Source organism: Tympanuchus pallidicinctus, unplaced genomic scaffold (genome assembly GCF_026119805.1).
Source record: "Tympanuchus pallidicinctus isolate F22 unplaced genomic scaffold, pur_lepc_1.0 scaffold14, whole genome shotgun sequence".
Classification (NCBI taxonomy): domain Eukaryota; kingdom Metazoa; phylum Chordata; class Aves; order Galliformes; family Phasianidae; genus Tympanuchus; species Tympanuchus pallidicinctus.
In genome coordinates this window covers 13954016-14242373 of record NW_026294659.1, presented here as the reverse complement: position 1 = coordinate 14242373, position 288358 = coordinate 13954016, and the positions used below count along the sequence as shown (strand labels likewise).

Below are 288358 nucleotides of genomic sequence, written 5' to 3'. Positions count from 1 at the left end.
ATATTAATGAATATTAATGGTCTACTCCAATAAGTGTTAAAAGATCATGTTGCAACCAAATTTTCTCTGCCTGCAACTTGGCACCAAATAAAGCTGAGTGTGCGTGCTTATAGAATAGACCTTCTGAAACAGATATATTTGCATTCCCAGAGACCTTTTGACAGCTCTGGTTTTTATTGTGGCCTATAGGGAGACTGGCTTTTCCTGTCTGTACAGTAATTTTCAGACATATTTTCCGTCAACGATAAAATCAGGAGAATGTGTGGGGCTATATGAGGCCACCTGGGTGCTGTGTCTTAATAGCAGACATGAGATTTTGTTTTGGAATTGTCTTTTGTTTTGAATGGTGCTGATCATCTCTGTTCTCATGAATAGTCTGTGATCTGTAAAGGCCTAAGAGAATGTTTTCAAGCATGGGAGCCAATAGTTCAGCATCAATATCCGTAGTTTAAGGCTCCTACATATAGCAGGGCATCTAATGCTCTTGTCACCAATTTACCTAAACTTTTAGTAAACTAGTTAATGGGTTGTAATGCATGTTGCTTTATTTTTTAACAATGTGCGTGTGAAAAACAAATATCCCAAACATGAGACATTAAGTGTGACAAAATAGATCATTTACTGTCTTGTTACTTGTTGTATTGCTGGGTCTTGAAGACCCTACTTTACAAATACTTGTCAATATTTGGCTTTGCATCATAGAGTTTTTAAGACTAAAACTTTCTGATATGAATAGTGTCAATAATTCACATTAAAAGAGCCTTTTACTCATTGCAGTATCACCCAGTTTGATCTCTTCTGTCATTACCTGATGCCATTTGCAAGCCTAAACAGTCAAAACTTGCAAACATTAAAACAAGGATTGTTTTCCATGCTTTTAATTTTCTGCCTTACATGATGGATGGTAGTATTTATTATAGCTCAGAGGAACAAAGCAGTTGCTATACGATTTGCCCCAGGCAAACTGTCCTGACAACAGCCGAAAAATAATAGCCATGGTTCCTGAAAAGATTTTGCTCAGACTTTCTGAAAGAATTCACCTTTGGGGCAGGGAGCAAGCATGGAAAAATGCAGCCCCAAAGGTCAGCATTTTGAAACACTCATAGTATATGAAAATAGGAGGCTACAATGGAAACTGTGGTGCAATCACAGTGACAGTGGGTGCAGCCAACATCCCTGTGCCATCTTCTGTTCATGAAGCAATCATTTTCTGCCCCCGTAACATCATGAATTATATTTTACTTGCTCTCAAAGCTGAATTCAGTAGGTGTACGATAACAGCTCTGCCTTTTACAAAATTTGATCTTCAGTCTGTTTAGCACTCTCTGGTCAAATGTTTGTACTTTGCTCTTGGAAAACAACTTTCATAATCTTTTTGTACTGGAGATGCCATGATCTATACTGCAGACAACAAGCCTGGTGATAGTCTTTGTACATATGCCCTGTATCTCAGAGTCTGTACCCTCCCCTTTATTACCTTCTTTTTGTGCGTATTCAGTAGTGTCATAAGTTCTGTCAGTCTCAATAGTTGTCTATAGGCTCAGTTCATAATCCTCTTTGATAAAGTTCGGCAAAGTTTATGTGTCAGTTATTTTTAATTGTCCAGAAGTTATTTTCCATAAAGACACTTTTAAAATACACAAAAGTTCTCATTTAATTTGGACAGCCCTTTCCATACGGTTTCCAGAGAGACTGCCTAGTCTGGGTATCTGAAGCTGGTAATAGTAATGCCATATTTTTGTCCCAGATAGTTACGGGCTTTCACAGCTCAAAGAAATTCAGTAAGAGAAAGTCTAGAATGAGTATTCTCTCAGGGACCTTATTGCTGCTCATGAAAATAAAATTCCAAGTGAAAAAAGATCCATTATTTCTCAAGTTGCTCCAAAGTGGAGCTCCATTTAAACAACATTAAGTTTCAAAGGTGGGGAGAAGACTAAATTAGCCACTGGATTTTAACCTAGACTGTCAGTGTTAAGAAATGTGTTTGAGAATTAGGAGAATTCACAGAACTCATTCTAGGGGTTCAGTGACCTGAAGTATCTGAAATCAGACTGATTTCCTTCCTCTTTCTGTCAAGTGTGTTGTTGAAGAAATATGATGAGACAGTGCTATGAGGTATCAGACATTGGTTTTTCTTTGAATGGGGAATGTTTTTCATGCCCATTGGAAACACATCAATACATAAAAGGATCCAATGGTCAAAAAGCTTGAGCTTTCCAACATTTCCCAGAAGGATTTCTGGTCATCACAGTGGCTCTAATTGTGAATAATGAAGTTCATACACCCCAGAATCATGGCTGGAGGAGAAGCCACAGGAACTCCAGGGGGACTGACCATCATGGATGACGTAGAGGAAAATGTTAGATTAGAGAAAGTTTTTTCCCTTACTAGTGGTCAAAGGTTCTCACCACTGACTGCTTTCAGCCCTGTTTCTCCCAGAATCCCCTGGAGCAACAATTCTGGACCACAACCACCAGCCATTTCTTACACCAGAAATCCTGCTTGTAGCTGAGAATGTTTTTGGATTTGAGTGCTGTAGAGCATACTTTTCCATGACAACAGATTTTATTCAATTGCAACAAAACAAATATTATATTAGAACCATACCTTAATTATAACATAACTATAACTTAAGTGACCTGGAGAGCTATCTGCTCTTGCTCCTATGAGGAAGACTATGAAAGTGGTACAGGAAGCATCTTTGCCTGCAGAGGTTCTATCAGCAATGTGAGCAGATCATTCCCATAGAGAGATTTATGTATCCTTCTGGCTTGTGATGCAGCAAACTGAACACGCACCCACTGCCGTCTCAGAAAACAAAGACAAGTGGCTGGGTTCCAGGAATTTGAGGTGAATTTTGGCTGCTTCAGACATCTTGACCAGATTGGGGGGAAAAAATCCCTCTTGAATCTGAAGCCCATTTGCAGTTTCATTCTGGTGTGGAAAGTCAGTTTGAATTTGAATTCTTGCTTATGAATCTGTCCCTTCTCTGGGCTAGAACCAAAACCAGAGGAGGCTCACTTCCAGTGTCAGGGAAAATGCAGCCAAAATTGTACGGGAATGAATGGCTTTTCTCAGGGCAGTTTTCTCTCTCTAGAGCTTCCTGACACTTGGTCATCCACTTAAGATCTTGGACATAACATAAGAACACTTCTGTCATCAAGAAGCAACACCTCTGGGCAGGACCATGGAAGAACATGGAAGATCAGGTCACTATTCAAGCCCTTCTGTCCCTACCCTGACAATAGCCTTCATGTGGTGGTCAAACCCCAAGGCAGTCAGATGAAGAATACCTTCTCTAGTATGAAAAGATAAGACAATTTCAGCAATTGCAGTGTTCATGAAGCCGTTATTTGAGCTGAAGTTGAAGCTTTTGAAAGCACTAACTGCTGTGGTAACACGATTTCCAAGGTCACTACTTGCTTCATTGAGAACAGAGCTGGGTCCTTCTCAGCCAGATCCTTCCGTGTGAAGCTCGTCAAGTGGAATAAAATCCCGTTCCAATTATGTGCTTTTCATGTGCTTAAATTTCCCTTAGGAACAACACTGTCAACCACAACCACTCCTAATGCAAAGAACATATGGTAGAGGGTTTGTACACAAACCACTGCTTTAAACTGTAGCAGGCTAGGTAATGTGCCATGAATTCCTTGCTGCTGCCACTGTTGCAATGTCAACACAGAGGCGACAAAAGAAAGAAGATGGAAAAATGTGCATCATGGTTCCTAGTAGTGCACATTTGCAATGAGTGCATGGTTACTGATTTCCTTGGAGCAGGAAACTTCATGTGCCCATTTGTACATACATGCGCAGAGAATCGCATTCCCTAAAGCACTTAAAGTTTTAACTAATTTCAGAGGAATGTGTGTAATGAGTTCTATTTTATCAAGAATTCTGACAATCAGGAACAGATGAATGTTCTGATTCACAGTTCACTTACCTACAAATGAATACTCAAATTCACAGAAGAGAAATATCAAAAATAGGAGACTATTTTAAAACAATTAAAGAAAACGCACAGTAAAAAAAAAATTGCAAACTTGCAGAAACATTTCTCTGTGTTTAACAAGATACAGCTTTGGGTTAAATACTTTGATGTCTTGTGTTCAAGTGTTCTGGTCTGAAAAGTATATTTTTCTATCTCCATATAAGAAAGTCAGTAAAACTTAAGCTGTAGGGGATCTTCTAAAAAGGTTATGAGTAGGAAAATAAATTTCATGTTACTTTCTTATTTTTTAATTAAATTCCTTCATGTGCACAGCAATGTGCTCAAAAATAATAATAATAATTAGAAATAGTTTTAATCCTGGAGGTGTCTCATACTGAATTGCTTGGTATAATTCAAATAATGCTTGAGAAAATGGTATTTGGGCTTAGTTCTGCATCATGTGTTACATTTTGTTAGCGGTATATGAATAGTTTCTCCTGTGTTTGTTTTATAGTATTTGCTTTCAAATCAAGACACATTTTGAAGTAATGAGCCCATAGACAATTTAGGCAACATTCCTACTGGCTTTTCTACACTTCTATTAACTGAAGACCTTGGTATTACTGATGCAATTTTTCAAAAGCCTGTAATAAAAGTAGAAAAAATAGCTCGTGTAGATTAAGGTGGAAAGCCAGCTGGTACATGCAGAAAACATTAAGTTCTGATAGCTTAGTACTGAAACATAAAAGTAGTGTTTCGGCTGCAGAACTGAAACTGCTGTCAAATGCAAAGCACCACAGATCATAGCAGGGTGCTTCTGGCCTGGAACCAGCAGAACACTTTACCAAATTGTTTTGATTCTGAAGGTGCACTAAAAAAAATGTGCTATTACAAGAGGTAAATTTTTGTGCTTTTCCTCCATTTTTTTTTATTTGTCACAGAATAACTATTAAGATTTGCTTTGAAACACTACTGCCAGTGTTACAGAGGGAGTCTGAGTGTGAGGGACTACACATGCAACAGCACTGGGCACTTCAGTGATTTCTCTGGGAGCTGTAATCCTCAGTGCTTTTGGAGATCTGGGCTAGGGACACAGGGGTGAGCTTTACATGAATATTTAGCGTATAAAATTACAAAGAGATGTTTAATGATTCTTAGGTGACATGTAGGCTCAAGATATCTTGATCTTATTTTGTGCAAGATCCGTTTCTAGCCTGGTGTCTGGTTTTCTTTCTTTGCATGCTGTACCTAATGGCTTTCAGCTTGTGAATTTGGGGTTTATAGGAACAAAAAATTTTTTAGTGTTTTGATCCTGAGAAGAACAGATAGGAGTTGGAATGTCACTGTGTCTCTTTCCCTTCCTGGTGTGCACGTTCTTACGAGCTGAGAAAGTGCCAAAGCACTTTTTCAGAAAAAGAACGGAGTTTTGGATTCAAGATAAGTTGGAGGTACAGGTCTGATATATAGGACTAACTTCTTCTACCACAGTATATTTTATTGTCTCTTTAACTAACTATACTTTTTTCTAAGCTATACTCCATACAATTTACTTTGTACATAAGAGCTGAAAATACCCTGAGCCAAGCCTCTTATCATCACGGGACTTCCCGCTCAGCTATATTGATTGTAGACATTTGGATAAGTATTTAAACATATCTAGTCCAAACTTTCAAACTCTTACCACTTGCTGCTATAAGGAAACAAGTTTATGAGCTTTAGCATAGAAATAAAACTTAAAAAATAGCAAGTGAGTTTACAAATTTTGAAGAGCATGAGCTAACAAATTAGCTTGTCTGGGGAATTAGCCCACTTCAGCAGCAATATGGGAACAATTCAGCAGCATATAATCACTCCTCGGGAAATGATGCTTGTTTAAGATTATTACTAATAAAGGAGCAACAAGAGCTGAGCACAGGCAACTATTGCCAGGCAGCTGAGCTGAAGAAACCCACGTCCTGTTTTTCCTCATCCCTTCTGGATGTGCATTGAGTAATGGACAGCACATTTAAAACAGAGGAAAAGTGGGGAATGGGAAGTTGGATGATCATTGTGTATGTCCATGTCCGACCCATGACATCAACTCGGTCATCTCTTGAAACCCCTTTGTATCTTCCCAGTATTTCCTACTAAGAGCCCTTATCACCCATGTGCTCTCTGCTAAGTGGATGGATGAAAACTTATGTTCAAAGAAAAGCATATAAATTTTCAAGTGCCGAGTTGAGTGATGTCCTTACTTCTTAAATTCCATTCCTCTGTCCCATTGATCTGTCTTCCAGAATGTGACAGGGATACACTGGGTATTAGCAAAACACAAAATTAGCACAGTAATTAAAAATGGAATTGGAGTATGCTTGCACAAAGTGTGAAATGCTTCATTCTATCCCAGTATAACCCTCTGCTCATGACCCCCAACACTACATGTGATTTCACAGGCAGCATAATGCTGATTTGGGGAATGTGTGGGACTAGCATATTAGAGTATTCATATTTGGTTATGATTTGAGCAGTTTCCCAAACTTTTACAGAAGAAAGAAAAGGAAAGTTGTAAGTGGGGAGTTTTAATAACGTATAATTCAGTTACAACTAAACATAATTTCACTGGATGGTGAAAAAGAATTTCTAGTATAGGTGCTTCATCCCATGATGCTTTAGAGGGTTGTGTAAATAGAAGTGCCTATCTGAAAACAGAAAAATCCATTCACAAACATTTATTTTATAATGAAAACTGATAGGAGCTGTTGCCATCTCCATCATAGTAAATATAGAGAAAGAGATACCAGTGTAACAGGTTCATGGATTTGGGGAACAATCCAAGTCGTGTGAAATTCCTCAGTCTCTGGCAAAGAAAGAAAAAAATCTCATCTAACTGTTGTCCTTTTAAATGCAAAACAGCTGCTGCCTACTGGCACTGCCTGAATGCCTACATACTTGACCACATGACAGCAGAATTCCATCCTTTAGTTTCCTATGGTTGCATATCATTACATTAATAATGGCTGTTAATAAATGTTTGATTATCAGTGCTGTTATCAGAGGAAAGGAGAGATTTTACTTTTGCTAACGTCTTCTCCATGAGTCTCAGTTGAGCAGAATCTTGCTAGTAAACTGTTCACCCTGGGCTGATTTCCTCTTTCCCCTGAGCATAAGGGAGTAGTTAAAGCAACCTGGCATCATAGTGCTGTGAGATGGCTCTGCAGGTGATGCTGTTGTACTGTGTTGGACAGGCTTGTTGAGATACGTAGCTCCTGGAAGAATTACCTCTGGGAATATAGACACAGAAGAATGATGTCCAAGGACAACAACATTAGTCTTTCTAGTGTTGCATTGTCTTCCCTTTCACAGCAGCTCTTTTCATTTTGTTCTGGAAATCCTATTGAACACTAGTATGGTACCTACAGCAGTATACAGGCAAGAACTTGCATCTCTTCCTCATTCTACTTAAGGTACCCAACTTTCCCCTAATCTAATCAGCACTATCTGTGTTTTTTACATCTACTCTTATTTGAGCAGAAAGGCACTGAAGCCAACCTAGAATTAATCATCAAAGAGGAAGAGCATCGTGGTTAAACAGACTGGAAACTTTGGTGGTCAGGGATTTTAGCTGCATCTGTGGCTGCTGCAGCTCAGTACATTACAACCCTGGTACAAATGTATATCAGATGAGTTTCAGCCTTCCTTTTGCCAACAGGAAAATGGTAATCAATAATGTTGTCTTTTAATTCTTCTTGCTCTTAGTGTTATACAACCACTTGCAACCTTATTTATTTAGGCAATAAGGCCTTTAAGGGACTTTGATCAGCTTGGCTAAAGTTTCTTCAAAGATTAACTGACGTTCTTTAAAAGTACATCAGTTTCCTTTTAAGCAGGTATTTACTTACCACGTAACTGGGTGTTGAGTGCTATGTAGTTATAAAGTTTGCCGGGCTCAGCTGTAGATTTCCTTAAGACATACTGCTGACATCACTGAATCTCCTCTCAGACTTTTTTTTTTTCCTCTCTCTTTCCCCCTCCCTCCCTCTCCTCCCTCTCTCTCTCCAGTCTCTTTATTCAGGTAATTTCAACTCAGACTTATTCCAACTTGTTTTTGACTGACAGTGAGGGAAGGGAGACTCTGATGGTGTTTTGATTTTTTTTTTAATGTTTTTTTAAACTATACACACATGCTTTATTGAAAAGACATTCAACCTTTTATAAAAAAGATTGTTTGACTTGTCATGACGATAACATCTAGTAAGGAATCTGAACATTGCTCTTTTACAGGTAAGAGGTATTTGTCAGAAATGCATACATGCTTAACTGTACTGTGGATACTGTCTGGAAATGAAAGCTAATGAGTAGGTTATTTTCCTATTTCTTGTTATAGTCATTTCAGAATTTAGAAACTGTCTGCAGAAGAAAAATCTGTTTATAAGCTTACATCTTCTTGTGAACTTGGAGATACAGCAGTTTAGCAATGATAAAGAAAAGCTGTCTTGGTTTGGTCTTTCTACTAGTGCAAGCTCCTGAATGTAAGGTTTGTAATGCATGTGACTGATATTTTTGTGTGTTGGGCAGGGGGGCTGGATCTAACTTTGTAAGTATTTGCCTGTCAGACACTTTTTCTTAAAGAAATACACAGCATTTTGAGGCTTTTTTGTATATTTTGAATGTCTTTCAGCCAGTTCTTGTATCTTTTTTCAGAGAAATCAGTTTTAGTTAACATGCTAGGAAAACTTGCCTAGAACTTTATCCAGTCCTCGTTACCTATCTGTATAAGAAAAGATTATGTAAGTTTTTAGTGGTAGCTACAAGGAATGTAAACATGTCGGAGTTGGAGAACATCATGCATTTTCTTCCAATTTTTGCATGTGTCTTCACATTACTGCATTACTGTTTACAACAGGTTTGTCTTATCCTCAGTAATCAGAGTCCGAGCCCGTGCTGAAAACTGCTCTCTACTTCAGTGTAGCTTGTTTTTGCTTCCTTTTTATTTTCTCATAGAGATCATGCTTTAAAGAGATTTACAGATAAGTTCCTTTTTTTCTCCGTGATGTGCTGCTGCAAAAAAGGAACAAAAAAAGCTGGTTTTCCTTTGTGAACCAGGAGGATCTACATTACTTTTCAACTATACTTGTTTCCGCACTTGCCTTTAGCTGTCCTGCAGCTAAAGGCATTGCTAGGGTCTTTCTGATTACAGTGTCTGAGTACCTATCTGCCAAACCTTTTGTTTGTATTCCCTGTGATATTGTTAGCTGTGATTTCTTCTCTCAAAATTAAAAGGAAAAGGGGAAAACTTGCTACTACAGATAAGTTTTCTTTATTTTTTTCGTTGTAAAATGTTACTATGCTCTCTGCACTCTAGTAATCAGCTTACAGAAGGGGGGAAGCAAGCCTGGAATGTAACTTAGTGCAGCTGGTTATACAGTACAAACTGGCATTGCTTTTGTAAAGCAGAGTGTAGACGAGACCAAAAACTTCCCCAAGAATTTCACCCTGGTAAATGAGGCATGGCCTAGAGACAAAAACAGCAGCAGATGACTTGGGCTTCAGTCTTCCAGCATACATACAATAATATTTCAATCCTGTTACTTTTTATAGAGTTTCAAATGAAAACAAATAGTTCATTTTTACCCTGGCTACTCACGCAATGAAACAAACAAGTCATCAACACATAGCCCTGATTTGAGCTGAAATTTCTGTTTGTCCAAATTTCACTAAAGAAGTCTGGAATATTACTCTCTCCTCCTCCTAAGACACACTGTTACATGGACAGGCTGTGTGCTTTGGGAACAGGTAGAAACCAAAGCTGTGAAGTACCAGATGGTACTCTTGTGAGGGGCCAAGAAAAACAGAAACTTAACTGTTTTGCATGCTGAACCTCAGAACATTTTTGAAATAAATTTTGATTCAGCTTGCTTCCAGGAAAACCAATTACAAGATGATATTTTTCTTTCTTTTCTCTTTCTTTTTTTTTTTTTTTTTTTTTTTTTTTTTTTTTTTTTTTTTTTTTTTTTTTTTTTTTCCTTTTAAAAAATTTTTTTTTTAAATATATGGAGGGAAAAATTCTTTACCTTTGTTGGCTATCTTGGGTATATAAACATAAGAAAAAAAAAAGACAAAAAAAAAAACCCAAAAAATAACAAAAAAATATTGGCTGGTGCATCGAGCAGTTAATGCACTAAATGTTAAATATCTGAAAACTACTTTCCTGCCAAGCTGTTCCTAACCCCTTGGAATGGGACAACATTCATGACTTATCTGAATGAATTACTATAGGCTTGAAGCGCATTTTAGCACTCAGTGTATTTTTTTTTCACTAATTTGGTAAATAGCTTGGCATAAAGTGCATATGTGCTTTTGGGAGCAACAGGGCACAGTTGAAACAGGAAACTCTCTTGTATTGGCTGTGCATGAATTATACTGCCTGCTCATTTTAAATCTGTTTAGTTCAAATGGTGTGAAATGCACATGTATGGCAGCCAAAAACAGTGGATATATTACTAATTGGGCTGGATGGAGGAACACAAATGGCGAGTAATAACCACAGCATCTTTCTCACCTCCTGAGTATGAAACTGTGTTTGTATGACTGGCACGCTCTGAGGTTCATGGCAAGCTAGGAGTCATGCTTAGGCAGAAAAGTAACAAGAGACAACATGAATGTTCTAAGTATTATCGTCCTTTACTGGGCAAAATAAACACTTGGACAGAAAGAGGGTAGACATATGTTTTGGGATCTGCAGTAATTTTTACCAAGGGGAACAAAATCCCATTTTCCAGTGGATCCCTTTGCAAACCTTGTCTGTCTATGGTGAAAGGCTGAAATCATACTGCTAGGGTACAGGTTGGACCCAGCATACATCTCAGGGAAGTGTTGTGGTGCTATGCAGTTCCTGTGTCTGCCAAACACCATTGGAGATACTTGGAAGCCTTTCAAGCTTTTAGGCTTGAGAATCCTCTTGACCTCTACACTCAGGTGATCCCTTTTGCTTCACTGGTGTCGGTGGTCAGTACCACTATCCTTTAATTTTTCAGTAATTCATTTCAATCTAGACATTATGTTACAAATCCTTTTCTCTCCCCACATTGTGTCTGCCCAGGTAAGAGTATGCTGCCTTTCTACTGACTCCCAAGGTGGCTTCTTGATTAAAGATGTCTTTATTCCACTCAGTTCAAACTAGCTCCTGCAATTTGACCTTCAGGCTATCCTGCATTTTAGCTGACTCTTAACATAAAGGAGTAGTATAAAGCTTGGGAACAGAAGCTTAGTGCCTCTTAAAACCTCATTTGATTCCTTACAGGTTTGTTTTTCTCACAGAGATTGTCAGATAGAGTTGTCCATGCTTAGGGAGACTAGATATGCCACATTTTCTTCATAAATCAAAAGTGATAAAGTAAAATAAGTATTAACTGGAATAATGGTATGGCCTGATTAGATTAATTTAATCTACATTGCTTTAACTGAGGTGATTCACTCTTGGTTAGACTGTAGCTTGCAGGATACCTCTCTCATTGTACACTTTGAACTTTTCCTTATCTAAAACTGGCACTTTTGAGGCTATATGATAAACATATTTGCCTGTTGAATAAATTATCGTAATCTGTAATGAAACAATATAACAAATGGCAAACATGCTTTGATGACTTCACAGGAATATTCTTAGTATGAACTGATCAAGAGAAAAGGGGAAAATTTCCCTTTATACTCACCTGAATTACACAACCTGACCAAAAAAGAAAAAATTCAACAAAAGGTATTTCTGTAATTTTCTGATCATTCATAACTGCTTAAGTGTTTTTTGTTTTCTGCCTAATGATTGTCCTACTCAGATTCTTACCCTTACTCCTGTCCTTACTCCCACTAATTTTTAGGCCAGCTGTTCTCTTCTGAACCACAGTCCTACCTTTCACCCAAGCAAACAGGCTTCAGTTTCCTGCAACCTTATCTAGCAATAATGCTTCCAGAAAGTTTCCTTTCTCAAACACTTCAACATCAACTTATCAACAGTCTTCTCTCTCCACAATAAACAGCCCAACCACAGTTAGTACAGCAATGGATAAAAGGTGTGCTTTCTGTGACTTTCACAGCATTTGAGCAAGGCTAGTCTTCATTCACAAAAAGATATATCAACACATTTGAGGAGATGTTTGATACAGAACACTCAAAATTCTAATTAATCTTCTTGGGCAAACGACAAAATATTCATGAACATGCAAAGTCTATGATGGAAAAAATTTGAGTCTTTTAAGGCAGCATTTTATTTTATTACCCTATTGGGGCTCATTAACGTGTATACTTGGTGGCGTTGATGGTACATGATGGTTGGCCTGTTTCTGGCTTAATGGTTTTAAATCACAACCTCTCTTTAGCTAAGAATAGGTCAAAAGGCAATAGAATCACAGAATGGCTGAGTTGGAAGGATCATTAAAGATCATCTTGTTCTAACCACCCTGCCATGGGCAGGTCTGCCATCCACAAGCTCAGGCTTCCCAGAGCCCCAAACAAGATGGCTTTGAGTTCGTCCAGGGATGGGGTCCACAACTTCTCCGGGCAGCCTATGCCAGTGCCTCAACATCCTCTGATGTGTTGAGATATAAGGAAGAAATCTAACTTAAACCTCCTTCCTTTTAGTTTAAAACAGTTCCCTTTTGCCCTACCACTATCTGCCTGTGCAAAAAGTCAGGCTCCCTTCTGTTTATAAACACTCATAAGTGTTTATAAGTCCAGCACTCATAAGTACTGGAAATTTTCAATGAGGTTTTCCTAGAGCCTTTCCAGACTGAACAAATCGAGTTCCCTTTGCCAGTCTTCACAGGAGGGGTGCTCCAATCCTTTGATCATCTTTGATCATCCAGCCTCCTCTGGACCTGCTCCAACAGTTCTACATCTTCTTTTGGGTTGGTGGTCCCAGGCCTGGATGCGGTACTCCAGATGGAGCCTGATGAGGACAACGAGGGACAATCCCCTTCTTCTCCTCACTTGCCATCCCTCTTGTGCAGGATACAATTCGACCTTTGAGGCTGCAAATACACAATTCTGGACTGTATCAAGCCTTTTGTCCATCAGAACACTCAAGTCCTCTGCAAGGGGTGCTCTCAAGTAGTTCTTCTCCCAGTCTGTACTCAGGTCTGGGATTGTTGCGTTCCTCATGCAGCACCTTGCACTTGGACTTGTTGAACCTCATTTGATTCTAGTGGGCCTACTTTTCAAGCCTGTTAAAGTCCCCCTAAATGGCATATCTTCCTTCTGTTGTAGCTATACTACTTAGCCTGGTGTCACCCACAAACTAGCTGAGGAGCACTCAGTTGCACTGTTTATGCCTACAAAGATATTAACCAGTATCGAATCCATCTGTGAGTTATAAATTAACATAGTGAACATCAGCTCACTATGGGTGCTGGCCTTCAGCATGTTGATTACCTATTGTGAAATATGCTATCTAAAAGGTGCTGAAAGCTCTTGTCAAGGCATAAAAAATGAATCAAAGACTGAAATGTTCTGCAATGTAAAATGCCTCCAGAAGTATAGAGGTGAATGAGCACAACTTAGGCAGGTGTGGGAAAGCTAACAATGCCATTAATGTCTATGTATAATAGGCAAACAAAAGGCTTCAGATCTGGTTCTTGTTCACGCTGTGGCTCTTTAACCCTGTTCTGGGAAATGCATAAGCCAGAAGGTGATCTTCAACTGGTGGTGTCACACAGTAATTGTCATACTGCCAGGAATCCTAATAATGTACCTTATTTTTCCACATACACTTGCTGAGCTAATTCCGTGAGCCTTCTTCAGGCTACAAACCTCACTCCCTTTCCTCAGTACAGACCACAACGTTATGGATGTTTCACCCCAGGTTTTTATGAATGCCTTATCCTTGAACTTCACTCCTGATCAGTTCTATTGTTGCAGGTGCACATTATATTCATATATATAACATATGACACACAACAAATTTGGAACAATAATATCCAAAATTTAGTGTTGATTTCTTTTTCTGTCAATAAAATATCCGAAACTATGACTTGATTATGACACAGAATTGTACTTACTGATAGTAAATATCCTTCTTCTACCTAAGGTCTTAGGTGATAGGGAGCATGCTCTATTATTTCAATAGTGTTTATAGGCCGAAGTCCAATAAAACAGTGCAGAGGAATGACCACAGTGGTACATTCTCCTATTACATGTAGATGTGAGAATCTGAATTTGGAGATATATTTCTGGTTGGCAAAAAGTGAAAATGTAAGATGGGGAGATTTAAAATGCTGCACTACATCTTTAGAACTTTTAAATAATGACTAAGTCTTCAAGGAAAAGCTTTTACTTCTGTTTGCTCTAAATGATCTTAAGAAACTTAGGCACCATTCAAGTTGTTACCTAAAGACTGAAAGTGTCACAGAAGTCAATAACCTTTGTGTTCTCTCTAGAAACTGATTTAAGCATGTTACTTATAATAATTACTACATGAGCTTAAACATTAACATTAGAATCCATAAAAAAGGCTGGGAAAAGGATTTGATCCTCATTCCCCAGCCTCAGAAGAGAAGAGCAGTCAAAGTTTTCGAATTTGCCAAGTTCCTAAAATTCCAGGTGCTTCTAACAGAAATAAACTGGTCCAGTTCTTAAGCTTTGCTCACCTTAAGACAAGATATTGCTTTGAATGACTTTGCTTTAGTCTCTTCTTCACCTTGTTACTAGTTCTGTTTGGCTGACTGGAACCTTAGGCATTGGAAAAAGCAGGAGTATATTTGAGCAGCATTATAAATAGGGAACTGGTGGTGAAAAATGGTAGTAGGGATGATAAAGATGTACAACATTAGATGTAGAACATTAGTATGAAAAAGCAGAGCTGATTACTTTCATGGAGACCCAGACATCATTTTGAAGGTGCAAAGGTATGTATGAGGAAATCTTTTGCAGATCAAGCAAGATGAATGCACACTTTGGTAAGAGACATGGCAACAGTGTATGAGCTGATGAAATCAACAAGCAAGCTGACACATTTCTTGTCAGTGACAAGAACCTGTAAAACAGAGCAGACAGATCCCTGTATCTTGTTTTAAATTCCTGGATAGTTTGCTTTTACAGATGAATGTTGTTCATCTGTTTCAATACAAGCATTCTTTTATAGTAACTAAGCTATATGTTTGATAGAAACAGTGCACCTGCTTATTTAATCTTGTATTAGGTTCCACTCCACACAATTGACATGGGATTTAACCTGAAAAGCTTCATCAGTATGAGTTAGATTTACATATATTTATTTAGGATATTCCAACTTAAGATATGCATATGTATTATATAATTTATATGTGTAAACAGAGTTCTTCTAAGAAGTGTGGGTGTACCTTTGCATACACTGTTGATTTCCACACAAGAAATAAACTTGCCACTTCTCAGGACCTGCTTTGCAAGTGCAAGATAAAGTAACCGTCAGCTGTGTAAAAGTTAGAATTCTGGGATCAGATCTTAGGGCACTGCAGGGAGAAGGGCACCTACCAGGCAGAGAAGAAGAAGGGACAGACAGAGTGCAGGTGTCCAACTCTCCATTGATGCTGGTGCTTTGAGAGGACTAGCTCGGACTACACAGAAACCTTTCAGATTGCTAACATGAAAAGAGAAATATTTCAACCTAAAAGCCCAACAATTGATCTCACAGTACATTCATTCAGAAATGGCTCAGTTTGGTAGATGTTTGGAAACCAAGTTTGAACTACTGTCTCACAGACAGGTTTCTAGTTATCTCAAATTTCCAAGCAAACTTTAAGAAAAGCAAATCTCCAAGTTTATTTCAGACATAACTCAGTTAAAGAGGAAGCATCCAAGGTAGCCAGAGCCTTCCTGAAGAAAAGATGTCTCCCTGAAAACAAATCATTCGTTATCAATTCTAAGGGAAAACACAGTTCATAATCTGAATACGTTATTTCTTGTCATACTGTAGGTCCACCCACAAAATGTTTTGCAGTGAGCTGAACAAAGAATAGGAAAACTTTAGATCTGCTCTAAATTATTTCAGATCTAACAGTAAGTGAGGCATGATACAATCCAGACTTGGTACTTGCTAGGTGAACACAATGACAAGCAGATGTTTATTAAAGTTGGAATTTTTCTCAAAAAAAGTGCATTTCAAGGAGTTGTTTGGATAGCAGTGAGCTGATCTGATGCCTAAACATAAAGGGAACAAATGTCCCAAGGCATAAGCTCTGAGTACCAGGGCAGTAGCTGTGAAAAGATAAGGCTTAATGTGAAGAGATGTTTCCACTAATGAAGGGAAAAAATACAGTCAAAATAGTAGAGAAGAAATGCATTTTTTTGATGCTGGAAGTTTGAGTGACATATCCATGAGATAGATGAGGCTTATGCTCTTATTGGAAAAGGGCTAATTAAAGAACTGAAATTGTGGTTGACTGAGGTGAAGATTTTGGAGGTGCTATGACATCAAGCTGCCTGCAGACCAAAAGTCTGAAGCATACAGTGAGTGGAGCAGAAGCAGCACTCTTGGCAGAATATGTCCTTTGGGAAAGAATGAGTTTGACAGGGTTTCACCATGGCATTGACATTAACCTGCTCATTGGTTAAGTCACAGTTTCTGGGACTTTCTAACAATGGCAAATCTTAACTTCATTTGAAATATGCTATTGGAATTTGGTATATCCATAGTCATGATTAGTTACTTTTGCAATCAGTTATCTTTAACAATTGTCTACAAAATAGTCAATAGCACTAAAATGACGCACAGGTGACTACTGTTTGGTTACAGCATATTTTTTCAATGAAAACTGAGTATTTAAAAAAATAAATATTACAGGAAATGTACAAGATATTAGAGATCAAAAAGTTTTATTTTTCCACTGAAAGAATGATCTCTTATGGGAGATGTAGTTGATTTCCTCATATCCAAGTTATTCTTTATGCCTGGACTCCACAGCTAGGCTATATTTTCATTGGTGCATCAAGCCTTATAGCAAGGCAACAGAAAGTACTGGGGGAATGGTGGTAATTTTTGTTAACGGAAATCAGACTGCTTGGAAAACATCAAAGTGATTTCTGAAATTTGTAGCATTTGGAAAATGTACAAAAAAGTAAGGTAGAAGTTGCTGAATATTGTAGAATTAAAAAAAAAAAAAGCAAAAAATGTTTGTGGTATATGGAATGTTTTAGGAAACTATTCCTAATAGAACATGAAAAATGTCCTATTCAGTCTAATTACTTCAGTGATCAAAGCTGGGCTTTCCCACGTTTCCAACTGTAAAAGATTGTTGAGCACTTTAAATGACATGGGATCATAAAGGGGCAGTCATAAAGATAAGGTATGTGTAAATAAACAAGCAAAATAGCCCCCTTTTGAGCATAAGGAAGCATAATGACTTTGAACACCACAGCATGGGCTTTTTTATTGTTTGGGCACATTATCACTGCTTCTTTTTTTTTCAGCATGTTGTAATGTAACAACACAGACCTTTCACAGAGGTTTCCAAGAAGCTATAGAACAAATGAAAATGACTTGTGAGTTACACAGCTAAATTCCCAGAGTTCAGCAATGTGCACAGGCATTGCTTCTGCTGTCTTTTGCTAGGAAACACAGTAACTTACTGTACACTTGTACACACTGAACCCACCAGGAAATCCAGTTGGCCTTTACAGTTCCAGATATGAGGGATTCTTCCTCCAAAAGCCTTTTTCAGCTGAAAATGCCCATAAGATCAGATGAAAGATTTTGTGCTTTCATGTTAACTTTGACTCTCAGACTGAAGAAGTCTGAAAACAATTCTGAAAAGTAAAAAAAAAATCATTTTGACTTGTGCAAGTTAGATATTTGATCTTTTGAGCAAAGCAAAAGCTTGTTCCTCACATGATTTAAATTAGACACACGCACACATCTATACAAATGTAAAATCAAAATAACAGGTTTAATTTTGATTTAAACAGAGTCTCCAGTCCAGAATAGCTTAAAAAAAAAAAAAAAAAAAAAAAAAAAAAAAAAAAAAAAAAAGGCCAGAAAAGCGTTTTTTGGTTCAACCTCAGCGTATTTTTTTTCTTTGTTTTGTTTTGATATTTTTGGTTTGGCAAGAAAATGAAAAACCACTGACGTGCACCAGTACATTTATGCTATTTCCTCCCCCTGAGAAGCCACAGTCTCTGCAGCAGACTGAGGGGTCTGTGTCATGGAAATTGGCAGGGGCTGAGTAATTTGGGAAAGCAACAAGGAAAACAAAGATTATTTTCCCTCTGATTCCTTGTCAGTTTATCTGCAAGACGTACAATCTAGGGCTGTAACCTCATGCTATAACTCAGGAAGCATCTTTTTCTTTAAAAAAATGTATAGTTTTAAATCATTTTTTTTCACAGTTTAACGGTGGTAGTTAAGTTCAGTACAATGATAGCATTTTTTGGCAAAAGGCTATGCGTTTAATCTAGCTTAATTTCATTTCTGTTCCCTCACAGCTAAGGGATACAGCCCATGTATTTAAATCCACAGGCTAATTTCAGCTTAACTTGGCAGGTGAACAGACGCTTCAGAAATGATGTTCCAACAGGCTTTATGAAAGTAAAGTAGGTAGTAGTAGGTGGCTCTGTAAGCCCAAGAGATGCTATTGATGCCTTTACTGAGAAGAAGAAATCAAGGGGGACTAGCCTTAAATGGACATCAGAGAATCCACATGGAAGAGAGTGCCATGAAAAAGGGCTTGCATTGTGTTTGCATATTATTATGGCTGTGAGGTTCACCCTGAAGATGCAATAGAGTGATGGAACTGCAGCTTTACTGATCATTTCCCCATGGCCTATCACCCCATGAGCTACAATGGTGCCCTTTTAGCAGGGAAAGCATAGACAGGAGTAGAACAGTGTTGGCCCCGCAGCCTTTTCTCTACAAGGCTACTACTGGTGAGAAGAGGATCCCTTTGTTCTCAGCCCACCACTTTCATCAAGATACTCATGGCCTGAAAAAAAGTAAAATAAAACAGCTGAAAATCATCATTTCAATATAAAAGATGCTAATATATCTCACTATTAAACTTTGAATTAGTTTTATCCATCTCATAAAATATCAGTGCACAGAAGAGTTCTACCAAAACACTTCATTTGAGTAGAAGGAGACATATATTGGCTACCTGCTTACACTGCTTTTACCTTATCACTATTAGTGTTTAAATCTCCTTAGCATTCCACATTTGCAGCTCTGAGTCTCAAGGAAGCATTAGGGATCAGCTCCCATGCACCCCAATCTGCAGTATTCCCATGAATCCCTTGAGGATTCTTTCTCTCATGTTTCTGCTCTGAATTAGCAGGTATAACTAAATTACTCAAGAGACCTTTCCTCCCTCTTCTCTGTCTGTCCTCTCCCCAAAATGTGCAGAAGTGGAAAAAAGGGTATTTTTCCATTCATTGCATGGAGAGAAAGCTTGGCACACAAGTGAGCTATGTACTGGAATTTGGGTGGGTCTAGGAAAAAGCACAGACTCCAGTGGAAAACATATATGGGTGTGTGTGTGTGTGAGAGAGAAAAAGCTTTTAAACCTTAAATTAACCACATCCATGAATTGGTCAGGGAAAAAAAAAAAAAAAATAGAAAGGAAATTGCCATGAAGTTAAACTCTTGGACATACTGAAAATACATATCCCTGTATCACTATGAAAGTGCAATTGGCATTTTTACTTTGTCCCTGACCACTCCAAAGTAGCAGGTGAAAGCCCTTGGTTTATATACCAGTGCAGTGTTTTAAGGTGTATGAGACCTCTGTGACTACTGGTGTCATCCCTGGGGTGTAGGGCTATCCTCAACTAGATTGGTGAGGAGTCAGCTCATGTCTGGGGACTGCTGCAGGATCAGGACGAGAAGGAACTAGTGCTAAGGCATGAGCCCTTTGGGAACACCAGTGCCCAATCAGGGAACTTGCTGTGCCACTTTGCGCAGAGCTGGCAAAACTCAAGGGAGACTTCAGTGAGCAAGGACATAGTCACAGGTTGTGGTTATTGGTCATTGCAGATGCTTCTGATACATGCTGTTCAGAAGCTTATTTTTTATTATGGGAAACAACAGCAATAAAGGAAACACATCTAAATGAAGAGGATTTCACTACTGACTATAGATGCACCAAAAGCTCCCAGATCAGTACTTTGTATTTACTGCTTGTGATTTACAGAACAGACAACACAAACACACATACCATGAAGTACTGTTTTAAACAGTGGAAATGACCATGTGATTTCTCTATAAGGACACATACATATTTGACTGTGAAATATCACATCTTGGTTTTTAGGGGCAGTACCACAATCTTGTTTTCAGCATTTAAAAGTTGCATTATTTTATCTTTTGTTAAGTAGCTATCAAACATTTGTTAGAGATCAAGTAGAACTTGTTCTCTGTTTAATTTAGTAGCGGAAATACGTACCTGATGCAATTTGAAATCTCTGTAGAGAGTAGAAAATGAAGTAGAGATGAACACTTTTGAAGCTTCTGCGCACCTCAAAAAGAATAATGGACGGACTTTGTAATTCACAACAAAGCAATGCTCTATTAAAAAATAAGCAAGTAATCTGTATGCATCTGTGTGCATCTGCTATGTCAGTATTATCATCTGTGCTTTGTCTATGAGAGAAAGATGCCTAACTTAAAAATCACTAGGTTAGGGTAAGGGAAGTGCATACTTTGTCTCAGAGAGGCTGCATTTTGCTAGCACTGAGGAGAATCACTTTCTGAAAACATTTTCCATTGCATGAACTTGTTCGCACAGGTAGGACAATTCTTCATAACCAAACAACTTCCTGAGAAAATGAACTTGTAATGAGTTTTAAGATGAAACCATGACAAACCCATCCCTCTTTCTTGGAAATATTTTTTGTATTATTGCAAAAATCTCAAGGCTGGATTCTTTTGTATGTTCTGGTCCAGCAAAGAAGCCATAAATCTGGCTTAATTAACAGATTACTCTGCTAAGCATAGATGAAGCAGTACAATACCACACTGCACAGGAAGAGAAACCCAGAAATGGTCACCAGGGATAATCTTCGCTGAAATATGGGCCATCCTCCAATTGGGTCAGGATGGGTTATTTCCCCAGTTAGATTTGATTCTATCCACATCAGGCTTTAGATGATCAAAATTTAAACAAGACCTTTGAGTACAACAGTTTTTTTCCATTGCTTCCTTGCCTTTTGCAACCCCAATATGATTTTCAGCAGTAATGAATCTTGTATGTATTTAAAAGAAGCAGATTTTCTCAATGGAAAATTCTTTTCATAGACCGATATTTAAGTTTTGAGATTTAGTGATTGTATAGAGATTGAAAACTACAAACATTTTAATTTAATTTAATTTTGTGAGGTACTGAGGTCATTCCTCCAACAGCATCAGCTCTGATTTTATGAGCTAAAGAAGTTCTGTGGTTTACAAGAGAGGTGGCTTTCACATGCAGAAATCACATGAAATAATTCTGACATAGCAGAAGCCTGACACTCTGCAGGGAGCCTCACCTCCTTGCCACACCTACACTGAGCTATGAGAGCCACGGTGCACTATGACTAATGCAAAAACAAAACCCAACTTGACTGGGATACAGTACAGTGAATTGGCATCACAAATGGTGATTAAAAAGAGAGCTCTTGATTTGTACTGTACAGTTAACATAGACACAGGAGCCAATGCCCTTGCTCATCAGAATGAGACAAGGCTGGCAATGGGACTTGGCATACCAAGTTGTGTTTGAGTCTAATGGTACCTGTAGCTCAAGACAGGAATCAGAGGCACAAACGACTCCAAACAATTTGAAAATATTTCCCTGCTGAGATATGGGAAGAAATGGCCCCAGGGAAGGCAGACTGAAGACATTTTTGCCAACTTTTATGAACAATCAGGAGAATGCTAACTTTTCTCCCTGCCTTTTGTGTTACCATGACTAGAAAAATTACTACTTATTTTCAGCCACCTGCTGACAATTTAAATTAGAAATCTACAGTAAGTGTGGCTTTTTGGTTTTGGTTTCATGTTTGTTTTTAAATGAGACCAGATTTTTATTAACCAAGAAATGAATTGGGAGAATAAACAAACAAATGAGCAAATAAGAAAAGAAACTAGATGAGCTTTCTGTCTCATAAGTCCTTCCTCACATCTGAAGCAAAATGAGCACATCTTAAACCATCTGCGGGTTGGCAATACTGTTGCTCTGAGTTTAACTTTATTAATACTACAATTATTGTGTGCTGGAGTAGGCATTTGTTAACAGACATATGGTCTGATTTTTGTGTGGTCCTGTGTGGGGCCTGGAGTTGGACCTGATGATCCTTATTGGTCCTTTCCAACTTGGGATATTTTGTGATTCTATGATAACTTGTGAAGTAGTGGGTGAGTACTGGTGGGGCTGAAACCAAGGTGCTGCCCTTTACCTTCTGTGAAAGAAAACAAGGACACGGCCAGCCCATAGTGAGCAGGGAATGACAGTCACAGCAAACATAGGTGGTAACCCACTACTGTACATCTGTGCTCTGAGCTGACCTGAGAGGTGACTCCCTTCCCTGCAAGCTTGGTAAGACTTAGCAATGTTGATGGTGGACAAGTTCTGGCTCAGTATTTTCTGCATGGTTATAAAGTTACCACCATATGACTAAAATTCTGGAAGGAAACATAGTTACTGCTTGGTTGTGTACAGAAACATGAAACAGTCTTGGCACATGAGCTTACACAGTAAGATTATTCCTAGGAGATTTATACCAGGTTGTACATAAACATGAATAACAAAGGTAAATTATGCCTCCGGGCAAGCTGTAAAACCGCCTGAAATCTGATAGAAGAGCAGCAGAGCCTTTCTGTCTGCCTTTTCTGCATCAGCCTTCCCACCATCAAGTGCACTGGGAAATGCACCATCCAGCCTGTACTCACAGAGGGAAGGGGGAGGCAATGGGGACTGGGAGCCGTCAGAAAGCACATTCTCACAGGAGCTCCAGCAGTTAGCCTGGGAAGGGCTAGTTCCCAAAACAGGAATTAAGTGCTTAAGTAGGACTTAGGTAGGCCTTAGTTGACTAAGTGAAAAAGTATTCTCCAGAAAATCTCTGCCCAGCTTCTGTCTTATGCTGGAAGTGCTTCAAGCATGCAGGTGCTTCCATTTCTGGCTCTCATTTTGATGGGTGCCCAATGGTCATGTGTTTGGGCATGCCACAGTGTGCCTTGTAGGACACCAGAAGGCTCAGTGTTTACCTTCTGTCTGAAACATTACTTGGCTTGAATTCAACCTCCTCTCAGTGTGTCCTCTGCTCTGCTTCTCCCCACTCCCAGTCTGCAGTTGTGTTCCAAAATCCGACCGCTGAAGGAGGTGGGGGTGAGACTCCTCCCTGCACCTGAGGCAAGTTTTTCCCTCGTTTTCACCCTTGCACAAGAGTTCACTAATATGGAAGTAGGGAGATGGAGACTCTACACTTCCCAGTGAAGACACTCAACTGCACAAATGCAAATTTAAAAGGCCAGAAAGCAAGAAGGCATCGAGATTACTCTCTGGCCAAACTGTTAGGGTGCTCAGCTAGCCATGGAGAGCATGCATCTCAGTTTCTGCACTGAAGAGTGCATACACACTAACATCCTTGAAGAAAAAGACACCAAAACTGTTTTAACATGGATATAGAAAAATTCCAAACTATATTTTCTTGGCATTGGCTTTGGAAATGGCTTTTTCATTTTGACTGACACATTAAGTAAACAAAGTAATAAAAATACGTGCTCACTTGCAACCAGTTTTGAAGAAACATCCCAAACAGCTGAAACTTTGCAAAAATGGAAGCCCTTGCAAAAACAGTCATGTAATGGAGAGGTCAGGAATAGGCGCTGTGAACCTGCAGTGAGATACATGAGGAACATAAACTAGTGTGCTGTCTTGTGAGAAACAACTCTGCAGTTACAACTATACGTTTCTATGATGGCACTGTAAACATTACTAAATTGAACTATTCACAGAGAGCAGGAAAGAGGGGAGGAGGGAGAACAAAATAATGAGACATACCTTTATAGAAAAGATTATATCATGGAGGAAGGAGACAGAGTCTAGCTACTGAAAGCCCCCAAAGGCATCCCAGAAAACAGGACAGTAGGAGGTATTAGGATCTCTGATATTCTAGTCCTGGTGCCAGAACTGACTGCTACTGCTATATGGGATAAGGCATGCCAAGAGTGGTAGTGGGTGCCCCATTCCTGGAGACATTCAAGGCCAGGCTGGACAGGGCTCTGAGGACTCTGATCTAGCTGTAGGTATCCCTGTTCGCTGCAGAGGAGTTGGACCAGATGGCATTTAAGCGTCCCTTCCAACTCAAATCATCCTATGATTTCTCCCATCCTCTCTTTAGCTCATCCTTTCCTGTGTGGTTTTGCTGAGATGCTTACTTGTGCCAGAGGTGTTTTCTGAGAAGTACCTAATGCTCCTACAGCTGACTGAGGATTTCAGTAATACGGCATGGAAGTACAGAGTATCAGTGTGATAAACAGAATGCAAAAGTAATGCTCCTGTCAGCCTCATAGAGTAATTCTGGCACCTAACTCCATAGAAATGGAAAAAAAGAGTTCATGAAAGTCTGTTTAGACTTGTTCATGTAGAAAGAGCCACATAAGATTTGCACAGAAAGAACAGGGAAAGGGTTAGTGGGTGGGAAAAGCATCACATCGGAGGCAAGTTTTGAATGCTTACCTGTGATATGAAGTGTTTGAAAAAGAGAGTTTGAAGCATTAATATGCCAGCAAGAGACACAGTCAACAGTCCTGAATTTTTCACTACTGAAGAAAAGACGTTCTTAGAAATAATAGAGCAGAACAGGTTTTTGGTGAACCTTTCTCTCTTTTCCAGCTGCATTATATAAACCATATTATCAAGCACAAAAAAAAAAAAAAAAAAAAAGAAGTTTCAGAAACTGATCAGTTTACTTACTTTGTGAAAGGAGACTTCGGTGTACCTGAGGGTTTCCAGGTGGAAAGCCGTGCATGGCCAAGTCCCCTGTATATCTGCAGAACCCGCAGCAGAGGCTGGAGGGCAGGTTTTAGGAAAAACAGACAGCAGTGCACTAGCTGTTGGGAAGATATTGGTTTATGCTTTCTCTCTGTTTGGAGGCCTGATTAGGAGACCTGTGAAATCACTGGGAGTTTCTCCGTTAACCTCAATAAGCTTTGAGTAATCTCTTGCCTTTGTTCTTCCTACTTGGTTGTTTTCCTATTTCTTGCATCAGTGTAGTTTCGAAGGCTCATCTGTGTAAATCAATAGCTACTGCAAAGCCTCACATCCTGCGTCTGGAAAGAACAAGATTCCTGTACAAATCTCGCTAAGCAACAGTGTACCCTGACTTCTTCAGCTAAAATTCATCTTATATGGCCAGATGTCAGGCAGGCAGCCTAGGAGAGAAAGAGATGCATTTGGGTTTTTATTTTCTTAATACTGGTCTGTCAGTGATTTCCCCTGGACCTGCTGTGAGTGATGGAGAGCATGCCCCTAGCCCCAACACAATACCATTAACCTAAACCTCCAGTGCAATCAGATCTGCAGCACTCAGGCCTCTGGGCAGGCTTTGCTGTGCCACCACTGTCACCTGCTCCTGAGTGTTACCATCCAAGGGTTGTTCTCTGCTGATGAGTGGCCAGGAGGAGGTGTATGGACCTAAATGCACAGTGTCAGGAGCTGATCTTGATTTGAGCTTACATTTACAGTTCTTGTGGTCTGGTCTTGTGGAAAAAATCAAAAAGAGTTCATTTAGGACAATGAAGCCGTTAAGGGTCTGGAGTACAAGTCTCATGGGGAGTGGCTGAGAGAATTGGGATTGTTTAGTCTGGAGGAGGCTCAGGGGAGGGCCTTGTCACTCCCTACAATCGTCTGAAAGGAAGTTATGGAAAGGTGGGGGTCAGCCTCTTCTCCCGGGTAACAGAAATAGGATGAGAGGGAATGGCCTCAAGTTACATTGGGAAAGGTTCAGGTTGTGTAGTAGGAAATATTTCTTCTCAGAAAGAGCAGTGATGCAGTGGCACAGGCTGCCCAGGGATGTGATGGAGTCACCATTGCTGGAGGTGTTCAAGAGCCGTGTGGATGTGGCATTGAGGGACGTGGTCAGTAGGCATGGTGGGAGTGGGCTGACAGTTGGACTGGGTGATCTTAAGTCTTTTCCAATCTTTATGATTCTGTGATCTATGATTTGTTTTTTAAAGGCAGCGTCACTCACAATATGATCAATTCCCAGTCTAACACCATTTTCTGTTGTGCAAGTAAATGTTGGTCATTTCCCGGGTTGAATGGCTCTTTTATGAAGGGTTCAGGCTATTTGACTGCAGTGGCAGCTGGTAGAGGAGTTGACGCATTCTTTCATAACCACTGCTACTACCCTTCTCTCTTTTTTTTGCGTTCCAGAAATCAGACACAGAGGAGGATTTTTCTGATTGGTGACTGCACAGCAGAACCTCGTGTCTCCCACAGCTCACACAGCCCAAAAAGAGAAGGGTATTGCTAGGCAGAGCACTGAGAATTCAGGAAGGACTTTTTTAACCTACTGAACCACATCATACCTAGGAAAGATCTGAAGACTGTGTATTGCTTTTCAATGTTTTCTTTCCTCAGCACTGCTTTTTTTTGTTAATGCCAATCTTGCTAATGGTTTTTGCTGGTTGAGAAAACAGTTCAAGTTTTGCCCTGTGTCAGAGTGGCAATGAAGTGTGTAGGGGAGTGTGGGGGTTGCTCAAGTGGCAAAGCATATCTGATCTGAAAACAAAAAAAATCTGAGGCCGTTTGAACAAGTCATGCTCCTGTACACTTCTAATCCTTTGTGTCTGCCAAAAGAGATCTTGCACAAGCAGATCTGGCTTCATGCAACAGGAACATTTTTCTGTGCATGCAAGCTGGCTTTCACTTCTTGATAATGCGGTCTCTGGAAGCAGAGTTAATGTACTTGTTATATCCCTGGCTGCTGAAATTACCTTCAGATCAAGGTATTCATGGTTGGTGGTTTGGTATGTAGTTCTGTGTTTTATTGATTTTGTCTGTACTAAATTCCCTTACAAGCATGTGTTGTGATGGGGAGTCTCCTTCAGCAGTTCCAAAGGGCTCATGAGGAAAGGAGGTAATCCACAGGACATGAGAGCGTGAAACAAGCCTGAGATTACTTCATTTTCTCCCATAAAGTATCTTTTTACTTAAATGTACTTCAATTCACTTTTATTTGCAGCTACAGTTTTAGGGTTTGTTTGTTGTTGTTGTTGTTTTTTTTTAAGTAACAAAAAATAATTTATCGGCATAAAATCAGCTGGCTAACAGACAGAAAATGTTCTTTTATTTTCAAAATATATACTACTACTATTATTCAGACTAGTTTACTTGCATAACTGTGGTAGATGTGCTTTCTAACTTAGAGGGAGAATGGTAGAAATAAAACAAACTAAAATCTTTCAACTTAGTTTCTGGGAAGAGTTGTTAAGGCATGGAATATCTGAGGTGCCTACAGAAGGGGTGGGACAAGAAAAAGCAATGCAAATGTTATGCTGTGTGTTTTACGTATACAAAAACCCACTCATCATTTTTTTTGGAGATAGCCACTGGTTGATTCACTAGAAGGTAGTGGGGAAGTGGATGGCAGGGAGAAATCTCTGTAGCCTGGTTTTACTCCACTTCTGGCTTCACCACAATTTCTTCCCGCAGATGACTCCTGCTGGCTGCTGTAAGTGATAAGGAAGGGCCTCAGCAGGGGCAGTGCTGCTCAGAGGCAACATGACAGATCCGTTCTTCCCGTATCAGTGCGGCAGAGAAGAAGGGAAGTACCTCTGCAAGGAAAGGAAACTCACATGAATTTCTCGGGGGAGGAAAAGAGCACTAAAAGAATTTAGGATCACGCAGGAAAAAGTGATGTAAGAAAAAAATAATAATAAGGGAAGTAAAAACAACAACAACAAAAAATCCTACAACCAAAAAAAGCACCAGAAATTGGCTGGAATCCATTTCAGGAAATCACTCTAAAGGCAAGTAGCTTTGTCACATACAGAAATACAGACTGGGAAGAATACTAAAGATGACAGGGAAATTCTGACACAGCCATACTTCAAACTGCCATGCTATCCCTACACAGGGAGACTGACTTTGTGCATGGAAATGTTAAAGAAGCACAGCTAAAAATGTCTTTGGTTTTGAATTGAAACACAGTCTGGAACGTGCCAGGCATGGCATGTTCCCGGGAAACACGATTTGCCTTGCAATTTACCTTTCTATTCCTTGTCTTCTTGGAAGAACTGTTTTGCTACAGCACTTCGGCTTATCTGTCATATTAGGTACATTTTCCTAGCTCTGGAAGTGTGGTAGGAGGCAACATCAGGATTTTCTCTGGTCAGGGTTCCCAGAGAAGGAACAACACATTTCAGGGAAAAGAAGAGGCACAGAGAAGAAATCTTACCAGGCTATCATATGGATTGAAAACATAGAGCTTAATGATGCTGCAGATGAACAGTACAGTGTATCCCTGCCAAGTCTGGCACACCAAGGAAGTATCAGTGTCACAGCACTTGTAGTGCAGAGCTTATCATGCCCAGTGTCCCTTGCATATGGAAGCCCATGTGTCCAGGACACAGTAGATGTACAGTGAGTGCAGTGTGCAGAGTGCCTGTGTACCCCTTGCCTTGGGCCACTCTTGAACCTAATCAATGAACTCTGCTCTCAGCCAAGACTGTAAGCCTTGTTCCTGCCCCACCAGCTCAAGCCCAACAGCTGTAGCACTGAGGAGGAAAGGTGGAGTCTTGGCTGCCTCTGTCCTGATAACCTCCAGAGGAGGAGGAGCCAGCAGCCCTGGGGAGCGTGGTCCCAGGAGCACGGTCCAGGTAGGCTGAGCAGGGGGCGTAGTAATGTTTGTGACTGGAAGTAATGGCTACGGGGAAGTGATCTTGAGAGGAAGAGGTATACTTGTTTTGAGATGGACTTTTTCACACATTTGATGTCGGTAGCTTATCCAGAGTAAGGCTCAGTGTGGGAAAAGGTGCCTCTTCACTAAATGACATATGTTTTCCTAAAAGATTTCCCATTGGAGATTATGTGCATTTACCACATTGACAGTAGCGCTCCACTTGGAGTTTATCTAAAAAGCAGTTACATTCCCACCCTAACCCCACTCCCCCCCACCGCCATTTCCTTCTGTTGTTCTTTTTTAGATCACTTGAAGGTTTTTTCCTGTTTACTATCCGGACATGCTGTGCATGCTGTGTTGATTTGACTGTCACATAAGGAATCTCCTACTGGGATCACTGACACATTCCTTTCTTATAGATACAGGTATACATGTACATGTCAACGGCTCTTGGATGATGGAAGAGAAACGCTGGTGATAATACCAAACTGCAATGAGCTACTGGTCTTAATGGGCATTAAGTTTAATTGCCCTTTCCCAGAAAACCTGCAACAGTGTGATGGGTATAGTCATACAAAAATTCTCTTTAATTGACATAACAGGAAAGGTACTTCAGTGAGCAATTATGCTGATGTCCTGGGCTGGCACATGTTTGTACCACAAATATATCTTGTATTTCCTGCAAATTTCTTTTAAGTAGCTATAAGGAAGACATTCTCTCTCTTTTTTTTTTTTTTTTTTTTTTTTATGGTTCACAGCAGCGATTCACTTACTTAGGGCTCTTTCTGAGAAAACAATGGAACAAAACAATGCTTTTTGAATGACCTGCCAAAACACAAAGGATGCAAGGGATGTTTTTTTGCTTTGTTGGTTTGTTGTTTTTTTTTTGGTTTTTTTTTCAGCAGGAAGTTTTGTTGTTGGAAACTTCTGTAACATGGACTGTCCTTGCTCTATGAACCACTGTCTAGTCCTGCAAGCCGGCTTTTGTTACTTGCCTCATCAAACTGGCACAAGCACTGTTCTGCTTCACTCTGAGGGCTTTGTTCAGTTCTGAGTGTCCTCACACTTACTCTCCATCCGGACTGATGCACAATAAACAAACTTCAGAAGTCGGGTGGTCCAATGACTGCTGGGTTCGCACAGGTCAGGGCCCACAGCTAAGAATGCTGACTTTGTGAATTGCCGTTTTTTTTTTTCCTTAGACTGCTTGAAGTCAGAGTGCTATAGAGTACAAACAGTTTTGAAGCGTTTCAGGTGTAAATATTCCTTTCCGAAACTCGACTTTGATGTGTTCAGGTCTGCTTTGTTTCCCTGTAGGTTAGTTGTAGGCTTGTGACAAGGAATCAGATCCGACTGAGTAAATCACTTGTGGAAGTTAATTGTTCAGAGTGAAAGCTGGTCTGGCTCATTTTGCCTCTGTCACAGGAAGAGACAGAGGTGGTGTGCTGGATCTGCGTTCTAAACCAAGCACTGACGCGACTTTAATTTCGATCAGATGTCTCTCTTCAGGGCACTAAAGAAAACTTTTGCAGTAGTTAAAAAGAGCCTCTTCTCTAAAGAAACGTAAGAAAAAAATAATGTATTTTACAGAAATAAAGTACTAACATAAAATTTCAGCTTGATCAAATTTCTTTTGCAGGCTATTTGAAAAGAAATCTACTTCTCCATATTTGGCAGTCACCAGAATCAAAGAATATTTTCTTTTTTTTTTTTCCTTTTTCTTTTTTTTTTTTCTGACAATATATAATACTAAGTTCTTTTTAATGTCAGCTATTTTACAGGAGAAACTTTATATTCCAGCTCTTTTAATTCACTACTCATGCGTTCAGATTGTACCTTCTATGCTTGTACCTTCTCCTTTTTCAACACTTTCAAATGCATTTCAGAACAAATTTTGTTATTTGATTTCATTAAGTAACAGTCTTCTTTTCTTTTCTCCTCAGGACTGAAGCAGTGAGGATGGAAGCCACTCAAATTAATATGTCCCGTGTTCCACTGGTTAACGGAGGCATCAGCACTGCGCTCAAGGCACACAAGCCCCGTGTGATGTCCAAAAGCGGTCACAGCAATGTGCGCATAGACAAAGTTGATGGCATTTACCTACTCTACCTTCAAGATTTGTGGACTACAGTTATAGACATGAAGTGGAGGTACAAACTCACCTTATTTGCTGCTACATTTGTTATGACCTGGTTCCTCTTTGGAGTTATCTATTACGCCATTGCATTCCTTCACGGAGACTTAGAAATAAACAAGTTCACCTCAAAGCGGGAGCCATGTGTCAAGAATGTAGACTCTCTTACAGGGGCATTCCTCTTCTCTCTGGAGTCACAGACAACCATTGGCTATGGATTTCGTTTCATTACAGAGGAGTGTCCACATGCCATTTTCTTGCTTGTGGCCCAACTGGTTATCACCACCTTGATTGAGATCTTCATCACAGGCACATTTCTGGCAAAAATTGCAAGACCTAAAAAAAGGGCAGAAACTATTAAGTTCAGCCACTGTGCTGTCATTACTAAACACAACGGAGAACTTTGCCTGGTGATCAGGGTAGCAAACATGAGGAAGAGCCTTCTAATACAGTGCCAGCTCTCTGGGAAGCTTCTTCAGACATACGAAACCAAAGAAGGGGAGAGAATCCTGCTTAATCAAGCCAGTGTCAAGTTCAATGTTGACTCCTCTTCAGAAAGCCCATTTCTCATTTTGCCTTTAACATTCTACCATATTTTGGATGAAAGCAGCCCTTTAAGAGATCTTACACCTCAAAATCTCAAGGATAAGGATTTTGAGCTTGTGGTGCTCCTGAATGCCACAGTGGAGTCCACCAGTGCTGTCTGTCAAAGCAGGACTTCCTACATACCTGACGAGATCCACTGGGGTTATGAATTCGTGCCTGTGGTTTCTCTCTCTCCAAATGGAAAGTATGTGGCAGATTTCAGTCAGTTTGAGAAGATTAGGAGAAGCACAGATTCTTCTTTTTATAGTATGGACTCAGAAAAACAAAAATTAGAGGAGAAATACAGGCAGGAGGATCAAAGAGAGAGGGAACTAAGAACGATGTTGTTACAGCAGAGCAATGTTTGATTGAATGGACAAACTATCTTGTTAAATTCTTTCCAAAACCTGAAAGAAAAAAAAAAAAACAAACATTTTTTTCTGTACTGTATGTCTATTATAAAACCAGTGGTGAAGACTTTTTCAGAAAATAGCTTTGGCGTAGAGTAAACATATCCCTTTGTTTGGCTGAGTTGTTAATCAAGTATTTTATAATTAGGTGGGATTTCTTTGTTCATGATCTTAGCAAAGTTGGATTTGTATCAAGTGTCTGTCTCATACCAACGCTAAAAGCAGACACACCACTTTCTGTTTGGAAAGTGAAACTGGATGCACAGTGCTGATTCCTTCAAATATTTATTTGACGAACTTTTACTGTGAGCAGAGACAGCACATAGTACTGCTAAAAAAAATATGTGCTCTGTTAAAAAAATATCTACTTAAAATGTAAATTTTCATACCAGGTCTTATCTTTGAAGGAATTCCTGGTGAGGAAAATCAGGGAGACAAATTGTCAACCATGGGAAGAGCCTGCAGGGAAGGGACAAACTCCTTCTTAAATCTTGAAGGAGAGTGACGGAGTAGTTGTGCTGGGTGATCTGGAAGGGATTTCTCTTTCTCTGTTGCACAGAACGTGTTTTGTGATTACTCACTTTTTTAACCTTGTTAATGGCTGATTCATAGCAAAAAAAAAAAAAAAAAAAAAAAAACAAAAAGGAGGTAAGGGCAAGATATACAGAATCGTAATAGTAATCAACTAGAGTTAAAGCTGGCTTTGAGACACCCGTTTTTTATCCAGTGTAAATAGTTTGTAACAGCAGCATAACAATACATTTCTACAGATTGCTTGCTTTGCTATAGACCATATTTAATTTGGTTAAAAGAAATCTGTGTTATGTCTGTAGACAATATTTACTTTTTCTGGCAACCATAAAGGACAAGCATTCCTTTCATCCATTTCATTTTTGGTCTATTAAAACCATTCCACTAATAAAGGAATTTAGTTTGAGCAGCTCCTGATCTCTTTGTGGCACAGGGAGGGGGTGCGGGACCTTGCAGATGCTGAAAAAGTTGAGTGCTTCACATATGTAGGTATGTTCAGAACACTGCCAAGGATCTCAGCAGATCACTACAGTGGTCAGATTATGGGTAGTAAATCAGGTAGCAGTGATATCCATGCAATATTGTTGTCAGCAACGACAATGCAACACAATATGTATGTTCCACGTAGATCAGCTTTCTAATGAGACCTAGAAATTATTTTTGACTTGCATCACTTTGGCAATTTTATGAGTTCTAGAGATTATTCTTTGATTCTGTGAAAACTCTGGCAAACAAAAGCCTTATCAAGAATGGCTGAAAGGAGGTTGTAGTCAGGTAGGGGTTTGCCTCCTATCCCAGGTAATAGCAATAGGAAGAGAGGAACTGGCCTCAAGTTGCACCAAGAAAGGTTCAAGTTGGGTGTTAGGAAATGTTTCTTCTCAGAAGGAGTGTCAAGGCAGTGGCACAGGCTGCCCAGGAAGGTGGTGGAGTCACTGTCCCTTGGAGGTGTTCAAGAGCCATGTGGATGTGGCACTGAGGGACGTGGGCAGTAGTTACACTGGGGATGGGCTGATGATTGGACTAGGTGATCTTAGAAGTCTTTTCCATCTTAATGGTTCTATGATTCTGTGAGTTTTCCGTCTGTGAGACGTCTTGGCCTGAGAGCCACCAAGACCTGCAGTAATGAAAGGACTTTTGCTGTCATCAAACTAAGAGCTACTGGACATAACTTGCCAGCACTTTGTGGCTTAGCTCTGATGCACAGTAATGATTTCTTGAATATTTGACAATGTTTTACTGTAAACAGAGATGGCACACAGTACTGCTTATGCAGTCCTGCAATCTGCAATACAATATCCTAAACAAGTGAACTGAATTTTGTTCCTGAGGAGCTACCCTGTTAGTCAAGAATAGAGTCTGTGGCGCCAATAATGAGTACCAAGAAGAAGAGAACATGTACCATTGGTAGGGAAGGAGATGGTGTCAAGGGATGGGAGAATGAAGGGCTTATAATTGCTCATTTGTCTAATGTTAGCTCTCCTGAGTTATCCAAAGAGAGAGAGACTTACACAAAATCAAGAAGATACACTACCCACTACCATGCAAGCAGGGTTTCTCAGATCATTGTAACTACAGGGTCTGCCTAGTATTTTTGGAAAGCATTTCTGGGGGATATTGTGCAGCGTTATCATGCAAGTTTTCATTTCCAGCCATATGCAGAGGATGCTAATGCTTAAATCACTGATTGTTCATTTCCAGTTTTATTTTGTCTGACTGCTTATTTTGATGGAAGGAGCCGTATGTGCTCAACGAAGATTTTCAGTGATTCTGTGTACCTTAGGTTCATGTCCTACCACTCAAAGAGCACTGCCTTGGGGTGCTCTGAGGTTAAGGTGAGCAGGTATCATAACCTTTCTACTATCAATTCTTAGCCTCCGTGGCTCAATAATCCATTCCAATTCTTTCTTGTCTGGATAAGTACACAGATTACAGTTAGATAGTCATTTCTAAAGTCATTCCCTAGGCAGTAAAATGACTTTAGAACAACTTTTAACAGCAGCAAGCGTCCTGACTCTTCTCCAGGAGTACTTGTTGATCAATTGAAATAAAGATTGCAATTTGAGTCTTCCAGAAAAGCATACATCCTTTCATTTGTTATTGCACTTTCTTGGTAGTATCTTACAAAAACCTAATTCCTTGAGCCCTGCAGTGGATACATTTGTCAAGACCTAAAAAGCTTATGTGTTTCTTGATTTTTGTACCTAGAAAGTGGGTATCCAGCTGCAGCAGTGCAGTTGAGCTGGAACTCTTGAGGCAGCCAGTTAGGAGACTAAAGATCAAACTGCTCCTGTTTTTTATAGGATCTGAACCTCGTGATGTAAGGAAGTAGATAGGGAAATATGTACACCAATCCTAGTGTTCAGTTGTTGGGGATCACTAGTCCGTTTCAGTCATAAGGTTATCCTGAAGAAAACAGTCATCATAAGCAAAAGCCTCGGAAAGAAATACAGCATTACAAAAGTGATTCTTTCTGAACTTTCAGTGATGCAATTGAAAAGTAATTAAAAAGAAAAACAAACAAATAAATAAATGGAAACAAATATTCGGCAAAGTGAAAGAGTGAGCAATAGTATACACATGGTAGTATAATATGTAATGTATTTTTGTTCACTTCCTTCTTTAGAACAGTTTTACTCTGCAATGAGCTGTATTTCTCCTTTCTGCTTTCATGTAGGTTTAATTTCTATTGCTCTATCTGAACATTAAGAACAGTGTAGATATGACTGGTGAAATCTGTAGCTGTAGAGTACTGAACTGCAGTAGAAAAACATCATGACGTGGATCTGATATGAATCACCAAAAAAACCACAACCTCTCTGTGGTCAGCCCTTCTGGTTATGTAAACACAGCTATGGTGATTTACATCAACTGAGGACTCACAGGATGGATAACCAAAAAGAAGCACTGTGGTCATACCAAAACTGCCTTGCCCACAATTGAAGATTGTTCTGCCCATTTGGTGATTTAGGGCAAAAAGCCTCCCAGTCTGGTGTCTGTTCATCTCTGTTCATCCAAATTAAAACTGAATCTAAAATTTCATGGCCTTAAGAAAGTTGTAGAAAACTATGCCTTGTGTGCGCTAAAAACATGGGCACACCCTTCAAGAAAATCTTCCATCCCATTCACCGTACAATTCAGAAGAAAATAGAAATAGAAAGTAAATATATTATTTAATTTGCAGAGAAATATGACATATTTATATTTCTTTTTCTTATGAGTTACAAGTGAGCATAGGATCAGTTTTAGACTCACTTTGCCTGAACTTGTACAGAAGACAAGAATAGGTGCATATTTCAGCTCACGGACCATTTCTGAACTATTTGCTTTTGATTTGGCTTCAATATTTCATTGTTCTCTTCTCTTCTCTTCACTTCTCTTCTCTTCTCTTTTTTTTTTTTTTTTTTCTGTGGAAGTAGGTGGTTGAAGGGTTGAAGACACATCATTTCACTTCTGCTGTTTCTCTGCCATGACTTACACAGGGAAGAAATTAACTCCTAGCAACTGAAGGCTGACCATGTCAGACCACCAACCTTCACAAGTGTTTCATTTCATCATCCAAAATAATGCCAGTGTTCATGGAAAGCCAAGAATTTGACAGAGGAGCATACCAGTCTTCAGAAAATGTGGTTCTCCAAATAGGAGGGCCAATAACCATCAGGCCTTAAATGTACCAATAGGGAGATACAGAATGGAAAGACAGAGCAAAAACAAAACAAAACAAAAAACAACACCAAAAACATATGTACAGCTGCAATCACCAGTATGATTGCCCATTTACCACTTCCATAGGGTACCAGGTAAAAAAATAAATATCTCCCCAATTTTCTGAAATGACTCAAAGGAATGGGAAAAGTGAATGCAAGTTTTGTATTTCCACAAACATTTGTGATGACTTCTGAATATGTTTGCTTAGTGTTAGTTTGATGACAGCCTGATCTTGAAAGAGAACATGTAAGACTCTGTGATGAGTCTATCAAATCCATAATGAGGAAAAGCTTATGAAAAGCATAATGTCTAGCTCTTGCATATATACAGTTTGGCTGCAAAGCAGTCATGTCCTGATCACCCTTGTGTTGTTGGGATTACATGAATAATAGAATGTTTCCCTCACTTGGCTGATTAGCCTTCAGCAGATACTCTCTGCAAATATTAGATTACCAGAGCGGAGATTTTTCAATGCAGTTGGTACTAGTTGAACATCCTGTACCTAAGTGTCTTGAAAGAGTTTTTTTGGAGCATTTCCAGGATGTCATATATTCTCTTAGCAGAGACTGTTCAGATCTGTCCTGTCCTGTTAGCACACAGCAAAACATCATCATTCCACCAATAGCACAGCTTACATATGCTTTTTGCATCTCCTCTAAACGATAAATTCTACAATGGTCAAACGGCACCTTACCGTACCACACAAATGTTAAATTAATTCCTTCTTTACTATCTCCTGTAAATGTTTATCTGGACAAAATATGACATAATGACTGACATTAGCAGGATTGGGAAGAGGAAAACATCTTAGGACATAGGACTTACGACTCTGACAGATATGTGGCTGCAAATATTTTGCAGAGGGCTAAGATTGTGCTGCTCTACTTGCCTGCTCTGCTGCATTGCTCAGGGTCAGCATCCTCGGGATCAACAGCAGGACAAAACAGTATGTGGCACTGCCATAGCTCTAGCTGAGAATCAAATGTGTGGCATAGCAGAACCAGCTCATGGAGTAGCTACATTGGTGACAAGATCCTGGATTGTGGAGGCACGCAATGCCTGATCTGTTTTCCCGACTTTCACACACAGAAAAGTGTCTGATGTGGGCAGCAACACAGAGCTGTCTTCAGCCACAATCACTGTATATATGCTCTTCCTTGGGAACGTACTAGCTTTGAATTAAAATACAGTCAGTGTGATTTCTTGTGTGTTAAGAAGGACTGAGATATCTGAAGAGAAGAGTTAAAAGGGGTCAGTTGTCTCCAATATTGTTAGTAGCTTTTGCACTACACCTCCCATAGACCTATTTCAAGGTCTTCTCCCTTCAACTTCTCGTATTAGGCGTCTAATTAACTGGTGCTGGTTGGGATCATAATTTATTTATTTTTGCTTTACAACAAAGCCATGTACTCAAGTCATAAGTAGAGTAAGATTTCACTTAACAACTGTGGTTAAACATCAATTTTCAAGTTAGGGAATAGTTATTCATTCCTTACACAATGAAATTGGTAAAATGGTCTGTGAAATGTACCCTACACTGTGCTCCAAAATAAGAAATATCTCAAAATAAATATCAAAGTCCAAGATCTGGAATGAATTAAGTGAATCATGCAAAATGGGCAATCTTGCTAGTTATTGGGAAAAAACAGATTGTTATTTTCGGAAGAAAGTATTGCAAATGCTACCCTTACGGTAGGCAGTTTGGAAAGGACATAGTAGCATATGAAAGATGCTTGTTGCAAATCAGGATAGTTTCCATTGTGAAGATGTAGCTGTTTGCCTATCTGAAACAGAAGTTTAGGCAATGCTCATTTCCCAGCGTGTGTCTAATTCCTGCAACAGAGTCACTCTCTGATTTCAGTCTTCAAGAATCATAGAATCATAGAATGGACACTGGTTGAAAGGGACAACAATGGAGGGACCATTAGACACCCAGAAGAGGTTAAAATGGTGAATAAGAGTAATTCTAAGTGAGTTGTTCTCTCTGTCTCTCCTCTGCTCTCTTCAGTGAAATCATTTTGAGAGGCTCTGTTCTGCACACTCAATGTCTAGAAAGAGCAGTGAACAATAAATGACATCCCTACCAACTCTGCATGAACATGAAGCATTGATAACTTTCATATTCATATTAGCACATAAATCACATTCATATTGTGATAGCTTACATCTGTCAAAAATAAGGAAAACACCAAGTGACAGGTAATAAAGAGAGGAATGGCTAAATAACTTTTCTAAACATTTAATGCTTTGAAACTGAGACTTAATTTCCTCTTTAAATCAGCTGCATCTATAAATGTAAGGCATGATTTTTATTCATTTATTTATTTCCTCTGGAAAATGGTCCTAAATATTTGTTTTTCCTTGTATCTGGGTAAATACCATAGCTGATCTTTTCTCCTTCAACTACAGTGCTTGAAAGCTAGAACAGAGACTCAAAATGTTTTTTGGGGGTAATAAGACATTTACAAGTAGTGGTCCAGGAAGAAATGATTGAACATTTCAGTTGATACTTTAAAAAAAATGTAGTTGGCTGCAAGCATATGCTTATGAAGCACTGATAGCCTGATCCTGGCAACTGCACTCATACTAAACTTGTAGACCTAGGAAAATCTTTAGTTCTGAGAGGAAATACCAGATGAATTTATTCCCTGATAAACTTCTGCAGTTTCCTAGTTTTACAGAAAAAGAGAATTTGTCTACACATGGAGGAGTTATTCCTGCACTGTCATTTAACAGTCCTAAGTAACTCAGACTGGAGTGACAGTATATGTGGATGCTGGGAGCCTGAAATGTGAATGCCTTTTTCTCCATAAACTTAACTGGCTTTCATGGCTGCCTCCATCAGAAAGAAAAAGAAATAATCACATTGCCACGACTTACTTCATTTTACCACTCTCCCATTTTAAATTTACAGCTTCTCTTATTCCAAATGTATTTATTCACATGTGCAGACAAGTCCCAGACTGTGAGGAATGAGTCCAGTTTCATCCATAGAAGTAGTCCTTCCCAGGAATTCTTTCTGGGTGTTAATGTCACTGAAATCCTGAGGCCAAATTCTTGGCTCCACAGTTCCTCATTCTGCAGCATTCTGGCCTTGTGAAGAGGCCATAAAGCTGATCTAAGAAGCCAGCTGAACCTTTTCTCTGGCACAGAGAGGAGCATCATGAAGACCGGACTATTTCCACTGGAAAAATGAGCCTCATTTTCTTCAAGAAATGAATGTACTGTAATGAAATTTTACAACCCCCATAATAAGCCCATTATCGAGATTGTGACAAAACATGAAATAGCTTTAAGCTTCCAGTAGTTTCATGCTAACACACCAGAACTTCTGCCAGCTCGAATTCTGTTTTGTGATGATCAGTTGTGTCAGATCCAGGTTTGTTTAAACATTGTATGTTATAACCATACATTTGAAATTTTAGCTGGAATCTGAACTTAGACTTCATTACTAATCTATGGACAGAGATTGAACTGGTATTTCACAAGCCTGTTTGTGGAATTTCATATTCTGAAAAGATTTATTTTTAAACCTGCAGTCAGATATCATTTTCCCATTACCAGGTATCAATCTCACACGTGAATACAGTTGCTAAATAATAATTATGACTGCCTACTTAGCTTTTGCTCTGCTTTAGAGAAGGAGGTTGTTTAGTCACTTATTACAGCACCAAGAATGATCTGCTGTCATTCCTTTGTAGCTGGGAAATTGAGGTACAGAACAGCAAAATGACAAAGGTAATCCAGCTAGTCAGCACCAGGTGTTGATGAAGACCTGAGCAGCAGTAAGGCTGCAATTGGATCACACTAGGCATGCAAAACTTTTTAACACATTTGATATTCCCTGAGATGTGGTATATGTCAGATTTTCTATCTCATCCTTCTGTCACTCAGGAGATCAAGTTCACACTGATATTTTGTTCATCAAGATAAACATCTCTATTATCAGCAATTTTGATTCTCCTCAGCTCTGTCAATAGGTCCATGTTGCCACTTCTGACTATCAGAATGCCTCTCTTGCCACTTTTCTGTATGTCTGGTCTACCTCTCTGTCATTGTCTTACTTTTCTCACACATATATGTTTTGCTAAGATGGACAAGTCATTTGACTCAGCCTGTCAACAGGACAAGTGTTTTGTGACTCAGTCTGCAGGACCAGGATGGACAGAACACGGGATCAACTGAGAGCCACCCACATGATGCATCCTGAACCTGTACAGAGATATGACCTGATGTGCTCTACCAAGGCATTGGGAAGCAGAAACTGAAGTTTCTGTTGTGTTTAATGTGAAGTGTTTAATGTTTCATTGGACTGTCTCTGCATTTCTTTAGTTATGTGACATTTGGAGTCACCGTATGGTGCACCTTTCCTACACATTTGGTAGTATTTGTCAAGCTCTGCAACTAAACACTGCTAAGTAGTGGTTAAAATGCATGTCATGCTCTCTGTCATTCTTCTCCTACCTAACTTCTGCCAGAGAGCTTTCTTGGGAAAATTATGTTCACTGCTAGGTTTAGAGAACAGACAGCTGGTGCAGGGCAAGAATGTGTAAGCCTACAACCACATCTTTTCCAATAGAGCTTCATCTAAAATAGCCTCAATTTTCAAGCAGTTACTACGGAATGGTGTGTGGGGGTGATAGGATAACATGCTAGAAGGAATTAAACCTAAGTAAACAGAGGGGCTAAATACTAAATGGAAATATTCTAAATGTGAAGAGACCAGCTCCAAATGCAGCCCTGGGATACAGAAATAGAGTACTACAGCTACAGATATATTGCCAGTCCCACTCCCAGGTCAGTACGTGCCATGACATTGAATATGTATGTACATGGTGATCTGAAGTATAACTAATCCTGTTGGCAAAATACATGGTACACCAGACATTATCCAAAGTCCCTTGAAGTCTAGGGACTAGTTGACTTGAAAGGACTGGATCTGCAATGCAGGGACAGCAAGCCAAGCTCAGTGCTGGAATAAATGATTGAAAGCTCCATGGAAGCCAATGTAACTCCATTTGCTTGTGCCAGCAGAGAATCTGGCCTATAAACTTTGTTCTGCAGGGATCTCAGGCTGCATAATTCATTCAGTGATTCAGAGTGTAAATTAAATTTTCATGGCCATCAGTATATCGGCCACGTTGTGCTCCAAATTACATTTTGACTATAAGAGATTGTTCATTTCTGCAATCGTTTATATAAACATTCACTCTTTCCTGTTGAAGCAGTCATGGTTTTCATACAAGTTCAGTTTCCTTATCTAAAATACCACTTAATCTTTGAAGCCTTCCTTTTCACACAGTAGCAATGCAATAAAATTGATCATAAGATTACAAGTCTGGTTTCCATTTACTAGAGTGCTGATAGAGGAGAAATGAAATCACATGATTTGTAAAAGAGCAGAGTGGAAATAACTTTGGACATTACTAGTTCTAGTAAATATAGAAGTGATTTTGAGCTGGCTCAGTACCGATCATTTTCAGTTTGAGCATTTGAATTCAGAAGAGACATCTGAAGTACTGCATTTTGTCTATTATCTGCTAGAAGGTCTTGTTGATAAACCCCTTGCCCCTTGATTAATGCAAGCAAGTCATGTGGGCTGTAATGGCAACAGTTACGATCACAAGACCACACCAAGAAAAACAATATATAGGAGGGCAACATACAGGAGGACCTTTCTGTTCTTAATTTAAGTCCACAAAATAACTGCTTGTTTTACTGGATTTGCTCATACCAAAATCTACCAAACAACCATCAACTAGGTACTGTGGTAAATGAAATACTCCATGGATTTCCATCCAATTTTTGGTCAGCTGAATGAAAAGTCTTAATCCGGATAACAGATGTCAAGTGAGCTAGTGCTTTTTATGAATGCATAAAACACATATGAAAAAAAGTATAAATTACATGTTGGCAAAGGCAGGTAGTGAACAAAATCAGGGCCCCAAGAGCACTTACAAGCCTTATGCTAATCTCAATATGAGCAGGAGAAATTTCATGGTAGTGGAGAAAAATGGCACTTATGAAGAAACAAATGTATATTGAACCATTTCATTCTTATTTGTTAATTTGTTCTTATAAGTAGTACCAGTGAACAATGAGGAGGAAAAAACATATTAAAATTGCCTATTGCACCTGCTCCTCAAATCAGTTTAGAGATTTCTTTCCCTTCAGGCAGAGAGCAACCCTGTAAATAGTTCATCTGGCATCTGGCGCATCTGAAGGATGTGTGGTGGCAGAAGTTAGTGATGGGTGGAAATCTCTAAGAATGTTAATAGAAAGGTAGCCCAATTACTTTTCGTAAGCACAGTCATCAGTAAGCCAGTAACAATTGAACAGCTGTGTACGGAGCTATTCTAGAGTGATTAGGTTTAATTAATACAGAGTCATTTATCAGACAGAAATGATTAAGCCATGTGATTTCTCATTCATATCTTCATGAAGAGGAAGAATCATGCTCCAGTGAGATTTTGCATCATTTCCTGTACTTCTCATTGTTTGAACAGGAACAAGGCAGTGATTGTGTTCTGCAGATTGTAGTGCTTGGAACAAAGCTAGCTAAAATGTTGGAATGATAAACGAATATCTTTCAGAACGCTTTTGAACTATTAGTCTTCACAATTGCATTTGACTTAGTATCAGTTTAACTTGAAAAAGTTTGGGATCTGAAAGATTTATAAATATGGATAAAACCTGGTTCAACTGTGTGGTGAATATCTCTGTCCCTCATGAGATGGGCACTGTAGGTTATGTGACAGTCACTACTTCAGTATCACAAAGCATATGAACAAAAGAGTAGAGACATTGTACTGAATGTTAAATGTAATTTTAAAGCATGCTGTTCAAGGTGGATGTTTAGCCTTCCTAGATACAAGTTCAGGTTGGAATTTTGACACAATCACATCTAATTGGCCTACGTGTCCTAGTGGCTAGTTGTCTACATAGGCTCTTGCTACTGGCTCTCCATTTCATAGAATCATAGAATCATGCAGTCATTAAGACTGGAAAAGAGACCTTTGGGATCACCTCGTCTAACAGTCAGCCCATCCTTGCTATGCCCACTGCCCATGTCCCTCATTGCCACATCCACACAGTTCTTGAACACCTGCAGGGACAGTCACTTCACCACCTCCCTGGACAGCCTGTTCTGATGCTTCTTCACTCTTCAGAATAGCTTTTCTAATATTTAACCTGAACTTTTCCTGGTGCAACTTGAGACCATTCCCTCTCATCCTATCACTTATCTGCGAGTAGAGGCTGACCCCCTCTTTGCAACAACCAGCAAGGTCTCCCCTGAGCCTCCTCTTCTTCAGATTGAACAACCCCAGTTCTTTCTGCCACTCCCCATCAGACCTGTGCTCCAGAACCTTCTTCACAGCCTTGTTTACCTTCACTGGACACACTCCAGGGCCTCGATGCCTTTCTTGTAGTGAAGGGCCTAAACTTAATACAATACTTAAGGTGTGGCCTCACCAGTGCAGCAAAATCCAGTGATAGCATTAAACAGTCAGTCTGAGCCTTTATGTCTTCAACCACAGTCAGTTTTCCACCAGCCTTTTTATTTTGCTCAAAGAGCAGGCATTACATCATGATGGCTTTGACAACAGCAATAATCAGTATTCATGCCCAATGCAGACCTCACAAGCCTTTCTAACAGTGATTTGACGAGACCAGTGAAGTCTCATCAGCTTAAGAAAAGCTCCTGAAGCAAGGAGTGGCATTGGGAAATATTTATCGTGCCTGTGACGAGTCGGTTGGAATTTCTGATCTGCAGCTTCCACACAGCTGCAGGCACTCCTCCAAAATGGATCTGTCTTGAGGTATTTATAACGTGTCTGTCACCAGGGTAGCCACAAGGAAATGCAGCACCCAGGTTTGCAGCTGATGCAGCTCATCACTGCCTTCTCAGGTTCGCCACTCTGGCATGCCCGCAACAACCCCTTCAACACAGCTTGTTAGGAAAGCTTGTTCCTCCAAAAGTCCTTTATGGAAACAGTGCACAAGCCTGGCACGTGCCCTGCAGTGCAGTGTCTCCTTCCACAAAGAAGCTTGTAGACAGATCTTTAATTGTTCAGTTGTCCAAGAGTTTGTGCTACAGACTTACGATGCTACATTTGAAAAGCCACATTTTGGCTGAGTAGTGTTTATAGTAGTTCTCCTGGCTCTTTCTGAATTAACTTCCAGTGTTTAGCATCTCTAAAACTACTGAACTTGGCTGGTGAACACAGCAAAGATCACAAGCTAGTGGAGAGCATTGCACTTGGTCCTACAACACCATGAACTTTTTCCTCCCTTAATCTTCTTTCCAGTCAAGTCTGAAGTTACTTCAATCTGAGCTAATAACCTGATCAGCCATTTCCTTTCCATTTTGTCTGCAGTTTGCATCCCTTCCTTGTGTTCTGCCCACTACCTACTTGTAGGGAAGTAATCTTATCTGAAAGATGAAGTTTCTGCTTTTCAAAGTAAATATGCAGTTGGACTGCTAGTAAATTATCTGTAAAGTAGCTGATAAAGGAAAATCACTCCCAAGAAGTTCTGGTCTGATCCAGTTCTGAAGCCAAGGTAAAGACCTGAGACTCTAGAAAGCAGCCAAGGAATTCTAACGTTTTTGCTCTCTAACTGCAATATATATATGAAACTGTTTCTAGGCAAACTTGCCCGACACTTCAAAAACCAATTCCACCACTGTATTCATACATGATTACATGCCTGAAGTTTGAAATTTCTGCAAAATAGATTCAAGAAAAAAGTGGCATTCAGTTTGCAAACAGCTGAGGATTCACTGGGTAGCAGGTTTTCCTGGGCAGAGAAGCAGTCTTATGCTACCTGCCCAGTCACTGCCCACCTGCAGAGGCTCCCTGAGCTTCAATGACTGGCTGAGCCCTTTGTAAGAACCCTCTGAATAGTCTGGAGCTTTTACCCATTTTAAATAGTTTGCTGCAGTTTTGCAGATACCCATAGGGCAAGTTCTCCTAGAGGAGAAAAATCCAAAGGATGGCAATTGTAACCAGAAATTGCTAATACTTTCTATTTCTCTCTCTAAGGTTTGAAGTCTGGAGAAAACAGATCTGCAATGGCCTATGGGCAAGCCCACCTAATATTGCATGCTAGCTCTTCCTCTTGTACATTTGCTGAACTCTGTAGGTCCAGGTGAGAAAGAGAGCCAGATTTTGCCATTATTTTCCCACGTGTTCCCTAGAGAAAGGCCTCATTGGCTTCCAGTATATTACCCACAAAGAAAACTACTACTTTCACTCATCTGGCACTCAATAGCCATGTTTTGTGCTTACTTTGCCCACATGCTTCTCCTCAGAGACTATCACAAACCATGGAAAATTCCAAAATTTTCTTGGTGTTTTGAATGGATGGGAGGGCTGGGCTGCATCCAGAGTAAGTTTAAGTTTGGTTTGTGGCTCCAAGCTGACCCAGAATCAGGGCTCATGGTCAGAACTTGAGAAGAAGAAAACTTATGGATTTGTCTGATGAGGATTCTTGCCTGGACAGCTGCTGTCCTGGGATTTGAAACATACATTAGTCAGGTCCTGCAGGATGTAGAGTAGCCCCTTAGCATCCACTGATTTCCGTGCTATGGCCAAAAGACCTTGAAGTCAATCCAGACTGTGCAACCCTTATGACTTTCTAATTGTGATGCTGAACAGTATTAATAGTAGCAGGTTTGCTTCTGGAGATCAAAGCCCTTGATATTCAAAAGATACTGTGATTTCAAGTCTGCATGAAATGTACAGACAATGCCCAAAACTGGGGCAGAGCTAAAGGACCATAAATATCATACCATAAATATACATTGCTGCTTACTCTTAGAGCTTGATTCTGCAGTAGCAGGTGATGCTTATCACTTCTCAGAGCTTTTATTCACTTCTGGAAGACTTCTTTCCCCAGCATCCTACAACACTACATCCAGCAACACAGTCAAAAAAAAGGTAGGGTCTTGAAATCTACCTGGGCTGACATCTCCCTTAATTTATAGAAGGAATACGCTTTTGGCAGGAACAAGAAGACCTGCCCACAGATTAGCAGCATCAAAAGAAATATGCGTCAGATCCTTCTCACTGATGTGCTCCAGCATTGCTTGAAACAGATCTGTTTGCTCTTTCATCTGTGGAGCACGCCACACTAGTTTTCCATTCATTCCATTGCTGATCCAAAAGGGAAAGAAGCCAAACCTTTCACTTCTCCAGTATTTGTTAAAGCGCAGGCTTTTTATTTGGAGACTGAATATATAATTGTTTAAAGTCTTAAATGAAATTCCTGTGTTGCCAAAGATATCCATTCAGAAACCACAAATCAGGCCACTAGGGAACTTAAGAGTGGCATAAACATCATGAGACCTTAGAAAAAAAGAAAATTTGTTGTTTTTTTTTTTCTTCTTTCTTTCTTTCTTTCTTGCTCACTTTCTCTTTTGCTCTTACTCTCACTCACTCTCAACTCTACATCTCTCTTCAGGATTAATATTTTCAAGCTTTTCTTTGGACCATTTGGAAGTACAGAAACTTATTTTTCAGTGAAAGTTGACTCTACTATAATTATTTGACTGTAGAACATGAGGTTTTCAGAAAAAAAAACTCATTTACTGGGACAATTTTAGTGTTATTACATGGACCTTCCACATGGACCCACCATAGGAACTCAGATTACCAAGCAAACTAGCAAAGTTTCCACATGCACAGAAGCTCAACTGCATGACATTTATTTCAAATCTTTTTAGTTCTTAACTGGCAAAATCAGTTTAATGGCTACCTTTATTAGTATTTACTGTCTGTATTAGAGTAACTTCTACAGGCTCTGATCAAACTCAAGATACTCATTCAGGCTATGAGAAACAATCATTAACCTGAGAAGCTACAGCCTCAAAGAACAAGATGAACAAAGGGAGGAAGAAATGAGAGATTATCTCTCCCTCCCCCATTCACAGAAAGACACTGTGCAGCAGAGTGAAGTGAAGTGACTTTCCCACGCTATCTCAGGAAGTCGGTGGAAGAGCTCAAAACTGAACCAAGACACCAATTTCCAGGCAACAGCCTTAATTGCAACACTTTCCTTTCAACCAAAAGCCCTAAAAATGAAAATGGTGACACTCAGCCACCTAAAGCAACCTACCACCAGAAAAGGGGCTGTGCTCTGTTCTCCCTTGCAGGTGAGTTGTGTGACCTGAGGGTGACTTCAAGACTTGTCCTAATAGGCAGCACAGTGTCCTTTCCTACTCCAGGTATTCTGTTCTACAACATAACTACCCGGTGTCAATGTGCAAAACAATCTGTGAGGCTCCAGAGCTCTATGCCTCCACAGAACTTCAGACAGCTCTGTTCACTGCCTGGAGCATCAGCCATTTGTGGCTCGTGGGTGTTTTGGTTCACAAGGAACAAAAAAACACGATCTGCTTCGCCTACTGTAGCGTGAAGGGAACTAAGGAACAAAGTAAACTGTTCTTAAAAGTCAATATATTATGAAGAAATATCCCAGAGCTGGCAGGAATACTAATTTGATTAAAAAAAAAAAAAAAAAAAAAAGTGTGCCAGTAAACTTCCTGTATTTTGAGGAATTCCTATGATCTTATCAGAACACTGGCTAGGGGTGCTTAATCACTTTCCACATACTTGGTTTAACTATCTAATGTAAATAAATTTTATGAGTCCCAACTATTATTAGGTAATAAACTTAATGACTTTATGAAGGTTATTAAGTAAACAATATCAGGGCTCAGGAATAGATATTATATATTTTAATTTAAATGATTCTGTAGAAAACATACACAGGGAAATATGCATCCTACAGTTTTTCTGGGTAAGATGATTTAAGGTTATACCAAAAGATAATCAGCCGTGCTGTTGTGTTCAGAGGTCTTGTCTCCAGTGCATTGAATATTTCAGTGGAACCTGGGATCTAAACAAGATTTCAGAACCAAAAAAAATTCTGGTGAGACACAAGAGGATGGGCAACAATATGTAATCAGTGAGCTTGCTTCTTTAAATGAATCAAGATGGGACAGGCTTCCCAGGAATAGAGAGCATTTAAGCTCTAGGAAGGGGCTAAATTCAAGTTTTAGTTTTTTCTCTGAAATGCATTTGATTTAAATAGAAGACATTGGCTCTGTAGTGCTTATACCTGTTATTCAGGAGCTCCACTACTGCCCTAGGGGAACTGGGATCAGGATGGATGACTGAAGTTATGTGGGCAATGCAGAAAGTGCCTCAACCTGCAGCCAGCAGTGCCCTACGGCTCTGAGGGACCCAGGGGATCTGGAGGACACCCTTCCTGGCACAGTGAGGGCTGGGGTTAAAACAGTGGGGTTAAACAAATTTTGCCGGCTGCCCTGTGCTCCTTACCACCGATCCCGGCTGCAAGCTGCTACCATTGCCCATCACACAGCTCTGTGTTTCAAAAGCAAAGAGAGGGTTTGCTGTTTGCTTTGGAAGCCATTTACACCCCCTTTTGTTATTGCAGATCTCACACAAAGTACAATCTCTCTCAATTTTTTCTCTGATCCCTGTTCAGGTATTTTTCCAGGGCTGATACCAATCTTGGTGGCTGCTAAGCTGCTGGCTGGAGTTATGGGTACCCTTTCCTTTCTGTTCTGCTCTTTGCTTTCCCATGGTTACCAAAGTAAAACAAGTGACTCTGTCTTTGCAGCATTGTTTGATTTAGTGAGAGGGCTCCTGTTTAAAGGCCAAGTCATGCTGCTTTATGGATATATTTCCTGGTCTTTGAAAGAAGCCACAATAATGTGATCTGTGTAAATAGACAGATCCTGTAAAAGCACGTTTTGATTCTCCTAGAAAGGCTTTGCAGCACTGGGCATAGGCCAGCTGGGGGTGGGCAACACATCTTCTGTACATGTATAAAGCACAATGTCTCTGATCCAGGACATTGAGCCTTGTCTGAAATGTACACAGCTTGCTGGTGAGCTGCACTCTTACTGCACTGGGCAGTGGTTCAGTCCCACACAGGGCTGCTTTTCTTTCTTCATTTTTGTTTTGTTTTGTTTTGTTTTGTTTTGTTTTGTTTTCCTGTGCTGAAGGTGGCATTTCTCAGCTGGGTAGGCTTGGCAGGGAGATATTCTTGCGGGCTTGATTGAGCACGCACCACACTGATCTCCACTCTGTGGGCACCACCTCATGGATTTCAAAGGCTGGGCTGATTTGAAAAAATGAAAAAATTACTGGAAAAAATGAAAAAAATTACATCTGCAGTAATTCAGTGATGTGTCCTAGACCTCCAGTTATCACAGATGCTTTGTCATTCCATTTCCTTTGTAGGAGAGTAATTATGCAACGCATACTCACTCTTTTCCTTTCTGTTCTCACAGAACACTGTCATTTCTCAGAAGAGCATTAGCCAAGTGCAAAAGATGTCAAATAGTTGTCCATCTTTTTTTTTTTAACATGTTTTATTTAACAAATCTTTGAGGTGCTCCAATGATAGATAGGCATTATTATTCAGATCAGGCAGGCAGGTGAAAATAAGGACAAACACAATATCTGACCCAATGCTAAATTGAAGGGCAAGGGCAGTGCTGGTTGGCCAACAGCAGAAATTAGAAGAGTCTGCAACTGTTTGTCAACTGCTTGGGGCTGAAGCTGCAGAATTCATTTAACCCCAAACTTTGAGGAGTTCGTGTGTCCTCTATTTGTGTTACACACTATATAACAGTACCAATAAATAATATTTTTGTTCAGGTTCAGTTGTCTAGAAGCTACTATTCCTTTGTGATGTGGCTGTTCATACTCTCCTTTGCTGTACCTTCCGTAACAAGCCACAGGCCTGAGTCCAGCATTTCTGAAAGACTGCCTCCAGTTTTGAGGTGGAGAATTGCTTCTCTGCTGCCAATTTAATGTTCTTCTCCATGGGAGAAAGTTCTCTATGGAATCTGGACCTAGATCATGAAATCATCAGCCCACAGGAACTGTGGGCTATCTCAGCCCTTGCACCTCTAATATGAGCACAGAGGAATGAAGACATTCAGAAAAAACATCCTAAAAACTCGGAAAGCACTCAATCAAACCAGAGAATTACAGAAGTTGATTTTTCTTCTGGGAAAGGAAAGACAAACCACATGCACCATATAATTAATTGTGTGACTTAATGTACTCCTGGAATCATGTGCAGCTTCTGAGAAGACAAAAGCAGTATAAAAAATAAACTGTGGATAATCAAACAGCCTGGGCAGCACTGTTCACTAAATTCGCAGAACTGTTTCCATTAGCCTGAAGAAGAGGATAGGTGAGATACGCACAGAGCATTTATGATGGTTTTCATTTTTTCTTTAGATTGGAATCAGACTTTCAGTCAACAGGAAAAGCTAAATAAGACAGCTGCAGAGAACATGACTGAGAAGCAATTCTCATATATGCACAGAGAGAAATGTGTGGTCTTTGAAGCAGTGATATGGTCGAGAAAAAAAAATAAATTATGGATTGTGACTCCCTAAAGCTCAGCACGGTGTGGGCATCATCAGGGCTGAGGATCGGGCCATATCTGCAAACTGGGTGCAGGTTTGGATGGTAATTTCCTGCCTCATAAGGGCAACAGGATGAGAGTCACTGCAGGCATATTGCCCTGAGCATGCCCCGCACGCAGATAATGACACTGTTGAGGTAGCTGAGCCCTCCCATTTCCTTCGGAGAATAAACACCTCTGCTTCCTCTTGATTCTCCCAACAGATATTTGGCTACAGAGCTTCTCAATTTCCTCATGAGAGATGAAGAAAAGTCTAGGTTTTTCCCAGTTGCGCATATCCCCCCAATTATAATCTTGGCATGCATCAAGATATGATTTCCTCTTTCATCAGCTAGACCTTTGCAGAAGATTCCCCTGGCTCCTGAGCTGCCAACAAACACTCTCTTGGATTTACCTTGGCTTGAGAGAGGGCATGGCATACCAGAACGCTGTGTGCTGGTGCCTCATCAATGACTAAGTCTCAGCTCCAGTCTAAAAGTAGCAGGAGGACATTTCTTGGTTTTACCCCACTCGCACCCTTGACAGTTCAGCAGCAGTTCCCTGTGGCTCACCTTCACTCACCTCTGTTCCCTTTTCCACAAGGGTTGGACAGCAGAGACATTGCCAAGACCTTTGCTGTACCAAAGTTTTAGCTCTAACACTGGCAAAACCACATGCATGGTGAGGGACAGCATGGTGAGGGACATTTTTTTCCGAAGGTGAGCCATGTGCGGGTGGCAGAGGCAGTTGCTATCATAGAATGGATTAAGTTGGAAGGGACCTTAAAGATCATCTAGTTGTATCAGAAGTCACTGTAAATCTTCAGCACCTCTCTTCCCTTCAGCTTAGAAGATCTGGTAGTCCTCCTGCAGGGAAATAGTTCAGCATCTCATTTCCTCCTGTTCCCTCACAGGGATGGGCAAATCAGCTCTCTAACAGTTGCTTTGCTTTCAGTGTGCTCACCTTCAGTATAGGATTCAGCCCTTGGGGATATTAATATGCTACAACTATAATACTACTGAGCTAGGCACTAGCATTTTTTCTTCTTGGCCTCTCACCATGACACAGAGTGGGAGAAGGACTTCACTTTATGAATAGCAAGGACAGGATGCTGTGCAGTTTTTAGCCTTTTGTGTATTGAATCCATGCTCTGCACAATGGCATGTTTCAGAGTTAATAGTCCCTCAGGAGGAAAACACACCGGAGGAAGCATTTCCTGCTGTGGGCAGTTGACAGCTGGTGTTGAAACAGGCCATCTTGAGTGGTGGAGAGGAGGCTATTTTGGGGAGGGTTTGGCAACATTATTTTACTCTTCTTGTCAACAGCATCGATGGTTACCATAACACAAGTACAGGGACAGATCAAAGGGAAAATATGAAGAGAGTTAAGGGCCTCAGGTCGGTATTTGTATCCCACTGTGCAAGCACAAGTATCCTGTCTTACTCTTGACATCCTCAGATCCATCTGTCTGTCACCTGATAATTGCATTTCGTGAGCAATGATGGAGAACAGAGGGATGTGTGGCACAGAGATACAACAAAACTTTGTGTGTATAATGTGATGCACAGACCACGTCTCTGGATAACTGATTGCTATGACTTAATAGAGAAGAAAAAGTACAAGGCCAAAGTCAAACTTTCAGAGGTGCAGTCAGGCTTTATTAAAGCCAGCATTTCACAGGTTGTATTTTCTGAAATGAGATAAAGGCAAGTGGAAGCAAAGGGCTCAAGATTAGGATGATTCTGGTGAAGTTCTGAAAAGACAGGAGAATTTGAGCAGGTAGTAGAGGTCTGAGAGGAAGAAACAACAAGAACAAGAGTATCTAGGACTGAGCTTTGAAGTCAGCTGAATTGCAACAGCCAAGATTGCAGCAGCCAGTCAGCTGGAAAATCTGATAGACTGGAAAAGAAATGCTGATTTCTGCTAACTAGTAGCAAAGTGTCTTATTACACTGAGCAAATTCAAAGGGAATGCATCTAGTGTAATTGTATATTCCTAATCAGTCAATACCTCCACAAAACTAGTGGCACAACTTGGACCAGCTGTAACATCACTTCTTTAAAGAGAAGGAATTTGAAATAAAGATGCTATAAACATGAAAGAAAAACAAACCCACAACCCAACAACTAAAACAAACAGTTGGGACCATCATACAGTTACCATGAGTATAACTGGATGAAACCATTTTTGACAAATGTTTTTAAGTGAGAAGAATTTTCCTTTTAGTTGATCAAATATTTTGGTGAATTCCTGTCAAATTAGTTGAACTTCAAACAAGATGAGATGGCAATGACAACTATCAAAATATTCATCTTCATGATTTTCAGGCAGAAATATTCAGAATTCTACTTTAAAACAGAGTGTTGCTCTCCAAAAAACCATCTCTGGATAGACTTTTAATATTATTTCTAAGATTAGGATGAGTGGACAAGTATTTGTCTTTGAAGTAATTTATTTTGGGTTAGGTTTGCTGGAGATACAAAAGGAGGTTGCAGACTCCTTCTCAAGCCACCTGGCATGTCATGCACCACATATAACAGGACAGCTGCACAGTCTTCTTTTGTCCATCCATCCCCTGGCATCGTGACTGTCATCACTTCTCATAGCTTCAGCTGACACAATGAATTTTACAACACAGATGAACTTATCCTTTGTGTTGCTGCTTGGTCTTGTCCATGACTACGCCAGCATGCCCATCATATTAGACTACAACTCCCTACATATATAACTTTCTGAAGTGCTGTTGCTGAGGCAAAACTAGTTGCCTTTTCTCCTTTTCTTCCTAACACTTCCTTTATTATAAAAAGGCTATGCAGACTTGGGGAAAAGATAAAAAAAAAAAAAAAAGCAGCAAGCTGGATGTTTACTTAACTGTTGGTTGAGAGTTGGCTCCCGTTAAAATGTTGGCTGAAGGCAATGCTGTAAGCATAGTCCCTTCTACAAGAGTGCCAGAAAACCAGGGGGCAGGTGGCAGTTATTGAACAATAGTCAATTACATTTTTTAGGCAAATATTTGCTCATGTGTCCAGACAATAATATCTTGTGGAAATGTGTTTGCACAATGTCCTTGACAAAGGCTTCTCTATTAACATGTACACAATCGAGTACAGATCTGGAACAGTGTTTAAGACAGTTCAAGCAACAACAAAATAATATCATGCATCCAGCTCTGAACAAAACAACCATCCTGACGTACCTTTACATGGGAAAAAATAAATGCCTCTTGAATAGGATTTACCTTTAACCCATAAAAAATCTGACATGAGTGCCTGTTCTGGGATCTTGATACATCTCCTACAATTTCAGACTGCTTCCCATTTGGCCTTGGCCAGATTGCTCAAGAGTGGGGTTTCCAAAGCCCCTGCAGGGTATCTGCATTTTACCCTGCCCCAAAAGCAGGCTCAGTGCTGCTGGGTGTTCAGTGTTGGCCACAAGACAATGCTGCCTCCAAGCTCAACCACTATTCTAATCATGTACAACAGGCATCCCACTGACCTTTGCCCAACCAGGGGATGAGTCTGCCTGAGAGCTACTGAGGATCACTCTTGCTCCTCCTCAGCCTGGACAAGTGCAGACACTCTGAAGAGGGAGAACCCATTACAGCTTGACACCATCTCTGCCCCGGGAGCCAGTGCTGCTGACACTAGCCTGCTCCTGGGAACAGCAAGGACAACAGAGTCTCATCATCAGGGCACAAATGGATTGTAGGGATGTATGTGGCGTATGTAGTAAAAAAAAAAAAAGTGGTAGTGTACCACTTTTTTTGGCAATCATAGTACTCCAGCAAATAATTAGTTTAGCCAACTGAGTGAGAACTGCTGAGGTGTGATTTTGAACTAAAGTCAGACAACATTCAACTGTGTTTTCTGTGTACTCACTGGCTTTGAGGTTGCAAAAAATGTATGGTCTACAGCAAGGGTGTTAGCCAAGAGCATTTGAGAATTGTTAGCTTAGTCCTTTTACTTGTAAATGACCATTCACAAGCTGCTCCTCTTCCCTTCCCGTGATTTCCTTAATAGATACCAGTGTTTTCTGAATGTTTTGGCTGAAAATGTTCCAGTCTTCACTTTACACACCACATGTTCCCTTCATCACAATGGTGATTCAGTATCCACGAGGTTCATGAGTCACCTCAGCGATGGGATCATTTCTTATTCTCTGACTGGCACTTACATAGGGGTGCATAATATTTGCTACAAGCAGGAAACAAAGTCACTGAAGAAGAACAAAAACAATAGTGTCTGAAAGCTCAGAACTACACATTTATGCTAAAACTATTGAAAAGTGAGAAAATTCTTCTACTTTGGTCCGCATATTCATGCAAATAAGAAGAATCTCCTTGATGTCAAGATCATTACAGGAGTAGATGGATGAGGCTTCTGCTGATGCAGGAGTTCAAACAAAAAATTAACTGGTCCCTACCTTTTTCAGAACTGTGAATCCAGGAGTCACAGCAAACCAGACTTGTTTTGTTTGTTTATAAAAATATTCCTGAGACAATTGTTTAGGTTTTGTTCCTCTTCTTGAATGATAAAAAAAAATCTCAAATTCCTGCTGCAGCATTCCTGAAAGTGAAATCACGCTCATAACTATTTTACTATGATCATTATCTTACAGATCTTTCCCTCACAGATCTTTTTTTTTTTTTCCCTCCATCATTTCAACATCTTTTTTTTTTGTTGTTTTTTTTTTTTTTTCCCCACAGGCTTTTAAAACCTCTTTCTTGTTCTAAAAGAAATTTTTACTTTTCTGGGAAGCTAAAGTTTATTTTGTAAGAACCACGGAAAGAGACATTTAGTAAAAACTGTTATGAAGTGATTGTTCTGAAAGCCTTATTCACTCATTTTAATGCTTCCTATTTTCTTTTAATTTCTTCATGAGCTCAGCTTCAGCTGGAACCCCTGCTTTCTCACGATCTCTCAGTTTTGACCATCAGTGCACATAACTGAACAATGGCCTAAAAATTAGATAAGTATTGAACATCTAGATAGAATCATGGAATCAAAGAATCATTAAAGTTGGAAATACTAAACAGATCATCTAATCCAACATTAACCCATGCCTGTGACTACTCCATACTGTGTTCCTCAGTACCCTTTTCCTGAACACCTCCATAGATGGTGACTATTCCAATGTGTCACCATTCTTTCTGAGAATAAATTCTTCCTGATACCCAACCTGAGCCTCCCATGGTGCAACTTGAGGCCATTCCCTCTTGCCATATCACTGTCACTTGGGAGAACAGGCCAGCTGCCAATAGATTTAAATTGTACTCAGAGTATTTCTTGGAGTAGTGGAAGATAATGGAAACTGCTGAAGCAGCCCAAGAGGACAGTCCCAGAAGACTTTGTTCTGCCCCCCAGCATGCCGCCAGCATATGTTGATGAAAAAAAAAAAAACTGTTCAGAAAGGGAGCAATCAGGCCTTGAATAACCGTACTTAATGACTTCTGAAGTAACTAAACCATATACTCCGTTAATTACTGCTCTGCAGAAGACATATTTTAACTGCATGATTGCAAAAATCAGAGCATACACAAAGGCAAGAAATATTTGTTCCCCTGGGCCAAAAGCTGCTTTCAGTTACACCCAAGAAACCACATTAAAGCCTCTTGCCTGCAGGGTGCCAAGCCATCCTGCCCAGCTCTGAATCCCATTTGCTGCCGTTGACATCAGCAAGCATAGCAGACACCTACGATGATGGCTCAATCCTTGCCAGACAAAGCATCAGTGACCCAGCATGGCGACGATGCACGTGTGTGTGTGCTGACCTCTGCATCCATCACCCCATTTGTGTCAGTGTGACCTGGACTTAAGCCTATAGGATACAAGGGAAACAGTCCCTGCAGCTGAGCTTGACTCAGCCCACTATTTTGGCACTAGAAGTTAGCTCCTGCCTTCTCAGGGATTATTTATTTTGATAATTGGTTTTGCTCTTATTGTGATTTCTGGACAGTGCTTCTGCTAATGAAAGTGAGAGAAATGGAGGTGGAGAACACAGCTGAGTACCTCCATCCCGACCCAAAGACTACACTGCTCTGAGCACACTTAGTCCTGCCAAACCCCAGGCCTGAAACACACTCAAGACAAGGTCTCCGGCAAAGAGGGGATTGCTCTAACCCACCACACCATCTAGTGACAGCATATTTAAGAGCACTCAATTTGCCCACACCTACGCCTTTTATTCCAAAACTTCCTAATAGTTACTCTTTAAACAGCTCATTTCTACACTCAGGCTCTACTTATAACATTTGTTCCGTTTTGTTTTGCTTTATTCTGGAGGTCTCCCAAAGGCAGTGAACTGCTGTCCTGCAAAAGGGCTTTGGAAGTGATTCTGTCATCCAGCCCAGAGCTGCCCTCTCTCATGCCGTGTTCCCAGCTATGCCAAAATGGTGCATGACAGTCTGTAGATCCCTGTAGAGACCAGCTTTCTACCCAAATACATGAGTAGCAAAAAGTATATTGCTAAGTACAGCAAAAGGAGAGAGCAGTGCAGTAAGAACATACACTAATGCTCAGGGATGGCAACACACTCAACTGTTACCTCCAGGTTTATGCTCTTAGAATAATAAGCTCATCCTTCCAGTACTTGAAGGGAATGTGCAAACAGGAGGGGGAATGGCTGTTCGTGAATATGGATAGTGATAAGACAAGGGGGAATGGTTTTAAACTGAAACAGGGGAGGTTTAGGTTGTATATTAGGAAGAAGTTTTTCACTCAGAGGGTGTTGATACACTGGAACAGGTTGCCCAAGGAGGCTGTGGATGCCCCATCCCTGGAGGCTTTCAAGGCCAGGCTGGATGTGGCTCTGGGCAGCCTGGTCTGCTGGTTGGCAACCCTGCACACAGCAAGGGAGTTGAATCTAGATGACCACTGTTGTCTTTTTCAACCCAGGCCATTCTATGGTTCTACGGCATTACCTCACCTCTCCCTGGTTGGTCAGGTGAGGTCTTTCACATTTGCCTTCTTAATCATGTTTTGGTGAGAGAAACATGCAAGAAACAGAGATAACTTTCTGGCTGCTTACAGTAGAAATGACTATATGGTAATTCTGGACCAAAAACCTGGAAGCACATGGCTATCTTTCATAAGACACAAACACTTTCAAAACAAACAAACAGGAAAGAAGATAATCCTGCCGGAATTGTCACTGCTAAAATTGCTACTTCTAATGAATCATCTGGGATCTGGTACTCCTTGGTGGCTGCTGAGGTACCCAAATTGCTGAGCCTCTTTGAAAAGCATTCCCTTTGTTTTGAAACATATTGAGGCAGCACTTTCAGCCTTGGAATTCTGCCTTCTTTAGAAAACCTTCATCTGCACACTTTAACTTGTTTTCATTTATAGAGCTATGATCTTACCATTTTCTTTAATGAAAATAAAAATCCCAACTATTCAGGTGGTAGCTCTATTAGAGACATTAATGAATACAAGAAGTCCATTATCTTGGAATGGGGATTTTTTTTTTTTAGGCAAAAATCTGTTGTTTCACTGACAGTTAAAAAGCTGTCTTCAGTATGTGATAATAATTGCTAGAGGAAATAACCTCCCTCCATTAGTTTTATTCTTTTAATCATGAAAATATTCCTATAACGATCATTATGTAGAAACATTTGCATTCAAAAAAACTTAAAGCTGTGCCTGAATTACCAGGCAAATTCCTTATTCATACGTTTATAGGCTGTGCTGCCAGAAAGAAAAAATAATTAACTTCTCAGTAAAAATCCTAATGATGTTAATTTTACTACAACAGACCGCGCCAGTATACAAGAAGATTAATTCCAATATTGTACATTTGTTTTCTCATTGTCTTAGGAAAAAAAAAACAAAAAAAAACAAAAACAAAAAAAACCCAAAAAAACCAAAAAACCAGGATGTATGTATGTGGCAGTGTTTTCTTCCTACCAGAATACCCCCTCCCCTTGATCTTCTCAGCAGGTGAAAATTCATTTCTCACACTGTTATTTGAGCCCATAATATGAGGGCCATGTAGGATTACACTCTGGACGTGGTTGCACACTCTGGAGATATTGTCTCTTGGTTAAGAAGGAAAAACATGAGCACTACAGTGGTGGGCCCCAGTAGCATTTTCCACAGACATTAAAATGTTTAGGGTGCTGAGTGGCTCGCTTTTGGTGAATCCTAGTGCCATCTTTTGGGGGAAAGAGGAATATGTCTTGACAGGCAAATATGCTTTGATGCATTTGAGCGGAGTGACTGTTTTGCTGCCAGGATCTTGTTCCCAGGGAAGCAGGCTGATGCGTGTGTAAAGCAGAGTCAGGGGTGCATGGTTTCTGGGGTGCCTTGCTATTGCAGCAGTCTGGGGAGACAAACCAGGGCTGGCTTTCATGTCAAATATGATGCCCTGTGATACATGGAACAGTGTGGCATTCACTGCCCAGTGCCCCAGGGGTGAAATGCTGCAGCAACAGGAGGTGACTGTTTGGGCCAGGACCACCAGTCCATAGTAGGATGGGACCCTCCCAGAGGATGTGGAAGCTGCAAGCACTTCCCAGACAGAATAGCAGGATTGAACCTGCGGTGTAACGGAGGAGCAGCATGAAGTCATGTCACAGCAATGGAGCAGGCACAGTGCACGCTTGCCGGCCCATGCTGCCCTCACCCCCTCTCTCATACAGCTGTGTTTGGCCTTCAGTTGCCTGTAGGGAGCAGGCTCAGCACTGCAGCCTTGGCAAAACACATCTTTCAGTCCTGCAGCGCTGTACAGGAGAACACTGCTGTGGGAAAGACAAAGATGTGGGGAGAGATTCTGTGCAGCTTTACCAGGGGAAGTATGGCTTCACGCACAAAGAGAGCTTACTGTGGAAAGATCCTCTGATGAAGAAGAGGAGAAGAGCTCCAGCACAGGAAGAACACAATGACTGCTGGTTGGCAGCAGGCAGTGTGGACCATGACAGGATGCCAGGCAAGTCCCACCAACACTTCTGTCCTCTATGGGAGCACCACGGTTGGTCCAGAGAATGAGATGTGAAACGCTGCTCATTCTCCCTCTCTCTGTTTTGTTTTGTTTCTAGGGATGATTTCTAAATGGCATTACAGTCAGAGAAACCAAAAAGATGCTGAAGCCTGCTGCTGTGTGCAAAAGTACTGTGCAGATTACTGTGCTGTGCAGGGAGCCAAGCTGTTGAGGGCTACTTTTCCCTGCACAGACACTGGAGTTTGCCTGTGGTCAATACAAGGAAGAGCAGCTGCTGAAGGTAACCACGGACAGCACAGTCATCTCCAGCCAGAAGAGACAGGACAAACCACGCAAACACAGAGTGGAGCAGTGTGCCAAGCAGCTTAGGAGATGGTGCAGCAATAGATTTGGGTGGGAGGCTGAGGTAGCTGTGATCTGTTGACCACTGGCAAATTTCCTAGACCTTTAATACCACTGCCTGAGCTGGGATACAAGAAGTGACACCAGTAATGTCTTGTAAACTTGTCTTTGACGAAGAGAAAAAATGTGCAACGCTTTGCAGTGCTTTACAGCTCTGTAAGTAGCTTTACCTGTAGGGATGGTTCAGTCAGGACTGCCCAGCTGCCGCTGCAGCCATGGTTACTGGATCTCAAAGCATGAGCTAAGGGACAGGGGGATTTGAAGGACTCAGTCACTATGTAACATAAGGGAGGGCTGAAGTGGAGGCATGTAGTTAAAGGCTAAGCCCAGCATGCACTCACTCCTGTAAGTTTTTCAACAGTCAAACACAACATACCACTCCTAGAAAAAGTTTAGGTCACCTCTTTCTCTAGGAGGTGCAGGGGACAAAGCCTGGGAATCTCCAGGTGCCGCATTATAAGGCTAATTGCACAAACCATGCAAGACCATTTAGGTGCTTCAGTTCTCTGTATGGACAACCAGGAATCACATCCCTGCCCAGATCACTTGAGAGTCAAATATCCAGGCCTTCATTAGCATCTCATATTGTGTTATTGTTCAGAAAACTGATGAGCAGCTTCACAGTCTGTCTGTTTTTGACCAGATGTAGGTGACTGCCCAGGTACCTGTTGGCTGCTACTGCCTTGAAGGTCATAGGAAGCACCAGCAGTCTCATATAATGGGTTTGAAGATGTACAGCATTTTTAGCTGGCATCCGAGAGCCATAAGACCTGTATTTTTGCCTGTGTGGGAGGATGTTACTGGGAAGAAAAGTTCACATTTGCACAACAGCAAGCAGGTGTCAGAACAAGACTGTAGACTTAACGATGAAAAGCATTCAAACACAATCCAAAATCCACATCACTGCCCAGCTCTTTTTTTTTTTTTTCAGCATTTTTCCAAGATCCTCTCTTCCACATGCTCATGAGAACAAAAAGTTCTAAGAAATGTTTTGGTGAACAATTTTCTCTTCATTAGGGATCATTTTGTATGATGGCATTTTACCTTCTGGCAGCTGCCTTTGCTGGAGGGTGCCTTATAACTGAAACTAGGTTGCTCTCAGTGCTATAAATTCAGTTCCAAATTCACCAGGATGAACATGGCTTTGTTAAATAATGAACTGGAGAAGGTGTTCTGCAACATAAGAGACTGAGAGACAGAAATCACATTGGAAGTCTATCAGAATTGAGACCATAAGTTGCTTTGGAAACCTTTTGGAAACTTCATCATCTGACAATTAATTAACTACTTTTGCCAGGTATTCTGATTAAATAAAACTGTGCTGTGTCTTCCCATTTATCTACTTTTGTGTTGTACAGTGCCAAAAATGAAGACAAAATGAGAGTTAGAGCCCAATGATTCTCTACACCATAATTACAACTACTAGACATTTTCCAGAAGAAGATGGCTGAACCGCAAACATCTCAGCATTTACCAAAGTAGAAGAAGGAATCATGTAGATATGGAAGCGCAGTGCTAGCTAGGACTGTTAACTACATCTCAACTCTGTATCAAACTATTTCAGTAGTCACAGTGGAACAGCAAAAAAATGTTAAAGCACAGATTAGTTACACAGCTCACAGGCTACTATGCTAAAAGTTTCACTGTGATCTGCATCTAGTAGTAAAGGAGAGAATGTTGGATCTGGCACACAGCGGGAGACAGTGCTGAATGTCTGCTATTTTTTGTTATGCAACTAAAATAACAAGGATGAACAACATTTTTTTACGGAGTGCTAAGCTAGCGTTTTGTAAAGCTTATGACAAAAAAAAAACCACAAAAAACGAACAACAGAGATGTATTGTCTGATGCTTTTATATAGTCTGGAATGATTTATTATATACTGTAAGTTTAGCATTGCAAAATATTTAATTGTTGAGGTAAGTTGTTACAGAAATGAAAAATACTGGTTAGTTCATTTTGCATAGCACTCATCAGTGATTGGAATTGGATATTACATTCCCAGTGCAAATTATCAGCATTGGCAAGGCTATTTTACATCTGTTCAGTGTGCAGTCTACATTGTAATGAATTTGTGACATGAAATGTTAGTGGAAATTATAATGAAACATTAGCTGAAAATACACTAAAGTGGGAAGTGTAAAAAGAGAAATTAACATTTACAAACTCAATTGACTCTTCAGCTCAGTTGGCTTCAGTTGTTATTTTGGCCCAAATGCATTAACTTGCCTCCTTCTACTGCATCAGACAGCACAGTACCCCTTCAGCATTCCCTTTGGATTCAGAATTTGGAATTAAGCCTGACATGATCTTCCCTTTAAGACATTTTTATTCTCCTGAACTACTGAATTCACCACAGTCTATGGTCTCCTTTGCTTTCACTTTGATCTCTGTTTCTGCTAGCTTCCTTATATATCCAGTTGCTGTCCTTTTTCCCCCCATATTCCTCAGATCTATTCCTCACTCATTATTCCTATACAGAAGAATAACTTGCTTGGGCTTTCCTAGGTATTGAAGCCTTTCTGCTATCCCCTGGCCATATGGAATTCCCTCTTCTCTTTGGCTGTATGTACATGGCAGAGCCTCTGATGTTGACATCACTAAATCAAGTTCAACACTCAGTTAAGTAATTCTTTCAAGAATGTCTTAAACATTTACTTATACTTCCTCAATAAACTGCTAATAAAGAGGATAGTGCCATGTCACTTTTCTACCCACTTTGACAGCACTTCATAACACTTTCTTATTTCCCTCTTGATTTCTGCCTCCCACTTCTGTTTTTCCTTCCTCTTTCCAAGCCACTGACAATAGCTTCATCTATCATTCCCATGCATCCTTACTTGTAGCCCTCATTTCTGCCTTCTTTAATTTTCCAGAAACAGCAGAGGGAAAGATCTTTATTTTCATACCTTCAAGCACTTCCCTGGTGCTGCTCTGCTCCAAAAGCTGTGCGTTACTTGCTTTAGCCTTGATTTTCTGTCTTTTTTCTTGGAAACTCATGGTGGGAAGTTTAAAACTCACTTGCCACTGTTCTGCTGTTATACAGTTACTCATAAGTTGTCCAAAGTCAAAACCAGCAGTCATTCAGGACAACAGCAGATATATCAGTCCCCTTGGGATCCTGGCTGTGAGCTGTCTATCTGTGTCAGGATATGAGTCCATCACAATGTTTGAGCACCTTCTACACATTTCCTAGGTTTGTTCTTAGAGTACATTAGCAGAGAAAAGCAATCCCTCTCTCCATCCAGAAAGCACTGAAATGGAAAATGTTCTGCTAGTCTTGGTATATAATACAGCCCCCCTTCCAGCATCTATTTTTCTCGTGTATTTAAAGAAAAGAGCACTTCAAAGCAGCATCTGTTAGTCATGATATATATTTATCATATTCAGCACAAGAGCATTCGCCTCATGGCTGGCTCATCTGAATGCTATTCCCACCTCAGGAAACCACAATATATTGATGTATCACACTAGTATTTCTGGGAACTACACAGCATGAGGTGGAAGATTCATCCATAAAATGAATGATTGGCTTTACTTACCCCTATTCTTACTTCCCCTTGTATTTCAGCTACTGTAATGCAGTTGAACATACCTCCCTGCTCTCCAAAAATGGGACATTAGTTTAAAATTTAATTAATAAGTGTTGTTGCAGATGTACTGGAAAACTTCACAACATCTTCAACTTCTTTCCAGGAAGGTGCAGATACCCCTGAAGTGCTGCATCAGTCCTGGCAGTCCTGTGCTGATATATCAGTTGGTCAAGAGGTCTACATGGCTTCTTTCTGGTACAAACTGGTAATTAACTGTGCAGAAATATGTGGAAGAATTAAATGAAAGACGTATATACAAGTTTAAACCCGTTTAGACTGCTTTGAAGTCTAAAAGGACCTTGAAAGTCATTTAGCCTAAGTGCCTGTGCCAACTTTAAGAATTCTACCTTCATTGTCTGCATAATAGCTTTGAAGTTTCCAGCAGAGACAAATGACACTTTCATCATGAGGAAAATTGGGAGCATATAGGAACTTTCATTGGCAACCTTACACATGATTATGTAGTCTTAAACAGCAACACACTGCTGTGTGATCAGTAAGTGTGAGTTTTCTGCCTGAAGCAGCTTCCAGCCACACCAGGACACAAAAAGAACAAGGCCAAAATAAACACTACACAGATGGGCAAAAATGAGGTGGTGAGCTAGTTCACAACAATTATTTGGAAAAACCTTCCTAGTGGTGTGTTGATGGACATATCTGAGGAAGAGAGAATTTTTGTTTGTGAGAAAGAAACTAAGTAGGGAGGAAAGTGGAAGTCTATTCAGAGCTGAAGAGATCCTTTAGTTGTTCAGAGAGCTTTCAACACATTAATTGCTTAGCTGGGAGAAGAGGCAGGGACTCCGGCAGGATGGACGTGGCAGCCAGTCAGTCACAGATGGAAACTGCTTAGACAGGAGGATATATAAGATCTGCTCATGAGCAGAGTCAGAAAGAGAAAGGAATTAGCAATTATCAGACAAGAAGAGGGATAGGTTCGTGAAGTGAAATATGCCTAAGCTTGGATAGTATCCAGTCAAACAGAGTGAGTGAGATAACAAACTACAAATAATACAAAGCTGTAAACAATGAGGCAGGCTAAGAACTCTGGGGTGTGATGCATGGGGAGCTTAGTCACAAGAAAATGTAAAAGGGAAAAATAGCAGGAAAATATCAAAACTTTTTCACAATAAAATGTATTACCCTTTGTGTTAAAAGAAATGGGTAGAAATAATATCGTGTAGCTGAGACAATTTCAAATGAGAAGAGCATAAAGGAAACATTAATAAATGTACAAAAGAAAATAACTGTAATAGTGAGGGAGACATATAGGATTACCTGAGTAAACATTCACGCTATTTTATTCTAAGAATGTTCATAGAAAACTATTCCACACTTTATCCTTTTGTAAAGCACATACAGCCAAAGATTCTAGTGAACAGTCCAAGACATTTTCTGTCTGGTTTTCAGAAATCCTCAATCCAGTGATGTAAAAGTACATCTCATAAAACCAACTTGAATGCTTTGTTTTCCTGAAAAGGTATGTCTTTTTAAACAATGGAGGTCATTAAGTTTTGAAACAATTTTCCACATTGTACATGGCCTAAAGTGTAACCGGTTTACCCCTTGCTCAACCAATACTTGGCTCTGTGTGCCACTGGCAGCAGAATGCAGAAAAGACATATAGTTCTTGGAGGCCAGCAACCTGAAAAGGCACCCTGTTAGTGAAATGATCAGTTCTCCAAGCAAGTCTCTTATTGAGTCATGCATCTGATGTAGCTTCTGTGGTTAGTGCTTGAAGGAGTGGCCATGATACCGAATGGTCAGAAGTGGAGCCTTCTTTGGAGGCTGCAGCTGGAACCTTGAAAACTGCAGGGAGCCAGTGCATCCTTTTGAGCAACCTCACATGCTTTCTGAAGAAGTGTGACTTACTCAGACCTCAGACCTCATTTTCTTTTTTCCTTTTGCTGAAATCAAGGTGAGACCCCACTCATACAGTCTTCACAGAAGTCAAGACATGACCAGAAGGTGAGAAGTATGAGGAAATGCATAGCTGAGAGCTACATAACTTAACAAGGTGTGTTTATATGCAGTGCTTATTATCAGGGATAGACACAGCATTGATTAACAAAGGAGGATGCTTCTTGGCCTCCTTAGCCTTTGCCTCCCTAACTTCAGCTTCTGAAGGATGGCTTCCTCTGAGCCCTACAAACTACAAGATTTTAGCTGAGTTCAATTCTCAGCTGAGAGTTCTCTGAACAACCCAACACAGCAAGAAAGTGACAATTCCGGTGAGGGATAAAAGAGAAGAAATATCCTTTATCAAGAAAAATGGAACTGTTTTGTTGTTGTTGTTGTTGTTTGTTTGTTTTTGCTTTTGCTTTTGTTTTTGTTTTGTTTTGTTTTCCATTATGTGTTGTTATCTATTACTCATTAAATGACTCATTTTGCTGGCCAAAGTCCCAGCCAAGACCAAGGACTGGCTTCAGTGCACTGTGAGCCTCTATGGTAGTTCTATGGTATTTCTTCTTAACCAGTCTCAAAGATTTGTAGGATTTGCAGTGAAAACACCCAAAGGATCCCTCCAAAGGCCAGACAGGGAGCTAAGCACTTGCATTGCATCAGGATTACTTCAGGAGGCACTTAAAATTCAAGCATGAGTTAACAATGTCCTTTGGACAGATGAGAAGTTATTCCAACTTACCAGTGATACAGGTTACTCTCCAGGCCATTCCCCTTTTGTAATCAAAACTTGAGAACATGCCATAGAAAAATATCATGGGATCATTAGAAATATAATACAAACTGTATTGCTTTTTTTTGTTTGTTTCCCCTTTCTTCAATGTATTTGCATTTAAAACAATATTTTTTAATTAGTTATTAACTGGTCTAAAAAACAGTCTGGGCAAGAGCAGTTGTAGAAGAAAGTCTACATTGCTGATGATCTCTGTATTTCTGTGGGTAGTTCAAAAAGCAGGTGCTATTTGAAGTACCCAGGGTGGACTCTTCTAAACATGGAAAGTGAGAGGAATGAAGGCATTCAATGTGACTGGTGTTGTTCCATCTTGACCTCTGAGAAAATCTGTTTTGGTCTTACAAGTCCCAATACAGGTGTTATAAAATACATCTTTAAAGACATTTTTAGTATATTCACTAAATCCGATTCAGTACTGTGGAATGTCTTGATAAAGGAAGGTGAGATTTGAGCTTCTTTTGTGCTTCTTATCTCAATTTCATGTTCTGTGTTACAGTGCAGCTTCTCAGACAGGAGCATATTTCTTAGAGAAAGATAAGTACACACACTAACCTTAAGTTTGGGAAAAATAAAGCTGCTACTTTCAGAACAGTCCACATAGTGCTGTACTGCTTGAAAAGGAGTCCTAATTTAAAGAAAGACATCAGCGTGACCAACTTGTACAAACAGGAACCCATCAAAGTCATGCTGTCCACACATCCAGGTGCTTAGGCTAGCAGACAGAACCTTCAGCCAAGGTGTTGGGGCCCAGCTGAGACTGGCTGTGACTCATGTGAATATTTCCTGTGATATGGAGGCAGAGTTCAGCTTTCCTGAGGCTGATTTTGGCTGTGCTGGGCTCAAACTAGCATGTAGTGAGCAGCAGAGATACTGCCATGGGTCCACTGCCTGTTTTGCTTCAGCTAATACCTCTGAACGATGAGCCCATTGTCTTGCCCTACAGCAGGAAGACTCACAGCAGACAGACCCAGCAAGACATAACCACCTGCTTCAACCTAATTCTCTAGCAGCAATAAGGGCTCTCTATTCTTCACTCTCCTCTTCATCCTGTGGGTTGAAAAATCCAGGTGTTCCAAGGCTCATGGAATGCTGTGAGCCATCCCTGGGGAGAGGTGTAGCACTAAGATGGCTGTCCAGGACAGATTTGTCATGGCCTGTTGTAGGATATTGCTCTTCCTTGTGAGAGGTCTTCATCACACACATCTGCTGTTACTCCATTCCTGCTGCAGTGAGGACTTGGACCCTGTCTTTCCATGTTAGGATGTTGTTCTTGCGTATATCAGCAGCTGGGCAGCATTACTTGGAAATCCCATGCACAACTCTGCAAGCGCTGGAGATGACTTGGAGGCCTCCAGGCAAGTTCTAGCCAATCTAAACAAAAATGGTTCTTTAATCTGTATTTTTAAGTGTTTAATGTAGACACAATTCAACAATGCACTTACCATTTTTTGAATTAAAAGTACACATACAGTAGATTGCAAGAATCTGTAGATATGTTTCTACTGTAAGACAAACTATTATTGTTATAGTCAGCAGGTAGGTGTGCCTACCACAACGTTTTAAAATAGTGATGACTAACCTTTTCCAATAAATCAGTTTTTCTAACCTTTCCATGGGTTTTGATTTTTTTAAGAGATACAGGCTTACGGTACTTATTTCTCCAGTGATCACGAGGCTTACACTGCCTGGTCTCAAACATTAGTAATATAACCCTGTGTTTATAACTTGTCACCAAAACAGCCATAAGATGGGAGTATTGGAAGCAGGCTCCCATCACACAGCACTGATTACTACTCCCCAAAATGGATATGAAGAACATTTGCTATTAAACCTGAAACCACATCCATTTTGTCTTAAAAAGAGACAAAAGAACAGCAAAAGAAAGGGAAATACTGGAAGGTATGAGCTGATGTGGGTCTCTGCAGTAAGCACAGCCTTCTGTGGAAAGCTACTTGTAAATGTTAGTGCTAATTTTGCACCTTCAGCAGGTGTTGCAAAAAAACAGGAGCCATGCCATTAGGCACCAGATGTAGTTTTGGGGCCCAGGATACAACCTGGGAAGCTTCTAAATTTAGAACAGAAAGAAAACATCCTGCCGTTTGTAAACAGCCAAAATGGATTGCAATGACAAATTAACAAGCTACTATACACTCCAGTCTAAAGTAAGGAATAATGGAAGTTATTCATTATTCATTTTATTTACTAATAGTGATACAGTACGTATTAATAGGAAGGGGGCATAGTAATTCAACATACGTGTCAGTATGAAGATACATCTCAGGTTGAGATTATACTGCATAATCTGGCGGCAACATAAGATAATTTCTGGGTGACAGGATTCTTCCTTAGAGGCCTCCTTTAGATTCATTTACAATCTTGGCCATGAAGATGTCAAAGAATTGGGAATGGTTGCAATCTCTGGGCGAAAGAAGCTTAGGAACAGGAACGGCAAGGCTCTATTACAAAGGACTGCAAACATTTTTGCAGAATTTTCTGGAAAAGAAGATTCATAGCATCTGTCCACATTTAATTTATGCTAAGCATTGTTATTTGGTCCTACATTTAACAGATTTAATGAAACAAAAATTTAAAACAAAATGCCTTTTAACTTAGTGGGAAGAAGATCTGATAGGTGTGTCAAGTACTAAAAATGCAAATGCGAATGCAAACTACAGTGTCAATCTGAATTGCCATGCTAGGCCAAGCTTATTTTATTACATACATTCTGCATTCTAAGTACTAATATATTCATAATGTAAACATTAAGCATACAGAGTTAAAATTCAAGGCCACAATATTTTTGATTGTCCCTTTTTGTGTCTTTGGTTGGCCGAGATCAACTCGTAGTGTATAAATGCATAAGTTATATAATAATTATATAAAAAGGAAAAAATAACATTGACTTGTATACTTCATTCTGACAAACGCACAGCGTTCGCGACTCAATAAAGAAAAACTGGCGCCCGCCTAACAAAAATACTTAGATGATTTCTGATTTTGGCAGTCAGGGGTTGTCTCTTGCTTTAGCCAATGGAAAAGAAACCCCCCTAATAATGATGAGGTTCTAACTGGTTAACTTTTAAATATCAAATACAATTCCAGTTTTACTTTTTTTAAAAAAAAAAGAGATGCATATTCTGATTTCTGACTTCTTCTGCTTTTCCCTTTTTCCATTTTTTTTTAATTACTATACAAACAAGTCTGTTTCTCCTGTAATACTGGGAATGGTATGATACTGAGCAAAATGTTTCACAAGTCCAAACAAGTATTTCTTCATAGTCCCAACACTACTAATTTTTCAGTCTCTTCAGTCTCTACTGGTAAAGAAGTTTGTTTCCTCCCATTCTCACCACCTTTTGTCCTCCTCCGTCTCCTTTCTGCTTCCTCTGTCAGGTGCAGGCCTCTGATCTACAGTCATACACTTTCCCTTCTGCACATTCTCATTTCCAATGTTTGGCTCAGGGTTCTTGTAATACTGTCAAGGAATCCTAAAGTTTGGGTTGTCTTCACAGTTTGAGTAGCAGATAACGCTCTGATGAATGGAATGCATTTGATTTTAATCAAAACAATGCTGTCATATTCCAAATCAGCTTCCACACTGAGTCTATGTTGATATGTTTCTATTTTTTAAATAAAGGTAGGTGGTTGTTGTTTTTTTTTTCTTTCCTTTTTAATCCTTTTCTCCCTCTTTTGTAATGATTCATATATTGTATGTTAGGTCACTATAGAGTTATTGTTACATTGCTGTAGTATAGTCCCAGGTTTTTGCATTAGCAAGATAACAAACTTTACCCATAAGCTTATCAACTTTTTAAGACCACTAGCTTTCATAGGTTTTCCTTATCATTTCATGCTTTTACCTACAACAGTCCATTGTTGTTTGGTCCACAGAGTCGATGCCCATATACATTACGTTTTAGTATCTTAATACTTCTTGAATATCTCCTTTAAATCCCTACTGCAAAGAGTCATTTTGAAATTTACTTTTAATGTGTTTTTCTCCCAGGCAAACCTTCACCTGTCTCTTTAGGCACTTTTAATTCATGTACTCTGATAGAGTTCATTGCAATTCATCAGGGACTGTATCCCAGTGAGCAGTGTTTTTGCTTTTTCTGGTGTTTCTTTCTTTCCCCACTTAGTAGTAGGTGCCAAGATGAGAAGGCATATGAGCAGCTGGCAGCCTTGTATTGGGGTAGATACCTCCGGTTGGTGAATTCCAGTATGGATTAGGGGCAGCAAAAAAGCTGGACGAGGTTACAGGCAAAGCAGGGGGGTGGGGAGCTACAAAGTTCATCTTCTGAGGGTGTGCGTGGTAGGAACTCATGTAGGGTAGGTCTGATGGGTATTTGTACATGGATGATTCCGGGGGGTGAGGCTGGAGGGCCTGAGCGATTCCGTGGAAATCGAATTTGTAGGCATAGCGTTTACCATGAACTTTAGTCATAATATTTTTATCATAGTAGTAGCGAAGTGCACGGCTGAGTTTGTCATAGTTCATGTTAGGTTTGCTTTTCCTCTCTCCCCAGCGCCGAGCCACTTCGTCAGGGTCGGTCATCTTGAACTCTCCGTTGGTGCCCTCCCAGGTGATGCAGTTGGAGTTGGAGCTGTCCGAGAGAAGCTCCAGTAGGAACTGCCATAGCTGTATCTGCCCACTCCCTGTGGAGGAAACAAAGTGAAAATGTCAGGAATAATGACTAATAAGTTAAGACACCAATTCTTTCAGGCTCCCGCACATAACCCTATTAGGAAATATTGCAATGTCAGTTCCTGCTTCTTACTTGAACTAGTCCCCCTTCTCCCAGCCTATCTCATGAAATCCTAAAGAGCAGAGATAATGGTTATGTGTCATGTTTTCCCTCATCTGGGTGGCAGAATGCCATTACAGGGAAATTTAATGGTTACTTAATGTCATTCATTGTAGACAATTGATGGGGAAATCATACAGCACTTGTTTAGGAAACTAATCTCTAAAGTTCAGGACAAACAGCTTTCACTTGCGTAATATTTTGCTTGTTCTCACAGCATTATGTTGTAACTAAATGTTCTCTGCTATGGAATAAGCCTACACAAAATGGAGAAGTTTAGAGAAAGCTGGACATATGCCAAACCATATCACCCATTTGCAGCATTTGGGTAAATGCAGAACGGAAACTTATTAGCGTGCTGTTGCACTACATACAATCATAGGGCAAGACATTTGCAAGAACAGTGAAAAGGTCCATAAAATACATTCTCATACTCATTCTTTGTCAAACAAGAATTTAAATGATTACTGATCCTAATACATTAAATGTTTTTGTTTTTGTTTTTCTCCTTCCTCCGCCAATTTCGTGTCTGAAGGAAAATAATCAGTCTGCTGGCAATTTTGCAGAAGAATGTTGCCTGGTTATAGGAACAAAGTTCAGCCATTTTAGGCCATCAAAAGTCAATTATGAAGGGCCTTGCCACTGATATTCATGCTAAAAGCTTAGTATTTCTTAATAAAGCAGCAATGAAATGATGCAAAACACAGCTGAAGCAGCTTGCAAGGCAATCTGTTTCACAAGCACAATGTCAGCAGAATTTGCCAACCAGCTTGCAAGTCGTAACTTCTAAGTACATCTCTAAAAAGGATTTTCTTTCTTTCTTTCTTTCTTTCTTTCTTTCTTTCTTTCTTTCTTTCTTTCTTTCTTTCTTTCTTTCTTTCTTTCTTTCTTTCTTTCTTTCTTTCTTTCTTTCTTTCTTTCTTTCTTTCTTTCTTTCTTTCTTTTTCTTTCTTTCTTTCTTTCTTTCTTTCTTTCTTTCTTTCTTTCTTTCTTTCTTTCTTTCTTTCTTTCTTTCTTTCTTTCTCTCTTTCTCTCTTTCTCTCTTTCTCTCTTTCTCTCTTTCTCTCTTTCTCTCTTTCTCTCTTTCTCTCTTTCTCTCTTTCTCTCTTTCTCTCTTTCTCTCTTTCTTCTCTCTCTCTTTCTCTCTTTCTTTCTCTCTCTTTCTCTCTCTTTCTCTCTTTCTCTCTCTTTCTCTCTTTCTCTCTTTCTCTCTCTCTCTTTCTTTCTCTCTTTCTCTCTCTCTCTTTCTCTTTCTCTCTTTCTCTCTCTCTTTCTCTCTTTCTTTCTCTCTTTCTCTCTCTCTCTCTCTCTCTTTCTCTCTCTCTTTTCCTCTTTCTCTCTTTCTTTCTCTCTTTCTTTCTCTCTTTCTTTCTTTCTCTCTTTCTCTCTTTCTTTCTCTCTTTCTTTCTTTCTTTTCATTTTTCCAAACCAGAAATGTGGATATAATAAACAAGCTTTTCTTTACAAAGCTTAGTGGTAAATTATAATATCAAGATAGATTAGCATCTGAAATCCATTAGCAGTTTATACTTCAGTGCAACTAAAATCCATATTCATTTAAATTATACTTATCCAAACTGCCCTTAATGAATTTCTTCTGTTCCATTAACATGCATTAAATAAACAAACAAACAAAAGAATCTGTGGTATGAGCAAGGCATGCAAGTTTTAATACACGAAACATAACAAGGGGATTAGCCTTTGAAAATCAATAAACAGTTCAGCACAGGACAACGCACAAATTTTTGAATAAGCAATCCAACATATGTTCTAACATAAACACTTGCCTTCCAAATGTAATATATAGTCCTATGAAAATAAATGGTTGCTGTCAATTTCCTTTTAATGAGAGATTAATTCCACCAATTTATAAACACTTAAAACATGTTAAAACACAGGAATGATGGTGTGTAGAAATGCCATACCCAAATGCTAAAAATGTATCCCAATCCAGAGCACTTTAGTGTCTTCCAGAGTAATGAAGGATACCAAATGCACACTTGGTAAAACTATAAAAGCCTGAGACATACAAATTAAAGGGAGGTAAGCCCTCACAACCACTTAAGGTCAGTGTCACTTGGAAATCCACCTCCTGAGGCCATTTGGAAAAAGTCATTCTTAATATTTAATATTTTAGCTGCTTTCCTGTGCAATGCTAAACTGTCTAGAAAGTACTCTAATCTAGAACCATGGCTGCTGTCACTTGGGACAAAATGAAAGGAAATGTAGCAGTATTTCAGTAAATTCATGCTTGGAAAGGCAATAAAATTGTTGTGAGATCAAACATTGTTGCTCAGAGTTGAAGAGACCTATAATGTGGAACAAGTAACACTGTGCCCTTTGAGTATTAAAGAAAGGGAAAAAGGAAGTGGCACTAACGTCAATTTATTGTGGCAGATAACACTGATGTATGACCAGAGTTCGTCCTGCAGATTGCAGATTCAGAGAAACAACAGTGAAATCTGTCCAGTTCATAATCAGTTTTATTAACTTGCCAGGAAGTTTATCCATCTTCAGCTAAAATACAAGGACTACAAGGACCAGCTCACAATGCACATAGTTACCACCTTCTTATCATGAGAGACCATTTCTGAAGTGTCTAACCCAATTATTCTTTGCAAATAAATTCTGTTTTCCAATTTTTCCCTGTATATTTTTGCTGACTTCTGTTATGCAGCCAAAATATTGTACAGGTCAAGGTCAGCATGTCATTGGATTGTGGATTACAGAATCTAGGACATGCATGACACAGCCTGGTAAAAAACTCATGCCATTCTGGAGGGGTTCCTGAAGGACAGCACCTAAGAAAACTCCCACTGTTCAAGCAACTGAAGTGAATTCCTATTGATATGTTTGGTAAAATGTAATGAGATATCCAACTGACTGAATATAACCACATATTCTAGGATGAGATGAGTAGCTCTCTATTGAGAGCTACAATAACTATATCCCAATGAATACAATGGCAACTAGGACACCTAAGTCCTATCTAGTTACTCTATGGCACTGGAATTTATGTGCTTTAATGTGTGAGCTTAGTCCCATCCTTAAGTAATTTAGAAACCTTCAACGTGTTACGTAACATAAGCTGTCACTGAATCGTACTAAAGATTAGTAAAATTTGTCACATCAACTTCAGAGTCCAGACTTAAAATAGGAGTGGGGATGCTATTAGAGAAGAAAAACTCTCATAAATCAACAAAACCTCGCCTCACCTGGATTTGCAAGACGGCTGCTGGTTGGTCCTAGAATCTGATAAGGATCTGCAAAATTGTAAAGAAAGATTTAAAACCATGTAACAACATCATATATTTTAGGCGTCATTTTTTAATCTTGTAGGAGTCAGAAAGTGCCACGTGAAAAGCAGATCGAACACTGAGTAAAGTGGCTTCTATCTCTGCATCACAATATTTGCAGGTTTTCTCTCAAAATTGGGTGTGCAAGCAAACAGTTGCAAGGGATATATATTTCCTTTTCATTCTCTGTATTACTGTGCACAAGTACATGTTCAGACACACTGTAAAGTTGGTCTAGAAGTATTCGGATTCCTATTTAAACAAGATACCCTCTGGGACTATCTACCCTTGTAACCTGCTAGGGCCCATAGGCCAGAGACCTAGTGCTAAATTTGGCATAGATGGATGAAGAGGTGTTCCTCCTCAAAGACTAGAGACCTCTTATCTTGTGGGGTTACATCTGTTCTCTTCGTACCATTCCTAGGTTTTTCTCTGCCAAAACAGCCTCCAAAAGAAAGTGGAGAGGGCATATCTGAACCCATGCAAAGTGGCCGTGTTGGCTCTTCTTCATCATCACAGTCCAGTGAGGGATCTCCTATATTAAACTTGTGATTAGGGTTTTCCAAATTCCAAAACATCTCAGAGCTTTCCTCATGGGATTCCCTGTGGAAATTCAATCTGAATTCAACCTGAATTGAAATAGGAATGACTGTAGGAAAGCCTAAGCTATGGATATGGATGATAAGCACAACCTGAAGCAGAGCAATAATGTCAGTGGGCTGTCTTGTCTCCAGACAATTGCTCTCAATCATCCAGTTACAGTCAAGAAGATAATCAGCTTACATTCCTTACACGTTTAAATAATCTGTGAGGCTCACATATTTGCATTAAATGATCTCAGTACAGTACTTCCCAGGCAGCATGCATGTAAGTTAAGGAGTTGTAGTCATTCAGAGTTTTATTTAGTTGTAACAAAAAAACAGAATCATGATTTGAAATCCATGTGATAAAAACAGGCACAGAGAATTCTAGGCTAAGAATATCCTCCAAAACTTCTCTGTCATACTTCTACATTTTTGCTGTTAGCAAAAGACATCATTGACTCAGAGTGTAGTGCTTTCTAACTATCTGTCCAAGACACTTTCTGGTTTCACAATATAGGATTGAGTCCTACCCCATGAATTAGCTGGTTTGAAATGACAAAGTGAACCTATCTTGCTAAATGACTAGCCTACATTCCTACAAACCTCAGCTTTCTCTTCAGTTTTCCTATAGATTGATAATCCTTCTATTTTTCCTGTTTAATTTCAGGACTTCAGGATGTAAAATACAAATAGATTTCTGTATGTTGCAGTCCATTTTCATCTCTTTGTTTATGCATACTTTTCAGTTGTCATTATTTGAACTACTATGGAGAATAAGTCTTCTGGCTTTCTTACCTTCTACCTTTGTAATTAAACTGAATATAGGGAATTTAACAGCTTTTTCACTCTGAAAGGTTGTCATTACCATTAAACATTACTAGAAGCACATTTTAATAGGCCTGGGAGCCTCCACTTAAGATACAGCCATGCAGCCAGATCACACATGTCTGGGGATTTACTCGTCACTGTCTGGAAATCTCATTAGTGCTCTGAATCAGCTCTTGCAAATGGCTTCTGGTTGGTAGGTGAAAGCCGACCTGAATGTGTCCAACAAACCCCACCAGAAAATTCAAATAAAATAACACCCACCTAACTGAGGACGCTGGTCTTCTGTTTTGGGCACTGTTGAGGATGATGGCTGAGTAGCTGAAAATGGAGAAATCCATTTAGTTATTTTTCCAGTTTGAAAGATAGTCACTAAACCTGTGATAGACCCCAGGCCAGGGACTCCTGCTGCTCACGAGAGTAGGATTTAGCTTTTTAAGACTATCTGATCACGGGCCTGATGTAGCCTACAACCAAGGAAATTACGGCTGCCCCAATAACTTCACCAGCATTGCCTATATGCAACTACTACTGGCAACAGGTTTGCCAGGCACAAGTAAAAGTCCCTCAGAGCTGAAAGCTGAAGTAGATCCTGAGATAGCTCTGAAGTTCACTTTAGAGATTACTCTGATTGCAGCAGACGTGTATTGAGCCCACAAGTGGGACACATGAAAATTATTTTTACCTTTTGACTGAGTGGGATGAGTGTGACTCGTCCATGCTGATCTCCTCGCTTGCTCATAAGGTAAATCTGAAAAGGAAAAATACCATTCTTCATGCAGATATGGCATAAAATGTTATCTGTCCATTAGGGGCAAATTTCTAGATAACTCTCTGGATTGCAAAAATTACGGAAATAGGAAGGATACTCCTTGTTAAACACTTCATTGTCTTTATCATTTCTAATTATAACAGTACCACACTGCTCTCTGTATAGCTCTTTGGAAGTGCCTGTTTTTTTCAGATGTCTGAAGTACTTTTAAACATCTGGCATAAATACTCTGTAGAGTCCATAGCACCTTCACAGTTACCTTCCGTAACTTCCACATACAACATGAGTGTTGCTCAGGATTGTGATTCATAGTAGACTTCAGTGTGACTGTTCTCTGAACTGGACAACTCATTGATAATAGAATACCAAGTGGGTGCTCACAGCCATGACCATGAACAAAGGGAGTACAGTCCTAGAACAGGTGATCTGTTGAAATCTCTCATGGAGAAATAACAATTTATATCAAGAGATTGAAAGCAATGTGGTAAGATTCCAAGTCTGACTGCAAGCAAACCACTTTGTCTTATAAATATAGCAGTCAAAGAAACCATAATCTGAGCTTTCCTTACTGAAACAGCAGGCTGTATGGCAGTGATCCCTTGAGCTGGGTGCCTCTCAAGATTGCTCCTTGAGGTCAAGAGATCCTTACTCACTTTGCTGGTTGGTCTCTAAAGGTGTCTGATTTTTGTTAAGATTTAACAACTTAACTAATCACTGTGACTCATCATCATTATAAATTATCAATCTACTTACTATAATGAACTAAATTGTTGCTATATCACTAAATGTACATGAGTGTTGGGTTTTGCCTGTGACACCTTCCTCAGCCAAGGACACCAAGGTATGACATACACAGTGTACTATGGACAATTTATGTTTGAGCTTTGTGGGAAAAGTCTCCCAAAAGGTCAGAACTCAGACCAAGAGTAAACTGTGTAACATTCCCTTCCAGTCTGTGTATGTAACAGTATTTTCTTTTAAGATAGACTTCAGTTGATTTACTTTGCCTTTCTTTACTAGTCTGTTGCTGTTATCCCTTGAGATTAATCAAAGTTTATAGGTTGAATTTGAGAGTTCCTTTTTCTGCAGGCACATGTGAGACAGCAAAGGCATAGTTTTGTCTAAATCACTGTGACATGCTCTTTGTGTTCTTACTAGTTGTCACTATTGTAATGCACTTTATTATCTTTTTCCTTAATGCTATTCTTCATGCTTGCAAGCCCTCTTTTCCCCAGGTGCACTGTCTGGTCTAATTCTCATTATTCAGAATCGAGATTTGTGGGGTAACTGATTGCTGCACTATACCATTTTCACTTCTTTCTCTTTTACTCGTTATTTCAAACTTGAAATAATTTCTTTCCTTTCACCTTCCCCTCCCCATCCCGGTAGCCTCGTAGATCTCTAGAAACATAGAATGTGAAAATACTGAACACGCTTCAATATGAAGTACAGATGTGTATACATATTCTTATATCTCTTATGAAAAGGTGATAGGTTTTGCGTTGTGCTTTTTTTTTTTCCTTTTTTTTTTTTTTTTTTTCTTTTGCTCCATCAATTTAAATATACCTTTCTATTTCTTGGGAGAAGCTGCTAATTTTATGTATCTAAATTCTCAGTTGCCTTTTCCCTTTTTTTTTTTTTTAAAAAAAAGCTTACCTGTTACTTCTATTTTAGTTAAATGGTTTAGTATATAAAAATGAAGAACCTTGAACATAAAAGCTTTTTTCATAAACTATATGAAGTAAAGTTAGACATTCATTTTACCCTTTGAAATCTTTTGCAGCTGCCTGTGCTTTTCTACATCTGGCTTAAACATACCACCTAAAATTGCTGCCAAGACCATGGAACCTATGTAGCCTGTCCAGGATCCCAGCAAGGTAGCCATACCCTCCTCATAGAACTAAATTGGTGTAGACGATCTGATTGTTAACAGTGCTTGTGCTTTATTTTAGAAATGACTGTAAATTAAGCCAGTTGGGAAGTAAAGAAACAGTCCCAGACTGGCTCTGTGCACGCCAGATTGTTGAGCTCTCTGCCCGTTTTCAAGCACTCTAAGCAGGAGAATTGAATGGAAATAAAATGTAATGTGAAATTCACAACCAAACTGCTCTTAATTTATTTAGTCTGTTTGGCTTAAGAAGCAGACTGGCACTACCAGCCTCATCGTCTCCAGGAAGCTTACAATTCAAAAACTTCACTATTGTTGACATACTCCCTTTATCTTTGTACTGTATTTAAATAACTAGTATCTTTTTATCTTGTATTTCTTGAGGACTATTCCAGAGTCTTTTTCAGAAACTTAGAGAAAATTGACTCACACAGGCACTCATTTCTGAGCAGAAAACTGGTGTGAAGGTGAATCTTAACATGCAGATGTCCTGGCCAGGATCAGATCAAGACTTGCTTGGCTGGAGATACCTCACGGACTGAAGACTTTCAGAAATTTGGAAGGATTTGTGTCAACTTTCCAGAGCTTTCCAAACTCAAACTGTACAGAAAGGGATGGCTTAGCCATGGTGCTGATTGCAGAACAGTTTTCTGTCAGCCCTGAGTTTCAACAAATATCTTGCCCACTCCTGTCTTTCCTTGCCAAATTTCTGTTTCCAAAGCAGCCAGTGGAGATACAAGCAAAATTACCAAAAAACTTTTCTGTTTCTTCCATTTCCTGGCCCCAAAGGCTACAAATATGGAAAAAAAAAGATCACACAGAAGGTATGTGCTCCCACAATCTCTCCTCTCCTCTCCTCTCCTCTCCTCTCCTCTCCTCTCCTCTCCTCTCCTCTCCTCTCCTCTCCTCTCCTCTCCTCTCCTCTCCTCTCCTCTCCTCTCCTCTCCTCTCCTCTCCTCTCCTCTCCTCTCCTCTCCTCTCCTCTCCTCTCCTCTCCTCTCCTCTCCTCTCCTCTCCTCCCCTCCCCCTCTCCTCTCCTCTCCTCTCCTCTCCTCTCCTCTCCTCTCCTCTCCTCTCCTCTCCTCTCCTCTCCTCTCCTCTCCTCTCCTCTCCTCTCCTCTCCTCTCCTCTCCTCTCCTCTCCTCTCCTCTCCTCTCCTCTCCTCTCCTCTCCTCTCCTCTCCTCTCCTCTCCTCTCCTCTCCTCTCCTCCTTTCTAGGTCTCCAAATAATTAAAAATCTGTACACTGAGAAGGCTGTGTGATGCTGCCTACTTGTACTCAGTGGCAAGTACAGCCCTGAAATAAATTTGGCATAAATTTAGTACTGTGAGAAAATTTTGCCTTTTAATGCAACACATCATAAGATGTTGTTCTGTCTACATCCTCTCAATTAAAAGAAAAATCCAGTTATCAGCCTTGCTTGAAATAGCACAACATTCCAACTTCATTCTTCATTCGTTATTGTGCCTTGATAAACATGTTGCTATCCTAGATAAGCAGATCTGCTCATATTCATGGGATGTTAGTACAACATGTTCTTATCTTGGACAGATCTTTGATGGGAATTATTCTCTTTGATGATACATGTAGACAAACCTATATTAGGTCTTTCTGAGCTCCTGATAGCTTCACTGTATTACTTCTAGCTTGCTGAAACATCATGTTCTGTTGTAAAGGTGACTGAAGAAATATGTCTTTGTCATTGCAGTTTATTATGAGCCTTGCTCATTTCCTATTTGCTATTGTGGTGCTTTAACAATGGTAATATTTGATTACCTTCTCTAAAATTGCATCTCAGGATTTGGCTAATTGCCATTTAATCTTGTTTATATCTCCCCCAGCCATTACTCTCATTTTTGACCTTTTTCATGTCTTCAGGTACTTGTCCCCAGAATCTCTCTCTATTGCTCTTCTATGAAAGGAATTTTTTTATGGAAAAGCTTATTTTGCCATCTAGTTGAAACATGATGTTTAATAGGAAAGGCCAAGGAACAATTTAGCAAAATAGTTTCTTGACAGAAAACTGAATTCCTGCAAAAATATTTATGAATGAATGAATGAAAATTCTGACCTTAAAGACATTTGCCAAAACTCTATTATAAAAGATAATATAATACTTTCAAAATTGTATGATGATTTATTGCAGAAAATGTTTAGTTAGGATATCCCAGTTCACAAAGAATAATAAAGACACTCTCTACCCAAACTACAAATTCCACTATAAATTGTGTCAATACAGAAAGATGCTTTTATCATAAAGCATTTTATTTTGTAGATGTCAGGATTTTTTACTTGGTTAAAGACGCTGAAATGAAGGAGTTCAGCATATCTGATATGGGATTTTTTTACAACACTTTTTACTTAGAAGAAAACTGTTATTTTATTTTCCATTACAAGTCAGGATGAAACAAGTATGGAAAATATAATTTTTCACGTATAGAAAAAACAATTTTTGTCAAATATCACTGGAATCATACCTATAATGTATAACCTATAAAGTATTCTTTCACAACAGACTCTCACCTGTTATGTTTATTTGCTAATGGACACCAAGGTCCACCTGGTCATACGTTACTTACTCATTCTCATTGGAAACTACTGAGAACTTTGGACATCCAGAACTATATTGCATAGCTACAGTGAAGTTTCTGTCTGTGCTCTGTCTTCTCATCTATATTCCAGATTCCTCTGAGCAATTCAAAGTTTCTAGGTGCAGTAATAACTTGTGACCATGTTTATTGAAAATATCTGTAACATTTCTAAAATTCTTTTTTCTAATATTGAGATGCAAGTAAAGCAGGCAATCTGTGATATATAAATATATCGTTTTTCCTCATCCTCAGATCCTGAGTTGAACAAACTTTTATATCTTTCAGCAGGCTCAAAAGATTTTCCATATTCCCATGTCTTACTCTAAGCACCATCTAATGCTGCAAATAGCCTTTTTGATAAGGGATGATTAATGTAGCTTTCCATACAAGGCCATAGTTCTGTTTTATTTAAGGGCACAGTCAGATTTCCCATATGACGCTCCACTATACTCTTTCGCATGTTTACTCTTTTCACTTCAGACAGCAACTAGAGCACTGGCTTCCACTGTGCCATAAATGAAGTTGCCTATGGTTAGCTCTTTTGTGATTGAAGAGGGTTAATTTGAGATCAGTAAGATACACAAATAATTTGTGCATTATGCTGCATTTATCTTGTATTTTCAGCTGCTAGCATATTCTGAAATCATTTATCTCAAATAACACCTCTAGGCTTCTTTACAAGGATCCTGCAGAAGAATCTTTAAGTTTGAGTAACGTCAAAATCTTATGCTATCTCCAAGCACATTTGATTGGATCCTTTTTCCCATTATTAGTAGCTATCATAGCAGAGAATGGTAAAGCACCCAAAATTTAAGCTTTTTTTAAGTCTTGCTATCAGGTTAATTGGCCAGTTCTTGATCTGTGAAAAGATTTTATTTCTTACAATTTGCTAACTTAACCCTTATTGTAAATAGCTGTGGGACATCTTGGTAAATTCCTTATAAAAGTCTGTTGCCAAATATATGAATTAGATTGGTGGTCTCTTTTTCATTCACTAGGGCATTTTTATTGATGAATAAATTTAGTAGAAGAGTTTATTTTCCTACAAATTAAGCAGGGTGGATTTATTCATTTGACAGTATAGTAGGTGTTTCCCTCTTTTTAATTCATCAATTAACAAATCTATGGTCATGCATATACACATGTATATAAATGTAAAACCAAGTTACTTGTGTATTTTTCCTGAATTATACCATGCAGCACTGACAAGACATAGATAAAATATTTGGTATTGAAAAGTTTCTAATGAGAGAAAGTATCTTTTCAAAAGAGCTCAGTCAGTTCTAGTGTATGTCCCTTCAGAACACTTGGATGTATGCCTCTGGCTCAGTAATGGGTTTCCTTTAAATTCAGTATTTTGTTCCAACTCCTTTCAGTGTTTTACAGTACTCTGTACTTATTACTGGAAAAACAAATGTCCAGGTCAGGGAGTTTTCCAACATCATTAGTTGTGAAGGGTGATGCAAAGAAAGTTTTTAACTTCACTGCAATGTCCTCATCTTTTTAATTATTCCCTCTAGCCTTTCACAAACCAGCACACCCACAATATTTCAATGGACCTCACACTTCTCAGCACTGAGAACATTTTTGTGGCTTGTTTTGATTTATTTAAGCTCCCAAATTCATGATCAGACATATCAAACATAAATAAAAAGTAGATAGCAGAAGATGTATGTATCCAGTATTTTTAATATACTGAAAACTGAATAGATTTCTATTCAGAAGTTATTAAGAAGGATATTGTTGCTTCCTTTTACAAGCAGGAAGGTGAAGCACATTGAAAAGTGACTGCATTGGTATCACGCAGCATTGGGATCACACAGCAGAGCACAACTCCAATCATACTATCCTCTTTTGCTTTGAATACTAGAAAGCATTGCTTCAAAGACAGAGGAAAGACGAAGACACAGACCTAGTAAACGTTTTCTATTTAATTATCTTACTTTACGCAATGTTATATATGTAGTTAAAGATATATAATTGTGTACGTGTATGTATTCATAATTTAGCTTATCATTTATAAGAGAAAACAGAAAGAGTAGAGAAATACATGGTTCAAGAGATTAAATGAGTAGTATAAAAAGTTGTCATTGTTCATACCTGGCCTCGTTGTTATTCTTTGTGTTGCTTCTGGGTAAACTGATGTATTTGGAAAAATAAAAGTGGCACCTCCTAAGGAGAAAGAAGACGTAACATCTGAAGATTCATTTTCATGGTCTCTGATTCCACTAATATTAATAATTCCCTCTTCTAGTGTATCTGAATAAAGACTACGAATAAATATTTTATACATTAGGAATGTTATATGACTTCTGATAGTTTTTGCACTTGTGTAAACCCACTCAAATTACTGGATAAATTCTGTGAAAATCAGTGTTAAGGGGGGAAGAGAATTAAGTTCAGTAAATCCCTTCTGCCCTCCCTACACATCTTGACCATGTGTGCAGGCTGTTCCTTATCTTCTGAAATAAAACTTCTTTTCCTCCTCTTTATTCATATATGACTTCCCGAACAAGTTCATACAACGGAGACTGCAGCCCTGGGCCAAATCCTATTCAGTGGCAATCTTCTCACAGACCTTGGTGGTCTCTGGGCTAGACTCTCAGAAACCCCATTAAAAATATTGAACTTGATGATATAAAATGGTACCAAACTTATCTCGGGAACTGAAATTGCCTGAACTACATCAACACACCTCTAATGCCCATTTCTAGGAATGTGAAAAGGGCCACAAGGAAGTTACCAATGACTTTGAGAGGAGTTTGTTCCTAACACCTTTGGGGTCTTTTGAAAATCCCACTCCAAAGCTCTTATGCCAATAGAACAATATACTTTTCTTAAGGTCATGATCAGCATGATATTGTAATTCATACTACCAAGGGCATAAATGCAGGCAATCTCATTTTGGTGAATTTCAGAATAGCATTGTCAGTGCACACATGTAGAAAAAGATAACACATGGAATTGCTGAACAACATTTGGATAATTCTATGTGGAAACTTCTTGGCAAATTAGAATCTGGGAAACCAAAGATGGAAAAGACTATGGAGACTCTCTGTTTTTAAAAAGGGCTTAAGGCTTATTCCAAACCTCATCAAAGTCAATGGAAATTTTTCTCTTGCATTTGGTGGGGTTTGCTGGAGGCCCATAGCCCATAGTAGGACTTTATGTCAAATGGCAAACATCTAATCTCAGTGGGAGATCATCTGATCTAGTTAATTTTTCTAGGAAACTTGCTGCTTTTTACTACAGTGAAAAAATAAATGAAATATGAAAATAAGGTTTTCTTATTTCTTTTTTTTTTTTTTTTTGCATTATCCTTTGTATTATCTTTTTCATTTCTCATAAATAATTGTTATTTCTGGTCACTGTAGGTAACTAATACCCTCAGGCATGATCATGCAGTATTCCAAATAACTCTATCAATACGTATACTGCACTATATGTGCAGTTCCATGCCATCCTCTGTTACAGAACTGCTACAGCAAGATGAAATTTAGTTTGAAATATTTTCAAAAATATTGTAAGCCACATTTTGATAGATACATTTTTGAGGTCTGTGTTGTGTTGTTCTTCCACCTGTGCTTCATACTTGTTTGGGCTGACTTACATAACAGAAGGGTGAATATTGACAAAAATCATTTTACATTCAGATCAGACTTAGTAGAGATCCCAACACAAACCTCACATGAGAACTGATAAATGAGATGGACTAACTGCCTAAATAGCAAGAATTTTACTTAAGTATGCAATATATACTGCATATGAGGGGGAAGCAGCCACAGCACATAAGACAAATACTGAAGAACTTTTCAGCCCCAACAATCTTTTTGGGATCCATGGAGTAGTCCTGACAGTAAAATGAGACAGAGTGAGAAAAAAAAGTTTTCAGAGCTTGCAGGTTATCAGTGTCATGGGCCCCAAAAGCTTATAGGACATAAGAAATTATCAGTGGGGAAACCATTCTGCACCATCTGGCCCTACATGATGCCACCATTTTTCTGTGTATCTGTGCATAAAACTCATGCACACAACAAGGAGAGGACATGCTCATCTCTCTCCTGGTTTACTATTTCCACTTTGAGCAAGCAAACCATAAACAGGAATCCTGTGCTTTCAGAATATGACCTATCGCAATGGGAGCAGTGCCAGCATTACCTGTGTTTCTAGCATGCATTAACCGTGGAGAGTTTTGTAAGGCCTTATCAACATCATCTGAAGTCAAATGTGGAAGAGGAGCTACAAAACAAAACAAAAAGCAACACCAAAATGAAAAAAAAAATTGAGAATTATCTTTTAAAACCATATTTTCCCAAAGAGGATTGTTTGAAAGTGAATCTACCAACAGTCAGTTTCTGTCTGCAGTTTACAGGGAGGTGTGTGTGCTATAGCTTAGACTGATAGCTTAAACTAGGGCGTTAATTTATTCAACATTATGAACACAGAATATTTCTGGCTGATTATTGACAATGTGCGTGTGGAGAAGACTGCACCGCACTGGTGTTGCAATGCTTTTTTGTTTGTTTGTTTGTTTGCTTTAAAACCAAGTTCACTTTAAAATCTTTAAACTGAGGCAAACATGCAAAATTTCCTCAAGCATAGATGAAAGTACACAAATCAGGAATTCACTAGTCCCCTCTTTCCCTTTGAAATGTTAGCCTTACACTACAAACGCTTTGCATTTGGACCTCAGGGACTGGGTTTTTTTTGTTTTTTTTTTTTTTTTTTACTGTTTTTTTTTTCCTTCTTTAGATTTTTCTTCCCACAAATTTACAGAACATTTATTCAGTTCATTAAAGTCTTGCTTAACCTTTTCAGGGTTGAGCAAACTGCTGTCAGTCCTTAGAATCATGCCTGGAATTTGCTTTATAAATCAATATAAATCAATTGCTAGCATTATCATTGTTAAAATGGAAATAAATGAGCATGTGACCAGAAAAAACATTAGCACTGAATCCCATTTGATTTTTTGCCTAAGTGTACTGATAAATATGCTGGAATTTAATTCCAATTTTGTCTCAGATAAAAATTGAGAAACATTGCCCAACTCTTTTTCTCCCACAAGCATGAATGAAAGCCAACTGAAATCAATGGGAATCTTTCCTTCAAAGTTAAGAGGCTTTGGATTGGAGCTTCCTGCTATATTTTAAAGACCAACATTAGGAACAGAGACATCTGAAAACCTACTGGGTTAAGATCTAACAGTGGTATCAAACACAGATTGATGATAGGCACTACCATAACGACAGAAAACAAACTTACTCTCTCTGAGGTAGTGTAGGTGTGACAGGAGGATATCTGCATTATAGCTCGGTGTGAGTCTCTGGAAGTCATCTTTGGTCATTTTACACAACTCTTTCCCATCAATGTTCTGGAACAACAAGATGTCCACGTCTGGAAGACCATACTCCTTTACTGCCCACTCCAGCCACTGACGTACATGGTCTGTGCTCCATAACGTCGGATCTAGTGTTATCACAAAGAATGCAATTAGCTTGGAAGGGGAGAGTGGTGATTTACTGGATCAATGCAGAAAGACTGTAGTCCAAACTGAAGAGACAGGGGATTAGCAATACTACAACCTGTGTCTAAACAATTTTCTAATATTTCAGTTCAATTTGTATCTTTATTCAAGAGAAATTTTCACTCAAATAAATTTTACTGTTTCTTGGGCATAGGCTAAGCAAGCACTCAGATTTGGCTCATATTAAAATATTCCACACTTCCTTTCATAGATTGCTGTGTTGTTTTGTTATATGTTGCTACATTTAAGTCGGTTTTTCCTTACTACTTGATGTAGTGGCAATACCATCTGGGGAAAGAAAACAAGAACTAGTGCAGATGTCTTTTTGAAAGTCATGTATGAATCCCTGATTTTAACCTGAAGCTGTGTTTTTGTCCTTAAAGCTCTCCTTTTCTATCTCTTCCATTCTACTTTTTGCTACCCCTGTGACTGAGAGTAAGCCCACACCAACTTGAAGGTCCCTAAAGATCTGCAATATGCATCTGCATAATGTAAGAAAGCTCCTGGCATGAAGATTTTCTACCTTTTGCTGAGGAAAGGTAAGAGCTGAGGAGAGATGGACTCATCAAGAGTTTCTGCCTTTCAGTCTACATGATTCTGTGGTTCTGTGATATCCTGAAAACTGACAATGGAGCACACAGAGGTCAAATGACAACAGTCCATTGCATAAAAGTCTGTGAAGTGTCTGAGTCTTGAAAGATAGCATAAATAGCTTATTAGTGGCATAAATTTAGTGCCATACTATGTCTTTTGGGATACATGTCTTGCCATGGGCTAGATACTATTCAGAGACTGTCATGACACTGCTCATTCCCAATCCTTCACCCATCAGTGCCTCTGCTTTTCCGATGCTTCTCTTGGAATTTTAAGTCTTTAAAAGTCAGAGTACTTGTTTCTCTGGAGGTTCAGAGGCTTTCTCCACTCTCTCAAATGCACCAGAATTGATTTAAGAGGACCCCTCCATCTGGTATGAAAGGAGTAGCAAACTAGAAGGAAGTCTGACTGTTTAGGGTCTGGTTGAGATCACTGATACCTATAGCAGGGAACTCCAGCAAAATTCACATTGGGTTGAAGCAAACCAAACATTGGGAAACTTACCAAAAGATTTTCATTGTAATTTTTAAAAGCCTCTTTTTTATTATAACTTGGAAGTTAATGCAGCTGGAAATGTGAATATTGCTTTTTTATTCCTAAAGATTAACACATAAATTGTACACTTCCTATATAATAGTTGAACGAAACATATGTGACCTATTATAATGTACCTGCTTTAGCAGGGGGGTTGAGGATCCTTCCAACCCTTAAAATTCTGTGACTCCATGATTTTTACCCATATATTTCTTGTAGAGATCTCAAAACAGCAAGGCTGTAGCTGTGATAATCTTGTTCTTTGAATCTCACTCAAATTCACCTCAAAACACAGCTCCAGGAATACACACAAAAAAAAAAAAAACCAAACAAACAAACCCAAAAACCATTCTGGCTGAGGTAACCATGCTGAAGGTTACCAAAAAGCTGAAAAAAGTACCAGCCAGCAAGAAGACAAATGTTTGCTTTTCATATGCCATGAGACTTAAGTGTGTTCTCCATCTAGTTAGTCCGGACATTTCATTATTCAGTGCATCACTCTGCTGTGCTTCAGAAAACAACTGTCAACACCATCACAGAGGATACTTCAACATATTTGTCCACTCACATCTTGACAAATAACTGAAATAATCACAGCTTGCAAAATTGGCCACAGTTAGGACTCTTGCATATCTTAACAACTGAAAAACTGCAAGACTATTAAGCAACATAATAGTAGCAGCAATATTTCAGAGGCACATCTCAGTTAGAGAGGAACCAGTAGCAAAACATTCTCTTCTGTTTGCAGGCTGCAGGTCTTGAGTCTATGCTGTGTATTTCCAGTGGTTATTGGACACTCATATACGTCACAACGTCTAGTGCTTGGACTTCAGAAATATGCATGCTATTTTGCAGACCTAAGCAACAGCCCTTCCAGAAAAGGTTTGTGTGGAAGACAAGGTGCACAGGAGTTCAACAAAGTACTTAACCCTATTACCAAGCTTGCCACCAGAAACAAGAATTTCTCAATTATGCTCTCATATTGCAGTGGAGTAGTCTGTTTGCTTATTACAATGTATTACACTGCTCAAACTCAAGGAATAGCATAGAAAACTGGCACTGTCATTTTGCTTGTTTTAAGTGAGAACGAAATACTCCAAAAAGGAGTGAGAATGATCATATGGGATCTGAGTGCCTGCAAATAGCCAGCTCTGCCTCTGAAACAAGAAGAACAGGTTGAGGAGGTAGCTTCATAGTTGTATTTCCCAGATCATTTTCTTAACCCTGAGAAATTATGGCTCTTCCTGATACCCTGTATCACATTGCCTCTTTCTCAGATCTACTTAAATGAGTTTAGAAGATTTCTCTTGGAAAATGCATTTGTTTGCTTGAAAATTTTTGAGTAGAGAGTCTAACCTGCTGGCACAATAACTCTTCGTTCATTGGTAGTCATATTTGGAGGCGGAATGTGCTTCTCTTCCATGTAGCTTCCATAGTTCATCCCAACATTGTCTGAACCACTAACCATTTTCCCTCCTTTTGCCACGCTGCAGTCATCAGGTGAATTCCTAGACAAAGAAGAGAGAGGTGTACTTTGATTATTATTCCAGTCTATACTAATATCCTCTGCAAGGCTGAGTGAGATGGGAAAAAAAAAAGAGACTGAACGTCAGGAATTTGTTGTCATTGAAAAACTCGCAGCCTACTACCCAATGACTCTGCTGATTCCTTTAGCTGCTTAAGAAAAAATGACCAGTCTCCACAGACAGCATATTTATTTTTATTTTAAGATTTGTCACCTTGTCTCCAAACCTATAGATGCAAATGATTTATTTCCAGAGACAGGACTAAAACAAAGGCTTGTTCGTGAGGTTGCTGAGCATCACGACTGCAAATAGCTGTGCTTCTCTCTCCAAGCATCTCACAGACAACTCAGCAAAACATAGAGATGCACTTAATGCATCAGACAAAAAAGAATATGAATAGCTGTCGTTAGCCTTGGACAGGTTTCCAACTCTACTACTGTCACTGTTTCATGTGAGCCACACTTTGTTGCACTATGTGTAAAGCAATGTAGACATATTTCTGCACACGGCCCACAGAAAAAGAAACATTTACCAACGCCATGATTCAAAATACCACACACATGACTGGAAAAACCTTTCAGCTCCTGACTAGTACAGTCTCTATGGTACGATAGTTAAGAAAGGGAAATCTGCAGAGGATCTGCAACCAGACACCTCTTTAATTTTGGCTTTGCTTTCTGAATAGAGTCTCTAACTTTAATATCCCACAGAGGGTTCCCTAATGGCATTTTAATTGCATCACAGTTTTCTTTCTGGCAGACAGAGACATATTTGTCCCTTAATTTAATGTCTACAATGTGTTCCATCAGAGAGAGAAAAATTGTTACAAAAATCAAAAGAACGAACAGAGCCACAGGGAATACCTTTAAATGCAAAGAGGTTGTTTGGCAATGGAAGAATGGTGTTACTTGGGCTTGAGTTTCTTTATTGATAGTATATTACTAACAGCCTTTCCTTTACTTCTGCCATTTGACTGCTGAAATTGCACTGTGGTTGTGCTACACCGGCAGTAAGTTAGATTGCTATGCTTCATTCCAATTCCTTGCAAACTAACTAATATGCAGTCCAGAGAACCAAGAGACCCTCCAAGAACCCAGACTCCTGGACGGGTGCTTCAGGAACTTCCATCATTACCGGCTCCAAACGCACTTCAACAAGAGACTCTTGCTCTCCTTGGCTTGGAAGCCCCATCTCTTGCTGAAAGCATTGGGCAGCAGTGTCACTGAAAGCCAATCAATGCTCAGACAACAGGCACATTCCCAGAAGAGTTAATCTAATGTTTGAGAACAAAAGAGGAAAAGATAGGTACAGTTCAGCCCACTGTCTGCTCAACACACAGCAAAAGGATGTGGCAGGTAATTTATCCATTGCTTAAGTGACTCAGTTGTATTGACTGCTCAGAACTGCCATCAGTCAGGAACTAATGCAGCTGTAATTGTTCCACATGTCGGTTTCAAAAATAACTAACATTTTGGAAGCTGAAAATATTTAGTATACATCTTAAACAATGCAAATACATTTCAAGCATTTATTTTTTTTCCAAGCAGTGTTATTACTCATTTTACCATGTTTTGTTAAGGTATATATATATATAAAAGAAAACAACAGCCAACTCACCACCACCACCAACATAAAACAACAAAAAAAAGTGCCAATGGTGTTCTGTTAAAAAATATATATATCACAGAAATCATTCCAGAGGTACTGTCATCTTCTCTCGGAGAAGGAACAGGGCCCTGAATGTTGCCTGGGAAATGTTGCCTGCACATACCTTTTTCAGATATAAAATATTTTGGGTGCTGCTTAACATACTACATATGAAATCTGCCTTTTGTAAAGATCCTACAATTACTCAGTCAGCTACAGAACTGAATAATAACCACAAGGGAAAATACAGTCAGCACATGGCCTTGCCTGTCACTGAGTGATTGTGGATTTAGGCTTCTACCATAGAATGAGAATACTTCAGCATTATTCTCTCAGGTTTAATTTTTCTATCCCGCTATATACCTATAAATATAATTCTGGGATGCCACTTATTTCTGTCAAAACAGAGCTAAGCAAAACAAAACAATTTCTTTTTCAGACATAAACATGTTGAAAGTGAGCTTTTGAGATGATGGCTTGTGACTAAAATGTTGGCTTTTTCTGTTTACCGTTAGCAAACAGAAAAGGCATCTATGCATGAATTAGTCTGCAGGCTAAATCATATATTTGGAATCATGGGCCAACTCCTCTCCTTTATACCTATGCAGTATCTATCCTGACTCCCAATGTGAGTTATGTTACAAAGAGAAAAGAAGGAGAAGTTGAGCCCGTTCAGTGACTTTTTTTTGGAAGCAGAGAGCTAACATCATCCTTTGGTCTTACTAGCACAATTTCTTTTTTTTATTGTTTTCTTTTTTCCATGAAAAGGAACATGGGATAAAGACATATCAAAATCCTGCTGCTGATGTAAAATACGGTATCAGTACTAGCCTACACCACTTCCAAGGGTAATTGTGCATTAAAAACACTCTTGTAAACACAGAGCAGTAAGTGATGTGAAATATCCAGTAGCAGCAGACAGCTTTTGGCAGCCTGACAGGGCTGCTGAGCTGGTTCTCCAATATGAATATAAACAGACAGAGGGTGGGGTAGAAGATCATAAATGGATTATAATTTTTCATTAAAACCCAGAAGGAAACAATCAAGAGTTTTGCCCTGTTGGTGTACTGGGTGGACCAAAAGATCCCCAATTCAGCAAACCTCCTGTGCTTAACTTGAAGCATGTAAGAAGCTCTGTAGGAGCTAACACAACTACTTGGGTAATTCAAATTGAGTGTGTGCTTATGTGTACCACTTAGCCAGGGCTCAATTCTGGTGGCTGGAGCTGGCATAGAAAGCAAAACTGAAAATACAAGTAGACATTAGAGAATTGTGTTTTAGTGCCCAGAAGAACAAAAGAATGATTGTCTTCAATGGCTTTTTTTTTTTTTTTTTTTTAAGGACATTCTGTGAGCTTGCTGTATTTCTGAGCCACCAAGGGAGCAGGGGCAGTGGAAAAGCAGCTTTTCATGACCTGTGCCCAGTGCAAACGGTGCAGCTCTGCAGTGATTCATCCCTGGCTCCAGGTCTGAAATGAAACCTGAGATGTTTTTCTTCACAGCTGCACGTTATTTTTACCCTTTGCAAATATACTATGTTATACCTGGAATTTACCCAAACAATAAGAAAAGAAACTGTAAAGGCTGCAGTCGTGCTACCCAAAAGCACTTTATCCAGTCCAGAGCTGAGTCAGCTCTGATTGCTGATAAATGTTTGTCAAAACAAAAGTATTTCTCCACGGGTCCCAGATCTGGAAGCTTTGCCTTCATTCAGGGTTACTTAGAATCAAGGTGTTCAAATTTAGCACCCTGTCCCACTCAAGATGATTGGCATTTTGCCAACCGCTGACTGATGAAAGCGTTCGCAAGTTCATAAGTAAGTGTATGAAGCACACTTTTTCCTCTTTCCTTTGCTACTATTTTCCCAGTGTGACATAAAACATCTGTGTTGTTTTAAAATGCAAGGTGTAAGGAAAAAAAAAAGACGAGGAACCAGTAAAATTTACATGATCTGTTACATTCCTATAATATAAATCCCTGTTTCTAACATTCCCAAATTTCGGAGATGAGAAAAATTGTGTATTCTAAATATCTACATGTTGTCTAAGTTAATTCAATAACCACAGCTTGGGTAACTTCTTTATAGAGTTACTTACAGAAAAGTGATCTCAGAACAATAGAGTTGCATAAAAACATCTTCAAAGAGATTTCCATGTGTGGTCCTCTGATCAGCCTTGGACTGGTCAGGTCAGAGGAAATACTGAGCTACCATAAATTTTTCTTCTGCAGACAAACACTGACACTGTCCTATAGAAACAGACCTTTCTGTTTTTCTCTTCTCACCCATTTTTTAATGCCAGCATTCAGAGAAAGAAAGGAATGTCCCCAGCAGAGCTATAGTGCCACCATTCAATACATACAAAGAAAAGAGGGAGCTGAACAAAGCCAGATTTAAAGGAATAGAATGGAATTAAGGCCAACATGTATAAATTCAGCCAAAAGTTAGCCAAAGTTCAGCCATAGTTAGCCAAAATGATACCACGTAAGGGTCAGCTCATACAGAGCGTATTGCAAAGCATTCTCAGGCTCATGTCCACTCAATGCAGCTGCTCTAGCTGTAGTGAAATTGGCCAGTGCTTTCCCTCCAAAATGAGTCATCACTGGGAAAATAGTCCATGGAGAAATACCCAAATCCCTGGGACTTGTTACTTTGAGGTACATTGTTTCATAAAGCTCACCTCATACACTTCAGTCCAGAATATCAACTCAAAGAGTGGCACACCTGCAGCCCTATACTCTCCCTCCTGCACCTGTATGCTTCCACTTCCATTTTTAAGAATCAGTGGGATTCCCATCTGCTAAGACCAGCCACACATAAAGAGGGGTCCTGTCAGTATCCCATTGGTAACAATCTCTAGTGACAGCACAAAAGAGAGGACTAGGGCATAGCACACATGAAAATGCCAAAAAAAAAAAAAAAAAAACAACAAAACAACAAAAACACAAGTAGGTCAAAGCATCCCCGGGGTGCACACACAAGGCCTCACTCAACTGCTCGGTGAACTGTGCTAGCGAGCTGCTTCCTAGCGCACACACACTAATAAGCAAATAAATGGGAGGGTAGAAAGGTGGGTGGATGAGTAACTTAGTGCCTGGCTATGGCTTAAATCACTCCCCCTCCCTGTTGGGGTGGCCACGTGAAAGGCAGTGCTCATCCACAGGAAGGGGATGGTCAGGGTGGAAGGGAGGGAAGCCCCCCAGGATCAGTGCTGCCCACTAAAGCTGGCTAAAGCTGATGCTGAAGCCATGGTGACAGTCTGTTTATCTTTGCTAGAAGGTGAGTCAAATACAGTCCCACAAAAACAAAAGAAATAAAGGAAAACTGAAGTCCTCCTGGGGCAACATACTCATGGAGGTGCACTGCTCCATGTTGGGCTACGTGGGGGCAACCAAACAGGGTACCACTGGGGGCCTTCCCCAGGCCTTGTAGTGCTCAGGGTTACATAGCCCCTGGATCCCTAAGGGGTCCCCTGTAGAGTGCCTTGTTCTTTTCTTCAAGAAAAGGAGAAAGCAAACACCACATGCCAGCATGTGCACTTTGTTGGCTTTCTGTAAGCAAAACAAAACATGCTTGTTTATTGAGTTGTATATGCAGCAGCAGTTCATTTTCAATCTAACAATAACTTTTGCTAATTGAAGCAATCTTTTTTAATGTTTTTGTTTTTTTTTTCCTGTTGTTTCTGTTTTTGCATGACTTTCCCAGCTATCTTGCAGCCCACAGCTGCTTCAAGCCTTAAGGCCATCATGGCAAATTAAGGCAGTCAGTGTCTGGCTCACTAGAGGCCAGTCAAGCTATAAATATTACCAGCTCGGCTCTTAGTGTTCACAGTGGGGGGAAACAGCTGGTTTAAGTTTGACTGCACGTTGTCATTCCTCCATTAGTGCAAACACTTCAATATTTCTTATGTGTGAGGTTGGAGTGAAGAAAGGGAAAGAAGGGAATGGGGTCACTAAAAGCCAAAGCTAAGAAATGATGTTCCTTATGTACATAATTTACAATTAGATTGCTGCCTGGGAGAACACTGAATTCTGATATGGCGATAGCTTGGCCAAAGCCACAATGACTTCCCAGTTGGCCTATAACTTTCAGGGTCTATTTTCTCTTGTTTTTCTTTTATTATTTTTATAGAAATTCTATTATAATGGTAATGGATTACATTTCTCAAATTGTATTTCATTTCAAGAGCTTGTAAGACTGTTGTATTTGTGGTTTCATAAAATATGAAATACTGGGAGACAGGGCCCTTCCCAAGCCGCATGTGCCTTCTTTTGTGGGCAGGGATCATATAGAGAGTTAGCAAAGTAGAGCATGCCAAGCATAAGCAGAAATGACATCTTGTATGGAAATCATAATCCCCCGTGTCTGTGGAATGTCTGCTGATTTTCATGATTAGTGTTATTGGGCTGTGAGGCTGATGGGTGTGAAATGCATAGTCAGAGAAGATCGGCCACTTTTCTTTTTCCTACTCACGTTCTGTTTTGTCTTGAAAATGCTGGTACCAAGCTTCAAATTCTGAGCACCCTCACTGATCCCACCCTGATCAAAACCAAATAGCTATTAATGGAGAGAGAAGAGTTATTTCCAAACACGCTGATTCAGAGACAACCTATTTACTGTCAGAGCCTGTACTGTGCCAGCATGGGGGAACACCACAACCACTGTCTCTAAATGCTCTAAACACAGTAAATACTGTACTGGAAATAAAGCAGTAATGATAGGAACAGTCATAAGTAATGACAGTGACTCTAACTTTTGTGAGGTCCTGTGTCAATGTTTGAAGACTAATTTTATATTTCACTGCCCATATGAGAGCTTTTGGTTGCTTAGCACTTCGGAAATTTTGGCTTTCCTCATCTCCCTCTTAAACTCCTAAGTTTGGGCACACAACTTAAGCATCAGTGGTCAATCTAAAATAGAGCCACTCAATTAAGAACTGACGTTACCCCAGGGTGAAAAGCTTCTTAAAACTAGCTCCTGCCAGCTCAGAACCCCCCCCCCAAAAAAAACTGCTAACAGGTAGCTATGATAGCAAAGAGGGGGGTTATTTTTTTCCTTGGCAACATGTTTGCCTCAAGAACAGAGCCAAACCATGCACACACACATAGACACGCTACTGTTAAGCCAGTGGATTTTCAGAGTGAAGATGTACCTCTCAGGGTAGCCGCACATAAAGCCCTGCATGAAGAAGACCATGAAGTTTTTCCAGTCTGGTAGGCAGCCACCAACCACCCAGTCAGTGGGAAAAAAGATGGTAAGACTGAGATAATTAACACCATGTCCTTTTATACTAGATAAATGTTAATTTATATAGGCAGCTCCAATAAGAGTATTAGGAAAGCACAGCGAAGGTCTCCCAGCTTTGCTGTGGATTGACACAGAGGCTGACTCAATCCTTGTTGAGCCCAAGGAGAGAATCCCATTGACTGCCATGGGTTTTGGACCCTGTTTGTTTAGTCTGAGCTGAGGTTTACCAAAAATGCATGCTGGTGTTATCCAACCAGATGTGGATGGGATGGCACTGAACCTCCACTGCAGTGTTATGCTCCAGTGGTGGAAAAAGCCATGCCCTTGAAAAACAAGTGATATTAAAGTAATTATTGCAGATCAACCCTGTTTCTTGATGTGCTAGATGCACAAAGGATGTGCAAATGCTCAAACTAGAGCCATCAGCATCATCCCACAGACTAGAGCATAATGCAGATGTGCCTTACGTAGCTTAAAGGACATCGGCCTGCTCTCTGGGAGAGGGATGGTCCTGTCGTGCTGGCAATGCAGAACTCTGTATAGATGAACAGATGTCCTTTGTGACTGGGCAAGTAAGCTGGCACATAACTAGACTATGCAAGGTACCTCACATGCTACTCATTGCAATTTGCTTGTTTATATAGCATGAAATAGCTACCATTTAGGAGAGCTTACATCAAGAGGGGGCAAGAGGAAAAGAAATAACAAGAGGCCACTCTGGACTCTAAAATTCCTCCTGTGTGTCACATGCACTCAATCCAGCTAGTTCAGGGGCTGTTTGATGAAAACATGGAACACTAACACGCAAAGAAAAATGGTATTTCCCAAAAGAGCCAGCAGAAAAGATATATTAAGTGATAATTTCATTTTTGAATGCTTTTCAAGCAACAATTGGTAGCTCTTAAAACAACATTTTGCACATGATTAAATCTTAATGACAACTAATTATTTTTGGCATTTCTTTGAAACTTCTGCATTGGAGAATTTTTTGCTGTGCTTTCACTGTAACTAACATTTAAAATGCTTTTTCAATGAAATCATCACACTGCTCATGGCAAGTAAAATTTATCTGAGGTCTGAATAAGATCCTATGTTCCACTCCAGACTCTCTTAAAAAAAGAAGAATTACCTACCAGTAAATGTAGAACTTCCAAGCTATATTTGCACATCCCCACCCAGGGGATGGTGGGAATATATAGGTAAGGTTTGTCAGAACCCACTGAGTAATTCACAGACTTAAATGTTGTATCCAAGGCCTCATGAGAGACTTCCACATAAGTGAATTTCACCCTAAATGCATAATAAGAGTTGCATTCATTCACTGGAATAAAATTGGTTATTCTTAATTTGATAAAATACATAAAGAATAATTAACAATAAAGTAAGTAACACTGCGACATAGGCAATCTCCAGGACTATGTAGTGGTGCCTTACTATAGCAGGGTGAATCTTTTGGTCTAACTCAAGAGCACTACTGAACAGCTGGAAACAATATTATTACATTCAGGTGAAGGAGTAGATTATATAGTGGCACAAAAGGTCTCATTAGATTTATGTACCTGGAGGAAATATAAGGTCTGAACCAGCATAATGGATTTGAAGAAACTGAATTTGATACTATGTGTGACAATCTATATTATAAATGCAACAACAGCAAGGTAAGTGACAGCTTTAATTTAAACTTTTCTTGCTTTATTTAATTTAAGGTAGGCCTTTAGGCTATATTTTCATGTGCTGTGCAGCAAATTTGTGTAGTTAATCCCTCTGCACTGGAAATAACCCTTTAATTTCATTCTACAGTTATTTTCTTCAGTATTCACAGGAGCACCAGTTCTGAGGCTATTATGACTTGAGATTTAATGTTGAGCAATTACAGCCTAAGTACATCTGGGTAGAGTCTGAGCAGAGTGAGTACATTTCTGCCTTGAGTGAGTACTAAATTGTTGATGTGTAAGAGGTCCAGTACGCTCCTAAAACTTTATATCCTGTTCCAGACAGCAGAATATATGGTCAGGAAGCAGCTTAACAGAGAGGGAAGCAAGAGTTGGGCAGCAAAAAATCATGAAATGAACTATTCTCTGGTTGCTACTCTCTAGGGCCTGGCACACTGTGTTGTATTCTCTGTGCACAGTGTTATTCAGACTCAAGCTCATACACTGCAAGACAGTTATGGAGGAACTTCAGAGATCCTAGAAATAGCACTTTTGGGGCTTGAGAATTTAATTTAAGGAAATAAATGATCAAGGTGGGGAAGACAGATAATCTGCTGACAAGCAGCATATGATCTGCCAGGAAAGCAGTGATGAACCAACATGGCAAAAGCAAGAAGGCACTTGTGGAAGGAATAAATGATTTTCAGATTTGTAAGTGATACATACATTGCACTGAACTGCAGTGTCTTTATTTCCATTATATTATAGAATCATAGAATCATTTGAGTTTGAAGGAACCTTTAAAGGCCATCTGGTCCAACTCTCCTGCAATGAACGGGGACACCTTCAGCTACATCAGGTTGCTCAGAGCCCCATCCAGGCTATCCTTGAATATCTACACAGAGGGGGTATCCATCACTTTTCCGGGCAACCTGTTCCACTACCCTTATTGTAAAAAGGTTTTTCTCTATAGTCAACGATAATATGCCCTTTAGAAAACAACTCTTCTGACCAAGATATTTTGTAGTTAAGAGTACAGCTTGCATGTCCTCTTATGCAGAGCAACCCTTGTGTCAACTCACGTGCTGCTTCATGTTGGGAAGCAGTGGTCACCACTGGGCTGCTCACTTTCTAATGATGGCTATATTAAGCATCTCTAAGTGAGGCTGTTTGGACAAAAATGAGGAACTCAGTCTTCATGCACTGCTCAGATAATTTGCATTAAAGTCTAAGTCCTAATGATAAGTTAAGTAGACCTAATATAAATAAAATTAATACACGTGTGTGTGCGTGTGTGTGTGTGTATACATAAAATATTTTTTTTTTGGGGGGGGGGAAGGGAGGGGAGAGGAAGAGCACAACACTGCTTTTTTTTTTTTTTTTTTTAAAGAAAGAATTTCTCATGGGCTGCAAAGGTGGTTGGGATGGTGCAAAAGTGTGTCACTAGAGTTTTAGATGTCATAACAACTTCTGGATGTCACCATAGCTCTTTATACTTGTTTTACTAAAAAAGTATGAATCAAAAGCAACATAATAATGTATGTCATTCATACAAAAAAGTATGAATAACAACAAGTCATAAAATCACAGAATGACTAGGATTGGAAAGAACCTTAAAGATCATCAAACCTCAATCCCTGCCGTGGGCACGGCTGACCCCCACCAGCTCAGGTTGCCCAGGGCCCTATCCAACCCAGCACTGAGCACCTCCAGGGATGGGCACCGCAGATTCTCTGGGCAGCTGTGCCAGCGCCTCACCATCCTCTGAAGAAAGAATTTCTTCCTAATATCTCAGCTAAATCTCACCTCCTTTAGTTTATAGTCATTCCCCCTTGTCCCATCACTATTATACCATGTAACGGAGAGTATTTTGTGTCCACATACAAATTGAACATACCGTTGAGGAGAAACAGCTGGGAGCCTTCTCAGCCTGAGCATGACCCAAGCCACCCACCAGGCTGTAACACACGCTGAACAGAAGCCCACCCTCTTTCCTCTGCTGAATCCATACCACCAGGCAGGCAGCACCACACGAGCTGTAGGTTCAGGCAATGGATGGGGAGCTTCCTCAGTTCTGCAGCTGGGTGCTCTGCTCTGGTGGCTAAACTGCTATTTTTAACACCCTGGTTTACTTCTGTTTTTATCCAATGACAGCATGGCACCAAGCGCAGGATCTCTTCTAGTTCCATGCCCAGCAGCACATCCATCCACAACACTTTTAGACCTCTCTGAACTGTGAGACAGGGCTTGGGTCCCCCCCCAGCCTAATAAAAGATAGTATTACTGCCTACAATTGTACTTGAGCTGCCACAGGAACATACTTGTGATTCAGGATAGTTCTGCCACTATTCGGGACAGTTGCATATTTCAGGATAGCAAATGCAAAATTTGCTGCTGATTTAAAATGTGACTGATCAAAGATTTCAAGTGGATCTAGGCTTTTCCTTAAGATTTAGGAGTATGTGGAAACAGGCTGACTGACTTCACTTATCATACTATCACAGAATCATGTTATGCATTATGTATACTTTATGAATTATTACCCCAACTATTAACACTGCCCTAATGCACCTTGTGAACTTTACATTGAGAAAAACTGTGAGCAGTTGTATTATGTAAATCTTAGAAGAAATACTCAGAAGTTTAGGAAGCAGGTGAAACTAATTTTGAATCCATATACAATTTGCCATCATATCTGTGCACTTGCTTAGCACACACATATAAATAAAACAAAAAAACAACACAAGAAAAAATACCTCACTAGGAGTGATTCGTTATACACAGATTCACAAGAATTCCTTAATTCTTGGTGATTTCAGTTCACCATTTATTTCTCCATATCTCAAGTCTTTGTCTATTCACTGGAAAGTCTGATTTGACTTTGGCACAATTTCCATCCTTATTAGTAAAAAGTGAAGTGCAATAAGCTGTCAAACCACTTTGTTCTGCTTCATGGTGCTCATGACATTAGCACAGCAAACATGAACAGTAACCACAGTGCCTATGGCTGAGGGTTTTTCTAAATGGCTGGTGCTAGGAAATGGGATTAGTAGGCTGGTGTTTGTGACAGAGTGATGTGAAACATGGTCTTCACTGTTATATCACCAGCAATTGTTGAGTATTCTGGACCTCTGCCCTTCAGGAACACCAAAGGAAAACTGTTTGGACAGTCAGGCATTTTAGACAGGAAAGCACATGCTTGGATAGTTTCCTTGAAAAAGAAAATGCACTGTGCTTTTTCAGAAGGGAAAACACAGAGTGTTTGCTCTTATGCTTGGGAGAGCCACCAGTCAATATCCACAAAAGCTGATGCATTACTTTTTCAACTTAATCCACACAATTCTCCATGACAGTGACATCTACAAAATAGATGTGAATACACTTACATGCTGTGACTACTGCCTGCTAAGCTCAGTAATTTATTTTCCCATTCCTTTTACACCCCTATTGCCTCTATACATATGGTATTTCTTCATTGTACGTACTTCTAAAATCCACCTCTATGATTACAGCTTGCAGCACTGTAATGGCAATAAATATAAGAGTAAAAATCAGTAATTATTTCCCCCTGACATTGCAAGAATTTGCTTTCTATGTTTCTCTATTTGCTTATATTTTAAAGGAAGAGCAACAAGACCAAACCATTGTGTTTTGACAACTTCAGTTGAGTGTAAGATCACATACTCCATGGATGGATCAAAGTAGCTGCCCAAAATCACATCACAGGCACATTTTCCTGGCTTTTGTATATGCTTTTCCACCTAGAGTACAGTGTAAGTTCATATCCTAAATTATCCAGTCAGAGAGAACACAGAAAGGTATTGCCCAAGCTCACAAGAGCAGGCTCTCTGCCTCAGTTTTTACTGACAACAGCCCTAGCCATACTGCCCAAGCTGCAGAAAGCAAAGGTAAGAACCTGGAGAAAGAAGATCTGCCTCTGTAAGTGAAGATCAGGATCGAGACCATATAAAGAATCTGAAGGTGTACATGTCCATAGGACTCAATGAGGTCCATCCACAGGTTCTGAGGGAACTGGGAGATGAAGTTGCCAAGCTGCTGTTTGAAAGGTCTAGAGGGAGGTGTCCCTGCCAATAGCAGGAGGTTGGAACTAGATGATCTCAAAGGTCCCTTCCAACCTAAATCATTCTATCATTCTATAATAAAAAAGTACATCAGTAATGGTAACACTGTAATTATTACCTTGACCCATTAACCTGGTTTGGGTTACACTCCATCTTGATGGTGACTCTGGCTGGGGGCTGTGATAACCAGTCCTGCTGGGGAACGCGCGGGCTCATCTTTGATGTCTGCCCATATTCACTGGAGGAGGAGGCCGTCATCTCTGTCTTCGCAAGGTGGGGCGATCCGTAGGCGCACTCAAACAAGGACTGGTCTTCACTCACCACTGATAATGCTTCCTGCAAACAAGAGAAGTCAGCGCGTCAGCATTTCAGAGCAGATACTACCTATCAAAAAAAGTAATGTTCATTTACCTTATGAGTAACTTTTTTTTTTTTTTTTTTTGCCTGGAAACTGTCATTTTTTAGGTGAGCCCTTTCTGCTGGCAGATGTGAGGACTCATGGTGCCAGACACACATCAGGGAAGGACAACATGCCTCATACCTGACACCTGCTAACAGCAGAGGAGAGGCACATACATACTCATCTAAATGCTTGGGAATAGCAACAGGGAGGTGGGATAGAGAGAGCAGGGAAAATAGTTCTGGCCCCTCACATCTCAGATATGGATGTGGAGGGCCAGATCTAATTGTGGGTGTCAGCTGACATCAGCACAACATGGCCAGAATATGAGACTTGCTGATTCATTGGGAGCTCCTCTTCCTTCCTCTGGGACTGAGGCCAATTCCTACCTGGATGGGATGCCAAGACACAGCTGGGTGTGAATTATATAGGAGAAAGCAGGTACAGATTGCAAATATAGGATATGATTCCACTCTGTATACTACATACTAAAAGGCATTTTAAAATAGTAGGCATCAAACATTGTATAATAGATACATTTCTTACCATTACCACACAAGTGAAATGAAGCAATTTTATTCTTGTTCCTGTTTGACCTGAGGCCATCCAATGTAAGTAAATTTAGGAATACTTAGGATAGTCACAAGTGTAAACTAAAGCATGTGGTGTTGCTATTTATTGACATTACTGGTGACTGTAAATATTGTCTGTTGTAAGGATACGTGTTATATTGCACAAAAAAAGGAAAGTGCACACAGTTTAACTTTCTGAGGACAGTGAACATCGAAAGTATGAACCCAATTAATAAGGATTATGTGAATATCTAAAAAACTATGTCAAAAAAACAAGACAAACATAAATGAAGCCAGGAAAAGGACTCAGACGTAACACTTCAGGGAAAAATGTCTTGCTATATACAAAGTGAATTTCAATTTCAAAAGCCAGATAGAGTTGTGCTCTGATTTTACAGTACTCTGTACTCCATCCTTTTAGCTATCACTTAGGGTATGATGACTGCTCTGAAAAGGCCCTGTAGGAATAACTGAGTTTCTGCCAACTTTGGGTGCCATTGGGTTTGTTACTATGTGACATCTCCTTAATGCATTTCCTATGATAGTGAGAATTTCTGATGTTTTTCTTCAAGTTCTCTCTGATCTTTGCTGGCAGTCTTGAAGGACACTAGGACAGGTAATACCTCGCCCTTGTGCACATTAAAGAAGGCTGTCTTGGTCAACTGAGCTTTTGCATAATGTTGAAGTGCCTGCATAGCTAGAGAGTATGGTCTAAATTAGAATTAGCCTTACTTCCTCCTTAACTATCTTTTTGCTCTTCTTGCACATTGAGATAGATATTTCACTGTGGGAAGCACAGTAACTGTATTTAGCGTCAGTTCTGCTGCTCCTCCTGTCAGCCAGGATGCAGATGATCATGCCTACTGACCTCTCATGTAAATGCAGTCAAGCCCTGTAAATTTACCAGCAAGAGCAATGGGGTGGCATATGTGGTCCTTGCACATCCCTATACACAGGGAGAAGTTTTCTGCAACGCATGAATTGGAGCTGTGCTTTGAAGGTTGTTAACTGCTGACTTCTTACCTCCTAGTGATTTTAAAAAGTGAAGATGTCTGGCCTAGGAATTTCTGAATTCACCGATCTTGCAAGACACAGTGATGCTGAAAATTACAGGTTAATAAAACCTTATATAACCTCACATACTGTGGCAAAGCATAGAAATAGCATCATGAAACACTTCTCAACTATATAAGAATGTATGACAACTGACATAATTCCATATTCCAAAAAAAACAGATAAAAAATAAAATTCAGCTGCTCCTGATATGCATCATTTCATCTGGTCCATCCTTCATTTCTCTTTACTAATTAAATCCTTCAAGTCTTAACCCTAGATAAGCCAAAAAATGAAGACTAGCAGCAAACTAGTGTACCAAATGGATGATAAGAGGCAGAATGGATATTTCATTCTTAAATACAGGGACTTAGAAATGCATTTTCTGCTGTAATCCTAAATGCTAATGCCTGGATCAAATATAATATCAACTTGTCAGCCTTTATCATCATGAAGAACAGCTGCATAATCTGGACATAAATAAACACAGATATATATAAACATAGATAAATAAAGACAATAATACTATTTTTGGTGAAGGAATTTTATATATGGATGCCAATTTATTTCTAGTAAATGCTCTTCATTAAACATTTGCATGTTAATCTCTTTTTTTTTTTTTTTTCTCATTCATAACTAATACTGTTACTGGAACAGTTTGGCAACATCAAGCAGTAAGTGGGATAAAGCAAAACAGTTACAAAACAGATTCATCATAAAGCTCTTTTTGATCTTGCCAAGTTCTGCACCTTTATGGGAATGATTTCACTACTGGATGGGGCAGATGTCATTAATCTCATGACATCTCAGAAATGTAGTCTTGTCTTTCACCTCTAGTAATCAGTTTCTGGGGTAATGTGATATGAAGAAATCCACGCAGACTGCTTGTAGTTGCAGGTGGGGAGGACTTCCACGAAAGTCTGTGAAGTAGAACCACTTCTAATGCTATCTGAAGTCAATATTGGACACAGATTTTCTTTGCTTCATCTTTCTTTCTCCAAATACTTCCTCTCATGACAACACTAGCAGAACATGAAAATCTGTTCCTTCACTAAGACTTTTTTTTTTAATCCCTTGTATTATACAAAACCTTCTCTGCCAGACTGCATAAATGATAAAAGAACAAAATATCTTTATTTAGTTTTGACTTACAGTTCACTGATAAGTGAAAAAAAAAAAATAACAGACTGACAAATCTGTAAAACAATAGGTAGAGCAACGCCTTTAAAGTAGGCATGAAGTCATTAGGACAAAGGTGTTTACTTAATCAAATACAAGATTACTTGGCCTAAAAGCACGAAGTTACAGGAAACGTGATTGAAGTAGTTCCCATCAAGAGAAGTATATGCAAACTGATTGTTCTTTATACACAATGTCAGGAGCTAAGGGCAAAGATATATATATATTTTTTCCTAGAGTTTGATCAAAATTAAGGAATGGTTAAAGGAGATAATGAGGTGTGCAAAGGAGATAATGAAGTTTATCTGCTAACGATAAGAGTTACAGTGGAAAAAATACTGCAAGATTTTAAACAGAATTTGAAGAACATTCTAACATGGCAGTGCTTTTTCTCAAGTTAATTCTCACTAGGAAACATGCCTGCTTGTGCATGAAAAACATTTCTGTACCTTCATGCTATAAAGTATGCTTTCATTTTAGAAATGAACATTTGCATTCATTGTATGGCAGTCATATCTCCATGAAGCACAGCCACTGTATATGTGCGTATATGTATGACTATCTAAGAATATTCAGTCGATCCCTATTAGTATTATTAGAATATTAGATCATTTCTATGCTCAATGCCTATGCAAAAATCTATCAAGTAACTTGGCTGCTCAAAAAAATGCTTTAAGGACATTGGAAATCAAGAACTTACTGCCCAGCACTGTTGAAATCAAAGCACACCACTATGTTTGAGAATATTGGCCACAAAACAGCAGGATCTTGGCCTGCACAGTACTTCACAGTTAGAGGATGATGCTCGATGAGTCACAAATATAAAGCCAACCACTTTGTCCACTGAGAGATGCTGCAGATAGTAAAAAGGCATTTCCTCCTTGTGTAGCCATCTCTCCCATGCTCCAAAATGCAACTGTTAGCCCTGACTGCGAGGGACTTGCAGTAATGCTGCAATCAAGAACTTTAGATCTTCAGTATGTCTGTGCACATTTATAGTTTTTTTTTGTTTGTTTCTTTGTTTTTACACTGATTTTGTAATATTTCTCCTCATTAATAGAAGCAACTTCTACTTTCTCTAATCTGATTTCACGGTCATGCACGTGTAAACAAAGTCACAACCCTCTCAGACACAGGCTGTTTCCTTGTGTTGGATATCCACAGCTGGTCAGAAAAAATGAATTCTCCCATCAGTGAAGAATTCTGACTGATATTGGAATTTCATTTTAAATTAGACAAAAAGCTGTTATATGAAAACTTACACCAAAAAGTTTATTGAAAGGATGGATACTAATGTATAGATGTGTGCTTTGCAGATGTTAAAACACTCTAATATAAAATTGTAAATACAAAGCTCTTGTTACAGATACTTCTCATATACTAATTGTACAATTGAAAGAAATGATCAATGTGGGAAGGTTTATCAAAATATTTATCAGAAGAAGATGCTTCAGTGTTATTGAAATGATTAGCTTCACCGCTTTCCCAGAAAATTCCAATCAAGTTTCTGCTAAACATTTACATTTGGAAGGACCTGTATTTTCTAAAGAAAGACTGTTTTGATTAAGATCATGTAATTAACATTATTAAGTATTTCCATGCCTGGTTGCACTCTGTATTCTTTGTATATTTGATAATATTTGTCATTAAAATGAATTGTAACACAATCATAACTGAAAAAGGGAACAAGTGAAAGTGTGCAAGACAGCGCATGGTATGCACCTTGGCATAATCACCCCAAACTACACCAGCTTGCTCAGACATTCACTAATCTTGCTTGCTATTCTTCTGTTCTACCACAGACTATGTCTTCTGATGCTCTAGGAGGCTGTTTATCTGGAGTGAAAGCCTAATTTCAAACAGGCGAGGAATGTCATTTCCATCTTGGAATAGATATCACATGGGAAGCTGGACACCAGGATCTTGCAGAGCAGTGGGCGATCATCCAGCCTGAAACTTCACTGCACTTCACTCATGTCTGAAACAGGCATCACTGCATGATAAAGCAAGCTGTGGCTGAACTGCTAAAGGACACCTAGAATAAATTTGCAGCCTTGCTTCAAGGTCAATTGTTTGAGCCTCTGATTCATTGCATCAAGCAATAATCAGTGAAACAAAAGACAAATGATTGATGTTTTAGTCTTGCTATAGCTTATTAATCTTGATGCTCTTACTGCTCTGTTTTGAGTGTTTGCCTAAGAACTGGCTTTGAGAGATATTCAATATGGTGTGTGGAACATACTGGAAAAGGTTACTACTTAAAATGCAGTCACCTGAGTCAGAAATTGCAGCACACATCTGGAATACGTTTTCCTTCTAAATCTCTAAGTCCTGGATTCATTAGATCAGACAAAAATCCACATATTATATTCATGAGAGAGTTCAGAAACAACAGAAAGCCTTGGCAAGTACAAGATAAGAAAGACAGATGTTGTCCTCACCTCCACCCATCAGAATCTTATTGCAGCTCAGTTAACATCCTCCACTTATTTGCAATGAGCTCTTGGATAGTCTGGAGTAATCCAACCACAGGCTAGGTGCTGCCACTATCTGGTATCTTCACCTCTCAATGAGACAAATATAAAGAATGTTTGGAAGCAAAGGAAAGACACTGCTGCATTCCCACTTGAAAAAAAGGAATAAGCAAGCATTCATCAAAATGATGATATGAACTTGCAGGCTAGATTTATTTCTGGGAAATAAATCTTACACAGATGTGTAAGGAGTGACTGTGCAGCCCTCTTTGTGTAAATCATTCTCCTGGCTTCACTAGAACTAACAATGTGAACAAAGCCATCATGGCTAAGCCCAAAAGTTTAATGCTTTTTGTATTAATGAACAAATTTTGAGATGTTATAAACTCAAATGTAGAGTGTAGTGCTTTCTCATGTTTTTGAATATACAGATTGTCATTCCTAAATATCAGCAAACTCTATTTTTGCCATCAGCTTTCTTCATTGGGCAATATTTGTAGCACAAACCATTCACATCCTGGTCTCCAAGTGATTCATAAAACAAGAAAGAATTACTGCTCCACTACTGCTGGTGGGAAAGCTCTGGTAAAAATGACAAAAAGTTGTCTTGCTTTAGAAGATACATCTTTCTCATGTGAAGCTCAATGCCATATTTGGTACATCCCTACACCCCTTATGGAAAAATTAACATACCAAGTAGACTTGATGAATCATTACCCTTCAGAGATCAGGAATAATCTATAAGCATCTCATTTAAAGAGTTGCCATTTCACAATCAATTATTTTACCTTCCATTTTAATCTGAAAGTAAAGAGCAAACACATAGTTTAACCACAAAACAAGAGTAAATAAATGGAAACAGGAAGCTATTTCATACAAATCATACATACATTTCATACACACCATGGATACTATACCATCAAAGCAGAACAGGGGGCTTGTTCTAATACAGTGATGAAAGTCTCCACCCTGCACCTAGTTTAGTGCACATACAACATCTGAGTGCCTTCAAACCAACATCCCAGCAGGGTCAGTCTTGAGGAAGCAACACCAGTCCTCACAGTGAAGAACAGCACCAGGCCTCTAAGTGAAAGCTGACTTCAAAATTCACAAGATAGTATCAAAAAGCTTAGGGAATGAAGCAAACCATCTGATGCTATACAGCAAGTACAGCAGTTCTTTTTATTCCTCTGCAGAACAATATTGCAGAACTTGAAAAGTGATGGTACTAGATTGATAATTTTGATGTTCAAGAACCTGGTGCTGCAGCTTGCAAATGGTTTAGTCCCACGTTAATGCTGTCAGAACTGTTTGGTGGTTTGAGATCCATGACTTTGTATTCTGTTGCTACAAGGACAAACACATTCTCTATGCAAAAACAACTGCTGAACAGTGGTCAGAGTACAAAAATTACTCCCCATACAAAAGAGTTCACATATCAGACCTGAAATACTTCAGACAAAAAAGAAAATGCTCATTCCTTTCTTATTCCAGCGGCCTATGTGCATCCTAGGCACCAGCATAGTAATTGAACATATGTGGATATCAAACAGTGGATGTGTGTACTGAGTGGTGCATTTCAGCATCAGTGATGGCAACGTGAAAAACATAACCATGTTCCAGATGGCCATGAACAGCTGTCACACAAGGAAATGAAGAGTGTTTCAATCAGCTCATCAGCATGAATCAGCGGATTATGACCAAAGAACTGTGTATGGAGCTGAATGTCAGTGAATTGGAGATGATGATGGCAATGTTGGAATATCACAAAGTTTGCACCAGCTGACAAGGTGACTACTATGAATACTCACACAGGAGCAGAAACACTGCATGTAAGTTTGTCAGGATGTATTGAACCAATATTTGTAAAGTAATAGGCTGAAAGTGATAGAATTCTGATTCACATCATTACCAGTGAAAAAATGTCATGTCATCACTATGAGCTGGATTTGACTCTTTGGATAGCCCTTGATAGCCCTTGGAGCGATGACATGAAAAGTTGCCTACAAAGAACAAGATCAAGATACAGACCTCAGTGATTAAAGTGATGTGCACTGTCTTTTGGAATGAGAAAAAGGTGATCCTCCTGGATTTCCTGGAACCTGGACAAACCATCAATTCTGACCACTGCACTGTGACACTGACTAAGCTGAAGGCTCAAACTTTGAGTTAGGTTGGAGAAGAAGAAACTTTTCTCTTGCAACACAATAACACCAGGCCCCATAAACCTGTTTGAAGACAGTAGAGCATGTGGCTAGTCTTGACTGGACTGTCCTAGCACACTTATCACATAGTCTAGACTTGACACTTTCTGGCTTCCCCTTGTTTGGGACAATGAAAAATGGACCGTGTGGGCAACATTTTCCTTCCAACACCATCATAGCAGCTGTGAAAGAATGGGTCACCTCCACTGGTGCAGATTCTTATGAGAGCAGCATACAAGCTCTTGCTCATTGCTAGTGAAAATGCATGACTAATGGCAACAACTATTTGGTTTGCAGCTGAGAATTTGCTGTATTAAACAGTGTTACTGTGTTCTTTATATCTACTATAGTTTCCATGGAGGCATTACTTTCTGAGCAACCTATTCCTCAATGTATTTCTCAATGATTATGTGAACCTTAATTCATCAGTGCTAAAAACACAATTGCATCCTGCAGATTGTATACTGTATTCACACATTTAAAAAATTGCAGCTTTGTATGCTTTTTTTAGCACTTCCATCCTTGCAAAGAGCTTTAACACTGAGGTTTGAATAACTATGTTTTTTTCAGCCAATACAATAGACTTTTCTCCCTTTTCATCTTGATAGTATTGTCAATTACGAACTCCGAAAACTTTACGTTTTTTCCTCCTTAAGCTTGGTTGTTAACTTGTAAGGCTCCAAAGTGGCTATAATTCTGTGAAAACTTACATATAAATCTCGTTTTCATTTCTGCCTCAGCACAGTGTTTAGCCTGTTGCCTCTACTCTGGTTTTCTGGTAGACTTTCTTGATGTGAAGAAGCAGGCAAACTTCTGCTTCGTTAAAACAAAACAAACAAAAAAGTAACCATAAACATCTGTTTTGTTTTGTTTTGTTTTGTCTTTCTCATAAATCTTTAATGCAAGAAGTTTTTTGGCAAAACAGGTGGCAAATTTGTGAAATGGCCCAAAAATCCAGTGGGAAGTGTTGCATGCAACACCTGCTATGACCATTGGTCAATAGACCAGAATGATAAAGTGGAAGAGTCTTGGGCCAAAATATCTACATAAAACAAGACACCGATTCCATTCCAGACAACCTGTCCTACCTTTTCTGTGTTTCCTATTTGTACCTTTGGCATCACAGGCAGCCCTCATAGTATGAATTTTGGATTAATATCTTGAAGAATTACTGTGTGTCTATCAGAGACAGTCATGTGTCTGAACTAAAGGCGTTGCTTAAACACAGTAACTGCCCTGGTACTCTGGTTTTCACAACTTTACTCAGAAAACTCTTAGAATAAAAATACCATTTTTTACTTTTTTTTTTTTTTCTGCCTTATACAAATATCTCTCTGGTGTTATGACAAGATGGTAGTATTTGCAGCTCTTTTTCCTACCACTTAGCCAAAACTACAAAATTATATATTGCATTTATACTAAGTTTAATATTTATTAACTGTGGTGGGTTGATATATTTGTATATATAATTATATATGGCCATCATATATACAAACAAAAGCTTCTGTATACAATTATTAGATAACTCCATCCTCAGTCTATGAATCATCATCATCATCATCATCATCATCATCATCTAGGATTCAAAATACTTTTCTTGAAGGTGTATTGCATACCACAGACCACCAGGAAAGTGATGAGAAATACCTTACAAATAAGGTACTGATGAATGAATTAAACAGTAGGGACAAAACTGAAAAGGGCATCCAAATTAGTTTCCTTTCTGACAAACCTTTGTTTTTTGTGAATGCCTAGTGACACTGGGGAAATAACACTTGGATGAGGGCCATGAGCTGAACACCAATGTTGCAGGCGACCCATCCCTTTCCCACAGTCCACTTTTGTACTTTGCTCATCCACATGCGCATGTGTGTACTTGCATGCACAGTGAGCAAGTCACGCACTTTATGGTTAGAAAAATTGCCAGTAACTCCCAGTATAACATAAGCTATCTCAAACAAACAAACAAACAAACAAACAAACAAACAGAAAACAACAACAACAAAACACCTGGGAGAAATCAAAAGGGTGTCCACTGGGCATATCATCAGTTAAATCTGGCCAGAGCTCTCAGATCAGCAGCCAGACACAGTGACCAGCCAGGAGAGAGGCTGGAGGGACTGTTCACCAGTGCCCTTGATGGCTACTCCTGCAGCCCAAGGACCCCTGCAGCTGAGGGCCCTCTCACCTGCTGCTTTACCCTGTGAAGGTTTCGGATGCTCCCCTGTGCTCCTTTTCATACACATTTGAAATTCTGACCTTCTTATTTAGAGAACAGTCCTCACATTCAGCGTCTACTGAAGTAATGTCCCTGCTTGATAGCTTCTGCAAAAAAATACCACTTAAGTGACCTTTACTTATAATAATGCTTTCATTTACTTCCAAATGTATTTGATACATTTGGATATGATATTTTTGACTGACTTTTCCCCACTAGAAAAATGAAATTAAAATGCGAATTGCTATCATTTTTTAAGAAGCTACTATATCAAGAGTTTTCTCCACTTCTGCACTGTAACAGAGAAATCCTTTGCTTACATTAGCTTCCCTTCCTTTTCCACAGCCACATTTTATCCTGGATCTTCTGGGTATGTGGTGAATATACACATTTCTGTGCCTTTCATAGTACTCATTGTACTCCCCATTTTAATAGCATATGGAGTATTGCCCAGATGGGTAATCTTTCTAAATTCAGAATGAACTTTTCAAGTATGCCCAGTGAGTATATAAAATATGGCTTCCCGTCATGATAACCTTTATAGAGTATAGCCTAACATACCTTCCTATAATTGTTTATAATGAATATATTGGTTCATAATTCAGTACATATTATTTTAGTCATTTGCCACAAAACATGACTAATGAAATTAATATGGGGTTGAATGTCACAGTATTAAGACACTTCTACACTTGCAAAGACTAACACAGGAAAGTACTTAGCAAAATAATGACAAAGTTAAGCATGTGCTTAGATTTAAGCATATTCAACCTGCTTTGCTGAACTAGTATAAAGTAGGATATTGTCATTTTAGCTTAAGAACTATGAGTTCACTCAAGGAGACTGGTATGGTTAATTGAAGTCATTACGGCTCTTAAGTAATTTGATTATAAAGAAAATTGCCAATACAAAAGTAGAACATTTAATAATTATTTTCAAAAAAATCTTTTCCTTTTCCTTTTCCTTTTCCTTTTCCTTTTCCTTTTCCTTTTCCTTTTCCTTTTCCTTTTCCTTTTCCTTTTCCTTTTCCTTTTCCTTTTCCTTTATTCTTTTTCTTCCTTTCTCTCTCTCTCTCTCTCTCTTTTTTTTTTTTTTTTTTTTTTTAAGGATTGCTATCACATAGTCGTAACCTCTAACTTCACTCATGTCTCCATGATGATGTTTTTTGCCCCATCAGGCATGCAGAAGAAACAGATTATTTTAAATTGTACGTGCGAAGAAGAAAAGGAAAATGTATGTAGCAATATCTGATTTGGCAACAAAAAAAAAAATATTGTTTATTTTTTTCCCTGTAGCAGCATCTTTTCTAAGTTAGCAATTGCTAGCACTATTCCTCATACTAAAACAATTGCCATTCAGTTCTTATATTGACTTCAGTTTTCTATGACACCAACATTAGCTCCAAAAAAACTGAAAAGACCACCTGCTGCCACTAATGAGAAGTAAACTAAGAAAGTCAACTCCAGTGAAAACAATATAAAATGTAGAACACTGAACTACACATTCAGTACAGCAAGAGGAAATATCAAGATGCTTTCCTTTATACCTCACTAATAAAACGAGGTGTCTAATAAGCATTACTACAAGAAATGGAGATGTTTAGAGGAAAACTTAGGCTATGCTAAAGGAAAAGATCTGAATTTACTTTTTTTTTTTTTTGACTGTACTGAAGAATGACCCCAAAAATATCTCCATATGCTCTACAGTATACCTTCAAATATACAAACAAGAGAGGTATGCAGGCTGTTACTCTTTTATTGTTTCCCCAAACAAACCCATTTCCTATAAGCTGCTCCCGTATCTTTTGTGTCACATCCAGTTTCCCAGAAAAACAGCAGGAAAATAAAGTGTGAACTCAAAACAACCCGTTTCCAAAGAACAATGTACCATACCAAGGAGAGTGAGAGTTGGAAAGGGAAGGGCTGGAGAGAGAAGAGAGGGAGAAAAGCTGTTTTGACGCTGCCAGGGGACTTGAAGATAAAAAGGAAGGAGGAACTTCTAAAAGTCTCAGAGGGGAAGAGTTGTGTAACTGTAAATATGCAATAGGCATGTTGCCAACTATTTCAAAGGATTTGAGGTTTCAAAATTGTCCAGAAGGCTAACTGATTTGCACTTTGGGTTTTGAGCTTCCAGGAACACCTTTGTATGTCTGAGAGCCAGAAACTACCATCTCCTTTTATAGACTACTCAAGCCATACTTAGTCACATTTTCAAGCTGAATCAGTAAGGAATGTAAACAGATACCATTTATGCTTCCCTGCAATCCAATAAAAAAGAAAGTATGGACTATATAAGGCAAAATGGTACATGTCAGTCTATATGAAGAGAAAACCAGAAAATCATGTTGATTAAGTTCCTGGCTGACCTGAATAATCTTCAAAGTTCCTCGCATTCAGTAAACCAAGAAAACCCCTACATTAAACTCCCACAGGTACAATATCTATCACTCATCAAGACACATGATAAAAGCCAATGATAAATGTCACCATTGGCATTTTAAAATCCTGGTTCAGTATACGGTTTGTCATGGATGTAAGAGCAGAAAGAAGGACTAAAAGTAAGGAAAGAATTATTTTTGTCTTCTTGTCCATGACAATTATGCTAGAAAGAAAAAACTGTGCAATCAGCAGGAAAACTGGATCACATTTCTCCAGGTCATGAATCTGACTGGTTCTCAAATCATTGGGAAGAGAGACACTGCTTTTACAGGGTTTTTTTGTTTTTTTTTTCTCTTTCTTTCTTTAGCCAGTAAAAGATGCAGAAATACAGAGTTTCCAATCACCTACAATCCATAACACTGCCATATGTCAGCAAGATCTTATCATAGATAGGACAAGAAGGGGAGGTTCAGGTTAGGGGAAAGTTCTTCACTGACAGGGCAGTGAGGTGTTAGCACAGCTGCCCAGAGAAGCTGTGGTGCCCCATCCCTGGACGTGCTCAAGGCCAGGTTGTATGGTGTCCTGGGCAGCCTGAGCTGGTTGGGGGCAGCCCTGCCCACGCAAGGGTTGGGGTGGGTGTGCTGTGAGGTCCCTTCCAACTTCTATGATTCTATAATAAATGTACTCCACAAAGAATAAGATATAGAGCAAGACTTATACCACAGTGTGATGACTTCCTACTATGGACTTTTAAACTTCCATGGTACTGGAGCTAAAAAGGATATTTCAAATGCTTCAATAGTGTTTACTAACTATGAATGTTATGTAGAACTAGATGCAACATGGGAAAGGAAAATATTTGCAACTAACAGGGGAGGGACATGGGTAGAAAACTCTAAGTGCATAGAGTGACCAACAAGACTGTCACATTTATGCCAAAGGTTATTTCTCAATCTGAATGCGATACACAACAGTTAATAAAGAAATGAAAAGATACTCTGCAATGCTGGCAAATAAATAAATAAATAAATAAATAATAAATGAGTGGTAGTGAAAAGACTAAGGAAGAGGGAAGAGACACAGCACAAATTGGAACAAACCTAGCTAAAACCATAGATACGACTCATTCCTGTCCTGGCTCCTGCAGCTGCTTTGTCTCCCTATCTTTGCAAACACCAAGGTGTCAAGGGGTTCCTGGATGGATCCCCCCTATTTTAGATGCAGCTGAACTGACTAGGGCCACCTCTGGACCTCACTGTGGGGAGAACAGGCTGGAAAGAATGCAATGTGTAGCATTCACAGTGACCCGTGCATTCTCCTCTAAGTCCCAATCCCTCTCATCTATAGAAGTCCACTCAGTCTGAGAGGGAATATCCCTGCATGCTCCTAATGGAGCAAATTCCTTAATGCAGCACATCCCATCAAAGAAAGGACAACTCTCACTCATCATATAGAGAATCTTCCTACCCTTTTGCAATGTTGAGGCTTGGCTTTTGATGATGTCAGGACCTGCCAACAGTTGAGGTTAGCCAAAGGCAACAGCTAGTCAATAAAAGCACTTGATATGAGAGCAAAAAGGTGGGCTTTTTATGCTTTTTTTTTTTCCCCTCTGAAATCCTGAACACTGAAGACTGGACTTTGACCAAGGAAAGTCTTAGAGTTTTGGGTTTTTTTCATATATCATTCAGTTCACCTGGAACTCATCCAGTTAATGAGGATTTTGTAGTTGTAGGTGCTCAGTACACTTACAAGCCAGGTTACTAATTACAATGCTCAGTACACATAGGTTCCCAGCCTCACATATCTGTGCTTCATCTACACAGATGTTGAAAGTGAACATTTCTTCAGACTGTAATTGTGCAGCTAGCCCAAATACAAACTGCTGAGGATTTTTAACACCAATTTTAAACTGCTTGTTGTAAACTAATTTTGCTTCATTGGAAATTATCAAAATAGATACTTGGTTTTAGTAAGAGAACAGTGGTTCTTCTGAATAAGTTTTCTGAACATTTTCCTTATGAGGTACTTTCAGTAAGGCTGAAATCTAAAACAGAACTTTATAAATCAACTCTTTTGTAAGAATATGGAAAACAGATCTAAGGCTTCAGGAAGATTTTTGCTTCCTCATGTTGAGTATTTCATCACTGACCAGGCATGTTTTAAAGTTGTTTATTGCCCTCTAAAGCTTTGGATTTCAGTCACAACTGTAGGGAAAAGGTTTGCTAGAAACATTTTACATTCCTACATCACCTTGTATTCTACTTTTCTCTGCAAATAGCATTTCTACATTGAGTACACTAAGTATTACTTTTGTTTTTTACACAGAAAAATTAGCTTTAAAATCCATTATTTGAAAATTCAGTTCTTATATAAGAAGTTTTCCAAGTTCAGAGTTTCTGATTGTGTATTTCTAGTTCAGTCCTTGAAGATATTTTCCTAGCTCTCACAATACTTACTAGGTGTTAGCAAGATCATCAATTATTGCAAAGCAAACAACATTACTCATTTCAAAACCCAGTAGCTCAGAATTTTGCATTCCATGCTGATCTCTTACATGAGCACTCCTACTGATGTTAATAGAACTGTTTGTCAACAAGAGACAGCAGTCTGATACCAGTTCAATGGAAAAAAGAAAAACTCTGAAAATCACAGGATGGGAACCTGGAAATTAAATGCAGTGGTTTTTCCAGGTCACACTGAATTTTTCAAAGGTGTGTGGATATAATAGAAGACTCCTCTGTAGTGTTCTGCTCTAATCATTAGCCACCAGATCATGTGTGTACAGAACTTGCTCTGATTCATCCCTGCTACATAACTCTCTGTTCCCACTTGCCTTACAACTTGGGAATTAACATAGACAATATGTCCTGTACTCTGGCAGAAACACAGAGCAATTAGCAAGCTGCTGATCGTGCACTTAAAAAACATACTGGACTATGTGGGTTTTGTTTGTTTGTTTTTCTTCTGTGCTTTCATTATTCTGATAGATTTTTCATCTGTAAGCTATTCTTAAAAGCATTTCATCAAGACCTAAATATACAGCTAGGTAAACTGAGTTTCTGGTGGAAAGAAGTGTAGGATAATTGTGTGAAGATGTAGGAGACAGTGTGAAACCAACTCTATCCTTTGGAAACGTGTTTAGATCTTGAGAACAACTGAGGGTTACATGAAACAGAGAAAACAGATTGATGACCTTAGATTTCTTTTCCAACATAAATAATTCTGTGATTCCATATAAAGATGAAACATTCATCTCTTTAGCAGGGTGGGTTTTTTTGGAGCAGTGTATAAATCTAACTTTAAAACATAATTTATTTTAGCTAAGAGATATCTTTTGATATTTGATTAGCAAAACCATAGGTTGTAGAATGTTTAGAAAGTGAATTAAGAAAGACAACTAAAAGAGAAAGGAGAAAAAAATGTGATACTGAAGATCAGATAATTGGATATTTCCCTTGCAAGCTTCTGCATTAAAATTCTTTTATCCTCCAAAAGAAGGTAGAATTAACATTTAGCCAACACATTGGGTAAAGACTGAAATAGAATGCATAGATATTAAACATTCATGCTACAGCAAATATAGAAGATATAGCTTAGAAAAACACAGTGTTTGAATGCATTTTTTCATGCAGGCTCTGTTTGGATATTTTAGTGACAGGACAGTGCAGTTTTTTTCTGAGCCAGCTGAGTTTGCAAATAGTCTTTGCTAAACCATGTATAATAAAGAGAATGTGTTCACATGTACAAACTGAGGAGTCCTTCCTGAGGTATCACTTCCTTAGGACAGCCAGGTATCTGCCATTTGCTAGGCATAAGGCACTCTGTAACAGATAGGGAAGTGTTCATCTTTATCCTAACACAACTTTCCTGAAAAAGACAGCAGTTTCACAGAGCAGAGGAGGTGGTGATTTTATTTTTCTTTCCTCCTAGTACCCTCATTATGCTAAAGCAACTGACAGTTTCAAGAAATCAGTTTATTCTCCATAGGATACTTTAGGACTAAAAGTATGTCCCTGGAAGATTTCGTTTTCCCACCTTCTATTGCGTTTTTATGAGTATTGATCTCCACTCACTATTATTGTTGCTGCTGGTTATACAGTCATTTGTAAATTACTTTGGATGAAAGTGCATTGTTTTGGCTTCTGCTGAGCATTCATTTTTAATGCCATTATCAAAGTTACTAGTTCCTTTTTTTAGCATCATCCCAATCCTATTTGGTTTATCTTATCTAACCAAGATTTTAAGAGTTAATTCTGAGTATTCATCAAGCTTCCTTTTAAACAGCAGTAGTTGCCAAATTTCATGATCTTTCTGAATCCTAGGTTCATTTGAACCAAAATTCTGGGGTCAGCTGAAAAAATAAGACTGTTAGTTTTCAATTCAGAATTAAGTAAAATGAAATAAAATGAATAAAAATAAAAATAAAAATAAAAAAGCACGATGGTTTGAGAACAAGAAAAGCTCTTTAAAATGTGAATAATGAAGTTTAAAAGCAGATCAAAAGGTGAAAAACATAACATACACTATTCCATGAGGTGTCATGAATTTAAGCTGATGTAAATTCCTTACTGTTACCTTAACTTTAAACATTGTGTATCACTGCTCTCAACTTCCACATTTAAACTTTCATATAGAACCTTTTGCAATGTTTTCCCTGGTCTTATTGAACCTTATGTATTTCTTGGAGTCCTCCTCTTTTCACAAATGAACAGAACAGCAGAGCAGTCAGAAAGAATAGGAAAACAAAGCCCCTGGGTTCACAGGCACCCCACCTCATTATGACCACTCTCAAGCAATTTACCAGCCCCTTTAATCAGTCCTCTCCAGTGTCACACAAAAGCCTTCAAGTTCCATAAATTCAAATATGTGGAGGGAAAACTGTCACTAATATAGAGAGATGCATTATATCTACCTGTGATATTATGAACATTAGGTATTTTCTGGTTTAAAAAATAAACAGCTGAAGGCTTTATCAATTATAATACAGAAAATATATTTATCTAATAGGTTGAACTTTCAGTTTTATGTAATTACAGTTTCAGGAGTAAGACTTAGTACTGGACATATGATGGTAAGAATCCATCTGGATGCTAGTTTAGAAACTAGAAACATGATAAGAAATATGTTATGCTCATTACTTTTTTAATTAAGAAGTGCACCATAAAATCCCAGGTTAGCGAGAGTTCATCTGCATTCAAATCTTAAGCAAGGTTCTTGCTTTTCTTGAGATCTACTTTTGCTCACAAGTCCAGGACAACACCTATGTGGTAGAAACAGTATGTATAGCCCTCTTAAAAACAGGTAAGAATTATCTAAATGGTGCATGCAGTTCTTCTGCAGGGTCCCTGCTCTGTGTCGAGTTCAGCTCTGTCACACAAAAGCATTTGAAGTTTTTTAAGTCAGGATCCAGAAATGTGGAGTATTTAAAAGTAATGTACTTTGGATCAAGCCCTGAGGGTAGAATCTTTAGTACCAAAGAGTCTTTTGTAAATGGAAATGGAAACTGAGTTCTTCAAGCATAAGAAACTGGACTTTAAGAAAACCACTAAGTATCACAAGACTCCTGAAAAAAATTGTGAGAGTTGGCAAGAGTTGCATCCTCTGAGAGGCAGCTAAGACTCACAGAGGTCAAGGCCAAACAAAACCTCTAGGAAAGAGGAAAACCATGAAGCCTATGAAGAATCAGAAGAGAAATACACTTGGGATTGAATTTGCTCTAGTCTGTATTCTAAAAGATCAGATCCAGTATGTGATGCAGGTGGGAAAAATAAGTGAATATGAGGACAGCTCGGACATAACATTCATGCTAATCGGAAAGGACTTGGCACCGTTATAGAGAAAGAATGCATTCAGAATTACTTGAAGTTCAAAAGTTTACACATAATTGTAAAGATCATGCTATACTTCAAAATATTTTCAAATATTTTATCAAACAGGTATTCAAATACATTTTAAAAAGTAATTGTAGTTGTTAAATCCTCAATATTCATTGTGTTAGTGGCATTTTTTAATCTGAAATAATGTCACTGATATTTATGCAAATAAAAATCTAATGTAAAATCATCAAATGAAAGTTCTGAAGAGTTTAACATGAACAAGAGTTATTAACCTGCAAGATAAAAACAGCCTCCATTTCAGCACAGTAAAGGTAGGAAGGAAAATACAGGAGAGGATTTGGAGAACCTCAGCTTTGTTTCCTTTCAACTGTTCAAGTTTACAGGTTGGGAGTAAGGTAAGAGGAAGAAGAGTACAGCAATGCCTCTGTCTAAATTCATCTCTTGTGTGAAGCTCTTTTTTTAGCTTTTCAATTACATTATTTTAGTAACCAAAGTCTTTTTCTAGGAAAGAAGTTATCAACACTTCCAATTTTTCCTTTTTTTACTTACAGTAATTAAGTATGTTAATTAATTTAACTTGATTAAATAGGTATTTTTGTTTGTTTTCCCCACACAGGTAACCAAAACTGGCACAAGGACACTTTTAAATCATGAGGAAGTATTTCACCTTCAAAAATCCATCCAATGATTTTGTATGCTTCTACAAAATCAGAAGTACTGGGAACTCTTCAGTTGTTCACAACCTTACAAAATGGAGAGCCTTATTACAGGGTCTAAGCAGAGATTTAACAACCTAACCCATAGGACTTTTTAGGAAAATTTCAACTTGGTTTATTTAAAAACTTTATACTAAACTTGCATGCTCCAGCAGAAAGAAGCCATTGGGATTGTCAAGATTTACTATCTTATTTGAACCAGTAATAGAATCCACTTGAATTTCTTTGGCTCTGCATACAAACAGATTCTAAAGCTGATCACCAGAGGTTAAATTCCTGTCTCCCATTCATTTCAGTTCTATAACTGCACTGAGTACATTTCCCTAAAACCTGTGAATTCTAAATCAAGGGAAAAATTATTTTTAATCTCGTAGTCATTAGACTACTTTTATGACTAAAATATTTAAGCAATTGTCATTTTTAAAGATAGAATGTAATCTTTATGACCAAAGAACTATCTTTATACACAAGAATTGCTCCAAAAGCAATGCTTCCTATTTTATCATGTTGGCCCATTATGTCAGAGATATGGCAGTAGAGACTGAACCTTCCTGCCAGTATCCTATTCCATTTTGTTGCCATGTGACATACAGCAGCAGAGGAGCAGTCTGAAAAAGAGATGGTAGACATAGAAGTGCATATGAAGCAAAGGTGTATCACTAAATTCCTCCATGCAGAGAAAACGGCACCCACAGACATTAATTGGCTCTTACTGAATTGTACTGGGGACCAAGGAGTGGATATGAGCACAGTGAGGTGAATGATGCATTTCAGTGGTAACAACGATGTGAAAGGCAAGCTACATTCTGCACAAACATGAACAGCTTTCACACCATGAAATGAAGAGCATCTCAGTCAGCTGATCCATGTGAATTGACTAATGATGATGATTATGCTGAAAAAATTGAATTTGCTCTACTAAATTGTGACATTGTGCTCTTTGTATCTGTCCTAGTTTCCATGGAAATATGATATAAATAGGACACACTACAGTCAGAGTTACTTATGTATATTGACTCTAGAATGGAAGAAATAACATAATCTTTTGATGTCTCCTTGTACTTAAGGCTCATTAGTATTTAACCTCTCTGACTGTACATGCTGCAAACACCTCTGTCCTAATGTCCCATCTAGTTTGTTCAGTAAAAAGTAAGTGGGGTCCATCACATCTCCATTGCAGAGCCCTGGATGATGAAGCAGGTAGACATGTTTTTAATCTAAAACATATATGGAATAGCTCCAATGCTTTCAGTTTGGCATGCATTTATATTGTCTAATGGTTCACATCTATAATGACCACTACAGATGAATGCTGTGCTGCCTGTGACCCTTTACAGAGCCTAATCCAAAGCTTAGTGAAATCAGTGGGAGAGACTCTGTGCCTTAAACAGATAGGACTGTGCTGATCCTAAGCCAGAACAGGAAACTGAGGAAACATAAGAACTACCCTGTTTGTTGCCTTGAGTACTTGTTTAGTGTTTTGGAATTTACTGACTAAATCAGCATGGAAGAAACTTGGCAGTCAGATACTTTTGCCAAGTTGTGTTATTTTGGTTGTATCAGAACTCCTGAAAATAGACTCAACACTCTAGTGATACACTTGTGTTCATACCATAGCCTCCTTGAACAAACTCCACCCAATTGCTCAGGACACCCTTGGATTGGCAGACCTGCTGCATATTTGGTTAAAAAGGCAATATTTTATTAAGAACATTTATATTCACTTTACATCCATCTCACGCTTCTGCAGCCCATTGAATGTAGTGGGTCCAGTTCTGGTTTACTTCACCTTAGGGAAAAATGAAAATTCAACAGGTTTGATGTAGAGTTCAACAACAACTACAACAAAACATGAAGTTTGAATTTCTTCAAGTGGGTACTATGTTAAATTTCCTCCTGCTGAAACAAGCATTAACTGAAGTGACTGCATCTATCAGTTAATTGACCAGACATAAGCATAGATAGACTTGGGTTCCATATCTCACATTTCCACATCTCTATTTTGTTGACTAACTTTTCAACAAGAACAAGAACTTAAAAAATGTCACATTTAGAGTAGAGCAGACATGAAAAAGGAAGACTACAGATGATTCAGCTGGAATTTGTGTTCATTAAGTGCGATAAATAAATGTTCCTGATTGTTTCTGTTGTTTATGAATCTCGACCTTCAGAACAGCACTGAAATGTGCTGTCTCCTAAAGATGTTCCCTACCGATATGACACACACTTTGTATTGTTTCACTGCACACAAGCATTAATATCCCAGAGGTAACCCACCCTGCTTTTAACGGCTGGTGAGAGGTCCAATGGCTGAGCAAAAATCAGTTGAAGGAAAGGGAAGTCTTGTCGGAAATGAGATTAATCTTGTAACGAGTGTTCAGTCCTGATAACCCATCTGTGCAGAGAACTGCTTTAACTGGAGAGTAATTAACCTTCACCTGACAAGCTCTGTCCAACCGTTATAAACAACATTAAAGGCACAGGATCCCCCTCTTCTTTCCCCCTTTATGTAGACTAAACAATCAGATTCTGAATTCCATGAAAACGGTACATGCAACTGTGCCTTGATGACAAATCACAGGAAAATTTTTTACAAGGTAATGGCTGCATGGAAACCATGCAAAAAATGTGTCTGGCTATTACATTAGTGAGTTGATTTGATTAGTAAAAAAAATGAGAACTTTCCATGGGAATACCTTATGCATGAGGGAAGCTGATGTGAATACGCCAAAGACTAACAATAATAAAAATGTATGCAAGTAGATAAGAGCTGGCTAATCATGTACTAGGGACATTCCTTTCAGGATGGAACATGTACTTCCCCAGCACTGCTGTGAACCTAAAGTCAAGGGGCAACTTCCTAGAGCTTCTTCACCCATGGCCTCGTAGGAGTTGCTTATCAACACCAGGTTCAAACAGAAGAACCCATTTTCAGGAACCAGGCTTTTGGGTCAGGACCAAACAGGACCAGCTCTCATATCCAAAAGCCAGTATTCCAAGCAATATCTTCACAGCGTTCTTTTGAAAGAGTTTGTAAATTCACTCTGATTGCCAGCCATTTAGATCACAACGCAAAGCTAAATATCTGTCCCTCCCATACTAATTTAAGGGGATAACTGAATGTTTGTCTATTCTTCAAAGATGAAAAGGCATGATATATCCAAAGCCACAATAGCAAAGCACTTCTCAGCTCTATAGGGAAAGGCCAAGATACTGATCTCAGACACAGTGGCAGAAACTTGGCATGACTCCACAAGAGTCATTGGCAGAACAATGCATAATATTTGGGCTGAGGTCATGAATAACTTGGGTGAAAGCCTGGCCCCAGTCAAGCCACTGGCCAAATAATTTGGACTTCATTTTGGCCAATTTCACTCAAGGTTTCCAAAATCCTCATTCATTCTATTTGTGTGCCCAAAAGCAATTACCTTGACGTTACAGTTAGCTGTGGAGGTTTTCTGGCATTGTTTGCTTTTCTTTTGTTCCAGGTTTCTCCTTTTCTTACCAGAAGTTCAAATGTACAGCCTAGCCATGGTTTTATTTCTGTGTAGAGTGTGGCAGAATTTCCATTTCAGTTATTTTAATTAAATATATATGTCTGTAGATTGCAAGAGATGACTCTTTAATATACTCAGAACATGCTATTTTTTGGAGAAGTACACCCCAAGCATTAGTGAAACATAAATTTTATTTGATCATGCATACAAATAGGGAAAGGATGCAAGCAACGAGCACGAAGACAGGGAAAGGCTTCTTGCTCTTAGCCTGACACAATGACAGTGTATGTTGAACCACCTCAATTTACAGGTGGTAAATGCAGGGCCATCTTTTATGCCATTGAATGGAATGTATATACATAAATACATTTAATAGTTCAATGTAAAAGCATTGGTCCTAAATTTTTACACAAACTGATCTGTTGTAATGTGGCTTAAATGTTTAAACAGCAACAGGTGAAATATTACCTTTATATCAAGCGAGAAGGGCTTAGATCTTCTCAGTGAATTACATATTAACAGATAGGAAGTTCCTATTGAAAGCATTTCCTGTATTGGTAGTCCCTGATTTTGGCAACTTATCTTGGCAGGAAATGAATGCAGGAAGTATCTGTCTACAGACTCTTTATCATCAAGGTAATTGCTGTGGCAGCATTTTACTGTTTATCAAGATAATAAACACATAGTCTAAAAAAAGATGTTTTTCAGCTCTAAAGAATGAGGTTTAAAAAAATCTTATGGGCTAGCACTGATGTTATGCAAAATCTTCTGTCCAGAATTTATATGCTGCCACTTGTTTCTTGCCGCACAGATGTAATTAGGGATTTGTCACACAAAGCATTTCTCTGTCCAAGTGTGAGCACAGCCTTTAGCAGCTAAGGAAGAGGAGTGCAAGCCCAAATGCCTGAAGCTTTTCCCAGTTAGAGCACTCTTTCATGCTCTCTGATCTCTCTTAAGTCAGGTAGTTTTAAAGAGCTTGGCCACTTGCCATAAATAAGTCACTCACTACCTCTTCCTTCAGGTATTTCCATATACCCAGTCTTTGTAATTTGTTGTTGTATTTCCTTACCATCTATCAAGCACTGCATAACCAGGCCACATGTTTCACTCAGCAAGTTGGATCTTTTCCTAGTGCGAAGGGGTTAACACCAGCCTAGTGACACCACTTCCTACCCATGGGTTGCAGTGTACATCCCAAATAAACACAGGCTGTAAGTGAAGGGAGACACTGCATCCCATGCCTTCCTTTCATTCATTCATTTCCAAAATATGTTTGAAAGATCATTTGTCTGGTTCATTCTACATAGTAACACAGAATCATTATGGTTGAAGATCTAGTCTAACTATCAGCCCATCTCCACCATGCCCACTGATGATGTCCCTCAGTGCCACATCCACACGACTCTTGAACACTTCCAGAGATGGTGAATCCACCAACTCCATGGGCAGCCTGTTGGATGATCATTTGAAGTCTCCTTCAGCTGTTCTTATTCATTCTTTTTAATTATTTGAAGTTCAATGATATTTATGATGTTATTTTCATTTAATTAATTTTACTTTGAAACAAATAATATTTGTAAAGAATAGTTAAATGTAAAGAATACTAATGGTAGTAATCACTGATCTTAATACTGTATTATAAAAAAAAAACAAAAAACAAAAAACAAGAAACCACAAACATTACCAATATTTACTGGTTATTAATCAGTATTTACCAGCTATTAACTAGTGTCTAATGGTTCTAATAGGATGACTGTGTAGTAAAAATGAGCAGCTGTATACATAAGGATGCATGAACAGGGAGAGAGCTTCCTTGTAATACAGGTTTCCAATCCTGATACAGATTCAGATTGGAAACAGATTTCCTGAAACAACTTCTCTCTCTGTTCACTGTGATGACTTGTTTACATAGTCACCCTTTTAAAAGGTAGGTGATTTTAGGAGAGTCAAGGAACAACTAGAAAACTACTATCCAACCTCAGGCAGGCTTGGTTGCAACATTAAAATAAACCCTGTAAACATACATCCTTTAAGGAAAGGATTGATTCTTTTTTCATATAAGCACTTCAGAGTTTCTGTATTTTTGTCTGTGTTTTGAACACAGGCAATATTTGTTCCATAATACACGAACATATATTAAGGACAGCAGGATGACAAACAGAACACATGCTCATTTGGTCTGACTCCAGACTTTTCACAACTGACATGAAAAAATGCTGATATTTCTCTACTGTGTAATTATCCAACAAAGGAAATTATTTTTTAACTAGTTAATGGTAAATTTGATAGAAGTCATGTTGCAGTCAATGCAAAGTTTTTTACTGACTTGACTGACTTATCACTGCATGTGATACATCCTACTAAATCCCATCAACTTTCTTTAAATTGGTAACACAAGTAATACACATTCAATTTTTGTTTTCTTTTCTCTGCTTTATTGATTTTCAAAATAATTCTGCTGGCTAGATGTAGAAAATTGCATTAAGAAATCCATTTCCTTGCAAGAGAACAACATTATATATTTTTACTGGATTACAAACTGTCACTTGGAAAATAAATATCTTCTTTTGGCACGGACACTTGTTAAAAATACTTCTCTATTTATCTTTCAGCAAATCATTCTCCAAGAACACTTGATTCTTTAAATGTTATTTCTGAAAGGCCTTTTGTAACTCATGGATCTTGCTGAAAAACATTTTGTTAAGAGATAATATAGTTCTTGTTAAGAAAAAACAAGTAAACAAACCAACCCAGGCAGTCAAACATACGCATTTTCCAGCTGTTGTTCCTTGCCTGGGGACTTACTTCTGGAAAGCAAGATCCTTATTCTGGAGTTAGTTTTGGCATATGCAGCCACAAATCGGCTCAAGTTAAATGACTGATGATTAAGAGCAAAAGAAAATATCCTCAAAATATCTTTTTTGTTGGTTGTTTTGTTTGTTTGTTTGTTTGTTTGTTGTTCTTTTATGTCTTTTTCTTAACTGAAATTCTTTACTTGAGTCAGAAATAATGTTTTACCTGGAAATTAGTATAGGTCTGATTCTACTGTCTTTATTGCAGTGAAATACAGATAGTTGGATTAGATGATCTTGCTGGTCTTTTCCACACTTAATGATTCTCTGATTCTATGACCTTCTTGAAATTGGTGGAAACTTTGAATAAAGCAAGATCAGTTTAAATGACTTAAGGCACTCTGCTCTTATTTCAGATTCACCGTAGCTCTTAGGTGTGCACTTGAAAGTTGTGTTGTCACACCAAAACCAATTTTCAGGTTTTAAGTGAATCATTTGCTAACTGAATAATGACCCCCCCCCCCCCCCCCACACACACACACACAAAACAAACAAGCAAACAAACAAAACAAAACAAAACAAAAAAACCCAGAACAATCTTCAACTAATGAATTACTTAATTAATTTTATGCAAGGAGCAGAAGTACAGATTTCTGTATTAGTTCTACTGGCCTCAGTGCAGATGCAGATCTCTAAACAGACTCAAATATGCCAAGAACTGATTTTTTTTTAACTGACTGTAGTTTTCCTTGGACGTAGAAATATACGAGAGTATTTAAATTTTCTGTAAGAATATCAGAGAAAAATGCCATAGAAAGAAACACAGACTAACTTAAATTTTTTGTAATATTTCTCACAAATTATCTTGCCACTATATATGTATATATAGATAGATATAGATATATACTGCTTTAATCATTCATACATCCATACAACAGTACAAACTGTACAAATACATCCATATATTCTCAGGTCTCTGAAGTCACAATGATGATTCTCCTGTCCTTTATCAAATACACAGATTTTTTTTTCTCCCAGGAGTCATAGCTTCCATGCAAGCACTACATTAGAAATTCCTAATGGAAAGGGAACATTCACATATTTATAATTAAATTAGAATAAAAGAAATATCCACAAGTGCAATCAATAGATTATTGCAAAGTCATGATAATTTACTGAACAGTTTTTATAAGAATTAGTGCAAGGCAAAGAAATTTAACAAGATTTGGTACATGGCAAGAAATTATGATTCCAGTTGTATTTTTCTTCATCATGTTCTTTCATGTTCTTTCCTTCACTATGGGATAATGGGAAAAAATATAGGAAAAAAAATATTAAAAAAACAAAACAAAACAACATGAAATGACCTTCAGGATAGATATTTTTACTTCTGCTCAAGTCTAGAAAAAGAAAAAAAAAAAAAAAAAAAAAGACATGCCTTATTCAGAAGTCCTTGATATTTTCTAACATGGTATTTACTGTAACAAGCGGGATGCTTATAATTAGCAGTATTGTGTTGATTCGACAGCCTTCAGCCTCAGGGCTATGCATAACTGTGCTTCTGCACGTATCTGCCAGGTGCCAGAAGAGTACATGTCACATCGGCACTGAAATCCTCACGGCTGGGAGACCTCCCCCACTTGAAAAAGCATTTTAGCCTTTGAATGCCAAAAAAAGCATCACAGTGATTAAATTAAATGTAGCAGACAGACGGAAGTGAATGTATTAGAAATCTCAACTCCAGGAAAGACAAGCAGCAGAAGAGGCTGGGGGATGAGGAGAGGTGCATCTCCTGGGAAAGCCCCTATTAAGCCAGTCCAATTTCTCATGAGTCCTGCAGGTCTGGCTGCAGGTTTGTGACAGGAGGATGAATCAAACTGTTCTGCTGGTAGGTCAACTTTGCACGTGTATATGTCGAGAGCAATTTCTATCTGGTTATGAACAACCGCAGCCCAGTTTTCTTTTCACACTGAATGATTCCACAGCTTCCCTAAAGAGGAAAGCAAGCTTCCTCACAGAACTCCCACAGAAGGCTTTCTACCTCCCCTGGCCACAGCCTGGTGCTGCTGACATGGCAGGCAGCATGGGCCATTATTTTGAAATGGCAAAAAACATCACTGAATCGCATTACAAAATACTTAGCACAAGCACAAGCGCCCTTTCGGCCTCTGAATGGAATTTCTTTATTTCAGAAACTTCCCAGTTAAATAATTTCTTTATGTACTCAGCATAGAAGAGGAATTGAATCTCTTTGGACTGGCTTAGCCTCATGTCAGAGTACGTTTCCTGCACCTAGAGTACAAAGCACCTGTCATTTCTATCCAGTAATTTTACATTTTACACTCATAAATAAAATCCTTGCTTCAGAATATAAGCCCTTCCCTACCTCTTAAGTGCTAAAATCCACAGCGTTCTGGGGTGTAGATTTCACTCTGCAGGGCTTGCATTCTCAAACGAGGAGACAAAAACATGCATTTTCCCATTCAGGAGGCTTTGCTGCCTGCATTGCACTAACAAGCTGCACAACATACAGTTGCATATGGCATCTTCTCATCACTCTAAGCATTAGGTGGAGGTGAAATAGTAAGGATGAGATATTCTTCACGACCACTTACCCTATTATCAAGTAATCATAGAAAAAGTGACCACAAATAAATAATAAAAGCTCTTCAAAGCATATATAACATCTAATCACACTGTACTATCAGTTTTGAAGAAAATTTTCCCATCAGCATCAAGAGCGCACTCTGTTTAATAAACACCAAAAACCACATAACTATCTCAGCACATACCCCTTTCTCTCAGCAATGCAAAACTTGCCTCCTGAGCCTCAAGATTTCAAAGAGAGCCTGATCCTCTCATGTCTGAAAATGCACTCTGAAAAGTGCAGCAAAACCAAAGGGAATTCAGCCAGTTCAGAAGCACCATTGCATGTAACAGATACTGGTCAGCAGTGCAAAGTGGATTCAGGTCTACAGATAGCCTCTCCAAAGCATCAGTGATTGGAAAAAGAGAAGTCTCATTGTACTTCTTAACCACGCTGTCATCAGGTAAGACTTTCAGATTTTGATAACTATAACAAAAAGCATTCAGTGATCTTTAAATACCAACAGCTAGGCAGAAATTACCAAGAAATCTAACTGCAGCTCTGCTTACCTATAACCAGCACCGTCACTACTTTGTATCTCTCACAAAAACTCTGGCATTATTAGAAAAGTACGAAAATAGACAATGAAGAATTGTCTACCATGAAGAAAACAAATACTTTGACTCTGAATTTGATAATGCAATGCTGCTGCCCTCACTGTACCTCGCAATCTCTTTTGCTCTTTACACAAAATTAGTTTCGCTATCACAAAACATTTAGTTACAGTTATAATTTTGCGATTAATCATAGTTATTAGATGTAATAGATGTAACTGACATCTACTGCGACACAGAGAAAAGCAAAAACTCAATAGATAGACGGATAGATTGAATCCACTTTCTAAGTGATACAACCTGAAAAACTCAACAAAACTATTCCCAAAAATCAAAATTAAACAAACAAGCAGAAAACCAAACACGTAAAACATGCACCGAGAGAAATTTATAAGTCAACATAAGAATTTTATTATCTGAAAATTTAAGAGAAAAAGAACACGCCCATGAGATCTTAACATCACCATTAAAATAACCTTACGAAAAGTCCATAGTACCAGGCTAGAGTTTCTAGAAAAGCACATCTGCAGGACACTGAAAGAAGAGCTGGTGCCTCTGGTTCCCATTTGCTAGTATTTGTGTCCCCATCAACAAGAGAAACATTTTAAAGTATCCAAAAGTCTAGCATTCTTAGGAACCCTTTTTTGCCTTTCAGCACACACCCTCTCCCCTTCTGTCAGTCTGCAAACACATCCAAGTTGTCAGAATGGTACCTACAAGAAATTTCAGAAGCTCTCATAAAAGGGCTTCGCATATGCAATCCACAGCACTGAACAGTGAATTTAAAAAACCCAATTTTTTTTCCGAGTTTGAAGTTTTTAAGCCTTGCGGATGGTTGGAGTAGGAAAAAGGAAATTTACTAGGCAGTACAAAGGAAATCTTGTTGTCCTCTATTGTGGCAGTGGGGGTGTTGCCCAATTCTAACTTATCTAGGTTGATAAAGGAAACCAAAGAAAACGCTACTGAAAAAAATTCCAATGAAAAAGGTACCCCTTTCTTACCTTAATAGTGCTTGCCATAATGTGATCAAGATTATTGATCGCTAATAATTGCTAATAATAATTATTGCTTCGCTCTGACCAGAAAGAAGTTTTGATGAGGTTGTTTAGAGCGGATGAGATTGTGCTAACTCTGGGAAATGAAGTCAGCCAATGGCAGGAAGAGGTTTCTATTGGTCCTGGCCACTGCAGCTCGAAGAAACAGGATATTTGGGAGTGAAGAGATAAGAGTCCTAAAACAATGTTGTTTTTCTTGATGATATGTGACTAAAAATCTTTTTTTTTTTTTTTTTTTTTTTTTTCTAACAAAAAAAGTCCACTGCCTGTGACTGCCTGGGCAGGTGTGATCTGATGTGCAGTAAGTGCGACATGTTGCTCCAAGGCAGGATGCAGATGTCAGATGAAATGGGCCACGTTCGGCATTGGTTTCATGCAGTCTGCTCACTGGGGAATTGCTGATTCAGGGCCGCAGCCTGACTGCGTGTAAGTGGGTGTATCTCCAAATATGTTAAAGCAGCCTGGCCAGCTTACACTGCATCTATATTTGTCCATTAACCTCATAGTTAGGTTCTTGGGCTACGGATGCTTTCCAGCCTATCGGGTTTAGCACCTTTGTTCTTAGAGAAGAAGCAAGAGATTGGCAACAGTAATTTCTTTTTGATACCTCTTTCTCACCAAGGAAAGGAAGTCACAGAAAAACATGCATTTCTAAAGCAAATGTCCGAATTCCTTAAATTTTTCACACTCTTCCGTTTGTTAGTTTATAGCTTTTCCTGCTCGAAAATGAGATGGTTTCACTGTCAATTCCCATCCTGGTTTGAGCATGATAGTAACATTTTATACTGTGTTTCATAATTATTTGTCCTTAGACAGAACTTGGCATACACAGGGCACCCCAAAATTTGCAGCTGTGCAAATAACACATCATCCCTGTCCTAGGCCCTTGCTTAGGAGTGCTGAGCTCTTAAAACAAAAAGAAAGAGGTTGGGAATGAGAAAGGAAAAGTGTTTTCATGGTATTAGATGCCATGCAAAGACCCAGCTCTGGCATAATTCTCTCTCACTCTTGTAAACCTTGCAACATTTTGGATGATAAAATTTTGAGAATAGAACTCTCTAAAACTGAAAAAAAAAAGAAAAAAAAATTTAAAAAATTTTAAAAAGTAAGAATGTATTACTTCTTCAATAATCTAGCAGTTTTTAAAGCCTGTCTGACTGCAACCAGCTTCTGATTTCTCAATACTTGCTGTAACAACATCAGAACATCGGACATGTTGTTTGACAGCACCACAGCCTGGTGTATAAAATTCCCACTATAGCAGGCATGTGCTCTCTGCCCAGGAACCCTGTTGTGGTCAAAAAATAGTAAAAAATAGTGACAACCTTTAATGGCATCATTTAGTAGAGGCTGGCAACGTCATCCTCTCCCAGTGCCTTCCTCTCCTGCTCCTTGGGAAAAGAAATGGAAATAAGAGCATTTTTCTGTACCTGGCCATGACTGTGATATTTGGAATGAACTTTTTCCAAATGTAACGCACTGACAATGGTAGTAGCACGAGCCCCAGGTCAATCTTTTCCTCCCATGCTGACCCAAAGATGTTCCTCCAGAGCAGCACCTGTTGTAGGTGAACTCCCAGACTCTGGCCCTTGGGCCTTGACTGTGCAGGTGCTGCTCCACCTCAAGTGAGGCAGAACAGAGGGGAAGCTCTTCCATCCACCCTTGCTGATGGGAATGGCCCTATGGGGACCACATAGCAGGCAATCCCAGGACCCAGCTGTTGTGCTTCTACTACTGAGCAACACAGGACTGAAGCAACTAGGATCTGGAAGAGGTCCTTGTGGGAAATCCTTATTTTAGTCTTGGCAGTGTGTCACACAGCTGAGCCTCTATCCCAGCTCATCTCCACCTGCCTCACAAGATTTGAAGTCTTGAGGCCTCCCCAGCCAGCCCAAGGGGCTGAGGAAGTATCCAGCACAGAACTGGAGACTTGTAGAATGGCTTGGGCTAAAGCCCATGCCATCTCAACCCTTGCTGTGGGCAGGGCTGCCCCCCACCAGCTCAGGCTGCCCAGGGTCCCATCTAACCTGGCCTTGAGTGCCTCCAGGGATGGGGCACCACAGCTTCTCTGAGCAGCTGTGCCAGCGCCTCACCACCTTCCAAGGAAAGAATATCCTCCTGACATCAAACCTAGCATCCTCTTGATACAGAGAAAATGGAGGCAGTGTCTTTTACTTTTACTCCCCACTCTGAGTCCTGAGATATCAAAGGATCAATCCGCTGTAAACGTTTAGCATGATTTTAATGTTTACTTTAATGAGTTCTGGTTTCCTCCATTGCAAAGGTGACACTTGGTCCACTCAGAGCAATTCACAGCACCACTGTGAATAATTTCTGTTCTTTATTAGTTATTCATATAAAAACCCGGAGTTGCACTGCTGACTATCTTCTTGAGGCCTTCATCCATTGATTTAGTCAGTAACTTCTGGTAACTTTCCTATTTTCATTATGAATAGCAAAAAAGAAAACAATTTACAGTAATTGTATTTCGTGGGGATGTTGATTTCCTCCCTTTTCATCTCCAAACAATGAGTAAGGCAGCCAAAAGATTAGAGCCTTTTTCTTGAAATTTCAGAGAGTTGTATAATGTTTCAGTTGGGTGACTTACACTCTAGTTAAACCCCTGATATATATATATCAGGGGTTTAACTAGAGTGTAAGTATGTATATATATATATATACATATATATATATATATTTTTCTTAATCATATCCTTGAAGTATCCATCCCTCCAGTGGGTGGGATTTACCAAATTCATTCACAAGCAAGATTTAGTAATGATTCTTCTCCATCCTGTCTCCATATAGACAAATCTCCTGTTGATTTCTGTAGGGCTTTTGGAAGCATACAGCAGGCAATATCAGACTCTGCTGAGCTCTGTTATTCTCATTACATGAGTTTTACAGAGCCTACAGCCCAGTAAGGAGTTTACCATTTCAAACTGGCATACATTCTATGCCAAAGAATTCAATGAAGTTTATTTGACTTTCATGCTAATACCCACAGGCAGATTTCTGAGGGCTTACACTTAATGTCAATCCAATTGCAAGGCAAAGCCTTCGTATTGTAAGAATAGCAAAATCAAATCAACATCATTCAGTTACAACAGAAAAATAATATAAACACTTCCATTATTTTTCTCTTTTCTGCATTTTGTTAAGGCTAACTAGAAAGAAAATATGCTTTTGTTATGTTAGGCAACTACATGCTATTATCTGAAATAATGTTGTGTGACTTTGAAAAAATGTGTCTTTGTCAACAGACTGAATGAAAACACAATAATACAAAAAGTATCAAAGAGTACAAAAAGCCACATAAGCCACATAACACTGCTTCCCTCCATAACTTTGCTCTCAAGCTTTTTGCCCCAATTTCTCTGGGCTACTTTCTGATGAAATTTTCTTTTACATTCAAGCTTGCATCTAGAAACCACAGAACAGCAAAACAATACCTTATCTGCTTGGCACTACATATGTGCTTATGCTATTTGATCAAAATGGGATTTTTAAACATGCTTTAAAGTTACAGCTGTGCTTTAGTTCTTTCAAAGATACAGACAGGCTTAAACACTGCTTTAAGTGCCTTCGACCTTCAGGATTAAAGAGCTCCATTTTTAAAGATAAGTGTTTCTACACTGGAGACAAAAGATAGATTTGATCTCACCATGCAAAATAAATGATTTGACTAGGTGCTAAAAAGAGATAAATTTCCAGAGAAAATTTACAACTGCTGGAACAAGCTGCTGTGTTTGTTACAGCCTTTAGCACTAGTGCAAGAAGTATGTCCAGTATGTGTGCACTCACCTAAAAGACAAGAAAATATTTCAGAAGAAATCATTTATCATACCATTAGAAACAATCTTATTAACTTTTAAAACAATCTATCCTCGTTTTGTTGATTGTTTTTTGTTTGTTTGTTTGTTTGTTTGTTTTTTATATCCTATCTACTAGAGTAGGAAATATATCACAGCATTCCCTGTGTGGACAGCTCTGCAATCCATCTTGCTATCTGGGAGGTAAACCAAGAATGTGGCTCCTGAGCCTGGTTGACCAAGAGGATAGAGGTGACTCTAACATCCTCACAAAAGCCACGAGGAGAAGAGAGGAGAGGAGAGGAGAGGAGAGGAGAGGAGAGGAGAGGAGAGGAGAGGAGAGGAGAGGAGAGGAGAGGAGAGGAGAGGAGAGGAGAGGAGAGGAGAGGAGAGGAGAGGAGAGGAGAGGAGAGGAGAGGAGAGGAGAGGAGAGGAGAGGAGAGGAGAGGAGAGGAGAGGAGAGGAGAGGAGAGGAGAGGAGAGGAGAGGAGAGGAGAGGAGAGGAGAGGAGAGGAGAGGAGAGGAGAGGAGAGGAGAGGAGAGGAGAGGAGAGGAGAGGAGAAAAGCAAGCTCTGATCCTTTTATCATTATCAGGGTAAAAAGGAGGTCCCATTTTGGCAGAACCAGGCTACAAGTCAAAAAACTTCAGTTCAATAAAAGACATTGCACTGCGGTTTTCTCCATAGTAGATTTAAAGAAATTGAGAGAAATTAACACTACTTCATGACACATGAAGATACATCTACAAAGATCTTACTTCTCTAAAAAAACAGTTTTCTACTTAAATGTAGCTCTAAATGTTCAGCTTGGCCATGCTCTGCTTGGTGTGCAAGGACCAAATAAGTTCTAATCAAATTTTTGCCACACTGGGACTTCCACCCTCTAGTTCACAACTGAATAAAATGTCAGCAAATCTGATCACGAAGGGGAAACTCTCCTCCTTTCCCCGCATAAAACTGATTTATTAATATTAGCACTGCCTGGCCACTGGGGCAACACGGCACGTATGCCATAGAGAAGCACCCTTTCCTTCGGCGTCTCTTCCAAGCTCTCACGCCTCCTGCTGCCTTAAGGTCAGCTCTGGCATGGCAGAGGGAGGAGGAATCTCTCCCCAGCACCGAGCACAGCCGCAGCGGTCACTAGAGGGTGCTCGGTGCCCCGAGAACAAGAGCTCGGGGCTCGCCGCCTGCCTCGTTTGATCCCAATGACACGGTGTGCATGCAGCTCGTTCCAGACTCTTGCAGTGACTTTTTCGGATAAAAACGAGGGCAGAGAAAGTAGATCTCTTCCTGCTGTGGTGGTACCAATCATCGAGTTTGCCCTCAAGGCTGGTTACAACTGCACTGTTCACACTTTCTTTGCTTCCTTCAGTCACTCCTTGCACTGTACCCATCTTTCAGTCAGTTTGTCCTTTAATATCTTCCCTTACCCTCGTTGTTGTGCCTCTTGTTCCACTGCTCTCCGAGCAATGAACTGCCTTTGTCTGCTGGCTGAGGTGAAAAGCTGGCAGAGATCCTGACTCAAAGAGGTTAGGTCTTTTGGGGTGTTTTTGTTGTTGTTGTTGTTTGGTTTTTGTTTTGTTTTGTTTTTTCCACCTCATGGAACAATAGCAACAAAGAATAGATTGTATTCCAGTGAGCTCATTTCTACAGAAACAAAATGTTGGAGGTTTTCAAATTGGAAGTCGAAGTCTGCCTCTGAGTTCTGTAACTCCAGCTCATGCTATTTAATCTTGTACGACCTAAAATATTTTTGATAACTGTGTCACCCTTTGATCACTTTATCCTTTCTGATCATCCTTTGGAAACCAGCTCTACTCTATACACGAAAAGTACCACAGGAGCAGGAGATGAAAGAAATAGGAGCTCTGTTTATATGAATTACATTTTATAGAATCATAGAATGGTTGAGGTTGGAAGGGGCCTCAAAGCCATCCAGCCCCAATCCCTGCCGTGGGCAGGGCTGCCCCCCCCCTCCCCCCCAAGCTCAGGCTGCCCAGGGCCCCATCCAACCTGGCCTTGAGCGCCTCCAGAGATGAGGCACCACAGCTTCTCTGGGCAGCTGTGCCAGCGCCTCACTGCCCTCTCAGTGAAAAACTTTCCCCTAACATCTAATCTAAACCTCTCTTCAGTTTAAAACCACTCCCCGTTGTCCTATCACTATCTACCCTTGTAAAATGTTGATTTCCTTCTTGTTTATAATCTTCCTTTAAATAATAGGAAGCTGTAATGAAGTCTCTCCAGAGCCTTCTCTACACTGGCATGCTCGCTAATACTCTGACACTGGAGTTTCCTGTAATATCCAACATGTGTACTTCATAGCAGCCTAGCCAGGCAGGGAAGTGCTGACATACTCATTTGCAGACAAGGAATCAAATCACTGTCTGCTGCTAGGATTCATTTCCTCAACCTTCACCCATCTTTAAATGTGGGTGCACAGATCAGTTGTCCTCGACATCTTCTGCAGCCTTCTATACAATTTTCTTCATCACGTCTTTCAGTTTCACCTGGAACAGCAACTTGCAACACCTACTTAAAAGGTGAGATCAATCACACTCTCACCCTCTACTGTCTACAGTGGGAATCTGCATGATTACATGAGACACAAACTTTTGGACAAACTTTACATGACATTAATCTCACCCTAGCTGTCCTTTCATTCTTCCCAAATTTTCCCATCTCTAAAATGTTAATAATCATACTGCAACACACCAAAGGAGCTCTATATGGATTAACAATTAAAGTCTGCTGAAACTTTTGACTGAAAGCTGTCACCAATATGAAAACTATTTGTTTTCTATTATCTAATTAAAAGCTGATTAAGTGACACTGGTAACACAGTGCAAAGAAAATACTTCAAAAAAGCAAATTCTCTGCAAGGAAAAAAAGAAATAACTGTGAGGCCAAAGGCCACCATTTTTCATCATTTTTTTTCCAAGTGTTTTAGATAATTTTAACTAAAATACACAATACTTTGAGCTGGTTATTGAAGAATATTGTCCTTCGCGGTCTTGCTATCCCCAGATTGAAGGGCACTGCACCAAGCAAATACATCTGGCATATTGGATTTCTACACCATATTAGTGAAGCTGTTCTGAGATTTTCATCAAGAATGGAACCTATTAACGTGTCTCTCACACTGTTCTGGTGTTTATAGCATGCTTTGGAGGACTGTGTGCTCTTTTTTTTCACCCCACAACCAGGAAGTCTATAGAGAATGCTTTCAACTGTTTTATTTGACCTTTCACCTCCAGGCTTTTGCCTAATCTGTAAATTTGAATAGGAGGTATAACTGTGCTTTTTTTCTCTCTCCCTCTAAGTAACCAGTTGAGTTCCGTTAAGGACCAGACACACTTCTAAAACTGGGACTCTTTTGGTATTGTACTTTCTTTGTTAGTAGCTGTGAACAAGAAACAGATGTGAAATCTCTGTTTTTGAAACTTAGTGACCCAGAAAGACTGAGGCTAATCCAGATCATTCTTAATAACTGAAAACTGCCACCCTTTGGCCACCTTGAGATACATGTACACATGCAGGAATATTCTCCATTCCCAACAGACATACAGACATAAATAGAAACCTCAGGATTTTTATGCAAATCATGAACTCAGGAGCAACTTAGGATTTGAACAACAGCGAAAAACCTAAATCCTTCATGGATGTTTTTCCCCAGCATCAATCAACCTTTTCCACTTAGACAACTGCTTTCAAGAAGAACGTGAATTCTTCACCAGTGAGGAAGGACAGGTAAAAGAAACAATAGATGCATAAACAAAACTTTGATATATTGATATATTGTTTCAACCCACATCAGGAATCTCACAATATCTATCACTGAGATGGAGATGACTGAAAGAGACCCTTAGCCTGGTGCCACAGGTAGAAGAGCAATGGGGTTGGAGCTGATGGAGCAGTGCGGTAGCTACACTCCTCCAGGACTCCTCTTATTTTGTCAAAAACATGAGGGAGAAATTTGAGCAGCAGGAGATATCATACCTATCACTATTTCCAAACACAAGATGTATGCTTCGTATATATAGAATAAAAGCATTCAATTGCACTGTTAAATTCTTTTTTTTTTCTTTTTTAGTTTCACATGCTGTCTAGAACAAAAAGGCACATTTAACTAGCTCTTTTTAATACACGGAGCATCACTGCACAAGAATAATTATTTTGCACCGAGATTTAAAAAATAAAAAATAAAAAATAAAAAATATTAAGTACTCAGGAAATGTGATAGTATGTCTTCCAGGAATTCTCCAAGGTTAGGATGCGTGGTCCAAAAAGGATAAAATGCACATATTTCTAGAACTGTCTGATATTTCTGCCTCTCCCTGTGTCTCAGTAAAACTATATGCCTGATGAGACAAAAAATGTATCTGTTAACTAACACTGGTTTATTTTGAATCTCAACTGTACAGTTAAGCTAAAAATATTTGCCAGCTTTTTGAAGAACAGGACAAATATGTTGAGAGGAAATAACAAACAAAAAAGCCTGTGGAAAGTACATTTTCATGTGTTTTCTTGAGGACCAGAAGACAGGCCTCAGAGCATGGCATGATTATGTGCTACAAACAGCTCATTTATTTATCTAGCACTGAAAACTCTCATTCCTCTCATCTATTAGACCCAATGTGTTAAAGCTTTACTCCTTATTGGCAGTGAAGGTTCTGCAGAATTGCTTGAGTTGTACAAAATATTTTCGTCTGCAAACTTGATGACTCTAGAATGGCCTGTTGGCAACTCTCTTCAGTGTTATTTAAGCAATTTATGGAAAAACTTTTTACTACCAGAATGAAATGTGCCTCTTTAACACAGTACCAATGTAAAGCTTGATAACAAATACCACTAGCCAAGAAATACAACACTGATAAAGTCCTACCTGACCTGAATTCTATGTAACCACATTTCTAAAACTCAATTCATTTAGAAAACAAGACATTTGCAAGAAACCTACAAGAAAACGAGTTGATTATCTTGAAAGTACTACAGTAAAATCAAAGAACTTGGCAATGATTAAATAATATGTTTTCACTTGGGGACTAAATGTACTGCAAGAAAAGGAGAAAAAAAATCTCAATTCCTTTAATGGATAAAAACTGTGGGCATAAAATGTTTATCACTTTGAAAAAACAACAACAACTAAAAACTCCAACCCATACATAATTAATTGACAAGATAATTGTAACTCTGAATTTTTACAGACCTGGGATTTTTCATCAACACATCTTACTACCCATGTCTAAATCACTTTGTTGGTTATCAAGTGTTTTAAGAAAAATAAAGGCAATGTCTTGCTTTCACTGACATGTATGGGAAAACTTCTTCTCTCTAATAGCACAAAGGTTTCAATTCACTGAGAATTAAACAAAATTATACAATATCAACATTCCTTGCAAGCTGGAAATTTTGAGTTTCAAAGGGCATGTTTCAAGACATAAAAATTACTGTCCAATAACTGAAACTCAGCAGAAGGGGAAGGGGGGGGAGGAATTGATAACTGATAGGATTTGATGCATGATTTAAGGCTTTAAGGCCCAGAAAAGAATCTGTAAAGATTTCTCCTGCGATGAAAGGCTTGCCAGACATGTGTGAAAAACTTGCTAAAACATGTGTGTTACATTACCTTGGTGGCCCATGACTTTTCCAACAACCATTCCCAATTAGCTGAGATCCAGTAAAACAGAAATGAGATTTTGTATGCAGCATTAGTCCTCTAGAATGAAGCACTTATTCTAAAACGTTCTTTTATTTTGAGCCTAGCCCTAGAAGATGCCAAATGTTTCCAATTCATGGCACTCAACTACATGGGTAGTCTGCTTCTTTATCTCCATCCCATCAGAAGACTGTACCAACTGAAAGATAATCATTTAACCTAGAATTAGGCCAGTATTTCCCACAATGTACCATAACTGGTCTATAGAATTAGTTCCTTCTTAAAAGAAGGCCATATAAAGTACCATATCACATTTCTCAAAAAGAAGTTGTGGCATTAAGGTGCTTTGGTTTTCTTTGTATTCTTGCCCTCTTGCCCTTCCTCCCAGCTGTGAAGGACTCTGTGTCCTTCAATTAGCCATAGATGCTGTGCCAGAGTGAGGATGCCACAACCAGTCTGGGTCCATGCAAGGTGTGCCAGGCAGTAAAATGCAATAGAAAATGTACCGACTGCAGCACAGAATGCTTGCCTTGCCTCTCCCTCGGTAGGCGCAGGACTTCAGAAATCTCTTCCTCACTTCTCTGCTGAGCTACACACCTTTGTGGAAAACTGGTTGTCTGTAGTTCTCTACGTTCTACTGAATGGACAGAGAGCTCTGTTTCCTTATGAAATTCAAACAGGATCTGCTTGAGGAAAACTTGTTTCAGATTATCCTTCCAGTCAAATCTGTCCCTGCAGTGAGTGGCTGCCTTGATGAAGAGGTGATCCTCTTTTCACCTATGAAGTTGTAGCTAATGTCCCAGATGTCCCAAGCACAGTTCTATTTTAACAACCTAGGATTGAGAGTCCATCTGAATGTTTTGCTTGGCTTCTAAATGGCAAAATGTGCTATTAGGGGAGAAGAAATGTTATTCATGCCAGTGGCACTTTCTTAATGATCTGGCATTAAGAAAAAAGAAAAAGGGAAATAGAAAAGGAAAGTAACAAATTCTCCTTAGACTGCAAAATAACAAAAACTTGTGTTTTCTTTGTTAATATTGCACAGTTTTCCAGTAATTAAAATAATTAGGTTCAATTATTTGTTTCTCTATTAATGATACTTTTCTATATTGAATAAGAAATTTAAATAATAATAATAATTAAAAACCATTTTTAAAACAGTCCTAGTTAGATGAATTGATCTTTCCATACTGAGCTGCTGACACTACTGTTAGTGCCAGTACTTCACAAGGAGTTAAGTGGTATATCAACTTACTTCACCAGTTAGACACTGGTATTTAAGACAACTAAGATAACCATGTAGTTTAATACACCATAGCACTCAGGCACAGTATTTGTTCCCCTGAAAGGCCAAGCTCAAGTTCCAATCTTGCAAAGATTTACCATATGGGACATTTCCATTACAGTTTGGGGAAACTGTATTTATTTACTGGCAACTAGTTATTTGCCAAAGAACATGGTTTTGGGACAGCTGAAGCCATTTACTAGTTCAGGTCACACTTGGTGAATAGTTTTGGCTGGAACAAAAATGACAGCAGATTATGAAAACACTGGACATTCTCTCAAGCAGATATTTAAAGTGGTTTCAACACTGTTTTCATGGCACTTGTCATGAAAAGAAAGGAAGGAAAAAGTAATATTTTCAAAGATTCTCAAGGAGGGTAAAGGCCTCCCTTTTAGGCAGTAGCCCAGCATATGCCCAGGCATAGCACTTCAGTTCACTTCTCCACCAACAGGAGCTGCCACCAGCCACACACAAACTTCATCATGAAGTTATTTGATCTCTCATTTGCTATTTCTGTCTAAGACAAACTGGAACAGAAGAAAAAATAAGCAACTCAACTATGATATAATATCTGCTCAGATGTTTTTCTGGATCAAGACCTTCAGCCATAAGCTCCTCCAAGGTCTGCATACCTGGACAACAGTATCTTCAGATCTGGGAGTTGGGGAAGCTTTGTTTGCCATTGGAGAACAAATAACAGACATGAATAATGTTATAAAAGAATTAATTTCTCTGGAAGTTATATTTATGTAGGATTTGTTCAAGCCAAGCATGTGCAGAACTAAAGCTGTTTATCTGCCAATAGAAGAAGTAAGATCCAAGCAAGTCCATCCAGATATTGCCAGCACCACAGTTCTCTCCATGAGGAAAGAATTTGGAATGTGTTATTTGACACAAAACCATATAATTGCAGTGTCAAAAACTACAGTAAATGATTCTAATCAATTGCCAAGAAGTGGAATATTTTTCTGGCTTGTATTCCTGTTAGAAAAATAAAAAATGTAAGAGTTACAGCAAGTCTGTTGTTGCTAAGATGCAATTCTAGAAATCATCCAAAGAAATAAAATTGAAGAGGTTAACAAATAAAATAATATCTTAGTTCTACCAAGGTCAAAAACGAATGATTTAGCTTTTCAGGCTTTCTGTACCAAACAACATAACTCTATGTGTTATGAAAAGCTAGATTCACACACGTTAATTCAAGTCAGTAGTATTGACTCTTCAATTAGGATGATGATTACAGTGTGTTCAGTGCTTAACAAAGTATTTATCTGCTGCTTGTGAGCTTTTGTTTGAAGGATTAGCCAATATCACTCCAGACTTCAAAAAGAGCAAGAACAATGAACTGGGAAACTACAGGCCAGTCAGTCTCACCTCCATCCCTGGAAAGGTAATGGAGCAATTTGTTCTGGATGCCATTACCAAGCAGTTGAAAGAGAAGAAGGTTATCAGGAGTAGTCAACATTGATTCATCAAGGGGAAATCATATTTGATCAACCCAATAGCCTTACAGGATGTCATCACTGGGTGGGTAGATGCAAAGAGAGCAGTGGATGTTGAGTACATTGACTTCAGCAAGGCATTTCACACTGTCTCCCACTGCATCCTTACAATGAAGCTTAGAAAGTGCGGGATAGATGAGCGGACAGCGAGATGGATTGAGAACTGACTGACGGCAGACCTCAGAGGGTTGTATCAGTGGCACAGACACCTATAACCAGTGGTGTTTGCTAGGGGTCAATTGTAGCTTCAGCCTTGTTCAACATCTTCATAAGTGACCTGGATGATTCAATCGAGTCCACCCTCAGCAAGTTAGAATCACAAAATAGAATCATAGAATCACAAGGTCAGAAAGGACCCACAGGATCTTCTAGTCCAAACGTCCTCCTGTTACCATATTACCTATTACCATATCTGCTACCACAAGCACTAAACCATATCTCATAGCTCCACATCTAGACGCCTCTTGAATACTTCCAGGGACAGCGACTCCACTACCAACCTGGTCAGGCCATTCCAGTGCCCGACCTCTCTCTGAGAGAAAATGTTTTTCCTTACGTCTAATCTAAATCTCCTCTGGCACAACAAGTTTGCTGATTATATAAAGATGGGAGGCGCGGCTGGCATGCCATAAGGCTGTGTTGCCATTCAGCAAAACCTGGACAGGCTGGAGAGTTGTGTGGAGAGGAATTTGATGAATTTTGACAAGATCAAGTGTAGGGTCCTGCACTTGGGGAGTCTAACACCACGTACATCAGTACAGGCTGGGCGCTTACCTGCTGGAGAGGAGCTCTTTGGGGAAGAACCTGGGTGATTTGGTGTGCAACAGGTTAGCCATGAGCCAGCAGTGTGCCCTTTTGGCCAAGAATACCAATGCAATTCTGGGGTACATTAAAAAGATCATGGCAAGCAGGTGGTGATTCTTTTCCTCTACTCTGTCCTGGTGAAGCCACACCTGAAACTCTGTGTTAAGCTCTGGCCACCCCAGACAGGGAATCTCCTAGAAGGCGTACAGTGGAGGGCAACAAAGATAATAAGGGTTTGGGAGTACCTCCTATACAATGAAAGGCTGAGAGGGAATCTGATCAACATTTATAAATATCTAAAATGCGGGAAGCAATTAGACAAAGCCAGACTCTTTCCAGTGGTGTATAGTAAGTAATAGGATAAGGAGCAATGACCGAAAACTGGAACACAAGAATTTCAATACAAATATGAAGAAGAGCTTCTTTACAGTCAGGGTGACAGAACTCTAGAACAGGCTGCTCAGAGAGGTTGTAGAGTCTCCTTTGTAGATATTCATGAACTGTCTGGACAGTTTTCTGTGTGACTTGTTATAGGGAATCTGCTTTAGCAGGGAGTTAGACTCTAACATCTCTAGAGGTTCCTTCTAATCCTTGCAATTCTGTGATTCTGCTTTTTTCTCCCAATTTTCTTATTGTGGTTCATTTTTTCCTTTTTAGTTGATGATTTCTCAGCACTGTAATCTACTGACATCTCTCTATAAGGCCTCTTTACTCTCAAAGGAGACAACAGCTTCCCCTAATTAAATATCTGCAAACTTACTCCAGCTCATTTCTGAAAACACTGAAAAGAAACAGCCTTAAAATGGAGACCTGTAGAACACAATTAGCCATTGGCCCAAAATAATTCTGCAACTCATTGAGCCTGACCTATCATATTGTTCACCTATCATATTGTGTACTTCTCTAGCTGTATGCTGGGTATTTTGTGCGGAAGAATACTGTGAGAAACAGTATCAAAAGCTTTGCTAAAATCTAAACAAAAACTGAATAAAACAACCACATCTACTGGTTTCCCTTGGTCAACTAGATGGGTAATCTCGGCATAAAAGGAACTTAAGTTCGTTAAACGGGACTTTCCCTTTGTGAATCTGTGCTGATTATGACTAATGACTGCACTGTCTTTCGTGTGTTTTTCACTAAATCACAGAATAATCTTCTCTGTGATTTTATCAGGTGCATGAATGAAACTGACAGGTCCACCTTTCTTGAAACCTGGGACAATATTTGCCAGCTTACAGTCAACAGGGACCTCTCCAGATTCCCAAATGACTGAAAAACAGTTGAGAGGAATCTCCTTATGGCATCAGCTAGCTTTGTCAGTACCCTAAGGTGAATCCCACTGGATTCTATGGACTCATGTGCATTCAGCTGGAGCAGGAAATCCTGTTTGGAGTTGGCTGTGAATTTATCATTCACCCAGACACTGTTCTCCAACTCAGCATTTCAGGCATTTCAGGGAGCTCTCAGGCTCTCCTCACCATGCTTGTTACAAGTAAGCATCTCACCTTTATGGTTGTAAGACTAGAAAATTTTTCAAGCAAATGCTCTTGCAGCACAAGAAGCTGACAAGGATATCAAGGAAGCAGAACTGAAGAGAGTGAAAGTGAAGGAAACTTAAGGGTTCTTTAGTAATTTAAAATGAATTTTTCATCAGATTGACCAATTCTGAAAGCATCCAACATGTCTAATGTATTCAAGGATCTATTCTAAGGCTCTGTATGCAGAGTCTGACTCAGGAGAACATCCTCATTCAAGGACAGTTGATTTAAGGTTTCACTTTAAGCATGTGCTTAATTAATGCCATTAGAATTAGCAAAATATAAGCATATTCTTATATGCTTATATGCATATACAAGTCAAGTATGTACTTAATTTCCTGAAATCAAGGTTAGTAGCCAAATGCTAGTAAAAATGTAGGGTACAACTAGTAAATGCAAGCAAATAAATAAATAAATAAATAAATAAATAGCAGAAGAAAAACAACTTACTTATACTATGAACTAAAGGAACGTCAAATGTTATTAAGAAAGTTTCTAGAAAACCAGGCAGAAAACCTGAGGGAATGGAACTAGAATAAGACTGCTCTCCTATCTAAAGTCACAAACATATTCCCTGCGTAAGTTAAAGGATCAGCTGAATAAAATAGATTGTCCTGCCACAAGGTGATTCAGAGGTGATATCAGAGCACATCCAGTCAGCTGTAGCTTATTGCCTCTTAACCTCTGAGTAGAGATGAAAGGACTATCATGCTGTGGGCTGAGTCCTAGGCTGTGCTGCCACAGGCTGCTCTGAGGTATCAGCACCTCTCTGGGTCTGGCCCTGGGAGAGCTACAGCCAGAGGTAAAAGAAAAATACATCTCTGTTTCATAAAAAAACTAGTTCATAAATGAGAAAGTTTTGCTGGAAAATAATCAAATCTGACACAGGGTTGGACATCCTCCAGTGCTCACAGAAAAGCAAATGAGGTACTCAAGCTTATATATAAGACAGAAAAATGGCTTTGCCAAACTCCAACCATTCCAGATTTGGTAACAAAGAGTAGAGTTAGAAACTGAGAGAAGAATTCGGGCAAGTGAACAATTTCACAGAAGTAGTCTTTGTAGCTGCAGTAGGTTACTTTGGCATCATAAAGAAACAAACAGTTCATTTTAGGAAATCACTGTTTAGCTGGTTGTCCTAAAGAAACAGTACTGATCATGCTAAAGCATGGAGCTACTTCAGAAGAAAAGTTTCTGTTTGAAATTCTTTTAGCTAGGCTTTGATTGTGTATGTATGTGATTAGGGCCCTGTGCTACTCTTGTGAAAACGCAGCTAACTGCACTAGTCTTGAACATACAATTGATTATAGATTAAGACTTTTTGGTCCATTGAGTTGGAGTGAGTATTTATGTCTTTGTGGAGACATCACAATTTTGTATTCAGCCTCATGTTTCAGAACAGTGGAGCTATTAGTATAATAAAATAATGATAGTTACTATTTCTATTAGCAATTTTCATACCTTCCATATTTAGAGGAGGAGTTGTTGCCTTATAAGAGAAAGCAAATTCCTAATGCCTTACACTTTGAAGAACTACTGTTGTCTCCTATGAGGGGCTCAGAAATGCCCATCAGCTTTTTAAAAGTGCAATATAATATAGCACGTGATTCAGAAAGGATGGGGAAAGTGTTCTCAATAAGTTGTCTCTTTAATTGATTTTATCATAATTGTTTTAAATCAGTTTTATGGTTTCAAATTATGGAAAGAACATGGAGAAAAACAGTTATCTTGCTGGAAACAAAAACAATAAAATGCATTTCTAAAAATTATATTGCAAGGACTGACTTTCTGTTCTAAAATAAGATATGAACTGTCATTGTTGAGCCAGACCATCAAATGCTGATGAGGTCATTTACAGTGCATCAGACATACGCTGGACAAAAAAAGAGCTTTACCCTAAAGGGATCACTGAATTTATTTATTTATTTATTTATTTGCTGTATAAGACAATTTGGATTGCAAAGAAACAGTATCCACCTCATACAGAATCAGAAGAATTCCTAAGGAATGAGTTTAAGCTGTGCACGGCTGTCTGTAGGTTGCACCACAACCACCTGAAGATGAGGTTGCTCAGGTTAGTAGAGAGGTGATCTTCTTCCACTAGCTTTGTACAGGTATTGAGTCTATGCCTTTTGATGAATTTCTGATGAGTATGTAGCAAGCCTAATCTAATAGAAGCAGCCTGCTATCACAGAAGCTGTTGATCTTCTTGTAGCACCAGACTTTCATTGTCACTGGCAGCTGGGGAGGATGTTTCGCAGTTCTCAGTTTCAGTGTGTTCCCAGAGCTCAGCCTCACGGGAATAATAATAAAATGCAAAGAAATCTGCAAAGTTAATATAAAATTATATTTTCAAATGAAATCAACACAGAAAATAATTTTAAGGAATGATCACACTTATTTGTCTCCCACATCAGTAGGAAAACTTCCCAAATCTTTGCAAAGAATGGAAACAGGTGGTTAGCAAAACCACTTGGGAAAGAGATCATGGAAATGACTAGAATTTATTTAAAAGAATTGAGTAATGAGAAAGTATATTTCTGTGCTGGCACAAGGATATGAGTATATGTGAAAAAGTTACAGCAAACTTAATGGAGGAGAGCTTAGAGTAAATATTTTGAAAAAACACACAATTTGGAGGAGGTAGCTTTTTGTATTACAATCTTCATTTCATGCAACCTCCAGGAAAGGTCATTGATTTAATCAAAAGCTTTTCCTTTGGTTAGATTCCCAAATGTACATACCATCAAGATCTGGTGCACAGAAATAATTTGAAGCAAATCTTCTAAAAAGGGTTTTGGAGATGCTTGCCAGTAGAACATTGTGCCTCACAGCTATAATATCAGAAAAAGCTATTCAATTTAAATTAATATATTTGGCCAGACAGCTTTATTAAAATTCTTGTTGTTTTTTCTGTTATAATGGTAGCCTGTGGTATGACTAGCCCTCTTCAAAAATCTGTATAGTTATTGCCTTTCTCTTGCCTAGGGTGCATCATATGTTTTTGATTTTGATGAGCTGCATTGCACTACCTCATTAAAACAAACACTTATGCAAAACAAAAGGCTGTGTATCACAGCACAGGGTATGTAAGCCAGCTTTGAAGACTGCCGTGTTTCAAAAGAAAGTTTCAAAGAAGAACTTCCGTCGACCCATCTCCACTTGTGTTTAACATTTGTGGATGATGTCAGACACATTCAGTACTTTCTTAACTCCTGCAAACAAGGAGGCTTCAAAAGTGATATTAGCTGCAGCTGCAAAGCATGCAAGCACAGTGTTCCCTTGCTGGTGGACAGAAAAGGTAAAACTTTCCAACATGTGCATTTCTGCTGTCAGCCAGGCAGTGCAGCTTCCATACCCCAAAGACAATTCAGTTTCTTGTGCCTGGGCTGCTGGACAGCTCCACTTCTACAGCAATCAAGCACGAGAGGAATCCTTCTCTCCCCTTATCTCTTCCCAAAAGCCTCTAAGACTCTTCCAGATGTTTCCTTTTTCATTGGGACACTATTTCCAGAGCAGTTTCCGGGGGAATTAGGAGGTCTGTATGATTCATTTTTCTGGTTAATTTTTAATGACTACTTCCAGCTTAGATGGTATTTGCCTTTAGAAATGGCTACTTCCTTCCCATTGGAGAGGAGCACGCATCGAAAGGGAGCTTCAGATAAATAGTTTCAGTGCAGATATTACAGATGTCTTTAAGTTAGGTGAGATTAATCCCAGAAAAAAAATAAAATAATAATAATAATAAAAAATCTGAGATATGTAACTTTTCTGTGTATACATTTTTTGGCGTCTTGTTTAAAAAACCTCAAGTGCCAAGGTTCTTGTTTTTCATCCAACTCTCTCAAGCTGTTTACAAGGCAAATTACATCATCGCTACTACAAGCTTAACAAAGTTTACATCAGCTGGAATTTGGAAGGTCATCAAGATGTTATAGAATCTCAGTGATTACTGCAGTTGTATAATGTATTCCTCATGTTAATGCTGTTTCATTATGTGTCAAAATACTTAGATTAATGCAGGCATTGGTGCAATATTTGCATACTTTAAAAATTGTTAACTGTTTGGCATTTTGACACTCCACAAGCTCACTTTTAATCACTTATGGAGGTCTTTGTCTTCAATACCCACTCATAGTTAAAATTCAGTAGGATTTTACCCAAACTCTCTTAAAAAATTGCACCGTTAGTTACTTTTCAGTACAGAAAAGGAATTACCAGTAGACGCTATGTGTTCCACCATACTTAAGAAGTAATTACCAGCCATCCTACATTATTTCAAAAATATACGTGATTTAATTTTTCCATTTGACACATTTTGAAGTCAGTGACATAAAATTATGGCAGCACCACAGTGCTTTGAAAACTAAGCATACCAGCATCTTCACACTGTGTATTTTATTCATGGAAGTTCTCTACTGAAGGATCACTTCACTGAAAGACTTTTTTTATGGGCCTGTAGCTTATGCAGTTTTATCTGTTCATTCAGAAAATGTACTGCAGGAAATTCAGAGTGGACTGGTAATACACTTTGAATATAAATTTACAGACCGGTATAGTGAATTCATAGTTTGTGAGCAAACCACAGTCTGGATTGATTCTATGCAATGTGTGATTTACATCTAAGAGCATATAAATGTGTAGAAAATAAAGAAAAAATAGAAAATTTAATATTCATGTACAACTACAGATGAAAATAACTGACAGTAACTGGAGCTTGAAGTTTGTTTAAAACTATTCAAATTGTTTACCTTATTATGAAGAACCCAGCTCACCAGTTTGTCTTGGTATCTCCTTCTGGATGGCTGTACTATCTCCTATTTTTAACACCTTAATACAGCCGTTTTTTTTCAATGGACTAATTATGCTTGCAAGTGATTATTTCATTTCCTTTTACAAAGCTAACAATAATATGTACTTTCACCTGGCACTAAATACTGTCAAAATGACAACAAATGATGCAGTTTATAATCAATAAGAATATATACATATAGTTTAAGAAAAACAGTGAAAGTTAAATCCTGTCTCCATAGAAGCCAGGAGAATTTTGACACCATCTTCCTTAGAGACTACACTTTATCCTAGCTACTCACAGCACTTCAATTTGATAGGAAACAATTTTAAATGATAAATAGCAGCCAAAATGCACTGAAAAGGAAAGATTTAAAAAGCAGCCTGAATGTTGAAAGTAAGCTTGGCAGTTTTGAAATGTTTGGCCTACAAGGCTAAATCTGAGTTGAAGCAGAGGATACATTTCTGCTTATGCTACCTATGTGAAAGCTCTGAACTAGTCACACTGGCTCCCCTTGAAGACAGTGGATTCCTCCTTCTCCCTCTGGAGTCATCAACCAAGATGTGATATACAGGCAGCCCCATTTCAAACAGCACAAGGATCACCAGAACATCTAACAAAATTTCATTCTGAATATGAAGTTATTTCTACTTGTATGTTTAAACATGGATTTAAGATGTAGTTTCAGGTAGTAAAAATGCCAAAATATTTCTTAAGTTACACTGAAGAAAATTTTACATTATGAAATATACACTTTTTCCTCGTTTCTTAGTGGCAAAAATTTTTATTGCCTAGTTCTGATATTGCAGTCACATCTGCAACAGTCTGTTCATGTAGAACTGGCTACAAAATTTTATCTTTGGGAATCAGTACCTACTGATGCTGATGATTTTTGCAAGATGTACTGACAGTCATTAAATCTAGTCTTCTGGCTCCATACACCCTGCATGAGACAGTGGCTCAATCTCAGCAGGAGGAAATGTGTTTCCCCTTCCATGCTGCCTTGCTCTCCACCACATCCTAAGCTTTCCTGCGACCATGTCATTTGAACAATTTCCTGCAGAGAGTAAGATATGTGTTCAAATCTCTGATGTTAAAGAATGGCAAGCAAACCTGCTGCAAGGATGGTTTTTCCTACCCTTAGATTTTACAAGAGAGGAAGATTCATTTAAAGCTAAGCCACTTCTCCCAGAAGAAACTGGGGTGCTGAGGGAGGGAGTTTGTTCAGCCTGGAGAAGAGAAGGCTGCGGGGTGACCTAATTGCAGCCTTTCAATACCTAAAGGGAGCCTATAAACAGGAGGGGAATCAACTATTTGAAAGGGTAGATAACAGCAGGACAAGAGGAAATGGTTTTAAGTTGAGTGAGGGAAGATTTAGGTTGGTTGTCAGGAGGAAGATCTTTACAGAGAGAGTGGTGAGGTGCTGGAACAGGCTGCCCAGAGAGGTTGTGGATGCCCCATCCCTGGAGGTGTTCAAGGCCAGGTTGGATGGGGCCCTGGGCAGCCTGGTCTAGTATTAAATGGGGAGATTGGTGGCCCTGCATGTGGCAGGGGGGCTGGGGATTCATGATCCTTGAGGTCCCTTCCAACTCTGGCCATTCTGTGATACATTTGCTCAAAAACAGCCTGGACTGTGGGACCTTTTCTTTTGGCACGGCCACTCAGCGTTGCCCAGTGTTCTGCTGTCCTGCAAAGGAAGTGTTACCTCCCCAATCCCACATCTTCACATCAGGTCTTTGGGCCAAAGAAAGTGATATTTAAAGTGTTGGTTAGGGGCAGCATTGAGACTTTCCTCCAAACTGTGCATACATACACTAGGCTCTGTGCTTGCACTGGTGCTGAGCTCCTTTGTTGGAGCGCGGGTTCCTCTGAGCGGGCCTGATCATCTCTGCTGCTCCTCACCTGGGGCAGGCACAGGCTTGGCAACCTCTGTGTAGGACTGCCTGCTCCATTGTTTGTTTGGCCTTTTTGTGGTTGTGTGAAGATTAGCCAGTACAGAATAAAGCAAACTGGAAATATTTCAGTAGGTTTGACTACTATGACTATCCTTTCCTGGGAGGTGTTATTGAACGTATACTAAGAACTGTGAAGTTGTTTTCGTTAAGTATAACATTTGGTATTGCTTTATTGACAATGTGTTTGGTGGTACACAGCTAAAGAAATTGCAAGATTCATACATTCATTCCTTTCTAAACGATTTCTCATATTTTGTTTCCTCAAATAAAAGATAACCTACAAATATTTGTGAAGGAGTTGTGTTTACAGATCACATACAGAAGCATTGTAATACTTCACACTACTGAAATTTAGAGTACGACAGCTAACAAACTATTTGAAAATCAATTGCTCATTTCCTATGTGAAAATAATAAGTCATAAAAAATGAATACTGGCATAAATAGAAGTTATCGCATTACAGATTCTTTCCTTTTTTTAATCCTTATGTTCCACAAAACAAAACAAAAAAATCAACAACAACAAACAGAAAGAAACCAACCTCATGCTCATATCAGTGAAACTTCTCAGGACACCTTCTCAGAGCTTTAGAGCAGGGAGGAAAATGACATGCCATACATTGAAACTTAGACATGGGTTGGGCTGATCTTTGTCTTCCATATCTAAGTGAATTTTGAGCCAGAACTGTGTGTCTTTCAGAGAGGAAATAATGGACTGAAGTTAATAGTCACATGCAGAGTAAGACAGACTGTAGAGATGCTACACCTAGTTGAGCCTGATAGATTTTTCCCTCTAGGAAGACTTTTCCTGTGTATACCATCCAAGACCAGTGCTACTGTTACAGCCAGCACCTCCAGAATTGATTTCACATTAAAAAACATCTAATTAAATGCCACATGTAAGCCACACATAAGTACATAATAGTGGGGCTAGGCACTATCTGAACCTCACCAACCAGAAACAGCCTGCTCTGCTCATCAAGATCATCAGCAATATCTAATAAAGTATCTGAAAGTACAAGCCCACTGTCCAGTTTCCTGGAAAAACCGCTGTAAGACACAGACTCTCTTCCACACAACTCCACCCATGATGTCATGGTTCTCATTTTTAGCATATTTAGAGTACTTTTCAGCACATAATCTCAGATAAAATGGAAAGTTCTGCATTAGCAGTTCCTAGAGTTCAGATTGAACATGTTTTGGAGAGCCTTTAGTTAAAGTACGCGCTTACAAGATCATGAGAATTTGCACATCTTAACGACAAAAAGCATTGTTTTGGAGCTGCTGTTTGATTCATTCAGTGTGAGATTTCCCTCAGACAAAGAGTGCTATATTTGTAATAGTGATGCATATTGGGCCAGATCCTATGGCTCTGACTCAAACAAACACCCCACAGATTTTAAGAGAGACTTTTAACGACACGGGAAGAGAATTTCCTTTCAAAAACACAAGGATAATCTCTAATTGCATCTGTCTATAAGAAATGGCAGAAAACTATGATTTCTAATTTTAGGTATCCAAGACGGCCATAAATTGTTCATCTCACAAATTTAATACAGCATTTGTTTGCTTTTTAATTTATTCATCTATCTTGTAGCTCTTTACCTGTGTTACCTGTGGTTTGTTACCTCTTCCCAATCTTGAGTATGAGGATAAGCCAAGGAAAAGGTATTTTTCCTTTGTATTGTCCTGAAGTGAAATGACTGCAGAACTTGCACCAGCTGCAGCAGATTGCTCTGCAGAAGGCCTGAGGAGATCAGCAAGCAGCTGGGACAAGGACTGGGCAGCAGTAACACTTGTCCCCCTCCAGACAACTTCGGATAGTCCTACTGAAAGCTGCTTCAAGATAGACAATGGGAAATCAGATTAAAGTGGCTTTTGAATAGCAGCAAGGTTTCAGAGAAACATTCCCAGACAGGGCATGTTTTGCTATGAGTAAAAAATAATGGCAATTCTACAGACACCAGCAAAGCCAAAATATTAATTTATTCATACTGAGGACCTTTCCCCCATGACCAATGTCACGAAAAATATTGACATTTTACAACACTCTCCCAATTTTTCACAAGTGCTGGAGGCTCAATTTCCACTGACTTCTTGTTGTGCCTTCCCCTAGAACTGGCTCAATTTCAATGATGAGTGAAGAGTCTCCTTTAAAAATAGTTTGAAAAGCACTCAGGGATTTCCTCATGATAAAAACTGCATTATAAATTTAAGTTATTCACCATATGGTGCAAATAGCTAAGAAATGTATGCCTCCTTGTAAGTGAAAAATAATGTCTGTAAGAGGCACATGGATCCTAGCTAGGAGTGATACCATCAACTTGGGTAATGGGGTTGTAGATTTGAACCCATTTAAAAGGATTTCACTTTGGGACAGAGAAAGAGTAAAGATTAGTATATATTTAATTTTTAGGTAAAGCCAAGATGAAAAAAATCATTAAAGCAAAATATTACAGCAAATTCCAAAAGATATGAGTTTAAATATCCTATTAAAATAACCTGTACTCCTAAAGGTGTTGGTGAAAGAAAAATAGCTCACAAAACAGAGTTACGAAACTTAAAAAAGTCATAGGTGCACGAGGCTATGAAATGAGTTTTCCCTCCTGTACTACTAGAAACTACTAAATTAATTAATTGATTGATTGCTAATTTGTAAATCCAAATTGCTAATCTCTGTATCTCTGATACCTTTAGCTGGGTGCTGAAACTACCCAGCATATATTTGGTAGGTTTTTTTTCCCCATGTGATCCAATGTTATAAAGTTGGCATGCAATCTTTCTTTTAAGTTAAGGAGACTCTTTGTGTCCATGAAACATCTTTTTATTACAGAATTATTATTAAAGAACATCAGTGTATGCAAATCCTTCAGTGAGATTATTGTTACCTAAATTTAGCTTCTACAAAGTTAGATATCTAGGCTAAAATTGCCTCCTTTGCAATCTATTTTGAAGTGGGATTAAATAGTCTCTGGATATTATTCTGAAGATAGGTTTAGCTTTCAGACAACTAAAGTTAGGTGAGATGAATCTCAACCTTAGTAATGTAAAGTAAAGAAGACATGACATTTAAATTAGAGGGGGTTTCCTCAACATAACCTACATGACATCAGGAAGACAGACTTCATGGGAGATGGTAAGGCACAAAATACTTTCTACAAAATGCATGGCTCTGTGCAGTTAGTACAGCCACACCAGCTCCTTAGTCTGAGGGAATTCAAAGAGCATGGGGATTTCACGGACATAAATGAGAACTGGACTTGGCACCATACCCACAAACTGATACTAATGGAAACTCTGAAAGAAATGTGTTGCTACTGCTTAATGTAGTTTCCCAAGTAAAGACATATTCGGGAGCATGGAAGAGCTGAGGAAGCTGTAAATAGGAATTTGGTCATCCACATTACCATTTTATATCCAGCTCAGCTGGGGAACAACAAGAATCTGTGCCTAGCAGACAGGTGGTTATTTAGTGGTGGTTTTAGTTCATGTCCCAATAAAAACCACACTGACCACACCTCAGGTAACACCCAAGCAAGCTCAGGTTAACACCCATCTTAGCAGTCTTCACTGTAAAAAAAAAAAAAAAAAAGAAAATTCCTAGAGGGATAGAGACCAAAGTATTCTTTCATCTTGCAAGTGGTTTTCAAGGCCATGCCTGAAGGTGCTGGCAATCCAGGAAGGATGTTCATCCAGCTTCCTTTTGCTCAGTATCACTGTCCTTAATAAAAATTACTGACAGTCCCCAGGGCCTGCAGAACCTTCTCTTCCATCCACATTTAAACACAGGTGTGAGGCCCAGGTAAGAATAGTACAGTACCTTGTAGAAGCTTCAGATAACCTCAGAGTTCACTGAGATTATTTTTCCAAGGAAACCCCCGTGTCCAGGTATGTCATTTGTGATAGTTGCAGAAAAAAAAAAAATGACATTTCCTTGGCGAGGAGTTTTTTAGAGTGGATTTTTGAATATGTCTCTAAGCATCGTATCTTCTGAATTTCTTTCTCATATTCTATTTCTGTATTCCTGAAGGCACTGAACTTCTCTCACTTCTCTTCATACAAAAGAGATGAAAATCTGTTGCCATGAGAAAACGATTTCGTCATGAGACTCAGGATTATGGTTGGACTTGACGACCTTGAAAATCTTTTCAAATCTAAATGACTCTGTGATTCTGTGAATTTTATGCTGTGAGAGACAGTACATGTAAGCCAACTGAAAAATATTTTACGCAGGTATCTCAAAAAAGGCACCAAAATCAACAGAAGCAACAGCACTCATTATGATTCTGCGGAGAAGTACCAGGACTCACATTAATCCTGTATCCCTCTCAGTCATCATGTTCAGTCATAAGCACAGAGTTCCGTCATAACAGAAACAATGGTAGGATGTGGTATTAATTAGCATAATTGCCATTTATCAGCAACTGCACCAAGCGGATCTGTGGTTGGTGCAGACAGAATACAAGTGTACCTGGACCTCAGTATTTTTCTGTCCAATAATTTTAGGTTATTGAAGAATAATTGTCATGGGATGCAAGTTTATATTACATCATAAATTAGAAACAGATAAGCGAAGGAGACCAGCATTGAAGAATATTAATGCAGCATGCTTCAAAAGAGTTATTCAGCATATTTAATCTCATTCTATATTCAGTGGAACATTCTTTTTCTACCTATGTTACCTTTTCATATACATTTTCATATTCATTTGTCATAGCACACTACTTTCTACTTGGCTTAGCGAAACATTCAGTGGTTCCTTCAGCTTAGTCTTGAATAGCCTAAAAAACACATAAACATGTGCATCATCTCAGATTTTAGAGGGCCCTCGCTTATTACTAAATGCATTAATACAGCATTTAAGATGCAATTTGAAACATTCTACTGCTGACTCATGGTGACAAGTTTCAAACGGAATCTTTACTATTATTTTCTTATTTTCTCTTTCCTATATACATTTTGAATGGGTGACTGAATGTCACTTTTTTTCCTTGACAAGAAACCTTAAGCTTTTCTTTAAAATTTAACTGTTCTTCCAAAATTTTTTTTTTTTTTTTTATGCACAGATGCACATTCTAAAGATTTTAGTACAATGAAGACTTCCAATTTTCCTTTAAAAAATGCATCCTACTTGGTGTCTTTCCTATATTTGATACAGGAGGTCTATTTATAACTTCACCATCATTTATTATTGCGGCTGCATAGGTGTTATTTTTGCCCTACAGTAAGACTCAGTGGGGCTTCCCAGCATTGCCTTAGTGTTTGTTTTAAAAAGTGCATACACAGTCACTCCCAAGTTCTCTGTTTCCCTTGAGTGCCTACATTTTTGTTGTTAGCAGTTTAGGCACTTCATTCTTCAGGCCTTCCACAGCTCCTGGATTAATACCATCAGGGCTGTGTAACTTGTTGCTATTTAATTTATCAGTTTGTTCCAGCACCTCGACTGTTGATCCTGGCAAAAGAAGCAAAATGTTTTAAGGATGCCTCTAGAGTAGATATCTAAAACAAGTCACTGAGAAAAATCCCCATTACTGCAGCCAGAATTACAGATTGCAAACTGGCTCATGGACAGTCCATATGAAATCAGATGGAAGATTCAGCTAATGCAGGTCTTTCTGCTTCTGATCGTAAGGTACTATATCAAATCTAGTGTAATCATCAGAAAATACAGCTGGTTTTGTTTGTTCGTCTGATTTTCCCCAGTGGCAAGCCTGTGTATGTTGCATTCATGTAAGTCTTCAGATGGTCCGCTCTTACCAATGTGTGTGCATGTGTGCATCTGCTGCCCTGATCAGTGTTCTGCATCTGGAAGAACAACCTGTTCCACACCTCCTATGAACAATTGATTACACAACTAACTCCACTATCCAAAGAACTCCTACCTCAGCTATTACGCATACTGATTCAACCACAAAGCAGTGTGCTCATTGCAGCAGCTACCCATCAAAGCGTGATCAGCCAGGCTGACTGGGCAGCCTCATGTGCCATCTTGTTGCCTGAAAACCAAGGCAACAAAAGCAAACAGCCCTAAGAACTCAGTTGTGCTCAGGAACTTTCTGGTTTACTCAAAGAGCATTCTGCAGACAGATGGGTGGGGGGTAACCTCCTGGTGGCCCCCTCACCCTCCTCCCCTCGCAGCACTACAAGCACTACAATGGGATCCATGTGTGCATTGTGCTGCCGGGGTTGGGGCTGCAGAAGCATGACACTGTCATATTTATGGATCTACTGCTGGAGCCGAGGCTTCACTAGGCCAGGCCACATGTGGGGGCTGTGAGACAAACAGTGGCTCCGTGGAGGGAAGAGAGCAGCCCCTGGGATGGTAAAGATGGGGCAAGGGGAAATGTTCTCCTCATCCACACAGAAACAAATGCCGACATTTTTGGCACCCAAACTTCACCACACCAGGGTTGGATTCAGGCCCAGGCTCTGAGCTAGCAATAGCCTTGTTAAGAGGACTCTGGTAGAGGATTAGAGTCCAGGCAAAACCCAACCACCCACCCCCAGTCTGTGCAAAACTCTGTTTTTGGCTCGCTTCCGCCCTGAGCACATTAAGCTAAAACAGCAAAACAAAGGTGGGGGCGGGTAACGTCTGGACTGAAGCAAACAAACAGAAACACTTTCTCCAAAGACTGCCTGAAAGATTTAATATGAGTAGTTTTTGGAGCCCATCTATCATTTTCATTTGGCACTATTATAAATCAAATAATCCCTTGATCCAGAGAAGGCACTGACGAGACTCAAGTCAGGCCTCCAGAAGGGATGTGCTCCTTAGCCTGGAAAGTTGGCAGATTATTTAATTTTGTTAGCAAATTTGACAGTGTCATAGGAATTTTCCAAAATCAAAGAGCTCTTTCACAGGCTCCTCTACCCAATACTCAATCCAGTGTCTAAGAATAACATTCAGCCCTCATTAATTAATGATATCAGCCCGAATAATGTCAAATTGCCTCAGAGACCTTGCTGGGATGGATGAATCACACCCGGCCGGCTCCAAGGCTCTTACTCTGACAAACTGCAGTGTGTGATGATGGGCTGCTTTGCTTTGAAAGCTTTCACCCACGGCGTCCTGACAGCCCTCAGCCTAATCTGCCCCAACACATGTGCACAGAGCCAAGGGGAGTCCATAAGGTTAATGGGTGTCTGAGATGAGATAACGTTCAGCTCCTTGACTGCTGAACTCAAATAGAGGCAATGTAGGTCTACTGCTGGGATGACAGAAATGTTATTCAAAATGTTAACTGTGCCATCAACCATGGACAGATGTCCTCTGGCAACTTAGATGCTCTCCACTTTGGTCATTCAGTGAGGCAGCATGTTTGCTTGGTCACATTTTCTTCTTCAAGAGAAGATATCTCATGGAGTGGCTACCAAGCAGGGAGTATTGAGCCACTAATGTAACACCAGTGTGTCTCCAATGTGTTCAGGACCTCAGTCAACTTAGTTACGTCTGCTGGGTGCTCAGCTTCACTTTGGCTATGTCAGAAAAAAGAACTTTTTTTTTTCACACCAATTAGTTGATGCTGCACTTTTTCATGAACTCTGTTCAACACAGTCAAGAGCAAACAGCAGAGAACCACTGAATTCTGAGATTCATTTCAGAAACAAGATCAGACTCAAGAGTGAAAGGCCACAAAGAAATCTACACCTGAGCGTCATACTTTTGGTGAAATGGCTCTCAAACTTTTATAAGGGTAGATAGTGATAGTACAAAGGGAAAGGGTTTTACACTAAAGGAGGGGAAATTTAGCTTAGATGTCAGGGAGAAGTTTTTCCCTCAGAGTGTAGTGAGGCTCTGGCACAGCTGCCCAGAGAAGCTGTGCTGCCCCATCCCTGGAGGTGCTCAAGGCCAGGTTGGATGGGGCCCTGGGCAGCTGAGCTGGTGGGGGGCAGCCCTGCTCATGTCGGGTGTTGGTGTGGGTGGACTTTGAGCTTCCTTCCAACTCAAACTGTTCTGTGATTCTGAGATTCTTGCAATACTTGCTCTGCTGATAATATTCCGATATGGGAAAAGATACAGCAGCTGTCTTTATAATTTTACAGTTTTACTGAAATCATAATGATGTATGAAAACATCCTGACTGCTTCCCAGTTGCACTGTACTAACACTGATATAAAAACCACCTTGTTTCTACTTGCAACAGAATCACAAACCCACTCTATATTTTCACTTACGCACACCTTCTGCTTTCTGTGATAGCTGGAAGAGCAACGATTCCTTATCTATCAGACATGAGCCTGAGGTTTAGCCATATTTGAACATCACAGTCTTTTTTACGTAAATGTTGCATTCCTAAGACCTCATGAAAAAATTGCAGACCCAAATAACAACCATACTGTTTAACATATCTGAATAAATGTTTATTCACGGATGCCCTCCTTTCCCTATGTACTGGCCATAGCTGACCAGGCGTGCATGCTGTCTCCTTCCCCAGCTCGTTGCTCTCGCCTCGGCCACCATGCTCCTACCATGAGCAAGCCCAACACTGCAGCACTGGGCTGAGCTGTGTTCAATATAAACACCAGCTCAGCATAAACACACGTGTGGCGTTCAGTGAGGGATCCCGGTCACGGAGGCGAAATGTCAGGGAGACAAAGCTGGGACTCGTCTTTTTGTGCGGCGTTTGTTTATATGCTGCACACGTTGCGCCCAGTAACGCGAAGCCATCAGTTTCAAGTTACAAATACACCATAAATGCCATAAGTAATTTATTTCTCTGCTCTGCCTGGGAAAGCAAATTTAGGATTTAAAAAAAAAAAAAAAAGAAAAGAAAAGAAAAGGAAAACAACCTTTTTTGATGCTGCTGTATTCTGACTGCTGCTCCAAATATATGAGCTTTTATTTCACATAAGCTTTGTTTAGATGCAATGGCCAAAGCTCTAAAAGGGTTTGATGCTGAGGGGTGGGAATTCTGGGACCCCCTCTCCAAATAATTTTCAATCCAGTGAACTGATTTGAGAAGAGTTTGCATGTTCTCTGACTCTAAGGCAGTGTGGTAGTTTTAAAGGTGACGAGTTTCAAATATGTAAGCTCTAACGAGGCACTGGCAACGAATTCTGTGAAAAGCATTAAATATTGAAGTAGCCATTCTCCTAAAGCATTCTGAAAAATTACACTGGTGATTGCATTTGAAAAATCTGGTAATGTTAATTTCACCACTGAAATATGATTTCTTTTAAAAGCTTTTCCCCTTCATGGTCGCTGCCATAGGATCCACCCCAACATCTGGAGAACAGAATTGACGCTGACAGACTAATGCACATGTGGAGGAGTGCGTCTGCTACTTCACTGCTTCTCAGGACAGACACATTGTCTCTTTTTGGTTCTCTGTGTCCCCTCCTTTTCTCTTCCAGTTTTTTCCCCCTTTAATAAGACTGCACATGTTTTCCAGCTCTGCTGTGAATGTGACCAGTATGCGATATTGCATTGCATCTACACGGAATGTCTGGCTTAGGTGATACCAAGCGGTTACTGCCCTGGCTTTGAATGCTTGCTAGGTTATTAACCGGCACATCTGGCCCTCTCCCTAGGAGGGTGAGTTCTGTAGTGCCCCAGGAATTTCTTTCATACACTACTTTTATTAGCTTTTCAAAAGAATACAGATCACCACTGGAAAAGGAAGACTTAGGTCACTTGCAAGCATATTGGTCCCCTACCTGTTTGCCATGTTTAAAAAGTAACAGCAGTCTAAACCTGTTATTTGATTTTCAGAATTAATCTTCCATGATTTCAGGGCAATCCTATTGTTCTTTTATTTGGAGCATGCCTCGCAGAAAAAAAAAAAAGAAAAAAAAAAAAGGAAAAAAAAAAAAAAAAAAAAGAAAACGGCTGTTGAGTTGTGAGAGGTAGAATTAAAAAAAAAAAAAGTTTCAGAAAGCCACAAAGATAACTTTGTTTAGAAATACAGCTCCCAAAACATTAATTTCTAATCCCACTTTTCTTGTGGGCCCCAGTCCATCATCACAAGAGGGAAAATCAAAATATTCCAGGCTAAATCAGAAGAAAGAAGTGCATCTGTAGCTGCAGAGAGCAAATTTATCTCTTTTGCCCACACATGGAAGTTGGACAGGACGTGAAGTTAGAACGCAAGAGTTATATTACTACTATAATTTTCCCATCTGGACATCCCTATTTCAGTAATATAAGAGTGGCCTTTTCTGGTTTTGTTTATGTCACTTCCGAAGCAGTTTAAAGCAACTGGGAAAACTACTTTTGTCTTCTTGCTGGCAAAAAGCATCCGTGTGGGGGAGTTACAGAGGTAGCTCTACACCACATTCCTACTACCTGCCCAGCAAAGCCCAGCACTCATGGCCAAAGCTTTCCTGTGGCAAGCCTGGGGAAAATGCTGCCTGCTTCCCTACCTAGTCACCTACCTACATGGAATTCTACCTTTCCAGAAAAAACTTCCCTCTTCGTGAGTTACCTGGAACAGCTGTGCACACTTCAAATGCAAGAAATATTCTCCACACAGATCTATTCAAGCACGGAAAAAGAACTTTGCTGGAACTGTTAATCAATCTCTTTTGAAGAGCTTTCAGGCCAGATTTTCGGAAGCTGTCGGCACTCTCCAGCTTCCATTGTTCCAAGCAGGAGCTGTTTGGCACTAGGAGCTTTTGAAGGGCCGATACTTCATGTAGGTGTTTAAATGGGAGCTCTGCTCCACATTAACCTTTTTTGATTGCTTTTGGCTAGGCTAACCATCCAGAAATATCACATTGAAAGAGGAACACGTAAGCACTCACAGAAAGCATATTTTAAAACTGTATGCATAAATAGCCCGTACTCCTCCAGCCAGGAAAAAGAAACAACGTTCTGTGATTTCCCTAACCAAGAGAGACTGCCAGGCAAAAAGTTCACAAACTTCAGTAAATTCATACAATGAAAACAAAACAAAAATTCCTAATTATGTAAATGAAAACAGTGAATGTTTTCAAGAATGTCACAACCTACTCAGAGATTTCTGCCAAACAGAACAAGAAGTTAAGACCCTCAGATAAAATCCTGATTTCTTTAGATCAATATGAAAACAAAAGGGATGCCGAGTCAAAACTCTAAGACCTAGATTCTAATATCAAATAAATCAAAGCCAACAGAACATAAAGATCTTCTCACCTCCTTGGGTCTGAGTCTTCTGAAAAGCCCACCTTGGCAGAAATAGACTTGGCATTATTCATTCAGCTCCAGACTTAAAAACAATCACAATTCATTTGGTCCACTAAAATTCATGGAAATCCTTACAGAGAATTTTGTTGTGCTTGCCTATTAATTGCATTGCCTTTATAAGGCTTCCTGTCTCGAACACAGAAGCACTAGCACTGAAATTCAACTGAGATTGTTTTCCCCCTTCTTCTGCTGCTTTTATTTAGCAAAAAAAAAAAAAAAAAGAAAGAGAGAGAGAGAAAAAGAGAGAGAGAAATGGTAGAAGTTCCTTACAGGAGTTGGAAGAGGACATCTGCAGGCAATTTAACATGAGGGTTTGTTTCTATGTCAGCTGGCAACCCCTGGATAACTCTGTCATGTAACTTCTATGCTAAAACATGATGTAGGACAACCAGTGAGATGGGTAAATATAGCAGCACGTCAGTTTAATTTGATTAAGATTTATACTTTTTCAAAGGGAGCAGCCCTGCCATAAACTATGAAAACAAATACAATCCTACTGCTGAATGACTGCCCCACCCTAATTCACCCCAGCAGAACTGATCTTCATCAAACCAACTTTCTGCTGCAGCCCATGAAAACGTCTCCCTTCCAGTGCAATTCAAAGAGAAATGGAAAACATTCTTTTTTCAGATGAGCGAAATATCTCTAGTGCTTTTGTGGATAGCCATCCCTTCACTGATAAAAGTGTAAGTAAAGATCAGTAAAGATCCAGTTTAAATTCCTTTGGAGGTGATGGCAGCAGAACGTATTAGGGCTCATGCAAGCAGGAGGTCAGTCCCAACGTTAGCGTCTCAGTCTACTGCTTCCTGTTGATTTTAAAAGGATTCTCAGAAACACAGCCTGGTATCTGAAGAGAGCTCTGGAGATAGCCCAGCTTACAGAGTTCTCCCACTCCATGTGTTTGACTTCCTTTCAATTAGGGGAATCTGGTCAAGTGAGGAATGCATATTCATTCTGGTTCCACTTCTGTTCTTGCATCAGTTCTTATGCATCTTGACATTTATAGCTGCACATTTTAGACTGAGGCACTGATTAGATGCAATTGTTAAAATTACCTTCCTCCCCCTTCCTTTTTGTGTGTATGCTTTGGTTTGAATTATCAGCAATTTAAAAATCAATCTCGGAGTTAAATGTTTAATGATATAATTGCTTCTGTTACCTAAATTTGTTTAGTTTGAGCTTTATTAGCATGTAATATCTGAAAGTATATTTTCCTCTGTCTGAGTTAATGATGTCTGCTGCAATGGCTCACACTGTTAGCCGACAGGCTGCAGTTCTGGGACGATTCTGAAGAAATTGGAAAGATTTTCTGAACCTGTAACTAAGGAGTAGGCGGCTTCCCTTAGTTTCTGTAATTGAATGAATCTGAACTCTCAGTTGGCCTCCACTTCAAGTTTAAAGCAATTTTTTGTTCACTCTGAGGTCATTTTGAGGGCCTCTAAATCTAAATGTTGGCAGGAAAGTTCTACTGACCCAGACTGGGGCCCGTATGCCTAGTAAGTGCCAGCCATGCTTTATACTGTGCTCTGCAGCCCTTGTCCCAGATTTTCTCTGTGGAGGGCCCTGTGGATGCTCAGGTGAACAGGCTCCTTTTAGAGGAAGCTTGGAGACTGGGATGTATACTAATGTTCGGGACATGGCTGCTCCTGCATGGCAGGTCATCTACCCCTCACTTTCCAAAAGATTGCTACATTTATGTAAAATGTTATCTGGATGTAATTATATCCAATTGAGATTTACAGCTAGCTCATTTAAGAAAGGCTTGGATATATCCCTAGTTCTGGTGTTAAACATTAAGGATACTGTCTATAAGGTGGGATTAAGTTCATCTAGTGATGAGCTTCTAAAAGACCTCCTGTGCTCCTCTGTCTTCCAGTAGAAAGACAGAGGCACCTCCCAGTTCATCTCTTCCTAAAGGGGTATTTCCCCATTCTCTATAGAGACAACCCAGAACCTTTTAAACTAAATACCAACCAAAACCAGCTACAGTTAGGTGAGCATCCTGTTTAACACAGCTTCAGACTCTCGATCATTTGCCATTTCATAGTTCTCCCACCTTATTCTATTTCACCCCTACCAACAGGTATGAAGTGTTAACTGTTTGCAACCTCACCTGCTGTGACCAAGAAGTAAGCGTGAAGAGGTAAAAGGAGTTATATGTTTGAGAAGTGCCCTCTCCTCCATTTCCAATTGTTTCCCTAGGCCATGGATGTCCAACCTTTTGGCTTCCTGGGCTGTAGTGAGTGAAGAGGAATTGTCTTGGGCCACATCTACGTATGTCACTCCAAAAGTAATGTCTCTCATTTATTTCCATGGAAACTGCATCAAATCCAAAGAGCACAGTAACACTGTTTGATAGAGCAAACTCTCAGCTATTAAAAAAAAAAAAAAAAAATCCAGTGCACCAATGCAGCTACAAAAAAACATTCTCCAGTGTGCCAATACAGTCACCACCATTTTTGCCAGCAATGAACAAGAGCCTGCATGCCACGCTTGTAAAAATCTGTACCAGCAGAGGTGAACCACAATTGCTGTCACCACTCCTGAGACACATCATCCACCACCTCACTGTGTTCATAGCCACTCTTTGGTCTCCATCAACATTTGGCAAGCATTAATGAATGTCAACAGATGCCATTTTTCCACACGAGAAATTCAACGTTGCATCTTTGCACTTCTACGTCTGATACGATTATGCCAGACTGCCCCTCTACTGCCAATTGTCACACAAGAACAAAATGTAACGGATTATTAGTGGAAGGTTCAACTTCTACTGCCATACCACCAACATTTGCATCTGACACTGTGGGCCAACAAAATAAAATAGGAGGCATTACTTTCGGGGCTGTTCTCAAAAAATGTATAGCATAGTTAATGTATATAAGTAACAAATCATTTTTATTTTTAATGTTCTCTTATTAAAACATAAAAAAAAAGAGAGCAGCAAAACCATAAAACTAGCGAGATATGTGGCTTTGTGAAACTAATGCATCAGTCTTCGGTGACAGTGGCTGCAATTCTCAGTGAGTTCTGCAGGTGTTCATCAAGATTTTTGATGAAATTTCAGTTTTCCTGTACTTTGTGCTTGAAAACACTTTTTCATAAATATACTTAATGCCCAAAAGCAATGATGTGAATAAAATGTGACTGTAAAGTGAGGGATATTTCTCTCCTTTAAGATAGGGCTCATGAAAGTCTAGTAATTGTAAGATTTTTGAGTTGAATGTCTGATTGCAACTCTGCATATTCCAGTTGAAAATTTTCAGATTGTGTATTTATGCTGACTGAAAATGGAGTAGTAAATATACTGAAAAAGATAATTTTTTGCAATCTTGAAACTTGTTCTCAAATTCCTTAATCACAATGGAAAGTACATCTGTGTATTTTTTGCTGTTCACAGGACTGTGTTTAGCCAATGTATCAAAATGCATACAATTATTTGCTTTAACTCTAGTTAGCACTGCACTGTTCCCTCTCCTTGTCTTGGTTTCAGCTCAGATGGGGTTAATAGCACATTGATGTCTGGTCACTGCAGAGTGATGAGTGCATGCTGACTGCTGCCATGATGGAACAGGGCAGGGGGCAGGCTGCATTACAGGCTGGGGCAGGCCACATGCAGTCCATAGGCTGCCAGTTGAACATCCTTGCTCTGTGGCCCGTGTGTGCATTCAGATCTCTACTGCCATCAGTTTACTATTGATTTAGGCCTACGCACTCCAGTTAGCTCTTTATGACTCCTATCAGAGAAGAGTATGCAGTGCTCACCCCAAGAGCTATCTGCACTGGACATGATATTCTCACATTTGCAGGATTCCTCACATGTTATTCACAGCAATGACATCTGCCAGGTTTCTGTGTTCCTGGAAAATCTTGATATGTGACCAAGAGAGTATGGACAAACAATTATGTATGCTCATCTGAGAAAGCTCTCAGCACACCACAGATTTATCTGCCTCCTTTTGAGCACTATTTCTATGCAAGGAGGTGAGGATGACCTCCAGCAAGTTTATCTTTGATACAAGGTAATCACTGGCAGTAGGAAATACGAGGGCTGCTCTGAAAACAAAATACATCTCCTATTTTATCACGATGGCCCACGACATCAGAGGCGGATATTGGTGGGATGGCAGTAGAGGTTGATCCTTCCACCAATATACCATTACATGATGTTGCTGTGTGACACATGGCAGCAGAGGGGTCTGACCCAATGGTGTCTGACATGGAAGTGTGTATGAAGCAAAGGTGCATCAATGAATTTCTCCATGTGGAAAAAATGGCATCCACTGACATTCATCAATGCTTTCTGAATGTTGAAGGTGGTGGGTGATGTGTTTCAGCAGTGGTGACAGCAATGGTGGTTCTCCTCCACTGGTGCAGATTTTTACAAGCCATGCAGGCTCTTGTTCATCACAGATGAAAATGCAGAGCTAATGGTTGTGAGTGTTTTGACAAACAGTGTTTTGTATCTGAGATTCTGCTCTATCAGTGTTCCCATGCTCTACATATCTGATGTAGCTTCCATGGAAATACATGAGACACATTACTTTCAGAGCATCCTATGTTCTTATGCAGGACAACATTTGGGTTTTACAGGCTATTTGGCAATTTACGGGAACAATACTGCTGCTGTCACCATTTCTGTTTCTCCAGGACAAAAAGGAAAGGATGCACGTTTCTGATAAATAAACATAATTGCCCCAAGAATATGCTTAAGTTACAGAAGAAGTTTATCCTAAGGAAACACCCTGGAAGTACTGAGATGCTGGCTACTGATTTGAGCTACAGAAGAAATATTTTTTCACAGAGAGTTTGAACAAGCTTTTGAAAGTACACTGAGTCTGAAAATGTCACACAGAATACAGGCAAAGACTTATGGCAAACGATAAAATAGCAAGTTGGTGGAATCTAATCAAATACCCATAACTATTTATGAGGTAATGTCTGTATTAATAATCTAAAGAAGGGGATTAAACAGCACATCAGTGAAAGATATTACGCTCCAAAGTCAACTCTGTATAACACTGAGAGTAGTGAAATAATTGAAAAGGATCCTGAGATTAAAAGAGGCTAATAAAAAAATAAGATTTCAGATATAATATGAATGGTATAAGCCTGCAATATGAGACAGAAAAAAAAAACAACCACTACAACTCTCTCCTTCATCTCAAAAAAAAAAAAAAAAAGGAGAGAGAGAGAAAAAAAAAAAGAACAGAGGGAGGAATGAGGAAGAGAAGTTTGTTTTTTGAGTAGTGTACGCAGGAGAAAGACATGTTCAAGTTTGAAGCTGGTCTCCTTTCCCACGGGCTGCTGGAGAACCAACCAGCCTTTGGGATAAGCCTATCAACTCTAGGAAGCATTACTTGAAGGACAACAACATGATAATTTTTTGTGATCAAGCAGTAAGTACAGCTGAAAGAAGAGCTGCAGTGTTGATGGGAGGAAAGCTGCCTGGCTCACTTCACCTGAAAGAGGCTGTAATCAGAACTAATGTGGATAGATTGTGGGATGCTTGGCAACCTCCCTTGAGCTCCCCTTGTATATATCCCTCTTTAAAAAGGTGAGAAGCAAAAGGTTTGTGAAATTAAGGGAGCTGGAATCTGAGCAGAGCTGATACACAAAGAATAGTTGAAGAGGGGAGAAGAGTGGATGAAAATAAAGAAACATTTCATGATAATGAGCCTCTTGGAACAATCTCTCAAGGAAAAATAAAGATGATCTATTGATTGGAATATTTATGTCCCAGTCAAGGCAAAACACAAATTCAATGAACATTTAATTGTAATTTCTTACTAAATAGGAGACCATCTCTAAACATAGCCCTGGGCAGGTGAGATGGTTCTTGTAACCACTTGCCAAGGAAGAAGATTGTCACTGCAACCTCTTGAGGCCCCAGGCTGCCCAAGTACCATTCTTTTGGAGCCCCCTGAAGTTGACCATCTCACATTCCTTCCCTTCAGTTTTTAGCTGCAGAGTTACAAAACGCAGCGCAATTGCTTGAGCTAATGGGGTTGAGTGGCCCCATCTGTCAGGATGACTCTGGCATTAGGAGGCACCTCCTTTGTCAGTGGGCTTGAGAGAGATTTACAGGCAGGAAAACAAGGCCTCAGTCTCACTCAAGGCTTTAGAGTGGAGAAAAGTGGAAGGGCCTCCATCTCTCTGTCTCCTCCTTGTCCTTGTGCCAAACTATCTGGTCTGTTCTTCCCAGCTTTTCCTTGTGTCTTCTCCCCACCCTCAGCTTACTGTCCTAGATCTAGTTTCCATGACTGCCCATTTTATAATTTCTATATTTCTATCCATCAGCAGTAGAAATGCGCAAACTTCTATTGGGCAGACTGACCGTAGAAGTTAGATTTGAATGCATCTGATTCCACATACCAAAGGGTTAGTGTAAAACATCACATTGAAAATGCATTTGGCACTCTTTAATTTGCTCTTTCCCGCTTATGAAAAAGATAAATTTTGTTTAAAAATGGCCTCACTTAAGGAATTATCCATGCCATTAGTCCCCAGAACAATCGAGATTAAAGTCATTAGACCATCTCCTATCAAAAAATATACATTTCTTTGAACATGTCATTAACACTGTTTTCCATCTGGCTGTTGGCAGCAATCTTGGATTTGCTCCGAATTGCTGAAAGTTCATCAATTATAGTACACAGAAGCCATTATCTCTCTTTCCCTTTTGCAAGAAGGTATTTGCTCAGGCAGAGAGAAGGAGGTAGAGTTCAGGGGAAAAAATACTGATGCAAGCTCTATGGCAATCGTTCTGCTACACAGAATTCAAAATTTTTGAGAAATAAATAATGATTTCTGCATACAAGGAGGTTCTAGTGTTCAAATACAGCAACGATTCTGGCATTATTACATGTAAATGATGTGTGCTGACATAGGGTGGAAGTAACACACAAGATTTTAAGCCTGGCAGTTTGAGGGCTCAGTGAATGAGTGCTGGTGCAGAGGAATGTTATCCACATTCATAAGAAACTCGTTTGCTTTATTTTACGACAATCCAGATTAAACCATGCCTATCATTCAATCAAGATTTAACAGCTGTGATCCAGCTAGAATAATCAGAAAGAAGCATTGTGAAATGGAAATAGTGTTGTTATCCTGTCAGTAAAAAAGCATAGGAAGAGCTTTTAAAGTTTTGCCAGAATAATGAATGAAGTACATGGTGAGGGGTAAGTAAGGGGGATGGATTTACAGCTACTCAGCAGCAGCAGCTTCATGGACTGCTGATATGGATGCCTTTTCACATCTGTCACTGAGGGACATTTGTAACCCATGAGAGGAGAGCATGCATGCAGCAGTCATGCTGAAGCAGACATCAGGCAGCAAGTTTGCAACTCAGATGAGCCACAGTAGCCTGTTCACCTTGGCACAGTAGGCCTAAGCACACCATCTCTCACCTAGAGGCTATGGGAGGCATTTCATCCATGGGATCATCACTAATTCACACCTGTAGAAGGTCTGGCATATTTTCCAACAGATATCAGCCCATATTTTTTGAGAGAGTGGGAGTATGTTATCAAACAGTCTTCAGTGGTGACATATGGTAGGATTATACACTCCATTTGGATTGCCTATTCAACTATGCTGCCACTAGCTTACTTCACGTGTGATTTGGGCAAATTTCTCCTTGTTTTTTGCTCAGATTTCCATGCCCTCATTCTTAACTGAGTTGCCCAAATATCATTTTATAAGCAATGAAGGAAGTGCTTGAGGAGTACAAAGAATCTGCAAAGACAGGGCTCACAGCTTAGTCAAAGAGAGGTGGGAGGAAAACCCTGGCCTTTATGAATCAATAAAATGAGAATAATAGTAACACTATCCTTCTTCCTTTCTTGTCCCCTGTGCCCACTCAGGCAAAGATTGTATTTTGCATATAAAACTCCCAGCATAACAGTATTTTAGAGCCTATTTAGAGATTCTACAATTCCAGGAAAAATAACAGATTATATCAGACCCAGAATATGCTCTTTAATTAATAATACGAGCGAAACAAGCCAGATTTAACCTAACACAACATATCAAGCTAATCCAGCAGCATCTCTACCCTGCCACAACTTGAATTCCAGTGTACGTTTTGGCCAACAAAGAAGCTCTGAGATCAGACTTTATAATGCTTCCAATGGGATGCTGTGCTTGAAAATATGCATGTGACATCTAATTTGTAGCCCAGGCACCTACTCGGAGTAGATTTCAGAAACAGCTCTGAGGTAATTGTTTTATTTGTTCAGACAAACCGGATTTTTATTTCATTGTAATATCACGTACGCCTTTTAGATTTGGTGGCCTCAATTTGAAACCTAGAAGCAAAAATCTCTAGTTAGATCCACCGAAAAAAAAAAAAAGACAAAAAAAAAAAAAGATGTTCATACAGATGAGCTGAATTTGGCTAGAAGTGCTAGATGTCCTCTTTGATTACTCTATCTGGCACATAAAGAATTCCTCTTCTCAATTTCTACCAGGCAGATGAAGGCTATACAATCCACAAGCACCTGTCTTCAGCTGTTGCCATTCAATTGTCACTTCCTCTATCCTAAATCTCAGAATCTTAGATCACCAAGGAGCATAAAAACCTGGGCAGGCCAAATCTTTCACCAGATCAACATTGCTTCAATGAATTACACCCATTTACCCCAGGACTGAGTTGATTCCCAACAAATGTAGTAATTTGCTTGCCTACACTGCTGTAACTTGGACTCTTCTGCTTTACTAGGAGTAAATGAACACCACAACCCCCTTTTTTTTTTTTTCCTGAGAAACAGTTTAATGAAATCCTTACCAGTCATGGCACAAGCTAACTAAATCCAAGTAAGCATTTGGTCTCTGCAAACAAGACTTCTGGAAGCAGAATTTAACCCTTAAAAAAGTTCAGAAGTTTTATTGAAGAGTTAGCATTCACAAAGCATGTATCATTTCTTTAGCTTGGTGAAGAGAAGGCTCCGGGGAGACTTCATTGTGGCCTTCCAGTACTTGAAGGGAGCATATGAACAGGAGGGAGAATGGCTGTTTATGAGGGTGGATAGTGATAGGATAAGGGGGAATGGTTTTAAACAGACATGGGAGGTTTAGGTTAGATAATAGGAGGAAGTTTTTCACTCAGAGGGTGGTGAGGCACTGGAACAGGTTGCCCAAGGAGGCTGTGGATGCCCCATCCCTGCAGGCATTCAAGGCCAGGCTGGATGTGGCTCTGGGCAGCCTGGTCTGCTGGTTGGCGACCCTGCACACAGCAGGGGGGTTGAAACTGGATGATCACTGTGGTCCTTTTCGACCCAGGCCATTCTATGATTCTATGATTATGATTGCATACAAAATGCATATCTGAGATAGGACTGGCACAGTGTTTCTATGGTTAGTAAAACTATAATTCAATCAATAGAATTTAAAAAAAAAACATGTTTAAAAATGTATATGCAAAACAATTAGTCTTGCCCATTCAAAGAGGCAGTCCAGCCACTGACTTCTTCAAAACATGTCTTTTGATGTGCTGTAACTCTTGCAAAGATGTTTTATTTAATGCCAGTGTAAGCAGCTAGATCCTTATGTAGCTTCAGTGACTAAAACTGGGCTAGTAGAAGTGACACAGTTCAGACTGACAAGCAAAGACTCACTTTCCTGGTGAAAGTGGTATCCAGAATTTCCATGCAAAACCTCATTTCAAAAAATAGGAAAAATAATGTTCTTAAAGTGACAGTAGATATAGGAGATCTATTTTCATCATGCTTGAAATTTTCTGTTGGTGACAGAAGAATCTTGTCCCCCAGACAAAAATATTCCTTAATATAATGCTTAATATTAAACACTTTATAGCTCTGAATTAAAATGATAGCCCCTTTTGATGGCATGGGGAGGGTGAGATATGAGGACAGAGCAGACTGCAAATGTCTTTCTGCAGACTCTTCTGCAATTTTGAGACTGATAAGAGAAAACATATTCCAGAAGAGTGAGAGGATACACAGATTTTGGTATTAAATCGAATGCACTGCAGCCAATTCCTTTATACTAATAAACTATACACATGACTTGCAGATACCAGAAAGCAAAAATTTATTTGTCGACCTTTAAATCAAACACAAACCTATTTTTTCAACAGTTTGTCATTAAACCAAACTAATGGTACTATTTTAACACTTTAACAATGTCAAAAATTATTAAATTAAGGTGCTGAATTTGAACACACAAACTGCTGGGCACACACTTTGCTTTATTAAATGTAAATAGTATTACTTATTTCATCCCATTCAAAAGTACCAGATGTGTGTAACTGCTTGAAGATCAGGGTCAAAATTCCCCATATTTTGAAAACTGAGACTAAGGGTCAGAACATATACTTCCTTGTCCACGTGAAATGTTTCTGTCCTTTATGTCTGGGCATAAAACAAGCCCATAGCCCAGGTATAACTATACATTAGGGAGCAACAGGAACACAAGTTCACCAGATCAATTATGAATGATTTGCTTAAACTGAATGAAGCTCCCAGACAAAATAAGGACAAACATTCCCCTAACTGAACAAGATCTGCCTGGGTGTTGAAGTCAGGCTCATACAACTTCCCATTCTGAAATGTGTCACAAGAGCTGTTAGATTGGATTACATTTCCTTCTGGTAGTGCAACAGGCTGTTTTCAAAACAGAACACATGAGAACTCACATAATACAAATTAAATCATTCTTGCTGCATAAAGATGTCTCTGAATATTCATATTGCCATATTCATTCATCTTTCACACTCATTTCCTGCACATGTTCAGGAAGAAAACTTAAAAACAAAAATCTGTCAAATCTTAATAATTCAGACACTTCCTAGAAAGCAATTTTCAAAGTAACAACTCTAAATGTGCACGAACGAGGTTATGTCTGCTTATTCAAGGAACAAAATACCAGCAAAGAGTAGCATATGACTTATGTGATGGAGTGCAGTTAAACAAAACTACAAGGAAGACTGCAGTGAACCCCATATGTTCAACCTCACCATGGCAATTAGAGGCAGAAAAGATCATCACACCAAATAGTCTTTCCTATGTTCAATGCACACTACTTTCTCATGGCTTACTTTTAAGAATGTTTTTACATCAGATTTTAAAGTCTAAATGAATGGCATTAATGGCATCTTCCCGAAGAATGTGTTTAGACCAAAGCAGACCGTAATTAGACAAACAGAAATGTGAAAGATTTGAGGTTTATTTGGCTAGTTGTCCTATCCCAAGTAGAACATTCAAGTAACTTGAATCTTCACACCCCATCTCAATGTGGCAACAACTTGTGTGTACTGTCCTGCTGAAAATAGACTCCTAAAGCTTCCCTTGAACACAGCAATGTTGCAAAGATTTTTGTGCAGCTCACTGTACTCACTGTAAAAAGACACATACATACTCAACCTTGTTCTCTCAAACTCTAACTCCCATTATAAAACAAAACAATACGAAAGCCTACTTTTTGGCAGAAAACAAGAAACTGAGTTCTTAACGTTCTAGTGTTTTTCTTACTACTAGTGTAAGAACTTAGAAGGACACTTAGTAAGGATGAAGAGGTTCCATATCCCCATAAAATGTTTGTATTCTTAGCAGTTGAGATGCAGTTGAGATGATGAGACATGCAGTGGAAAGACTGCTTATTTGGAAAACTTGTACAGACTGAAGGGACGAGCTCTCATACTGCTGTCCTCCGTTCCAGTATCTAAACACAATCCAGAAATGCTGTAGAGAGTTACACAGAGAGGCTTTTCTTATTCCTTATCTTTCTACAGGAAAAGTGAGCTATTTAAAATAACATTTCATTTTTATTCAGTTAAAAATAAGTTGAAAAATGAGGGAGCTGCTGACTGGTAGATAGCAGCTGGCTGAGTGGAAACTCCATGAAAGAAGTTGTTGCAGAAAAAGTAACTTCAAGGAAGGACAGACAGACAAACAGAAAGAAAGAATAAAAGAAAGCTATTCACTGGCAACCTGCTTAGCATGGCTGATCTCTCCCTTTGATTACAGCAATCTTATTTACCAGCAGTGCTCTCACATGGCAGAGACCACGTGAATGATAAACGTGTGGTTTCATCACATTTTTTATATGTAAGTGTAAGCTGCTTCTCCCACTTAAGACACTGCTATGTGAGTATCCTTTTTACTTCTGGAAATGAATTGCTGTTCACCTCGAGAAGCAGCCAGTTTCCAAACCAAACCTCTACGTGATAAAACAGCAAGGCTAAAATAGAGCACCACCCCCAGTTGGTGAGGTTCAAGTGCTATTTACAGGCAATATCCAAAGATGTCTTATTTGTAGAAGCACATCAGCTATGCCTGCTAAAGGTAGCAGGCTCCTGCTTTTCTGAAAAAAAAAAAAAAGAAAAAAAAAAAAAAAAAAAAGAAAGAAAGAAAAAAAAAGATAAAAGAACACAGTAATAATAGTAAGAGTTAAAATAGTAACAAAGGAGCTGAAAAGTAATGCAGAGCCCTCTGAAGTGTAGCAAAGCAATCCGGTTGTAAGCCTATATAGCACAAGTTCAATGTCTCTGCTCCTTTGATTTACACAGAACTAGGCCCTGATTTTTTTCAAAGAGATGTTTGTTTGTCTTTGGCTTTTCACATTGTGCTTATTTTCCTTCCCCATTAACTTCTGCCCCAGGCTTTCAAGGACCAAAACGGGAGGAATATGAATTCAGAATTTTCCAATTAGGTGTTTTTTATTACGCATATCAACTATTGTAGGATGATCAAGGGTTTTTAAACTTGGAAAAAATTATCCTCAAAACGTCCTCACACTTCAGAACACATTAAAACAGGTGTCAGCAACAAAGTCTGCGTGACTGACTCATGCAATAACAAATAAAGAGGAATAAAAGACTCAGTGCTGCACAGTAGTACAATTTATAAACATACAAGAAGACTTGCAGTACATATACATATTCTTTAATTTTATCGCTCTCAGAACATCTGAGGACTCACAGTAAACAGGAAACTAACCTTGATGTGAGCTGCTGGATCTGGGACAGTCTGAATCATGTCCTTTAACAGGCCAACGTGTTTACCAGAAGCTCAGATCCCAAGGCAGCTGCATAACCAAAGAAAAAAAAAGTCATATGATTATATTTAAGAATTTATTTTTAATAGAAATCCCTTATCTTTTTATAGGCAGATAAACACCTTTCCTTCCCCAGACCTCCTCAACAACCAGAACAGCTGAAGCCCTAAGACACTTCTGTTTCCATATAGCCTGGAAGGATAAATTTCAGATAGGAGAAAACAGCTGAAAATTCTCATGGAAAATTAGTCTTTATCTCTAGTGGAGGATTTTCCCAAAATAAGAGCTCTGGGGTGTGTCCTGCAATGACTGCACAGCACGATTAAGCACCAAGAATTTCCAGAATCTCTTCTTCCCAAGGTAAAAACATATATAGCAGGACTGGGACAGATCTGGTGCTGACAGAATATGTATTTCACTAAAGTTTTGTCCATTTACAAATGCTGCAAAGCTGGTCCAACTACTCAATTAACAGCACCTCAGAGCATCTTCTCGGATTCCTTATCCATGTCTGGAAATAAAACAGATGGGCTGGGGCAGGTGGGAGACGTTTGTCTGCATGTGCAGGTGGTGAGGGATCACAAAAACAATTTTAAATAATGACAATATATAATTAGAATAGTTATACATTGTACAGCAAAGTACTGCTCATTAAATAGAACATTAATCAAAGGCTAGTAAGTTGGGATCAATAAATCAGGAAACTAAAAAACTGTTTACGAGGGTGGATAGTGATAGGACAAGGGGGAATGGCTTTAAACTGAGACAGGAGAGGTTTAGATTAGATATTAGGAGGAAGTTTTTCACGCAGTGGGTGGTGACACACTGGAACAGGTTGCCCAAGGAGGCTGTGGATGCCCCATCCCTGGAGGCATTCAAGGCCAGGCTGGATGTGGCTCTGGGCAGGCTGGATGGGCTCTGGTTGGCAACCCTGCCCATAGCTAGGGGGTTGAAACTAGGTGATCTCTGTGGTTCTTTTCAACCCAGGCCGTTCTGTGATTCTATGATTCTATGATTCTGTGAAAACATATGGAAAAATGTAAGAACGTGAATGGCATTTGAAGTAACCTGTCTTTTTCTCTGCTCTCTCTAGAAGCCTGAAAATATTAACTTCTCACACAAACAGTTTCCTTTTGCCCATGACCTTGAACTTCTGACATCTTTTAAGACAAGGCATATCAGAAGAACAATCTTCTTCAGTATCGCCTTCTTAATTTCATTATCTGTTCCCAAAACTGCACAAACTTGCAGATCAAATTGCAGATAGCTTTTATCTATTTATTCAGGCAAAATGCTGATAGAGTGACACCGAGATGCAGTTCCCCCCCAGAATCAGTCCTCCTGATGTAAAGAAGCCAAGTGTAAACTATGGTATACAGTATTACAGAGTGGAATTAAAGATATCTCCATTTAGATCTTAGAACCAGATTCGTTTCCCTTCAAATCAATGAAAATCAAGTACTTAATTATGGAGCTTATTATGGAAACCCCAACATGAGCCAAATTCCCAATTAGATTGACATCCTTCTTGCACACTTTCCTTGGGTGATCGAATGGGACACTGATGTCAAAACTTTCAGCGAAGATATTTCTTTGCAAGGAGCTTAAATATCTTCAAAAGCAAGAAATGTTTGTTTCAGTATAAGTAAACTTTCAATAACAGTGTTGTTCATATTGAAGTCATATAAGAACACTAACATGCCTTTCAGTTCCCTTCTTCCCTTCTCTAGTAAATCCACACCTGTCATGTTATTGATTCAATTTACTGGATTCATTTAAGCTTTCAAAAGATGATAGACAGAATCTGGAAACTACGAAATTTCTTTTAAACTGATCAGGAAAATATTTTGCACCCAGCCTCCCAAGAAGTGTTCCCTGTTGCTCTGGGACAGAAAGCTTTCAGAGCTCAGATTTGCTTAGAGATATTGGAATATCATGGGACTTAGAAGTTGCTTGCATTATGCCAGGCTCAGCATATCATAGCTTTCCCCCAAGAAAACAGATCCTTTGTAGGAGAGAAGAAGATGGAGAACATTTGGAAGCTGGGTGCCAGCTCTGTACCACACAGTACGGGAATTAAAGACAAGCAGATGTAAGCCAGTACAAATTGCAAAGATGCTTTTGCAACTGCTCAGTTCATTTGACTTTTTCCCTGTACTGCTGTACAGCAGTGATCCCAAAAGGAGGAATTATGCTTTGAGCTCAACCTTTGGCAGTGTATCCATGTTTCTCTTCTGGATATTCATTCATGCCTCCCCTACAGGGAAACACATTTTGCAAAAGGCATGACTTTCGCCTTTCTACTTTTGCAAATCATTGTTTAAAAGCCGTGACAGTACTCCTTCCTCTTTCCAAACAGAAATATCATTTTAATTACTTCAGCTCCACCTTTACTTGCTGGAGCTGGACGCTTCCAGACATCTGGTACTAACTTTCTGAACCAGATGCTATTTATTGCCAGAACCTCCACCACCCCCACCCCAAATTTCACGCTGGTGGTGTTTGTGTTTGACAGTCTGTCACAGGGCTGGCATGTGGCAGCAGATTTTGCCCTGTCTCCCCTAGTGGCATGGCTCTAAGTCAAAAGTCCAAATGACTCCAAAGTCTGGGCTAGGGAGATATCTCTTTCCAGGGAACTGAAACATGGAAATTCTAACACAATCAAAAGTTAAGTGTTCACTTGAATGCTTTTCTTCACCAGAGCTTAACTCTGGAAGGATATTCATAGCCACACAGGTTTCCTTGCAGTTGCTGGCATCACAGATTGTTGTCATTAACTCTGCTTGGAGGAGCACCTCCTGTGTCTTAGAGGGAGAAAGGTCCTCCTGCATCAGCCGTGCTACAGCAGGAAAGCAGCTGGAGCTATGTGTGCCACTTCCACTGCTGGACTCCACGCAGGAGTGGACAGTGAGGCTCCAAGGTCTCCTGACTTTCTGCCATGCAACCTGTAATTTTAAGCTGATGCAAATGCATCAAAAGGGCACAGGATTATGTATGGCTCTAGAATTCACCAGATGTGATTACACTGCTCTTCCATTTTACAGTCATATCAAAAGGATTAGACTTTTTAACAGATTCATACACTGCCAAAGTACTGAGAGATTGAACGTCTTCTCTATCTGGGGAGCAGCGTACACCTCTGGATTTTCACACCAATGCTATCCAAACTCCTGGCATGCACTTTCCTGCTTGCAGATGTAACACAGGTTCTTTTTCCAAGCAGTGTTCACCAAAACAGCTGGTTAGGTGAACAAGGCTCAAAATGCTTACCTGCAAAAGGTATATCATTCAAAATATAGTCCTAAGTGTATGTACTAAACACTGTGGAAATACACACAAAAAAAAGGACTGCTTAATTAGTGGCAATCATCACACCAGAAGTGCTGGACCAGGCAGGTGGCACTGTGAAAGCAAGGATGATATTAAGTGGTAATCCCAGAACAAGCTGCACAAGAGAGAGCAGAGCAAAAGCACTGCTTGTAGAACAGTATCTGGCCCAAAAAGATGCCTGTACCCGTGCTTCCAAGGTGACAAAGGATCTGCACATTACAACTACATGAATATGAGACAGTGAAAGGCTATGCTCGGCACACAGCACTGGAAAGCTGCACACACACATCCACGTGCTGGTGTGATGAATAATGCCGAGTGGCATTGCAGAGAATTTCTACCGGCATGACTTTGGGATGTTTACCATTACTCACAGGAGGTGAATCCATCAGCAGTTATGCAGACTATCCCCAGCGAGTGCCAGCAGGACTTGCAGACCCTCTCCCACTGTCATGCAAGCTGTATTTGTCACATACTTTGTAAAAACTGATGTTTTTCAGCTGTTGGATAACTTTTGCAATGTGTGACTCTGCCCATTTCTGGGTTGCTTTTTTTTTTCAGGAAATCTTTCTCTGGACATCTGGGTCCTACTAGCACTGGTGACTGTATAAGTGAGAGAAAGGCTGTAATTTCCAAAAGGCATGTAAATCTGCTCCTCGTGGTGTTTAGGAACAGTGCAAGTTACTACTGCCTTAACTCAGAGCTTCCCTTCCTAGGCAGATGAGTGCCATACGTGGACTTTTCAGAGTGGGAGCTCTTGCATAGTGAATTTAAGACAAATTTAGGCTTGCTAAACTTTGGATATATCAGACAGATTGGAGGAGCTTCAGGGATGAAAACCTGAAAAAGCATGCAATCATTTACCTAGTGCTATGGTTATTGTATTCATATCGTATGAGTCTTACTGAAATTAAGTAATTGAATTACTACATTATCAAAATTAAGTCCCTTAATAATACTACAAAGATAAGAGGTGAAATTGCCATCCACTGAAATAAATTGGACTTCTGCAACTGTCAGAGACAAGCCAAAAGTTCATTCACTCCAGCTCTGTTTGCATGTGCAGAACTACGGAACAGAAGTGTGTTGCCAGCATGCAGGGAGGGAAATGGCACAGGGAGAGAAATCCAGCCATACCTACGAAGAAAAGGCCCAGAACTGAGGACATGGGATGTTCATACCTCAGTGTTTTTAAACCAGGGCTATGATGAACAGACTGTGAAAGACAACTCCTCCAACTCAGGGCCAATATTGACCATACGCTATTACAGAGCAGAGCTGTGTAATGTGGGCTTAAAACTTTCATGTTTAGCTTGTGGCTAAGTATAACCACTTCAGTTGTTGTTTTCTTTCTTCTTTTGTTGTGACCTCTCTGCAGTCTAGCAACACCAACAGTAAAACCCTGCAGAAAGATCCTTCTACATTCAAGAAGTACTGCTGTCAAAGGCAATTCATCTGCAGTCAGTGTGTATTTGCTGTTAGGATAAAACTTCATGACTGCAAGTGGATACCATGAATGAAAAAACAGCAGCAAAGAACAAGAAAACTGAAACACAAAAAGATGTATCCATCAACATTTGTATGGCTTTCGAAACTCGACTAAAACATTTTGTACCGTCTCGCCTTTGAAGGATCACCTACAAAGGATGTGCTTTGCACTCTCTGATGTGCCTACCTGACACATGGATATTATGTGATGAAATGATTCTAAGTGGCATTTATTGTTATTTTAGTAAATTAGGATTAATAGAGCTGTACTAGGAGAGGTTGAAAACTCTCCTTCATGCAGCATTAACACCATGTTCTTTAGTCAGAGCAGGGTCCTGGTGTATCCAAGAGCACAACACCCTTTGATGAGTGTTCAGCAGCAACCTATTCAGCAGCAACCTCTCCCTGCCACAGCACATGATGATGCCCAGAGCGAGGGTGATGTGAGGAGCGTAGAGCACGTGCTGGGCTGCGAATGGCAGAGAGCCGAGGGCTGTGCCTGCCATCCATGGGCTTGGAGTGGTTTAAGCTGCCCATAAAACCACAAGCTGAATGTTACCATAAGCAAGCCGGTAAGTGAAGAATGAGCCATGTGTCACCACCTGTTTGGGTAGGCCCAGATGGCCTGGGTTTACGGTTAGTGCTGCACTAATAGCAGTATTATAGATCTAGGGGTGCAAACAAATCCACCCATCTGAAGATGTGTCTTTGTCATCTATGTCTATGTTTGGAGTTCATCAAAACTGAAAGTGGATTTTCTTCTGGGATACAGAGCACATTCCTAGGGAGTTAAACTGTGACTTGGTCATACAAGGAGTTAAGTATATCTTATAATGAATGAACAGAGCTCCCCTTCTTGGAGAGGTCAGTCTACCTAAGGGGAAAAGGCAGCAAATGGTCTACCCTCCTTCCCCCTGAATGTGGAGCCTGTGGAGAAGGCACATTTCTACCCTACCACCCAAATCTATCTGTGCAGCTACTGCTTATCTTAAGTTCCAACCCATGATCTCAGGGGACGATACAGCCCTAAATTAGCTCATTTACAGTAGAAACTTTAGACTACAGCCAAAAATATTTGTTTTTATTAGTACTCCCTATATAGTGCGCCTTTGACCAATAACTTGTTTTATTTATTTTTTTGGCAAATTACCATGTTCTTATTCAAAGCCATAATGAGGATTATATATCAAAGTGGAATGCAGAGTAGCTATTCCTGAAACTCCCAACTGTGTATAAAAGAGTCTGGAATTCCCCAAACACTATCTCTTCAGTCCAGGCCACTTACAAATGTGGTTAACATGAATGAAGTAATATCGTCAGAAAGGAAGGAGACTTTTGAGTCACGTCTGACACATTTTAACTACATCAACAACTTTCCATAGCTCAAGGTTTTGACTGTCTTTCTTAATACCATGCAAGGGTGTTTGATAATGATTACTCCCTGATGCTTATCCTGTTACAGGATACTTATACACATGCACAGGATACCAAGGGGAGAGCAATGAATGAATTCAAGACTTTGTGCTCTCCAAGTGGAAAACCGCAGAGTTCACCAGAAAAGTTGCCAGATCAAATGAAATTCCTCCTTGATGCACTTTACTGCCTTTCTGTCTCACGCTGGAGTTGTCCTGTCAGATTTCTGTGTTTGGCTATTCAATCTCAACACAACTCCATGCTTAGCTGAAGGTGTTCACTATTTGGCTCCACAAGAACAAGACACGAGGCCAGAAAGCAGCCATCACACAGTTTCTGTCTGCAGGTTATTATTATGGATCTTACAGAAATATGACTTTCCAACAAACTGAGTGACAAATAGTAACTTCTAATAAACATTCATTCCACCCTTAGAATGTGGGTCTCTTTCAAACATTTTAACCCATCCTCCACTTAAAATTACAGCTGTGGAAAGATATACATCCTGTTATCAAATGAATTAATGAGAAATTATCTTGAGGCTGAAGTCACAAGCTAAGGAAAACTAATATCTCTTGAGAAAAGATAAAAGCAAATGAGAGTAGTTTTTAGAAAGTGAAACGAGATCCAGCTCACTAATGACAAATTACATAGCAAACTCCTGTAGTGCACATTATCAGCTCCTTCAAGCCTTCCTTTGCTATTGACTCTTGCACTTAAAGGATATTTCTTTGGGGGAAAAAAAAAAAAAAAGAGGATACTGGCATTCAAGAAACATTTAGATGTTGTATTACGGGACGTGGTTTAAGTGGGAAAATATTGGTGATGCGTGGATGGTTGGAGTGGATGATCTAGGAGGTCTTTTCCAGCCTTTGGTGGTTCTTTGATTCCATGAGTCTGTGATTCAGCACACAGTTCTTGTACCTGGATTTTGCAGGTTAGAAGTTGCTGAGTGAAACTGGAGGGCAGACAATACGTGGGAGATTAGACTGGATGTGCTAGCTGCCCTCTAGCTGCAAGATACCTATGCCTCTGTTTCTCTTTTGTTCCCAAGAGGTCTGTTTCTAATAAGGCCATGGAAAGTGCTAGGCAAGAATAAGTATGTTTTGCATCACACAGAGTTCAGATGATATATTAATTTTTTCAACCACAGTTAAGTATCCGGTACAAACTGATGGCATATACTGAATAAGAGTAAGCAATAGTATTTTTAAAAGCCATATCAAATTTTGTCAACACCTCACAGACTTTTTGAAAACAGTTACTTGATTAAATTTATATAATCAGAAGTTACATACACCATGCACTTTCAATAATTACTGAGTATATTAAAATAGCACAATATTTATTGCACATTATTCACATTGTTCTGCCTATAGTCCTGACCTGCTACAGCTAAAACCAGTAAAATCTGAAGAATCTAAAACTAGATTTATGAGAGAATCAAAGTGTAACGCTTAGAAATATATGAGCAAGAAATAAAAAAGGACTAGCTAACATTTTCTCAGCATCCTATAAATTTCCTCAGTTGTCATATTTAAGAAATGTATATGCTGTTCAGGAACAGAATGTACTGGCACTGAAACTGTTGCATGCAAGTATTCGCTTTGAGGATGAAAGAAAAGTTCAGTAAGCTGCACCGGAAAGTTGTTCTCCCTTTTCTCCCCCTGGGTTTCTGGGGGATACTTTTTTATCTTATGAGGAAATATCACTTTTAATAAGCAGTATCATTCTGTTGTTCTCTCCTATGTGTAAGTACTCTTGTTGGCCCAAGTGATGAAACCAGGAGAGGCAGTTTTGTGTGCTGGGCAATTCGCCCGCAAAACAGCTCCGCTGAGCACCCTCTTTGAAGCTATTACAGAGCATCGGTATATCCTGTACATCCCAATCACAACCCGCCAACCCATTTCTCCTGCTGAGGAGCCTCCCTCTGACACTCAGTTGTCTCCTTCATGGGTGGGAGCCATTGAAAACATCTCCTGGGCACATTTCTCCAGCGGAGTGGTGGGCCTTGAGGGACAGTAATGATCCTATCAAGCCCCAAATCAAGATTGACAACTTTTCCAGAGCAAGTCAAAGAGCAATCCACTCACTAGAGTACTGTTTATCTCTATCAGTCACAGAGAACACGTGACAAACTTGGGCATGCAGTTTGTTGGTTTATGGACTTAAGGTGTTCCAAGAAGAGTGAAAAATAGCTCTATATTTGGAAAAATTCTAGAAGGAATTCTGAAGTCTGACCTAGTCACGGGCACCCTCTGAAAGGGAAACAACATGAACAGGCCGTCAGCTGAGATGTCTGAAGCAGGTTTCTCCAGCACAGCTTAGTGTTCAGAAGCATTCATGGTGTCTGCCATGTATGGGCATGTCCTGGAGAAGCAGAAGAGGGGAGTCAGCTTATAGGACAGCAGCAGGAGAGGAAATGGATAAATCATCAGTGAAAGGATAAGCAAAACTCAACAGAGAGGGCGATGGAGAAGCATAGCTGACCCTTCATGATCCTCTACAGGATTTCTGGTCTTTTGAAAACCCACTCTGAGAATGGCAAAGGGGATTCAGTGGAAACAACATTAATCCAAACAACATGACTGGCTGGCAACATTACTTTTTTTTTTCTTAAAGCATTCTGAAGAAGTAAAAGTGCAATTAGATATGGTGATGCTTCTTCAGTGTGTTAGTAAATTAAGGCACCTTCCAATGGAGATTACTTGACTAGATAACGAAACTCAGGAGAGGCTTTGAAGTTATTAAGACAAACTTTCCTTTATATTTTTAAATGCTTTTTACTTCTCTTATACATCCTTGGCATGAAGTGTTTTTTTTCTTTTGGTTTAATTTCTCTTTTTACTGATGGCATTTCCATTTCAGATGTTGGAAAGCAAAAACAAAAATTCGAACAGCTGTATAAGCATGAAGCATTTAAGAAAGAGAGTGACATTCAGTAAGCATTGACTTGGACAGCACAAAACAATTCAAAAGCGCATACCAGGAAGACTTATACAATTTCAGTTTTGCTTTATCAATAAAAACATTATAGTATTATAAAAATGGAAATACTCTATATCCTTAGCAAGAAAGTACCTTCAAGTGATACCACACAGAATCATAGAATCATAGGGGTTGCAAGGGACTTCTGGAGGCCATTGAGTCCACCACCTGGCTGAAGTAGGTTCCCTACAGCAGGTCACACAGGAAAGTGTCCACAAGGATCTTGAAAATTTCCAGAGAAGGTGACTCCAGCACCTGCCTCTCTGGGCAGCCTGTTCTAGTGATCCTCTTTAAAAATGCTTTGATCTATGACCTTGGCAGCTTTGCTTCTATTTTTATTTCAAATTTGTTTGAAGAATGTCTATTAATAGCTAATACTTACTGAACATCTAACTTTAGGCTCAGTTTATCAGCATCTGGATTTTGCAGTAGTTTGCTGGAAGAAACATGGACCTGTCACTCATGCATCTGCATAGTCTAAAGTTAAGTGCTTAGAAAAAGAATACTTTGTGGATCTGACTGTGTTACCTAACACAGTATGAAACCAGTATTAAGCAATGATACAAGTTTGACAAAGTAATGTGAAGCAAGAAATGTCACATTGAAAAGGCACTAATTATGCTCAGCTGAAAACTCCTGGTGTGTTTCTCTGCACTGCACGGGAAATGTTGGTATCCTGCCTCATACATTGTTTCAAAACAGAACGAAGATAAATGTATTTAGCTCACTGAGTCTGACTTCATAGAAGGCAAAAAGTGTAGCAGAAGCAGTGCCTGGAGTTTTGCACTCGGATGAGTTGAAAATCACAGTGCATTTTACTTCCAGCTGTAGAAGAAAGGAGATTACAGAGTTAAGGCAGGTGTAGCTCACCCGTGTGTGCTTTTCCAATAGAATTTCATGAGATCTAAGCTTGGCAAAGTGTTGGAGATGCAAGCACCTCTGCACTTTGGAAGCAGTTCCCCCAGAGCAAGTGAGACTATTTTCCATGTATAAAGACATGAATAGGCCTTTGCAAAGATAAGGCTACAGTTATCTTCTTGTTTTGTTTTAATTCAAAATCAGAACTTAATGGAATAAATATGGCATACAGTCCAGACTTTCAGTAGATGCAAAAGGAAGTTTAGGAATGGAATAGAAGAGAGTTTTCTTAAGAAGTGGGGCCCTGTATATTCAGTTATTCTGTAATTAGTTGTTTTTATTGACATGAGGCATACAGATGGGCTTATACACTGCTATAGAAAAACAACTGAATTTTATTATCTTATTACATTTATTGTCATGCCTTCCATCATGACAGTTTGCAAAAGCCCAGGACCCAGACCCATTTACATTACAGTAAACAGCAAAACTGTCACAGATTTCAGCCATGTAGGATCAGACTCCAGCTACTATATGGGCATACACATTTGTACCTGAAAGAAGCACCAACTCTGAATAGAGAACACTGTTGCAGAAAATAGATTGTTCCCAGAACTGGCAGAAACATGTAGCTATTTTAGAGAAAGAAGTAACTCAGATTACTTAGGAAGCCTGTATAACACCTTTCCCTTATGTACATGGTAAGCTCAGGACTGTATTTAACGTCTGGCTCCTTCACGTGACCCTAAACAATACCAGCATCCTGCATACATCTGAAATAGCCTCATGATTCTTGTGCTTCTAGCAATTCAACACCTCACTAGTCTTAAAGTGGAAAATGGAAATATATGCAGGGAGACATATACATGACATAAAATAGTTCAAATGCATTAATAAGTACCTGGGCTACTTTGCACTGCTGAGAAACCTGTTGGGGCTGGAACCTGTTACACTTGAGCTGCAGGGATCAGGCTCACTAGACTGACAGCTGACATGAAAGCTGTGCATTCAAATTGCCCTGTTAATACGGAAAGCTATAGAAGGTTATCCATGCTAGATGAAAGCATCTGGAAGATAAATTCAACTGGTCGTACTACTTTGTGGTAACCAAAATGCTTCTGCTACCTGAGCTTATTTCTTTAGTAGTCAACACACAGCACCAAATCACTTGTAGATATAATTCACATAACCTACATGAGGTCTCATGTGACTTTTGTCACAAGAGCTTGACACACATTGTAGCCCAAGTTGGTCATCCTCTCTTTCATTTTGTTCAGGCATACATTAGGACCTCTTTGCACAACAGACATAACCTGAAACTGTTTAGAGTACAAGAAAGCCTTCCTTCAATATTTTTATGATTCAAAATTTTACTTTGTTCTCTCTCCAAAACAACAGATGCCATCTCAAATTCTCTTGCTAAACAATGGTGAGAAGTAGACATATTGAAATGAGGAAGATTTTACATTAAAACATTGCAAAAAATATATATATATATGAACAGTTCCTAGGTGTAACAGGAATGAGGGAAAAGTACAATGTGAGGGTGAGAGCAAGGAAAAAAATAAAGGGAATTATTTGTTGCATTAAAAAATGCTAATAGGTCTTGCTTAAGGCTGCACTTCTGGGAAAGACTGGCTGAAATCCAAACAAATGTGCAGCATATATAAAAGTTTTTCTAAATTTGGACTCTACAGTCAGATTTTGAACCATCACAAAATCTCAGAATTTTAAAATCTAACTCCCATTCTTACTCTCAACAAGAGTTGACAAATATTTCATTCAAAAATTATTCAAACTTTCTGCAGATTGTTTATCCTGAAACCCTGCTGACTATTCTGTGCTAATTCTGACCAATTCCAATAACAATCAACAATGCTGACTGTAATTTGAACACATGGCTTTTGTGTCAGCTACAGTGATGCTATTAACAGACCTGATGTATTCACTGGGACAACAAGCAGAGTGTTGCCCTGGGGTCTCCCATATGGTGAGCTCCAGCTCCAGCAAGGAGATCTAGCAAAAGAGAACCAACCCAGATGGCAAAGGTCTTTCAAAACAATTGTAGTGTTGAACTGTGACCCTTCAAACATCTTCCTTGTTGGCAGGACTTAAACATAGTCCAAATTCTACCACTGGTTCTTTATTTGCCCTCCAAGCAACCCTTTCTTCTCCTTACCAATGGAAACTCTCCCACAGGATGCCACAAATGCATCTTCGGAGAGCCAAGTTAATCTCCCCCTTCTAGAGCACACATGGAAATCCTACCTCGTGCTGGGACAAGATGCTATATTTAGCTAGCAATGCTTCCAGATTCTATCATATGCTCTCTGCTCCCTGCTGCACCTCTCTGTTTATGTGGTGGACCATGCACAAGCACTTGGTCAGGAGAATCACAGAGAAAGGGAGGTTAGATGGGACCTGTGAGTCATTTGGCCTGACCAATTACAGTAGACTGCTCAGGGCCTTGCCTACTCCAGCTATGAATAGGCCAAAATTACACTACTGCTTTGGGCATCTGTTCCAGTGTGTGGCAACTCTCAGGGTGATTTTTTTTTCCCCCTTGTTTCTAGTCATAATTTCCACTTTTGCAGATTGCAGTTCTCTGCTGGCCTTTTTCTGCACACCTTTGAGTGCGTATGTGTTTTCTTTACACCCTACCACTGAGTATGTGAATACCACGATGATATTCTTTTTTTTGTCTATTCTGCAAACTTTGGTCCCTTTTTATTCATGCTTTTGATCCTTTGCTCAGCACTGCATGGGCTTGTTGCAACAGCCATACAGTACAGGAACTTTTCTCAAGTAAAAAAGGCCCATTCATGTGGGTACATCTGTAGCTGTCTGTAGTTTTGCCATGCCATGATATTGAGAACATATGAACCCCCTATATAATGACTTATGGTGTGTTTAATTTCTGAGGGCCAACTAGGCATTGTAGGCATCTCTTGTGGACTACATGTTAAAACCCGTTTTTTGCCATCTACTAGCGGAGTGCAAGTAATAGGGATTTGACTGTTGTGGCCACATCAGTTCTCCTAGCCACTGGCATGTAGTGTCACAACAAAGGCATTGTCTATCATAAGCTTTCATAAGTACTCTAAGCCCTAGTATAGCTCCAAAATTTGTACCAAAATTGTATTTTTTTCTCAAATTTGTGATCTTTAAAATTGCTAGCCATTAGAAAAAGCCATGCATTTCAGCATTACAAATCTTTTCCAGCATGTTAGCATACAGATTCAGATTTATTTTTTTTTTTCTGAAACATCAATTTTGCATTTCTTTAAAAGAATGTACTTCTAATAGGAAAAAAAATAAGCAGTCTGAAAGTTCAAAGAATTTAACTGAGTGATGCAACATATTTCCTTTAAATCTAGTTCCCATTTCTTCCACATTTTTATACGCCAGGTGTGTATAAATGTCAAATAACAGATCTATAACAGCCATGACTGTGCTTTTTCAGTACAATTAAAAAATTAAATCACTAATATTTCCACCCCAAGCTTTGACTCATCATTGTGCAACCTTCTAATGAAATATAGTTAGGATGAAAAAGAAACAAGTCAGTACTAAAACTTTCAGTTTCTTTGAAGCTTGCTGTTGCAGTCTGTCATAATTTCTAAAAACAGTTACTTGAAGTCTTAATTCTAGAGCGTCTGCTGATCTGGGTGTACATTTATTTCTTTGTGTGCTTCATCTTTGAGCAGCTCAGACCATGCAAAGGAAATTTCCCCTAGGGAGCAAATGAACTCTGTAACCAACAAGATCCACAAAGATCAGAGGCTCAGATCCTGCTCTGCTCTCATTCGTATCAGTGGTCTACGTATCTGACCCAAACTACCTTGAAGACAGGCAGGAGGATAAAATAGCTGGTTTTTTTTCAGAAAGTTTTGAAATACAATGATTTGTCATTTCTGAGGTCTGTGGGCAGCAGGGAACCCAGATACCATGATGCTGGGCAGCCCGATTCTACCATCATCGAACAGGTATCAACAGCAACATTCTCTTCAACACCTTCCCTTTTTCTCTGGCTACGTATCATAGTTCTGCTGGAGAATAATGAAGACAAGATGCTCTCCACAGGGGTTCTGCTAAGCTGAGGGTAAGTGGGGTAGTGGTCCAGGGCTAAGGAACAATTAGGGCTATTTTATATTTGTTAAACAATTAGTCATAATTAGCCTGATTTCACATTTGGAAAAGGGGAATTGCTTTAATTAGAGTGGAATTATTTTCTTCTGACAGACTTCAGAGGGAACTCTAATGGCAGGATGCAAACTATAAAGTCCACCAGGCTTTTACAGCATTTAATAGCTTATGGAGTGTATTGTAAGTACACAGTCCTTTCAGTATGTATAATAACCATCTGCACCAAAACCTCGTGTCTCTGCTAGGATCAGAGTTACTTTAAAAAGGGGGAAAAAGAGTTTTAAAAGAGACGCCAAATCCCTAGTTTGGCTTAAGCATCTTCTTCACTATATCTGGGGTGCTTTTTTTTAACTGAAATTCTTGCCACAGAATATAAAGAAAACACAAAGTGCCATTTAAGGAGACAAACACTTCTCATCTAGCTGTAAAGATGTATTTCCTCTCAATCATAATTTTGTTTAGCTATTAACTAAAGAACTGATCTGTACACAAACTTGCAACAAAATAAGTTAATTTATTTTAATTGATGCCTTTTGTTATTCACATTGGGGCTAAAAATGGGCACTGGTCTCAACACAGAAGTTTCCTGGGAGCTTGAACAGATCTGCAGCTTAGTTGTTGTTGACATAACCTCCTTCCACAGGGAAAAGAGCAAGTCTTCCATTGAAAGCAGTGGAAGTGTTCCTGTACAGCCCAAAGAGAACTGGCTGTGCAGACTAGTCCAGTGAATTATATTTACCTAAAAATACAAGTGTCTTCCATCCTCTGAAATCAAAATCAAGCAGATCATGTAGAAACCCCACAGAGCAGAGTACAGAACAATGCAGTACTGGTGACAGGAAGACTGTTGATGTTTTTATTTCTTAGTGGGAACTACTCCAAGCAAGATACTTATTTTTCAAATTTAGAGATGATGACATCTTGGAAATTTTTCGGTGAGAAAGAACGCAGCTTTTAGCTGCCCCTATCAGAACATTTGAACCAAGTAGAACAGTTCTGCTTCTAAAAGGTATTGTGGGAACGAACAGAAAACAAAAATCAGGAATGTCTTGGCTCCTCTCCTCTGTCCTGCCAACCTCCCCCTGCCCGAGCTGCTCAGTGGCTGCTGCTCTGGCTTGGCACCCAGAAGGGGCAGGTTCAGCCCCACCCTGGATCTGAGTCACAGCCCTGGACTCCCAGGAGCACACTCCAAGATACAGGCAATGGGACTTACAAAGACACAATGGGTCTTTTAACTGCACCTTTTGGCAAAGTTATGTTGTACATAAATAATTAGACATTTGCTGTAGCAGAGTAGCAGAGACTCATACACACGTGTCCTGCTTTCCACATGTTTCAACCACATGGACCAGAGTCTTTTTCACTCCACGAGTAAAGTTTTTACTCAAACACATTCACTCAGACAGAGGAGATTAAGGGAGACAGTATCTTTTCACAGAATCATAGAGTTGTTAAATCATTAAGGTTGGAAAAGATCACTAGGATCACCCAGTCCAACCATCAGCCCATCCCTACCATGCCCACTGACCACATCCCTCAGTGCCACCTCCACACGGCTCTTGAACACCTCCAGGGATGGGTACTCCACTATTTTTAATGTATGAAGGAGAATCGATCAAACATGATCCATCCCATTTTACATCCATGCTCTACTACTGCCTTGGTTTACCCTGAAAATGCATTTCCATGCACCAGTGAAGAAGTCAAATTCATGAACTCTTGAGGAAAGCAGAGAAATTGCTCAGGGACAACACTTTTAATGGTCAAATTCACAACAGTGCTTAAGAAGCATACAGGAAAAAAGTTTAATATCCTAAAACACAATTGTGGACACCCACTCACTGTTCTAGAGGTCTGTGAAATAGACGAAAGGTAAACATAGCTAAAAGGACTGCCCATAAATATATCCACCCAAACTCTTTACCATAAAGGAAGTTATTCAAATAAGTTAAAAATTTGGGTTCAGGAAAAAGAACGCCTTATAGAAAATTTCCTGTCCTATAAATGTACCCTCTTCTCATCTCAACTATGGAAAAATGTGATACTTCTGGTAACTGAACCTTCACAGATTTGGGACTACAGATTTAAACCATCACCTTGGATACCAGTTACAGACTTGCTGGAAATTAACATGGATGACATCCTCTCATCCAGCATTTTCTTCCTGTGTGCACTTGTGAATTAACAGGTAAACAGTGCACCCTTCTCATAGTTGTTATTTTCCATAATTATGGGGAGAACTCATTCCAGGAGTAATTTCTTAGACAGATTTCCTGCTCAGCTAACAGGCCCTCAGGATATAGTCTGTCTCTGCTGACATCGTGTAGAATGCAAATAAAGGGCAAAAGCATAACACTTATGAGGCTCTGTAGAGACAAGTAAGGAGACAAATGATTTTTTAAAATATGTTCCTGGATGAGAACAGTAAAGGAAAAGGAGTATAACACGTTGGCCAGTTGTCACGTCAGAAGATAAAGGGAGATAACCAAATACTCTACTTTCTGCTAGTCTCCTCTTTCCCATCCTATCTTCCTAGAATAAAGTAACAACAGCACACAGTCTCATTTGTTCATTGTTTGCATGGGTTATTAAGGCTGGTATGACCTGCAAAATCCTTTCTTATCTTGGAAAATAATTTTATGGTAGGGTCGTAGAAAGACAACATGGCCGAGGACATGATGGAAGTTACCATATATCTCAACACAGTAGAAAGGCAGCTCTGCACTACCTGCACACAGCAGGAAGTTTTCTGTCTTAATTAGAGAATGCACAGCCAGCTGTGCCTGTTCAGACCATTTTAAAAGAAAATAAAAACTTGCATCATGTTTGCCTACAGACAGGTATGTATTCAAATTGTTTTTATGATTTGAATCCAAATTCTTTTTTTTTTTTTTTTTTTTTAATATTGTCATTGTATTTTGTGCCTTTAGGTACAAAATTTATCATCATCCCCTTGAAGTCTTGATCCATCACTTCCATTTTCTTGTGGAAAACAAAACCATGTTTTTTCCTGTCCAACCTGCTGTAAGGAACCTGCTTTAGCATGCAGTTGGACTAAGTGGTCTCCAGAGGTCCCTACCAACCCCTATGACTCTATGATTCTATGATTCTATGATTTTCTTTCATTGAACAATGCTGTTATTCAGCTATTCAGGATGCTCTTCACTCTTCAACTTATCATTATTATTACTGTAGCTGAAAGATATAAGATAGGAACATTCCCTAATTACCTTTAGCTTTCAAGAAAACAATGCCTACCCATCATTCCACTTCAGTAGCAAAAAAATAACAAGAAAAGATTAAAAAAATTTTAAAAAATCTGAGAATGTTGTTCTTTGCCATGGAAGCAAGAAGTACTGGCAATTATTTTCTAGTTCTGCTAAGTGGTGTTGTTAATCTAGTCAAGAAAAGAAAGAGGTCAGATTTTCAAAATCTGCTTGGCACCCATCTGCTAAAAGTAAGAATCAAAATGGAAGTCAAGGAACAACCAAACTCATTAATTACTTGAAATGCCTCAGTTACACTTCAGTAAAGAAAAATTACTCTAGCCTACATTATTACGATACGCATAACATTTACCCACTTTCTTTACATAAACTTTGCTTTGAATGTAGCTGTTATTTTTCTGGCACTTGGCATGGAACAAATTATGAAGTAAAACCACTTAGGAGCCACGTACAAATTTAGATTGACACATACAACCTTAAAAATGCAGACTTCCTACTTAGAGAGTAAACAGCCTGAAGAAACTTGATTGACATAACATAGACCGGTCAGTCAGCTGGCTCTGACTTCTTTTTCCATACATGCTATACGTTTCTTCTAGCTAGCACGTTGGTATAAAGCAGTGTCTAAAAATTAGCAAGGTCTCAAGAATTTTAGTAAATTGGACATTCTGCCTGAGTACTTTCTGTTTATTGGTTATGCTGCCAATCAGTTTTCCAGGCTCTCTCTGGCTGTTTGGTGCATGACACACCTGAGATCATTGATGATGGCTACGGAGGGGGAAGACAGGCTGCCAGATGTGTGACCTCCTGCAGTGAAGACCAACTGTAGCAGTGCCAAAGCCCTGTAAAATAGCCATGAAGCATCTTGGGGGTCAAAGGAAAACAACTTGTTGATTCTGGTGGCTCAATAGCAGCAGATGCACTCAGAAGTCCATTGAGCTGATGACATCCTTTTGCTCAACATTAACCATCATGGAGAAGTCTCCAGGTGGCATTGTCTGTAGCTGGCTCACAGGTATGCTGAGGAATTGAATGGCTATGATGTGCCTAGATGGCTTCTGCAGAGTCCAAAAGCAAATTGTTGTCATGAAGTTCCAGAGAAATATGTGTTGGGAGAGGAAAGGATGAATACATAATTTCCTCCCTCAACGTTCTTGTTCTCACATTTCCCTCCACCTAAGACTTTACCTTTTCTGCTCATCTTGGGGAAGCCACATGGATGAAGAAAACAGGATACTTTGTCAAGAGCGGGATTTGACTGTTAATCAGCAAAATAAATGAACCTATAAAACTCATGTAACCTTTCAGTACATAAAGTAAAACTGCCTTGGTGGTGACAGTTTAATTGTAACTACTTTCTGCCAAAGATTCATTCTGGGTATGAATACACAGGCTGTGCAAAGGAGCAATATATGCCCCTTCTTTCCTCCTTTTGAGACACCTTTTTCAATGCACATAGTTCAAGATAAATCAGATGTTAAAGGAGATATTTATGATCTTCAGAACTCAATAAACTGCATTTACACTTAACAGTACTTTGGCTCTTTCTGTGCTGAAAAGACCAAAAGACCTCATGTATAGTTGTATAAATAAATGAGTATATGAAATTTAGTAACAGGAGCTCTTGTGACTCATAGGAGTCTTTGGAAAAATCCCCACTAATCTATTAATAATAAAGAATCTGTAATGCTAAAATTGCAAACCCCAGCACATCCCCTCTTCTTAGCATACCAGAGAGATTTTTTTTTTTTCTCGTAACAGTAGCATATTCAAGACAGCATAGCCTTGACACAAGCCTAGCTCAAATTCTGCAGCCGGATGCCTAGAATTAAGAGCATTCCCATGCAAGATGTTGGATATTCAACAAAACTCTCAGCTCAATGGAAAAAGCTAATATTTGTAAATGAGGTAAGTCTGACTGTGCTGAATACAATCAGTGTACATAGAATTCCTTCTGGTACTGGACTGATCATCACATTAAATCTTAATTTCTGTCAGCTTCCTAATTAAAAATTCAGAGTACAACAAAAGGTATGGAAGATACTAGGCAAGAAAGCTGGAACGTCTGGCACAGACAAAAGTCCATTTCTGCCAGTTGACACTAAACATTCAAGTAAGAAATATTTTACAGTATTAACATTTTAGACATTAGGTTTCAGAACTATAGCCCACAGATGAATCAAGTGCTCTCTGCTTCAAAGATTTTTTTCCATGTTCTCTACAGAGACAGAGATGTCGCTGAATGGTTACAGTAACTTTGACTACATTTCAATGTTTTCTTTATAGGCATTAGGACTAGGGACTTAAAGTTGGGATGAAGCAATACAACCTTGTTACATGGGGTGAATTCTGGAAAAAAAATACACAACCAAGGTACCCAGCAGCTCACAGAGCTCTGTGCCCCAAACAGCACAGTTGGTCACCCTCAAGGACAGACAGGATGGGGCTGTGAGCAACCTGTTCAAGAGGGAGGGGTCCCTGCCTATAGCAGTGGATTGGAACTGCATGATCTTAAAGGTCCCTTCCAGCTCAAACCATTCTACTGTTCTATGATTAGTAGACAAAATGTGCAATTATGTTCTACATTGCACATTCTTTATCAAACTGCATGTCCTCCATTCCTGAGCAGCGATGGGACCATTCCTTCCTGCCCAGACAGCCCCTCATATTTACAGGTACCAAAATTGGACAAATAATGTGACAGGAAAACTACGTATAATATTTCAGCAATCATTAGAAGAACAGTGCTGTGGCTGGGAGGCCTGAATTCCTTTCTTCTTCTCTTTGTTAGTCATTATGTATGTTTTAGTTTTATACAGTGTTTCAGACATCACTTAACAAATGATAGTCTCCCCAGACAGGCACACTACAATAAACAAAGCTAGGTGGAGAAGATCCATTTAGCAAGGAAAATGCTGCGGATCCATATTTAGCCCAAAACAAGACGTGAGATATCACACTGTGTGTATACGAGTGTCGCTTGACCATTTCTTCCATCAGATTAGAAATCATTGCACACTTTTCCCCCAGTTTAACAGAATCATAGAGTCACAGAATGGTTTGGATTGGAAGGGACCTCAAAGCCCACCCAGTTCCAAAGCTCTGCAGTGTGCAGGGCTGCCATCCACTTGATCAGGGGTATGAGGGAGGTAATCAACTTGAAAATGCTGCATTTCTTAAAGAGCGAGAGAAGCAAGCAGCTGGGCAGATCAGGAAGACACTGTTTGTGCCTTCACCAAGGGGAAAACTAAAAGAGAGCACCCTTCATTAAGCATCTGGGCAGCACCGCTGCAGGGAGTTGTTTTGCTTTGCACTCAGAGGCAACTGGTATACACTGCAAAAAAAAAACAATTTTGTTTCTGTGAGCGGAACTTCCCCTTTCTGCACACGCAGCCCTTCCACCAGCTGGGACATATGCTTTCTATGTTACAGCACTGTGCAGCCACATCAGCACTACCTGCACGTACTGTCATCGTCCCCCAAAGGCTCACCTGTGCTCTAATTACCCACCTAAGCTGACAGATCACCAAAGTCGCATCTTGGAGGAAAGTCCTGGTCCAGCACGTATTGTGTTAGTCTCACAAGCAGTGCTTGCTTCCCCAACATGATGTCTGTCAGCACTAATCCCTTTTGCAAATGTCCACACCCTGTATTTGAATGAAAGCCTTCAGCTTCCTGTCACTGTACTCTGGAGATGAAAAAAACAAAACAAAACAAAACAAAAAAAAACCCCTTGCTGACTGCCACAGATGTTCCTGATTTGACACAGAGTTGTTAAAACATCACTGATTTATTCAGGCAGGAAAGACAGCCACATACAAAAAGACAGTGCTTTGGCAAGGTGCTAGACCCACTCAGGCATCTCTGCAGTATCAAAACACAGAAATTTTGCCAAGTTAACAACAAAAGCCAAAGAAAGGTGTTAATTTCTTGGAGAATGTTAGACTCCAATTGTCCTTATAGACAGATTCTTGATTCCTACCTAAATCTCAGCAGGAGAATTGTTCTACACTGAATGCAAGTACCCTTTTGCCTGAAGATCAAGGTACTGATGAAAGATGTTTACACCTTTTTCAAGTGATAAAAACTTTTTTTGTGACAACTTTATTTAATATTTGTCCTCACTAGAGCTTATGAAGAAAAATACTAAGCTATGGGTCGTTTATAGTGAAAATAAAATAGGAATCTTTAGTGACGCTGTATGTGAAATAAAATACTCCTCCGTGAGAATATGGCTGGCAAAAGCTAACCTCAAGAAAATGAGCTCTGTTCGCAACTAAATAATATGTTTGCATTTGAACAAGAAGGGAAAGAATGCATTTCTTGTCAGATGACCTGAAATACTTTCAACTTACACATAATGTGTTAGCTCTATTAATACAGAAGTTTTCTTTTAAATGGGAATTATATAGAAACTAATTGAAAGCTACTATTGTTTCAGTGGTGGCAGGGAGGTTAACATACTTCCTAATCCACAGAGTAACCACCTTTTCTCTCTCAAAAACCTCTTGACAAAAGAATAAATTACAGATGTCTACTTCCCAGCCTGAAGAAAAAGTTAGAGCTACTATGAAGTAGAAAATAGCCAGAGAGAATTATGACCAAATGCCACATATTAAAAAGTTTTCCACATGTGGCACAGAAAGAAACAGTTCACTGCAATTGTCTGCTTAACAGGTTGAGCCTCTATCCAACTGGTAGCAATCAGGCAGGACACTAGAGTGGGCAGGAAATCTAAAATTAGGTTTTACTACCTATAATGGAGAATTTATGGGATAATTTAATTGGCAGTCTTGGGACTGAAACCCAAGGTGGGGAACAAAAACATCTTTCTGGATATACTTACTTTATGAACCCTTCCTGTAGTGGGCTGAAAAACAAAAGCACAGGGGAAATAACCCAGAGACGTAATATCCCTTTCTAGTGTCAGGCAGGCGACGCATGAGCATGCCTGTGGGGGTGGCTGTGCGGTTGTGGGGGCAACCAGAGATAGCAGGAAGTCCTGCATTGGCATAAACTGATTTTTCCTCTTTTCAGGAGAATGTCCTGTGAATGACTTCTTGTAGTGAAACGTGTCTCCACTTCACAAGGGACAATAATCAGTCCCAGCATAAACAGAAGGCTGTAATTCACTCCAACGCTCTTCTGACATCTCAGAGGATGAGAGCACAGCACAAACAGTTTATTAATGGCAGCAGATTGAACTTGGCTTTGCGTTCACTCACTCCAGGACAGCCATTGCCATCTGCAGTATTCGCTGAGCCTTTTGCATTTGTTTCCCCGTGGCCTGTCTGTGCTCACACAGACCTGAGGTTAAACATCAGTGAAAAAGAAGAACATTTTCTTGCCCTTTCCCTCTTCACAGGGAGAGCTTTGAAAGGGTTAAAATGTAGTTCCCTGCTGGATTAAAAGGTTGTGCAGCTGAGCGGGGGTAACAAGATCCCTTCTTCATCCCCATGTGGGTTCCACTGATGTCAGCACGTGCTACTGATGCATTTTCCATGGCTTATTACATTCATTATACAGGCCTGATGGCAGCTTGGGAGGTTGGCGAGGGGTGCATGGGCACTGTCCTCTGTCACCTAGTGAGCAGGGATGCCCTTCCAGGTGCTGCTGGCTGGTGACCTCATTATTGCACCAGGGCTTGCTGCTGTGAGGTGCAACACACATCTGTGAGATGCTCAGTAGGTGTGGATCCCCACCTCAAAAACTGACAGAGAGAGGATACTTCCTGCATTGGTATCACAGGATCACATGGGTTGGAAGGGGCCTCAAGTGACCAAGTCCAACTCCCTGCTAAAGCAGGTAGCCTACAATAGGTCGCACAGATAGGCGTCCTGACCGGTCTTGAATATCTCCATAGAAGGAGACTCCACAGCCTCTTCAGGCAACCTTACCATAATGATCTTCCGGGGGAACTACCAACCCTTTGCAGAGCACATCTTCAAATTCTTTTTAAAGCCATGACTTTTTCTGCTCAGAATTTTAGCCTGCTAATATTCCTTTTTTTCTTTTTCTTTTCTTTCTGTAAACCTAATATCGTTTAAAAACAACAGTCAATCACCTCTACTCCCAACTCTCAGAGCCAAGAGCTACCTAATTCACTGTTTTTCTGTAACTGGATCTCCATTGCAGACCTTTATGAATGCACTAACGCCTTTGGCAACTGTCTTTATCTTTAAAATCCATACATGGTCATATCCTATTTGACAGTGACAAGTTCTAAGAGGATGACAGAAGAACAGGCTTTAATACTATTACCTCTAACATTGCTGGAAGTGTCAAAAGGAAATGTAAACAATCAAGTCAGTTAAACAGTCTCAGATTATTATTTTTAGAACAGCAATGACATCAAGTTATAAGCCATCATAAATTTAAAGAATGCAGTCCCATTTATTTCAGCAAGTGACACACAGGAATAGGCTGAAAAATTCCAATGTTGTCTCAAGAATTTCTCTCTCAGCACATTTCAGACTTGATTGGTATGAAATGAAAAATCCCAGAAACAAGGGAAAACTAACAGATTGAAAAATCAACCTTTGCAAGATTTCTGCTGATATTCAGTAAGTCTACAGAAAAATTGGTCAGGCCCTTTGGAAAACAGCCCATTGAAAAGCCTACAACACCTCCAGAAAATATGGCTTAGTAGATCTAAATGTGGCAATTTCAAGTGTAAGATGATGTTTTTACTGTTTTACTTTTTTCCCCTCTCCCATTTTTTGAACGCTGACATCAACCATCTTTCATTACTTGCTTTTTATATCACTTCCTTAATCCTTTTTCTACTAAAGTGAATGAGAAAAATCTCACTGCCATCAACAGGAACAATCTTCTGCAGTTATTAAGCCACTCATGCTACATCTCAGAGGACCACCACAGAGCCAGACACAGACAGACTTACAAGTCACTGTCATAGATAAGACACTGCTGATAGGTCATCAGATTTCCTACAATACGGAAAATTTCCTTTTCAGTAAAACAGTTCATTTACTTTATATTTGAATGTTTCTTCCATAATTTTTTTTCTCACAGTTTTTTTTTTTTCTTTCTTTCCCAATATCAGGGCTAATACGATTACACTGCAGTAAAGAAGAAAGCCTTTGTGTCCTAAGTATGACATCTCTGTTGCCTAAACTATATATGTGAGATGTTCATAGACCTTGCCAGATTCAGGGTGTGGTGCATTACGCTCTCCTTCATGTAAGCACAGCCTACATCTGTAAGTAGCCTTTTCATGGAAATACTGTTCAGAGAGCATTTCCATAAAAATTCACCTTGGCACAGCCCTGTTTCTCTTGTCATTTGCCCAGCTGTGTTTCTTCTTTGATTGATTTTCATTTTGAATACGGCACAACAGTCATTTTACTGAGGGGAGCGGGATGAACTTTCCATTATTACATAAGAGCAAACATCTCCGTCAATTTAACACAGCTACACAAAGCATCAGTAAAACTTTGTTACAGAGACAGTCTGAGAGGGCGCTTCCACCTCCAGCTGCCCTTGCTAAGGACAAGGCTAAAATATAGCACTTTGAGTCCTGAATGCAGCATTCAGGAGAGGGGACACCAGATCTTCTCCAGGGTTTGCTCCAGTCCTGGCTGAAGTTGTTAAGAGTCCTTCCACCAATCTGAGCAGGGAACTGAGTCCAGACTGGTTTGTCCAGTGGAAGAAGGTATTCAGAAGAAGGGAAAGGAGTCATGCTCAAAGGACTGAGCAGCTGGCATTGATGGACAGGTTCACTGAGGTCATACCATCACCCCTGACCCAGCTCCTGAGCCTCCACGTCCCACCAGTGCCATGGGGCTACCTAAAATCTTTTGTTTCCTTCACCAGTTCACAGAACCCAGACTGAGATTCAAGCACATAGAAACACCCAACTTGCCTTGCAACAGGCAATGCTGGGGGAAGACAGAAGGGACCAAGAGTTGCCCAAATAAACCTGCCCAGTCCCTCAAAATCACTGGGGGAAGGCCAGACAAGGACTTGTTCACCCCTATGAAACTTCCAGCACCACACCACAGTCAATCAAAATGCTGTCCCTTCTGCTGCAGCCACACAGCTACGCATCACAGAGCTCCAGCATACTCAAAGGGCATTCTGACCATGCTTCCCAAACATAAATATGAAAATATTATTTTAAATGATGGGTTTCATATTCACTGAAGCATTCACCCTACACTGAGGCTGAAAATGGACAGTCTGTGGTCTCTTTTATGAAGTTGTTTTTATCCTTTTGGAACCAAAGTGGTAAACCACTAATGGCATAAGCATTTTTCTCATTATCAGTTACAATGTTAATGACTCCTATTTAAGTAAGAAGTATTTTAAAACAATTCAGACTTGCATGTTCATTTATTAGACCTCAGACTATTTATTGTGTCTTCTCTTGAGAAAGTTCTTTTATAATGTTAAATGGAAGGGGCACTTTCAAAACCATATAGTAATTTGCATCAGTAAACACTTTCAGGAACTTGAAACTACAGCATCTCAGGATTGGCTCATTTTCCAGATGCCTTGTATGAAAGTTTAGTGCACTCCAGTACTCAGGTCTGATTGAAAATAGCTAACTGATCAATTAAATGTGTGGTCTATCAGCTGAAGCAACAGCAGACATTAATCCCAGTGCTAGCACTGGACTCTGCTTTTCTGTCTTGTGCAAGTTACTCTACCTGCTCACAGAAAACACCAATTGAAACAAAGGATTTCAATTTGTTTGCACTAATCCTCCTGCCACAACATCATGTTAAGTCATCTCTTCATCTCCAGGAGCCCACAGCCACACAGTGGAGGTTATTTTCATACAAGAACAATAAATGAGTTCTGTTTGCTGCTCTTTTTGCTCAAACCCCATCCCAATGCTTCTGCTGAGAAAGATGGAGGCACAGTCATAGCTAAAGAATGACGCTCAAAGAGAAGTGTCCAGGGTTGAAATACAAATGGGCAAGTTAGGAGGAATAGAAATCAAAGCACAAAGGCTCTGGCACCCAGAAATCAAGCACATTCATAAAACAACAGCCCAACATTTTGAAAAGTATTGAGCACGTATTATAAAGTGGTTGCCAAAGGGTTGCTGTCATCTCCAGGAAAAGCAAACATGCCACAGATATTTCCTGTGCACACTGATCCTGGGGGAACAGTAAAAGTTGGTTATTGCACAGAGCTACTCTAAATGTTCTTGCTTTCATAATACACAAGTGTTTTCTCACTGCATCCATTTTTGTTCAAATCCATTGGTGGGCAGCATACCTAACTCAGCTTTTGTTTAAGTTCTTATGTTCTTCCAAGGTAATTGGCCCTATGGGACTTTAATCTAAATGGAGTGTATCTTTGTAGGGACCTTGCAGAGGTATTTCTAAAGTTTAATGGTCTCCTGAATTACTACTTTCCTCCCACTGTGAAGGAAATGGGCTTGCCGCCGTCCGTTTCCCTGTAGCATTCATTACTGCTAGCAACATGGATGTAGAAGCAGCATCCCTCAGCCCATCTCATGTCTCAAAAACCTGAGAAAGGAGAGACAAAGCATTCATCCTATTTAATGGGAGAAGACTTGCTCCGCATCAATCTGATCAAGCAAAAGTTCCCCTTTCATGCCACTACTCAAGGTCCATCCATTTAGGCTCAAAATGGGAGATTAAAGCAATTAAATCTTAGCGCAGCTTGCTGACACAGGGCAGCTTGGTGACATGGGCACAAGTCTGCTAGTGGTGTGAGAATGTGGATCTGTCTCTGTGGGGTTATTTCTGCCTTTCTTGTGCAGTCATTTCTCAGACCACTTTTTAATGTCTTCCAGACCACCAGCAGCCCACAGAACATATGTTGAGTAGCACTGCCGTAGACTAACTGGTTAATGAGTTATTCTCACAGCCCGCAATAAGGCCTCCCTTAGGAGCTGGTAGACATCTAGTTGCCTGCAAGCATAGTTGAGAACCAGCTCTCAACTGCTGTCAATACCTAATTTAAAACGCTTGTAATTTTAACAGTACAACAGTAACTTCTTGTTTACCTAAAAGCTAAGTTCTTCATTCATTCCTCCTTCCCCCCAGGCAAACAACAGCTAGGCATGTGCACACCAAAAGAGAGGATATAGTTTTTAAAAGTGTAGGTAGATCTTCAGTCTGCAGCAGTTAAGAAACACCCAAGTATGGCAGAGCTGACCCTTGCTCATCACCAGCTGAACCCCTTTGTATTGTCCCATGAGCAGAAACAGAGGGATCCTGTGCACTGAAGTACAACCTGTGCACTCAGTCCATGATGGAAAACATCAGTGAGCTTTATCAAGTACAAGTTCTACTCAAAAACAAGAGTTTAAAGTTTCCCGATGGTAACTTCAGCACCATATCAGACAATGTGAGTAGGGCTGAAGAGGGAAGTCCATCTACACATCCAATTACTGCATCAGACTATGTCAGTGTCTGCATGTCGCTATGGTGATTTTCCTCCCTTATCTTGCCTGCTGACATCACCTGTCTCACAGTAAGACAAGGAATGGATGTATAAAACCTGCTGTGCTTTGGCTGTAAATGTCATCATAGCCAAAACAGCACTCAAATTTTAAATGGAAAAATTAGAATTCCCCTATAAGAAGCTACTTGGCCCTGTGAGGAACTAAATTAGGCAATCTTGACAGTAAATCTTCACTGAATCCTTGCTTCTAAGGGACTGAGCAGGAGGTAAGCAGGTGTATGACCCAAGTCTCCACACACAGGAAAGATGAATCCATCCAGAGAAAGTGGAAATGATTTGACTTTGTTCAAGGAAATTTTAACGAGAGGAGAAGCAGAGTCTGTTTCCTGTACTAAAAAGACAGTGCCTTTAAATTCTGTACTAGTCTCATCACAAGGAAAAGACTATGCCATTTCCCAGACCCAGTGGAAACATTAGAAAGAAACTGTTTGTCTGTACAGTTTTGCACCTCCTAGAAACCAACTGAAAAGCTTCAGCAAGGTTGATTTCATCCTCTGAACACCAATTCAGAACTTTCAGATGTTTTCGTTACTTGTACTGGAGTAGAGGAGAAAGAACAATTCATAGTTCAGTGTTTTTTTCCATGTGAAACCAACTTAAAATGGTAAATAAGTTAAACATGTTTATTCCTTTTATTCAGGAGAGTTAATTGGTCCAAGGAAGAACAACAGGACTGACAAACATCTTTAAAAGCACGTGGTGAAGTGCACCACTGGTTTTCAGTTTCATTGGATCAGCCAGGCTCTAGCTTTGTACCAACCCATTAAAAATGAGAAAGGAGTTCAAAAATTCAGTAGCACCTACTTAGCTGCAGGTGACCTTTTGTAAATCCTTTGTCTTGCTAATTGTTCCCCTTATTACTCAGTGAGCGATGCAGTGCAGAGGAGAGCTGATGTCCCCTGCAGCCCTGTGGGACAGGTCCATAGGCGACCTAGAAGAACTGAGCTCTGTTAACTTCACCAGAGTGGACATGCTCTCATCTCACGTGCACATCAACAGCACCACTCCAGGACCCCAGTTGCCGGCGATGATTTGTCACCTCGCAGGTCCATAAACACTCCCAGCTTACGTCAATGTGGTTTTAGGCACATTTTTAGCTCAGACCACTCATTTTGAGCAGTCCAAAGGGAGCCCAGAGCCAATGGTCAAAAGGAGCCTCACTGTGCTCCACACAAGTTTACTGATCAGAAGTGTATGTCTGCAGGGAAGAGAGGATGCCAGAAATCAGGGCAGAAAGCTCGCCAGAATTCATCCAACCGTTCACAGACAGGAACTGGGAATCACACTTTTCCCCTACAAATGTTAAAACTATTCAAATCCAAATCCCCTCCCCACAAAACCCAAATGCCTCCTTTCTATTTTCCCTGGTGTTAAACACATGTTACATGTGCATTACAAAACTCGCACACAAACTGTGTTTTGAAGCAGGGACCAAAGTGCAGCAAACATCCTCACTCTCACTCACATTTCTGCTTTCCAAGAGAAGTGCCAGAGAAAGTATTCTATTTTTGTAAGAGTTTAAAGGGCATGGTCAGAGAAGTGACTATGTAAAAATGGCACCTTTTCATCCAGCAGATCTGTTCCCAGTGAGTATTCTGACTCATGTCTGCTTACTTCAGTGACCAAAATAGATTTTTACTACTTCTCACTCCTCTTTAGCCCTGCAGAAGCAACACAATGAGGAGGGAGGGACATAAATCCTATGCTGGATCAAAACCCACAGGCACTTGTGACCCACATTATAGGAAAGGGCTGGATGTGCCTCTGAGGGTGGCAGCACCACTGCCAATTGGTTTGCCTGTCCCATACCATATGCAGTACATCATGGGGGTGTTGTTATCTGAAAAGGAGAGAGGAGAGGGAGAGGGAGAGGGAGAGGGAGAGGGAGAGGGAGAGGGAGAGGGAGAGGGAGAGGGAGAGGGAGAGGGAGAGGGAGAGGGAGAGGGAGAGGGAGAGGGAGAGGGAGAGGGAGAGGGAGAGGGGAGAAGGAGAAGGACTCCCTTTCCTTGTAGCCCTGTGCCCTGCAGCAAACCAGCCCCTAACCAAGCATTACAGCTCTGGGCCCTGGGAGATGTAAAGGATGACCCCCAGATGTATCATCTTTATGGCTGCATCACCTTCTGCCCTGATTAGGTGATTTCTGTAAAAGCCTGTCATGGGTATTTCCTCCAAGAACTGAACCGACTCTCAATAGAAAGACAGCAAGACTAATCCATTCCTGTCTTATTCTAATGATAAAAGAGATAGATGGAGGCTGCTTCTCAGTGGCTCTCCCAAACAGAGGAGGTTGTCTTAGACTGGCAAATTGATCTGTCCTCAGCCCAGGGAGGAAACTGACAACTGCCATCCATTAGCTGCTTATATCTAAAACTGCATTTTAGATGGCTACAGGTCAGTGAAATCCAGCAAACCCCACAAAGCAGTTTTTCAGATTCACCACAGCAGATTTGACTTCTCTGCATAGAAGGTGCAAGAACCAAAATCTCAGATTCCTCTGTGCTTTTCGTTTCGAGAGCGTGATGAATTGCTTCGCTGACATGAAACCTTGGTTGTGCCTACTAAGAGGTGCTCTTTGTGGTTTCAGGATGTTGACATACATATTGGTGACAGATGATTTGGCTTGTCCCAATTGCTAGAGATACAGAGAATGCTACAGACTGTTTGCTATAAATTCATAAAAATACCCGAGAGCTTATAAACGTGGTGAAGGAATAAGGAGTACTGGCCCAAATTCCCAGCTTCATATTCTGGGCAAATATAATGAAATTGGGGAAAAAGCATTCACTTTTTTAAAAATTATTTTTCTTTTTTTTCTGACCTGCTTTTAATTCACAGGCACAGATCTGTGTAAAAAAAAACAGTCAGCCTTTGAAGAGTCAACTAGAGTCAGAACAGCCAATGTGGCAGTGCTTCTTTGGAGAAATGATTGATAACTTTTGCCATACCTGATTCACATGGGTCCTGCAATTCAGCTTGTTCTTTTCCAAGCAGTTTGCAGTTTAGTCTTAGTGCAAACTGCTATGCAATGTATTACTGTTACTTTTTAGTTATACTGTCAATGCTCTGTGTATAATCTGTGAACTCTGCAGGGAACAGTCCTTTTTATAAACAATTTTAAAAAGCCAGGTTTGAATTTATTAGCATTCATTCAATAATGACAAAGCTTTTCTACAAAGCTGAATTTTGCATCAGGATTTCCCTTCTGTACCACTGAAGAACTTTTTATTTTTCTAAATCCTTTTAAATTCTTTTAATTATACAGGAAATAAGAATATAAACCACAATAGACCATGAAATTTGTCTAAACTTCATTTTCTTTGACTGTCATATTTAAGTTTTTGTACTGCCACCACAGAAGAGTAATTCGCTAAGAAGATGCATGTGGAGCTCAGTGAATCCATATGATTTTTGCACGTACACTCAATTACACTAAAACAAATCACACACAAACTGCATGCAGTACAGCTACTGAGTGACAAAAAACGTATGGGACTTGTTGAAAAAGCGCGCTTCAGCCAAATCAGGTCAAATAGACTGTGTTTATCCATGCTTAATAAGCTAAAAATGAAGTAATAAACTCAGTGCAAAGCTAGGAGGCATTACAAAAAGCTCAAACTGGTAAGTCTACGTGACTTACAAATGAGAAGACATCAATCAGATTTTGCACAACATTTTGTTACAAGTCGTTTACAGAACAGCAAGCTGCTGCTTCTAGCCCACTACCCTGATCAGTAGGAAATTGACAGAGATATATTCTGATGCACATTTGGTAACAGCAGAGCATTAGCAAAAATAGACCCTTACAGACCACTTGCAGCAGCCAGGGGAAGATAGCAGCATAAGAAGTTTGCTCAGTAGGCAGCGTAATTGGGAATGAGGGGAGGTTAACAGGGAAGAGCATCATCTCCCAGCCCCTACCACCTGCACTGCCTCAGCCAAATCTGCTGCTACCAAGTGCTGCAGGACAACCTATCCACTGCCTGGAGAGGAAAGTAGTGCTGGCCAGAGGCTGCACTCACTGATTTGCAACAATGCTGAGCCCTTTGGTCACCATCCAGTCATGTCACCCTGAGCAAAGTCCAAGAGGTTTTTTCTCCCCTTGCTGTTTCCTTGTGAGGTGAAAAGAAAACAAGCCTGTTTCATTATAGACCTCCTGCAGGAACTTGAAAACTTGGGTGTCTAAACTGCACTGATTGAAACCACATTGAAGCTCGTGTTTGCTTAACTTGCAGTACTGCAAGCCTGCTGGTGCTGATCACTTCCTACAAGCCAACTCTTTTGGTAAGTCAGCAGCTAATGAGGTACGTGCAGTTCAAAGCTGCAGACTACCTGGCAAACCCAGATCTGAAACGCAGCACAAGTTGAGGTTCACGTGCATAAGCAGCACTGTGAAAAGGGCAGCTGCTTCTCAATGTCCTGCCAATATGGCACAGCAAGCAGGCAGTCTCCTGGCTTCCCTGCGCTGAGAGGATCATCAGCAGCACAGCATCACTGAACAGACAGTAAGGCTGAAAGCAACTCTGCTATCCAGACACTTGAACAGGGATGTGGATACCACGCAGTGCACATGTTAAAACAAACAGCAACAGAAGAGCTCAATTTGACAGCAAACCCCTGGCTCTCCAACCCCTGGTGCACACCAGCAGTCTCCCAGACACAGTGGTCCCACAGCGTCCAGCTCGTGTTGCTGCAAGCTGAGGCCCTTCCCTTCCACCCACTGTCTATCAAAGCATCTGGTATCTGCAGCTAAAATGAAAACACATGTTTATTGTTTTCTCTTAGGGCAGACAATTAATATTTATACGGCACATTATCAAACAAACATAACTATGTATTTTGTTCCTGGAATAAGTTTTTTTCATAGTGGAATGAAGTTGTGCCAAGGAGGGATTTCATCTGATGCAAGCAGCATGCGAGAGCAATCCACGTCCCATCATAGCTTTCAAAATTAAAAAGAGGTGTTTCAGAACATATCACAGAAAAGGTGAGACTGTGAAAACAAATGCTACAGAGCACTCTCCTCCTGCTCTGCCCAAGAAAAAGTGCCACCGAGACTAATAGGAGATATGCCTGCAACTGAAGTACGGCGGTAGACATTCTGCAAATGGCATGTTTACTCTAGATCAAATATCATTTTAGCCCTTAAACAACATAAAAATGCCTCACTGCATACATTTCAACTTTTATATACACACCGATTAACAAGGACATGCACTACATCTACAGCAGAATAAACTCTTGGGTTTTCATTGTGAAATTGCTGTTTCTCGTGTTCAATCAAGCTCTCCAGATTATACACATACCACTACACATAAATAGAAGAGGTCAAAACGTAGTTTAAATATAACAGATATGTCCGCAGCTCCATATTTAGATATACCCTTTAATTTTTTTCTATTGCCTACTTTTTACTGACATTTAAACTTAGCAAAGTAATTTTAGACTGTCAGTTTTTTACCTACACTAGTTAACTACCAGCCCCATTGTCAAAGAAATATATTAGATTTCCTCCACTTATTTAATTACTTTTCAGACTGTCACAGTAACACAAATCCTCACAGCTCCAGCCTTCAGCCCGACCAAAAGACAAAATGATGCTCAGCTAAAGCCTGCCTGAATATAAGTACGGGGCTAGAACCACTCCGGGAAATCAAATATATTCTAGTGGCCAGAAAAGTGGCCAGCTGTGGGCACAACGAAAGCCGGAGTGGTGGTAGAGCACAAAAGGTCATTCTTTCAAGCCCTGACCATGCTCTTTGACAGCAACGTCCACCTAGAGTTCAGGCCACAGCTTTCCACAATGCAAGAAATACAACTTTACCTTACAGATGCCCTCTCTCCCTCCCAAAAAACAATATATATACTTAAAAATAAACAACATAGTAATCTTCCTGATAATGAAAAATAAATAAACCCCCCAAAAAACTCCAAACAAACTAGCCCCAAAGCCCAATAACCTGTGGTAGATATTTCAAGGGAAAGGATTTGCCTCAACCCAATGGTTTCATTGTTACCTGCTCATAACTCCTCGAGTGTTTAGGAAAGGAAGGAAGTTTGGCATGTATCCTCTCAGAGCTACCAGACACCAACAGCGCTGCAAAAGCTTTCCATGGTTTTTATTTTTGATTCTCAGCAGAGGGCACAGAAACAAGGGGAGAAACTCTTGTACAGGCAAACCTCCATTAAGCGGTCAAAACGAGGTGCCCTGCAACAGGAGAACCAATGCAATCCTCCTCCAGCTTGGCTGGAGAAGCGCTGGTGATTTGTAGGGAGTGCAAAGGAAGGGATTTGCCTCATCGGTAGTCAGGTATTCGCTCATGTGATGCTGCTCAAACCAAGCGGGTGACAAACAACCAGCTGGGGATTTGGTGTTTGTTTACAGAGCTCCACGTGCACGCAGAAAATAAATTTTCCCTCAGCAAGCAAGTAGCAGAGACATCCACAGCACCCAGGCAAAAGTACTGGTGCTTGGGGTGCAGTCATACTACTAACAACTGTGACTGCAATTTCTGCCTATTTTCATGAGTACAATTGTGCTCATGTTGAGGGACGCTCCTTCTGAGTTTGTAGCAATCTTCACTTCAAGCTTATGGCTCCTAACACTGACACTGCTTAGCAGGCTCCTGCACCCTCACTGTACCACAGCCTGGCAAGGAGCTCAAACCCGGTTAAAAAAAGAGAGAGGAGCCCCTCATCTCGTGCTGATATAAACTATTGGAAGAGAAACATGACCAACTGATATCTTCTAGAATAGATCTTTAGAAACGAAATGCTACATAAATTGTAAGCCAGAGTAACACCTTAGGAGCAAGAATTCTGACTGATCCCATCTAGGACTACTGCTGACAGATCATTTATAAAGTGCCTGCAACATGTAACTCTATCCAGCACTGTACGATTTGTTTAACTTTGGGGAGTCAATTGTGGGAGGTGGGGACAGATGCTATCCCAAGCTCTAAGCTCTGAAGTGCTCTTGGAGGTAGCTCTTTTCTTCTTTGCAAAGTTTTCTAAAGATCTGCACATCCCACCAGCCATTGTTTGGCACAAGTATGGTAGAAGATAAGAGCCAACATTACTCTTTCATCCCACAGCATCACTGATTATTTTTGACGTCACTTAGAAAACAGGCAAGATAATCAATATCAAAATATATTTGTCCTGCATTAAGTATTTAGCCTTTCTTTCTTTTCACTTAATTAAGAAGCTGCCAAGCGATCTGTTATGGACCCTTCTCTTTCTTGCTTTCCATGTCAGCTCAGAAGTGTTTGAAACCCCACAGGTGGTGGTGCACAGACACTGATGAAAACTTCCATTTCCTACCCTGGTGAGATGCTGTCTTTGTCTACTTTGCTTGTTTCCATGAAACCGGGGGAGCGGTTAAAGGGTTAAGCCAAAGGAATGTGACATTTCTCCATGTGCAGTTCAGAGACCTATCCTGGTTTTTCTAACGGTCTCAAAATTACACGGGTAGAGTGTAATTTCCAAACTATTGCTTCAGAGCTGAAGCAGCGTTAATTCGGAGAATGGCACTTCGAATACAAATAACTATTTAAAAAAAAAAAAAAAAAAAAAAAGGAAAAAGTACAATTTTAAGTACACTGTGGGCACTCTGTGAAGGCAGCAATGAATGGAAGTTTATGTTAGCCAGAATTTGCAACTTCAGCTTTTGCAAATCAGATTACCTTCGCTGCAGAGTCTACAGGAAAGTCATCTGGTCACCAAAACAGACATCCGAGCACTGTGTCCAAGCGCTGACTCGGAAAAGTGCCACAACCAGCTCTGATCTCATCAGCCCAACTCAGGTAACTTTAGGTTTTCCTACATCCAAGACCTTGTCAGCTTTTGAGACAGCCGCACAGGTATTAGTTAACTGAACGGCTAATTGCCGAAAGAATTTACAAACGAACGAGAAGAAAAAATCATAACAATAATAAAGTGGGAGGGAGGATATTTCGGAGACTTGTGCCCGAAAAGAGAGCGGCCAGCCTGAAACCAAACGCATCAAAATGAAAGTGCTATCGCTTTACCACCCGAAGCAGCCTGCGAGGTCCGAGTGCGCGCAGCGGGCGCCCGCAGGAGGATGCTCGGCCGCCGCCGCCCCGCTCCCTTCGCCCCGACGGCGGCGCCGCGCCCCCTCCGCGCCCATCCCCGCTGCCTCGAGCCGCTCAAACACCCTCCTCCCCGCGCCCTGTCCACCGCGGTCCGGGGAAAGGACTTACCGGGCTCGGGAGACGGCGGGGGCCGGGGCCGGGGCCGGAGGAAGGCGGCGGCCGCCGCCAGCGGGAGCGAGCGAGGGAGTGAGCGAGAGCGCGGGGCCGGCGGAGTGCAGTGAGTCACTTCAGTCGGGACGGGCTCAGCCCATCGCGCTGGCCCCGGGCTCAATGAGCCTCTTTCTTTCTCCAATCGCCGAGCGGCGCAGCCGCTGCTCCTCGGCGTTCCCCGGCTCCCCCGCGGCCGTCGGGGCGGCCCCGCGCTGCCCACCGGGCACCGGCACCCCCCGGGGCGGCCCCGCTCCGCACGGGGGGGGGGGCGGGAGGAACTGGAGGTGAGCGGGACCGGCGGGGGGACTGGGGGAGGGTGGGGGAGCGGGGCTGTGGGGCTCGGCCCGGGAGGGTTTAAAGAGAAGTACAAGCGACGAGCCGACGTGAAGTCTGAGAGACGGCAGTGGGGCTCGGGATCGCCGTGCAATAAAGAAGTGAATGCGGGGAAATAAAAGGAGGAAGGGGGGAGCGTGGTGCGGAGAGCCGGGCGCTGAGAGCCCCTTCAGCGGGGGACGGGGAGCGGACGCGTCCCGAAGCGGGGAGCAGAGCGCTCCCATCACACACACATAGCACAAACACACAGCACACGGAGCAAGGAGAGACGCGGACGCGGGGGAGCAGCGAGCGATGCGCCTCGTCCCATCCCGCTGCCCCAATCCCGTTCCTTCCCTCCTTACCGGAGCGCCTCTCCTGCCGCCGCCTCCGCGCTGCCCCGGCCGCCCCCGGGCGCTCCTCGGCCCCCGCCGCCGCTTCGGGCATCGCCCGCTGCCGGTCCCCGCAGCGCTCCTCGGGCAGCGATCAGCGCACGGTGAGGCAGCGAGAGATGCGGAGAGCCGAGTGCTCCCTTAATTCAAATAATAATAATAATGATAATAAAATAAAATAGGAGAAAAGGAAAAAAAAAAAGTAGAAAAAAAAATTAAAAGTGTCTCCGTTTTTAAAGCAGAACTACATAATGTATTAATTGGTTGCTATTAGCATGCAGTTTTATTGAGCGTAGCACACAGAAGTCTGATTGTGAGCGAGGAGTGTTTTCAATGAAAGTGGAGTTATTTTAGCTGCAGACATGTTTACATTTCTGTGGTTTAGTCTATAACTTTCTCTTTTTCTTGCTTCAGAATTCTGCTCCATGAAGCAAAGCCCTTAGCTCCCAGACATTCCAAAAAGTCTGCCAAAATAATAGGGGAAAAAAAAAAAAAAAAAAAAAAAAAGGAGGAGAAATAAAAAAAAAAACACACACACACAGAGACCCCCAAGTCTGGGTCAGGCCTAGGCCTGGATATGGGCAGAGTGAGCATTACCCCCTCCTCACTCCCTCTCCAGCTAAAAAGCCTTCAGGGCTCCATTTCCTGTTTTTAAGGAAAAAATAAAGTGGGTCTAGGTCTGATTTTAGACACTGCCTAGACCAGGGCTGGTGGGTGCTGAGGACCTTTAACTCTCTCCCTGCCAAAGGGTCCCCTATACACAGACCACACGCTTTTCCTCTCTGCGAGCATGATGGCATTGGACTGCACTGTGCCTTTTTGAATGCCTAAATCGTGACCGAAAGAGGTAAGCTGGCCCATGCCTAGCTCAGAGCAGCAGAGCAAAGAGACAGAGCACCCCAAAAGTGGATCCTGCCACAGCAGCACCTCCCAGTCCTTTCTCTGTGGACAGGGAGCATCCCCTCTCCCCCCACCTGCCCCACAGCCAGTGCCTCCCTGCTGGGGACAGACAACATCCTACTGAGTGTTAAAACCACAGCTTCAGAAAAGCAAAATATCCCCTCCCAATCTTGTCGCAAGCATTTCTAGGTGCCCCTTTTCCCATTTTATCCCCTCCCTCTTTTTATTTTACATGCCAGATGACTGCTGTATAGTTGGACCTTTCTCTTTTGAAGAAGCCCGAAAGCGTTATGATTTCCTAATGCTTAAAAAAGAAAAGAAAACACCTTTCCCCCAAGATGTTTTGTATTAATTTAAGTATTGGTTCCTGGTTCGTGTCAGGCCCTTTCGCAATGAAATGTCCTGCGTGGGCTGTCACACCTGCTAAATATAATCCTCTCTTTCTTTTGATATTCTGCAAAGGGCCTTTAAAGGTTCACATCCTCCAGTCTGGAGATTTAATTGCTTCATCTCAGATTTTAAAAAGCCTTGTAAACTGCTGAATTTTGTCGATTTCAAAGAAGAGGGAGGGATGTGATGGGGATGCGAGGCGATGCCGATGCTCCATGCCCTCCTCGCAGCCCTGAGTCACTGTCCCAACCCCAGGGCTCTCCGCTTCAGGGCCAAGAACGTGAGCTGACTTTATAGCTTACCAATGAGTTGAATATGAAAATAGTAGCCTGTTGCACTATGGTAAATGCTCACGAGGGAGGAAATCACAGATTCTGTTTTATAGAAGGTAATGGAGTGAGATTACTCGCACTAATGTACTTAACTCTTCAGAGAACATAAGTCTCGCAGGAAGGCAGCCCCAGAATGAGTGGCTCCCCAAAATACTGGTGGAACTGGTTAGGATGAATGCTTAGCCCCATGAACAGGGACAGGGCTGTCCCTCCCCTGGGGGCAGAGGGGTATGAGACCCTATGAGGGCACACCATGCATCTTTCCTGTCAGTATGAATGACACAGAGGGGTAGCAGATCTCCACCATTTTCAAAGCAAAGTCCTGAGCCACTCCCACTGGTGGGAACAGCAGACTTCATGCAAGCAAGCAGCCACCAAAACATAGGAGATGGGGACATGGCTTAGATATGGGATCTGGTAGGGACCTGAGCCAGTAGCATGCCCTGGCAGCAAGGGACAGCGCTCTCAGAGGTAGGATTTGAATTTGTGGTGGTGCTGTGTGGAGCCAAGAGCTGGACTCGATGACCCTTGTGGGTCCCTTCCAAATCATGATTTTCTGGGATCTTATGATTCTATAATCCTAAATCAGGCTGGTGGTTGGACTGGTGTTCTTGAAGGTCTTTTCTGACCTGGATGATTCCATAATTCTGTGATAGAGCACGTTACACAACACCTCTTACACAGTTCTGGAATAATTAAACTTCCAGGTGCTTCTGCAGGTGAAGACCAGGACTTCAGGTGCTGCCTCTTGGTAAGAAATGGAAAGGACAAAGTGTTCACATCATTCTCTACCTCCTCAAACGCAGTTTGCAAAACACAGGGTTTGAAATGATCAAATATTTTCACAATTGGAAGATGAAAAAACATTACCAGCTCTTTTCCTATGAGTTCTATGTATCTATGAAAATGCATTTATCGTTGACATGGATAACTTGCAGTCTCTCATGTCAGCAGACCTGTCATATCCTTGCTGGGCCCCTCAGTGGTGCAGGGCTTGCTGGGGGTGAACCTGGGTGCCACAGGCTGCAAGAGGGCAATGGCAGTGCCACAGTAGGCAAAAACTGGACCTGGGATCCACATACATCTCACGTTTCGTCAATGTACCATAACACCCAGATCAGCTACACACTAGTAGCTGAAGAGGTTTTGAGATTTGTTCTGCTTAATAGCCAGCAGGATAAGCTGCAACGTGCAGCACAGAAACCAGGACTGCACTTGGGCAGGTCACAAAACCATGTGGGTTTGCACACAGGATGTGATTCTATGAAAGCGCTCACACTTTGTGTTGCAGCTCCAGCACCTGTAAAAGTGCCTCTAAGTCTCATCTACCTCAGAGGCATTTCAACTCCAATTCATTAAATAGAACAAATGAAAGAGGGGTATTAGTGAAAAGCTAGTAACATTCATTATCATAGATATTAAAAATAAAATAGGACATATTAACGATGTTTTCCTTTCAGAATGAAACAAGATGAGGGCAGGGAAGATTATTTTATTTTTTACACTGCTCAGCATTCTTTTCTTCAAAATGCAATTACAACATCTGGTTTTCTCAGTAAAATGAAAAATAATTAACATTTAAGATGAACAAGTCTGGCAAAAAAAGGAGGGCACATTTGTAAATATTACCTATCACAGGTTTGGATGACATTCACTGATAAAGGTTCTCTCATGCAAAAATGACATTTAAACCATAAGAGATAGACAGTTATATTGATAAATCCTGCTGCCTAGGTGTTAACAGGCAACAATTTTTTTTTTTTCAAGTACCAGAAAGGATGACAGCAATGTGGCCATCTCTGAGGAGCTCACTAGTGTCCTTCTCATGTGAGAATCATTTTTTATCAGGAAAGAAAGGGCATTTCTTGCTAAAAGCTCTAAGGTGGTAAAAGAAAACACTTTCTTATGAGAGAAACTGGAACTCACCTGATTAGGTGCATGCTCAGATAAAGAATTTGCCTCGTCCCTGGAGGTGCTCAAGGCCAGGTTGGATGGGGCCCTGGGCAGCCTGGTCTAGTATTAAATGTAGAGGTTGTTGGCCCTGCTCGTGTCGGGGCGGGTCGGAGATTCATGATCCTTGAGGTCCCTTCCACCCCAGGCCATTCTGTGTGATTCTCTCTGTGAATTTGAACTAATAGGGTATTGTTCTCCAGGGTATTCGACACCAGTCGTACATTCAGGACTGCTGTATCAATTTAAAACAACTCACATTGATTTCTAAACAATTGGCTTAAAGGAAGCTATTTGTTTGCTTACATTTTTAATTTTTGGTTAAAAAAAAATTCTTTTTATAGTGGTAATTGAGATTAAAACACAAGCAATGTGTTAGCAGGAAAAGTCCAGACTTGATACTTCCACAAATTTCACTGGGGTTTTTATAAGGCCACCGATAATGATGGAAGAAATTTTAAAATGTCAAATGTCTGCTCTGGCTGATGGGAAAACTGGGATACTTGCCTGAATCCCTCCAATACTCTCCATTATATGGCAAAACTATCAGGTCTTTTCCCTTTATTTTGGTAGATAAGCCCCAGTCTAGACAACAAAAACTGAAAATAAACATGAGACCTGAAGATCAGCACAAGAGAAACCAGAATAAACACCAAGTAAACTTTCCCATCCACATTTCAGTATCCAGAACTTAGCCTCTTACTGATTCTCAGTTTGGAGTGGGAGTGTAGAGGGCAGAATTTGTGTATTTTCCTATTTTACCCAAGGCATTGTTCCTCCTCTCTCTGGGGCATTTCTCTGCCCATTGCCTAAAATCAAGGAACAAGAACTCATCCAATGAATCAGCACAAAAATGCTGAGCAGAGCATCTTTTTAAGAATTGCTAACTTCTTCAACCACATGGTGAAAATTAAAAAAAATAATAATATAAAAAAAAGGAGCAGTTTCAAAGGCCAGAATGACAAAGGTAAGTGACAAAATGCTATAGCTCCTGAAGTTTGCATCTTTTTATAAGTGAAGAATTCAGCCAGCATGCAGAAATACTGAGATTGGGATGACTGTTAAAATATAAAAGGCTGATAAATAATGCATGAAGACAAGTCTGATCAAAAAGTTTCTACAGCGTTTCTTCACTGGATGTGCCAAAAACTAGACTAGTATCCAAAAGTCTACTTAGAGGCAGAAAAACAAGTGCCTCAGAAAGAAAAAAAAAAAAAAAAAAAAGTTATATATGCAAACGTATGCATGAGCAGACACACAGGTTTTTCCTACCCATCTCTTGGCAGCAGCACAAAAACATCCTGGATGCCCCAGCAATCTCACGTATTCAGATGACAGGCAGGTCAGTGCTCACTGTTTGGCATGGCTGAGCCCCAGTGCAGGTGCCTCACTTGAGAGAAGGGAGAGGCCTCTACAGAGGATGACTCAGCCCTGGACGTGACACTGAATCACTCCCTGGAGGAAAGAACCACAGAGACCTGCCCCCCTCTTTCAGTGCTGAAGTTACATGGCTAAAGAAGATGATGGTAATAAGACCACTTTCTTTTCAGTTTAGAGCTGCAGCACCTGGAAACATAAGTGGTCCATGTGTGTAGGTACAGGCATGCCACCGCAAATGTTTCTCAGGTAGCACCTTGATGGAGATCTCCAGGACTGGCAAGTTGGTGACAGTCTTACTGTGTGTCCCACTGCCACAACCCTCAGTCTTGTCCAGCACAAACAGGGTATGCTTCACATTTCTTTCACATGTGATCCTTTGGAACAATGGAAAATGAATCACAGAATCATAGAATCATTAAGGTTGGAAAAGACCTCTGAGATTATTTAGTCCAACTGTCCACCTACCATCACTATTGCCCACTGTGCCCCTCAGTGCCACATCTACACGGTTCTTGAACACCTCCAGGGATGGTGACTCCACCACCTCCCTGGGCAGTGTGTTCCAGTGCCTCACCACACTTTCCAAGTATTTTTTTTTTTCCTAATATCCTGAAGATCATGTTTTTCCTAATAATTGGAATATCATGTTTAATCCAGGGTAGACATTCGGATTAGGCTAAGTGAAGTATATTTGTTCTGCCAAAGGTAAAAATAATGGCATGTTGGAGCCCCGTTGTTATTTGACTTACTGTCTCAGAAAACTTTGGATTATCCCACAAAGGGACATGTTTTCCTCAGTTTTGTACCTGAGCCCTTGAATTAACTGAAGAACACTGAAAGATGTCTCTAGGTCAAGACGGGACCAGGCTCACATGTGCTGTTTATTAGAAAAAGCAAAGTATTCAGAAGTATATCTCTCCTCTGAAATATGCTTCTGACACTGTGGTTTTAGAGCAAACTATGAAAATAGGTTCTTCAGACCAAGAACTGATTTATTTCCTTGAAGTGCACACGTAGCACAGGTGTGCCAGACATGATGATCTGTCACAATGCGGCTCATGAGGGATGACAGTTTCTCAGGGCAGCTACACTTTTGCATGAAGGCTGAAGAAAGCTTTTTCTCATTGCCTTATGTGTACATATTTGGTGACACCCATGAGGAGAATGAAGATCAGAACTAGGCCCTCCATGTTCTTGAAAATATTAGGAGGAATCTCTAGAAATATGCACCAGATGATAACAAGAAAGGGACACGGAACAACCATAAGAAATCCTATGGTTTTTACTATCATTCATCAGAGCAGATTACCATAATGGGTCCCATCTGGCTTTAAGATTTATGAAATTGATACAGCCTAGGACAGATCCTCTGTAAAAAAAACCCTGTTGCCAATGTAAAGCTTGCAGAGACTCACCTCAGTCCGTGTGTCAAAATTCTGACTTGATTTACAGCTCAGAAAATCCCTGTTTTAGTGAAAGGAGGCCTTAGTTTATGAACCATGGCAAACCTCACATCAGTACAGCGTTGAAATTAAAAGGAAAAACTGAGAGAAGGTTGTTCACAGGGAATCTGGTATTCCCATTCAGCAGCAGCATATAGCTATCTGTGGCATCCACACCACAAATGCACATCATTCTGGGACCCTGCCAAGGCACCTGGCTTTGAATTTCCCTTCCTTTCACTGTGCAGCCATTCTGCGGATGTCAGGTAGTACCTACTGGCCCCTATGCATGTGTAAAGGGGGGACCTTCCAGGCAGAGATTCATTTTTTCCTCTTTTGCCGAATGTGGTAGTATTACTGAGCTTTATTTCTGTAAAGCTCTTTGAAACAGAAAACCACTTCCTGTACGTATTTTGGATATCAAACATACAAGAAGAAGAAGAAAAAAAAAAAAAAAAAGCATCTATTTCACTTGACTTCAAATGTAATTAAAAAAGCTTCACGGTCATTGAATTAATAGAGACTACTGTCATCATCTGCAATTTCACAGGGAGCTACATTTAGAACAGGTAGATTTTGGCTTTAGTTTCCCTTTGCATGGATCAGAAAGTATTTGTACAATCATTTCAAACATTTCAAGCATTTCACATTTTACCATGATGAAAAAATGGGCAAAAATATTGAAAAGTTCTCTCAAGTAGGCGGATTATTTTTTTTAATGAAAAGAACAGTTGGTTCTCCAGAAGCATGGGAATTTTTAGCAGGCACTGCACGCTTTCCTTCAGAAATGAGTGAAAATGCTCCTGTTTTTTCCAGCCAATCTGCCATTTATACAAAAAGCAAGCAGAAGGGCACTTTCTCAATGGAATCACGGACATTTTCTTGAGGGCAAGAAGAAAATTTGAAGCATAGATGAGAAAATACGCTTTCTAAAAAGAGAATGTGAAATTAAGAATTAAAAAAAAAAGAAAGTGATGGGAAATGTTTACAACTTTGTCTCTGCTAAAACAATAGCTTTTTCTGCTTTGGGTAGAAATAGCTACTGAAGAGCATGTGAACTGCAGCAACATCCCAGGACAAGTCAACAGAAACGCAAGTCAGAGAAAACTTAGTCTCTTGCTTATGTTGCATAAAAACATCTTTTGGTGGAAACGCTTCCTCTCTGATCTTTTCCATTTTCTTCACACAGAAATAAAACAACTTAGAGTCACATAAAAAGCTGGGAACACCAAAAGCAGTCTAAAGCTATATCACACTAGATAAAATTCCCTGGAACTATTTATACATTCACTGAAACTGTATTTTATTTTATTTTTTTTAAAGTCATCTTCTTTGTTGAGGAGGTAATGTATAGATTAAGACAGTACACTTAAACTCCAAAGTCTCCTTGGAGAGTTCTTTCTGGTATAAATCTGCTATCCTTTAACTTGAATTATAAACAATCTACATGATATGCACCTGGTTCTGGCAGGGTCTATATTATTTCACTCCCAAAAGCAGCTTCATAAAGAGAACACACTGCATTTCAACAGCAATATAAATAATGTTGCAGTTTGGGATCTCTTGTGCTGCTTTCATTTTTCTTTCTTTCCTTTTCATCTGCACTGAACCACACCTCTCTAAAAATACTCTGTTTCTTAATGAAAACCATATTTTTTGGCATTTTTTTTCCCTGCGTGTGCATGACCTGTTGAAATGCCTGCACAATCTTTAATGTCAGCTTCAGACGACACGTGTCTTATGAAAGTCTGGGACCCAGCTCTTGTCTGGGCCTCTGAGATCTGTCCCACATCTTTATGAGAAAGAGGGACAAAACCTTCTGTTTTTGGCATTTTATATTGGAGTCTGCTTTAAGCTCAGAGAAAAAAAAAAATAGCAACGTAGAGTCTAGACAGAAGAGATTGGGTTGAAATCTGGAAGCTATTCAGTGAGGCTACAGCACATGGCAGCTTGACTGCAGCAAGAGATCACATTACGCTGCCTAATTACACATGAAAAATGTACACATCACTTTTCTTAAATGCTTGGAAAAATAGATGTTCAGATGGCAATTGTGAGCTGTAGTAACTGAGCCAGTTGCACATAGTTGGAACGCTTCACAAATGGCATTTCAAAAGCCTGCGTTTTTCTGTACTTTTTTACAATGTAATTATTTTTGTGTGCGTATTCATGAAAGAAATTCTAAAAAAGGTATTCTAAATTTAGCAGATGCTTGCCCTGGAGAGGGAACATGAAAAGGTGAAAACCCAACATGCGAGCAGGAAGAGCGAGGGCCCAATTCTGTATCCTCGCTGGCCAAAAGGCAAATGTGACACAACTTGTTCGAAAGTGCAAGTCCACCCGCCCCAGCCCAGTGAACTCCCTTTCGTCTGCTTGACTTACACAGCCCCGAACACTTCCTCCTTTGCAGTAAGCAAATCCAGTGGTTTGTAACTTCAGTGGGAGCTCCTCATGTAAGTAAAGATTAGCAGAGGCAGTTTGCAGTGTTAGCAGAACCTACATCACTGAGATTATGTGTTTATATTCTGATGCAATGTTTAGAAGTTTCTTGGTTAGCATAGACAAGGAGGAAAAAAAATCTCATTTCAGCATGAAAGTCTGCTGTCATCGTATCCTCCCAGCCTCCTCTCTCCAAGACCTGTTGATGGTTCCTGTTTTCACACCAATCTTGTGACACTCTTGCTCTCTCAGTGATATGCTAAAATGGTTCAGAAAGAAGTACGATGAAATTATTTTGTTTCAGTCAGCTCAAATGACATCCGCTCTTCTTTTTAGCTTAAACACTCGTGTACAAAGAAGACTGCTCCAAGGGAGAAAAATGTTTTCCAGACTATTTCCAAGACTTGCTATTTCAGTTCTTCAGTCTAAATGAGACGTATGGAAGTGGACGCGGAGAAGATGTTGGTGTCTCTGTCTCCCAGATCGTGCTTTTTCAAGAAGACTCTTCAGAGAAAGTTCCTCCAAAAGGAAAAAATAAAACCCAGTCCTGCAATCTGGGCACCGGATGGTATTTTCCCCCTCCCCTAGATGAAAACATGAACGTCAGACCTTCCTTTGACTTTTCCAAGGATGTTTATATCCTGGGTTCTGTCCAGAATCTGTTCCTTGAGAGCGATTTCTCTGATGTGGTGGGCTTTGTATCTATTCTCAATATTTCAATCAATTCTCAATTTTCCAGTTAATTTAGTGCTTTCAGTGAGAAAGACTGGCTGGCACAGGCAACCCCCAGCCCAGAGGCAAATTTCTTCTCCAGTATCCTCAGCCAGGCCCCAATTAACCTCATGCTTAGAGCAAGTCTTGTTACGGCCACCATGCTCTCCCCGGCCTGCTCCCTCCACGTGCCTTACCCTGCTCCATCTCTGGACAGCCAGACCTTGGCTGAACCACTTATCCTGCCAGACACAGAGGAAAGAACATCTTGTAAAGTTTTGCTGCTGTTGTTATTATTAAAGCGGACTGAGCACGAAGCAGCTCTCCAAGCTATCTGGCAAATCTGACCCACAGAGAAGTCCTATAAGACAAAAATGGTAAGTTCTGGATATAGAAGGAAGCTTCCCAGTTCACAGAGATGAATTTTGCTGGAATGGCTGCTTTAAACCCCAGCATGTCTTGCTCCACTGATTATTTTACCACAGCTCTCCACAGCACCTTCCTTGGTTTTTCCCTTTTATGGCATTGCTGAAAAAAGAAAAAAAAGAAAAAAAAAAAAAGGTGTTTTGCTGCTCACACAGCCTTAGCTGATATCCCACAACAGCCACCCTAGGCCTTCTTCACCCAGGAAGAGGGGGTGCCATGACCACATGAAGACCCACACTGTTCCCTTCTGAAGCAGATGGGAACCACTGTGGGTGAGGCCTTCCTCCCTAGGTTGGCCTCTGCAGAAGTTTGGGACAGATGGACAGAGCTGGTCACTGAGCAAGCAGCTATGTCCCTGCATCCCCCAGACATCTCCACACTGTATATTTCGTGTGCCATTGTGGTCGGGGTGGTGGCATCGAACCCTGAAAGCCCTTCAGCGAGCTATTGGCACATCCTCCAGCAGGGTCAGGCCTGTGTGTAATTTATGAGAGTTGTGGTAGCCCTGCTCCTCACTGGCTGTTTGCAATGAATTTTAAGTAACGTTAATGTTTTCACTTCTGCTCGCTTCTGAAAGGCTGCTGGTGAATGAGGAGGAATGATCACAGGAAACAAATAGTTTCCTCTGGTCATCCTGCTCACCACAGCCAAGCTATTTTTAACAAATCTGATTAAAAATTATACAACGCCGTCTTTTCTGGAATCTGTTTTACTGAACAAGTACAAAATAAACCAAAACAGGAAAAAATGCACCATTTGAAGCAGCTCTTTTGCTGCAACTGATTTAGCAAAATAAGCCACAGGGGAATGAGAATGACTTTCTAGAACTGTTTCCTGTGGTCATCCTTTGTGTGTGGAAGAGAGGAATATATTAAGTTAACCAGCTGCTTCACTTCATACAATAGTAAATTATTCTAAGCATTCTGGTCACTAAAAAGCACGCTCTCTACAAGGTTATTCCCATTATCAGTGTTACATGTTTAATTTCTTTCTGTGGACAGCTTTAAACAGTGCCTTTTCAAAATGTTGTCAAGTCTTTGAGAGTGTGTTCAACAGAAAGGGCTAAATCTGACCGGCCAGATCCAGAGATATTAGATCCTTCCCTGGTGGGAATTCTTGCTGGGACAAGAATTGGACAGAGTAAAATTCTTTGCAGCAAACAGGAGGTCCCAAATCTTGTGATTAGTATTATAGAGTCATAGAATCATATGAGTTGGAAGGAAGCTCTAAAGGTCATATAGTCCAACTCCCCTGCAATAAACAGGGACACCAACAGCTAGATCAGGTTGCTCAGAGCTCTGTTCAGCCTGATCTTGAATGTTTCCAGGGACAAGGAATGTTCCAGGGACATCACCTCTTTGGGCAATATATTCCATTGCCTCTCCAGCCTCTTGGTAAAAAAAAAAACAAACAAAACTTATTCCTTATGTCCCCTCTTTTAGTTTGAAATCATTTCTCCTTGTCCCATTACAACTGACCCCGCTAAAGAACGTGTCCCCTTCTTTCGTACAGACTCCCTTTAGATACTGAAAGGCCACTATCAGGTCTCCCCACTTCCTTTTCCCCTCCAGGCTGAACATCCCCAGCTCTCTCAGCCTGTACTTGTAGGGGAGGTGTTCCATCCCTTGAATCGCTTTTGTGAACCCGCACTGGATGGGCTTCAGCAGCTCCACATATCTCGTGTACTGAGGACTCCACACCTACTGTCACCATACTCATTATCTAAAAATAACTAATATATTTGGAAATCTTATGATCAAATGCAAGAAATCTCTCTTCTTGCATCTGTTTCCATTTATGTGGCAAGAGGTGAGGCTGATGATCAGGTCGCCTGATATGACTTGCTGTTTACTGAAGTATCTTTCACCATCATGCCTTAGAATTACTCTTTATCAGCTCCTGCTCACTTCATTTGGGCCAAAGTATGACCCTAAACATTCAAAGACTGAATTTTATACTGAGGGATTTTGTATAAATGGGTAACATGTCTGAGTTGCAAAGACATAAGAACATCAATTTGCATCTTCACCGTTTAAATGACACCTACCTCTAAATTATTCTAGGACACTAGGTGCCTAAATTGACCTTGATTGAGCTCCTTCTCTGCATTAGAAATGAACACTAAAGGTACGACTGTGATAGGAAAAGTACTAATATTTCCCATGAACAGATGTACTCTCCACATGAAAGGAGATGTGCTTTGGACTGTTGCTCTCTCTGGCCACAAAAATTTTGTCTTCATTTATAAAATCACACTTGAATGAACTTACCCTTGTAAGATGTTCAAGGAAAACATCTCAGGAGAATGGCCTCAAGCTCTGATCCACAGAATAACAAGGGGAATTTCAATATGTGAGTTTAGCTTGGAGGAATCTCAGTATAGGGCTGTGAGTGGGGAGGACAGGAAATACAACATATGTGGCCTAACTTACATGTTACTACTACCAATAAAGGAGATAGTATTCTGCATGATGATGGATTATGTACTGAAGAACTTATTCGTTTTGTTTAGGATTCTATTAGTGATCTGGATCAGACATAATTTTACAAGTAAAGGACTCAGTATGCATTTATCATTCCTTGAGACCCACGTGCACAGGTCTTGATGTGCTACAGTGTTGCTTCTGTGTTGTAATACACATGTACATTTGTGTAAAAGCATTATTTTATCATTAATAATATTTTTAAAGACATTGCAATAATTATTTAGTCCAGTATTCTCTGTAGACTCACAAGCGTTCTGCTGGGGACAGAGTCTGAACTCTGGCTCTCAATTTGTGCATTGCAATTGGCTTCTAATTCTGTGACTGAAGTAAAACCACCAGAAAACAAAAAAAAAAAAAAAACACCCAACCAACCAAACAAACAAAACCCACCAGCAATAGAAGCCCTCAAATGGCTAAATCCAGTCTAATGGCTGGTCCTCACCCTGCTTAGTCTATGACTCACATAGATATGAATGCTGTAAGACAGTTTTTTTAAAGAATTTTCAAGTTTTTAGTCAAATATTATTAATAAGAAACTTAAAAGATATTGTATCTCCTGATAAATAAAATATTTAGAATATACTCTCACATCTCTCTGAAGAGGTACCCCCAGAAATCTCACCATGATACCTGAACATCTTTCAGCCATGCATAACAAATGTCAGGTACAATCGATGCCATACTTCTCTCCCCAGGAGAATCATATGTCTCGTGTCTTTTACTGGTTAGGGCTCATTTCTTTTTTTGTTAGTGATCATAGGGTGGAGACAGCACAAATATTCAATGACAAAGTTTTGCAGGATGTTTTTTCATTAATTCTCTTTCCTACAGACTGCCATAGATCATTCCAGAAGATCTGTATTTGAAGGCAAAATAGTCTCTTGCTCCTCCAGAGCTGTTTGCAATTTACAGTGACTTCTAGAGAAAAATAGGATTGTTTTGCTTTGTTTTGTTTGAATATTACTGTCCTTGTAGTTTTCAGGACAGTTTCTTAGAGGGTTTCCTCCTCCATGAACCAAAACATGGCTGATCTGACATTTGCAAGAGTAGCTGAGCTGTTCTATACCTGTCCCCTCAGGCACCAGTGACACATGTTTCTGTGCAGTGACCATGTAACAAGGTTGTTTCTCTAGAAACAGGAACCACTGTGCTTTGGGTGTCAGGCTTTAGAAAATGCTTGCTTGTGCTAAAACCTAGGTGCACTGGCATGTGCCAGCTTCACTAGCAAGCCATTTGTAGTCCTGAGGGTACCAAAAAGAGCTTTGGTAGGTGTTTTTCGGAAAAGGGTAAAGTTCTCTCTTTGATCTGGAAGATCAGCAGGACAGGGGTCCTCCACTGCTGTTCTCTGAAAAAGTGTCTACAGACTGGAAAATCCTCAGTCTCAGGCCTTGGATTAATCCTAAAGGAAATCTAATAAGTCTTGAAATAAGTGCTCCTGTATGAAGACTCTCTCACAGTTTGAGATGTTTTTAGGCACTAACAATACGAGGCACCAACATCTTCACAGAAAGACCCAGATGAAGAACGAGGAGATGAGTATTTGAATCCAGATTATCTCAAGCTTATATTAGGTTCAGAATTTGATTCCAGTTTTCTCTTTCTAACTTAATAGCAATAGAGCTCAGTCATGAAATTTGGTATAATTTGGTAGGAAGGAGAAATGGCACTACTGACTGTCCAGGAGCAGCAAAAGTGAGGATCCTCCATGTGAAGGGGTGACCCAAGAGCCAAGGCTGACTCCATTACAGACTGTCCAACAGGGTACCACCCCATGGCATCTGAATATGGCATGCATAGCCTCATAACTGGATCCATTAACAGTCTCTGTGAAGGCAAATGAGTTCAAGGTTCATCAAGCAAGCCCAATCAGGAAAAGGAGATGGAGACAGAGGCAGGGCTGGAGACCAGACTACATGATAACTCAAGCTAGGAGTCAGTGAGATGCATTAAGGTGCATTGGTGGGACGCCCAACCAAGGCCAGCTTGGTAACAGCCAAAGTTGAGGCCTCTTGGTAATTAATTGGGTGCTGATGCTCACCCAATCACTGATTTAAAAATAACATTAATAATTTAAAAAAAGAAAAGACAAAATTCAGAGCTTCAAAAACTGAAGCAAAACAGAAAGGTGGAAAGGATTTTAACAAGAAAACCAGATTTACCTCCAACAATGTGTTAGTTCAGGGGAACTGAGGGTCCACCGTCTGGAAAGCACAAGGAGTGACAACATACATGTGTATGGACAACCCAGACCAGCAAGCTCTCCTGCTTATGGCACACAGCCCACTGAAACAAATGCACAGATCATCAGTCAAAGGAAGAGCAGCAGCAGTTTAAGGACCTAAATCCATTTGGCTCTGAAAGCTGCCTGCTGCTAGTGAAGTCAAAAGAAATTTCAGTGCTTGAGGTGACTAGTGTTTCTGGATGACAGAAAATCCTATTTAAATCTTTTTAAGCTGTTGACACTAAGTTTCTCATAAGAAAATATATACTTTTTCATTACTGCCACTTTATTAAATGCTCTGTACTTTGGAAAGAAATTCTGAGTCCAGCCCAAAGGAGCATGTGTCACATGGTGCCTTGTCACCCAAGTAGGCAGAGCAGACCTCATGCAAACTCCTGTCCCACTGTTCTTACAGCAGTGGAATGAGAAGTATCGTTTGAAAACATTTAGTGAAACTAAAAGACTTTCGCTACCTTTTTCTATTTGGAATATCACAGGAGGACTCCACACTTCACAGATGGATTTCTGACAGGATACAGCAAAGGTAAATAGACAGAAAATTAGGAATAGCTTATTTAGTTGAAACTGAAGAGGGATTGGAGGTCAGGAGGAAAGATCTCAAAAGTTGGAATACAGCCAGGATACCAAAGGTAGACCTTTACAACTTGCAAAAAAATGCTATTGGAGACTTAATGAATACAAGCAGGAGCATCCTGTTGCTCCCCTTCCCTCTCCCCCCCCCCCCACCTTTCCTTTTCCTTCTCTTTTCTCCCTGTCTTCCTGCAAAGCTCTCCATAGAACTCCACAGCCAGGCAAAAAGTAAAAGTGTGATCCTCTGAAATGTTGTACCATGCTTCCTAAAACATACAGGCGCCTGTAGGATTACACTTGTGCATCCACTGTGAGAGCAGACAGGACCAAAGTGTGAAGCAGGCTGGGGAATGAACACAAACAAGGTCTTTTTCATGTCTCCTTTCCAAAAGCTCCAAATGAGTAAAACCTGAAGAAGCATGCAATTTCCTTCTGGTACTACCTACTTATGAAAGTGTAATATATTTCTTTCTGGAAGATGGTGTCCTTGGGTTCAATGAAAAAAACCCCACCTCAGAAACACAGGACTGTGATGTAAAGAGAACTGTGGAAACCCTGTTAAAAAGTGTCACTGTATTATGTTGTGCAGTTTGGTTTCCTTCTAACTCCTGTGTTCTCTTGTCACAATTTAAAATAAAGAAAAGAATGTTTCTCAAAACGGTATTATGCTGACATTCAACAATTCTGAGTGTATGTCCTCGGAATTTTTATAAAGTGCCATTTTAAAATATTATTTTTCCAAAATACTGCCCACAGGAACCATTCTGGCTGATCAAACAACCCTTGGAACCGCTTTAAATGCTCACGCAGCATTTCTCCAAATAAGGCTTCGTATGAAAACGAAACACCACAGGGGCTCCATGAAACACCAGTTAGCACCTTTATAAAACTCTGCTTCTAAGATTAACTGTGCTGCAACCCTGGCAGATCACAGAATTGTAAGTCTTGTATGAGCAGAGAGTGGAATTGTGTTAATTTGTCTCTGAGGATGTAATTGCAATAGTCCTTTCTTGTCTTCAGAGAAATCCGGCACGAAACACTGAGACAGGGCGCACCAGGAGAGCTTTTACTGGAACACGCTTTTGCCAGGGGGGGGTTCTCATTCACACAGCTCATCTTATGCCTGTCAAATTTCACCAGTCCATCTGAAGTGGAAAGACAAAGGTCTATGCTGAAATTTGCTCTGTGGGTCCAAGTGACGTTTTGTCCCTGTGTCACACTGGATCTTTGGCATTGCAAGTTGTCTTTGCGCATTTGGGAAGAGAAGAGGCAAACAGACAAGGGTTGAAACACAGTCAGTGCTGCTTCCTTCCTTTCTTCTGTTTCTTTTTGCCAGTACAGAATATGCTCCCAGAGAAATCTGCAAGCCATCAAGCACATCAGAACATGGGCTGCGTTTGCAAGAAACTGAACCAAATATTCAGCAGGAGCCCACTTTCCAGGTTGGAGATGGCCCCAGTTCATGGCAGCATATGCAGAAACCTCCTGCTCATCTTGTGCCTCCCAGTGCAGGTTAGCACACTGCTTGGACTGTTCCAGCAGCTCAGGGCTGCCAGAAGGAATAATCCTTCTCCCAGTCCTGCTCTGGACCAGGGCCTCCATGCTCTTCACAGAAAGCTCTGGCACTTTCCTGTTCTGCAGCAAACTCATCTTGAATTTTTTCTAGAATGCAGCAATCCAATCCAACTTGCCCAGGGTCAGACAAGCAGCAAGGTGGCTTGGCCTGGAGAATAGAGAGGGAACTGGGGAGGGACTGTCCCTTCTGAGAGCAAGGGGCCATCAGATCAGTTCAGCTACCTTGTGAAAGGTCTCTAGAGGCTGGAGACTCTAGCTCCTCAGCTACATTCCCTTCCCTTCCCTTCCCTTCCCTTCCCTTCCCTTCCCTTTCCTTCCCTTCCCTTCCCTTCCCTTCCCTTCCCTTCCCTTCCCTTCCCTTCCCTTCCCTTCCCTTTTTCCTTTCTCTTTCTTTTCCTTCCCTTTTTCCTTTCTCTTTCTTTTCCTTCCCCTTTTCCTTCTCCTTCTTCTTCCCCCTCCCCTTCCCTGCAATCACTGCACAGGTGACTCTGCATTCCCATTAACCCATTCCCACTAAGTACTAACATGTTTTCTTTTGAAAGTAGGGAACTGAGACCCACTGAGAAGGAAGGTCTCATCTGGGTCATCCACCAGATTGTGACAATGAGGGTTCCATAGCTGACCCCAAATTCATCCCGTGTGCCAACACAACACAGTGTAGGTCTGGGCAACAGTGCTGCCTCCATGGCAGCATATGTGCAACATCTTGTCTGTAGTAGGCAACTGTGAGACCCCCGCCACGGGATGTGACACAGTAGGACCTCCCAAGCTCTATGGTTGATGTGTGGCACATGCTTTAGGGGCGTAGACGAGGCACATAGGGTATATAAGCTAGGTTTCACGTGTAATAAACGCCATTTTGCTGTTCATCATATTGGTGTGTACGTGCAGTTATTTGGTCCTGACCTGGTTAGGGTTAGTAGCGTAGGAGGCAATGCAACACTTGTCTTGCCATTTAGTAATGGTACCCTATAGTGGGCACCTTCCCTTTGCTCTGGAATTTGCTTATTCCCAGTCTGTGCATTAGGTCCCACAGTCCAGCAAACAAGATACCAGTAGAGTATATGAAGGCTGTAGCAAAACAAAGAGCTGACCCCAAGTTTTGTAGTCCAAAGAACACACCTGAAAGCATTTTCCTTCCCGAGAACAAAACTCTTTGCCTCTCCTCATTCTTCTCTTTTCACCTTTACAGTTCCCTGTCTTTTCAGGCTTTGGGGGATTTTTAGCTTAAAAAGGAATTACGGAGTAATTCCCTCCATTAGTAAATAACACAAAAGCTGATAAACTGTTAAAAAAACAATGAAGCCTTGCCAAAAGATTTAGTCAAGACATTTGTTTTTGGGAAACCCTCTGCTCAGTGCGGTCCACATGCACACTTAATCACGCAGGGAAACATTTACTGTAGGATATATTTTTAGGCAGTTTTTCAAATGGCAGATTTCCACAGGGGTACAGCACTTGTCCTGTCATAATTAACTATGCAGAAAATATTAGTCTAGAGCTGGCCTGCCCAATGGCAGAGGGAAAGCATTACGCCCAAGTTCAGGAGAGGAGCAGGGACTCTCACTGTGTGGGCTCGTGAAGACTAAGCACATTACACACATATTTGGCCATTACCACCACCAAAGGCCATGAGCTTCTCTTGCAGTGTGTGCTTGGTAGGCCAATCCTGGAGCGGAATAGCTTTCAGCTGCACAGGATGCTGCTTGGCTGCTCCGAGAGATGAAAAAAAGATGTAGGAGTCAATCACTGGAAAAGGGAGTTGGATTTAAACCAGGATTAATGTGACAGCCAGGGATCTGAAGGGTGGTGGAAAGCCCAAGAGGCCCCGCAGCTCCCGTCTCACACGTGCCTGCCAAGTCCCACAGATTCGCAGCGTGACACATGTCTCCCATTTTGGATCACACGGCCACACAAATAGCTCGTTTGTTCGCATGGCTTCGGCCGGCTGCTGCTCCCTTCTCTGAGAAGGGTGAGCTCCACACGCTGTGTTTTCCTGCACCGCCTCTTTCTTTTTGGCTTCAAGTGTTTATTGATTCGAAGACATGGAGGTGACAGAGGTAAATCCTCCAGCAAATAATCCCTATCCCTCAGACTGTGCTCTCCTCTTCTCTGGTTTCACAGGATCTGATCACGCCAAAAGTGCAGACAGCACCGGTCCCTGGCTCAAATAAAGGACAGTCTTTGAGCATATGCTTAAAGACCACAAGGATGGATTTCAACATGTACTACTGAAGGGCTCTGCTGACTGAAAGTCTTGAGAAACAGAATGGCAAGTCATCCATAGTCAAGTTACCTGTATGGTGGTCTTCTGCATATGTGTGGGTGTTTTTACACTATGTTGAGAACGTTGTTGGTTTGGAAAGACCCAGCTTACGTATCTTACAGGGAATGGCTAGAATAGGTAGTGTAATGGCAAAACAAATCAAAACTTTATTGTCATTCCTTGAAGAATTTGTGCCATTTTTTTGGCTCCCTGGCTAAAATGGACAGATTCAGCCTTAGCACCATTCCAGGAGCTTTATTAAATCCCCGCTGCAGCAGGGATAGCAGCACAGATATCAGCTGTTGGAATAGTCAAGACTTGCATAAACAGAAGAAGTTTTCTAATTTCTTTAAATTGCACTATTCAAAGTCTTGAAGCTGAACTGAGAATAACTGTTATAGCAGATCCATGAATGAAAATAAATCCTACACAAATAACATATGTAGAATTATCTTCTCTAGTTGGTGCCAATAATTTTACTGAGAAGTAGTATGTGTCTTTTACTGTATTTCTAAATGCTGAGTGGCAAAACATTACCCTGCTGCAAACTATTCCCATAAAATTGTTGCCTCCACAGCCCTGCATACCAGACCAGCTGCCATGACAGAATTCTATAAAGAAGGCCAATCTCCAGTTCCTTTCTGTAGATTTTTTCAGGCCACAGAAAATAAAACCTGAAGGAACCTGCACAAATTACCCCTTTTACCTCTCTGCTTTCCAGAAAGGATTTTTCCCTGTTCCTGGCTGCTACAGAAGAGCTGCATAACTCATCACTGCTACAGCTTCACTTCTCAGATGTCTTGGGAATCTAGATGTCTAGGGATTCTCAGATGTCTTGCCATTCTAGATGTGTTGGGAATCTCTGAATGATTATTCCAGAGCTTTCACAGAGAAGATTCAACCAATGGATTGAGGAGAAAATCATGAAAACTAGCTGTACTGTACAGCATCTACAGCATCAAGCATACAGCATAGTAGCTATAAAGCATCTGCCCTTTGCGTGCTACTTTACAGGGTCATTACACAGTCATTTATACAGCCACACTCACTTGGGTTGTGTGACATCAAGTTTACATCTCTTCTTGGCTAACTAGAAATCTTGGCAACTGTGGAAGACTTCTAACACTTCCAAGGTTAGCCATCTATCTCATGCTGTTTCTTGTTTCAGTTCATTCTTTTTCTTTACTACTTCTTACACCATTAAATTGCTAAGAAATTCTTTATCAATCAGATTATTTCATCTTGCATCATTTACTGAGCACATGCTGTAGTACGCAGGATTAGCAGTACTGCCTCTGTGTCTGAAGTGCTCCTCTATCACATTTGCAAAGAGATTAAGCACTTTATTTTTGCTTTATTTTTACCAAAGCTATGATTTATTTTGCTTACATTTCTTTCTGATAACATTTCTTCTAAGTTTATGACGGGGATAGGTAAGTTTCTCTTTTCCACCATTGCTCCTGCACTCTCCAGTCTCATGTCACACTCAGTCCAGACTCCATATGATTTATGTCAGCCTTCAGAAATAACAAGACCTGTTCAAGCTGTGGAGTTAACAGAGCTGTGTGGAGATCAGAGCAGCACTTTCTGGGAAGAACCATGAACTTTTAGGTGTTACTTAAAGGCCAAAGGACCACTCTGTTAAATATAACCATTCCAAAAACAATCATGACAAATAAAGTGGCCAAGAATATGCAAGAGGCCTTTTAAAATAACATTTGTGAGCAATGTCTCTTGAATGAATTGTGTTTGAATGCTAATGTACTTCATATAAGATATGCACCTAATTTGCTGTTTTTGAAGTATTTAACCTAATTCAGGTGTCCAAAGGATTATGAAGAGCAAAGAATTTGCAAGTTGGCTTCAGACTGCATCCCACTTGGCTTTCTTTATGTTAGATGTAAGAAAGGCTCTAAACTCAACTCGTCTATTAAAAAAAAAATCATAATGGAGGGAAACAGGAGTCCCACTTTTCCCCAGTCTCCTCAGATATCTGAAATACCCATGAAAATTGGAAATAGCATGCATGTCGTGCAGCTCTAAGCTGAAAATGGCAGAGGAGAGAGAACAAAGTCCCAGGTGTCTTAAGTTCAAAGAGCCAACATTGTGATATGGCTCAGAAAAAGACAAATTCAATTAGAATGCCCAGCCAGTAAAAAGAGTAAGGTATTAATTCTCCCATCTATGTATTAAAATCACATATTCTCTATGGCAAACATTGCAGTACATTGCAGTGTTTTCCTGCATTCAAATGAGAGCAGCTGTGTAGAATGGTTACTAGGATGGCAAACAGAGCAGCTTTTCGCCCAAGGAAGTTTGGTTTGTTTAGTCCAACAAAGTTAGAGCTAGGAGGGAGAAGGCTTAAGTGCATTCTAGAAACAAATTAGGAATGTATTGGAGCTGTCAAAGCAAAGAATAGAGTTGACAAAAAAGCAAATAAATATAAACTTGCCAGGAGTAAATTTAAACAGGGAATGAGATTGCTAACAATCAGAAGAATGGAGTGCTTAAGCAGCTTTCAAACAGAAGCAAAGGGAGTAGTTAGGCTGGAAACACAGCTTCTAGGCACACAATATGTCTATGAAAGCAAATATCTGCAACATCAGGAAAAATTTCATGTTTCATGTGGTGACTAGAGACCTATTTTATATATCCTTAAACTAAGTAAATAGGAAAAGAAAAATATTGCAGATTGAAGACCCCAAAGCATTTAATATGGTATTTTACCGAAGTCAAAACAAAGCATGAAGAATCAAGATTCTGTAAAGCAGTCTATTGACAAGTGGAATGGGTAGAAAGATTTCAATTTGCTGCAGCCAGATCTTCTCTTCCCAGTACCTAACTATGGAAAGGAGGCAGGCTACAGGAACAAGATTGATTAGGGCCTGGTAATAGTTCAAGGTCTACCTTAATAACAAAGAAGTCTTTAAGAATTCTCCTGCATGAATTAAGATTTCTGCACCAAATATGCCATATGCTTAAACAAACAGTCTCTTATTCTCTGCATATTTTTTTTCTCTACTGCACCTTAAAATAAATAGTGCAGGGGGGTGGAATCTAATCTGGATTGAATGAGAGTGTTGCATTAGGGAAAATACTGAATGTTCTCATTCTTTGAGACTGCAATTATTAATAGATGGCAGTAATAAGAAAAAGAGAATTAGCTGCTTAATGTAGTTGCTCTGAGACTGGAAATTCTGGGCCAGAAATTACCAAGTGCACGTAAATGTCCTGTCATTTAGCATTCTAGCAAAGGCTGGGATCTCAAGTGGCAGAAGACTAGACTGCAGGGGAAGGGGAGGAGGTAAGGTCACTGAACTCCTAATATGTAGCATCTAATGTAACGCATGAACTGGATCCTGAGGGAAAGGGTATTAAGAAACAGACTACATCTGTGTATGCAGTAAGAGTGATGATCCCTGTCAGCCATGGTTTCCTGCAGGTATGTTCACTATGACAGGTAATAAGGATTGGTAAAGTTTTATTAATGAATATTTGCCTGATGTCTGACCAAAGTACTTAAAGTGTAGAGCATGTCCTGGTACAGTGCACAGGTTTCCAGCTGGAATCTACTTACAGGAATAGCATAGGAAAAATGGGAGTAAAAACCCCAAAGCCCTTTCCCTCTTTTAAACAAACCTTGGTAGAAGAAGAGTTTCCCTTGCAAAGGTGGATGAAGTAATCCTGGTGTCAGAGTGAAGGTAGCAGCTATACATTCAGAAACATCTTGGGAAATAGCTCTATTCTCCTTAGGGGTAGGGCAGGGAACAGAACAGACACTTTACCCAGCCTCTCTGCTTCACCTGAAGGTTTCTGAAGTTGTTAGTTCCAATGTAAGTATTCCCCTCTCACTCCCACAGCCCTGCAGCAAGACCAAATGATCCATATTTTATCTTCAAAGAGCTGCCTATGTTCACCCTCTGACATCCTCACAAATTCAACTGTGATCTCTTTACAGGTACAGTAGTTCTTTATTAAAAAGATGAAGCCACAAGATGTGTGACCTCGGAAAGCACTTCTGGAGATTTTCTAGTGCAAAGCTCTGGTCAAAGCAGAATCAAAACTATGGCCCCAGTGCAGAAGAGATGTGGAGCTGTTGGAGTGGGTCCAGAGGAGTGCCACAGGGATAATCAGAGGGCTGGAGCACCTCTCCTACAAAGAAAGGTGGGGGCAGTTGGACTAGTTCAGCTTGTAGAATAGAAGGCTCTGGAGAGTCTGGAAGATTTGAAGGTTCCCTTCAAACTAAATTATTCCACAATGCTATGATTCCATGTTGTTATGGATTATGTCCAGTGTGGTTTTGAGCATCTTCAAGGATGGAGACTCCACAGTCTCTATGGGCAACATCTTCCCAGTGCTCAGTCTTCCTAACCTAAAAATGGTTTTTCTTATGTTTATGTTGAATTTCCAGTATGTCACATTGTGCCTATTGCCTTGTGTCCTTCCACTTGGCCTCACTGAGATAAGTCCTCTTCATCCTCTACTCACATTCTACAAGGTATTTATGCACATGGATAAGATCACTCCAGGTTTTCCCCTCTGCAGGCAGAACAGTCCCAGCTCTCTCAGCTTCTCCTGGTCGACTAGAAACTCCAACCTTTAACCATCTAAGTTACCCTCATTAATAGTTTTGTTCACTTATTTGGTGCATCTTTGAAAATGTGATAATATATATTTTATTTTCCACTTCTAATTTAATAGGAGAGATGGTGTGTCTTCATATCTGTTATTCATTGTATTTATTGTCAGAGATTATAAACAGCTTTTGTACTTTGAAGAGATAGCACATACTTATCACATCACAGAATTTTAAGGATTGAAGGGACTTCTAGAGATCACCTTGTCCAACCCCCCTGCCAAAGTAGGCTCCCTAGACCAGGTTGCACAAGTAGGCATCCAGGAGGGTCTTGAACGTCTCCAGAGAAGGAGACTCCACAACCTCTCTGGACTGCCTGTTCCAGTGCTCCATCACCCTTCCTGTGAAGAAATTCCTATGCATTTGTGTAGAATTCCCTAGGCTTCAATTTGTGGCTGTTTCCTCTTATCCTACTGCCGTGCACTGCTGAAAAGAGTCTGGCCTTGTCCCTTTGCCTCCCACACCTTAGATATTTATAGACGTTGATCAGATCCCCTCTGAGTCTTCTTTTCCACAGGCAGAACAGACCCTGATAACTCAGCCTTTCCTCACAGGAGATGCTCCAGGCCCTTCACCATCTTTGCGGCCCTCCACTGGACTCTCTCAAGGAGATCCCTGCCTTTCTTGCACAGGGGAGCCCAGAACTGGACATAGTACTCCAGATGTGGTCTCACCAGGGCAGAATAGAGGGGAAGGATCACCTCCCTTGACCTGCTGGTCACACTCTTTTTAATGCACCCCAGAATTCCATTGGCCTTCTTCACCACCAGAGATCACTGTTGGCTCATGGCCACCATGTTGTCCACCAGGACCGCCAGGTCTGTCTCTGCAGAGGTCCTCTCCAGCTGGTCATCCCTCAGCCTGTACTGGTACATGTGGTTATTCCTATTTCTAGGTGCAAGACTCTACACTTGCACCTGGAATCATTAAATGCTTTCTATGAGCTCGTCACTGGAAGACTTCATGTTCTTACAGCCATTTGAGTGATGCAGAAGAGAACGGAACACTATATTCAAACTATTATTTTACAGAGTATGTTGCTCCTCTGTGAACCTGTGCTACTGACATTTTTTTTTCCAAGAAAACCAGGGTCTATAATTAATACATTAACAAATCTCTGATAAATGTAGCCCGTCCTGAAATATTGCTCTCATTCTTTGAAATCATCTGAACAGCACTGAGAGCAAGTGTGCAAGCATCACAGGGTTTGCAGATAATATGCAGTATTTTTAGAAAGAAGTATATTCATGTATTGTGAATTAAATACATGATGATTTCTGCCATCTGTGAGAATGCATAGGAAGGGAGAAAAAGACTTCATTTGTCACATTTCCTATGTGGTTTTGCAAATTAAGGAAATTCATGCATTCAAAGTGTAATGTTCTTGAGAGGGCAAAATGACCAGATTTTGAAACACATTAAATACCTACTGAGAACAATAGGTGATGACTTGTGTAGTCTGGACACAGCAATTAAAGCCTTGTCAGTTTAAAAGTAAAAGGTGGGTTGTAAATCATGTTAGCTTTGGATAACGAGCCTTGGATAGTATAATTTGAAACACCACCTAGTATTTAGTGAGACTGTAGCATAACAAGTTTGAATTTAATTGATGTAGTTAGAGTCTGTGCTGCTGGGTAATATAAGTGGAAGCAAAGACTCAGTCACCAATGATTCTTTCAACCCCTCCCTTATCTCCTGTGTGTTAGAATCTCAGATCTGCGCAATCCAGAATTAATAAAAATTGAGTCCCAGAAATCAAGAACTTATTTTAAAATGTTCAGATCATAAGAAATTTTTCTTATGATTTACGGCATAGCTTTTGGAGCGCTCAAAAAAACCGAATCAGCAGACTTGGTGGGAAGGCAGTGGGCATTCAGTGGCAGATTTCCCTCAGCAGTTCCCTACCAGTTCTGCCCTACAGCCAGTTTCTGTGCCACCAGCCATTCTTATGGAGATCCTGGGAGCTCAGAAGAACGAGCACAGAGGATCCTGGCTTCCAAATTCATGTAAGGATTAACAGCAGTGCAAAAGATCATACATTTCCTCCTGATGGGAGATCTTTCATGAAAGCATCTCATCTGACCCTGCTACCCTCTCTTATCCTGCTTGCTTCAGTTACTTCCACACTAAAGCAGCCCCACATGGTGGTTTGAGGTAAGTACATCAGTTTTAAATCCTGTTGAAGCTCTGTCTGAAGTGTTTCACTGCCAAAAAGTATCAGTACATAAATCACGAGATTTGATAACCCTGTTGAATGGTGCCATATTATTATAAGAAAGGTACAGACAACGCCATGAAAAGTATTGTATTTTATGCATATAGCATAAAAATAGTAGAAGTTGCTGATTTTGTGAATTAATGATTTCCAAACATACAACCTTAACGGAAACTTAGTTGAAATCAGTGGAGCAAACTAAAGTAGAATCCACTAAATAAACCTGAAAACTCCCTGATTAGTCAGAAGTAGTAACTGAAATATATGTTCAGAAAAAGTCTTAACATGTGCCATCTGGTGCTGTGGGAATTGTTTGATCTATTGAGAACTGAACAGGGTCACATCAAAAGGTGGGAAGCCCCTCCATCTCAGAAAGTAGTTTATGAAAAAAGAGAAGCATTTTTTTTTCCTTTTACTGTATTTTACTCACATATTTGTTCAAGACTATAATTTCACATCCACACATAGTCAAGCATCATATTCTTCACCTAACTTACTACCGAATATTTTAAGAAATGCTGATTAATTCTGTACTTCCTGTGAAAAATTGATGCCTGCCCAGTTGTAGTTAAAACAAGACTAGCGTCTTATCATGCTTAGGCAGAGTACTAAAGTGAGTCAAGAGACCAGGTTTTATTTCCCTTTCTGAAGCTGAGTGCATAATCAGAATTCTACTATTTTTTGTCCCTTTCTATTCCCAGTTACAACCAGGCAAAATTATTATCCTGCATCTGAAAGGGACTTTCTTCATAAGGACTACATATATGTTTATTCCACAGTATATTTATTTTATAATAAGCATCTACTGAACTGAATACTAAACTGAATACTGGAACTATTTCTAATTCTGTAACTGCTGTATAGAGATGAAAGCTCAATTTCCAGTCCTTCAAAAGCTTATCAAGGGATTTACACTAGGTTGCAAACTGGTGTTGATTCTGTGAGTTGAAAGTTAAACTGTCAACAATTTCAAGCCTAGTCTAGCTTCATTTTTAATTTTTCATTTTAATGCCACTCCAGATACTTGAAGAGAAATGGTATATGCTTTACAATTGTTGCTACGCATGCAGAACTATGGCACCTCCAGTAGCAGCATGCCATCTCCCAAAGAAATCACCTCTTGAGCTGTTTATTATAGCGAAGCTTATGCAGAAATTTCAGTTGTGTCTGCTGGTCTGTGTTTTGGCTGCAGTGGTCTACAATGATGAGAGGACAGTTTATGTGCTCCTTAACTGAAGCTTTATCACTTTGTGAAGGTGATTGTATCATGAGTAAAGCCAAGGAGAAGGTTCACTGTCCAGCTAGGTCTTAATTCCCAGTGTAGTTCAGTCTCTTAACTGAACCTTTGGAACCATAGAATCATAGAATCACCAAGGTTGGAAAAGGCCAAAAAGATCACCCAGTCCAACCGTTCCCCTATTCCCAATAGCTCCCACTAAACCATGTCCCTCACAACATCCAGCCTTTCCTTGAACACCCCCAGGGTCGGTGACTCCACCACCTCCCTGGGCAGTCCACACTCAAAAATAGAACACTCAAAAAGTAACTTGCACAGCACTTTGTCACCTGCCTTACTGAATTGAGTACCCAGGGGTGCCATTGTCCTACATCACCAGTCCACAGTTCAGCTTCATGCCCTGGGAGCCCCCTAGGTTCTCCTTCTTCTTCTGGAGCTGAGACAAATTTGGCATTGGCCTAGGTGTTGGAACACTGCACAAATACACATAAAGACATGTTGGGAAAAAAAAAAAAAAAAAAGTAGAGGAAGAAGAGGCAGAAGAAGAAGCAGAAGAAGAAGAAAACATACACATCAGGTTTCTTGGCTCCATTTATTCTCCAATTCCTTTACCAGGAACTATAATAACATTAAGAGGCCAACAGAAGATGTTTTACTATGAGTATTAAGTGCACACGGCTTTTCAAAGAATATGTTCTGCCTTTTAGTTGCAGTACTCTCACATTTAATTTATTCAATACTCGGCAAACTTACTCATTTTTATTTCCTTTCTCTACTTTGATCACAGAGTGTTTTCCAAAAATGTTCTGTGTGCATCATTCACACAAGTGCATTCATTTAATTGCCCAGGTAATTCACCACATGTGCTCACCAGCCTGGGGGAGCACACAAAGATTTCTGTCCTCAGTAATCTCATGTGGATGGAAAACTGGGAAGTGAGGAATTAAATATATTCTATGAAGTCTGCTCAAACACAGACAACATAAGCACAACCAGGAACAACAACAATGCACGCTGCTTGGAAATCTGACTTCCATGGAATTATGCCAGTGAAAATCACAGAATCACAGAATCACTTCACTTGAAATACTCTCTCTCTCTTAAAAAATAAAAATAAAAACACAAGCATAAACAAAGAAAAGCACAAAGAATGCCAAAATGAATTATTTCAGAAACCACAAAAGAACATGGGAGGTAATTTATGCACTCCCTAACACCTATTCCAACATCTATTATTCTGCTCAAGTGTGCCTATTGCAAACATTAGGGGTCAAAATGCCTACAGGAGTTGTGTTTTGCTAATACATGCCTTGCCTTAGTATGAACAGAGTTCAGAAGCTCTTAAATGAAAGGAACACACTGAACTAAGTAAGAACAGAGTTGTATTCTGTTTGGAGATGCAAATTGAGAATACTGCAACAGTCCAGAGCAGTTTTCAATGTGCAATTGCTATTTAGATAACTTTGTGACAGGCACTTTGCAAATTACCCAGAATTTATGGGCCGGATCGTGACACCATTACTCATGCTGAAAACCAGCACCCAACGGCAGCAGCCCTACCAAAGCCAGCAGGCTGCCAGACCTGAAGTCACGAGCAAGGGTTTCACAGTTGTCACTGTGCAGATAATCTACAAGCCTGCAGACATGCAGGCAGGTTTTGCAGCAAAGGTACATAGCAAAGCTGGAGAAATGTTTTCCAACAGCAAAGCACGGATGGGGTGGAGAGGCAGAGAGAGAGGCTGTAGGCTCTTCTCCTGCTTTGTTAACCTTCCTGGCTGTACTCTTAAAAAAAAAAAACAAGCATCTCAAGGGATCCAGGAGATTTTTATTCCTCCCTTTTCTTTTCTTAGCACAGGATCAACTACAGTACTTCTGAGGAACAAAAATGTCACACTAAAGTTAAGAATATTATCTTATCAGTCAGCTACATGCAAATAATTGAAGAGTTGTCAAGACAATATTAAAGGTTTCAATGACAAACATGCATGACATGCTCCTCTGAGAGGATACAGGCTCTCTAAATCTTCTTGAATGTGATTCTAAGTTACAAATTACCCACATCTTGTTCCTGTGTTCTCCTTTATTTCTTCCTCCACTCTTCCTCTATGATTGCTATAGTTTTTGTATTTTCTCTGTGGAATTTAGCTCTAATCATACTTGATCCTAGCTATAGCTTTTTTTTTTTTTTTTTTTTTTAATGAAAGGGGAAAACTTTACCACAGCAACAAATTTTTTATGACATGATTTATCTCATTCTTTTTTATGGTACTGAGATTTTTTCCCCTTTAATTACCCAACAGAAGTGAAGTCTATCATCCTTTCCTCATCTTTAAGTACTTTGCTTTCAAGCAGTTCCAGATGACAGCATGGAAGAAAATTTTCCAGCTAAATTCAGCCACCTTTTCTCATGTATTTAGGCTGACTTGCTCTATGGAGGGCAGGCTACAGAGGTTGTACTGACCACACACTAAACATGTCTTCTGCTACCAGTTCTTCTTGTGGTAATATTTCTTTACTCCATATTAAACTGGCTCCACCAATTCGCTGCCCTTACAGACCCTAGCTGTGCAGTGAAACCCCATTCTCTCACATTTCACATGTAAGTCTGCTGTTTTCTGGCACGCTTGGCACTGTGTACCAGCTGACTTTTCCACGTCCAGCCTGGCAGCACTCTGGCTGTCAGAGGTCCCAGCTCCACATCCTACCTTTTCCTCCTCATGATCTGTGTTGTGGTGTCCACACATCACATACAATTTGATAAAATGGTCACAAGAATGATTTATTCATTTGTACTCCCCCTTGTGTGCCATTTTGCAATGTTTATCACTGATGCCACCAAGACTACGTTCCTCCATTCTAGATAAAGTTTTAATATTCATGTTGTGAGGTGGAGGAATGAAAGTTTATCTGGCAAGAAACCGTTGTGCCAGGTCATTCATGCAATCACACCAGGAAGCTCTGAGCTGGGTCGTCCACAGGCAAACATCAGATTAGCCCAAATGAAGAGCAACAACAGAATTTGCTTTCTTCGAGAGCTTGCATGACTCCTAGGCTGCAGCCAACCCAGGGTCTGCGTTGGTGTTAGAGAATGTACATCAATCTGTGGGATGTTTGCTATGTCCAGCCACTTCTGCTTCCTCCTGCAGCTGCACCCAGTACTGGCACCATCAATACCCCTCCCTGCCTGTGGAAGTGCACCAGGAATGCCAAGCAACTCATCTGCTGTGGGCCGCCTCTCCCTGCCAATGGGTTTGGCATCATTGTTTGTTGAGGAAAAGATTATATTTGGATGGGAACAGGTTTTGGTTTTGCACTGGAATGCCTTATGGAACTTTCCTATGGAGAACCATTCCCAGGGAATCCCAGGCACTCCAAGGCCTCCTCAGAAGCTGAAGAGGCCGCAGTGGAACATCCACAAGCCCTGGTGGTGCCACATCTGACAGATTCTGAGTGCTGTAAGCAGTGCCCTCAAAGCTCTTAACTGATTCTTGGTGGGGCTGGGGAAGCAGAGGCTGATTGCAACATACAGCCTGTTCTGATGGAGTCCTGCTGAAACCTTGGGAAAATATTACTGTAATGAAGAACTGACTGACATTTAGCAGTGTAAAGCTTTTTGTACAACTGGGGAAATGTCACAGTACATTTTCTTTTCAAGGAAATGTGTGGGCCATGCTTTAAAAATTAATGCTCACATGAAGGAGAGAAATGCTGGAGAAGGAGCCTTTTCCTTTGTTTGCAGCGAACAGAAGCAAAATACTGTCTTTTAGGTGAGGGTAAATATGTCAAAGCTCTGACATCAGAGGGGAAACTCCCTCCCCCTGTGCCGTCCTCACCTAACTTGCATCGTTTTAGTGAAGCCAAAGGTTGCTAAAAACCATATGGAATGAAAAATAAAATAGCTCATAACTCTGCAACAGTTGGAAGGGAATTTTAGCTCATTCTTCATCTCCTTCACGTGCTGCGTTGAAATATGAGGCCAAGAAGGAGGCCAAAAGACTTAAATGGCCTATCATGAGGTAATTCAGCCACAAGCCCTGAACAGGAGAGCACAATGATAGCAGTGTGCTGGCTGTTTCCACAGAACTTGAAATATCAGAGCTCAGTTGACCCTAAAATGCACAATTAAAATTGAAACAACTCCTTGGGGCCAGGGGATTACTCAAATCTCCCCCTCTGACAATGTTCAACACAAGTGTCCCATAAAATATTTAATTGCTTGTGGCACCTGCACAGCATAGCTGTTGAGAAGAAACCAGTAAAAGAATAAGCAAGATTCCTCACCCACTTTTACCACTGTGTCCTCCAGTGACCATCACATGATCCCATGCTCCATGCAAAGTGCTGAAGGTTCAAGCAGCAGCAAACAACATGTAATTGGTCTTCTCACCACTATGTAGCCAACATTTTGTGTACAAGGGCTCGAGTTCTCCAGCAGGGTCCTGCATCAGAAGCATACATTCAGGAAAGGGGTCAAAATAACAGGCTGCATGGAGTCTAACAGTTAAGCAGGGTTGTGCTGCTGGGTTTGCTGCCTCCTTGAGGTGTGGGAGGTTATGGTGAAGGCACAAGTCAAGAAAGGAGAAGGAAATGGCTTGCTACTTGACCAAAAGTGTCAGGGTGGGTGTACTTCATTTTTGAACCCCACAATGCCCTCATGCACCATGAAGTAACCAGCCACAGCTGATGGAAGGTCTCCGAGCAGCTTCAGACATCCAACACAAATTATGTTACTGCCTGTGGTCATCCAGGGAAGAGGCAGTGAGGAGGCCTGAAAAGCAGTGCAGAGGCTGAAACCTGAGGCCAGAACACTGCAACACTAATGCTAGCAGAAGACTTTTTGAAACTCCAGGCAGAGCAGCAAGCATAGACTGATTTTTGTCAATGGTGGGACACCAGAGAATCACAGAATCATAAAGGTTAGAAAAAGCCTCCAAAATCACCTAGTCCAGTCATCCGCCCACCACCAATACTGCCCACGTCCCTCAGTGCCACATCCACACGGCTCCTGAACACCTCCAGGGACGGTGACTGCACCACCTCCCTGGGCAGCCTGTACCACTACAGCACTGCTCTTGCTGAGAAGAAATATTTCCTAATATCTAATTTGGGCTTCCGTGCATACAAACAGCTGCACTACCCATGGGACAGCAAATGGGCAGAAGAAATGGGGGGAATTAACAAGCAGCCCAGACCATAGGACACTTATCCTATGAGGGCAATTCTCTGTTTGTCCCAGGGCTTCCACAAGATCTGGCTGACTGGGGGGGGCAGGGTGTTGCAGTCATGAGATGCTTATTTTGCATACTTTATCCCATAATAATTACTAAAACAGCATTTACAACTGCAACATTAGACTGTAGAAAAACAAAAATCAGACAGGAAAAATCAGCTGTACTATGTAATGTCACTTTCCAGCTTGGCTGAATCGGTGAAGCAAAGAGAAAAACAGACTTTTTTGGAAAGTATAAATACATACTGAAATTTATATTGAATAAACATAAAAACATACCAAATTTAAAATTGAGAACTCTAGCTTAGCTGTTAGTTTTAAAATATTAACATAGGTTAATATTCACAGTTTTAAAAGTGCATAAATGAGGTTATTCATAGTCTATATGGATCAGCCATGCATACCTCTCCAGTGCCAGTTATTTTGGCTCCTCTCTTCAAGTTATGCTTCTCAACTTAGAAAAAAGAGAAAGGGGTGTTAGCAATCTCACAGGGCTGGCTTGTGTTTTTTTTTAATAACAACAAAATGTTCATTTAAAGGCAGTCTGAAAGTGGAGAAAGCTGCTATTTCAGCCAGATGGTGGCACTATAAGTACTTACTATCCTAAGTGTATTATAAATAGAAAAGGGGGGAAGAAAGAAATTAAACCAGGGTAATCGCTGCAGTATCATTTTACAGCCCTGAATCTTTTAATTTATGAGAGACCTTCACAGATGACTAAACATACATGAGCTGGCTGTGTTATGAGCCCAAACCATTAGGTTAACAAACAGCATACTAAAAAGGAATAGTGTAAGAGTGTGTCGTGACGTTTCCAAAAATGCCTTCAAAAGGAAAACAAAAACCTTTCTTTCCTCACTCCGTTCTCAAATAGCATAGAGGAATCCCAGTGGGCTGCCAAATGACCTCTCTTACCACACCACTAACATAAGGCCATTGATAGCAAAACATATTGAACACAGAAAGTACAGGGCACTGAACTCAAAACTGTTTCTTGAGCAGATTAAGTGGTGGGACATACTGGATAACAACCTGGTACACAATATACAATCAGCAGCAATTTGTAAAACTTACAGATTACATGTTTGCTACAGAATATAAAGCAGAAATTTAAAGGAGACAAAAAATATGGAATGAATTCCTGGCTCTTTTAATGATAGTGACTTTTTCCTGTTGACTTCTGTGTGGCTGAGTCAAAGCAAAATACATAGGACTTCAGAAGCGTGAATCTGTTTGCACCAGCAGAAGTGTTCCTGGTTTACAGGAGGAAAAGTGAGAATCTGGAAGGAGAATCAACCAGAAAAGATGTCTAAAAGTACAACAAACATACGATATATTGAAGGGAAAGAAAAGAAGTATGCAGTCATTCAGACATCATATTAACAAAATTATCAGGCTAATAGTGAACTTATTTAACATTTTTATATCAAATTAAATGTGAAATTAATCCTATTTTAATTGTGTTTGCCACTGTTACTCCAGAACCTTTTTTTCCCCCTTTTTTCCTTTTTCCCCTCTCCTCTCCTCTCCTCTCCTCTCCTCTCCTCTCCTCTCCTCTCCTCTCCTCTCCTCTCCTCTCCTCTCCTCTCCTCTCCTCTCCTCTCCTCTCCTCTCCTCTCCTCTCCTCTCCTCTCCTCTCCTCTCCTCTCCTCTCCTCTCCTCATCATTTTGTGTGATTACTCCCTTTTAAGAACCATTTACTGTTTTCCCAAGTTAATCTCTCAACTTTTCTACTTTATTATTCCTTCTTATTTTCTTGTGGAAAATTGAAAATATCCATTTTGTTGGTCAGAATTTCTCCTCTGACATCAATACATTAAAACATACAAACAAACAAAATTACAGAATCATAGAATGGCCTGGGTTTAAAAGGACCACAGAGATCATCGACTTTCGACCCTCCTGCTGTGTGTAGGGTTGCCAACCAAGCAGACCAGGCTGCCCAGAGCCACAGCCAGCCTGACCTTGAATGCCTCCAGGGATGGGGCATCCACAGCCTCCTTGGGCAACCTGTTCCAGTGTGTCACCACCCTCTGAGTGAAAATGTTTATATATACTGCTTTAAATTCATTGCTTTCAAAGGACTGACCAAACAGTATCTGCAATATCACTGATTTATAGATGGGATTTATAGATGATTTATACTGATTTATACTGATTTACAGATGGGGTTTATAGATGATTTATACTGATTTATAGATGAGAGAACTCAGAAACAGAACAATTTAGATATCTGTAATGCAACCTTCTGTTTATATGAATAATTTTATGATAACATTTGGTGCAGCTATGTAGATACGTGCAAAAGTGTTTGAGGAGTAGATGTTTATCACCTATAGCAGCTGCAACTGCTTCTTCTTCGTCTTCCTTGAAAAAAAAAGGTCTATTGTGGGGAGTACACCATCTTTATAAATAATTCATCAAAAGAAGAAGAGGGAGAAAAGCAGTATAATCCAAAACTATGATAAAAATATTTTTACTCATTTGTAAAATTTCAGGCTATACTTTTTTTTTTTTCCCCATTTAATCATTTTTTAAAAATCACTTAAAAAAAAAGATTCCATATCTTTTTCACATTGAAAAGTCAAATCTTCTGAAATTTGGTAGCAGCAACGCATTCAAGATTACACGTGAGGTTTCACTGCATGATGTTTCAAATGTTGAGAGATGTGTCTAATGTCAAAGATTTGCCTTGACTGGATGTTTTGCTCATAGCAAACTCAAAAATATTCACTACCTTACAAATGAGAAATATAACTGACCTTTGGAAGGCCAACAGACATACTCCCAAATCAAACATATTTTTTAGATACATAGCACACATAGGAAAAACCTGAGTAACTGGCTTCTTATCCCAATTCTCCAGAAGGAAGTTTTTTTTACCTAGACTTATATGAAATAAATGTAGGTTATAAACAACACAGGGAAGGCAGAAGCTTGCCAAAGCCTGATGAATAAGAAAAATGCTGGTTCTCTCCCTCCTGGACTTTCAGGAGTGTAGCAAATAACTCTTCCCGGCTACAGAAGAAAATAATAATTGCCATCTTAGAAAGAAGAACTGACATTACTACACGTACTGATAGAACAGGTTTTTTTTCCTCTTTGGGTTAAATAAGAAGTAAAAGCAAATGAAACAGAGATCTAGCATTCTACAGAAGGAAAATGATTGGAAGCATAGTCTTCGTATCTTCTAACAAAGATCATCTTCACAAATTCTGAAATTAGAGCTGAATTTCTCTATAAAGTTGAAATCACTTCCAAACAACATGCCCTTCTACAAAATATATGTGGGGTTTTTTAAGTATTTTTTCAATCCTAGACTAATGAAAACTTGGAGGGTTACCCTGCCTTAGATTTACAAGAGGTAATTACTGCTGTGACTAATTCCCTCACTAAAGCAGAAGTGTTCTGAATGAAGGTGAAGGTACAACGCTGGTGGTGTCAGTCAACAACTATGTGTGTGTTTGTGAATAAATATTAAAATATGTGTATAAATAAAAATTCTATTTATTTATCGTTTGTTTTTTTCTTCCTAGAATGCAAAGAAAGCTATGAATGTCTCCAAGTGAATAATCAGACTGACTATGAGTTTTCTTGAAAATGAGGAAATGTCATCACAATTTGCTTCTTGGTTTGTTCAAAAAAAAATATTTTTACTTCTAGTTTCCTGATGAGGAATCACACACAAAAAAAGATATCCGCATGGGGAAAATGATCTCACTTATGCACACTTTGACATGTTAGTCATTCCCACTTGGTTCCTCTTGTTCAGTAGCTAATCCTTGCCCAACTTAGGAAAAATTAGTTGAATTAGACTTTATCAGCTACCAGATAGGGGTTTCCAGTAGAGAAATAGTTCATGTTTCTCTTTGACATTGTGCCACTCTACTTGTTGTAGTCAATCCACCCAACAGATACTCGTGGACAGTCTTACAGAAGTTCCTCAATCGCCACACTGTGGACAAGTCACAATGAATTAACGTGCTTTGATTTAATGTAGACTTTAAGCAGCTGTCTTTATGTCAGACTTATTTCTCCAGCTCTCTTGTTTCTCCTCCGGATGTTTCATCTTCTCCAGCAGTGGTCAGATGAAAAGGAAGAATTAGGAAGAATTGCACGATTTGCTAGAAATGTAACGAGGATCACTCAGTAGCAGAATTAAAGGATGCTGTGCTCTGCAAGCCTTGCCTGGTCATCTGTGCATGCTCTACTGAGGGCTCACCATAAGAATCAGGAGCAAGACCACCAGTGCTGCAAGCAGGAGCAGGATTTGGCCCCAGTGAGGTCACCTTTTCACAAGAGGACTGTAAGCAGGAGCACTATCAGGAAGAGCACCAAATCATGCTTTTGAGATCTATCTCATGTGCTAATCTTGTCTCTTTTAGAAACCCAGGAAAGTCATTTCTTTCCCCAGATTTAGTCATTACCTTCCTCATTTTACAGCACTTTTACAGTTCATGCTAGCCAGTGATGCAAACTCAACAGAGCTCCAGTCTGAAATGCTTCAATAACATTTTCTCTGAGTACTCAACTCTTGTCAGGCCAAGTCCCCTCCTACACAGAGCTCAGACAAGAACAACTGTAGGAAACATCATTTTTGTGTCTTCTGTCACTTTGTGATGCTTGATTCAGATTAGCAAGTGTGCCTCTGCAAGGCATGTCCACTGGGTAGGGAGCAGCACTCTTCAAGCAGTGGGTACTGGAAAGCTCAGGGGACTACCTGACCATCCTTCCCTGAGCTGCAGGCAGCGTATAAGGGTCATATTTCTCCATCAAAACCGGGGAACCATACAAACCCCATGGGTTGCCTGCATGGGTAAAACACAGGGACTCTAAAGCCTTGGAAACTGCCCAGAGACAGCCCCCAAAACCCTGGTGTTTCATGATAAAGCAGTGAAGTAGAGCACATCCAGCAGAAAAGCATCTCAAAATCAGGTGAGCTGGAGGTTTCAGAAACTCATGAAGACCCTGCAGATAAGAAAGGCATGGATTGCTCCAGACCTTATTTCACAACATTTGTCTTGTCTGGAGTTAAGTCTTAACACTAGATTATATCACTAGGCAGGACTAACTTCACTCTTATCTTCAAGTAAATGCTGCAGTATAGACTCTCAGAAGAGTGCTGGTTTGTTCAACTTGCAGTGTTATGTGCACTCAACCTTTGATTCATTGTTTTCAGCAGCATTATGATTCCTGCCCTGTCCTCTTTAGGGCCAGGAACCCTACGTATCTCCTCTACTGGAGAACACAAACTCCTTGGGAATAGATGGCCCCCTGAAGCCCTGGAAATGCCAGGCAGCTGTGCCAAATTGATGATCAAACTTCAGAAGGGGCAGAAGCAATGCTGCACAGGGTACCTATATCTCAGGAAGAAAGTCAAATCTAGCAGAGATTTCAAAGAGAATGAAGAATTGATTCTGTCCACTATGGATGCAAACCTAACTTTGGAATGATCCATGAACTCAGAAAGAAAAAAAAATACTGCTTTTTTTGTTTGGTTGGTTTGGTTTGGTTTTGCTAGGTTTGCACATAAATACTAAAAACTCTCTAAACAACAGCTCTAAAACAGAACTGGGATAATTCACCACAATCATCAACACTCAGGAAATAATACATATCTTCTAGTGGCACCTCAAGACACAAAATCCAGCTCTCCCTGGTGCCATAAATCACAGAAAGTGAATCTAGATGAAAAATATAGGCTGTTACTGTGTAGTTTCACTGCCAGGCTTCAGCAGAACTAAATCATCTTTCTGTAACACAGAAAGCAACCTCAGCTAAACTAGCTAAAATAACTGAATGCAACCTAGCAGCAGAGAAGTGACTGAAGAAAGAATATAAAAGCCCCTGACAAGAGAAACCTAGGCTGTCACACAGCCCTTCAGCAGCAGGCTGATTGTAGACAGGACATGTGAAACCCAAGCAGGGTCTCTGTGTCTTAAATAAGAGGCAGAAAGGGAAAGATGAAGCCTGCAATACAGGCAAAGGGAAACAAGCGTGTGACAGCAGTGACAGAGGAGAGGCTGTTCAGGAGAGCTGTTTTCCGTCTGAGTGTTGAAAATATGAAGGAAGACAAGACAGAATCTTTTCAAGACACCTGGGAAAAATGACAGAATTTTAATTAAAGTATTTGTGTATCGAAATCACAGAATTACAGAACCATTATGGTTGGAAAGATCACTAAGATCACCTAGCTCAACCAGCAACGCATCCAGCACCATGCCCACTAACCTCAGTGCCACATCCACACAGTTCTTGAACACAACCAGGGACAGTGACTTCACCACCTCCCCGGGCAGCCTGTGCCACTACCTCACCAATCCTTATGAGAAGGAAGTCTTCCTAACTTCTAACCTGAACCTCCCTGGCACAACTTGAGGCCATTCCTTCTCATCCTATCACTGTTACCTGGGATAAGAGACTGACTCCTACCTTGCCACAACCTCCTTTCAGGTGGCTGTAGAGAGCAGTGAGGTCTCCCCTGAGCCTCCTCTTCTCCAGACTGAACAACACCAGTCCCCTCAGCAGCACCCCAAAAGACTTGTGCTCCAGATCCCTCACGGCTCTGCTGCCCTTCTCTGAACACTCTCTAGGACCTCAATGTCTTTTTTGTAATGAGGGGCCCCAAACTGAACAAAATACTCAAGTAAGAGCCTAGGAAAGATATATATGGCCCTAGAAAGTGGGAAACTTCTTGCTAGGTGTGCTGCCTTGCGCCAAATGAAGTCTCAGGAAATGGCAAACAGGCATGGGGCAAAAAAGGCCAGCATGAAGGCTTGGTGTCCTGGCAGCTACATCTGGCACCTCCTGTGGCCTTCTGCTTTTACCCTTTTGACATCATGTGTGGCACTGTGTAGCACTAAGCTGAACAGGACTCCTCTTGAGTGCACATGGAGATGAGGCCATGTGCTGCACCACAGTTCCAGAAACTGAGAGGATCCATGATCTCTACAGGAAGCTCCTTTTTCATTTCAGATACAGGTCAGTAATGGTACAGTAGGGTTGATAAGCAACCCTAGGTTTTATAATCTTGTTTTCACTTGCATGTGCATTCCTGATGTTCCTGCTGACAATGAGGACATAGGTGAAGAATTTCCACGCTGCCCTAGTGGCCTTAATGACTCTACAGAAGAGGCAAACTGCACTCGACTATTGGAAAGGGCATTCAGGGCTCACACCAATCTCACACCAGGGATGGAGCCAGACGTGATGGGGGGTTCAACATGCCACTTTTCTGAAAACTAAGTACATCCCAAGAAATCCAGGAGAAAAGACTTACTGGAGATGGATAATGTAGACAGAGGAGCTCAGAGGAAAATTCAAAGGTGTTTTCTTCTGAAAATGTGAACAGAAATATGGCTTATTCTTACTGCACTTGAAAGGAATCTAACCCCAGGGACAGAAATCTGAAGGATTAAGAAAGAAACTCAGCTAGGCAGAAGCTGGAAAGAGAAGTGATTATTTTATTCTGCACACTTCTGCCTGACTTTTGAATAGCTATGAAAAAAAAAATCTTCATTTCAAAACTTCCTGAGGCAGGAGCCACACCTTCTGTCACAGATAAATGCAGGCAGGTAATCCCATCAAAGTCAAATCCCATTGAGCTTGTTTGCTATACAGAGACCCGCTGATTCCAAGCCACTGTTTCCCTCTTCAGTTCATCACATCTGCAACTTCTGGAGTGCACATGTATTATTACTACCACACAGATCCATGTCTAAGGCATAAAAGCCCCCTCCAGCCTTGCCCTATAGTTACCTATGGCAATGATTAAAACCTGATTTAACATGTCATAATGAAATGGAATATTTGCACTAAGTATCTGACATTAGGCAGCAGAAGCTCCAATCAAGACTAGAGGATGTGATGTGACTTACTGACTGTCAGAAAGCTCTTGATGAGCCAAGAGTAACTGGGCTGGAAAACCTCTCTGCATCGTGAGGAGGAGGCACAAGTCAGCAGGCAAAGAAGTTCAGAGGTACCTGGAGTTTGTAGACTCTCAACTGCATGATTGTAAAGAGAGAGAAAGGCAGACAAACGGAGCTGCCAGTATAGTCCAAAAGCCAAGGGAGCTCCTCAGTAAGCTTAACTGCCCTTAGTTCATTCATAAGCCAAGAGGAATAGTCAGGCAGGAGGTAGAGAAGGGGAAGGTAACATATTTACATTAAAGAAAAACGTATTAAGGCTCACAAGGTGCTAAGATACTAAGGGACTGGGACTATGCACCCTCCTCTAAGGCATGGGTGTCCAAACTTTTCACTTGTCTGGACCACATTGAGTGAAGAGGAATTGGGGCCAGGCTGGGCCCCACAGTGGGGCAGAACAACCACCATGACGGTGTGGAATAGTTGGCAGCTGCAGAACAGGCTGGGCTGGGCAGTGTACAACCCATGGGTCAAGGGTTGGGCATGCCTGCTCTAGAGTGACCTATTAAAAAAAAAGATGTCTGCATCACATCATTGTGTGTGGCAGTGTGCTGCTGTCACACGCTCTGTACTGAGTAGCGCAAACTCTGTGTTGAAAGTCAGATTTGATGAGCATGACTAGGCATCATTCAAATGAGCTATTAGGAAAAGTGATAGATATGATTTGTCTGGAAGATCACACAGAAAGACGTGAGAAGAACAGGGAAGATACAGTTTGAATATCACATCAGAGCTTTGTTGATTTGGTTCTACAAGTGTGCAAAACATTTCCTCAATGGCTAGCTTCTAAAACAAAGGCAGGGCTTCCATGTGTCCTACCTTTATATGACAACAGGTAAGATACCTGCAAGTCACACAGGGCTCCTTTCACAGCTGGTGGAGAGAAACTAGCAGGAGGCAATTCATCTGATCTGATATGTGCAATAGATGAGTCATACTCTACAGGTGTCTGAACCTCCCCATTGACTGCAGATGGAGCCTAGATGACTAACTCTGACATAGTTACTGTGAACACTAATTTTCAATCAGATAAATACCTTCCTATCTCCCACCTCCCAAAATACTTCCTTCCCCCTAAGAGTCCATGTGCCTCATTCTTGAAGGTATGGTTGGTGCTTTGACTCTTTTTTAGAATTCAAATCTCTTCCAACCTGAAGACATCAAGGCTTTCATTTGCATCTTCCTTCACCACCCTAAGGTGGCATGTGACAAGAGGACATCACTCCATCGTATCCATCATGTCACTTTCCCTGCTCCTAGCATGGCTGCTGAGCGCTGGCCATGCTTTCTCACGTTGAGCTCAGTGAAGCAAAGGGGCTCTGCAGAAAGTTGTCTCTTCTAGGTGATGGAATGGGCATCCAAATGGACCAAGAAATCATACAGACAAGCTCAGATAAACAAAAGTCCATTGTATCTTAGCAATCCAAACCTCTCTAAATTGTCAGACTCATCATCAATTTCAGTGCCTGGTTTAGCACAGTAGAGAAGTGTATACTTAGTTTTGAGAAGATACCGTCAAAGAAAAGACTGAAGAAAACAGATTGCTCAAATGAGACCTCCACAGTGTCCCCTGTACAGCACTTCAGCTACAAATACCTGGCTATTCTGAAACCTGCCACTTATTTGACTGTGACCAGAACTTCACCTCAGCCATCTCGTTGTTTTTGTGAACAGCCAATTGGCAAATATTAAAGTTTGAAGTCAGAGTATTTATTATCCTGTAAACGCCATTTTGATAAAGCCATTCCCTTGCCCTTCCCTGTTCTTAGTTGAAAGACTACCTCTCTTTTACAACTCAGTAAAAATAAACCTGTATCAGATTCAATTTCTTTCATACCACTCCATCAGAATGTTTATTCTTCTTTATCACTGAGATCAATATTTATCCATGTGGGAGGAAACAGTTCTCTCTGTTCAGCAAGCTGTTATTGTGTTAAAGTTTAACGTCACTAAGGAGGCAGTAAATGACAACTAAGCCTACATCACCAAACAGGCTTTATTTATTTAATCAAATAATGTACTTTACTAAGAAAGCCAACCATACTGTTCCTAGGCGGGATCCTAAACACATTTTTCACAGTAATGAGCCTTTAATAGCTACCCTCGTTTTAATAACATATCTCTACCTTAAGCATGATTGGATGTGAGCTGGTCTTACGCTAACTTTCACACCACTGCGACAGGTAACTTTGTAGTGTTGATGCTGACACACAAAGACATACAAGAACTGGAATCAGAGCTGCCACCTATGTACAGTGTGCTTTCTTTCCAGCTTCACAGTTCCCCAACAGTCTTTTCAGCTTTGTAGTGTCCCAACAATCTTTAAAGATGAAGAGAATTAACAATTTTTTTTTTTTTTTTCTCATTTGAAGTTTTTCTTGACTCTGTGCTGAGAGGAATATCTTCAAAACTCCCAGTACAGCACAATTCCCAGAAGGGTTTTGTTTATGAATTAATTCATGATTAATATTACTTTCTAATTTTAACAAGCATTCTACATAGTAATTATTAGCCACCACTAGGGAAACTCTGAAGTGGCTTGGAGTTCGAGTTCAGTTCAGATAAACACACAAAAGTTCAGATGCTTATCCAATTGCTTGCACTTCTTGAATCAGCAGGGCAAGTCTGGAAACCTATCAGGTTTCCCATCTCTATGCTCCCACATGTCAAGTCATGCCAAGAATGTTCCAGCTGCATTTTTTTTTTTTTTTTTTTTTTTTTCTGGTAGTGCTTCTGCATGCCTTGTTTTGGTCCTGAGCTGAGCTAAGAAATACAAAGGTTCATGACAGGGAAGGTGAGGCCCAAAAGGCAGTCCTGTTCCTCAGAAACCAGAGTGCTTTCAAGAACCAGCTGTACCATAGAATTGTAGAATCATACGATCATTTGAGTTGGAAGGGACCCTTAAGAGTCATATGGTCCAACCCCAAAGCAGTGAACAGGGACATCTACAGCTAGTCCAAGTTGCTCAGAACCCCATGCAGCCTGGTCTTTAATGCCTCCAGGGATGGGGCATCCACCACCTCTCTGGGCAGCACAAACTATCCCAAGACAAAGGGCCATCTTAAGAAATGGCCATACAGCTTATGGCCCCACAAAACCTTCCTCCAAAACAATTCCCAGATAGGATGCCCATCTCTTGTACTGATCTGGAATGTCTAGGTACCCCTCTGCTCTTTGCACGTCTCTTCTCTGGTGTCATCAGCTTTCACTGTAATTCCACAGGTGTCAGAAATTGAGCTTAATCCTCTGGAGCGCTCCACCAGCCAACCATGCTCAGAGTACAGCTAACACGGACTCAGTTTCCTCATCAAAGGAATTTAAAAACATTTCTTTTAAATAGCACTATAGCAGGTGGAGGTGCACAGCTTGTTAGTGTTCAACCATGCCTTCCAAGGAAATGAAAGGGCTGGAAACAACACACTCTGCAGCCTGTGGGGAGTCGAACGTGCTTTCCAAAAGAGCACATTAATCTCCAGGTTGACTGAGGAACGCCATGCCCTCCTGTTAATGCTGCATCTGTGTGAATCCGGGAAGGCGTGTGCTATCAGGGCTAAGACATGCAAGCAAGCAGTGGAACAGCACTGAGGGGCAGAATGATTTATGACACCAGGGTTCATAACTGCTTCTGAGTTCTCAAACCCTCACATAACCTCATGATACTACGAAGAAAAGAAAGATCTATCTGCAGTAGTATTGAGACAATTTCCAAAATGCTCTTGCTTAGTTTTTTTTTACAGTTTGTTTGTATGAGGTCTTGCCTTGTCCCTGAAGATGTTCGTGGCCAGGTTGCATGGGGTCCTGGGATCTAGTGCATGGCAACTCTGCCCAGATCAGGGGGCTGGAACTAGATGATCTTTAAGGTCTTTTCCAATCCAACCCATTCTATGATCCTATGTTTCCGTAATAATATGATTCTATATTTCTCTGGTTTTATTAGTCCTCAAAAAGCAATTTATTCAGCCTCAGAAGTGATAAGCTTACTGTGTTTTGATGGAAGTCATTCAAGTGGCCACAGTGCAGGCTTGAAAATGTAAGGAAAACTGCATTACTCAGCCCTACACAGTCTCACCCATGAGTACAGTATGCAGATTGACTGCTATCTCTGATCTCACTACTTCACCTACTGTGAATGACTGTTCTAATTTGTCTCAGAAAAGCTCAGGAAGGCCTGGGGAGAGGCAACACAAAGCAGGCCTGATGTGCATTACAATTGTTTCTAAAAAGAACTATGGAATTAAATAAGGAATTGGTCAAAATTGCTTTGCATGTATCAGTAATCTGTGTGCACAGGTATGATTAATATCACTAGCCAGTTCAGTTTTCTCCTTTAAGTTTCAAAACCTGACAAAACTAGTTGGTGTCATGACATCTGTGAGAGAAAAGAGCAACCCAATAAACCTTGGCACATTTTGATGGGAACAGATTTTCCCTGAAGGAATACATATATAAACACAAATTGCAGAAGTAGGCACCAGGGCTAGGCATGCTTACCCATTCCATTTCTGCAGTAGCATGGATGGGATAAACATGCATTGCCTTGTGGAAGGTGTCTACCCACACTAACATCCCCTCCTGCCATGCACAGGAGATCACCGCCAACATTTGTAATCTCATTACAACCACCCCAGTGTTTGCTCGCTTCTCCACTCCCCTTCATATTTCAGTTTCAGAAACCGAGAAATCGTGTGAAGGTTTTCATTTTCATATTGTTTTTTTGTTTACTTCAAAAAGTAGCTCAAAAGGATAAGACAAATTCATCATACAGGCTCTGAAAACAAATTCAAAAGCCTCAGCCTATGTAAGAAATAAAATACAATCTTAAGCTCAACTGTACTTCCAAGAAAATACCATGTTTTTCTCTCTCTCTTTTTTTTTTTAATATATATATAAAACATGGCCATCTTTGTTCTAATGATTTATCACATCCATCTCTTCAAATATATTAAAAAGCCTCTGAAAAAATGCTAAACAGAATGCATTATTTTGTCACAGTGAATTGCAAGCCACAACTCCTTAAGGAGGAAGAAAAAAGCTGCTTTCTTGAAAGACTGACCTATCTCATGTGACCTCTATTTTACTCCTAAGATAGAGAGAATAGAACATTTGCTTTCATGCAGATATCATTTCTTTCCCTCTCTGAGGCAAAGAAACCAGAGCAAGACAAATCAAGAGTGTGTCTTGCATTGTAACTGCATGGGCAACCTGTGGATTCACTCCATGTCAAGCAACCCACCAGTGGTGACATGGATGAAGCCATGGTGCTGAAGCACCATGTTAACCATAGCAACCTTTGGAACAGTTTGTCCACTGAGGTCGGGAGTCATTATCTCTAGAGGTTTTTCAGAAAAGGGTAGATGTCACACTGAATGACACTGTTTAGAGCAGTCACAGGTATGGGCCGACATTTCGTCTACATAATCTTAGCAGTCTTTCCAACATTAATGATTCTGTGATTCAAGCTCAAAGAGGGTAGATTTAGGTTATACGGAGAAGATCTTACAGTGAAGGTGGTGAGGCACTGGAACAGATTACCTAGTGCTGTGGTTGATGCTCCATCACTGGAGACTTTTAAGCCAAGGCTGTATAAGGCTTTGGGCAAGCTGATCTAGCTGTGGTGTCCCTGTTTGTTGCAGGGGAGTTGGACTAGATGGCCTTCAGAGGTCCCTTCCAACTCTAAGGATTCTATGATTCTATGATTCTCAGACATCAGCTTCCAATGTTGGGCTGCTGCTGGCATGCATGGAGCTTGCTCCATGGAAATGCAGTATGAGCACACGCTGCTGTGACTGTGAGGAGCAGCAACACGATTAGAAGCAGAAAAAAGGAGGTGATGGGAAACGGAAAGATTAATCCCATTGCACTGCAACTTCATTTTTATTTAGTGAAAAGGAAATACAATTAGGTGGAACACATTAAACATACCTACACAGATATCTGAGCATCTCCCCTGTGCACGAGAATTCATGCCTGCAGATGAAACAGGCAGGCTCCACTTCCTTAATCTAATTAGAAAACTAAACTTAAAATTATCCTCCTCCAGAGAGACATTTACACCTCCAAATATGTTCAGCAAAATAGAATATGAAGCTGAAAGGAAATCACTGAATTATTTATTATGGTTTTCTAATGTGCTGGGCTTACAGCTTCAGACAGTAAAAAATACAGTAGAAAATGACTGATTACAGTGTATACCGGAAATTTTGGGGAATTAAAAGAAAGCTGCTTTTGCATAATTGCACACTTCCATTTCTTGTGGAAAATTAAAAAGCCATTGCTTCTCACTAAAGATGACTATAATTGCAAATAAGGGATTTTGGAGGCGGGAGGGGGAAGAGCAAGGATAGAGAAGAGAAAGAACAGTGGCAAAGATTCACAATGTGCTTGTGGAGGCTAATGCATGAAATTAAGCAATGCTCAAAAATACAGCTGAGGTCCAGAGGAGCAAAAAGCTTGCCTTCCACAACTATGCCAGACAGTGGGCCACTTCCATGTGTGTGGCTCTGCCACACGGCGCTTCAAGTGTGGTGAGAGTGGGAGAAGGGAGTGAAGAACCATCAGCACTACTGGTTCGGGGAGTTTGCATTAGCAACTTGCAGTTGTGAATTGGAGAATGCAGGGACACATTATATATTCTGCTGCACTCATAAGGGATGGTTTCTCTTCCTTCTTCAACAGAACAATTAGATACAATCTAAGGAGACTCAGAAAATCTCTCCTCTGGTCCTCTCAGGGACTTTCGTATCAGAAACAGAAATCAATCTTTGCTGTTTATAATATTGCTGTGTAGGGATTTCTTTAAGTCTTGTAGATGAATTAAGCATTACCGAATGTAATAAAGTCTAATGTTTACAGATAGCAAATGCTTTAGTATATAAATGCACCTAACGAATTCATGCTTACATGTGTGTAAGTATATGCATATTAACACATGTATTTTTATATATTAGTGTACAGTTACAGTAAAGCAAATTTACACATCCTAAACCTAAGGTTGTATTTGTCTCTGCTATCTATACTCAATTATTTTATGTTTACACATAACAGAAAAAAATAAGTCATTATTAAAATTGCTTGCTGCTTTCCAAATATCAACCTATAAAGAAATTTTGCATCTTTTTGTCAGACTAGTGCATAAGACACAAACAATCATGTCATCAGCGTGCTAAAATGCACAACAATAGACTACAGAATTTGCACCTGGACACTTTATTGAAGACAATGTTCCCAAGTGGCAGGCAGCCCTACAACTCACAACCTGGAAATAGTCCCACTCAGGTTTCTGAAACAATCAGAGGAATTGCTCTCACAGCTTCTATCACATATGTTTTTTCCTGTACTTGTTTGACATGGTTTTGTTTTATAGTAAAAACATTAGCATGTCTGTACAAAAAAAAATGCTTACAACTTAAACCTATGTGTCTCATCCACATAGCCAGGGGCTAGGATTCCCCTCAGAAACATTCTATTTCTTGGAGAGTATGTCACTGTTTAGGTAAATCTTCTGGCATGATGATGCATGTTTCAGTAGCCTGCCTTTCCCTTTGAAAGGAGGTGGTGGAAAGATTCTCAGTGTTGCCCTGAAGATTTGGGCAGTTCAGGAGAAGTCTGCCAGCCCACTGGTTTTTCAGATTGCCCTGCATGGTTTGTGTGTTATGTTAGAGGTGCCTTCAGGGGAACTCACTGAAGTGCTGTCACAAACTACTCATAAATAGGAAGATGACTCCTGGATCCAATCCATTTTGGAAGATGTTCCAGCAGAAAAGTTGGGTAATCTTTACATGGATTTCTCTCAGACAAACACACACGTTCACTGAGTCAGGAATCATTTCCAGACATGATCAAAAGTTTCTATGATGGCACATAGTAACTGACTGCCTAGATGATCAAAACTATGGTTTACAATGTGCATTCTGGAAAGTTCTTCAAGACTGTCACACATCAAACAAAAATTCAAACAATGAGTAAATAAATAAATGCTAGTTACACCCAGTAAAGTCAACCCTGTGCTCTGCACACCTGGAAATGCCCCCAAACAGCCATGCTCAGAGCAAGTCTGTTTGTTAGATGTCCCCTAGTTGTGAAGCTGCCAACGTTGACACATCTAGGCTAAAAGGAATTCACTGACCCTAGAGTATCATTTCTTCCTGGTTTCTACAGGGAGAGAGTAGATTTTGTAGCAGTCATAGGAGGAGGACCTGCATTTGGCTCAGTGAGGTTTCTAGTCCTACTCCCAAGATGAAGTGGCACAGGAACATGTGGAGAGATGTCCCAGCTGAAGCCTCCTTTCACCCACATGCAGGCTTGTCTCACCAAACTGTCTCTGCCATCCTCTCCCATCCAGAGCCAACAGTTGAGGATGGAAAGCCACCATCTGCAGGGCAAGGTGGAGGAACCAAAATTGCTCCCCCTAAAATACAGATGGAACAGAAAATGGTGCCATGGGGGAAGCAGAACAGGTCCCAAAGGAGTATGGATAAAAGCATGAGGAGACGTTATTTCCTGATGTTTGAGAGCTGTGACACTGATGCATTTTCAACACAGAAACCCATACGTAAGTGAGTGACAAATCCACAAAGATAATCTCAATTTAAGTTAGTATAAAAACAGATTACATGGTGGTCAGGCAGTAAGTGCCAACATAATGGGAGGTTTTCACTTTGAGTCAGCAAGGAAATGTCATTTTTTCCCCTTTGTTCTACTTCCAGTCACCCAAAATCTTGCTGGCCCAACTTTCTGCCATAGAGTATGTAACTAAACAAAAGTTGTTTCTTAACTGTGGGAAAGGAGTGGAAAAATCTTCTTCCCCTCTGGACAAAGCAATTTACTCCCAGAGCCTTCTTGTCTTGGCTGGCTGAAGAGCTAACTCAGCACATCAAAGATAGACTCCCATCAAGTTTGCCTTTCGTTTTTCAAAGCTGTTATACTGAAATGTCATTTAAGGGAACAGAGAGAATTTACATTGTCACGGGAAAATAATGGCACTGACCTCATCAAATTATGGCACCACTGTGGATTAAGCACCAGATAGTCCTATCAGCAATGGTAGTCCAAAACAGGATATGTTAATGTCAGAGTGGAACCCACACCTTTGATGATTATTATTTTTTTTAATTGATATCAGGGAGAAATAAAGAAGTTTCACTTCCATGCAAAAAGGAAAAAGAAAAAAAGCTTGTTCAAGAGATGATGCCACTGCTAATTCCAGTGAGAGTGTGACAGCCTGAGTTACTGGGAGATGGCAAACAGACGATTCTTTCATTGTTTCCACGGTATAAGATGTGGAGAGGAGGGGAAAGATATATATATATATTCTTTCACAAACTGCCTTGCTACACTGTGCAATTTATTACCATCGGATGTAATGGCAGCCAAAAATACACATGGAAAGATTAGTCCAATTCATGGAAGAGAAGTCCGCCGCAAGCTGTTAAACACAAAAACACAAACATGGTCTCTGGATAAGGAAATCCCAGTGCAGCTGGCTTCCGGGAGCGGGAAGGATGCACTGGAAGAAAGGAGAGCATGTGCCTGCTCCAGCATCTAGTGTTGGATGGCTCGAGGGCAGAGCAGGTCTCTGCCAGGGGAAAAATACTTAGATTAAAACTTCCAGTTACCCAGGAATCTGAGTCGTATTCAACACTTGTCAAGCTCCGAGTGAAAAATTTGTGCAAATGCTGAGGCAGTTTCCTTCAATTTCTATAACTGTTTTCAAAAATCTCATGTTTGCAGCAAGGGTGAAAAAATAAGCAATGAAAGTGAGTGCAGTTCTCAGGGGAAGGTAGCCAGACTGGAACTTGGGCATACAAACACAACCACAGTGAATAAGTGGGGTCATCTGACCATCTTAAAAAGTCTGAAAAATCTAGGTACAATCAGAAATATATCATCTATACATGTTCATTAGCTGTTTGGAGGAATTTCTTGCTAAAGTCCAGTGCTGTTAGGCCTGTTGCAGCTTGGGAAAGGAGACACTATTTGCTCTTCTACTTTTCTTTCTAGCTTAACACTTGTTCTATCTATCTCTTGTCAACAAACATTTTTAGTATAAATTTTTAAATAATCAGAGATAAAAATATCAGAAAATTCCCAGAAAATAAGGCAACTGAAGCCAGTGTTTTACCATCCTATGTGTAAACAGTATCTTTCCTAACCAGACCATGGGAATTGACTTTATTGAGAGTTTTTACAAAAATTGTTTGTTAAGTGGAAACAGCTTAAAAAAGACAGAGATATGCTTAAAAAAGAAAGAGATATGTGCTTGTTATGTAACTTATTTGAATCTCTTTTTCTCTTCTTTTTGCCAAGATCTGCTTGATAATGGTGTGAATTGTTTAGGCAAGCTCATGCAGCCTACAGACATATGTACATACAATCCTTAACAGAACTTTCTGTTCCTTGTTCCCAGGTACACACCATATCATGTTGGATATTTAAAAACCTGCTATAGCCTGTTAATGGAGTGTGGAAATAACCCTGGAGGATAAAGCACACAGAGTTTATTACATAAACAAAGAAATTTTGGCCAGGAGAAATTGTTGATCCTATTAAATATGTTTTAATGAAGTCAAGATTTAGGTGATTTTTATGATAATATCTTCATTCCAGTTGCTGTTCCAGCATGCCAAGTTCTGTGTCCCATTACCCCATTCATTACCAAAGGACAAACTGTTATTGGTGGACTTTACTTTTATTTTTAAAGGATGGGAAGTCACTTATGTTGACTCTTTCTTGATACTACTATTCCCCCAAAATCTGACTATAAAGGGAATTTCAGTGAAGCCATTAATAAGTGAAGCAATAATAAGTAGTTCTGAAAGAAAAGCTCATGGACTGTCCTTCATTGCAAAACCTATAGCCCAAATGCTGCCTTTCAGTGGAGGCCTACTTTGCTTGCATATGAGTAACTTTTAAACCAATCTCAGTTGCTTTACAGGAAAAATAGGTTAAAGTTTCAGCTAGCACACAGTTTTGCTTGCTAACAGAACAATTTGGGCAACTTTTTTTTTTTTTTTCTGGGTACTCCTCTAACCTGGGTGCTGAGATAATATTGTATTAAAATTAAAATTAAATTAAATTAAAATTAAAAATTCATGGTGTTGTTCAAATTAATGTAGAGATGCCCAGGCTAAGCCCTATAGCAGTCTTTGCACAATACATGCTTGAGTAGAAGACCAGCAGGTAATCAACAGCCCAAAATTCATTTCATGGAGGTTCTGCTTTTATCTACAATGAAGTAAAATGAGACCAACATGAGACCAAACCAAGACAAGCAAAACCAAATTAAACCAAAACAAAACAAATTGAACTTTAGTTAATAACACTGAAGTTAAGTCAGCAATGAAGACACATCTTTTCTTTGACAGCAAACTGAAATAGTACAGCCCTTATGCCATGTCACTGGTCTTAGTACTAAAAAGTTGCATTTCAGAATTTTTGGACTGTGCTTCAGATCTCAACTGTTTTATACTCTGCTCTGAAGCACATCAAGCCTCATGTTTTCTGCTGCAATTGACTTTGAGGAAATGTTAAAATGGGAATACTAAATGAATTGCATTGAAATCTTTGATTTTCCACTGAAAATAGTTCAGTGAATAACGTGCCTGAAAACTCATTAAATGTAGGCATCATCTGAATATCTTCATGTTTTTCATAGCATTTGATGAGGTATTCAGTCATGGTATTTATATTTTTTACTGAATATTCTTGATTACTACAATAATGAAATCATTTCAAAATCCTGGTGAGAACTGGAGGAAATTCCCCTGTACCTGTAAATGGATCCATGATGAAATTGGAGCAGTGTAAAACATAGACTGTATCTTTCTAGTCATAATCTGGCATGATTTTGACCCTCTTCATGTGAAGTTAAGATTTTCCATTTTATACTGGTGTGCCTGCCACTGAGATGGGTCCCACAGCAGAGCTAATACATGAATACCAAGAGAGATCTCTCAGTCCTTCTCCCCCATACTCTTTTTCCGAAGTGAATTTCCTTAGGCTACACTAACATAATCCATGAATGCCTCTTGTAGAGAAAGCTGAACAACTGGATGCTTTCATAAATTAACTAATCATTTCACTGAAAGAAGAGTAATTTACAGAACCCTTTGCAGTTTGCTAAATTCTTTTATAATATTTTTTTTCCAATACTTTTTTCCCTCTTTGGCCTGGGGTGTTCTCATCCTCACACATTATGAGGACCAAATAACCATAACCCCTAATGTTATTTCATATGGAAAGCATGCGGAGTTATATATTGCATAGGTGTCCTGAGGTAAACAAATAGCCAAGTACCAAAAAGCCATTATGAAAAATATAATAAAAACATTTAAGACTGGGTAAGATCAATTATACTCATCAGTATTCATCAGTAAAACTAAAGACACTGAAGATTGCAAGAGCTCCAGGTACATGTCATGGGGCAGGTTGCCAAATGCTGTGAGTATTTCATCTGAAGAAACTATAAGCTACATTAGCATCAGGAAAAAAAAAAAAAAAAAAAAAAAAGAAAGAAAAAAAAAAAAAAGGAATGAAAGGACCTACGCTACAAGAGCTATTAAAAAAAAACTGTCCAAAGCACAATACAAATGCACATTTTCTTGTAGCTATAAGTTGCGATTCAGGCTTAACTTACACAGCTACATGGGATTCAACTCCATCAGCAGGACTGAAGTATATATGTATACATATGTACAAATAAAGATAGAGGTTTCTGAGTCCAAAGACTTGTGTAAGATTTGGTTTAAACATAATCTTTCAAAAGTGACTTTTAAAACTCATCCTTTCCAGTGACAGCTGAAATTCAGCACGTTACTTACAGACATAATGGTCTCAAAGCAATATGTTTCTAATGTAAGACTTGCTAAATTCAGAATGAAACTTCCTTCATCCATCATCACAACAAACGTATCAGGATATTGCTGCTACAACAAAGCCTCCTGTTTTTTAATGTATAAAAATAAACATTTCCTGACCAGCAAGCTCAATCCATTGTGTTTCAGGTCTAATTTTTAAGTCAGATGAAGTATAGAGACATGGAATGGGCACAACTGCATTCAATAAAGGAAACAATGAATAATGACAGGCTCTCACAATAGAATCTGACAGATCTTGCTTCTGCGGGTTTCTTATCATTCTCATCTGGCTGTCCTGCCCTTCTGCTGAAGATAGCCACCCCACGGCAGAGATGCAAGAAGCCATGTGTGCATCCCAACAGCTTTGCTCTGGTCCACTGCCTGCAACTGCCAACAGGTTTCTTTCCCAGGAACGTGGGGTTGCACCAGTATTGTGAAGCAGAATAGACATGGGTTCATATTCCACTTTTGGCATTGTTTTGGGAGCAGTAACATCCGTCAGAAGGGTAGGAGCAAAACAGCTAGAGCAGGCAAGAACCTCTTAAACCACCGCAGCTGTTTTCTTAGGGAGTGTGCGTCACTCTTTAATATAGCCTTTGTGACTTGTCATTATACTTTGGTTTCACCCTACTCCTACTGAAAATCAGCAAAAACTTTGAAACTGATTTCAGAGGGAGCAGAAGTCAGGTCTTTGCTGTGAAGCATAGGAAAAAGAACACTAAAAATGTTGACTTCTTGCTGTTTTCCCTGCCTTCTTTCCCACACCTCAGCAGAAGCATCCTTCATGCTTGCTTATGATCCCCAATTGAGCAATAGTGACTGTAGGAGCTAAAACCAGTGAACTTAAGAAGGCTTTATGGGCAGCTTTCAAGTGTCTATCGAGCACTCGTTTCAGCACGAGCAGCAGCCAGCTGGTTCTGTGCTCTCTCAATCTGATATTTGCAGAGCTCCTTTCTGCCAGATGACATTTAAGGCCTTGGATGGTTTCACTCTATTCGCTTGGTTGGGTTTCAAGTTTACACATAAACAGCCACTACATGAAATGCCAGCAAACTTTGACTCAATTCCTCATCAGAAAACAATTTTGTACTCCCACACTGATTACACAAATGCATCTGACTCTCTAATAAACGAGCATTCAAAACTTGCTTTCTGTTAGAGGGCCAAGACCTGGCCGGCAGCAGAGCACCCCTTCTCAAACAAGAAGGTGCAGAAGGACCCTCAACACCCATTTTGTAACAGAAGTGCCCATTACCGTTCTTATCTTCTCTTGGGACCTAACCTTTTAGTAGCCTTACAGAGAAGGTGAAACCTCAATGACATGCTACCACGAAACACCTGCCATTCTGCCTTTTCCAACTCCTCCAGTTAATTTGTACACCAAATGACGAGTCAGAGACCTACGAACATTACCACATACTTTGATTGGTAGAAATGTAATTACAGCTGAGGTAAAGCCAATCTAAAAATAAAGCTGTGCCTAAAAACGATAGGAGAGTTCATACCAGGAAAAAGCAAGTCCTGAACACCGGGCATCAGTTTACATAGCCAGTGGTGTTCATGAGTGCAGTGCAACAGGAAGGAAGCCCAGGCTTCCAGCTCCTTTCTCAGCCTACACTATTCACCCTGGCAGCTCTTCGGGGGAGGGTATCCTTATGCACTTATGTGGCTTGTCAGACACAAGGGCAAAAGTTTCCATTGGGACCCTTTAGGTGACATTATCTTGTGAAAACAACTTGTGCCCAAACAGGCCCAACAGGCCAACCCTGTGGGGAGGGATTGCTTGGCTGAAGCACGAGGATAGCTGGCATGTAAGTTCACCCAGCACAGCACGCAAGGGGCTGGCTGCAGCAGCACCTGCAACCATGTATGTGACGTGATGCAAGCCCTTCTCCAAGCTGACACAGACCCAAATGCAGCCTGTCTGTCAGAACTTATCTGCCAGGTAGTGCTAAGGAAAGTTAAGACATAAAAGTGTCAAGGCACTGAGCTCAGGATGAAATATGTTCCAGATCCTGAAGAGCTAAAGACCTCAGAGGCTTCCTTCAGGATTGCATAGATCCAGTTAGCAAGAACTTTGTGTGTACTGTGTGAGGTAACCTGCTCATTTTTAGTCTTCACAGTCCTGCCAAAGAAACAGATCCACCAGATGTGACAAGTAATAATTTTTGGATGGGGGAAGCAGAGATGAGCTCCATTTGGTGCAGCTGCAGACAGGATAAGGCATACATCCATAGCTCGCACTTCAGCTGAGGGTTTAGGATTTTCATTTTTCCCCACAAAAAATGTCAACGTATAAGAGCCAGCCTAATTCTCACAGGTTTAGTTTGTTCTGATTTTCTCTGTTTACCTGGTTTTGACCAGCTCCAGCCCACAAAAGTCAGTTTCTCTTCCTATTCTGAATTTTCTTGCCACAAAGAAATAAACCATGCAAAACCAGCGGCTGGACTGGGAAGGAGAGAGTGAGGGGACTGGAATGGCCTCCTCTGTAATGCACAGGAATAATCTCCATGATTTTCATAACCTGAATGTTTTACATAGGTGGGAGGAAACAGATTCTTCTAAAACCTAGTGCTATTTCAGTAGCACATTTTCAGTAGCACATTCAGTAGCACATACCTCGTTAGGTACCAAATCTGTGATTCCCAGAAATAAGGAGTTTGTGCCCCTTCTCCAACTTCCAATTCCCTGTTAGCCCAGAGGAATGGCCTGAACTAGAAATATCCCTGGAGAGACAGAAACGGGAGAAAAAAAGATGAGCTGCTAAATCCCTCCAATTTCTACACTCAGGTGCAGCAAACGCTAGGAGCTTTCCAGGCTGCCTTCACAAGTATCACTGACAAACGAACAAGAAGTTCAGACATGTCCCCTACATTTTACAGAGTACTCTAACAACAACACTAATAATTCTCAGAGGCTGCCACAGGGGAAAAAAAGAAAAAAGACTACTTTTGTCTATGAGTTAAACATCAAACTGAAGATCAGACTACATCTGTTCAATTCAATAGCTGAAGTCTTTCCGGCCCAGGAAGCTGAAAAGCTAGCCCTGTCCAGATGTTTCCACACCATGCTAGCTGTATCAGACATTCACTGAGAGACACCTTTGAGAGGATTTCAAATACTCAGTAAAGTTTAGAGGCAGCAGGATCACATCACCCTTTTCCATGCAGCACTCCCAGCTCTGGCCTGGGAAGTGTTCAAGACAGCACTTAACGCCATGGGTTAGAAAAAAAAAAACAAAGAATAACAGTCTGAATTGAAAACCAAGGAAGCTAGGCAGAAAACAATGACTGAAACTGGAACTCAGCCAGAACTGCCTGGCTGAACAATCTTAGCCTTGCACTCATACATAAAAAATGCCATCGGATAGTTATGAATGATGAGTGGCGAAGATCTCAATTTTCTGCAGAAGACTGCAGAGTCTTATTAGTGCTTTGATGGGACAGAGGTTCATTAATAGCTGAGAGAAAGACTGTCAACTGCTTAATCACCAAAATGCTTCCTGCAGCACCCACAGGCTGTGTGATGAAACTGCACCAAGTATTGATTAGTCCCAGCCCTACTAGGCATGCAAGATCAGATAAGGTCACAGCTCAAAGTGATTCACTGCTAACTTGGAAAAAACCTTCATACAAGGAGCAACACTCATTAGCTACACTACTTAATGGAAAATATGCATTCTAGAGGAAAAGAAAAACACTGCCAGGATTACTGTTCTAAATCCAGTTACACATTGCTAAGCATGAATGAGCATTTACACACAGCTTTAAAATAGTTTCCGTTGGAAAACTCAGTTCACATGGAAGATCGCAAAGATCTACTGCAGTAGGGTATGAGATGAAGGTCTCCAAAGTCTGATCAAACTCTTAGATATTCTTTAACAAATCAACGTATCACAAGTACAATTAGTAAATGCCATCTGATCATCCAGGTGCTTCTGTGAGTCTTTCATTCAAAAGCATCTGATACTGCTTACACTGATCCATCAATCTACCAGGCTTTTTCACTTGGGCTTTGTCTTCTCACAGGTTACAACCAACGAAGAACAGTGACTGATTAGAAAATTCCAACTTTAACTTCTATCTTACCCATACACAACATCTACCACCTACAACAACAAAAAAAATGTTGTGTTGAAAGTTTCTTGATGACAATCAAAGCAAGTGAAACATGAAATAAAAATGCAATGAACTGAATCAGTCAGCAGAAATATAACAGCTTTTCAGTACAGTACAGCTTGTATATATCCCAAAGAAAAGATCTATTAAGAATGTTTACAAGGTAGAAAAGTGAATGCTTAGTTCCAAGTTTATTAGATGAGGAGGAATTCTCCAGGGTTAGAGCTTTTCTGCAACAGATGTTCTTCACTACACAACCAGGAATGCTTCTGAACTCAAGAAATGTGAAAGTCTCTCAGAGCTGTTCATTTTCTCCATTACATATCTTTCCCACTCTGTACTGTGCCACCATCACTAGATTTTCACTGTTATTAATGATGGGGCACAGAAGCAGATACATTGCTCTACTAGAGTGGTGGGATCCTCCTCGTTTAAGGATGGTTCCTTCAAATTAAGGCAAAGAGCCTGTCTTCTGCAGCTACTGCAGCCCCTTCATACTACTGAAGAACATAAAGCGGCTACTTTGCTACCTGGACATTCTTTGGCCACATAGGGAAACTTTGCACAGTGCATGTGTTTACATGCAAGGCATACCTGTGCCATTGGTTTTGCAGACTCAGCATAGACCTGTTTCCTAAGGAGAGGATTTGTGGATGAGGGAACATATATGTAGGCATCTTCGCAGAGCCTCCGTGCAGACCACCACTCCTCAGCATTGTTCAAGGAGTCAAATCCTCTCACTGAGCAAGATGCAGACATGGGAATATCATCCCTTGGTATTATGCTTTCTGATGAGGATCCATGGAGCTCTGGGGAATAATGTGACTCTCTTTGACTGAACTGTTCACATCAAATGGAGTCAGAATCCCAGAGGTCCCTTTTTGGGGTCAGTGGCTAGGGAAATTGGACTGTTTATTTTAGCCAAGCTCCTTTCCATAATGTACAGGAGAAGTACATGCCCTGAGGACAAGCTCCATGGCACACTGGGAGTCTACTCAGTATGAAGATCTCTCTCTATGCTGACCATGGGCCATCACACTGAACAGTGAGCATGTTGTGGATATCATCATATTTTGCTTGTTTTCTCAGCATGTTTAACTCTTGAAAAGACAAGTGTTTCCACTGAAAGAATATTCTTTCATTTCTTTGTGATTCTGAAAGCAACGTCAAAACACACTAAAATGAGATAACTTTACCTGAAGACCTGAGTAAGTCCTGCTCTAGGCCACATTACATGAGGACTAATCAAAATTGCAAATAGCACCTCAGAAATAAATGTAGGCTCTGTCTGCAGGGCCAGAACTTCCACTGGTATGGTCTGACCGAATTAAGTGAGGAGAAGCTGACACAGCTGCACTGTATGAAGGATGATAAAGTCTTGCTTTAATCTTAGGCTTTTGCATTTTTTACTACATTTCAGCAATTCTGTTTTCTGCCTAAAAAAAAAAAAAAATGGTGTTGGAGAAAGCTGCACTCAGTTTCTGTAAGTGTCTGTAAGTTTCTGTAAGGTCTTTGCTACTGTAATAATTGCCAATGAGCACCAATTTGACTTTAAAAATAACAGCGAAGCAGCAGAGGCACAGCTGAGCAGAGCTTAACAACACACACTGCACAGGAGTGCAGAGACAACTTTTCAAGGTGCCCACAAAAGCAAGGAGCATGAACCCCCTCTCTCTCCCCATTTCACAATCCTCCTGGAAGATCCAGGAGGGGAATCTTGTGGGTGCATACAGGGAGCATGGGCAGGAGGAGGATGGGCAGCGGGGTGGCTGTGCAGCCTGCTACCCCTTGTATGTCACCACTGTGGCCATAAATGGTGGTGCCAAAAAAAACCTGGTTTTGTCAGCAATAAGATGACCATATCAAATAGGAAGGAAGTTCAACAATTATTCCCATTGCTTAAGGTAGGGGCTGACAACATTGAAAGGACTGATAATTAAAAATACAGCAATGCTTTCCTGAAGTCTTTTGCAAACTTATTTCCTCTTTTGTGATCGGTATTCTACAAAGCGTAATTTTATCAGCACCTAAAAATATCTCCACGCTGTCTAGCGGCTGTTCCCTTTGCACAGAACACCAAATCGTGAGCTTTCGCATTCTGTTTGCTTTAACTGCATGAAGAGCTGAAGCAGGGATAGGAGTGAGGCATTCTGTCAAGGTCCCATGTCTGTGCATGTGCCTAGCATTAAGTGTGCAGAACTTTCACACCTCCAGGGATGGGGCATCCATAGCTTCTTTGGGCATCCCCTAAAGAGCCTCAGATGCCCTAGTCCTGGGATGGGAGTGGGTGGGGGAGGAGCTGATGCCCCCCAAGTAAAGCCTTTTCTCTGTAAGGCACTGTGATTGATACTGGATGGTATCATGACACGTTTATTTGGCAGGCGAATTGGGAAAGATGCAGATAACATCGCCCATCACCACCCGATGATGGCATTGAGCAAGACACCCGACCGCTGTCCAAGGAGACTTGGGGCTGGCTCTTCTCCCTGAGGCTGGCTTGCTTAGGCAGCTCCTATTTGCATCCTCTGAGTCATGGATGTTTCCCAAAGTAGGGATCAGAGGCTGACACCAGGCAGGAGGGCTGCGCTATCTAGTTCATCTACCTCAAAGCAAAGTGCTGGCAGCCCTGGCTTGGAAGAAGTGTGCCTCTTTTGTAAGTCCAAGATGATGTAGGAGAGGCAGGAGGGGAGGTTTGTTCCATTTTCTCCTCACTGTGTGCACTACATAATGTATTCCCCCTGATTTCTCCTGCACGTGACACAATCGCTCCAGCTGTGGCCAGTGAGCACATGATGACAGAGAGGTGAGTTTGCATGGCGTGGGTGTATGATTCCCTCACACCCTCCTGAAGTAAGTAATGAACAGGGAGCAGGCTACAGGAGGCTTGGGGACAACAGAGTAAGTGCCCTGCTGAGACACGAGCACCAGCCCCAGCACGCTCAGGAGTGGTAAGGACTGTTACTCTGCCAGCAGCACCATCCTGACCACACAAATTAAGGATTATAAATCAAGATGATGAATGCTAAGAGAGGGAAATGTGTCAACAGCTCAAGGATTCGTGGGGATATCCTAAAAGGACCATGTCCTGACAACTGCTGGGATGCCCGTCACCTCAGTGGCTGCCCACAACATCTGAAAACTTGAAAAAACAGATTTTGTACTTGCACCACCTCACTTAATTTATATTTACAAAATTAAATACCAAACTGATGTTCTGTCCATCTCTGCCTAGAAGATTAGCAATTATTCCATATTTTCAAGAAGCCGTATTACAAATAGTCAGTTCTAACTAATTGCTTTAATTATTCAACCCCTGATTTAAATGCAAGTTTTTCAGCATTACTGCTGGTGAGTTAATTAATTGTAATTATGTACAGGTCACGTTCCAGATATATAATCTTTATAAATGATAGGCAGATGAGTAAGGATAGGAATCCAGATCGCCAAACACAAGTTCAGCCCCCAATTAAAGAACTGTGTGCATCCCAAATGTAAATGCTGCACACTAATTATTTCTATAAATAATAGTATCTGGAGAAGGAGCTGATGACAGAGCGTATCCCAATAATTAGGAATGACTCCAACTTTGTTTACTATTCCCTCGAGATGCATGCCTATTGCTTTGGTTTCTAAATTAGATGCTCATCCAGGTACCTTGGAGTGTGCTATCAAATATTCAAACTGTCCCTTCACATACCTGCTCCTCACAAGCCTGCCTCTCAGGGACGTCATGACTGGGGCTGAAGCAGTGTGCTGTCCCTGCAGAGGAACTGAAGCGTTAGCCAACAGCACAGCACATTAACAGCACATCTTAGAGCTTATTTCTTAACTACTTGTTCACCAAAAGCCATTTCTGACATGTTTTAATTCAAAAGAGTAAAGTAAAATGCACTTATTTCTTTAAGTAAAACATAGACTATGTGATTTGTTAAGGCAAGTTGAAAAACCATTGAGTTGATTCAGATATTTTCCTACTTTTTTCCTCTTGACTTTCCTCTTGAATTCTTCACCTCAAGTCCTACAGAAACTGCTGCCTCTGAAGTCATCCTAGTGGTTTGTCACTTCACCACCTTTTTTCCTCAAGGCTCTATATCACATTAGCCACAGGCATCCAGCCCTTACCAAGGACTTGACTCATGGCATTTAGTCCTTCCTACACACCAATCTTTGCACCTTCTCACCTGCTCCTGGAGCCCCCACTGTACTCCAGACCAAAATGACTTTGTTTCTTTTTCCACATGAAAAATACAAAGCATCTGGCTATCCACTGGGCTTCTTCCTGAGGGTGAACACACACACACACAGAGTAAAAAAAAAAAAAAAAGAAACAAGCAAACATTAAATAATGGAGTTAGACAACTAGTTGTTATCCTCTATACATTAATTCACTTCTCCTTCAAAAATCTTGAATTGAAACCTACAAATCTTGAATTTAAACACTAAAAGTTCTAGCCATGCTTGTAGTCCACTGCCATCTTTAAGCTGGACGTCAGGTCTTTAGAAAAGGAATCGATTCCTTTGTTTGTACAAAATGTGACACAGATAACAGCTTCACAGAATCCCTAGGAGTAAAAGCAAGCCAGTGAAATGAAAACTGAGACCCAGAGGATGCAAACAAACACAGAGTGTAACTTTGAAGTTGATAAGGAAGATTAGGATTAAGAGCTCTACAAAGTTTGCTCTTAAATTTACTGTTTACAAAAGATGTCAGAAATCTGAGAAAAATAAAAAAACAAATTTGGAAGTCCGAAGACAAAAGATGTATAGATTCCAAGTTTCATATTGCTAAGCACACATACTGGAATTAGAATCATTATCTGACGATCAGTCTTCCAAATATCAGAAATCAGAATGCATCTTCTATCCTACCACTTCTGGTTAAGGAGTATACTCTTTGTAACAAACATGTATATGATAAATTCTTCTTACTGAAATATTGAAAACATGGGAAGAAGTTGAGATGAAGGTTAGGGAGCACTGAAACCTGGAAGAAAGGCTGTCGCAGCAGGGAACGGAGTGCAGAAAGAACTCTGCCACTTTCCTCACTTCCACCATGAGTTTCCCAAACTACTCAAAGAAATTGCACACAATAAACAAACCAAAAAAAAAAAAAAAAAAAGAACAGTGAATGTAGGTATTTAACTCCCTGAATTGAAACAAGATATGCAATTCACTCTCTAGGGATGGATAGGTGCCCATTTACTATTCTTGCTCATTCATTCCTGCTCAGATTTGGCAAACCTAAGTATCAATGGCAGTGGCCATTTGCCAAATAGGTTCCCAAATGAAACTGCCAACTCACTAACTCACTAATTATTAGCATTTGAATTCAGCCAGTAATGACATTCAGCCACCGTTGATCTTGTTTGGACAGGAGCGTGTCTATTTGCCATCTTCCCATGAGGTCTGGGAGGCACCCAACCCCACGACTTGTAGGTCTGGCAAACGACTTAAGGTTGATCCTTGCAATTCAGCTCTTCAGTCAACAATGAAACAGCAACAAAAGCCCAAGTCTTCTTTCACATGTCATCAAATATTCCCATAAGACAGCTGGCTCAGACAGAGCTTCAGTAGTGATGAGAAGCCACTAAGTAGAAATAAAATACTATACTTTACCAAAGCAACAAGTAGTTCTGCAAAGAGGAGAACAAATGATGCCCTGCTGCTGTGATTCGTGTTGTAGGTTGACATCTCACATCTAATAAGCTACAAGCTCTTATCTTAAGCCTCATAAGGTGTGAGCTCTGATCAAAGGTCCTCCTTAATAGCATTTCTTTCTTGTGTGATTCTCTGGAAACAAACACAGTTGAGCCCATGTTTCTGCCTTTATCTCCACAGGGGCACTAGCTCTGGTGTCTTTTATCTACTCTGCTGCCTTTTATTTCTGAGAAGTATATGCACTTTATTTCCCGTAGGAACACGAGCTCCCTTCCAGGGTTGATTAAAGCTGACCAAAGGGTTCAAAAGTTGTTGGGGGGAAACAGGAAGCCAGAACAAAAAAATGGCTGAGTGACTGCGTGACTCTCATTTCCTTGAGCAAATCTTAACCTACTATATATCATTGCAAAGAAAGAACGAACCTAAATAAAAAATATTTGATAAACAAACTATGAGGACATATTCCTTACAAGGGAAAATAAAGGTATACATGTAGAAAACGTGAAATATATAAACTAGAAAAACTAAATTCATATTGGTATTCTCAGAATCCCTGAAAACAGCAAAAGGAGTGAAGTAGGCTCATTGAGAATCTCTTTATCCCTTTATCAATAACTAAACTTTCCACGGGAGCACAAAACAAAACAGGATACAGAGGGCCGAAGAAAGTGAGGGAAACTTTAATTGTTAAGTGTCTGATATGGGAAGCAGGCATAGCATGTATGGGGCACTTTATACATAATTCTCAACTCTTTTATATACATATGTATATATGTATATACATGTATGCAATTGGAGGCACATAGGAGGCCCATACTGCACAAATGCTGGCCTTTGCAGTTGAGAGTCCAGCAAGGTCCTTTTGGGAAGCATCCTCACAGTGCAGATTTGCCTGTGCTTGGAGGCTGCCAGCAGCAGCAGCTTGACCAGAACAAGGCAGGGCTGCAAGCTGCACAAGCGCTGGGAAGGCACGAAGAGCCCAACAGAAGGGAAAGGGCATTTAAAGATGATTGCTGACCTCCAACCCTGGTACAGGCTGAGTGTGATTTCCCAGAAACTCTGGGTTCCTGAGGGAGCCCAGGAGGAATTTAAAGAAGGTGGGTCCACAATCTTTGTCTTCTAAAATCCGTTTAGTTTGCTTCCTGCACGACCAAAGCATGTGTTCCCCTGAGATAAGAGCTCCGCACCGCAGTTAGCTTTTCCTTGGTTGACTTAGGAACATTAAAAGCAATACAGATTATGCTCACAGAAACCCAATGGAAATCAACGGAGTTCACCACCCAGATGGGACCCAAGAGCACAGCTTCCATACCAAGAATTCAGTCTCCATACAAGCACAAAGTTATAGCTATGTTGTGGATAACAATCCCTTGGATGACAGAGATGAGAAAGCAAATGAATAATTACCATAGAGGTCACAGTAGAATATATACATTTATTTAAAGTCCTTTGTGCAATCATCAGCCCTGTTAAAAACAAAACAAAACAAACAAACAAAAAAAGGAAACAAGTGCTTTGTACAGGGATGAAGGAAAGATACTACAAAATACTACAAAAAAAAAAAAAAAAAATAGAGAGAGAGAAAATTTGTAATCAAGCAGATGATTTATTTCTCTTCCAAATAAAAGATTTCTAATGCTGGGGAAAGGCAGTGAAATAACAAATTCCTATGGTTGCTTCTCTGGGCAATTCACTTCGCACCTGCATCAATCCAGAAATCTCAGTGCTGTCAGCAGGATCAACCCCTTAATGATGGGAACACTCAGCTGTAGGAGGAGAATAGGGCATCTGGCCCAGAGTGGGGGAAAAGCTGCACAGAGATTTGTGCATAGAGAAACTGTCTACAGTACACTCTCACAAGATGATTCCTTTGCTTGGTATGTCCAGAGCTCCACCAAAATCCATTTTCATAAAAAGACAATTTAAAATAAATACATTTTAAAAAATTAAAAAATAAAAGCCAGAAGCAAAAAGAATGCAAAGGTTTGATCAATCACAGCTAGCTTTGCTTTGTTTTTAAAGTTGGGTGGTTTTTTTGTTTGTTTGTTTGTTTTGTTTTGTTTTGTTTTGTTTTCCAAAATGCAATTCATTGAGTAGTTTTGAGACCAATTTTTGTTGTTCCTGTGGGAAAACTGCCCAAGCTCCAACAGAATCTCATGGATTTCAGCCTAGCTCTGTGTCAGCCTGGCACAGAGGAAATGGGTTTTATGCTGTATGCCATGAAGTGCCTGCAGAGAACTCCCAGCACCTGGTCTTCATATGTGACCAGACAGCCACAGCCACGTGGGACACGGCCACTCCATGTGAGAACATCTGTTTCACTGGGATGCTGCTCAAAGAGCTAGGGGACCACCATGCCCAAGCTTCTGCCTTGAACAGAACTGCACGTGGGATGAGTAGCCTGGCCCCAGCCTGACACTGCTGCAGGATATCAGCTTCCCCCACACCCTGTAATCAGTCTCCCGTAGAAGCTAAGTATTTTGAACTCCAAGTGGGGAATTTTCTAACTAGGGTTAATCAGTGCAACTAAGCTCATTTTTTGTTCTGCTAGTAATAACCAACCAGTATGATTTTCAAGATTCCTGGTATATGGCATATGCCGTATGTCCTCCACAAACATTAAACATACTCCCACCCATCCCTTCCATATTTCTACTTCATTTACTGTTATGACACAGATATTCTTTAATGAATCTTAATGACTCACCTCAAATGTTGTTTTTTTGCATTCTGATAGCACAGGGCGGGATGACGAATATAATACTGTATGCAACACCTAGACAGCATGAGCAATTCAGCGTTTGCTTAAGCCATATTAGACACTGATAACAGACACAGGCATTGCACCTGCTCCACTGTACAAAGCACAAAACAAAATAAAATGACACCACAGGACAGATACTGCAACTGCTGCTTCTATTTGTATAAAGCAAATTTGTCTTGTCAGAGTTCCAGAGAACGTATGTTGTGGCTATTATGAGCCTTTCTTCTCTTATAAAAATGACTAATTTGACATTGTGCCCTTGGGGAAGAAAAAGCAAAAGTTAGCCAGCTTGGCTAGGACTAAGTAGTGCTTCACAGTGAAGATGTCTGCTAGTCAAAGGTGGGTGCTTCCAAGACTAACCATCTTCACAGTGACGGACACAATAACATATATACTCCCTTACGGCTAAAGCTGGTACTCCCTTTCTCCTCCTGCTTCTCTGAGATTTAGGTTAAATTACTTGAGATAGAAGGCCAAACAATCTTTTAACAGGAGAGTATTAAAACGGGATATAGGTTTTGCATAGGTGCTAGTTAAGGCCACACAATAGGTATCTTCCCATCAAGATGAGATCCTCAGCACTGAACAGGCTGGATGACCTCAACTACAGTGTTCTGTGTCTGAATTTTTGCTGAGGTCAAGAAAGAGGATAGCATCTTCTTCTATAGGTCCCAGCATGTGGTACCAGCCAGGCTCAGATCCATAATTTTAAAATACTGTGTAAAACAAGCTATCTCTCTTATTCGCTAATCACAATAAGACACACCGCTGCTCTTTCTGTAAGAATGTGTGCAGACATTAAGTATGCAGCAAGAGGACATATGGATGCAATCATTGCATTTTCTTTTCAGAAAGAAGCAATCAGACATGATCCCATGCTCCCTTTCTGTTCCACAAATTCTGCCAGCACCTAGCTCTTCACTTGTATTGTCGCTATATAACAGTAAGTCGATGAAATAAAAAAGCAAACTGTTAGGATTTGCTCTGGAAGATAGGAGATGGGAAAGAAGCAGGCTGAGAGACGGTAATAGATAACATAAAACCTAGTAATGGTCCTTCATATTCTGTAGCACAAACATCATTGCCAATTAACCTGGAACAAACTTAAGTTTGTAAAATGCTTGTGGCATCTTACTGCTACCAGCACGCAGCTTTACAGCCACTGACAAACAATGCAAAACTCTGATATTTTTGGAGATGGGGAAGGAGAAGAGGAATCATGTCAACCACAACACTAAGTACTGCCCTAGAGAAGTACTTCTGTCTACCCAGATGGGAGTGAAAATGTGGTGCTGCAGGTCACCTCACAGTTGTTCGTGAGCTGAACAAGAGGACTGTAAGCCTAGACACAAGCAAGGTAGTTTTTAAATGAAACCAGCAGTATGCATAGTGCAGGGAAAAAAGAAAAGCTCTGATGCCAAAGGATGCTAAAGTGTATTTTTTTAAGTACAGTCATCCAAAAGTAATTATTAGCTCTTCAGTTTCTGAATACACTTGGCCTTAAAGTATTAACATGTGCTTTTTATTTTATGCCTCAAATTGCATGAAATGAATTAAATACACACCAAATGGTATGAGCAATCTCTTAAGCACTAGCTAGTTCAGTGACTGATCTTCTGCTTTAGTATGAAGGGTAAAGGTTTATTTTTTTCTGTCATATGATCCATCATCATACAGTTCATGTGTTAGGAATCTCTCTCTGTCCACTGGCAACCTTACTTGAAGCATGCTTGTAACATTTTCACTCAGTTAAGAAATGAGAAGCAGGAGAAACACTTGCGAAGCTGGCAGTTTATTTAATTTCCTTCAGTTTTATGCAACATGAAATGCAGCAATTTTTGTTACCGCTCAAACATGCTGACAGAACTTTGACATAGTATTTTTTTTTCTCCGCGGTAATTACTAGTGTTGGTTTGCATGTGCTAAGAATAATGACACACATGAATAACTTGCTACACTTTATGACTCACGGAGATGCCTTCGCAGAAATGATCTTGGTCACAGTGTGTTTGCCAGGCACTGCGTGGAGAGCTTTTCAGTGGGGATGTTTAGTGGTGTTTTATTTTATCAGCTTCTCCCTCATCAGAGGTGAAGAATACACTACCTATATAAAGACTGCTCGAAACTGCCCTTCCCCCAGCCCTGTATAAATATTTTGGTTTAGCCCCATTTGAATCACAGAGCCAAGGAGTTTCATCCTTTGTTTCAACCATAACAGTGTGTTGTTTGAAGTCACTCTTTCAAACTGAGATAACCAGGTCTCTGCTTTCCAAAGCCGTCACTTCCCGAGACCCTTGAGGCTGTGATCTTACACACGCTCCCTGCTGGCATTCCATTGGTTACTGTTTTTGGGGGAGGCACACACAGGCAGCCCCCCCTTCCCAGTGCAGGGGGACGTTGTTGTTCACCTTACTGGCTGCAGTGGGACACGGTGGCCAGGCACCAAACATAGCCCTGTATTGGGCACCCATGCTCCAGGGCACCCGGAGATGCTTCAGCCCACGCAGCTGAGCAGGAGGAGGAGGAGGCACACACGTGCGCCAGAAACACTCAGGCAGGGGAGCTGAGCCAAAATGCAGATGAGTGCACGGCACATACTTTGAAAGCACGACAGGGTTTTCACTCCTGAGTGTCCTCTCCAGTGTCGCAAGAGAAATTCTGGAGGAGTAAGTCATACCTTCGCTGGAGCGCTGGCTGCAATGCAGCTCTGCCACATACCTGCCACCTCTCGTTCCCTCCTTGTGCTTTAAACCTCTACATTTTTAGGATCTTATTCCCACTCTGTTTTGGCAGCAGTGAGAATACTTCCCTGGGATGCCCAAACAGTCAGCTATTCCTCCTCTCCTCCAGTGAACTCCCAAATGAGCACTGCAGCAGCTTGGAGGGACAAATCATACCCTTCGATAATGGTCCATTGTGTTCAGCACAAGTTGTCACGTACCTTAATACTTTTAAAAATACTAACAAGTTTCTTTAATTCAGTATGAGAGAGCATTTCTTGGCCTAATTCTGAGACATCATTGCTGAAAACAACAGAAAGCATCAGTGGGTCTTCAACAAAACATCTCCAAAGTTTACAGCCTGGTGCTGACACCACGACTGTGCATTAGGTTATGCAGAACTCCTGTCATCTCTCATTGTCAGTATGTCAACATGCACACAAAAGCACAGATAAGGACTAAAGCAATTGTGAGGACAATTAAGCTTCCTAAAAGAGAATTTAACACATAGGTACACTATGGAATTATTTCAAGACAAAACAAAAAATATTCTTCTTATCTTTAACTCTCTAGCTTAAATATTTTGAAAAAGTGTAGTACAGTGGTATTATAGAGAGAACAATAGAGAATAATTCAGGTTGGAAAGGAGCTCTGCAGGTCTTTGTCCCAATCTGCTCAAAGAAGGGCTACCTACAGGACTCAGCCAGGCTGCTCAGAGCTTTGACCAGCCCATCCCAGAGAGACCTTCGAGGACACAGCTTTCCCTTGCTTTGGGAGCATTAATTGCTGTATATCCAACTGGCATGCTCTCTGCTGCAGCTGTGCTCCTCTAAGAAGAGTCTGGCTCCTTCTTTGCTGAAACTTCCATTGAGTAGTTGAAAGCAGCAACAAGATTCCACATTAGCCAGCTCTAGTCCACACCAGTGGAACGCAGATCCTGCACTTGTAAAGGAGTAACAGAGAACTTTACACTAAGTGGTAATGAAATTAAATACTGTATATAATAAGAATGACTTAAAAAAAATTAGAAATTGAATAGAGGAAAATACAGCCAAGTTAATCATTTTGCTCTGGATCCGGAACATCAATTTAGCAAGAAATAAGTAACACCCAGCCTTTCATCTTATCTTTTTGACAGATGTTTCCCCTATATAAAGGGTGGCACAATTGTTTTTGTCAGTATTATAATTAAAATTGCTATCCAGCCAACACAAAGTTTTTAATGGTTTCCCTTGAGATTATAACAGATGTTGCCTTATTAGATAAGAACTCTCCCAAAGTGAGAAATGTTACTGGCATAAAACTTTTCATTCAATCTCAACGTGTGCTGTCACGATTCACCTGGTAACATTTGGCCATAAGGAATGAAGTACCAGCCACCGTCCTGAAGAGAGAGGAAAAGGCATCCTGAAGGTTTTGGAAGAAGTACTAGAAAACCAAGTGTTGTGGTTTGATCTTTGCTATGGCCAGAAGTAGATGGAGAGCATAGAAGGAGGTTGCCTTGTCAGCTGCACCTCCACCAGCCAGATACTACAGGTTCTTATCAGTATAAATAACCATCATTTAATCATTTGGCAGAGGGTCTTTGGAAATCTGGTGAGTAGCAGTTTTCTGGTTCCCGTTACAAGAAAAGATACAATGGCATGCTAAGTTGAAATGGCAGCTAGTTTAAATAAAGCAACATGTAACGGTGAACTCCAAGAACGCTTTGCAAAGGCAGCTTAGGTCCCTGACTCTCACTGAAGAGCTGGAGAAGTGGAGGGTGGAAGTGCTGAGGTGCTGTGGTGCTCAGCCTGCGTGTTGGTGGCACGGGGCTCCATGGCACCCTCCCAGGGCTACCAACTTTGTGTGAGGTCTGAGAAGCTGCTTAGCCGACTGTAGTGTTTGGGTGTTACCTGTCATCGAGAAGTCCCCAAGACATCTACAGAACATGCAACATGGCACAACTGCTGAGTTTCTTTAAGTAATGTGTCCCAGTGTATTATGAAATACACTAGTCATACAGATACTTGGGATTTCATGGGTTGATTCTCCTAATCTTAGCCCTCCCGAGGACAGGTATTAATTAAGCATACAAAAATATTAGCCAAGCGCTGGCACAGCTGCCCAGAGAAGCTGTGGTGCCCCATCCCTGGAGGCACTCAAGGCCAGGTTGGATGGGGCCCTGGGCAGCCTGAGCTGGTGGGGGGCAGCCCTGCCCAAGGCACGGGTGGGGGTGGGCAGGCTTTGAGGTAACTTCCAACCCAAACTGTTTTGTGATGCTGCGACCTCTTGTACAGCAAAGGGAAGAAAGCTGCCTTTCTGAACGACACCAAAGATCCTATCCTCTTCCCATGCTCCCCAGCGAATCCCGCAGGCCCTACTCTGAGCACAGCGTTAAACCAAACACTCCTCCCGTTGCCCGGAGGGAACCTCACTCTTGTGCTGACAGGCTGACAGACAGACCTACACACATACGCACACAATCAGCGGGGGGTTCACAAGCCCCCGGGGCAGCCTCGCCAGACCCAGCGAGGCCCCCGGAGGGCCGAATCCCACCCGCCGCCCTAGATGAGCGCCGAGGCAGGCCGCACGCAGAGGCCGGCCTCCCGGGGGCGGTCCCGCCGCCGCCCCCGCCCCTGCCCGCTGAAAGCGCCCGGCAGGCCAGGCGGCGCGGCACAGCGCGGCACAGAGCGGCAAAGGGTGGCACGGCCCTACGAAGCGGCCAGCGGCACGGCCGGTAGCGCCCACGCAGGCGCCCGCCTCCCGCCCGCCCCTTTTCTCCTCCTCCGGGACTCTCCGCTGGGATCGAGCCGGCTGTGCCGCCGCCGCTGTTGTTGTTGTCGGTCGGTTGTGCCACATCGAGGATATTTTGACTCCCGCAGCGGCAGCGGCGCTTTCTTTTATCCGTTTTCTGGGGAGAATTGCGTGTGCGCGGCGCCGCTGCGAAGCGGAGGACCAGGTGAGCCGGGCTGCTCGCCCCGTGCCGTCCCATCTCACCCCCGGGCGGCGGCGGGGACCTGGCGGCGGTGGGGGGAAGGGGTTAATGGGCGGAGGGCGCTCTGGACTGGCTGCGGAGAGACCCCGAGGGCTGAGCTGTACCATCGCTGCGCCCAACTTTGAGGTGGGAGAAGAGCGCGCGTGGGGAGGCGAAGCGGTTCTCTGTCTCCGGGCCCCCGGGAGCTGCTGTGTCCGAACCGAGCGGGAGCGAAATCTGTCTGTCGGCTTTCAGGACTTGCCGTGGGATCGCGGCGTGCCGGCTGTGGGTGCGCACCTGGTCCTCGCTGAAAAGGAGTCGATCAGAATTCAGGAGTATTAGTTAATAAGTGCCTGATCCTGTTGACCCTGTTCTGGTTCACCCACTCAGCTATGCGGGGGAGGCGAGGAAGGTGTCCTGCCGGCTAAACCAATTACAGCTGGCAGGGAGCAGTCATCGGCGTTGCTGAGGAGCTGGGATCCAGGCCCAGGCACACCGTGTGTCTTGTCTGAACTCAACTCAAAACCAGCTGCAGCTCTCTGCATCGCTGGAGCTGCTCGGTCCTCTCGGTGCCGTGGTGCCTCCTCAGGTGTTTGGGGCTGGTGGTGCTGAGGGAGGGAGAAAACTGGAGCGAAACAGCTCTTCCTGTGTTGTTGGTAGAGCAGAGAGCTGCGTGCCTTGTGAGAAACCTGATGGGAAGGCCACAGAATGAACAGTCTGACATAGAAATACAAGGAGCCAGGTTAAGGAGCAACACTGGGTGGTGAGGGCTTCTTGGAGATCTTTTATCTCAGCACCCAAAGTGCTTCTGAGGAAACAGAAAAATCAGGAAGGGAAGAAGCTCCTAATCACAGAATTGTAGGGCTTGGAAGGGACCTCTGGAGATCATCTAGCCCAGCTCCCTGCTAAAGCAGGTTCCCTTCAGCAGGTCGCACAGGAGAGTGTTCAGATGGGTCTTGAATATGTCCAGAGAGGGGAGACTCAATCAATGGGAACGTCCCAAAGAGGAGTCCTGTGAAGGCCTGGCTAGCACCTGAATTGTCAGAAATTCAGTCCCCCACTGGAGATTGGATCTAGGATTACTGAAAATGTGCGTAGTGTCCTCTTGAATGCCTTCCGATTGTTGAGGCTTGCAGCTAGTTTTCCTATGTACCTGTACAGGTTACAAAGGCCATTAAAAATTCCATATACATAGGTTTTTTTTGTTTGCTTTTTTTTTTAAAAAAAAAAAAAAAAAACAAAAAAAAAAAACATTTGAATTAAGGATGAACGGTTGTTTAGGCTGGTGAATTTAATGAGAAAAATGAAGATGCTTGCCGAGTGAGACTCATGCTGTGTGAAATTCTTTGGTGCTCAATGAGATGTGTAATTTAGATCAAATATTAGTGCATGCTATTTGAGGTAAAACCCATCATTCTGTGGATTGCACTTTTGGGTAACATTAACGAAGGATAAGTGGACTATTCCTTTTATATTGGTGTGATTTATGTTGCTTCAGTGATAAGCCCCATACATCTAATAACTGTGAAGTTGAAATGGGCCTCTCAGGTTGAGGACTCTTGACTTTTAAGTGATTGCAAACACAGGAGGATGAAAGGGATCTGTGGCTGTTGGGTATTTTTCTTCTGCTAGGTGGACAGATGTTGAATGTGTGTTGTCATTTTAGCAGCTCTACTTGTTTTGTGGCTTTGGTTTATTTGTTGTATTGTTGTTTATTTGCTTTTTTTTTTTTTTTTTAAGCTCTAATTTGCCATCTTTTTTCAAGTTCAGGATTGTACGTTGATTTTTGTGTGTATTGAAATGGCTTAAGAGAAATGGCTTGTATTTAGTAATCACAGTTTTGTGGCAATAATAGTGCCCTCAGTTGCTTTGTGTAAATTGGAGTACGCGTTTTCAGACAGTTTCTGTGGAACAAAACAATGCAGCACAACGCAGTGACAAAGTAGAAGGAAAATTGTTGAGACAACTTGCCACAGTCTGGCCTGATGAGGTATCATTTACTGACACCTGAATTACAGCATCGTGATAAACTTGAACAATGGCAGTAAAATCTGCATTATTCATTGCGTTTGATCTCTCATGGGATAAGGATCTTATCACTGTGTTCCTTGAATCATATATAAGAGAACATGTTATACAGCCCTCACACAACCCTGCTTCTGGTGGCACAGGGAACTTGATAGCCTTGACTTGAGCAGCATGAAAGTGCTGTTGGTGGTCTCAGCGCTGAGAAGGGTGTTTTATATCGTGAACCCTTTTTGACTAGTATGCCTTTAGCAGGCTCAAGTTTAAGTGTACTAATCCAGAGTTCATAAAATAGGCAAAATAATGCGTGTCAGAGATGCTGATCTAATGAAGAAAGCAGGTTGTTGGTATCTGGAGCTTGTTTTCAGAGATAATTCATGAGACGAGTGAGCAAGGCAAATGTCAGTCTGAAGGTGCTCCAGTGAGCACTGCTGCTTCTCTTCAGTACTTTAAAGGCAAAGTCCAAAGTGAATTGTGGTGTGTAAGCATGAATATAGTAAGTGAAGGTAGACAGCACTTCATGTTTAAAATAATGGGTGGAAGGTACAAAATAACTGCAAGCAATAGGTACTTGATGGACAAAGGACTTACGAAGGCTTTCATGCTCATCTAATGGGATGAGCTACTGAAAGCAGTCACTTAGGGTACCCGAAGTTAATCATCCTCTTGTGCACTCGTTTCACAAGACTGTGCTGATTCCTGGGAGAAGTCTTCCAGGAAAAGCTGTGTAAGCAAGATGAGAATTTTGCTGTATATGATTGGGATGCAAACAACATGAGGGGTTGGGGGGGGGGGGGGGGGAACAGAAACAGCTTTGCCTTTACCACACTCAGAGCTGTTCTGCGGTCTGTGCTAAAGCAGTAAGATGCCTCTTAACATCCTTGCTTTCTCAGTAGCAGTGCATCTCACATAATCCTTCTTGTTTTTCAGATGAGTGAATTTGCAATCAGAAACATGGATCAAGTAGCTCCTGTCTCCAATATGTACAGAGGAATGCTCAAGGTGAGCTCTCCTGAGTGAGCAGCTTCTAAACCCCTCTGATCTCATCAGATTTTTCCTAAATAAAGGTCCCAGGACTGGCAGCATGGTTGACCTTTATATGTCTATTTCGAGGAGAGTAGTGAAGTGCTGTTCTGATGCGACTAGTTAAGTCTAATTTGTTCAAGAGCATTTTATGAAAAAAG

The 288358-nt window shown here is 40.3% G+C and overlaps 3 protein-coding genes across 15 annotated transcripts in view; 2 read left to right on the top strand and 1 right to left on the bottom strand.

Moving 5' to 3' along the window:
* Positions 1–7799: 7799 nt before the first annotated feature.
* KCNJ15 (potassium inwardly rectifying channel subfamily J member 15) lies at positions 7800–32514 on the top strand. Of its 9 annotated transcripts, none has more exons than XM_052673832.1 (3): positions 7800–7979; positions 27553–27869; positions 30685–32514. In XM_052673832.1, the coding sequence occupies exon 3, from the start codon at positions 30701–30703 to the stop codon at positions 31826–31828; it is 1128 nt and encodes a 375-aa protein (XP_052529792.1). In that variant the 5' UTR covers positions 7800–7979; positions 27553–27869; positions 30685–30700; the 3' UTR covers positions 31829–32514. The 9 variants fall into 9 exon arrangements, with proteins under 9 accessions (XP_052529792.1, XP_052529789.1, XP_052529790.1 ...); XM_052673829.1 differs by having other exon boundaries at positions 7800–8188; XM_052673830.1 differs by lacking the exon at positions 27553–27869.
* Positions 32515–68347: 35833 nt separating this feature from the next.
* Positions 68348–197901, bottom strand: ERG (ETS transcription factor ERG). Of its 5 annotated transcripts, XM_052673818.1 has the most exons (11): positions 197809–197901; positions 176791–176878; positions 101867–102084; positions 88954–89105; positions 86208–86411; positions 85104–85184; positions 83046–83117; positions 76380–76445; positions 75959–76015; positions 74205–74252; positions 68348–70840 (listed from the first exon to the last, which is right to left on the bottom strand). In XM_052673818.1, the coding sequence occupies exons 2-11, from the start codon at positions 176827–176829 to the stop codon at positions 70320–70322; spliced, it is 1458 nt and encodes a 485-aa protein (XP_052529778.1). In that variant the 5' UTR covers positions 176830–176878; positions 197809–197901; the 3' UTR covers positions 68348–70319. The 5 variants fall into 5 exon arrangements, with proteins under 5 accessions (XP_052529778.1, XP_052529779.1, XP_052529781.1 ...); XM_052673819.1 differs by lacking the exons at positions 176791–176878; positions 197809–197901 and adding an exon at positions 131272–131421; XM_052673821.1 differs by lacking the exons at positions 176791–176878; positions 197809–197901 and adding an exon at positions 130988–131202.
* An 87118-nt stretch (positions 197902–285019) lies between these two features.
* Positions 285020–288358, top strand: part of ETS2 (ETS proto-oncogene 2, transcription factor) — a 14321-nt gene continuing 10982 nt past the window's right edge. Inside the window, exons 1-2 of the mRNA XM_052673822.1 lie at positions 285020–285134; positions 288105–288176. Coding sequence (XP_052529782.1) covers positions 288105–288176 — 72 coding nt within the window. The 5' untranslated portion in view covers positions 285020–285134. The remainder of the gene's footprint in view (positions 285135–288104; positions 288177–288358) is intronic.

Coding starts and splice junctions, on each gene's coding strand:
- KCNJ15 (XM_052673826.1), top strand. CDS start 30,237: ATGTCTCTCTTCAGGGCACTAAAGAAAACTTTTGCAGTAGTTAAAAAG. Junction 30,305..30,684: donor AGCCTCTTCTCTAAAGAAAC/GTAAGAAAAAAA, acceptor TTTTCTCCTCAG/GACTGAAGCAGTGAGGATGG.
- ERG (XM_052673817.1), bottom strand. CDS start 130,836: ATGGGAACCAGAGGCACCAGCTCTTCTTTCAGTGTCCTGCAGATGTGC. Junction 102,085..130,767: donor TTTCTAGAAACTCTAGCCTG/GTACTATGGACT, acceptor TCTTGTTTGCAG/GAAGCATTATCAGTGGTGAG. Junction 76,446..83,045: donor AAGAATAACAACGAGGCCAG/GTATGAACAATG, acceptor TTTCCTTTTCAG/ATTTACCTTATGAGCAAGCG.